Raw genomic sequence first — 286675 nt, forward strand, 5'->3', positions numbered from 1 at the left:
AACACATCATCAGTAGGCTACTGGCTAAAACAGTCAAACTGTAGCCTCTCCCTTGCATTCAAAATTATAATTATTAGTAAAATTGCAACATAGCAATACTCGATATTAAAGAATAATATATGCGCAGATAATGATATGAATATTAAAGAAAAGAAATCGCGTGTTCAGGAATGCCTCGCAAGGTCTATTCAGTGGGGTGGGGGTGGAATCTACGAGGAGGTGGGGCGAGAAGGGAGGAGTCGGCGCACAAACCCTCCAGCAAGCTCGCCGTTGCTGGTCACACTGTACCTGCTCGACAATACTTAGTCTCAGTGTTCTAACTATCTGGGATCGCACTCTTATCTGTAACCTGTAACAACAAAAAGAAAACAAGGGAAAAGGAACATACACGTAAACCCCTGAATTCTCTGTCCACTCGGAGGTGATCAACTCCACGAGGTATTCTTTCATTGCAGGTAATTCAGAAAAAAAGGACCAAGAAACCTTGATTTTCGAGGATGCATTCGACTGGCTTCTACATTGGTGCCATCATCACATCGGCGGTGCTTCTTCAAGGTAACTAATGAAATAAGTGTACGCCTACTATGTGGTAAAGGGTATTCTACCCAGCTCCTGAACTGAGAAAAAGACCGGAGCATCTTACATTTTCCTCGGGAGTATTCCATTAGTCCACCTGAACAGCAATGTTCATATAACCTTTTCAACTATATATATTAATTTTACATGAATAACTTCCCATATTTTGGTTATTTAAAAAGGTTTAACATGAACAGCAACAAGTTTCGGCGAAAGTACATAAATTGCGATAGACGACTGGAGACGCTGACCCTCTTAAGTTTATGGAACTGCACTGTTTCAAAATCTATTATTGCTAAATACATGGGCTAGCTAGTAGCTTTCTATAACTGTTTGCTTAAGGAATGGAAGCGCTGCACATTGTGCTAAAAACTGTTCGCATAATAACGATGATCTTTCAACTAGGCTACTGAATCGCTAACCCCAATTTCTGCACGTAAATTAGAAATCTAGCTACGTGTCCGTCCCCAGGTAAACGCGTGTCCTGGTGATAATGACAATAACCTCGTAATATACAACGAATATATTTTTATTATTATTCCGTTTAATCCACGGAAAACTCGTGAAAGTTATGCAGTCTAGGTGGCTGTATGGTATGCCATGGAAGGTCCGAGAGTACTGTACGGTCGAATTTTGATAAATATGGGTAGGTCTGCCCGGCGAGATGACAATGTTAGCAATGGTTCTGTGATGCTCTACCATGCTATCCTGTGTGCTCCGTCGGCGTGAATGAAGCGCTGGTGGGCATATACTGAATAAAACGAGCGCGCGTTATGAATGCAATAACACACACTCTATGCTAATTGTTTCACTTCCAAAGGCGTGAAAGTCCTGTTTATGCATACATGGAAGTTTGCGTCCCCCCCACAGTAAACACGTGTTCGACCAGTCACCGAATATTCCTAATAAGAATACGTGCTGAGAGATTTTAAAAAGAAATCGATAGTCTCTTTGAAATACTTTGTATGTGGGATACATAAGAAACGTAGCAAATGCGAGACATGGTAACATGAGGTAGACAGAATTATTGAGTTATGTTTGTATAAGTGCGTGTGTGGTTTGAGTGTTAAGGTTGCGACCACTGAAGCTTGCTTGGTATGTCTTATCGGAGAAATTAGTAATACTGTCCAGAATGTGGAAGGGAGGGGGGGGGGGGGGGGGGGGGGGGGGGGGGGTCCTTGGAATAGGTAAGTCACTTTTCAGTTTCAGAATATCAGTTTGGACAGCCTATTTGCTCACATTGTGCTGAAGTGATTATGCCATACACTCACGATAAATAATTGACAATTATTTGAAGAAGAAAGGCACCAATTCGTTTTAGCTACTTTGGCAAGACATTTCATTCTGGTCCCCTGCAGTACACAGAATTACCCTTTGTTTGAGAGCGCCGAGGTAGTGCTATATTGGGTGTTGGCTGAAGTGGACACAATTGTGGCCTTTATTAAATGATCTTATCATGGTTAGTGTGGATCACTGACCCCTGAGACATTGGGCAGAAGTTGCCCTGTTTTTTTGGTTTGTTTCAAACTAAACTGCTGTTCCTGTCACCTTGGGCCAAGTACTCTAAAAAGTGAGCTGGTTTTTCTTTCATCCCAGCTCTGTCAAATGTAGTTTTTTTTCGCTATGAGTTTTGAGAGGCGATGCGTTTTGACCGTTGGCGCCTCGGCAACTGCTGCCATCTATTGTAAAAGATGGATGGGCCTTTCCTCACCTTGAGGTGGCTCCTTATGTTTCACAATGGTGACAAAAAAGAATGAGAAATGATTGCAATGCTTTGTTGAATATGCTGCTGCTTCATCTTGTTTTTTTTCCTAAATTTTATTTAAATCTTGGCCATTTAGATCCCAATATCAGACAAGTGTCCTTTTCAAAGACCTGTGTCTGATTTGGAATAAAGCGGGAGGGAGAAAGAAAAGCGAGATGGTGGTGATAGTGGTTTCCTGACAGAAGCTATTGTCAGGGTATATTAGCCCTAGGGAGGGGGTGCTATGAATGGGGAGTGGTAGGCAGATTTGAACTTGGAGCTGAATAGTGCTTAGAAAAAAAAACAGGAGTGTCACCCCTATACAGGATATAGCAAATAAAACTGATGGTATCACATGGTGGAAAAATATACACTTCCCTCGATACAATGGAACACAAATCGCGCCGACCTCAAAGTTGAAAGATTGTGTGGCAGTGGTGCAGTGTCAACAGTTTAAAAATAAACCCTGTGGGTCACCAATCGTAGCCAGCCGTATTTTGGCTGGTTTTGATGCAGTGCAGTGTCATGGCCGTGCCCATTTGATTATTCTGTGGGAAGTGAAGAGAAATGTAACCCACTGAGATTATCTGGGGGGGGGGGGGGGGGGGTGCATTGTAGCTTTAGATGTGTTCTCTAACTGTTCATTTTTTCTGAGGTGTTTTTATTTGAAAGCGGGGGGGGGGGGGGGCATATCCTGTCCTGCTGGTGGTGATGTGTCATTAAAAAAAAATTCCAAGGGGATGGAGTTGGTGTGCTCTCCTGACATGCTGTGGTTTGCTATGATTCTTTTTGCCTCAGGACTAAAAAGTACTGGTTATGCAATTCATTTGCCTTGACCTGTGAAATAACTTCACAGGTTTTTTCAACACACACAAAAATGATTTGATTGAGTGGATTGGTGCCGGGTTTCCATTAACTGTCTGGGCTGGGCATGTCAGCATGGTGGCTGTGAACCCTTGAAAGGGGCTTAGCTCTGGCTCTCAGCACCTCTCTTTACTTCTGTTTCAGAAAGGGTAGCGTCCTGCTAGAACAGCCTTTCAAGCTTCTGTCTGAGGCAAACATTGATTTCCCTTGTATGCTAAGGCCGCCTTGTTCCTTCTACAAACGAATTGGAGTGTTTTGTACACCGCTGTGGTCGGGTCTGGGGTTCAGCATTCAATTAATTGTTTCAAGCAAAGATGAAAGCCCCCTTCTTCCATACCCCCTATCCAAAGAAAAGCTTAAGTTTCTGTGCATTGCCTTTTACACCGCATTAAATTCCTCAAACTGTAAATACCATGACAAATTGCAGGGCCTCTCTTAGTACCTTTCCAGAATAAGCTTGCTGTACTGCACCCCTCTCTCCTGTTTTCAGGAGTTATGCACATAAAAGTGGGGTTTTTTTTTTCATTGATTTGACTCAGTGGAGTCAAAAAGATTCCACAGTATATATCTGCTAAAATGCAAAAAACCTGCTCATTTGTAACAGTGGGTTAAACTCCCTGTTTCTGTTGCCTTTGGATGTAAGAAGAGGGCTGGCTTTGTCTTTTTGGAACACCTTGGTGTTGTTACATCAGATGTGAATGAAAATTCCAGAGTGTGTAAGTTCACCACGTGAAACACCCCTTCAGACCCACAAGTGAATGAGTCACAAAGAGTTGTTCACTTTCTGCATTTCCTGCTAGCCGAAAAAAAAAGTTTTGCTTTGGTGATGTCACCGTAAATATCAGTTCCCTGCCAAAAAAAGTAAGGCTGCTGCAAGTGGGAGCTCAAACGTTATTTTTGTGTGGGAGTGTCCAAAGAGAGCCGAGTCTGTGCTTAATGTGCAGGAAAATTAAAAATTCTGCTAAAATCACCATGCCAGGAACACACTCCTTAGGGACATTCCACTCACAAAATGTAGCTTGTTACCGGGATGTTTTTGTGCGGTGCATGACAGTGAATTTGATTTGCAGAGTGAATGCAAAGTAATTATTTATTAGCATACAGGGACATAACAGGAATGTGTCAGTTTCTTGTCAATTCCAATTAGAACTCCCAATTTAAAAACTGTTTGTTATGAAAAACGGCAATGCAATTTTTAATAAGCATATTCAATTAGTGTTATTTATCAACCATCGTTCTGGAAGCATCAGCTGGTATAAAAGCCCTCCCAGGTCTGCAGATCTTAGTAGAGATTATGGAATCAGAGCCTGTGGAACGGCACTTGGTGTCCCAAAGCAACACACTAATGTGAGCATGTGTGTGTGTAATGTGGTGGTTATAACTCAATCAGCTGAAAGCCAACGGATTATGATGGGAACATGTCGATTTGGCAACCTGACGTGGAGGGAAGGTTTAATTAGTCATTACGAATTTTTCTGTCATGGGCGATCCCACAGTTACTGTATTACCTACATAACCCTCACTAGAGACCATCTTGGTTTGAAAAAATAGGGCCATCAAAGGCTTTTACGGCAAATTGTCTTAGAGTCATGTGATGTGTGAGACATCTGGTCTTCCCTCCTTTCTCCCTTGGCACCCCACCCCCATCACCGTAGTGTTTCACCCCTGGTATTGCTCATCTCTTCATCTGCTAATGGTCTAATCTCTGCTCTGTTGAGGTGGGACCACCTATCTGAATTGCTCAAAAGACCTCTGGAAGATTTATTCTTTTAAAGAAAGCAGACCGTCTTATCCATTCTGCACCTCTCTCTAACCTTCTGAGCCCCCCCCCCCCCCCAAACTGGATAAATAATAAAAAAGAAAGTATTCATCAGAGATGTAATATAGTAATGGAATGTAAAATTTAAGAGGGCTGGGTGCTGGTATGTAGGTAGAATGTAAATGAGTTTTTGCTGATTGCCTCTTGTTAAGTGTCTGTGTTTTTTTCTGCCTTTGAACGGAGGTTCTAGTTTCAGTGCCTTGCAGAGCTGCTCTTTGCAGTTAAAAAAAGGCAGTTCTGGAGGGCCCACTGGAGGAGCACAAAGGAGAGGTATGCATGGAAAGCAGTATCAGATGCACCCCCAGACTGCCCCCCCCCCAGTCCCAACCCCAGGCCTCTCCGAATCCTACACCCCACTGGGGTTTGTGTCGCGCTCTGGACACGCTCGCCATAATAAAGCATGAAGTTTATAAAACCGCTGCTTAATTCCCGCCGTCACTGGGATCCCACTGGGAGTGTTCTGATTCCGATTGGGTAGTGAAAGCCCTTCGGGCCGGCTGTCAGAGCGCACTTAAAGAAAATCAATAACCATCAAAAAAACCTTAACTAACCATAAACTTTCGCCCTTATGGCTGTCGCAGGGAAACCGATCTCTTGTTTGCGACGAGCAGGGCTTATTTCACTTTTAAGTGAATTTAAGCTTATGTGGTAATCAGCCTTTGTGGGATTTTATTGAAACCAAAACATGCAGGGTTAACCCAGATAAGTCGCTCATGTAATGCACAGAATCACTGCTATTTTAATATATGTGGTTGTGTGTTCATCACTGACTGTTTTGAATTTGTGAGTGGTCTTTAATTTGAAAGGCCTCCCCATTGTCTGGGTATTTGTGTGCTTAAATTGGCCTTTCAGCAGTCTTTATATTATTACAGGCCTGGTACTATAAATGTATTGATGTGGGGGTCAATGCCAGGGTTAGGGGATTAGCATTGATTGCCTAAGCACCCATTACGTACCTGAATGCATTCTTCACCATGCATTTGTAAGTAATGGTTAATAGGTTATTATCTTTTCACGTAAATAGATCCTCAAGCTCATTTTGAGCCTCAGCAATATCTGTTGAAGAGTAAAGGCATAACACATGTATAAAGAGAAAATATCAATAAAAAAAAAAAACTGGTCTGATAAATCCCAACAAAATGTTTCTTAAAAGGTCAATATAATCCCCTCTCTCTAATTCTCTTCTTATCACAGAGTTGAGGTAATCTGGAGAAGTGATACAATTGTGTTCCTGTCTCTACAAATTGGCTGTTTTTGTGCGGCTGGAGACTTTCTTCGATCCGAATGCATCTCAAGACAAATAATGCTAAATGTTTGTCCTGGCATTTACGTTTGTCCCCAGCAAAAAACAGGTCACAAATTGCATTGGGCAATTATTATATTTTTTTTTAAATCAAATTCAATCAGAAGCCATCTGATGCTCCAAAAGCATCAATAGGAGCTGACATTCAAAGCCTGGCAACCATTTTGCGCACCGTGGAGACCAAAATAATAGCTCAGCTCAGTTTTTTGTGGATCTTCTTTTGATCCTCTGTGATGTGCAGGATGCGTTTTACAGGTCTGAGCAGCTGAACGGTTCGTGCATGCCCCCCTTCCGTCCAGGACAGATGCTTTGAAACGAAAAGGGTGTGGGCAAAGGACGAGTGACATTTTTATCTTTTTCGGATGCATTCCAGCAAGGAAGAGCAGAAAACGGGGGACCCTCAGACAGAGCAGTTGATCTGAAGGCACTCATAGTGTCATGGGTAAATCTATTACGGGTGAAGTGGAGTGAAGCCGAGCATTTTATAGTGATGACTGTTTTCAAAGAGACTGATTACTAACGACGTGGCTGGAGGAGACAGCCAGGCCTGGGTCACGCGGAGGGGAGCGGATTCCTTAATTGCCACTGTCTGTGCCTTCACAATGTAAGCATTCACCGGCATTTGCATCTTGCGGCTCATAGAGCTGATGCTTTCTGACACAGGAAAACTCCTCAACTTTCCTTTCCCATTAAATTAGCTGATGTTTCAGCACTTCTCCTGAGGAGAAAAAAAAAAACACTACACAAAGTCCCAGAACAACAAAACCAGGTGGCCATTACTTATGGTTTAAGGGGAGAATTTTTTTAGCAGTTAGGGGGAGGGTTGGGAAAAAAGAAATAGTAAACGTCCATGCCTGAAGTACTCGGGCGTTATTTAAAGAAAATATTTACTGTCCTACAAATAGCCAGAGTGGCTGGGAGATAAGCCATGTGGAACGTTGATAGGGGTGGAAAAACTGGACACAGCTTGTTAGGTGCAAGACTGCTTACTTAAGAGAGGCTTGTCTGCCTGAATGGAAGATGGATGCCCCTCTGTCAGTTATTTGCCCCTTGTGGCTTATCACAGTACATAACCCTAATGAAGCGCAGGAACAATGTTATTCGTGACACGATTTAGTGCCCCCCTTCCCCATGTTCATAGCCTTTGTACTAGAGGTGCTTAAATCATGGTTTTAAAGCCCAAATTGTTGTCTTGGTGAGGTGTAGTGATAAATATATCTAGCAGCATGATTTAAAGCTCATTAGTGATTGGGTAATGGGTGGGATGGGTGGCCAAAGGAAGAGGCTCGGATCAAACAGAAATGGAAAACAGACAGATTTTCAAATTTATTGCGAAAGGTTTAGGCCTTCCTCTTTATAGCTTTAGAGGGAACCTTAATGAAGACCGCCTGGGCAAGGGCTGGCTTAGGGATGCACTCTGGGACCAGAGGCCTTATTCTATATTTAGCCAGTTCCTCCTCGGTTAAAAACGGACCCGCTTTAGAAGAACGTTGTCTGCTCAAAAAACAGCTCCTTCTTTTAGTAAAACTTTCAGTACAACAAGCAGGTGGCATCCAGTTGTACTTATGTGTTTTCTTAATCTAGTGAGTTTTTCACAGCACAGGGAAAGCCTGTCTCGCACCTAAAGCATTAATAACCCTGGGGTTTCCATTTTAAAATCCAGCAATAAGCTGGCATTTCTCTTAAGGAGAAGTGAGGGAGATGTATTCTTTCAAGCGACAAATTAATATCTGCTTCTTAGCTCTGGTTATGTGCATGTGCAGGTTCCAAACATTTATTGCAGACCTTCTGTCTGCCCCAGAGGAAAGAGGAGTGCAGACAAATTCATAAACATCACATTGTACAGACTCAGCATAGCTCCTGCACTCCAACAATGTATTCTGAGTGGAGGGAACTTGTCTACTGCTCAGCTCTACCTGTTCCAACTTATCAAGGTAGCCTGGGGCAGTGATCTGTTGACTTCCTTAAAATCCTGTCCTGTCCCACCAGCTCACACATGCACTGCTGCAGTCGCGTCATGGAATGATTTAGAGATTTTGTTTTTTTTTTTTTAGTTCAGATTTAGCATGGCAGACAGACTTTTGTTTATTTTCAGCTGTTTAACTTGTTATAGGGTGCATGGAGGTACTGGGTTTTTCTGTGGCTGTCGAGGTCTGAGTCACCGGCGGTAAAATGGAGTGTTTATAGGGGACTCAGAGTCCTCTCCCTGTTTTGCAGATAGACCCAGCTGTTCATTGACATCTATGTGCCTCATCTTTCTTCTCCAGGCTTGTCCTCGTGCAGCCTCTCTTTTCTCCCCCATCCCTTCATGACGGCAGGGTTACCATTCAGCTCCGAATGATTTATTTACCATCTGGAGGGGTCAAGTACAAGTGTTTCAGTATTAAAAGAGCTGTGAATTTGTTAAATGAGAGGAAAAAAAAATCAAACTGGACTGCCCAACAACAGCCATGCTCTGTGTAGAAGAGGAGTTTCTCCTCATGCAGAGACCAGTGTTGAAATGTATGAGGGTGCTTCCAGAGTGGAGGGAGTTTCACAAAACCAACTACAGGGTTTGGAAGACCTCCCCCCTCCTTTGGAAGACCACTCTTTGTTTTGCGCAGGAAGTCAGGTTGTTTTTCTTACATCAGTCGCTTTTGTCGCTGAGACCAGCCTAGGAGGTCCCCTGCCCAGCGGCATTGTGCAGACCGCCTTTTCTAAACCAATACAACAACGGCTTCTCCTGTTTACCCTTTTCCCTACTGTCATTATGACGGAGGAAAGAAACGCGCGGTCAATAAAGTGCATTAAGGTGCTGATCCCCACACTGGCGCACACCTGTGGCGTGTCCCTCTTAAGGAAAATGCTAAAGTTTCTCATGAAAACTCCAGGCACATCTCCAGCTGTGTGTAAGAGCAAGGATTTGCCCTCTCACACACGACACCTGGTATGGGAATTCATGAAAGGTGTGTTTGTGTGCGTGCGCGTGTGTGTGTCTTTGTGTGTCTGCGTACGCATGATTGAGAGAGAGAAAAGAGAGAGACGTATGGTATGCTGTGGCCCTCAGGCATTACTGCTGATAAATCACTGACATTTAGCAGTTTTAAATATCACACTTATACGTATAAAGACATGACAGCCTTATTGCTCAATATTGATATTCATACACATTGTTCTGATTATTTAACTCTTCGTGACTTGAATTCTCTATTGTATTGTGTATTGTGTGGAGGCATGTTGGGTCACAACCTGGTACGCTTTAAGGTACATGCTGAAAGCTTGCAAGTGATAATACACTGCCTTCAGTCTAATTATAACTGCTTGTGGACCTGAACCACACAGTGCTACTTCTGTTAACCTTATAGGGTAAATGCTTGTGTTATCATTTGTACCAGTCAGAGATAACACCAGCTTCAGCAAACCTATCTCAGAATTGTGTCATGGCTGAGCTATTTGTCTGGAAACATTCGAAATATACCCTCCGAGTACCACAGCATTGCATGCATAATTCAAGTGTTCAGGTAAACTGCTTAATGTCTTACCCTGAAAGTGCACACACTATTTTAATGTTTGCCTACTCCTGAAGAAGATTCTACAAACAGTTTTTAAAGACGGCTTGCCTGAGGTAAGAGGGTTGTATTTAGCCTGAATGTTCTTTGTTCTTGCAGTGCAGACTAAAACATTTATTTCCCTGCACCATCTTGCTGAGGTAACACAGAAGCTATATTTGTCCCCTTGGGACCACACGGTCATCCTATGAGAGCTGTTTATGAGTCAGTAAATGAAATTGACCGCCTGAACAGAGGCCCCTTTTCTCCTTGGCCCAAAACCTTGTGATGCAAGCTGAGATTGCCAACACTCTGAAACACAGTCCTGGCTCTCCTTTTAACTGTATCCAAGGACATAATACGGAGGTGCAACTTTATCTGGTGTATTTTTTAATCGCATCTGTGGTTTACAGTCAGCCGGAGGTGGGGGTGGGGGGAGGGGGCATACAGGAAGTGAGACATGCACATGAGGCCACGTGACTTGAAAAGACACCAAACATTGTTTTGCAGTGACTTGTCAAGCCCCTCTCACTTCTGTTTGTTCACTACACGGATATGACTCGATTCTTGGTCACTCAACGTCTCGTTCCTTTCTCATGTTCTTTGTCAGACATCAGGGCTCTGTATTGCCACAGCACATGCATTCTTCTTCGTGCCTCAAGGCCCTTCTAGAAGCATCCCCGCTGCATTGTCTCTGCTTAATTATGTGCTGCCTCTTATGAATCGTAAGTTTCATCTGCTGAGTCTTCCTCCCCCACATAAGATTCAAAGGACAAGTTTTATTTCAGTGGGAGCAGCTGTCGTCTTGGACTGGCAGACCACTATTGTGCATTGAAAGCTTCCTCTCCTTGAGCCCAGCAGCTGAGGCGAGCGGAGCCCATCTCAGTCCCAGCGCGCACATACTGCACATCCCTGCTCGCAGGGAGTTATTAGTAGTAAACATGGCCGCTGGATTGCTGTACGCAGAGTTGTATCAAATGCTAATCCTATTGAGCGTCAATGATGTTGACAGCTGTGGCCTGTAAAAGCCCCCTCCCCCCTTTGCCCCCAAATCTGGACTGCACCTAATGGGCAGCCTTGAACCCGCGTCAGCTGTGGCTTGGCAGTTGCTCCATGATGCATAGAAGAAAGATAGAGGAAAGACCTACTTCCTGTGCATACAGACGCTCGGTTGCATGGGCTTTGTTGTGCTTTCCCCCCTCACTCCTTTGCAGTGCTGCTTTCAGATCAATCCTCTCTCGTGTCACTGTTCCAGTGGCTTATAGGTCGTGGCTTTCGGTTGACACCTTTTTTTCGAGATGGTTTGGTTGCGCGCATGCATTTCTGCCCTCTGTCCTTCCGCCGGGGGCAGCGATTGCGGTGCTTTGAGGCCTGTTTATCAGAGGTGGAAAACCCCGGCTTCAGAAAGTAAAAGTCCTACCACGTATTCGTTCTAGCCATTCACTAAACAAGGTGATTTCACTAATTAGCTCCTCTACCTGGCTGAAGAGTTGTGCTAATTAAATTCAGCTGGTGTAGTGCATGGGTGGAACAAATACGTGGCAGGACTTTTACTTTCTGAAGCTGGGGTTTTCCACCTCTGCAGTTTATAGTGTGTCATGGATCCTGACCCTGTTGGACTCTGTTTTCACACAAAGCAGCCTGTATTTGTCAGTGTTATCACCAAAGCAAGGGAGTGGCGTGTGCATTGAATATTATGGCATTAGCTTCTAGGCAGAGATGTACTGCAGAGACAGGCTGTAGTCTTATCCCTAAAGCACCTGGTCACTTCATCTCTTTCTTTTCCATTCATTTGCCAGAGGAGGGGGGCTGTTTTGCATCACTGGAAGTGATTTCATAAAACGAAGGCAAAGGAATCATATTCAGTTCTCAGAATGTTGGTTCTTTGTTCTCATCGTTTCAAATGAAATTCCAACCTTGCTTGAAATCAAGTGAGAGGCACAGGAGCGGAACCTGCCCCGAGCTTTTATTTTGAAGTGGGGCTTGGGGGGGATTTCAGAGGCAGACGTCTCCCCTTTCATGCTGCACGGAAGCTCAGGAGTTAAAGGCTTTAGTGTGGTTGAGTGTCTTCACATAGATGTGATAATGATAGGTTTAGCGAGCCTCGGTGTTTATTTGATGTGTTTTGTACGTGCCTGCTCCAAACACACAGCGCTATAATTGAGTAGGATTGGGCTGCAAATAGCTCCGTTTATCTAGCATCCCAGAATTCCTGTTTTGGCAGCCCGAGTGGACCAGATCGTTTGAGATTTTTAACACAATGAAAATCTCTTCTATAAATACTGAAACTTTGATTAGTGCCTTCAGTGCAATGTTTGGCAAATTCCTCACTGGGAATGCCAGGGAGTTTGAATGTTAAGCTGTGCAGTACTGACAAGTTGCTGCATCCCTAGGATTTAAACATTAATTAAATGTGGCTGTTGCATAGGGTTAGTGTGCTTTTGATTGCTGAGTAAGGTATGTTGCTGCTTGTGGGACAGTGTGTTCCAACCATCTTCCTAGGCCTTTGTTACCCAAAGGATAGCTTCAAGTTTGGTCTTGTGTAATCCACTGCAAAAAAAAAAAATGCTACTACGGCTTCAAAGAACACTGGCAGACAGCTCTAGGGCAAAATTCCATCCTCCCTGTATGCTTAGTTTTATCTTACCATTTAGCATTGAGATTGGAACAAAGGGAAGGATTTGAACACAGTGCAGAATTTTAAACTATCATCAGCAAATTAACTGCATCTTCTGAGGTGAGTTTAGTTTTAAGCCCTTTGAATTATTTGTGAACTTGAAGGAACTCTTGGTGTACGACATCGGCGATCTTGTGCAAGCGATCCCTTAATTGTGGGTTAGTCTACAGGCTAGAATGGATGCAGCCCAAAAGTGATCTGAATTAATCTGAAGCCATTCATATGAATGACACGATGGCCCCAGACTTTGTGAAAGCAGAGTAAAATGAAACTGTACACCATCTGAAGTGAGCTTGCAGGAGCAAGAGATACAGAAAAAAAAGTTTTAAGAGGCTGTAACTTCTCCTCAGTGGTGTGTGTTTGTGTTTGTGTGCATGTTAACATTTTTCAACATTTTAAAGCAGAAATGACTTCTGAATTTGGAAGTTACCTACAGCTCTGGCTAGTGGGGTTCAGGTAATGTTTTGGAATTAAATTTTAACTTTTTTTTTTTCCTGGCTCCCTCACCAAACCCCATTTCCAGACACATTCAGTGTTTGACAAGGTTTTTGTTTCACATCATCTGTTTATTTTTAGACACGTTAAACTTGAATAAGTTGAGCTGAGTTTAACTTTGAATGAGCTGAACTCTTACCGAGATGGTCAGTAAAAGATGTTGGAATGTCAGATGCTTTTCATTTTGCAGATCATACAGGTCTTTGAAGTTATCGGGGTATATTGCGTTGAAGTTTCCGTCAGATCACCAACCGTGCTGCTGATTTTAATGATCCAGAAATGGTTACAGGTTTCATATCTTTTTGAAGCAGGTACTTTGAAAGCGGAGTCAGTATTACTTGGAGGTGAAAAGTGATGTGGCTCCTTAGGCAGAGAAAATTACATAAGAAATTGCTTAACGTGTCTTTTTATTCTATTCCTTCCTTCACATTTAAAGCGAATGGGTTTCCCTTTATTCAAGAAGTAGAAGAAAGCAATGCCTGAAGGTAAATGCGTACTTGCCACAATATGCCCATATTTTCATGTTCTCAAACTAAGGCTTTAAATCTTGCATATTTATTGGGCAACTTAATTTTTTATGATATTTTTCATGAAAACAGTTGCTTGCTTTAAGTAGCCATATTTAGTTATTTTGCTCTCTCTCTCTCTCTATATATATATATGTATTTTAAGGTCTTTCTTGCAGGAATACCAAGTATTCTGGTTTGTGTATATGCTCTATGGTTCGAGCCACTGTGTTGAGTTACGTTGTAAACCGGCTAAGAGGCATATATTGTTTCTCTACTGGAATCTGAAGAATTGTTGTTCACAAGCTGTTGTGCTGTGTTTCATCACATATTGCAGTTGCTGCTGAGTTTACAGATACACAAAGGCACATTCCCTTCATGATTTAATCATAGGGTCCATCACTAAGGGCCGAAGGGTTTGCTCGCCAGCCTGGATTTCAAAGGTAGCTTCAATCCTTTCTTGAGTCATCCATGCCTCATTCAGTTTGCCTTCCTGTTGGACTGTGAGCACATTCCGTCACACAAGTTGCTCTTGATTGGAATTCAGTGTGTTCTGATTAGAGTTGTGCACTTAGAAAAAGAAAAAAGAAGGACCCCTTGCATCCATATGGTGAGGCTTATTTTGGTCATTTAACTATTGATGTAAATTCTCAAAAATTCCATACATATTTAATGGTTTTTTTTTATGTTTTTTAGGACTTACAGTTGAAGTTGCAAATAGATTAAAATGGGTCACCCCCATTAGATGAATTTACTTCAGAAAGATAAGATTCTTAAATAAATGTATTTTGTTGAATGTGGTTTACATCCTACCTCATTGCTCTGCTGTTTGGAGTTTGCCGCTGTTCAATCAAAATATTTTTTTCAGAATATTGAAAATTCTGAAAAGATGTCTGCCACAGAGCACTGCATGCATGTGCATGCATGAGTGTGTGTGTGGGTAATTGTGCGTGTGCTTGCAACGTCTCCGTCACATTAAAATTTCTTGATCCTACCCCCTTTGGACATGCTGTCCTAAGAAACAGTAACTTAATCAAGGTAGCAAATATATATTTTCAGCTCATTTTAACTTAAAACTCTTCACAACAGTGTACACCTTTACCCATCCCTGTTGAGATTCTCCTGCTGGTGCGGTGATGCAGCATGCTTTCTCCAGAGGGATTGACATGTTTACGTGAGGAATCCTTTGAACAAGGTGAGCTTGATTACAGCGCGGCCCTCAGAGCATCAGTCTTCTAAAGTCTTTTCTAAGGCTTTCCTTTGGCAGAGGAGATAATTATGACGTTTGGCAAACCCGTCACTTGTTTGTCAAGCCCCATCGCAGTGAATTCACATCCAGATCCCCCACAGTTTTTCTCTGTGCTGAATGAGTAGGCTGTGCCCTGTTAATTTAGCCTCATTCTGGCCCTCCATTCTCTACAGTGCAAACTTGTTACCAGACCAGAAATACCAGGACCTTGGCGTTCTGTTGTTGAAGCTCCAAGGCTACATAAGCTGTGTGCTCATACAAGGTGTGTAACATTGGTCAGTGTGTTGGCCCTGCTGTTTCTGCCCCTCTGAGTGCCGCAATATGCAAAGAATGCCCGTAATGATTTTTTTTTAATTCAGAAAGGCTTTTTGAATGAAAACCTGTAGTGGGGAAGGTTAATTGTCAGTTTAAAAAAATGTGACTCTTTTGGGAGGAAGAAACATATAAAACATGGTCTTCCACCCACAGTTGCTGTGCAGATCCGGTTTCATGACAGGTTTCTTGATGGCCGGTGAGCATTAATTTGAATATTTAATTCAGTGTTGTCTCTGTGACACTGTGCTACATGACAGCGAGGCCGAGGAGCTCCGTTTTGATTAGGTGTGATCCACGGCTCTCTAATTTGACCCGCAGTAAGTCCAAGGAGCCCCCCCGTACGCTCCAGTCCAACTAATTTGAGTCCCACGTTCATTTACTCCTGCAGCGGCTGTCTGATGTTTGTGGATGTCATCAGAGAAAACATTTGCTCTGAAACAATGAGCATTGGATGGCTTGCGCTCAGGCCCAATCACCGTATAGCCCCCTGATCCTGCATTATTCAGCCCAACTGATGTATAATAAATTGAAGAAAACACATTCCACTGCACAACATGGTACTGAATCAATTTAGCGGCATCTGAAATGGCAGCTCAATATGAGAGATAGCACACTGTAAAATAAACTTTTCGGGCATTTCATGTTGAATAATGGAGGTGCCAGGAGCCATTAGAAAATCATTTCTTTTTTTTTTTTTTACGTGCCTACACTGCTTGGGGGAAATGCAAGATCCCTGTGAATGGGGGTAAAAAAAAGCGGAATGTGGAAATCAGAGGCATCCGCTTTCTTAATGAAACGTGAAGGGCTGGATTTTAGTTTGCAGGCTTGTTAAATATGAAAAGCTCAATTGGCAAAAATGACCGTCGGTCTGTCTGTTTATGTGCTTGGGAGGGGGGGGGGGGGGGGACAGGCTGTTCCCCGCCTCTCCAGAGAGCCGCAGACTTGGAGCCTCGCTCTCCAGGCTCGCCAGTTTGCTTATAATCAGTCCTGGCAGAGGGAATGCATCAGGCTGCATGGGGTCATAGCTTCAGTTTGTGCGTCCCAGTGCTCCATTTGTTATCACACATTCAGAGAGCCAAACAGCCATGTTTTCAGATGGCTTAGGCAGACATCGCCGTTCGAAACGTCACGCTTGGCTTGCCTTTCCGGCGGCTTACAATTTCTATCTTAAGTGACAGCGTTGGTACTTGCCTGTGCTACGCTACTCAGGATTTGGGGTTGCGGGCTCCTGCGTTCGATGAAAGTGCACGTCGTCCGCAGGCACATTCATCCGCGCTGCGCGGCCCTGTTTTGTTCCCCGAGTAGAAATGCCTTAGCGGGACAAAGACATTTCTTCTCCCCCTAGGCGGAAAGCTGATAATCCGGTACTAAACCAAACCTCTGTTCAGGATCCACTCCCAGGGAAGCTGCTGTGGACACTGGATTTAAATGAGCTGAGTGGGTATGCCTTGTAATGTGACCCTGAAATTGTTCAGGTGCTCATCGGTGGTGACTCGTGTTTTTCATCCTCTGGTGTTGTTGTGTGAATCCCTTCTCAGTATCAGTGAGTTAATTTTTTTTTTTTTTTTTTTAGAAAGGACAAAGCTTTCTTTTTAAAATGCACACTGCGTTTAAAGGTTGGGATCCTGAAAAACAGATTGGATGCCATCAAAAGAGGTAAAAGGTGTGGGTGTGTAGCAGGAAAATAGGAATAATTGTGTATGATGATTTTTTTTTCTCTTAAGGCTAGAGTGTTTTTTTTTTAACTCACAGCAATTTTCTTCACATTAGTGGCAGTAGCTACAAAATGCTGCCTATTGACCTGTTGTGAAGTAGATTGCATTTAATTTTCAAAGATTGCTTCATTCTTGGGCATCATTCTGGTATTTTTTCCCCCCAGAGTGTGTATCGTGGTAATGTTTTAACCCTAAAGATAAAAAAAAAACTGGAATTTACACATTTAACTGGTTCCCGAATTTGCTTCTCTGCCTCGATTTCACTCTAGAAATGACAACTATTTGTGGACATTATACCCTCACTCTTTTTAAGGGGACCAACATTCAGCTTTCACTTGGTCATTTCAGGGTCCCGGCCTGGATGTTGTCTCTCTTTGTCTGAAATAGGATAAGAGCAGTTGGCAAGGCTGCTGCTGGAGACAGTGTCAGTCCTCTGGTCTGTTACATTGGCAGTATGTAGGGACTGCAATGCTCATCTCAGCTGCACAATCCTGATGCCTAGGATACCTGCTGTTTTTCAGTATTCCTGTCTTTCTGAAGGATTTCTGTCAGAAAGACAGCCTTAACGAAAGAGAAGAGGAGCAGTGGGGAAATATATGTCCAGCCAAGCACGACTTTTACAGATTCAGATATGTAGATTTTTCAGGTTCAAACAGACTGCATCACAAAGGTCTTTGTACAAGGTAAATTACTTTGAATGTCAATGCATATTGTTTATTTTTTTTTGTTGGAAAAACTTGGGGAAAGGTGCCACATCTTTTCAGGAAGCTCTGCATCAGAAAGATACTGTATCTCAGTTCTTTGTTAAATGAGCAGAGAATCTACACAGCCACCAAATTTAATAAAGTCATTTGAAGAGCTGTGCATACAACCTATTTATAATTCTTGTAGGTCAAGTTTTAAAATGCTCTGATCTACTGAAGGTTACTTTTATCTGAGAGAATTAAAAGTCAAATACAACCTGGTACTCCAGCAAATTAGAATTCCATGCCCCAAAACACTATTTTTTTGCATATCCAATGTGTTTTAATAATATGTACTATGTGAACTTGAAAACAAGCACTAGACTACTTTTGCACAGTTGAATGGGCAAAATTAGGTTAATTTAATCAATTTTAAGTGACTTCTTTAACAAGTTATCGTAATTGTCAGCTGTTGGGGAAAACATTCTTTTCTATAATTGGCTGAAGCTTGTTTAACAAAAAAATGTACAAATCACATTAGCATATTGTAATTATACTGGGACACTTTGCACAACCTACGAGTAATTCCAGAAGACGAGGAAGATAAACTCACTCCTCTTCACCACGGCCTGTGAATTTAGAGTAGAACAAAAGTCAAAGTTTAATTCTGCCCCTGTGGACATTGTGCTCTCGGTCACCGATAATGTTGGTGCGTTAATGAAGTCAACAGGGATGGGAACGGTGGCGTTCTCTGACACGGTGCTGGCTGGTTTCCCGGGCCCACGCATGGTGCACGCGGTGTTGGTCGGCGCGACCCGGTCTCCAGGTGCTTATCTGTTTTGGCGAGAGCAGATGGGTGATCCCAGCAAAGCGCCCACTCTCTCTGATAAGGCATCGGCTCTGTCCTCGGGGCTGTCCCTGTCCAGGAGGAGGGTTATCAGTAATCCTGGAAGGCAGGGCCGTCCCGCTGCCTTCAGGGTGGCTGATGTAGGGCTGCCGTGGGCCAGCTTCAGTCACACCTGACAACGTCCCCCCCCCCAAATCCCCATCCCCTTATCCACGGGCTGCCAGCATAGCTGCAGAGAGGAAGAATGGGCCGCTATCAGCCTGACCTCGCCACACAAATTTCAGAGCCGTGCGGGAAAGGATCTCATTTATAGATGCCAAGGCAGCCTGTTCCCCCCTCCCACCGCTGCTGCCCTTGTCTTATCCTTCCCATTCAATAGTTCCTTTATTGGGGCTCAAAGAGTACACTGTTAGGCTGCAGAGTTTGTGCTCTGTGAATCACTGTGATGGTCATAATTTCCTCACACTTTGACCTTTGTCTGGAATAACTTGGCAGGTGCGATGCCGGCATGTGAAAGGCATCCTTGTGAATCTTTGACCTCCAATGCGTGTGACATCGCTGTTTAAAGTTCTACACTTAAATTACAGCAGTAAAATACTCAGAGGAAATTTTGCTAGATGTCTTTGTTGTTGTGGAACCCCACTCTGATTTTTTTAGATGTGCTTCTCGGTATCTGTTGTATTTATCATTATCCACTGTATTGCAACGCTCCTTTTGTGTGAGCTTTACAATTTCTATTTCCTGCTGCAATGCATAGTAAACAAGAGTTTGCAGGTTTGCTCATTTAGCATGACATTCATTGTATGTGCTAATGCTAGGTTTTTGAGTTAACCACAGCAACTGTCTGTCTTTACTCTCATAAATATGCAGGTTCCTGAGACTTTGCAAGACACTGTGGAATGGTAATGAATGTTAATCTTCAACCAGGAATATGAAAAATGCCTGCGGCATAAAAGTGAAAATCTTCTTCCAGTGGCCCACAGTTAACGTTGAACCTCTGTCACTGTATGTTCTTGATATCTCTCAAACAAAATAACGCCTGGTAGAGGTAAGAAGAAGTAAGAGTGACGGGCTGTCATTGTTCACAATCAGCATGAGCGCAAACAGATTACGTGCAAACATCTTCAAGCAGAGCGGACGTTTATGTCTGGTTCCAGTCCTCTGTGTGGTATTTACATTCTAAGCTGTGGGCCAGCCTGTCTCGTAGACTTGGTTTGTTTTGCAGTCAGAGCTTTGAGGACTCCCAGCTGCATGACGTTTTCTAGCACAAAACAGCACCCACTGATGTGTGCTTCCTCTCCGAGTGACCTGGGCTCTGCTTAGGCTCTGTTGCAGGAGCGGCCCTCGCTAGAAGGCCAAATAAACTGTGCGTCTGTTTTCACAGTTAAGGGCCAAACGGTCGTGTCCGTTGTTAATGACCATTTCAGCATTATGACAGAGACGCGGCACAGGAAACACTTTCATGCGCCGTCGGGTGGCTGGAAAGCATCACATCGCAGGAGACAGAGTCCATTAATGCCTCCTGTGATAAGCACTGTGTAAGAGTGCGAGTGAATGAGACTGCCCGTCCCCTGAGAGACCCGGCCACAAGGCTGCACCAGGCCGCAGGACATGACTCCACACTGGGGAACTCTGCCTTTGCGGGGGTGGGTGGAGGGGCGGTGATAAGTGATGAGTGCTACTTCAGGGGAGCTGTATAGCTGTGCTGTGGTACAACCCCTTTGGAGCAGGGCCAGCATGCTCATTACCTCTTATGAAGGTATCCCACAATTGTATCCTGACACCACTTTTGCCACAAGCACGGCACTCCATGCTCACAAACGATAAATGCTTTCTGTTTATTTCTTTAAATAAAAATTGCTGCTTTCAGTTCATTTCTTTAAATAAAAATAGCCGCCTCCTCATGTTGTGTGTGTCGAAAGTTCTCTGGTAGGAGAGAAGATCAACTCATAGGTACAGCTTTTCTCATCCTGTCCACCCTCGAGCAGTTTCAAATCCACTCTCAAGACATAAAGGCTTCATCTCTTAGATCATAATTAGAAAGTATCCAGGGTCATTTTATTTAGAATCTGGGCAGGTCTACTGACTCTGCACAAGCAAGATACAGATCAGACTCCAGACATCTCGGTGCCAAAACGTCAAGCGTGGGGGGGACTGGCTGTTCCGTGCAGTGAGAATGAACGCACACCCCCTCGGGCTGTTCTTCCCCTCTGTGACGGGGCTTTGCAGTGATGAGGTCACGCTTCTCATGAGTTTGCCGCTGTCCAGGTGTGCGCTCGCACTTCGAAGTGCAGCCTGCGTACATCATGCTGTGAAGGGAAAAAAAAATGTCAGCAGAGCCGGGCTCGGCTGCACAAAATGGCCGTAATGGGACAGAAGATGACCCTCCACTCAGCAGAGAGCAAACGATATCTGTGCCTTCAATCTGGCTAATGGCATCCATAGATTCCCATGTGTAGGATTCTTTGGATGAAGCTTTTGTGTGTGGTTCTAAAACAGCGGGGATTTCAATGGAGCGCGCATCTGATGATTGCCCTCCAAGGGAAAGCTCACATCTTTGTTATTAGGCCACGGGCATTTTGAATGGCTCCTCCACCGAGTTAGATCCATTTTCACACATCTTTGCTCACAAAAGGAAGCGGATGCTTTCATTACAGATGTGTAGCGTGCTTTTAGTAGTGTAGGTAAGCACTTGACTCATTTTGACCGCAGCCCCAGAATGTATAATTGTTTGCCCACCTATATTTTACAGACACTGCTCATGTCTCTGAAAAACATATAGATAAATATTAAAATTAAAATTAAATAAATTCTTAAATATATGAAATATTTCAACTGCCCTTATTGTCTGAGAACAGACAATATACAAAAATAGGCTTATGGGGGTTGTGGGCAGAACTCTGGCTTCCTCTCAGCTAGCATCGTGCTTTTCTATCGTTAGCGCAGGAATGATAAACAGAAATAGCCAACCTTCTCCGCACAGTCTGCAGTTCACAGGCGGGGGGGAACCTGAGTCAGGTCTCGGCCCACGTATAAATCCATCCAAGCCCTGAAACGCCTCGTCTGTCATGCTAAGAGGACCGGAGCCGGGGCCCTGATGACAAAAGCAGCTGTGGCAAATGTCAGAGCACCTCTGACCCCGCATTGCTCACGCGGCCTGTCGGAGCGAACGGTAGCTGGCCCGTCTCGAGCCGCGAGGGAGATAGCCGACACCCGCGTTCCGGCTGTGCTGCGTGTTTACTTGGCCCCCCTGACCCCCAGCCCGACGAGGCTCACGAGGCGCCCAGCCTGCTCCCATCTGTATGGCTTAAGAGGAAGAAGGGGTACAAGAAGGTCCCCCCAATTTCGCTTGGTGCCACCTGTTCAGTGCAAAGGAGCTCATCTTGAATTCACTGATGTGCCTGTGCATTTGCATACCATATGTTGCATCTAGTCCTACGCGCTGAAATGCACCCCTGCATTTTAAAGGCAGTGGGTGTCGAAGGAACAACTGCGGTAGAATGTTCTCCAACTTTTTTTTTTCCCTTTCCCATTATGCCCTGGGCAGGTGGGTAGGGGAGGAAAAGTAGACCGAACTGTAATGGCAACCATATGGAGATAAGGCTGGAAATGATGCCATCTGATGCAATCCCTGTTGAAAGAATGTGTCGGGCAGAGCGGAGCACTTTGAGAGTGATTTCTCAGCTGTCTAAGCCATGTTTTCGGCAAAGCTACAGCACCAACTGTCTCTGAATTACACAGTGCTTCCTTGGAATGCCGAGATGTCACTCAAGTGCTGTTTGTTGGGAGGGCAGAATCTCGCCTTAAAGAGAAGGGAAAAAAATAACGCCCTCAGCATCTTGAGATGCGTGCTGAACCCGTTGCACACCCCTCCGCTGGAGCACTTGATTGATGGCGACGAGCCGTTGTTGTGGCCTCTCTCTAACTTTAGCTGCCGAGGTCACGGTCTGTAGTGGACATCCTTGGAGTGCCTCCGCTGGCCTCTGGCCCAGCATGAGTGTGCACCCAGGACTCTAAGCAACAGACCCGCTCTCCTGTTTTTGGGGATTTCAGCACATGCTGTGAGCCTGAATCACTCTGACATGCCGACAATCCCCAAACAGGCCCTGTGGCCAAACTGGAGCCGTTCATACGCAGCGCAGTGGGTTGCATTTCAGGGCCTCGGCCTCAATGGGCCGAGTGCTCCGCACCTGAAAAAGAGATGCAGAAGAGAGCTGCTCCTGAGCTGTAAGTCAGCTTAACGCACCAATCTACAGCAGAGACAGAAGCACTGCTTAATCTTTTCATTCTCCTCATGTCTCCCACTTAAGTGTTTTTTTTTTTTTTGGTCCTGCTAAGGTCCTCTCAAATGAAAAGCGAGAGACGCGGCTTGCCAACTTAGCAGAAAGGAGCAGCTAGCCCACGGGCGTTTTGATTAATGGCTCGAAACGCGACGCTGCCTGCCAGGAGCGAGGGAGCCGGAGCTTTAAGGCAGGGTGCGCGACAATCCCCAACGAGGTCCATCTGCAAGGGATTGGAAACTATTGGATCAATTATTATTCAGCGCTGATTCACACTAGCAGAAGACATGGATTACCAGAGGATCAGAGCATTTCTTTTGCAATAAAGTTGTTGGAAAAAATTATGCCAGACAGCTGAGACCTCCTGCCAGTGAAACGGATGCCAGGCTTTATAAACAAAGCATGGATCTGCCTCTAGTCAGGACAGAAAGGAAGAAGGATATGCTGGTGGCAGAAATGTAATTTACTGCACTGTATGAGAACTTCAATGACTTTTTCAAGGATGCCATCATTGGCTGGTGTTCTGTAACCCTCCGCCCTTCTCTCTCTTTTAATTCATCCCCTCTCTCTTTCTGCATTTAAGACTCCATAGCTGATATCCAGGAGTTTACAAAATGCATTATTACAAAATCTAAAATAAGTATAGCACACAATTTCATAATTTATTCCACTGTACTTTGAACACCTGTTGAATAACATTTAATCTCAGCTGAAGAATTCTCAATGGATTTCAGCAAATAAATGGGAATACGTGTACATGGTAATGCAGATTCACTGTAGGCTGTTTTTAAACAGTGCATTGAAGATCTGAGATGATTAGAACAGTGTGTGTTCTGACTACACTAAAGAAAGGTAGCCAGGTATAGGGCTCTTAGCTCTGGCAAATTGGAATGCCATCTGGCTGGAGCACCCTGCGGGTTGCCGTCTTTAATCACCCGTCAGCTTCAGAGCTGTTGTTTTTTCGTGAAATGAGATCACTCCTCACTGTTTGCATCTCGATGGGGGTTTAGCCCTAATGGAATCCTGCACAACCATCACTCACGAGGTCACAGACAGATGTCACACCTTTTTGGCATGCAAAACACAGCATGTTTGTACAGTCGTACATCTCCCCACACTATGCCTCTTACCATGGCGGTGCACAGAAGCAGCATTCTCCAGAGCTGTAGGAGTCCCCGGCTCTTAGCAGACTCCCTTATTCCTCACGTGGAATCCGGGCCCTGTCTACAAGAGTGGCTGCATTCTTTTGGCTTGATGTAAGGGTTGAGAGAGGCCACTTGCCGTGGTCTTTGTGCCACTTTGGGGACTGGGTGGACAAAGAGCACTAATGGTCCGTGGCATGTCACATTGTGCAGGGACCCAGCTACACAGAGGTCACGGTGACCACCATGGAGCATGTGCAGGTTGAAGGTATTTGGACATAAGTGAAGCAGAGAGGCAGAAAAATGGTCATATTACATGCTATTTTGAGCCACCCTGCTGTTGACCAGCAGTCTAAACCTGACTTAGACAATATAAGATTGAGATGGTGAATTAAGTGGCAGTTGGGACAAATGTCCGTTCCGGTTGATCATTAGTGTTGATCCTTAATGCAGTTTGGGTCTTGAACATTAGAGAATCTCACTTTCTCTAGCAAGCTCACAAAAGGCCAACTTACAATTTCAGCAATTTCTCTAGCCTTTAACCATCTAGGGTGTGTGTATTGGGTGGTGGTTTTGGTGAGCGAGGGGTGTTCCTCTGAGAAGAGTAAAAGAGCAAAGAAAGACCAAAAAAAAGTTTGTAGGACAGGCAATTTTTTCTTCAGTTGGACACAAGCAGTTGCACATAATGAAAAGGTTTTTTTTTGGCCGTTTGAAGAATGTACCGTCCAGTCTGCCAGTCGTATAATACATAGGTAATGAGATTTTTCAAGGGTGTGTTCTGATTGTTATTCATCCATCAATATGCCAGAAAATCACAGTGCAAACTTTGGAACCGGCTCATCAAATTGGGCTTTTCATGTGTGCGAGTTGAGCTATCAGACGTGCCCACAGTGCATGGGGAGGCAGATGGGACTGCAGGGCCTCCTGGCATCCAGCACCACCAGCGAGCTTTTCTTCCTCCAGGCAAGACGCTGATAACAAGACAGTGAACTCAAAATCGGTAGTGGACCTGTTCAAACCTCCTTCACAGAAAAAACGCCGGATTTCCTGTGATGAGTCAAAGTGTGGACTTTTACCCCGATACTCAGACAAGCATTTGAGCTCTATTCAGGTTATTATTATCCAGAAAATGAAACCAGCCTTGTCCTCACCAGCATAGCAAAGGTACAAATCAGTGTTCTGTAGCACTTTCAATGTGAAGTCTGATTGGATGCAGTGCATCAGCGTGATGTAATGCTGTTTTATTGCTGTTGTTCAATATCATCTTGCGAAAATGAGTCTAATCCTTTTGGCATGAAAAACAGAAATGGGGAATCACAGCCGTCATTCTACCTGCGACTTGGAAATTAGATGGGAGCATAATGATTCCCCCCAAGCAAAATTTTGTTTGTTCTTGTTACTGTTGGGTTTTTTTAACAGCCTCATACTCTGTTTAATAGCAGTCCATTAAAGGGAGAGATGGATGCGGCCGGCTCTTCGGGGGCCTGGGATGAGTCTTTTGAAGACTTCCAGTAACCCCCCCCGACGGATTCCTGCCACCGCCCTCCAAACACATTCATAATTCAGAACCTAGTGGGCATGATAGCAGAGTGCTTTTACCTGCCAGCCTGACAGATGACTGCTGTTTTTAGTGCACTGCCTGCTCCCTCTCTCGGGCTTCCATCATGCTCCTTTTCTTTGAGGGCCGTAGCTTGTGTGTCACGGAGAGAAACTGTGGGTGAAGTTCAGCAGTGTGCCAGATTTAACATTGGACCCCGGGACATGTCGGGATTCAGATGGAAGCTCGTTGCTTGTGAGGCTCGGGTCCTGTCTCTCTCTTTTCCTGTTTCTTTCCCTCTATCTGTTCTCTATCTCCCTCCCTCTCTCCCCTGGTAATGGTCTTGTCCCCGTTTGGCTCTGGAGCAGTCCCTGTGGAGCAGGTTGCCCTTTCTAAAAGCTCTCCGGCAGCAGTCCCATTGGTGGCGTAGATAGCATTATCCGTACCTGGTTCCACTACCACGGTTCATTATCCGATTAGCTGTTATATCATTTTCTCCCATTTGGTCAAAATCCATTCGAGGCAACATCATTTCAGTCTTCTGAAAACGATACGCCTTCCTGAATTATTATGGATGCAGCCGAAGATGGGCAATATTGCTCCCACTGCCTTGTTGGGTTAGATAAAACCCATATGTTTTGATGAAGTATATTGGCTGCAAAATGACTATTATGACTCCCTTGCCATGTTAATCAACAAAATCAGAGAGCCGCTATTATGGAGGAGGGAATGTGCCGAGAAAATTGAAGGAATAGTGGAGACATTGTAAATGCATCCAGCTAAAATCAATTCAGCATCCTTTTTCTGTGGCAGCACAGAAAGCCTTCCTTTTTTCTTACAGTGTATCTAAATTCAGTGATAATTGAATCTTCTTTTTGTTATGGCGATGAAGGTCTTGTAACAAATTCTTCTTTTTTTTTGTTCCTGCACGGAATGAGAAATATGTTCAATTAAAATGTTCGGAGGAGTCAAGTGGCATTTAAGTTTTTTTTTTATCTGCTTTTATAGGTTAGCAGACTGCTTTCTTGGGCTGACGTGCTTTAGTAACTCCTGCTGGTAAAGGGTGATGAATAAACAGTGACGCTTTGCCCGCGTTCTGAGCCGGAGCGCTTTATTTGAGATGGATAACTCATGCCAGGGCAGGCTGATGAAAATGCAGCACCTGTTCGTAAACAATCCTGGGGCTTTTGGGAAATTTGTATGCCTCACCTGGCGTTTTACAGGGGCTCAAGGCATCTGCGGGGCTTCTTTTTATTTGTGTCTTCCTGTGTCCCCATGTCAGGGGAAGCGAATTGATATATTTGTGGGAGCTTCTGTTATCGGGACATCACACACAAAGAATTCAGTCCCTCCTTTTTTTTTTCCTGAAAAGAGACTTGAGTTTGGCAAACAAACACTGAGATGAATGGTGCTGTTGAGCGTTGCTCTGCTGGCCCCCAGGGGCATCCATTGTGACTCAGCTCCCCACGCTCCATTACGGGAGCACAGCTCCCATATCAATAGGAATGAAATCCCTCAATGCCGACTGCCAGGGTTTGTGCTGAGCTGTGACGGCCGGCATTGATCCGCAAACGCCCGAGAACTTAAGCGCGAGCCGGGCCGGGAGTCGGGGAGCCGGCCGAGCGCGACCGGCGGGCCCCCAGAAGCGCTCTGCTGCCCCCGGACAGATGGGCCCCTGTGTCGCCATTGTCCGCTGGCCGCCGTGCTCCCCTGGCTCGGCCTCCTCCCGGGCCCTCGCACCTCTTTTGACATTCAGATGTCCCTTACAGGCACCCGCTCAGCCAGGTAATCTGCCATCATGGCTCTGAAAACAAGGCCGCCTCATTCACATGCAAGGCCAGAGCCTTGACCTGATGAGAGTAGCTGCTGCTCCCTTATTCTGATGCCAATCAGAATGATGTAGGGACACGGAGACGCATTGTCCTGGAATGGGCGTGTGTGTGCTGATGACTGCCTTCCAATGGCAGGGATTGCCTGTTGTTATGTTAAACAGCCTACGTTTAGAACACTTAAGCTCTCTCTCTCTCTCTCTCTCTCTCTCTCTCTCTCTCTCTCTCACCCCTTTCACACTGCATTTTTTCCCCTTCTCTGTATCTCTCTGTGTGTCACATACACACTCACATACACACACGTGCACTCACTTGTGAACATTCACGGACTCACAGACAGGCGCCTTTTTGGTAATACATGCAAATGCTCATTTTGTTTAATGCAGATCATACTGAGGTGGCAAAACTAGCCCAGGAGTTGTGTGAAGTTTGGTTGTGCACACTGCAAAAAAACACAGACAGCCTGCCAATGAAGCCCTATGGGCAATTACTGCTGGCAGCATAATTGCAAAACAGGCTTTAACATGGCTGGGGCAATTACAGTGCATTTTCATCTTTTATATTTCACGTTCATATGCTTCTGTGCCAGATGCTTTGAGAAGGATTTACTTTGCATTTTGTGTTTTTTTTTGCCAGCATTTGCATTTCAGCGTTAGAGAAAAAGTATCTTATACCCCCCATTTGTCATCTCCGTTCACATAACTGGGATGTCAACATCTTTGCATGCGTTAAGACAGGTCCGCACAGGTAACATGCCACCTTTGGGGAAAATCCTGATCAGGAATGCGTAGAACTTGAATTTCAGTTATCAAGTCTCACGCATGCTACATGGGAAAGAGGAGATGGACACGCCCGCACCCCTTTGAGTGCCGTGCTCTCTGTCAGTCTGAGCCCCGCTCTGTTAACTGTTGGCTAAATGAAATACTGGCACCTTTGTTCTGTCTTCTTTGCTGTCACTGTGGATCAAGACCCAAGCCTGCATTCACCATCCGCTTAGCTCTCGGAATCAGTACACATTATGTGTTACAGAATAAGCAAATGGATTCCACAGACTCAAATGCCTTTTGTTCAGAAAATGGATAGCTGAGCATCTGACCTGATACATAGACATGAGTGCAGAGACGTGCAGGAATGTGCCAGTTCCACAGGTCGTCTCTGCAGCTGTTTGCTGGTTGTTTTGTGTGAATGATCAGAGAGGCCAATTTCATGATGTGAAACTGTGTTTTGATACACGGTGGTGATAGATGTATCTTGTCTACCGTGTAATATGCTCAGACCTCCCTCATGCTGAACCTTACTCGAAAATGCACAGGGAGTTGAAATACAATTTATTCGGGAAATCAGGGAAACAGGTTTGCCGGTGCAGATTGTATCGGTAGACCTACCGCAGAATTCTCAAGAAGGCATACTTACAAATTGCCATCGTAGTGTTGTAGGGCAAACGTGGGATTATTTGCGATGAGTCTGATATGGTAAAACATGCGTGTATCTGCCAACACAGCCGCGATGAGCGCAGTAACTCAACATAATATGTAAGTTGCAAATGCACACATAGCCTAAGTGGTTGAGTTCTAGGTTGTGTCTTCCCTTAGGAAACTCACTGCAGCCTCAGTTTTTCAGAAGAGAAGAACCTGGGAGATAAGCTCCGGGTGCCAGCCTGCCATTCTCATTTGATCAGCGGTGGAGACGCGTGCAGATACCTCCTGCGTGATTATTTGCGGAGCGCATTAAAGAGGGCTGCATTCTGTAGCTCATTATGCACTGTGCATCCTCGCTCGGTTTAATGAATTTTAATAAGCCGACGTTTAGTCCGGGCGCCATTGAAAGCGTCTCTCATCTTGACCTGTCGCCTGCGGTTGAGAGAAGGCTTCCTCTTACCCATTCCGCCCTCAGACGATTCACTGTGGCCCTTTGAGTCATTGGAACGGCGGTGTGCAGTGGCTGTGGAGACGGGGCGGGGGAAGGGGGTGGGGGAAATTTGGACGAACATGGGGACCATCTTGCCCAGCGCGAGGAAAGCGCCCGCGCTCCAGCCCGGCTGATTGGCTGGCGGATGGGACAGCGGAGAGCTGATAGGGCCGGCGGCCTTGCGCCCGTCCCGCGGAGGATCCATCGCGAGGACGTGTGCCGAGGACGTGTGCACTTCATTTCGGCAAGTCAATTATTTCACCACTCCGGGCTTCGCGCTGTCCCTCGTCTTAAAGGCGTGAACCCTCCCAAAACAGGTCAATTAGACTGCTCTCGCCAGCTGAGGTGCACTGGGGAGAAGTTTCAAAATTCTCTGATTTTTCCTCTCGCCCGAAGTTTGAAGAGGATCTCGTTAAGAAAGGCGAGATCCCCGACAGTGCTTTGACACAGCCCCTGTATTGGGAGCGTTTCTCTGCAGCCCGGACAGCTGTATCGGTTCTCCTGTATGCTGTAAACCCTGCATGAAGAGGCCCTCAGTGTCACTGCTTTTCCTGGGTGTCTGATGGATGTCTCAATCCATAATCTGTGTCTTCCTGTCAGCACAGAAGACTAGATCAAGAGAATTGATTTCCTGCTCATTTGCATTGTGTGGGAGGTGCAGATTCCAGTTATTGCTGATAAGTGTGCCCTTTGTGTGGTCCCCAGACTTACAAATGAGCCCATAAACTGATAATTCATTTTTCAATCCATGCTGCGCCGTACACTTCCTGGAAAGGAAGTCTGTTTTCCGCAATTAGAGTTGATGGAGTTGCCTGCAAGAGCCGGCGCTCTGCACTCTGCAGGAACTCTCTTTTCACTCCCTCAACACCGGCTGCAGCATTGCCTCTGTCAATTGCTAAATGAAATATTTTTATTTTACATAATACGGACGAATTAACACAAAGCCTATCTCTTCAATGCTCATTTTGAAAAATCCACTTGCTATAATACGTGTGGTATCAACTGTTCTTTAGAGGCTCATTTCCCTGTCTACAACTAATAAAGAATTGCATACTTCTGTGAGGACTGTTTGCAACTGGCCTGCCTTTTATGGTCAAAGTTTACCTTCTTCCCCCTGGAGAAGCCTATATTTGGTACCTTCTTGTACATGAAGGCCTGTTGAAGAATTTCAGTGAGAGGCACAACATTGAAATTCGTGATATTTTCTAGCATTTATCTTTCTGCAAGTCAATGGCCTGTCAGCACAGAACTCAGAAGTGTAATTTGAAAGATGATTCACCAATCGATTGGGCCCTTACGGAATGTGGGATTCATCAGAGTGTGACCAAACAAACAAGACATCTCGGTCTGGACTCTTGTGCTGCTAGTCTTAGGAAGTTTTCAGCACTATTTGCTCCCCAGTGTAAATATTTGCTCCCGCTGTGCAAAATGTGAAAGTAGATGTCATCCTTCCCACCAAGAGACTGGCTCTGCTGCACTGGCGGCATGTTCACGCTCACTTCAAATAGTGGATTTAAGCCTGTGATTTCTCATATGTGCTCATGCTCACACACTATTTTACTGCAGGGGAACCCGGTGACCAGACGATTCACATGAGTTCAAAGTCCAATATTGTTATCAGCATTTCTTTTGTTATGAGCATGTGTGCAGTTTTTGACCAAGGAGCAGTATTTGGAATCGGAGGCCAGCTTTACCCCACAGTTTTTGTTTTTGGAACCAGCAAAGGTGCTGTTTGGCTTTTGTAGCGCAGCTAAGTATTCTGTTAAAGGCTTAACAGTGAGGGCGAAAGAAGCTGACTGGGTGTTCTATCAACAGCTACGCTGGTGAGAAGAACCTCAATGTTGCATAAATTAGTGGATGTGAAAATGACTAATGTGCAAAGATTTTGAAATGCTATGATTTTCCCTGATGTGGAAGAACACATAGATGAGAGGCCTAACTGATACTCGCACGGCTGCACTGGGTCTATTGAGCAACACTCCTGCCTGCAGTTGCCATACAAACAACAGGCAAACAAAGAGAAATGCAGTCCAGTAGTCAAGTATGTTTTGCCTGTGTGAATAGTGCTGTGTGTAGCACTAGCCCAAACAGGTGGATTCTACACAATTATAAGCTTGTGTTTGTGTGTGTGTGTGTGTGTGTATTTGTGTGTGTATGAATCCTGTGAATTTTTTAATACTTTCCCCCGTTCCAGGTACCACATACTGCCTTTGTGTGTACCCTCACCCAGCAAGCAACTGATAGGGATTATGGCAATGGCAAAATGAATTCCTGGCATTGTATTCCAAGTGCCTATTGCCTGGGTACAAACAGTCCACCTTTAGTGGAGGTGTTTCTCCCACCCTGGTATGATAAGGAACCAGCTCAGACCGGCCCTTAAAATATACTGTTCTTCCGCTCATTGCTCAGCCGTCTGTGCACTGCAAGGTCTGCTCATCGAAAAAAAAAAACCTATTCAGCCTACAAATAGGTTGTGAAACAGTTGGCCAGCGTCAGGGAAAGAGAGAAATAAAAGGCAAAAAAAGTGAAGATTAGCGTGCTTTGGATAGAGCTGAACAAAAGCCCCTTTGACGTTACATTTGCATAGCACCATAATTGCTGTTTCCCGTCAATGGGAAGATTACATCTGCATCTTAGCAATGCTTGCACCTCTTTGACATAACCTGCTAAACGAATCATAAATGTCCAATGACAGATTTAAGCCTGCTGGCTAATACCTCTTGTGAAAGATCTAATAATAGCCTGCTTTATCAAAATGTGCCTAAAAGTATAAGAAGGAAGCTTTCTTTTATTGCAAAGTCAATTTTTTATTTTATTTTAAATGATTCCATTGCCATTACGCTCACTCATACGTTGATGTACACGAAGTCTGAGCTGAGAGCTTCTTGATGCCATCCTTGTATTGTTTTGGCAGGATGGGTTTGCCAGGAGCAGGGCTACAGAGTGGTAACGGGAGGCTGGGGATCGGGCTGGGGGATCGGCCGCCCTTATCCCTTTACAAGTCCCAGAGCGTCACACAGCGCCACATGTCCATTGATACAGATGGTTGTAGGAGCAGTTATTGACGCTTTAAATGATGTGCATATGGCGTTTTGACTGGCGCTGTGGAGAGTACAACTGTCCGCTAAGTGCTGAGAACCCGATACGGCGGATCCTGTGACCCCCGACACCTCTGCTACAAGCCGCTCTGGGCGCCCCTTTTAAAGGAGGGCGGAGGGTACATGTGCGTCTTTTAAATGGCTGATACTCAATACATCCTCGCCCTCCTGTGTAAATCCGTTCGCTCAGCCTGCCCGAGACTTTTAACCCCGGTCCCAAGGGGCAGGGGAGGGATGAAACAGGCTCTGCTTGCTTAAAAATTCAGGAATAAAAGGAGGGATTAAGGAGAGTTGAAAGGATCAGGACACAAAGCCCTGTTGTTAAAATTACAGTTACTTGCACCTTCTCCCAAGGTTTTTACAGCAATGGGGAGCATGATCATCATTCAAGGGGAGGCCTGCTTGGCCCCTTGTGAAAAATTAGATATCAGAGCGCTCCTGCTCTTCAGCTTCACAGCATTATGGCTTTGTGGAAGCATATGTGCGGAGGTCATTATGCGACCATTTCCTGCTTACCAAGAGACAAATTGCATCTGAAATATGCAGCAACACTTCAGAAAGGCTGCAGTATTGGTCTTGCTTGCGTGACATGGCGTAGCAAGGTGCGCTTCGGTGCAAATCCAAGAGGCACTTGAGGCCTTGCCCACGGAAACTGCTGAAGTGACACCTTTTAGTCCAAATTAGACGCACATCACACCAGTGCTGCTGTGACGTCACGTGCAAAGATGGTTTCAATCAAAGATATCATCTTTTTTTTTTTTTTTAACGAGACTAATGTGCGAGCATGGAAAGCAGGAGAAAGCAATTATAATTGGCTCAGTTATATGAGGGTGGCTCTTCAGCAGATGCCTTACCCTCTTATCTGGCTGTACTGTACCATACAAGGTCATCCTCTCGCTTTCCCATAAGAATGCTTACATTTGCAGAAGATCCACCCCCCCCAGAAAATCCCATGGTTCTGGTGGATTTAAGACTTTATCCATCTGAACTCTGGGGCTGTTACCTATTTTTCAATTTCACGTTCAGAAAACCCAGGCAGTGCTGTTACTGTTACCATGTTGCATCCCCCGTTGTGTGCTAAGTATTTCAGTGCAGCATGCCTTGAACAGAAATGAAGCTGTCTGTGGGTAACCATGATGATTTAGAGTGTCGTAAATGCTTTTTAGTTGCTTTAGTGTTTGATCTGATATACTTGTGCTAATGCACTGATATACCGAAGCTCAACAGAGACTTGTGTGCTGAGGTCCATAATGTCCCGGGGTAATTCCTACCGCAATTTTATGTTGAGTACCATGTTTGAAGACAGTGTACTCATAACAACATTCGAAGCCCTCGAATGGCTGTACTAAGCACTTGAATAATTCCATCAAAACCTTTGTCTGGGATGCACATAACTTAATCTAATTGGGTTAAGAGGTGGATCCTTGTCGAGTGTCTTATGGCGATGGAGCTTGACAGTTGGTCTTGTCTTGGATGTCTCGCGCTGTAGATAAGTGCCTGCTGAAAATGGGAAATTAAATTATGTGGAGAACCCACTCCGTGCGGGAGGAGGCATCTTGGTTACGCGCCACGGCGCTCACTCCTAGCAGGGAGCCTAGCAGGTGCAAATTTGCGCTAAAAAATAATCATTTTCGAGCAAACAACTTCCCAGCAGTGCAAATCGTGTTTCGGGATGTCAACATTACGAGCGACGTCAGGGGAAATGTCACTCCTGGGTGTCGCTGCTTCCGTCTGTTTTCCAGGTGAGAAAGTAAACAAACTCGGGGATGGCGGATCGCAGCTCCGCTCACCTGCCATTTTTTTAGCCCCTTAATAAGTCGAGGTCGGCCCGCTCACACGGCGGCCCACATCTGATGGCTCGTGCAGACACAAGTGGCACACGATGGAGGAGCATTGATTTCCCCAGTGCCCTCTCAAGTGGGAGAAATCTCGCTTATTAGGAAACACAAAATAGATTTCCTGGAGTACAGCTTAGGAGAATTCCAGTGATTTGAAATTGGTGGAGATGAGAAGGGAAGCATTTAACTGGCTGGCGTTTTTTTTTGTGTGTACCACACTAAATGGCTGCTCCATGAAAGCTCTTTGGTGTGCCACCTCATAGCAGATGTTCAGCCCCATGATTTTAATTTGGAGCGCTGAACATGACGGCTCAATGAACGGGGTTACAGCATCAAAGTCCACTCTGTGGATCTAAATCACAAAGCGCTAAGCCAGTCTCAGGACACACGTACAAGCAGCAGAAATGTGCCTTGAAGTGACCAGACAGAGGAATTCACTTCCTTTAAAAACCAATTTCAGCTCTACTGTACTGAGATGAGAAATTCTTTGTGTCGTCAGTGTTGCTGAGTGCTGCTGAAAGCTTTCTGTTTGTGAATGATTTGACCCTGAAATCGGAATGGATGCTGTAAGTGTATTAGTGATATTAAAAAGAGAGAGGAAAATGGTAGTGGTTTGAAGACTGAATTGCTGCTTCCTCTCAGCTGTTGTTCAGAACACAGACAACGATAACAGCTTTTTTGTCAATAAATTGAATACTTGTAGGGACAAAAAGTTATCTGCTCAGCCAGAAGAAGTGTTTGTCCTTAATGTGTAATCTCATGGATGGCTGTCTCAGGCTTGCATGTGCTAATGTACATAGTCTTCTTTATATAAGGACTGGAAGATATGACTGCAATGGCAGCCTAAATTAGTGGCCTATAATGTGTCCTTTACACTGAAGCCTGTCTTTTCAGTGCAGGGCTTGCACTTTATCTTTGCATTCAAATTTGAAACACGGAATCCTTGTGAAAATATTCAGTAATGTATTCAATAACATGAAGCTACCCTCATTTGGTACCTGGACTTTTACATTTACATTTACATTTATTCATTTAGCAGACGCTTTTATCCAAAGCGACTTACATAGGTTACAGTTCTTTACAATGTTATCCATTTATACAGCTGGATATTTACTGAGGCAATTGTAGGTTAAGTACCTTGCCCAAGGGTACAGCAGCAGTGTCCGTATCGAAGCAGCAGTATCGAACCGGCAACCTTTCGGTTACGAGTCCTGCTCCTTAACCACTATGCTACACTGCCGCCCATTTTAAAACCCAGATCTGTCCCAAGGCAGGGGAATTGAACAGATGTTCTGAGAGACCACCATATTAAAACAAGCACTTTCCTGTAAACTGACAAGCCAAAATTATTGATTTATTTGGATAACATTAGCTGCTACATATGTTGTTATGTATAGTATACACATCATCGTAAAATTCTTCATTGAACAGTAGTAAACAGCTGAGGGTTTTAGTGTTTGTGAAATATTGTGCGCATCATGAAATAATCAGTTGTGGTACATCTGCACTCAGGTTTAGTATCATTTTGTATAATTGAGTTCTGCAGTAATATCTAGCACTGTATCTGTAAGTTGACTTGGATGTGGTTTCTTCCAAATAAATAAATTATAGTCTGTGCCTGAAATTTACACCCACAAAACATCTGGATTGTCTCCTCTTCCCTCCCCTCTAAATGAATGTTGATGAGGCGTTTTGCTAAAAAGAGAAATAAGTCAAGCGTGTTCATGAAATACGATTACACCTTCTGACATGCGACACTCAGCTAAGTGTTGCACAATAGTGAGATAAGACCGTAGGCTGCTACTGACAGAGAGCAAATACGGGCTTGCTTCAGGATACGAACGGTCACTGGGCTTGTTTGAAAAGGGCGGTAACCAGTGCCAGGAGCATTTTTCAAATTCAAAAGAGGCTCAGAATCATGAGCTGGAGGCGAGCGCACTACCATAAACCGTTGGTCAGGCTGACCGGTGTGTTTGGTGTGTATTGTTGAGGAAAGCTGCAATTTTATATTCTTCACTTTCACCATTTCAAATATTGTGTTTGGTGTCTGATGCAGTTTAGCTAACTTGGTTGTCCAACCGTTCTTTTCAGCTTGAAGCTGTGCTCCTTAAATCTGGGGTTTTCGTATTTTTAAATATGTGAGTTCATTTCAATGGTTGAGTCTTTTCAATTGCATAACTAATCTGTCATGCATAATGCTGTCTTGTTTGTTGTTGTTTGGCTGACTAGAAATTGATTGTTTGGCGAAGGATACAGTAACAAACCCTGGCTTTTCATGGTGCTAAGATTAATGGCTTGCAACCAGATACCTGGGAGGGAAGGTAGATTGGTCCAGAAAGTGCATTGGAATATTTTTAGTTGGTGTCATGTGAAAGCAGATTTTTTTTGGGAGAGGGGGGGTTCAGTTGTTCTGTGCACTTCCCACACGTCTTAGAGGCATGATCGATCCCGGGCGGTGGGTGAAAGGAGAGCTGGGTAAGTAAGCTGGAGTGAGCTAACGAGTCCGGCCGAGCGTACTGCGATGAAGAAGAATGGTGCCGTGCTTGTTTTCTGCCTCATTGCTAGTGGTTGAACCTCACTGCCCGGACAGTGTTCCTGTAGGACACGTCGCAATGAGCAGGCTTTGAAATAGATTTTTCTGAAAAGGGCTTGTTAAGTTCCACTCACTGCCCCTCTGCCCCCGCCCCCGCCCCCCCACCCCCACCACCACCACCACCACCACCACCACCATCCCACTCAGGAAAGAACTTCGGCTCTTCAGGTAGTTTATCGGTTACCATGGCGCTCTTCACTTGCCCAGGTAGCAGGTGACGTTGGTGCTTACTCACAGTGGATCTTGGCTATCATGGTGACTATTCAACAAGCAGTGTAGCACAGAGCCAATCAAAGCTATTGTGTAGGCACAGCCCAACTGCCTATACCTGGACTGAGGGTATGAGTCTACTGTACTACTCTATTTGTACTGACTTCGAATGCTTGATGTACAATTTATTCCCCTGGACTTTACATTACATCTGTGCCTCAATTGATTTGTACTTAAAATGACATCCAATATCTCAGAAACAATGTACTACTTAGTAAGTCCTCTAAGTCTTTGTTTTCAGTGTCTGAGGCATTCTATGCTTTTATCTTACCATTTAGTTGTTTATTTAAAAGGTCTCTTTTCTCGGGAGCATGCTAAAACATCTTTAGCCTGGTTTCATCTTTCATTTAATCCCTTTGTAGTTACAACATGTATAAGTACGCGGCTAAAAGAACCTATGTGCCAAGAGGATTAGAACGCAGTCTTTTATTCCATATTGGTAAAATTATTATGTCAATATCCTGTATAGCCAGATCTCAGTTTCTTGGGAAGATGTCTCAAACAATGATTCATGAACTGTGAGCAGTCAGATAAGGATTATCTGTTTTAAAGCAAACATGTGGATTCATTTCGTATTCAGCAGTGGCTTTATCGAGTTATTATAATCCCTTTGCATATTCAGCACAGTGAGTTATAATGTGCCCTGGTGTACCTAGCCTTCATAAGGGCCTTCCACATTGGCAAATTAGAACGGGATTGTACAGGGCCATGAGATTGTCCTCTTCACAAGATAGAAACATTAAGCTATTATGAGTTTGTCTTGCCGCCAGACCGCCTCAAGGAAATGATCTTGGTTCAGAGGGTCAGTTTTGCTATGGCTCTTAAATCAATACACCGATTAACAACAGCTTCTAAAGAATTATTTTCAACTGGGGTGAGATGCTCACTAACTAGCTTGTATAATAAATGAACTAATCAATCCTCAAAGTCGTACCTACCTGTTGCTATAGATAAAAAAAATCCCCTCCCCATGTAAACTCACCAGGGGTTACACCAGGGGGGTACAGTTAATAAGCTAGATGTTCTCCCTTATCGCCGCTGATGACGCCACTTCTGAAATAGAATCCAAAGTAGGTTTTCAGATATATAACGTCTCCGTGTTCCATGCTCAATCATAGCGTTGTCCCACCATCCAGTAAGTACAGTTTTGTTACCATGACAATTCTAATTTAAGGGTACCATGGGTGTTTTAAATCAAGTGGAAACACAAAGTATAGAGGAGAATTGGACTGAGTGCACAAGCAAGGGTAAACCAAAGGAATGGATTACATTTTGTAAGCAACACTTTACTCGCTACTCAGTTTTGTATTATTAATGCATGAAGACTTTCAATTAGCGCAACAGGGATTTGATACCGATATTGATTGTATCAAATGGGTGCATTATTTTTCAGAATAGCACAGCATACCTGACAGCACCGGCTGAGTCACTCCTGCTCTGGTGTGTTAGTACAAGCTGAACATGGCCTGCATATGAGCTCCCACCTATCGTACATTTTCGTTCACGCAGAATAGACAGAAAGCTTGTACACTGTTCAAGAGCAATAGCGCAAAGCTAATAGGTGTCTTAAGTAATGAAGTGGGATTTCTCTGAGTGCAGCTTCAGTGGCAGATTTAAGTTAGAGTGTGTGACAGGTTTAAGTGGAGAGTACATTACAGCTCAGGGCCTTTCACAGTGCTGGTTTTGTGTGCTGTTTGAATTGCAGCACGTGTACATGACCTTGGACCCAGTGCAGCAACCTCAGAAGTCAGTTGCCCATTTCTAGGCCCCTACTTGCTAGCTATTAATAAACCACAACATTGTAGTGTAAATTACAAAATTTTTTAGCTGCCCATACATACTGTGTACTGTCATCTGCGTGGAGCCTGTCTAGGACTGCAACATGGATACTGAAGGAGAAGAAATTATTATTCTACAGTTTGCCTTTGTCTGTTTAGTTAAGTTTCTCATATTAAAGTAATGAAACAAAAAGCAAATACCTTTTTTATTGAACCTTTTTGTTGTACAGAATGTGAAGGTCCTTATTTGTCAGTCCGCAACATTGCTTAAACACGCCCACTCCCGTACAGCCAGTATCACAACGGTGAAGAGAGTTTCATTCACTTTCAGGTATGCCTGATGTGTGTAAATGAGACAAAAGCCCCATGTCAGACTGAGATGTATCTGAGTTCACGCCAGTGCTATATGAACCCAGGCCGAATAGACCATGTCTAGTCACAATGGGTTTGGCCCGGGGCCGGGCCAGGTTTGGCCCAGAGCGTGAATAGCACTGTGTTTTCTGTAATGCACCACGGTGTTGTTCCCAGCGGCTGGCCACGGCTGTCTGCCCAGCGTCTGAACTCAGATTGTTCCGCCCCTTTGATTGAAAGTTTAAAGACAGAGAGAAACCATGGAAGCGGTTGGGCCACGCAGACCCTTGCACCTTGCTCTCCTGACCTGTACCATTCATCACTCCATGTCCTAATGCTCTTGCCTGCAGGCCTGCGTCTCCACGGCAACCTCTCCAGAGGGCTCTGGCTGTTGCTCAGGAAAGAGAGGGCAGTGTGGCCCAGCTGCCTCACCAGTGTCTCCCAGTGTTTGTCTTAGTGTCTTAGCTGCGTACGTACAAACATACTGTATATACACACACACATACATGCTTGCAACACTACGCTAAGGTTCAGCTTGGGTATTTAACATTACATATTTTATTTGCGTAGGTTAAGCAGCATCATGTTCAAGGACACAACAGCAGTGCTCCACCTGGACCTTGGGTACATGCTCAGTTCCCTAACCACAATTTTTTACAGTTAGCAGACTGGGGCAAACACACTGTGTCCACCGTGGAAGCCATAGTGACGTTTGAGACTTTATATTTTTTTCAGCTACAGACTAATGTTCATTCACAGACAAGATAAATGGGCATGCAGACATGAAATGCGCACTTGCTGTGGTTTATAAGTATTCAAGTCATACAGCGTTTCTTTTTTTTAAATCTCTCTGCCTTTTAAACTACATCAGTCCAAGACCCAGATCAATCCGAGGTCTGCAGTTATCAGTCTGAGGTCAGGTGTGATGAATGTAATGAGACAAACTCTCTGTGCTGGTAAGGCTCGCCGCACCGTGGGAGAGGGCTGATCCCCCGGGCCCACGATACCAACAGAGCATGCAAAGTTTTTAGTAATTAGATAGCAGGGGTCACGATTTTGATACTGCGGAAACGAATTTATCACCAGCCCGTGCAGCGCTTATGACCTGCTGCCGGTAGCGGAGAAGCAACACAAACACCCTTTGTATAGCAAGATGGCGGGCGTGGAGAGGAGATGAGAAGTGCGGCGAGGACATAGAAGCCTACATGTTCAACAAGTGTTCTAGCCGTTGTTATTGTTACTCAGTTCACTGACTTTGAATAGGATCTGACTGTCTGGCATCACATGGCTCCTCACAGATGGGGGAGCAGGTCTGGTGCGATTATAAGGGGGGTGGAGAGGGCTACCGCGAGAGCATGTGTACAGTAAGTTCGCAGACCTGTGTGTCTGTGTGTGTGTGTGTGTGTGTGGGTGTGTGTGTGCACAGGCACCGAATACACACAGTACCTTTTGTACTGAAGCACAGACAGTCCACCGCAGGGGGTAAGGAGTGAACACTGCTGTGTAAACAGTGGAAAGCGCTGTAACCTAACAATGAATTGGCACAGTTTGTTAAGCCCCTCCGCTATCAAAATATTTTATCACAATTTCACACCCGTCCAGATAAAGGCAGCACTTAGACATTCGATCTCGAAATATTTTTTACTCTAAATCTCAGTGTTTTTTTTATGTTTGTTTTGTCTCTTGTGTTTTTCAGTGAACAGCTTAGACTCCATTATCGCCCTGTACGGGGAGACAGTTGAAGTACCATGCAACAGAGGAGCTCCCATGCCAGAGAACCTCATGTTCGTCAAGTGGAAATACGTATGTTTATTCTTTCTTATTATTCTCTTTCTCCCCCCCCTTACCTGACTGCTCAGTGTGTGTTAAAACAGTGAGGATAGGCAAGAGAAGTCACCCAGTGAAGAATAACAATCCCAGCATTCCGTGATTAATGGCTGTGTGGCAGCCAAAACCTGATCAAATGCTGCTGTTGCTGCTACTGTGTAGCAGGGAGTAAAAAGCATTCCGGAGATGAGAAAACCTATACACCTTCTTTCAAAGTGTGGAAACACAGAGGAAGGGTTGCTGCATTTTTGCTCTCTCTGCAGCGTGTCTTTAACTTTGATTCAGCAGACATGAATTTCCATCAAAAGCATGGGGGCTGCATTTGATGTGGCTATGGTGGTACTTTTATTTGGTTTGGAGTCCGACAGAGGGATTGCACCTGGGCAACACAGGCTGAGGCTGTTAACCCCCCTGTTTGAACATAATAAACAGGAAAAAGAAAGGGGGGGATGGTGTAGAGGAGGTGTGCTGTGCACAGGTGAGAAGCAGGATTGTCATAGTTGGAGACAGGACTGATTTGTCTAGGTTTGGTTAATTGTGTAGTAATTGCCTAAACATTCTCCTCCTGAACCGTTGTTTACAACTTTAATAAATGAAACATGATGCTGTTTTTCTGTTAAGCAAGTTTTTTTTTTTTTCTGTTACTTGCAGAACTTTTTTGGTCTGTGAGTGAGGCAGAAAATCAAGTAACACTTTCCGAAATTTGTTATTCAAAGTCAAGGACAAACCCTGCTGCAGTGAAATGGAATTGCTGCATGGCGAAGCACTAAAATCCAGTAACTCTTACATGCCATTTGTCATCACTCAGAACAAAGCAGGTGGCAGTGGAGACCTTCTGACTAAAAGTAATGGTCAAGAAGTAGCAATCCTAGCGAAAGACAGCTACAAGGACCGGGTGAGCATCTCCCCTAACTCCAGCCTGCTCATCGCCGACGGGACCCTCGCCGACCAGAACACCTTCACCTGCATGGTAGTTGTCCTGGGAGACGTCAAGGAGTATCCCGTCAACGTCACTGTCCAGAGTAAGTACTCGGGCTTGGGCAGAAGCAGTACAGATCGCTACACTGGAAGAGATCACTCACCCCCCACCCGCTAACTTTAAAGCTGCTGCCGTCGGTGACAGATTACTCGGGATAAGTGCTGGAACCCTTTGAAAAGATAAAAAGGGGTAGTGGGTGGATTAAATTTGAGACTTAATCTTAGACCAAAACACTAGCTATGAGGGCACTCACTTCTTGAACACTTCAGTGCTGAGAAGGCGCAGATCAGAAGATTTTCATGACACAAATAAGACATGTAACATCTTAAGTTAATTACTGTAGCAGGTGCGTAACTGTGCATGTTGAGCAAATGAATATACCGCCCAACATTTAAATCTGTGGCAATGTGCCCATGTAAGGAATTAGCAGTAGACAGGAGTTTTACCTGACTGAAAACACTGGTTACTGAATAATACTTCTGTTCACTTTTGACCATCAGAGAGACCATTGCCACCACAGATCAAAGACAAGGCTCTAGAACTGGAGAATGGCAAACTGACCACGGTGAGTTGGAAATGTTGAACGTTTCACTATAAAATTTGAAGTCACAAGAAAAACATGCTTCATCTCAGTATTAAAACACCAGGAGTTGAAAGCTTTTCCCTTTTTTAATTTAGTGGATCCTCTCAGACGCTGTTTCTTTTTATTAATGTGCCTGTATATCTGTTTATATATTATTGAACACCTTGAATCTTTTTTATGGAGGCAAGGAATATTTGCAGTAATAACTCATTGTACGAGCCAGAGACAGACTACATGTATTGCATACTCAAATAATCCAATTAGAGATGAAATGCCATAGTATCTCCAACCTCCAGAAATGAGATTTGAATTACATGGAAGTAGACACTAATAACGGACAGGTCGTTTATTAGAATTACATCAGAGAGATGCATTTTAATCATGAGGTGCTGAAGGAGAAAGAGATAGTCAATTGCACCTTACACCATATGAGGACAGAATGCAATACCATTGCTCTTAATACTTTTAGAAATATGTTTTATTCAGGATAGTGGAGATTTCTTTTTCCCTTTTTTCTCCACTTGCAGGATTACTTTGTATATGCTGTTTCTCTGTCTTTCATGTCATACACTGCTGCTCAAACAGACGCTCTGGCGTTAAAGGGAGATGATGCGGGGTGGGGGGCTTGATGTGGGGGCTGGCTGCTGAGAGCCTGCCTACTGAGGGCTGTCATGTTCAAAGTGCCGTTTCATTTCTTTCCCCCGCGCGGAGGAAGAGCCAAAGCCCCCCTCAGAAGCTCGGCTTTGAACCCGGCTCCGCGCACGCGGGACGCATTAACGCGCACGCCTCATGCACTGAAAAGGTCGCGTTCTGTTGGCGACGGAGGCGGAGAGGGAGAGGAGGGGTGCGGCGGGGAGGCCATGGCCGTGTCTCTGCTGTGGGTGGCCTCACAGGTGCCTCCTGCGCCGCTGAGACGCTTCTCCCAGAGCTCTTATTAACGGGAGACAGTGCGGTCAGTGTTTTCAGAGCGCTGTCTGCTGCGTACTCGGGCCGTGAGGTATCATGACCCAGTCATTTCTGAGGTTCATTTACATTATCTGATGCAGACAGTGCAGTGGGCGCTTACTTTCTCTGCAAATGGGTTTGGTTTCTTGCTGCTGCCCTTGGCACCTGAACCAATGCATTATCTCTCCTTGGCCTTGAACCCCATCACCCCTCTGGCTCTTACCCATAGCCCACTTGCCTCTCCCCCTGAAGCATCATTCACACGCCCCTGCCCCTCGCCTAATCCTGTCACGTCTTTATTAATGCACCTCCGGCGTTTCCTGTAATAGAGTTTCCGCACGTCCATTTTTTCTCAGAGCGGAAGGCACGAAAGGTGAAGTCAGGGGGCGTTTGCCTCGAGCGCTGCTGAGTAAGGCTCCTGGCTGTGCTCCGTCCGAAAGCGTTCGCTCTGTCACCATTAGTGATGGCGCCCGCACCCCGAGAAGGTGAACGACCCCTCGCGACTGCACCGAGGGAAACGCCAACACCGTTTCAGCGCAAACAAACAAAACTTAACTTACTTACTGACTTGTAAAACGCCGTGAGGGGCTGTCAAGCTGTCGGCTATGCCAGAAATGGCCGAGCTCCTTCCCGGGGCTCCAGCTGAAAGGGTGTGCATCTCTTTCAGCTCGGGGAGTGTGTCGCTCAAGATGCCCACCCACCGGCGAGCATCACATGGTCCAAGAACGGTGAGCCATTGGTCCACGATGGAAAAAGTAAGTTGTTTGTGCCGCCTGATAATTCCTACCCCGGTTAGCAACTTCAGGAGCAAACTTCATGCTCTTAGGTGTTTAAAACCATGTGGTGTACTGTTCTATTAATATGTCTGTCCAGGGTAATAGGCATTGTTTTAGCCAGGCTTTTTCTTTGTAAATTGCCTGTATTGATTTTATCATATAAGCCATGCATTTTCGATGTGATGCTGTGTTATTCAGGAATAAAAAGAAATGTTTGCTTTTCACTTTTTTGTTATTTATACACACTCCTCCCACGCACTGTTTCTTGGAGGAATTACAGTTTTACTTTGAAAGGAGTGGATAGCCACAAAGTGAGGCTGAAATTGCACTAGGTGCTGTTGCAGTAGAGCAAAGGTGTTTCCCTAGAGAGGTAATTTATAGATTTCTGACACACCTGTCAAAAGCAAAAACTCACGGGGTACACAGGTATTGTCACATTTACTATGAAATTATGTCCAATAAGGTTTGTGTGAAAAATGCACCCTGAGTGTGACTGAAGTGCCTGTGTTGGCCGTGTGTGTTTGCAGCGACCTTGATCACGTCCGCGGTGACGCAGGACCCTGCCACCCGCCTGTCCACCACCTCCTCCAAGCTGGAGTACAGCGCAGTGAAGGGCGACGTGGGAGCCCAGTTCGTCTGCACGGCCAAGCACGTCCAGGGTCCCGACCAGGAGTCTCCACCAGAGACCTTCACCATTCGCTGTGAGTGGGCTGGACCCCCACCCCCTCCCCAGGGGGCCCACACACCATTTGGCTGACCAACCTGAGGTGGGGGGGGGGGGGGGGGGGCACAGATTGACCTCCCGCAGATTGTAAACAAGCACTTGCAGCGAATGCTCTCAGAGGCAGTGCCAATGGTCTCGACCAGATCAGCGGTTAGTTCAGCCTTAGTCAGCCTGCTGTAGACATGGACTTGCACAGCTCTTGTCAAAGCACTCTGGCGTACTGACTTCTGTTATTTAGCCCAAATGCATTTGGTATGGCCATGGGGCTGGAGTGTTGTGAGCGGAAGATTACTTTGTGCTTCCTTGCGTTTGTGGTTTTGGGGGTAATTCTGAATTCACTGATGGCTTCACATGAAATGGCCGTCATAACTGGTTTTATCGAATGTGGGGTCGTTTTTGAGTCATGTCCGGACACAATGCACTTAATTGAGTCTGTCTGGGAGCAGCGCTTATTGAAGACCGACAGCCTGGGGCTGCAGATGCAATATGAGCCGCTCCAGCGCTGCATTCAGTGGAGAGGCTTGCCACGCTAAGTGATGTGAGAAATGAGGGTGGAAGACCCTGGGGGAGGAATGTGTGAGATTCTCTCCTCTTCCCCCCTCCCTTTCACTCTCTCTCTCCCTCTCTCCCTCTCTCCTCCACTCCTTCTGCCTCTCTCCCTCTTTCTCTCTCTACCTTACACTCTCTCTTTGTTCTTCTCTCTCTCTCTCTCTATAACTGTCTCCCTCTCTCCCTTCCTCTCTCCCCCTCTCATGCTCACTGTTTTATAGAACCCTCCCTAACATCCTCCTTCTGTCTGCAGATCCCACTGAGAAGGTGACCCTCCAGGTGGTCACCAAGGGACCTTTCAAAGAGGGAGACAATGTAACTCTGAAATGCAAGGCCGATGGGAACCCACCTCCCACCAGCTTCAACTTCCACCTGAAGGCAAGTCCCTCGTAGTGCTTGCTTTTATTGGATCAACATTGCTTTAATTCCCCAAACTCTGCGCAGACACAACACACTCTATAAGAATCATTGCATGAACTGGTTCTCTTATAACAGTTGATTCTTTTAAGCAGAATTAGAAATCAGTGGACAAAATGGACTTTTATGTCTTATGTAATGTTTTTTCTGTGTTAGTTAATTCAGAAATGTTCCCCAGACATAAACTACTTTTATAAATTCTCTTAATGAAAACCATAGCGCCGTGACTCGCCGTGATTATGTCATCCTGCAGATTGATGATGCTGTGTTTGGTGCAGAGCTGTGGCGCGGTCTCCGTTTGATCGCAGGCTCGCCCCGTGTGACAAGTGCTGCCTGTGTCGTGGGCGCCTTGCTAGTTTTTGCTTGTTTTCTGTCTCCTTCATTCTTTATGATGCTCGCCCTGTCTTCGAGAGTCACATTTTACAGTGTAAACAGTATAATGCCCAATTTATCAGCCGCATCGTTTCAAATAAGGCCACACCACAAGGTAGTTTTCATCAGAAGAAAACATCTGTCTTCCTGCTATATGAATATATGTGTGTACATCTGTCTATATATAGTGGATACTAAGGTTTTGTCAAAATATTTGAAGTAATACCATAATTTACATGACATACACTGTATTCAAAGTGGTGCTTTTCACTTATCTGCCATTACACTCAAATGTGCAATGTATTGCACGATGCAGTTGACCTCAGAATGATACTGATAGTTGGATTGCTTGATTCCTTCAAGCGAAATATTTAAACAGCATTAGTACAGGACTGATTTTGTCCCAGCGTTTTTTTTTTTTGTCATGGTATGCAGGTGTTCCTTATATCTGTGATTCGTATAAATGGAGTGCACTGTATAACATGGATTAATTCATATGGAGGGCTAAGTGAACCATGAGAGTGATTGAGAACATTTAAACAAAGGTGAGAGAGTGCAGAATCAACCCAAAACCCCAGCCCTGTAAAATCTAACTCAGGATTAGTGAAAGGGCCGTTGCCTGAGGTTCAGTACTGGGTTCCATTCATCCAACCTGAAGCCAAAGGGTTACATATAGCTTGCTTGCTTTTTAGAGCTGGGCTCATCTGACTCTTGCTTTGGGTCTTCTTGCCTCTGTTTGGACACAGGGCCAGAAAGTGCTTGTGGAAGACTCAGACTCGTACACCCTCACCGACGTCACTCGTGACATCACAGGCGAATACAAGTGCTCCGTGGCTGACGACGACAGTGTGGAGGATGCCAAGAACATTTCTGTGAACTGTGAGTCAGTTTCGTGTGTCCCTCTGAAAACTGCAGCGCTGTTTATTCACAGAGAAGTGGACAGTCTTTAAAACACTCAAATGCTTTTAATGCTTCTATATAGTGTAAATGAAGTCACAAGAGCAGCATTAATTAAATTTATCTTTAAGAGGATTAGGGTGATGCGTTATTATTGTGGGCAGTGGAAGAGGTAATTATAATTTTTGACCATTTCCTGGAAGGGCCTATGAAAACATAGATAAGCAGAATTTTAGTCCATTATTAATTACTGTGTTCTGCGGTATGTGTGTGTGTGCGTGTGTGCACAGGCTTCTATAATCCGTGTAGCAGAGTTCAATAGTTGCAGTTTGAATGAATTTTATACTACTGGTGTGCATCTTCCCTAAAATGTCACACAGTGTTTAAACCAAGAGTGGCAAAATAAGGACTTTGGCAGGGAGAAGCCTCCTGAGGAATCACAAAGTCACCCACTCTGTGAGGTGAATTCTGATCCTCTGAAAGCGAATGTTTTAATGGATTTGGTAAGCGCGACAAATGAGCACGAGGCAGTTGCCTGCAGTGGGCTGATAGGCCTCTTTTTTTCTCAGTGCGTCTGAACAGTTGGTTCCTCTCTCCACAGTCCTGGATGTCAGCCTGAGCCCCTCTGGGAGTATCGTGAAGAACGTCGGGGACCGCTTAGAGTTGACAGTGCAGAAAAATGCGTCGGGTGAAGTCAAGGTTTCTTGGACCAAGGTGAGAGTGAGGGGTTTGGACGAACAGAAAAAACACTCTTCTTTGTTATAACTGTCAGAATGGAATGATGAAATGGGGGGGGGTTTATTATTGCTGGCAGACATCTTCATAGTCAGCACAGGGTCACAAAGACGCAGGGAGACAATGAGCAGGGGCGAAGGTCATATCACCCGATAAGCACGCATGTTCTTTCAGGACAAAAGACCGCTCGACAAACCGCCCAAGTTTGACAAGCTGACGTACAGCGACTCCGGAAGCTACGTGTGCGAGTTCTCCGTGGCGGGGATCAAGCAGAGCAGGTCCTTCCAGCTGGTCGTGCAAGGTAGGCCCCCCACACACACCCAAGATAAGGTCCTAGAGGAACGAGTGGGGAGATATAAAAAATATATAAAAATATCATGGAGTTAACGTAAGTCATGCGTGTGTCTGTGTAAACTCTTTTTCAGGTCCGCCGGAGATCAAGCGGCTGAGCAAAGAGCTGGGCGAGGATGGTCAGCACAAGGTGCTGACGTGCGAGGCAGAGGGCTCCCCCCAGCCCAGCGTGCAGTGGAGTGTTAACGGCACCGACGTGAGTGCGCACCTCCTCCCCCAGGGGAGCGCCGGGCTCACTAGAGACACCGCTCAGACCCCCGGGCAGGAGTTCGGTCCCCGCCTGTCACCTCCCTTATCTTGAGCCGCGATGGCCATTAAATCGACCGTTTGACCTCCGGTCTGCTGTCAAGAGCGGTGTTTATTAGGATCCGCCAAGACACCAGGGAAGTTTAGCTGCTGTGTCTTTTTTTTTCCCCACCAATACACTCCAGGCGAGCCTCAAAGGCACTGTAGCTGAGGATGCTCTATCAAAGTGTAACATAGATTGTATCTTCTGTGACCATGTCGTCATTATTCACAGAGAGCACAATTCTTTCAGCACCCCAGCTAAATTACTTGCAAGAAAATATGTCCCTGTGACACAGGCATGCCTTTGTATCCAGACTGTCCTGGCTGTATTTTTTTTTTAGCTGGAGGAAAGAATATGAAGCTTGGCAGGTATTGTTTGAAAGCGCCAAGCACCGTTTTTTTTTTTTTTTCTTAAAAATCTGATCAGCGAGTTGCTTGACGGCAACCTTCCAGACAGAGTGTTGACATTGCAGATGAGCGTGGTTTTTGCCTTGCTTAACCTTTGAGCCGGGCCAGACGAGGCGTGCACTGCTTTGAACCAAGGCCCAACTGTATAATTCCTTGTGGTGTGGAGAACAGCGGGTGTGCGTTTAAACACACTGTCTTCTCACTGGTTGAGGGGGCTAGGTAGACAGCCCATCTGCTTACTTTGTGTGTGTGCGTGAGTATGTGCGTATGCGTGCGTGCATGGTGGTCAGCATGGTCGTGTGTGGTGAGGCTTTCTTGCTATTGAGGCACATATTTTATCCATCAGAGATGGGCGGAACACTTTTGATGGAACCCAGTTACTTACAATATTACCCCTTCAGTGGAACTTAAAATATTTTCTCATTCCCTTATGAGAGGACATAATGGAAGTTAGTCCTTCCATTAGACTCTTCAGTCTAATGGAAGGACTAACAAGGAAAAAAATGGCTATTACATTTATATCTGTGTACTTTGTGAAACTTCTCAATGACATTGTTCAGACTTCTATAAATGCCTTTATACTCATATTGCATCAGTATTACATTAATTATTCAGACTGCTCTCAGGGGTGAGTACATTTTAGTGCTGTGTTGTCCTTGTACGCTGGAGAGAAACGATAGTCAGGCTCTTCCTCCTGTCATAATCGGTGACTGCCTCTATGCCCAGAGGATCTGTAGTCCAGCAGCAGTGGGTGTGGTTGACAGGTGTCTGGGCAACAGGAATACCAAACCAAAGAGAACAAAATAGAGGACCCGCACCACCCCCTAGTGGTCAATAATAGACCACCTTTGTTTTCAGCGTAATTTATTTGAGTTCAGAAGACACTAAAGCAGACAGTGGTCTATTCTTATTAAAGTTTTAACATTGCGAGCGCAGTACAATAGTCACCTAATTGCTGATAAGACAGCGCCTCTGTTCTCAGTGTGCAAGCATACCAAGGAGCCGACTCGTTTATTTTAATTATGCCTCTTGCTAATTGTGTTTCATTATTGCAGTTTCAGTCACTATAGAAGTCCTGTAAAAGTCCTGTTGACACCATATGTTGAAGGTGAAAGTGAAGGTTTCCTGACATCCTGTGGTTTACAGTCTGGGGTGCCAGTTATCAGAGTGCCGATGTGTGACCCCCCTGTGTTTTTGGTTCTGCAGGAACAGAGCTCCTACCAGGACTGGAAGCTCACGCACAAGATCACTGTTGTGCCTACCGCAAACCTCACCGTCACCTGCACGGTTTCCAACGAGCTGGGGATGGTCTTCAAGACCATAGACGTGTTCTCTCGTAAGTATGGTCCCAGTCCCACACACACACATCCACACATGTACCACTTGCATGGCCTACGCTTACGTGATTCTCACGGTGGACGTGGGGTGAGGCTGCTTGTCCTCACCATCGGCAGGAAGTGTGCTCGCAGGAAGCCAGTCTCTTGATGTTTTGAACTAATTAGACTGCCCAGAAGAAAGGTGCAAAGGGACTGAGCTCTGCTGACAAAAACAACTAACAGCTAACCACAGGAAGTCTAACGCTGGGTTAAATAACATCTGCAGGCACTGACTGGTCGGTTTAAATATACTTCACGCTAGCTGTTGAGCTGTCATTGGTGGTTATTAACAAGTGCATCAGGGACAGGCTAATTTCGGCTGAAAGTCACTCGCATGCAGAGTCTTGCTGAGGGATCTGAAAGGTAACCCCTGTTGTCCACATGTAGGTGTCTCCACCCATGCACTGTCTCATTGCGAGGGCCTTCTCCATTCTCATTCTTTTCTTTTTCGGGGTGTTAGTCTGAGTTGGGGTGCTGGACGCTATCCTTTCCCTTCTGCCTCTTGGTCTCGAGTAACATGATTTAAAAAACTAACTAAAACTAACAAACTAAAAGATTTTTCTGTGACATTTGTCTGAATTGCATTCAGTCGTACTATGTTTTGACAATTTGAAACTCGCTTGGCTTTCTTGAGTTCTAAGACGACTTCGGGCAAGTCCATGCTGACCGGCTCTTTGAGCACGGGTCACTCATGAAGTCCCACACTGTTGATTACAGATCGTTTTGATTGTCCCGAAAATGACGGTGCACACGTGATTTCATTTCTTTAATGGAAGCTCATTTTATTTTATCTGTTTTCAGTATTTGAGGAGGAGAAAAAGCAGGAAGAAGGTAAGTTTGTTCATCATTTTTTTTTCCGTTCATTTTTTACTTCCTTTGGGCGAGAGGTTGTTGCTTGCGCTGGACTTGATGGACATAGTCTACTCCAAAATGCCTTGACCCCGTGACGTGGAAAGCGATCTGTAATCTCGAGCTCCCTTGGAAGCATGCCAGCATCCCATCCCGATCTGAGCACATCGCAGAACCGCTGTCAAACTCACCCTGGCAGCCCGGGTGGTGAGACTAATTTGCGGGGCTCAACGAATGTCAGACACACCTGTGAAAGAGAGCGTGCAGGAGGCCAGGTCTGACATTCAGCCACCTTGAAGGTCCTGAGCAGCCCGACATCCTGACAAACCTTCATCCGAGTACCCTTTTTATCCACCCATCCATCAGTCACCTGAAGAGAAACATTAACACACGGCCATGTGGTATAGGTTATAAACGCACTACATGTCACTCTATTTATCCTCTGATTTTTCCAAAAAATATTAAGGTAGTAGATTTAGGACACTGGTTAAATATTTTCTTGGTGTCAGACTGGTTAATCGATCCTCCATGACTGACTGTGGTACTCTGAAGTGACCAGTACACAAACACGTCTTCATTAGTCAGCTAGGTGATTGGTCACCTGTTGTGTGACCGCAGTAAATCAGTCAGCCACGTATTGTCAATTAATCAAACTGATGCCAAACCTTCTTTGGATGCACCGTATGTAATGTACCGATTCACATTAGTCCCAAGGTGCCTCTCTTATTGTTAAATCTTAAAGGTTGCAACACTTACAGTGTAGGGTTGGTGACTTTGAGTCGGGTAGTGTTCAACAGCAGCCAGAGGACTGAACGATTCTGACCAGCCAGTCCGAGCTCATTAAATGTGAACGTCCGCCATAACCGTAGGCAAACAAGGCAGGTGGAACCCATTCATTTAATGTGATCATTTGCGTTTGCCAAAGGTCAGCGCAGGTCTACAGAGTGTTTTAATATGCCGCTTTTTCAGCTGCTTAATTATAGGTTCACAGCTTAAGTATGGACTTTATGGTTGCTTCGCAGGCGAAGGGGATGACCAGGCCAAGCTTATTGTGGGCATTGTGGTAGGACTGCTCCTGGCTGCTGCAGTCGTGGGTGTGGTCTATTGGATATACATGAAGAAATCCAAGTAAGTTATCCACTGACACAGCTGTGTCATCCTGCTCCTAGAGTAAACAGTGTTCTAAAAGCACAGCCGCACTCACACCCGAGGTATTTCCTGGTTCTGTGAGTGCACTTAAATGGAAACAATGCCTTATTGAGCAGAATAAGGTAAACAGATGAGCAGCATCAACAATGTTGATTTTTTTTGGCACTATGAGATGTAAAAAATAAAGGTTTCTGTAGTAACTCGACCTCTCGTTTCAGACAAGGTAGCTGGAAAACAGGAGAGAAGGAATCCGGAACCTCAGAGGAAAGCAAGAAGCTGGAGGAGAACAATCACAAAGCAGATGTGTAGAGACGGTTCTCAAGGGATAAGGAAGGTGAGGCCTAGTCTTCCTGAAGCCTTGAAGCTAAAAACACCACACTTGCTATGACTTATAGTACTTGTCCAATTTTGTGTGCTTAGTGTGGGAAAGCTGGAACACTGCACTTCTTTGATTTATAGAGTATTAAACATATTTAACAGATTTTCCCACTTCTTGACGCCAGTGCAATTCTAAAGCCAATACAGGCATCATTAGGTAGACAACCAAACAGCCCTTGATATTGAAAAGTACCCTCTGTTGCTTTTTCTTGGCTAATTAGCTAGCTAGTTATCTAGGCATTTGGAAAACTGTATACTTAAAAAACAGTTTAAGTTGTTCAAATGTATTTCTGCTAAAATTTAGGGCAGAAGTGTAATGGTAAGGAGCAGGGCTCTTAACCAAAAGTTTGCTGGTTCAGTTCCCTGCCAGGACACTTCTGTTGTACCCCTGGGTAATGTACTATAATGTCCTCAGTACATATCCAGCTGTATAAATGGATGAAATTGTAAGTCGCTCTGGATAAGAGCATCTGCTAAATAACAATAATGTAATGTGAAAATAATGTATGTTATGGTAGGAAGAGCTGAACTAGGTATCTAGCTAACTGCTGATGGTGCATCTGGTGCAGTGCTTCTGTAGTCCACATTAGAGGACCCAGTTGTTTGAGTTATCGTTATCTTGGCTATGGTAATGTTGCGCAGGATTGTTCAAGTATAGCTACCTATTACAGCAATTGTACTTGGAGTGTTAGATTACCACAAGAATACTATGAAAATTCACCTCACAAAAAACAAGCATTTCCAGTTGCATTTTGACCCCGTTAAATGTATCCTAAATTACTGCACATCCATTTCATGAGGCGCATTAAACATATTGATAATTGTAATTGTAATTATAGTCACTGAAGCTGGCGCGCCGCGTCGGCTCGTTCGTGCTGTCATCACTTGTCACTGCTTTGCAAAGTCATACGGTTGAGTGAGGACAGCTCTCACACCTGTTCAGTTAACATACATGCGAGACCCACATTTTGCATTTCTGTTGGTAATCACACAGGATTTCGCTTCCATCTGAATTTCTTCCAGGGAAGCAGCGATGAGTGGCCTTTTCACATTGGACTTGCCGTTCGACACCAAACTTAAAACTCTCCGAGGGCCATTTCTTTGGACGTGGACACCATCCGTCAGGCTTTTAACGCACCGCACGTTTTCCGCAGCAATTTTCAAACCCCGAGCTGAGCAGAACACCCCGTACCCTCCTCCATCTGAAAATAAGGTCAACGAAAGCATTTGTGTCGCACGTGGATTCTCACTCTGCTGGTCTCCACCGAGGATGGCTTTTTTTTTTGTTTTCCTTTCTCTCTTTGTGTTCCTGGTGAATGCTTTTTTGTTTCACGCACATTGTCCGTTAAGTGGGTTTCAGCTCTTTCTTTCTTTTCATAAAAAAAATGAGAAAAACTTACAAAAACAGCAAATTCACTGTACACTTTTTAGGCTTATATGAATACACCCGTTCCATGGGCGAGGGCATGGCCTCTGCTCACAGGCAGGGATGCTGTCCCACTGAGGACTCGCTGCCGACGTCGGAATGGTGGACTCTCCTTCTTCTGCGGGTCGGCCGGCTCTGAGAGGTGCCCGGGGCTGCCCGGGACTGAGGACTTCACTGCTGTTTAACGCTGTGTACCTTCACATTTCACCTCCTCACCACATCCAAAAATTCAACTCTTTCACTATTTACTTTGCCCATTTTGGATGGCCTTTGCCCCTTTGTCCATAGAAGGCTAAAGTTAAAATCCATCAAAAAAAATTACAAGTTGAAATGTCTGTATAGAGCAGGCAATGTGTTATTTTTGCTTTGTGAAAGCATGTATTGGGCTAACCATTTCTTGCTTCTTGCCTTCAGCGAATTTTAAGTTACTGTTATGGGAGCTCTGTGTTTGGGAATATGCAGCTAATGGTTTCTGCACAACAAAAAAAAGATAGGGCGCTTTTAAAAAACTTGAATGTAGCGCCATTCTTGTCCTGTCTGCCGTTCTTAAGTCATATCGCTGAATCTTGAGCCAGTTAGGACTAAGTATGTTTAGATTGTTCATGCCACAAAACAGAAAAGTCAGTTTATTTTTTTTAAGCTGTGTTATGTCTAGTTACCACTCACCTTGTTACAACGTGTCCATTTCAGTTTGTTAGTTTTCTCCCTTTTCTGTGGCATCTGTCAGAATTGTGTGGCCTAGTTAAAGCAGATATGTTGTTCAAAACATCACAGTTGTGTTCTCTGTAGTTTGAGGAGACTGTAAATACATCAGATCTGAATGTCCTGCTTGTTTTTTTGGCTGTATTTAAACTGTGTGAGGAACACAAGGTTCGCAGCGCTTTATCATACTGCTTTGCAGGGATGGTTAATTTTTACCCATTTCCATTTCAGCCTTCACGGTTTATCACTTCAATAGTTAAAAAAGGTACTGGTCAGTGGAAAAAGTTACTTAGAATCACTTAAAAAGCAGTACTGTACAATGCGTGTGTAAACCTTGTTTCCAGCTTGATCGTTTTTTTCATACTTTATTTGAATGGCCTATATATACTGTGAAAAAAATGAACAAATAAATTACTACATACAAACTTTAGGACTCAGACTAAGATCAAAGTAAACAGGTAATAAAATGGTACACTACTTTGGTCATTAAGTGACTAGCCTTTATGTGTGTGGTGAATATCAGTAGTGAGATATTACATTAATGCAAAGTACATTTTCAAAACAATGATTCCTTTTTTCACAATTTCTACAATTCATTAACCATTTACGAGTTGCCCACTATCTGTATTCTATCCACTAGTAAAACAAGTCATACCAATCAAGACATTGTTGCCTAACAGTATAAATAGGCTCTTTAAATGAAGTGTTTCATTTTTTAATTTGCTTGAATGATTTGAAGGATGTATTGCAGCTGAGGTACAGGAGGTGTTCAAGGGTTTATGACAGTACGCTTCATGCTTTTCCTCCTTCATTCTTTAAACATCAGGTCAGCAGTGAAACCAAAGAGGGTAAAAAGAGAAGGCCATACAAGTATTGTAAATACTGACTTTTTCGTTTTTGTACTTTTGTTGAAAATAAAGTGTACATTTTGAAGAAAACAAACTCCAGGAAATACAGTTGAAGTCTTGAGTTTTTTGCCCAGTTTTTGTTGTGCGTGTTCATTTATGGCGGATGTGTGACCTCTGGATAGTGGTATTCTGTAAACTGTTATGGTTTATGGTATATGAGATTAAATAAATGGAATTTTATGAAAGGTGAATCCTTGACAACTACTATATTCAGACAAAGTGTCCTCCTCTTCCCCAGATATACATCTGACAGTTTAACAGGGAAAAATGTTTATCACAAAAAAATTTATCGTAAAATGGTAAAGTCAGCCAAACTGCTGTCAGGGTGAGGTGAATTGCATTACACCACCACGGGTAGAACTGACAAGCACTTCTAAAACGCTATAAAATGTGAGAGTGGTAAAATAGGTGCTTTATATGCATGTCTGTTCCGCTCTGAGCTGGGTTAATCCTCAGGGGTGAAACAGGTAGCTGGTCTCTAAAACTGAATGAGATGGCACACATGGGGCATGTAAAAGGTGCTTTGGGGCTGTTACCAGTAACGTGCCCTCCATCACGGTTCCAGGTTCTTCCTTCTGTGAAATGGCAAGATAAAAACGCTTCTGATTTTCACACCTCCAACTACCCATGTAAGTAGTCCCAACGTACTCCTCACTCGTCCATTGCAGATGCACCACACATTACACTATTCAGCAGAAGAGAGTGGGAAAGGATTTAAGTGCTACCGAAGGACAAGTGGTCATTAAGCTCTCAGTAAAGCAGAATCCACATCAAAATAACAACACTGACCAAAAAAATCACAAACGCGGCACATCTTGTTAATACTGGCTTTTATAAAACTTTCACAAGAACAGATTATAGGTTACTTTAATTACTGAACAATGAAAAAATATCAAGAGAATGCTTTCATAAAGTATAAATTAATTGCACACATCACTATCTTTTACATGTTACACAAGGCATTTTTTGACAAAATTCCTCCAAAAAAGAAAGAGAAAGAGAAGAACCTCACTGCCGTCTGAAGGCCACCAAACCTGTGGCAGGACAGATGGGCAGGACCACTCTCAGGTTTACACTTTCAAGTTTAAGACAAGAGAAGGACACCAGTGCAAAATAAAGCTTCAAGTTAATATTACAAAACCTGAATGTGGGGAAACAAATAATAATGCAACTGGTAAAACAGCAAAGCAAATGCGCGTAATAAATACGAGCAGGTCTGACAGTTCATCGAAAATAAAGGCCTCAGATTGACTGTCCACTGGGGTTCGTGTTGAGCTCTTCCGCTAGCAACAACTCTAATGGCTGCTCCAGGGTCTAACCGATGATGACAACCTGCAAAAATGGAACATTTTCTCAGAACGATCGAGTGCTTTGAGTTCAGCACTCGGAATGTCACCCAGGTGATTTGCTAGCTTTGTTTCAAAGCCTCAAATGCGTGTGTGGGGAAACAAAACAAAACAAAAAAAAAATGTATGTCCTGGAAAAATATATTACAAGGCGTGGCACTTAACGCATCTCAGGAATGCTAATTTTTACTTGGGGTCTGACTGCACAACTGTCAGCATTTGCGTGAGTTAGTATGTAGATCGTGCTAGCTTTCTGGACCTGTGCTTAGCATGGACAGCAAGTGTTACACACACGCACGCATGTCAATTGTTCACAAGGCAGAACGAATCTATTGCAAAATTTGCTTTGTGGCATTGTCATTGTTTTTCTTTCTCTTTTTTTGGCACGTAAAGGGACACTATCCATTTCAGGACGGTCCGTCTCTTTTCATCAGAGAACAGAGATATAATGACAGGGCTGGGTGCTTCCTTTTTGGAAACCGCTGACCGGTTACAGGAAAAGGCAACCTCCTCCTCTCCCAGAGCTAATACATTCAGAGGCTCGCTTCCTTCTGCGGGTGAACTGAAAGGCCGCTTAGTGGTTCAGTCTGCGGTTAGATCAGCTGAACCGTATGGGGGGGGGCTCAGGCTGTTTTTTCTTTTGCTGTACATTCGCTGAATTTCTGTTGTGGGGGGGGTGGCAGCAGGAGAGCATCTGTAAACCACAGAGAGAGCCCAGGTCTTTACAAAACTCATCTGTTTGGACAGCCGTTCCAAGACTAGGAACTTAAAGACAGCAAATAACCCAAGGGCTAGAAGGCTCTCAACCCCCCCTCCCCTCCTCCCCCACCCCCCCAACTCTGCAAGCTCATTAAAAGCACAGCCACTCATCACCTGCACAACATGTCACTGGAATGGATGGCACCTGGGATGAGCTGAGCATGGAGCTGTTACAAGCTTTACATGAAGCGAGAGTCGATCTCCAAAGAAGTACAAGCAGAAACAGCCACAAAGAAAGCCCAGCCCAGCACAAGTGCTTCACTATGGCCTGCTGTCACAAAGAGAGAGAGAACGCCGTCTGCATTCAGGGCCCGGTTGGTCGTTACAGAGAAACACTTAGAGGAGAATCAGTAGTGAAGGCCACATGCGATAGGATTTCTTTCAGTTCTGAATGGTTTTCCCCATCCATTTTTCAGTCCATTAAAGCAGAAAAACCCAAAAAAACAATACCCAAATGAAAAGGTGATATAGTCACACCCCAGAGGAGCGAGCGGGTCGGCCAGGTTGGGGACGGTGACAGGACAGTGTGGCGGCAGCAGCGGCATCGGCAGCAGCAGGACAGGAGCGACACGGGGTGGCCTGCAGGGCCCGGCGGGAACTGGGAGCCGGCCAAGCGGCTGCGACACAGAGCCAGCTGTCCACTGTAAACAACAAGCTTTCATTTTTCACAGGTTTTTCACGTGTCAACAAGGAAATGCTTTGCCTCAGTTCAACCCTGATTCGTTATGGCTAAAACATGTAGCTGTGCGTTCCCCCCCACCCCTCCCTGCCCCGGATCCCAAGATTTCTTCATCTTCGATTCCCCATCTCTGATTGCTGACACCATTGCGGGAGAACTTCATTCCCCTGGGTCTCTGGTCCTCCTGTAGTTTAGAGTCTCTCCTGATGGAGTCCCTGCCTCAGGCTACAGGTTCAGTCTGGGGGCCACCAGGGCAAACTCCCGCAAAATGTTCCTGGCCACATCCACTTTGTTCTGGGCGATCATCAGAGCCCGTTTCACATCCTCGAAGGAATAGCCCTCCCCCATCAGCTTGGCGATTTTGGCGTCCACGCTCTCGCTGGCCGACTCGTGGCCATGGGGCTTCCTGAGGTGGACGTCAGGAGGGGTCTTCCGGGGAAGGGGCTTTGGGGGCCTGGCGGGTGCCTGCACGCTGTCCGCCAGGACTGCGAAAAGAGACAGGAGAGGCATTCATCACATCAAGGGCCTATGAGTGACTACACTTACTGTGACCTGTGTCATACCACATTGTGTCCACTAGATGGTGCACACTGACGGTTGTGTGCAGCTACTTCTGACACTTTGTGGAACTCGTATGCATATTAATATGTTTTTTGCTGCAGCACGTACACACGGGGCACACGCACACACAGCAAGTTTACAAATTCTGACAATCACCACACGTATACACAAACTGGTGACCAGAACACCACAGGCAGAGCACGCTTGCAGTAGGTTCATAAAAGGCCTTTTTAGGGGTTGTGGACACATAAGAAGAAAAAAAAGATGAACTACAACATACACAGGCAGTGAGGGACAGATCAGGGACATAGGAGGGCATTATAACTACTTTCAGGAGATGTTTCATTAATGTATGCCATAATATACATTTACAAAAGCCAGTGCAGGGTTTTAAGTGATTAGTGCATAGGACTGTGGAATATGACATGATTTTCTATACAAGGACCTGCTTCAGCCACTCTCAGAACCCCACAGTTAGTCAGGTTAAGGGCATCTCTGCAGATACACAAACACCGTAAATCCAATGGGAATCCGTCACTGGTAGAAAACGATTATCTATGACTACTCAGATATTCAGAAATTAGTGACTGCACAGCTAAAAGGAACTAAAATGCAGTATATACAGATATATGCCAAAGCTGGTTTATAACAATGATGGTAAAAATCCAAGTGCAATAACAGACACTGCTGCATTGTTCTTAAAACAATAATTAACATTTGATATTACTTATCGTGGAACATGTATACATAGCTGGAGTTTACCTTTGATTCTAAGGTCACTGAAAACAAAGAACTTTAAAAAAACTGATGACTGCATAAAAATTTATTTTGGTGAGATAAATCAAGCAGATGGCCCCTACAAGGGTGTACGATAAATTTTTACTGCATCTAGCCAAACAGTTTCCCTGAGTGCAAGGGAGCACGCTGGAGGCATGGATGCCGTACCTGGGGTGGGAGGCAGCTGGTCGTACTCCTGTGTAGCCCTCGCTGGAGGCTTCATGCTGTCTCCGGTCTGCCTCCGCACTGGGGGCAGGGGCACGGGCCCGTCGAAGAAGTTATCTGCAAGTGAATTCGTTCCCGTTTATATTCAGTGCGGGTGAACACGTGTAGGCTGTGGTTGTAGGCGCAGAGGGTTAAGTGCGGTCGGCCTACCGGGGTTGAGCAGGAAGTGTTCGTGTCCAGAGGCCGGCCGAGCGGCGCGGGAACAGGAAGGGGATGAGGACAAGTCCGCGGGGCTGTGCCGCAGCGGGGGCGGGGGCGGGGGCTGGGTGGGGGGCGCGCTGTTGAAGAGATCCTCTGCTGTGGAGACACATCACAAAACAGAGGACACTGATAAACCCACAAGTGAACTGGACACAAAACCAGTGGCTATCAAGACATTAATCTCCTTTGCCACTAGATGGTGCCAAAACACTACTCAACATCCCACAGCATCAGCATGTTCAATTTAGCATTTGCAAATCAAATGCAGGCAAACTTTCCCAGACACCCTATCAAGTAACTTCCACAGCATATGCGTCACACGTTACAAATGTACTCATTTGCACATTACAAAATGTGTGGAAACCTTTTCTGTTTAATGGTACACATTCACCAAATGACATGAAAAGAAGCAAATGTCTTTGGCTTACTGACTGAAAGCCATCTGTTCACACTGGTATTATTAGACTTCCACACTGCCAGCTTGAAGCTCACTCTTCCTGCTGGTTTATATGATTCTGTTCATTTATTTCTGAAGAAGCTTTTTAGAAAAATTTATCCAGCCCCTCGTTTTAAAAAACTTACAAAACTGAAGGAGTGGAACATGTTCTTGAAGTAGAATGCCATTGACACTTTTTAAGGTATTGGAGAGGACATGTTGGATTGTCCAGTAATGTCAATTGTGTAACTGCCTCGAAAAATGTGTACTTGAAAGTGTTTATTTTCAACACGTATCGGTAATGCAATGTGAAGGTAATCAAAAAGAACTATAGATCACATATGACATGTTAACATGCTTGTTCCATACATCTATATGCTTTGTCCTTCCCTCTATACTGATTCCACCAACAATTACTTATTGTTGAGAACAGAGAATTGAGAACAGATCCAAAGGTAGGTGTTTACAGCCACACACATCTAACTTTTTGTATGTTATGTTTCAGTTTGAGCTACTTTGCAATGCGTTCTGACAATCTTTTGTTCGTATATTAACCACCATATTTGGACCAAGTTGCAAATGCTGTGCAATTTCATGACTACACTGATCTGAGATGTGTGAGTTTTCGAAGAACAGAGGAGGGTATGGTATTATTAAAAAATTGGTCATTTTACAGCATTCTGACTGAACACATCCCACAAATACAACACAACAGACAAATCAGGCAGCTGCCATTTTAACAGCCCCCACCAGAGCTTGGTTTAGAAACTGGTCAAAAGCCTATATGGTATTTTTTTGCTTGACAACACTGTCTTTCAGAAGACACACTTTATAATGCTGTAGAGTGAAGGTGATAATTTGCACCAAATGAATGTGATACGGCCCATTCTCACCTCATTGATATTTTGAATATTTAAATAGACGGGTTTAAACGTGGAATATAATTTGCATCAATGATAGAGACATGTACACAAATGCACGTACATACGAACACACACACCCACACACACAGGCACATGCACACACACACACGCACGCACACGCACGCACACACACACCAGCTCCTCATTAAGTTCAGTTCTGAAACCATCTCAACCTCTGTGTTTAAAAGTACAGTGTTACTATGGAGGAGCTGCGTGACAAGTGCATTTGAGGAATGGAACGCCTTGGGCAGCACTTACTCACTTGTAGCAGATCACTAAGATAAAGACTGAGAGCACTGCAACTGCACATGTACATCTGAGAGCTTGCGGAGAGCAAAAACGACTCTGCTCTTAAGGCTACTCTTTATAGACTAAGGCCCAGGAAAGCAGGGTTTAGGGAGGGAGGGGCATTGGCTACCTTGATGGGGGAGCAGAATGTCGTAGTCTGAGGGTGTCCTGTTGCTGGGGGGGCAGAAGACAGGACGCGGCGGCCCCGATACAAACAAGCCAGACTCAAAATGAGCACCTGAGAAACACAAGAAGAGGTTAAGCTGATCCGGCCTCCCGGCGGTAGAGGGCGCTCCGCTGCCCTATGTGCACGCGGTTTTGCCCGCCGTTCGTCGCCTTGCTTCTTTCCACTGCGCCATCACAAAAACTCCATTTTTATTTCCACGGGACACACAGATGGACGTGCATATGTTCCAGGGGGAGGATGAAGAGGAGGTACCGGACAGCGAGGGGGTCTTACCGTATTCCAGCGCCTTGTGCTTCTTCCCTTCCATGGAGTGATCTGAGGACCCGTTTGCAAACTGGCCGTTCTCCAGGCCCCTGGGGGAGAGCAGAGAGCAGCACATGACCCTGGGAGCCCTTCCTAAACTGGCCCTCGCTGTGAGAAGGACGAGGAAGCCCTTGGCATAGACTCGCAGCGCAAATCACGGGTAGATCAAACGGGGGTGTTACCTGGTGGGGATCCGCACAGAGATGCAGACAGGGGGCTGGGTGAGAGTGACGGGGTGCGATGAGGGGATCTGATACTCGTCTTCCTCACGGCTGGGTCTTTCAGTGCAGGGGCTGGTGAAGGGGTTGGAGTACCTGAGAAACCACGGTCAATACAATGTAGATGAGTGACTTCCTCTATTACTGTAAAAGCAAAGATGTTCCTACTGACACAACATTTTATTTCACTTTTTGTAGTGTTGGGAGTTTAAAACACATTTGTCACAATAGTCGTAACAAAATGTTGGCTCTGCCACTATGTCCTTTGCTCTAATAATTTGGACTAACCATCATTGTTGCATTTGAGACTGTGATTAAACCTTAACAGTTGAGCCAGATATTCCATGGTTCTCTCTGACAATTTGCAAAGTTGCAGATGCAATGAAGATATGGACATGACTTGGCGGAACACCATTGTTTGCATGATTTTATCCAGAATGCCCTGCAGTAACACAAGGGAGGAGGCGTACTGTAACGCGCTGACCGCTAACAGTGCTTTCAGTGTCACGCACAGGTGCTGCTGTGTCAATTCTTCATGAGCCCTGTAGAGGGCGCACCGTAACAGAATTTCACAAGTACCAAAAAAGGTTCTTTAAAATTTTAAGGTAACTTCCTAACTCGCACACACAGCAGAGGTAAAAAAAACCTCACTTCACAAACAAACTGAAACTTTACCTCAGTTTAAAGAAACTGGATTATTTAACAGGAGATGCTGCTGACTGTGTTTCAACACCGGTCAGAGAGGGTGGAATTATTCCAAGCACAGCAGACAGGTTTCACTGCAGACGTTCTTTTTCTTTTTTTTTTTCCTGCCTCAGGGGGAAAATGACCTCAACAATTCCATGGCTGCGGTGTGCACGCGTCTGGTCACAAAGAGCCCAGTGTGCTTGGTGTAAGCTCGCCAGTCCCCGCAGCTGCAGAGAGCAGGAGCTCCGGCCTGGGGCCGCCAGCCGTGCCTCTCTCTCCCCGCCTACAGCGCGTCTCGCGTCCCGGAGGCTAACGCCGCAGCGCTGTGGGGTGGGGAGGCAACGGGCTACTTAGGCACCTTTGCTGACCGGGGCTACTGGGCATCCCCAAAGGTCTCGGCCCGGACATGCATCGGTGATATGGCTGTTTAGACTGAGGGCCGCCTCCTGTTTGCTGTCAGGGTCTAAGCAGCGCTGGGGCCCAGAGCTCCTCTGCTCTTAGCACATGTGTCCAAACAAGGCCAGCAGACAGAGCGGTAGCAGCACCGCGTTCCTCCAGTGTGGCACACAGCACTACGCAGCCAGCGTCCGACACGAGTACTCCGGGACAGGGGCTGGGAAAACAGCGTACCCTTCACTATACGCTCCGCTTTACGCCTCTCTGAAGGCCAGGTGCTTTGGAATTCCACCATCCACAATACCTCCCAGCTACACACACTCACACACTAAAGAGAAGGAAGATTAAAATGGGTTTCATTCACACAGTCACGTTCCTTTGAAGCAGGGTTGCAGGCCCAGCTGGGATGTTCTGCAGTATTACTGAACAAATTTTTTCAGTCTAAATTAAATATCACAGCAATAAAGATCATCAAAATGCCCTCATCACATTTGCTGTATTAGCACCATATGCTGTTCTGTAACACCTTGAGGTGAATTACATTTTGATTCCACAACAAACCTAATCTCACCGATGTATTCCAACCACAAGCATATTTACCTTGGGCGTTTCAGGCCAGAATCAAAGTTAACAACGCCTCGGTGTGCATTTCAATACTGTTAAGCAGGTGAGATATAAGATATGGTAACTTAGTTGTGCACGTTCTTTGAGTCAGACCTAGAAATGAACTGGAACTCACGAGGGAGGAGAAGATGAAGTGCATTAATTCCAATGTAATTTCTGGTGACAGTCATTTTGTGGGATTTGCTGTGCCACAGTATTGGAAATTAGCCAACGTCTGGATTTGCGCTGGGATTTCACTCACAAAATCTCTCACAAAATACGTGCCATTATGAGAATGAGAGGGAGCTCAATGCAGCTTTCACAGAGCCACAACAGTGCAAGCATTTCCACTTTGCTGTGACTTCGAGGCCACGGCGGCACTTTCTCTGCCTGTGCCGAGCCTTAGGGGCACTGACACAGACAGCAAGGCAACTTTAAACAGAGCCAGTGTGGTAAAAGTGTCAGATAACTGCAGTAAGACCATAGCTCGGCCCACTTTCATGTGCTCGGCATCCAAGCTCCAATGGCGGTGGTGGGGCTGGTTTAGCATTCCTCGTCAGAGATGTTGTATATTTTCGGGAGACTGACGTCCACCCCCCCAGTTCCGAGCACAGATGGAGCTGGTTAGGGGGGTTGGTGGCTGGGATCCGGGAGAGGGGAAGACTCACTTTTGGCTGCTGGTGAGGGCAGGCGGGGGAGGGGAGTGCCGCAGAGGGGGTATGTCGTACTCATCGTTGGCCAGGAGACCGTTGGAGAAGGACTGTGGGCGGACGGAAAGACAGAGGTTAAAGCACAGGAAGGACAGGGCCGTCAGCCGGGCTCCTCCCGGAAAGCAGACTCTTCATTTTAAGCAATCAATACAGCATTCATTGCAACCCACACACCCCCCACCTCCACCCCCACCGCCCCACAGAAGTTGGCACACCACCTGTGCGCTCAGCTAGGAAGCCGCCTGCTCCTGCACAGACAACGCACGCAGCCCCGGTGACTGTTTTACAATGAGCTCCAGACCGAGAGACGGAGAGTCCTGGGAGCTGGAGCGCGGCCACATGTAAAAGAATCCCCCTTCCACGGCTGCGCGTACGCCGGAGATGGATTACGATTGCCTATTTTTAATGCCTTTCTCGCAGGAAGTGCACTTTTACTAATGGTCAATTTAAAAGCTTGGCTTCCTCCTCCGGCCTTATTGGAAGTGACAGGGCGAGTCTGCCTGGTGCGGGGCCAGCGCAGCTACCGTGGGTCCTGCTCTATCTGCCAGCTTTCATTAACGGGGCCTGGCCAATTAATCCGGGGGGCCGCGGTGAGAGCCGAGGAGGCGGCGGTGTGCGGGGAACGAGACAGCCACTGTCTGGGAAGGCTGTGCGGCTTTCAGTGGCCGTCCGTGAGCAGATTGTAGAGCCGACCCTGCAGAGTAAATGCTGCTTCTGTAACGGGGGGGGGTGAGTGTGGCCTTATTGTGGAGGGGCATTGGTCCACGGCGCCAGCCGCGTGATGCAAGAGATGGATCTGCCCTGCTTGAACGGCCCACGAGCGAAAACACCAAACCGTGCATCGCCCGTTCACATGGGGCTGTGTGCGTCATGCGCTTTTTAAATCCGGCCCCATCCGAGCGGGACCCGGGAGAACGGTGCCAGTGGGCGGGGCCACGCGCACCTGCGGCCTCCGCAATCCGGACCCGGCCGGGGGGGAATCTGCAGATTCAGCGGGCAGATGTTGCGCCGGCTCCGATTAGGGTTAATCCGCTAGTGAGAATAATCCATAATTACAGAAGGTTGGAGGGGGTGCGGGGTAAAGGATACGGACACAGAAGGTCTCGCATGCACAGCTTTGCCTGAATTCAGAAACACGATACCGAAATGCATGCGGGAGCAGCTACAGAGCGTAGTGCCGTGGCAAACCTGTCTTCCAGATCCCCCCCTTTAAAAAGACCTCCGCTCGAGCTGGACCCTGCTCTGTGATTCAGGCAGGCCCGGCAGTATTCTTCAAAGGCTAGTGACTCTGTGTTTAGTGTGACTGTTACGTCAGAAAGAGGCCCACCCGTTAGCACTGATTTTAAGCATGGGCTAGGCTTGCTTGACTGGCACTGGGGTGGGTCAGTGATTACAGTAATGCTTCTGCAGCTCCTATCTCTCCCAAACATATGCAGGCGTGTGTATGTGTGTGCGGGTGCGCCTACGTGTGTGAGCGTGTGTTTGTGCGTGATTGCATGCCGGTGTGTGTGGCGTTGTGTGCTAGAGTGTGTCTGTTTGTGTGTGTGTTTTAGCGCCTGCATGTCTGTGTGGCTGTGATTGTGTGCCCGTGTGTGATTTTGTGCCTGTGTGTGTATCTATGTGCTTCTGTGTATGTGTGTGTGTGTGTGTGTGTGTGTGTGGGTGTGTGTGTTTAATACCTCCAGGACAAATCAGGCCTCCAGTGGATTTTTAATGAGAGCCCTGCTGTTTTCCCAGAGCCCTGCAAATGCCACTTGCAGATTTGGAGTTTAATTGAATACAGTAGCAGTGCCACCTCATGACACTGGAGTGGCCACACATCGGGTCAGCTTTCCCCACACACCTCAGACAGGCATACATAAACAGGTTCTGGCATTTTTTCCCATAATCCCAAATCCCACTGAGCTTGTGTGTATGTGCGTGTGTGCGTGTGTTTATATGCGTCAGTCAGAAGCGAGAGCCAGAGCTGCCCGGTATCAGAGCTAATATTTACTAAACGGAGGGAAAGTTCTGCGCGTCGACACGCACACCTCAGCCGGCTTTAAGTCACCCGAATTAAAGCGCGACCATCACAGTTGCACTCTTTCGCCTGAGAGGCGGTGAAGTGAAAACACTGTGTGCTGCCAAAACTCACAGCCCAGAATAACACAAAGTCTGCTGCTGTTGCTAAGTAACTGCTACATAGAAAAAAAAAAATAAAGTGGGTTTGCAAGAGAGAGCTGAATACCGATGATATTGATATACCTGCTGATTTAAAAGCAAAGTTCAAATGCCTTCAGTAGCCTTCCTCTCTCTTTATGAGTCCATAATGTTACTTCTTTATTCCAGAGATCTAGAGCACTGTTCAAAGACTGACGTGCTTTCATGCAGGGAGTAAGAGGCCATGCTATTAACCCTCACCTTGGTACTTTCCTGGGTGGAGTCTACCCTGTGTTGAGGGCGCAAGACACCCGGGTCCGAGAGGCAGCTGACAGGTCGCCCGTTCACGTGGGTGGGGGCGGCGTGGCCCATCTTCGGGGAGCGGTCGGCCCCCGGCCAGGACTCAACCAGCGGGCTCTCCTTGGGGCACCGGGCCTCCGGGGGCGGCTGGGGGTCCCGGGGCAGGCCCGCAGAGGGGTGCGCCAGCCAGGAGGCGCGGCCGTCGGGCGGGATGGGCGGAGGCCGCTCGGGGGGCGGCGGCGGGGGGTCCCTCTGAGGGGGCGGGGGAGCCGGGAGGGGCTTGTCCTGCTTCCTCGCCATCCCGGGAGAGGACTGCAGAGGGAGAAGGGGGGGGCGGGGTAGCATGAGTCAGCTGACACAGAGTGGGTAAAGTTCAGACATCACAAAGGCTGGCAGAGCAACGCCCACCTTGGGGGAGCCGGTGGGGCTGGCGGAGGGCGAGCGCATCACGCCCTTCTGGATGAGGTCCAGGCGGGGTGGCACAGGGGGCAGGCTCAGGTGCTGGATGCTGGTGGGCTCGGGGAGGGGCTTCCTGCGCTGGGCCACCGGTGACGAGTTGGGGGACATCACTGGAGAGTTCTGTCTGTCTGTGCACTGAGGGGGAGGGACAAAAATCAGCACTGAACACATCACTCTCCTTACAGTTATCACCATTACTGTTAGCATAAGTATCACAGCATTAACAGGGATCCTAATCCAGGATGAATTAAATGCTTGGCATAATCAAGTATGATTATGTTTCATAAGCATCAAAGTTATAGCAACAACATTATCACTCTTATCAAAATGATACGTTACAATTATCCATGTTACTCATTTAACAACTGGATATTTACTGAGGCAGTTCTGGGTTCAGTACCTTGCCCAAGAGTACAACAGCAGTGCCCCAAAGTAGAACTGAACCAGCAACCTTTTGGTTATAAGCCCTGCTCCTTACCACTATTCCACACTGCTGCATGTTACAAGAAACAAATGCAATATGAGCCATAATTCAGCATAGCCAAGTACTGCAGAACAACCATTTCCAGCCACGTAGGTCAGAAGGCCTGGGTTCTCTAATGAACCAAATCTGAGTGATTAACTAGGTCATGCAATGTTCCAGCACAATCTACCATGGGGTTATGTTGTGGATTTGACACAGTCTTTGGGTAAGAGATGATACCAGAAGGTTTTTTAACAGCAAATTGACACAAATTGACCTCATTTAGAGTTAACATAGCTGAACAGCTTTCTGATTCATGAAAAATGCCCGGAACAGTCAAAACGTGACACTGTGTAATGACTGAGATACATCTCAGCAAAAGGAGACTGCAGCATCTTTAAGTATTAAACACGGGGAAAAAACAACCGATCAAAATTGATAAAATTACTCTCATTTCTATGTCAGTCTTATGTTGTGAAAAAGAGGTTATTCAAACAATACTTCGATGATTCGATTGACCATAGAAAATGGGAATGAAGTCCATCTTGCGACACTAAGATCACAGCCTGTCTGCTTGGCTTTATGAATGGAAGCCATCTGGGCGATGAGACTTCCGACTACCTTGAGGCTAAAATGACAGGGTATGAAAGTGAACCACGACCACTCAACAATGGCTCCATTTTATATGGCTTCTGCACAATGTGACCAGATCTGGACCTGGAGCAAGCTCTCACATCCTCCCTGAACTGCTCATTATTCATTAATTATTATATAAAGACGATTTGCGAAATCCGAACAAGCTTAACTCAACCGATAAAACTTCTCTGATTCACGAGCTTTTTCTAATTAAAGTGTTTATTTCCATTTGCTTTTTGTGGACAGATGTCTTGTGAGAGTGGGAAGCCACTGTGATGTTACTGATTTGTGCTCTTGCCTGTTATTCACATTAACACATTGTTTTCTCCAGGGAGTGCTTGTTCATGGTGTAAATTACTGCAGAAAAGCAGTATTTACACTCTTCTTTCTGATGCTGCCAGCCTTACATTTATACAGCGTGTTATACAAACTAAAGCTTTTGTTCAATTTCTTTTCTCATCATTTTTTTTTCAGACCGTTCACTTCTGAAAACCTAACGCACAGAAAGAACAGACAAAAAATGATGTTGACTGTTGACGGTGCATTTCAAATTCAAAGAAATGGGACAAAAAAATAAACAGGGACATGATCTTTCAGCGGCAAGCGGTAAAAATGGAAAAGAAACATCTTGTGTTTTGTTACATAAACAAACACGCACATGCACACGGCCGACCACAGAAAGGCAGCTGGTTGTTTCAGTCAAATGGCCATCGATGGTGAGCGCAGCCATAACCGTGCCTACACGCACACAGCTTGCAGCTCTATGAGGTATCGATGAGACAGCAGCCCGGAATTGAACCCTGGCCTCTCTGAGATGGGCCAAAGGAAACGGCTTAATTATTCATAAAGATGACTAAACGGAACAAGAGGGAAAAGCTTGCTTATGAAGGGCATCCAAGAAAACCAATTGATGTCTTATTTCCAGTTTTTACACATCCCCCTGCGTTCCCTGCTTGGTCGGACACGTGTATAGAGATGTTTTATTCTGACGGGGATATTGCCCAGAGGTTGCGTGTTCCTGTTCCTAATGGACAAATGATGACATTTACCCCAATGGAGAGTAAAGCATTTCCTTCCAGGTCGCTTTATGGCATGAGATAACCGTTTGTCTTGGTTCAATTATAGACAGCAGGGCCTCCATCACTGACAGTGGGGGGCGGAGAGCATCTATTGCACCCCTCCTGTCACGCGTGGGGAGGACAGAACCTCGGCGCCTTACCTTCCTGATGGAGGCGAGGCCGTTCATGACCAGCGACTCCTCGCGGTCGTCGTCGTCGTCCAGGTCCAGCATGGGTGAGGCGAAGTTGTCCAGGAAGAAGCACTTGGCGCCGTCGTTGCGCGGGTCGAAGGGGTCCACGATGATGGGCTCCGTGCCCTTGATCTCGCAGCGGCAGAAGGGGCATCCCTGCCCGTCCGACTCCTGCGGGAACACAGAAAGAGGCGTGAGGGCGGAGACACAGCGCCTCCTGTAACATTCACATAAATAGCTCACACTTTATTATTCACGCTATCCAGTAAACACCAGCGCCCTGTGGAAATGCTCTCTGACCATAAGGAGCCCTTTGTGCACGGTGATCTAAGGCTACCAGCAGATTGGGAGCAGCTGTGTCCCTGGGTAACACCTGGCTCCACTCACCAGGAATCTGCAGACTTTAAGCAGAAGACAAACGACGACCCGTTAAACACGCCGTCGGCGGACTCAGATCGGGCGCACGTTAACAGGGAAACAACGCTGGCACCTTGCAAGAGGCCACTACATTTTATGACTGCTTGAAGAGGGAGGGAGGGGAGCGGAATATGGAAATCGATTCGTCATCCTTAATGATGCTTCCTTTACGTTTAGCGGTGCCTTGCCTCGGGATCAGAGGAAGCTCGGCGCGGCCATCTGGCGCGAGCCGTCTGAAAGCGCACCGCGGCATCGTTTGAAACCTAATTACCATTGGTCACGGCAGGACACCACAGACATCAGCCAGAGATAAGACGTGACGCCTCGCTGACACTCCAGAAGATACTTTTGTACCTGCAGTATGTCTACAAAGGAGATCCTCTCAACACTGGCTGGCCAAAGCACATTCGGCGCATGTGTCTCAATACAGCAGTTCACACACACTCCTGAGTGGCTGGGGATTTGTTTAATGTTCAGATTTCAGATGTGGAGTCCCGAAAATTGCCAGAAAAGCAGCAATGAATATTAATGGCTTCACCAGGTGCCAGATTAAACAGTCCAATCGCGCGCACAGAGACGGCTGACGGCTTTGGAACAAGGATGACAAGTTAAAAGGGAAGCTCCTCAGCTGTGGCCACTTCAGAGGAGCAACAAAGGAACAGAGAGAGCTTAGTAATCAACATCTGTCACAATCTGTCACACGACTGTTCAGTCAGCGTCTGCCAGCTCCAATCTGTGGCCGGGACATGCGCTCAAGTTCCACAGCAATTAGCCACGAGACGGGGGGAAACGGGCTTCTCGAGCGGCCGCCTCGATGCTGTGCTGAGGTCCTCGCAACTCTGCAGTTCGTTGACCGCATGTGAGCAGAGGTGGGTGTGTGGAGGAAAACACTGACTCAGGGGAGTACCCCACCGTATCCGTCACCTATAAGAGCGGCAGCAGGATCTTTCTGTGCTGAAGAAAACCGTGGCATGGTTGCCAGGGGCTCGTCGTAGAGCTGTGGCTATTACTGCTGAGGCTGTGGGACACCTTCAAACGAGTCAAGGGTCACTTTGCTCAAGGACGCCACTCCACCACAACGACCTCTGGCCTGTTTTTCAAACGGTGTCAGCATGTGAGAGTCAAAGACAGGCATGCACACAGAACACACATATTCTCTTAAATGCATGCACTTGCACTCACACACACTCTCACACACTCACTCACACACTCACTCACACACTCACTCACACACTCACTCACACACTCACACACTCACACACTCACACACTCACACACTCACACACTCACACACACACAAAAGAAATTCTGGAGTGATCAATAATCCAGCCCTCACTTCTGTATTCCACTGGATTCCCACAACCTTCAGCTATTCATTTACTAACAAGGAAAAAACGGCACAGATGTTCTCCAACGTGGAAAGGTTACAAGAATCTCTGGAGGCAGGACTAATGAGCCATTACGAAGGTAATTACAAGCACACACATCGCTGGCACATTTTCAGAGCCGACACCCCCCCATCCTGCTCCCCAGCCCGATTGCTTACCCCACTGGTAGCGCGCACTCTAATGTCGGATCAGGACGCAGGTGCACTGGAGAACGGGCGAGGAACCTGATGTTCCCAATTTGAAGGTCTTACCATTTGGCACAAGCTCAGACCCAAATCCAGGCCGGGGTAATGGGCTCTGAGGTTGAAGGAAGCTGCAGTCTGCTGTTTAAATAAAGCCCTTGTGCGATGCATCATCTCTACCCCGAACACACCATCAAGCCTATCCCCACACACCCCTCATCACCCCACCTCCTGAAGGCTGATGCCCTTTCACCTACACGCCCAAAGGCATTGCCAGACGTCACGGGTGTTAGGGAGAGTCGAGCCATGCATGCTGGGAGAGTCGGACGGACAGACAGACAGACAGGCCTGCCCGGCGTTACCTGCCACGCGGTCAGGCAGTGGGTGCACATGAGGTGGCCGCAGGGCTCGATCTTCACGTCCTTGTCGTTCTCGGCGCAGATCTTGCACAGCTGGAAGGTGGAGCCCATCTCACAGTAGAGCTCGTACTGCTCCTGTGTGAGGGGGGGAGAGAGGGGACAGAGGAGAGGCCCGGGTCAGCCTGTGGGGTCACCAACACACACCCGTCCCTGAGACACACATACCGAGGTTTCCTCTATCTGAAATAGCCCACATTGCACCTGTAAGAATATTGAGCTACAGACATCGGCATTCTAGCAGACATACTAGCAGTAGCATTAGGAGCTGCAGTGTTCTGGTCCGCCCCTGGGTTCTCCTATGTTTCAGTTCCCCAGGTATTCACTGTTCAATCAAAGGGATTATATGAATAAGAAGCCACCTCACCTAACTGAAAGGTAACTAAAACAGTAGCTGTTTAGGACCATGCTACACCTTGCCTAACACCTGTGTTGCACACTATGTTTGATGCAAAATGAAGAAGTATTGACTGGTTTCACCTTAAATTGTCTGCAGTATCTAACCTGAGTCTCTCACTGACCTGTGTGACTTTGATGTGGTCGTGAGGGGTGGGTTCACACAAACCCGTCAGGTCGGGGTTGTAGCTGCGCCCGTCGGGGAACAGGTAGCTGGGAACAAGAAGGACAATTTGGGTTAATTTAAAACACGACCCTTCCAATCTGTCACTCGCTGTCGGGCGAATGCTGGGGAGGAGTGAAACCCCTGACCTGTGCATTGGTGGGAGGTGGGTGGTGGGGGGTGGGGGGCTGGGTGAGAGCGGTGTTGTCACCATCGCATCTCCGCCGTTGGAGAGACGCCTTGGCAAGTGCGGGGCAGACAGCAGAACTAATGCATTTTCACGGGCGATCGCGCCTCCGGCACTGCCATTAGTGGCTGTGAGAGAGTGGGGGGGCTGCAGGAGAGCGGGTCCACCTTCGCCCCCCCCCCCCCCCCCCCCCTCCCCCATTTGACAGCGGCCCAAGGCGAGAGCCGGTCGAGCGTGTGTGTGTGAGAGAGGTCCAACGCTCCACCGGAGCACAGGAGCCAAAACACACCGAGGGACTGTTTGTTCAGGAGACCGAAAGCCCCTCCTGGGTGATCAGACCGGCGGGACGGGGGGATTGGGAGCAGGCACGGGTGTGGGCGCTCAGCGGGGCCCTGCTGAATCGGGCAGCACAGGGCTTGTTATTGCAGGTGCACAGGGAGAGGGCCAAACAGACTCTGGGCACCGGGGGTATCGGAAGTCCGCAGGTGCTGACTGTGTTCTTCCTGCTTTGGACGGCGGAGCCCTGCGAGTGGCACAACCCAACTGGTGCTCTGCGCTATCAAACTCCTTTTGCGTGGCGTCTTGGCCACTTCCAGCCAAAACGGGTGAACCGATCCATAAAACACACGTTTGCAGGGAAACATCCCACCGTGCCGTGGGCACGTGATCGTTGTCCTTCATGAGCGGAGCGTCGCGAACCCCTTAACGGGTTGAGCTACCGTGTAGCTGTCAGTCCCAATCAAACGACTCTGGTCACCATAGCTATGATTAACTCCCACTATGATTAACTTTGGTCAGTGAGTCACTGCTAAGGCACGATAGCTCCACCCATGTTGGCGTTCACAAAGCCTCGCTCTCCCCACCCTATCAGATCGCGCTCAGCCAAGCGGTTGAATTCCACACTTGGGCAAAACAGCAGAGAAAGAAGGCGGCTCAAAGTCAAAGGAAAGGGGAGTCCCCCTTTATCCTTTAGGCTGCTCTGTGAAGCCAGAGAGATCCAGACCACCTACACCCACCGACACTCAGACAGGCTGGGATAAATGCTGTGTCTCTGTAATAATGTCACTCTGAAAGCACATCTCAGCCTACTCTTAGATCCTGACATCAATGTACCAGCCTGCAAAGGACTAGTTCATGTTATACTAGCTTTTTCATGCATGTTAAATGAGCTGCAGTGGAGCTCCTCTGAAGGGCTAACCTCAGTCAGACTGAGTGATGAATCTAGGGTTGTCGAACACTCAATTATGCGAGTGAATGGATCCACACTTTGCTGGTACAATCTGGACTTCTGGACGTCAACATTCTGCACATTTTAACAGTTAAAACCACTGAAAAACACTTTGCATGTGTCAAAACATTTGCAAGCCTGTTGTTTCAATACAGGTCATTATAATCTTGGGGAAAATGGGAGACTACAAAGTCCACTTTTAATCAGTCTCAGCACCCAAGCACTGCACGCTGTGCTGAAACAATGAAATCTGTGGTCAATATTGGAAGAGGGGGTGTTTCTGAGGCGGGGGGTGCGCTTCCTGGGAATGGCTCAGATCCAAGATGCCACCACCACCATCTGCTCAGAGAAAACTTTCTGCCCAAACTGCAAGTTTCGCTAACGTATTTGACAGACGGGAAAAACAACAACCCCGTCGCAGTCACTCCTTTTTAATGAAAAAATGATCGCAGAACTCTCCCCCTACACAGCCCCCCCAACCCCCTTTTCTCTTATCTGGGATTTTCTCCCCCTGGCTGGGCAAACAAGTTTGCGTTTTCTCGTTTCTCTCCCTGCGCAAGCTGTTCTTTGTTTCCCCCCCCATGTTGGAATGTGTTGCCCATTGTTTCTGTGCTTGCAGCCTCTGAGTAAACAGCTGTTACGGAGCTGCAAGACAAACTTCCCCTTGGAAGGGCAGTAAAAGTGAAGGACGCTGGACGCTGGACGCTGGACGCCGGACGCTGGGTGGGATGGGGTGGGTGCGGAGCGCGCGAGGAGAGACACTCACAATCCCTCCCTGCAGCCGTCGATGAGCGCCTGGAAGAGGGGCTTGTTGTGAGGGATGGTCTGCAGGATGTTCCCGTCGCTGGTGACGTAGCCGATGGCCCACTGTCCCAGGCGCGTGCAGCTCAGCCGGAAGATGTAGCTGTGAGGGCGACAGGCGCAGGCGAGGAGCTGAGCGCAGGTCACACAAACACACGCCCACACACGGCTCCCGTTTGCCCTACCGTGCAGGTCACACCTGTCCGCTCCAGGCAGAGCAGACGAGGTTTCTTATATTCTCTTGCAAATTTTACCATTCATAAACACAATTTGGACACACAAGCTTGTTACGAATACATTTCCAGTATGTATCAACATGTGCATAAAGGCAATGTCCTAGTTCTATGAGTACAATGGTAAGTAGACATGCATTTCTTCCAGTTCCCTAAAGGGTTATCTTCTATAGAGTAGATTATTATCAAGCCGTAGGCCCGGGCCAAAAACGCTCCAGCTAACACCACTGAACACGGTCATCAGGGGAACGAGCTAGAGGACTGCCAACGGGGGATTGTCATTGTGATTATTTTATCATATTAGAGCTATTTTTAATCCGGCCAGTGAGTGAGCCCTTCTGTTGAGCGAGATTACGCACATGAGGTCCACTGCACGGCTGTTACCAGTTTGAGGGCTACGCTCTGTTGTCCTGGTCTCCGTTAGCGAGTTAACGAAGGAATCACAAATAAATATTTGGAGGCAGTGTAAAAAAAGGGGGGGGGGGGGCAGAACAATTATCAAAACACAGTCGAAACTGCTCGGAATTTTAATTTCCAAGTATCAAGGCAATTCCGCCAAACTCGAACAAAGACAGATGGCCACGCTTTTTTTGTTTTTAATTTGAATGACTCAGAGTAACGGTGGCACCGTCTGTGCTGAAACGAGTTTTTAGAAGTAAATAAACAGTTTGAAAAGTTGGAGTTCAAGAGTGTGCGCGACTTTCCTCATTCTTTATAGATGACACAGGGGTAAATATACACGCACTCAAAGGCCAGAAATGTTGCACAACACATTGAAAAGTGAAATCGACCAATTTCTTTATCGCCTCCTCGTTAGTACAAAGGCTGAGTCCACTGTGAGTTTAATTTGGGAGATAGTAATCTAACCGAGCAGAGGCCTTCGCCAGAATGCCCCCCCTCAAAGGGATGACTGCTGTTCCCACCCCCCGCGTGGCAAAACAAGGCGTGATTACTACCACAATGCCTCATTATTTTCTGCTCCTTCCTCCTGCAGAGGGAAAGAAGAAAGTCCCGCATTTTATCAGTGTGAGAGAGGGATCTGATAGCGGGTGCTAATAAGCAGCCGCTTTTCTACCTGCCGGTCGGCTGGTTCCCCGGGGGCTACCGAGTGTTTCAGCGCTGCCTATCAAACGCGCCTGGCGGACGGGTTGGAAACCCTGCATCTGCTGGCGCCGCATTCATTGTTAGCACCCCACTCGGTGTTCTCAAATGCTCTGAGCCCCCCACCCCCACACCCCGCCGCGTGTACTGGAATAAACAAATAAGTTAGCCCATAATGGTGATAACGGTAGCGTCGCTAACAGTGGCGGCGGAGACAGATTGCAGCTCGGGAGGATTTTGGATTTTTGTGTCATGCCTCACCCTGTGGAAGGTCGCAGATGGGGTGGGCTGATTGGGCCAATGGGGAGGGGGACGCGACAGCCGTCTCTCCCCACCTCTGGACCGTAGGTATTCGCAAAACGATTCCTAGACCACACACCGTCCCCCTCATCTCTTTTGTTCTAGCCAAGCTGACGGCCGAGACACGGGCTCATTTAACCTCGTCCCCTGTTGTTAAGAAGAGGAGGGGGAGGCCGAAACTGTTACTTACAGCTGGTCCTTTATTGCGGCCCCATTATCTCCAGAAATACTGTTCCACAACTGTAGCTGCCTTAATCACAAAGCAGCCTGTCTTTTGGACGCGGGTATTTACTCTGTACAGTAGCGCTCTTGTTAGCATAATCAGGTAATCTTCCAGCAGCGGATTTATACCCCTCTCCCCCCCTCCCCGTCCCCATCTGCAGCAACCTCTGCTCCAGCGTGGCAGGCAGACAATGAGCCTGGCGGCCCGAGGAAGCACCTCAGTTTCCCCTCGCTGTACGGAGGCCCATGTGCTTTCACCCCGCCGTAATTAGCCGGGGGTCCAAGCTCCGCCTGCCCACAGCGGTCTCACCCCCCGGAGAGGCGAGGGGAGCGGCTCGGCCCCTACCTGCCGGGCTTGTTGATGTACTTCTGCAGGCGCGCCTTGACCTCGTCGTAGGTCAGGAAGGCCATGTAGCCCGGGTGAGTCACGGCAAGGAAGTTCCAGTTCCTCAGGATGGATCCCCAGGGCTGGAGGGGGAGGAGAGAGGAGCAGAAGTGGGCGTGGCTGTAATTCAATCTGTGGAGGGCCCGGTGGCTACCGCTCAGGTCGACTCACATCACACACTCCCAATCCCCCTCTCCACTGGAAGAGAGGGAGCTGCACCTTTGACAGATGCATGCTTGCACGCAGACATGCGCACACGTGTGCATCGTGCACATGAATGTGCATACACACCTACATGCGCGCACACGCACACGCACACACGCACACACACGCACACTCCAGAATGAACCATTAGATAAAGAGTGCTCTCCTTTACAGAGTCTTCACCCAGCCTGGGCACATTTCCTGGTTAACATGAAAATATATACGAAAAATAATTGTTTGTGAGAGCCCAGCACATGCACAAAACCTGACCAGTGGTGATACCCTGTCTCTGGGTATCGCACAGAGAACACCGCTTCCCTGGATCAAAGGAACACTCCTGTGGGCTGCGATAACAGGCCTGCCGAGGAAGAGGACTCATGACTTGGTGCCGTACCCTCTGCCTGCCCCGGTAGGACGGTTACTGAGCATCAGGGTGACGTGGCAAATGCTGGTGGGACGTTACAAAAAAAAAAAAAAACCTGTATCCATGAAACCTCCCGGAGTGGGACAGGGAGAGGGAGAGGGAAAAGATCCCTCTGAAAACACAGGGAGTGAGAGAGCGTGTTTCTGCGGACCACGCTCTCCAGAGGAATTTCCACCGGGAACAAAGGCAGCAGTGTGTTTATGGAGGTAACAATCACACACACAGGCGGCTGGGGGGGGGGGGGGGGGGGGGGCAGATGGAGAGGATTCGGTGTGGGATGACTCATCAAATGCAAGCCATTTGTGGGTATTTTGAGGCCTGGGTATTCTTAGAAAAGTGGAGCAGTGGCAGGACGGCAGCCACTACCAAAAAAAAATATCACTCAGGGCTGGAACCTAAAAAAAGGGGGTGTCACCCGCTGCTATCCCATACAAACTCCTGCTCCTCTCGGTGCCTGTAAGCCGACTCCTTCCCCCAGGAGCTAACTGCGACTGTGTCTCAGGCCGACACTCAATCTGACCATTACTTTAAGGGGCCTAATCAATGGTAGTGTAAAAGGCTACATAAACAACCGGAGGGAGAGATAAGGCCGGTCAACAAACAGCACCAATTAGTGAGAAGCACTGGGGACGAGCTAAATCCGATCTCCAATCAATTTGCGCTGGCACCGCGCGTGTATTTCAGCGCGGGGCTGCAACAGGGGCTGCGGCGCTTGTGGCGGGTTCGAAGGCTGTGAGGGGAAAAAAAACGGCGTGTTGGTAGTGTATGACGCTGGCTTCACTTAGTTTCCAGGCTGTGTAGTTTCAGGTTAGCACCAGTTAACTTGGTGGTAGAGCTTGAATAATGGTACGCTCACACTCACTGGTCTGAGAGTGTTGTTAGCCTGGCTGGACACTGTTGCTCATTTAACTTCTGTTCTCTTGTGCAGGAAGTCACTCTGGATAAGAGTTTCTGCTAAATGAAGGTGGTTGGTTAGGGTTAGGGATAGGGGATACGGTTAGGGCATGTTTCTGCTCCACCGAAAGGAGAGCAGTTGATTGGTGCTGCTCTCTTTACATCATGTTACATGTAAATTACTGTCATTTAGCAGACACTGTTACCCAGAGTGACTTACGTAGGTTACAGTCTTTACATGTTATTCATTTACACAGCTTGGTATTCATTGCGGCAGGTCTGGGTTGAGTATCTTGCCTAACGGTACAACAGCAGCGGCCCGGCAGGGAATTGAACCAGCAACCTTTTTGGTTACAAGCCCTGCTCCTTACTGCTACGCTACACTCCCGCCCCTCTTTGCAAGCCTGTAATGTTCCCTGCCACGGGATCTAAAGCCCTAGATTCAATCAGAGCTGTTTGGGTTTTTTTTATCTGAGCGGCGCTGGGGCAGGAGGGAATTAGAGGTGTGACGTGAGAGAGATGCGGCCTACCGCAATCCCCAGCCTCCAGGGCCCTCGCTGATCCCCCGCAAATAACGGGGTGCCTGCTGATGGCAGGGTGAATGCCACGGAGGCCGGGAAAGCCTCTCACGATACTGCGAGACAAGCGGCAGTCAGGAAGGAGAGAGGAGCGCCGGTACAACCCCCCCCAACCCCCCATGCAAACAGGGCCTGCCTATATAAAGAGACAGAAAAAAGAGAGAGAGAAGTCTGGTGTTTTCTTAACCGTGCGGAGGCGTTTCCTGTAAATTAAGCGACGCAGCCTCTCTCTGGAAAAAAAGGTTATCCCCAGATTCGGCTCTCATCCCACTCTGAGAACGGTGAAAGACTCTCCCTGACATTTACACAGAAACCGTGATGTTTTTGTTCTTTGCTTGTACAAAAAGGGGGGGGGTGTCCCAGCAGCGCAATCTGACTTTTCTGTCAGGGGAGAGACGCAGAAAACGTGCTCGGGGAAGAAGCGCTCCACACAGGCTTCCACCCCTCCCCCCTTTCCCTAACACGCCGATGCTGGGAGACTCTGGGTTATGCCACGGCCGCCCCGCGTACCTGGAAGAGCCTGGTGAAGATGTCGAACTCGAACACAGAGATGTAGTCGTTGCAGGTCAGGTCGATGGTGGACTTGAGCGCCATGGCCTCCAGGCCCGAGCTGATGGGATGCACTTCGTGAAGGCACTGACGGAACACTTTCCACGGCACTATGGTCCTGGAAGACACGACAGAGAAGGCCAGGGTAACGGCAGGTCCCCCTCACGGCACACACACACGCCCCCCTCTTTCCTCACTTCTTTCATTTTCAAGCATTCATCTCCACTTCCCCCCATGAGATGCAGATAAACAGGTCTGCCAAACCCCAAATGCAACCACATGACAATGACATGAAACCACAAATGCAAGGCAGTGAACGCTACATGCAGGCATCTAATTAACAATAGTGCATCTACTGAAACATGCATCCTCTAAAACTAGTCAGTACCTTTCTAGAACACTGAATCTGAAAGCTCTGAATGCAGCCCCCTCCCCAGCAGCATGTTAAATTAATGCATATTTATTGATTTTTACTTTCTGGCTGCACTGACCATGTAAAATGCCAAAGAAAAGATGCAAAAGAAGCTGGATTTTATGTATAAAATAAAATTTTAATTATGAATCAATTGCACAAAAAATCCACATGTCTCAACAATAAACACATGCACAACAAATTTACACACTGTAAACCACTAACACGCAAGTGAGCACAACATAAAATGGAAGCAATGAGGTAATCCCAAGGAGGCTGTGACCGAAAGAAAAAAAAAAAAACATTTACACCCACAAGCTGAACTCTCGGGGTGTCTCTTTTCATAACCGCGTGTCCCAGCAGATGGAAAAACAACACTTACAAAACAGAATTACCTCGACCAACCAGAACTGTGAGACAAACCGTTAAAACCGTGGTGTGAAACGCTGTCACAAATTAACAACTGAAATGAAAGACCCAAGATGACAACATCAAACGTGGTGTTTCACAGAACCGAGAGACGCCCGAGCACCCGGGGGAAAGTGAAAGTCCGCGGCGGTGAGGGAAAAATTTGCCCTTCTCCCCTCCCCGTGCTAGCTTTGCATGGACAAATTTACTTTGTGGCGAGCAACTTCACATTCGATTTGTTGACTGCGTTGTGAAATCTTCAAGTGCCCTTGTGCTTTTAAATGCTAAATTGCCTACTTTGTTTTCCATCTCGAATGCTAAAAAGACCCAAGACTATAATTACGAGTGTTCCCGTACTGAAACAGGGCCTGATGACAGAGCTGTTGCCTGTGAAGGCTGGAGGGCTCAGTAGGGCCAGTGGGGGGAGGGTGTGTTCATTAACAGCACACGGTGACACTGTCAGCTCTGTCTGACCTTTGCACTATCCCATCTCTGAGTACCTGCTGGTCCCTGACTAACGTGACTCACGCTTTATTCATGTGTATCAGCCACCACCTACCAGCATAGCAGACTGTACAGCAGGCCACAGCCCACTAGACTGGTGCATGAGTGCTATTTCCCGTGAGCAGCTCCATATCAGATGCATTATTGATCCAGCCCAAAAGAAAACACTTACAAGCAGAGGTCTGATGATTGCACTACTGTTGCGCGCTCGAAAATACTCCCTTTGTTTTATGCCTAAAGCAACGGTAATCCCCAGCCAGACTATTTACTGCGCAAGCTTCTCTGTTTGTGTGAAATTTTAAACTCCTTCCTTTTTCTTAAACCAAGCGTTATTCTATCACCTGCAAGCCAAGCGTCGATAAAATAATGCTGACGAGAATATGGCGAGCTTGGTTGAGATTCTAAAGGTCATATTGAGCTGAAGTGCGCTGCGCGTCTTTCCTGTACGTGTTATCACCATCAAACCACAAGGAAAGAGCGAACCCTCCGTGTGACCAGACCTTTTGTAAGTTAACGTTTCCTCAGATCGCAGCGCGTGTAACGAGTCGCAGCAAATTTGAATAGAGGGCTAAATGGCGATAACAGAAGTGGCAGCGTCCGGGTTGAGGACGTTGCCGCACTTTGTTTAAGGGCACCCTGAGGGAACAGCGTGGGCCTTCTGTGACAGCGGGGGGGGGGGGGGGGGGATCAACGGCCCTCTGTATTGCGCTCACGTCCCGTTAACACACTGGCAACAGGATTTACTGTATGATTAGCAGCTATTAAATATTTAAACACCTCCCTCAATACACCATTCATCTCCTGTCATAGACATTTTCCCCGCACAACCATTTTATTAGGAGGCAGGGGGGGAGGTTTCTGTGGTAGAAAAGGTTATTGCCGAACAGCAAGCGACAGTTTGCCGAATTCGATGAAAACCCACTTGCGGACCATTCTGGTGACATTACAAATTAGTGCCGCACAGTGCTACCCCTGTGACACGTTATCGCTGAATCTGCTTTGAGGCATTTAGCTAAATGAGCCAGCTGAATTCAATTTGCTCTCACTGATGACTGATGTAAGCTCCAAAATGTTCAGTTACTCGTGTCAAAGGCAACACACAGGTGAAGACCTTGCCTTTTAGAGTTTTTCAACAATGATGCTTCGTTTGAACTCCAAACCAAGCCATCGCTCTTGGTGGCCTAGCTCCAACAGGTCGCATTTCCTGAGCTCTGGTTTCACAGTCAGTGGGAGGGGCAAATTAGTTTCACTACACCCTCCGTTAACTACTGCCTAGCTTTCCGAAATGGCTTCGCGTCAAATGGCGTCAATCTTCTTAAAAGGCATGAACGCACACATCCATATCTGGGCCCATTTAACTCAGCAGGAGGTAGGTAAAAAAAGAAGAAAAAAAAGACATGAGAACGGAGATCCTGTGTGGTCAACTGTGGCGAAGCGAGAATGAATTTTTAAGAAGGAAGCGCCTCTCGGTCCCTGGGCGGACTCTTTCAGCGTGTCATCTGTCAGGTGCAGACCACACACTTCTGAGAGGAGCTGACAGGCAGAGGGATTAGGAGGCCTACAGGCTGCTGCTTTGACTGAGGAGTCTGGGAGAGTCGCTGCTGCCCGGGGCCACTGTGAGTCGGGTTGAAGATGAAGGAAAACCAGAGAAGCCTGTGCGGATCCCTCCTGGTGACCCTGTGACCCCACGGCTCAGAGCAGCTATCACGCCCTTTTTAAACTCCCCTTCTGCTTCCCCCCCCCCCCCCCCCCCCCCAATCCCTGAAACCAGAGACAGTTTCAACGCGTTTCAGTAAAGCCAGGCATTTCTCCCTTCTTCCTCTCAGCTTCAGTTTCTTTTTCTGCAACGCGATTTCAAAATGGCTGCCCGCCACGCCGCATGACGACCAAACGGGCTAACCGGTAGCCTTTTCGAGCTGTCGCCCTCCCACGCCTGCCGGGGGCTGAGCGGAGAGCTCTCCGCCTTCACCATTACTCACCTTGCCAACGTTAAGGTTAAAAAGGCAGGTGTAGAGGAGGTAAAAGTGGACTAAACTGATTAGGGGGGCTTAATCGTTACTGAGGAGGGAGGACCTAATGGGCCCCATTTCTCACACTGAGCGCAGAGGCAGCGGGGAGGTCACGGGCAGCAGCGGACTGTCACAGCCAATTACACTGCCTCACACAGCGACAGATGAGATGAAAACGAGCCAATTACTCTCTGAGTAATTTGTGTCTGTGTGTATGCATGTATATGTGTGTGTGTGTGTGTGTGTGTGTGTGTGTGTGTGTGTGTGTACTTGGCTCTCGTTCATTACACACACGTAAATACATGCATAGTTTTATGAATATGTATGTACATAAAGTACTGAATTACATAAAAGAATGTAACACTGTAAACTGAATTTGCTCTGTGCAATACTTTCAGTTTAATAGCATTATCAAGAACAGCATATAAAAATTAGCAATAGGTAGGTTTTTCCCTTTATATCATGTTTGTTCCATTTTTGTCAGGGGTGAAAATAAATATGTATATCTGTTCGTGGTTTGGAAGCCAGCCCATCTTCCTGCAGGAAAATCTCTTCCTGGTGGCTCAGTGCAGGACACTGTCTGCCGGAGAGGAGAGAGAGAGGGAGAGAGCTGAACACACTCTCCCTCCCTCTCTCCTCCTCGCTCGTTCTTCCTTTTGTTCCCTCTCTCTCTCCCTCTCTTTCTCCTTTGTTCTCTCACTCCCCCTCTCTGTTGTTCCCTCTCTCTCTCTCCTTGTCTCCCTTCAGTTCTCTCTATCAATCTCTCCCTCCCTCCCCCATCATTCTCACTCATTCCGTTGTGCCTCCCGCTCTCATTCTCTCTCCCTCTCTTTCACCCTCCCTCTCTCCCCAGCTCTCACTCTATCATTCTCCATTTCATCCTCACAATTCAATTTCAATTTCACGGTGCTTTACTGTCATGATACAGGACAGCGTTGTTAAAGCTGAGGTGAGAGAAAAAAATAACAAACTGCTAATTACACCGCTAAACCCTGACAGGCTTCAAACTCAGAAATGAGAAATGGATTGTTCTCGCTCCCTCTTACCGTCTACTCCCTCTCATTTTCCCTCTCTCTCTCTCTCCCTTGGGTCTCACTTCTTAGGCAGAACACAACTCCTGGATAAGCTTGGCTCGCCTCCTTGCTAGTCCTCCTGGACTCAGTAAACTTCAGGCAAAAAAAAAAAAAAAACTCCACGTTGTGGCCCCTGGCATGACTCGGCCACAGAGATGAGGAAACTCCTCTGAAAACGGTGAGGTCAGCAAAGTGTGGGGGCCTGCTCAGGGCCACAACATAAACCCGCCCCTCCCGCCCGACCCCACCGACCCATGATGCCCTTCTCGCTCAGACACGCCCCCCAAAGGAAACTCTGGAACAAGCGGAAACGTAAAGTGTGAGTCAGGGGAAAAAACAAGGACGCCAAAAAAAAAAAAAAAAAACGAAATGACAAACAATGGTCCCTTCATCGGGAGTTTGAGGCACTTCTGTTCAGCTTGCACAACAATGCACTCCATTAATAAAACAGGACTTGACTATTGGTTCTTGACTATTTTCATTTAATTTTTTTCCTTTTTTATGTAAGAAGAAAAATCCAACATCCTGGCATGTGGCCATCACTGTTGCCGTTGGAAACTGCAGATACTTTAGCCGGTGTACTTGTGCGGCATTTAAATGAGCATTTTAAAATAGAACGGTCCGTATTAAGGGCCTTGGCCATTCAAGAGACTAAATTACTCTTTAAATAAATCACTCCTCAAAAAATCATTTAATAAACTGCATGCCCCATTAAGTCCTATGTTCAAACGCTCCTTTTAATTGATGGTGATGAGCACAATGACAGGCATAAATATCTCCTCTAGCCTCCAGGCAGGCTTGGTGGGCTGGAGAACCAGAGAAGCTTCCCCCAGATTCTCCTCTACAAGCAAGATAAGGGGGCTAGAGCAAATGCGCTCCTGCACACACACTCCCAGACAGAGGAACACCTCACACATGAAAGCGGAGTGCGTTTGAGTTCACAGTCTATCCCCTCCAGTGGGACCCACATCAGGTGGGCTGGTCTCACATCAGGCCCCCAGAATCCTCTGTGCCTCCTGGCCAGTCTGCTCACCATCCACAGCGCTCCCACATTACAGAGCGCAAGACCACTTCAAGCAGGATTCTGCGGTGTGGGCTGTAGGATGTTTCGAGTGTGTTTTCAACGGAGGAGTGATGGCTCGCTCTCTGAAGAGAGTGTGTGGGACCTCAGAGAGCTGACGGTGCTGTTTTTCAGCGGTGTGATTCCCCACACACACGCACGCACGCACGCACGCGCGCACACACCCGTTTCCCCAGCCGGCAGGAGCGGGGGCGCAGCCTGACCTGGGTGTCCGCACTGCCCCTTCCACCCCTCTGGTTCATTATCATCCTCAGGCCGCATGAGAGCACCGATTCCTCTCTTCCTGCTTCCTGTTTTCACAGGCGTGGGCGGATGGAGGAGGAGGGAGAAGAAAGAAACCCAGCAGAGTGGCCGACCACACAGCCACGCACGTGTGCTGGAGACCCGGGAGGGGGAGGGGGAGGCAGGGATGGACGGCACATGGGGATAAGCACATGGAGCCATCCGCGGGGTGGATCTCTCCCTCTCTCAGGCTGCATACTCACGGAGCCGTGCTCGCCGGGCTGTCCTGCCATCACCTCCCGCCGGTGAGGACACTGAGGTCGCCCCTCCACCTCCCCCACCTCCCCCATCATGACTTCACAGCGGACAGCTCGAGCTTGCAGGGAGATCACCCGTGAAACACGATGAAAGCTGGTTCTGAGACAGGGAGTTTAGCGCTAACTTAGCGTCCTGTTCACTGTGCAATGATCTGAGATATCCCTCATTACCAAGTGTAAGAGAGCAGAGCTTTAAAGTCAATTTACGATTGTCAATCAACAGATTTCTGGAAAAGAACCACAGGGAAAGTGTTCATACATACTGGACACACAGCAAATAATGAGGCAGCTTAACAAAGCTGCCAGATTTAACAAGGCTGAACCCTGGGTTTACCATTGCTGCAGCGCCCCTATGCACACAACTCAACACGGACTGCTTCAATAAAAATGAGACGCAAATGGAAGTTGCCCTGGATACCGGTTTCCAGTCATTTTTAAATGACTGATGTATCTAAACATTTTCCCAGAGTTTTATTCTCTGAGCAAAACACTAATGACTTCTTGTTACGCTGACACTTTATCAGCTTCACACCGTTATGTTCTGAGACCTTACACTGATCCAGAAAATTAGGGCTTCTTCTCATTTGAGTGGTGTATTGTGAGTTGAGGTTAGTGAGAATGCAGATTCTTGGTGAAATATTGCACATTTTTGCATTTTGGGCTGTTCTTAATTCCAAGTCTGCCACGTTTTTTAAAAAAGTCACAGGACTGACAGTTTACAGTTCAAAGAAGGTATGCTGACTGAAAGGGCAGCATTATGGTAAAATGGGTTATTAAAGGAAAATAAGCCACTTCTGAATAACGGTGCATTCTGCAGTACAAAGGGGACAAATGTCACATTGTTGCAAGGGTTCACATTTGGTTGCGTTTTAGGGAAATGACCGCGATTATGCCAGCGTCCGCCATGTCAGGATCGCTCTTAACATCAAGGCACCGGTGAGTACGTTCTGAGCCATAACCCGGGCAGATTGCAGCCATTACACTTAATGACTTAATCAGAGTTGGGGCGCAGCCGCGACACCCTGGCCCAGAGGAGCACAGGCCCTGCTAATCAGAGCCGGGAGAGAGGGGGAATACGGGCGAACTACGGATGCAGCTTCACCTCTACTGTTGTTTTACTTCCTCCATTTCCACATAGGAGATTACGAAGATTCCACGCATGTGTGTGTGTGTGTGTGTGTGTGTGTGTGTGCGTGTGTGTGCGCGTGTGTGTATGTGTGTGTATGTGTGTGTGTATGTGTGTGTGTGTGTGTGTGTGTGTGTGTGTGTGTGTCTGTCCAAATCAACAGTGGGGTTAGGAGGCTTCCTGCTCTACTTCACTTAAGCACAGACGATCACCCACTCACCTTCAGCTGTCACCACGACCCCCCCCTCCCCGAAAGTTCAGACCTCTCCTCTCAATATGCACCCAGCCAGAAGGACAGGGTCACTGCCGCCTCAGTGTTGCGTATCTGGTGCACGAACATGGCGCCATGCGCGGTGGACAGCGTCGCCCGACGTCCCGGCAGTGGGCGAAGGTCACCGCGCCGCACGCCCACACCAGGCCCGCTCGCCGCGCCTCCTGCAGAATGGCTCGATCTGCGACCGCCGCTTACCGCTGCTCTAAAGAGCAGTTCCGCCCACTCCCAGCTCGCCACAGTCAGAAAGCAAGGGGCCTTTTGCATCATTGGCGCTATTTCTGCGAGCCACAATGCCACACGGCTCTAAATCTCACATAAACGGGGGAGGGCTGCAGCACGGGGTACAGCCACAGCACTCTCATGGTATCTGTATCAGCCGCACTTCCGCCCGCTGTCCGGGAAGCAGGAGCTCCAGAAAAATCTATAATACATCACTTATGAAATAGGATCCACTCCCGAGGCCGGCAACCTGCCCCTCCTCTGCTCCCTCTTTATGGACATGGGGTGAGAGAGATTCTGACTTTACCTCATGTGAAAGAAGACAGAAAGACACAAATCACAGAGCACGAAAAACGCAAATGACTCCTTTAGCAGATGGTTTCGCTGGCTGAGACACCTGACAGCAGAAACACTACAATACACGGCAGCTAAAATGGATTCAGAACGAGCTGCCTCCTTTAAAAGTAGTGAGTGTAAACATTTGAAAGGTGAGTGGGTGGGACGTTGGCGTACTTTGAAGGGTAACACTCTAGCAAGTGTCTTTAGCAGGCTGAAATGGGTAAACGTTCAAAAGGCAAAAACTGAATTCATTCCAGCTGAGGGAAAAACCCACCTTGTGCAAAATAACAAGGGGGGGAAAGAAATTTAAAAAAAAAAAACAACTTTTGCTCGCGAACACAAGCCGAGAATCTCTGAGTTTCGGAGGCGAGTGCAGCGCACTCACAAAGAAACAGCATCCATCCGCACGCGGCCGTGGGAAGGCAGGGATTTGATCAGAGAGACGTGGGCTGATCTCTTCGGGGAGGCAAGCTGAAACCGGTCTGACGGCCTCGGCGCCTGGGAGGACAGCGGCAGGGAGATGGAGCGCAGAGCCGAGAATCACAGCGGCATGAGGAAATGCGGACCCGCCTGCGCAAGTCCGCTTACTGCTCCGAGCGGGTGGGGGGGGGGGGGGGGGCGTTTGGGGGGTTGGAGAAGGGACGAAGCGGGCCCAGAAAAAAGGCCCCCCTCGGCTCGAGCTCTTTCATCAAGCTGAACGAGCACGACAGCTGGATGCAGAACGCACCAGAAAAACACAGATGATTTATGATAATGACAGCGACCCTAACTGCATGGCTAGTGTCGGTGCATGGCTGAATACCCTCGGGCCCCCCTTCCTGTGTTTGTTCCCATACTCATCGAGTCATTCGAACCAACCGTCTGTCATGCGGGTTTGTCTTAGGCAGGGTTCAGGCGGAGGCCAGGGCGTTATTTTTTAATAATCTTCCAGAGAAGTGACAAGGAGGCCCCCTAAACACAGGGAGACGCATTTGCCCCGACACACGGTCGAGCACACACGCGTGCCACAACGTGCCTCTGCAGCAAGACTGCGGACTCTGCCCGACGAATCCCGCTCTACCCCCAGCAGAACAGAGCCGCTCTGCCTCCGTGGGACCTGACCTGCGCAGAACAGCGCCTTATTCGGCTGAACCGCTCGGGAGCCGGTGCAGTCATTTCCTGGGCGTACGTTCACAAGTACTCACTGCAAGTAGCTGCTGAGGAAGGACACTGCCTCTGTAATGTCTCCTGCCTGTGCTCTGAGGCTAAGCTCTGTGTAAGGGGTTGGGTATGCTTTAAGCCTGGCTCTCTCCAAGATTTGAAAGAGTAAAATGAAAAAAGTATTACAGTATTACAGTACATTTATATATACTTCGCAAAACAGTGCAGATTGTCTGTAGTTTGTGCGCTATTGCGAAAGCTACAGCATGAGATTATTTAATTAACAAGGATGGTAATTTGAACAATTAAGTGGCAAGTAATCCCAAGGCTTTCTCTTAAACATTTCAGATTATAGCTTTCTTGTGTTACAAAATTCGAATTACAAAACGGAGCTAAATTTAGTTAGATCGATTTAAATTACTGAGAATAAACTTTTAGGTTAGGCTGAGTGCAATGAACAATAATGTTTAGAACACAGACCTCACAAAAGCTGTGATGTGTCATGAGCATTTAATGCAATTTAAATCGATAAATGCCATCCTTGTTAATTAAACCATCTCACGTTGTAGCTTTCGCCACCACACAGACCTCAGACAATCTGTGCTGTTTCGCGAGCATAATCATTTACTCCGTTTACGCGACTGGTATCAATTATTGTGTGAATTATTTGTTTTATTGTTAATCGAGGAAGATAAAGGGGGACAGGTTGAAAGTAATGATAGATTTAAAGGTAATGTTTCAGCCTCCCCTGTTTCCAGCTCACCAGCCGCCACTGATATATATACACATATATATACCCGCCCACGCGCATACATACATACACACATAAAGGGAAAAAAAAAAAAGACAGACACAAATCTATACATTACATATGCACACTTACACAAAAAGAAACAAAAAGAACAGAACTTACCTTTCCCCAAAAAATTTGCGCCAGAACTCGGCGGCGTCAGCTTTCGTGATGCGGAAGGTGTCCCCCTGGAACTGCCCCCCAGGGAAGATGGCCTTGATCTCGGCCAGCATGTGGCTGAAGATCAGCGAGAGCTTGGTGAGGTTGCGCCTGTGCGGGAGAGAAGGAGGGCAGCGTCACCACAGGGCCTGGTCAACCTGGTCACAGGGCACCTCTGACCGCCAGCATGCCGCCGGGGCCTGCTCTCTGCATGTGTGGCGTGGTCGGGCTGTCGGCGACATGCAGCACGCGCCCTTTAGCCTCGTTGTGAGTTAACTCCTGCCTGTGTTTACCGTTGTAAGGAGACAGTTCTGTGGAGCGGCACGGCATTTGATCCAGAGACAAGCGATGTGTATTAGAATACAAAGGGAGGCTGCTACATCAGACCGGAGCCAAAAGGCGCCTCTTGATGATAACAGTCTCGGGAACACGGGGTTCCCCATGACCATATATGGACCTCACTTCCGAAGTTTGAACCCTACGGAGCCAATTAGGTAACGAGGTTCAAGAGAGACCCAATTAGAGAGGGAGCTGTTTCGCGATGCACAACTCCACAGAACCAATCAAAAACAGCACCCCCTTTGGTCACAGTAACTCATATGTAAATGTACCTACTATCCCTGTACAAAAAAAGAACTAAATCCTATACCTGTTGAACTTCTGATCCATGCCGTTGTCCCACGGCCAGCTGTGCAAACACACCTTCCTGACTTTGCTATAAACATCGGATCTGCTTCTTCATCGGAATAAAACTCGTTTTGGTATTTGGGACATTTACCAACACGGTCTCCCAGTTTGCTCCTGCAGTCCAGCGCAGCTTTGTGAAGGTTGCGTGGAAGTGGCGTTATAAATATGCCTTGCGGTATGATCACAGCTGGAAGGGGACGTGTTGTCTAAAAGCAGGCAGCAGAAGGCCTGCCCAGAGGAACGAGGGAGGCTGAGCAAAGCGGAGTGTGCTGCGGTTCACCTCGTCACATCACTCCGCCGTTTTAAACCCTCCAAATATTAAAGGGCTGTCCAGCTCGGGCTTACAGAAGCACAGGCGCCAGAGGGTGGCTTTAGCTCTGGAAGTGCAGATTTGGCCCACACTGTATTCTGGGAAATCCAACATCAGAATAGCACCAGAAGTAGGCATGGCCATGCTGGACCTGCAGGCCTAGAACTGCTGAAAGCATGACTATGCCCTATCCCCACTGTAACCCTAATACACACACACACACACACACACATACACACATAAACACACACACACACACACACACACACACACACACACACACAAAATCAGGGCACTTCCCCTCCCCATATTCTACGCAAATGCACACCGCCAAAAATCCCACCGAGCACTGAAACGCAAACCTGGAAAAGGCAACAGACGCGAAATCCCTGCACCCCCAAGGGGCCTGGCAGGACGTCTGAGGGATTAGCGAGAAGCAATAAACACCAATTCAGCGCGATCTCTGCAGAGACGCTCAATTAGGCGGGCGGCTTACTCCAAGGTGCGTGACGGGACGGGGAGAGGAGGAGCTGGGGGGGGGGGGTGTGTGGTGTAGACCGGCTGCGGGCCGCTGATAACCGGCTCCGAAAGGGGAGCGCACGCCGGATCAAAAACTCCTCCGCCCACGACACTCCGCTCCGCCGTCACGCTCGTGAAATAGATGCACTGAGAGAAAGACATCCTGCACGGTCAGGTACGATCAGCAAACGGTTCCAAAAGTCCAGGTGAGAGGTCTCCCGAGTGGAGTGCACCCTCTGGTTCCTTTTTAAAATGCAAGGAATTGGCTTTACAGAGTCAGTCAGCTCCTTGGAGACAAGAGATCCAGGGCTACATACATTAGCAACTGTAGTCAGAACAGGAACAGCCTGTCAGATTCAAGCATACTGACAGTAACCTTGTCCCATCAAAGCGTTACACCTTCAGCGGAAGAATTTCATTTTCCAGTGGCCTTTCCTGCGGTCACTCATTTATTATATTATTTTACTACATTTGACTGCAGCATTACAGACAGACTCTAGAAGTATACCACATTTCATTTTTAGCTTTGAATTTATTTAATAATCACAGCAGACACTCCACAAAGAGTTGTGTTTGTCCTCCGGTTGCCCAAAGGTTTAAAAAATAAATAAATAAATAAAATCACTCAGAGCAACCGATCTCTTCGTCACTTAGACAGCCGTTATGGCAAATTAAACATTATATGGTAATTGGGTACAGCACGTACCCTCGCATAGTTACGGACCTGTTGCTAAGAGACTGGCTCCGAGAGGGTAAGGAAGAAGGAAACAGATGAAAACGGCAGAGACGCTACTGCCGCCTACGGCTTTCTATCTGGTGACGTGCTCGCTGTATCAAACTAGCAGGGAAAGAGTGCAAAAGCATCTGCTCAGTGCATTGTGGGACCAACACCACAGTGTCACTCTTCTGACTTTTAACTGATAGGAACTGAAACTGATGACAAAACATGGAAGCATCATTTTAGGGTTCTCCTAAAACGTGCTACTGCAGATTAAGCTATTTGAAGACTTCATGGTCTTACCAAGAATCGGTTCCATTTTGCGTACTTCCTTATTCGATGCAGCGAGGGCACCCTTGGCGGTGCGGCTATTTTCGGAGCACAGCGGGACAACTTTGCTCAAGTGCAGCGGTGCGGCCAATTAGCTTTCTTCACTGGGAATCCAAGATCACTTGTACGTATTGATCTTTTATTGATGACTGCTCGTTATGCTCTTAGTTGTCGCCGAACCGCCAACGACAGTAGAAATGTGAACGTGCAGTATGCAGTGCACGACATCAACCCCTGTAATTCTTCTGAAAATGTTCTGATTGAGGAAGTCTGCTGCATTCAAATCATGGATGCCTTAAATGTGTGACCCTGCAAATTTGCTGAGCGCTGGGTTGCAGGTGTTCAAATGCATACAGTTTATATGGATTTAAATGAAACAGTGATGCGTGCCTGACTTCACAGCTGAGATGCTACAGCGAAAGCTCTGCATACACTGATCTTCATAGCTCGCCACCACTATGAGGATGTGAAACAAGTAATCTAACAAGCAGTAGAAAGTGCTTTTATTTTTGGCATAATGTGGCATCATGTAATCAATGACACTGGTAACATTAACAACAGAGGGAGTACATTTTTGGCCATCCCCCCTACTCTGGCTTTTCTCCATAGATGAAGAGTCCCCCCTCTTACTCTTTCCCTCACACACCATGCTCTCCCCCTGTGGGGGCGGAGGCCGGGTGGTGGGGGGGAGGGCTGACCCCATGCCCCCTGCTCATGGCTCCTTTGCAGTGAGGCAGGAACAGGGGGCTGATGGGTGAATCAGAACGGGCGCAAACGGTGACCGCTCATGCGGAAAGAGTGTGTCAGTAAGTAGATAAGCACTTGCAGGCCTTTCTCAGAGGCTGCCACTCCGCGAGCCAAGGACAAATATAGATGCTGTCTTTCTTTTTTTTTTTTTTTTGAACTCCAAACATTCTTGCCCAAGTTCTCACACCAAAGCCAGCAAAGTTTCAAAACGTCCTCTCGCCTGGCCAGCGAAGTGACCGGGCCGGTCGCAACGTGAGAAATTAATCACGCTAATCCAAGAATGCAGCGTAAGCAGGCTGGAATCAGGAGGAGGAACAGAAACTGCTGTTGCTAACATTACCAGGAAATTGTTAGGAAACAGGCCCTTTAGCTGCCCGTGTACATTAAATATTTTTAAACAAAATATCACATCCCCTGTGGTTCCTGAAAATAGATACAAACATACAAACTTAGAGCAATCCAAGGACTACATAAACACTGGCAGCAAACTGGTTAGCCTGTTAGCCTAATGCTTTCCTGCCATGTGCAATTCTGAATGTAATCGTCCAGAGCACAGGCAGTGCTGTGGTGACTGGGGTGCTGGACCCCTCTATCACCTGGCAGCCCCAAACGCAGAGTCCTGCGTTAATGGAGTGCCAACACGCCACGTCCTCCAATCAAGGTAAAAATAACGGCAGAGCATCCAACTTAGTGCCAGCCACAGGAGCCGGGCTGATAAGATGCAGCAAGCCGGACTCGGCAGTAAAAATGCAAACCCTGTAGACAGTCAACCCCCACCTGAGAGGCCCGCAACTTTTAAAAACCAAAAAAAAAAAACAAAACAGAAAAAAAAACAATTGCCAGGAACTGCAGCACACCTCAGTGTGATATGCATACCAAGCAGGTTATCCCTGGATCACGTGGGTTCCCTAATGTGAACCACGTGACGTGGTGACAATACCACCCCCACCCCTACCCCCACCCCCGGATTTTCCCCAGGGGTCGAGCCAGGGGTTTGTAATTTGGAGCATTCAGACATGTTCGTTCAACCCCAATAGGGTACTCCAGCACCAAAACCATCACACTGACTCTGACGTCTGGAGGCGTCCTGCTACAAAATTCACCAATCATCTCCCTCAAAGCGAACTGGAACCCTGCGACTCCACCGTGCGGGCAGCCTTGACGGTTAGGCTTCAGAGCCAAAAGCACACATAATTAATCGAAGGATTAGAGGAAATAAAGAAGTTTTGGATTTGAAAAGAATTTAAATTCATTCTTTTGTACAGCTGTAGGCGCACCGCAGCGTGTTAATGACCAGACCACACCTCATACTGAGCTCTTCCACTTGCGAATGTGTTTGTACTTTCAGAAATGTACTTTATTTAGAAATCGCAGAACCCAGAAGGCAACAGAAAGAACTTTGTCTGCAATGATGCCTAAGTCATACAGCGTGCAGATCTGATAAAATGCATGCATGCACATACATGTGCACAGGTGCACAGGTACAAGCGCCATGCATGTGTGCAAGTGTGCAGACATTTCACTCATGTCGTTTGCTGTGGTTGTGCAAGCTAACCAACGGGGTCAGCTGAAAGGGGAAGGAAGGACAGACTGTCTGGCTTCCTTTCTATCACAAGATGGAAACATGTGACATGGCTGTCGGTGCCACTCCTGGTCACTTCTGCATCCCCTCATTACGCTTCCCTGGAGTGCTCGTTTTGGAGGGTGCACGTACCAAGGACGTGAGCGGGGCTTGACCTCCCAGCATCACGGTTCACAGAGACAGGTGTTCGCCAGAGAGGTGTAAATATAACGCTGTGATTCCACTTCTGCCATGGCAAATTGTGACTGCACCAATTGGCAAGAACATCTGAGCGAAATATTGCTCTCTGGACCACACACAAACCACAACTATTCTTGCAGTAATATCCTTCTTTATACATAGCGCAGCTGTGCTTGACTTTGGTGTGCTGGTTATTTGTATTTGTGTGTGTGTGTGTGTGTGTGTGTGTGTGTGTTTGGGGGATAGGGTGTTTATCAAAACATGTGTATTGCCAAAGACATGTGTATTGCATTCCTGTTGTCTACATGCAGGAAGCACCCAAGTCTCTTAAATGCTTAAGGCCATAAAGGAGGACATAGAAGAGCACAATATTAACCACAGTTTCACTGTTTGTCTGTATTTGGGACCAGCGTACTGAATTTACTGTGCGGGCTCAGCAACCCGTTTCTTCAGCTCCAGCTTCCCCACTCTTCTGCAGTCGTCTGGCACCTGACCCAGACTCCATTCAGAAGCCGAAGGCGTTTATTGCTTCACAACCTCCGACGCATTAACAGTTAATATATAATCTTCCTTATTGCAGGACTGCAGTAAACTGCAGCGCAGATTGAGATTAATGATTGTCAGAGTCCCATGTGTGGTACTCGCTCCCCTGCGGGAAGTGGGTACAGTGCAGGTTTCGTTTTGAGCGCCGGGGGGATTAGAGGGTGAGAGACGAGGTCCCTGACGCGCTAAATCTCGCCTCCACCTTCCTCCCCAGGGGGAAACGCTTCCTGAAGATTAAGAGTCTGCTGACTGGATCAGCGCCTCTCGAATCCCTCAAATTAATACGTCGCAAAGTATATTTATTTATTTCTCCGAACAAAAAAAAAAAAAAAAGCCCCGTTAATCGCTCTGCGCTGGGGAACGGAGCCGGCTCCTCTGCGGAGGCTGCGACCGGCGAATCTGTTGACCGCGCGGTCGCCTCCCCCCCCCTCGGCGCCGAATCTCCCGTGTCAGCTCCGGAGTCTGATCTTGTGCTCTGTGACATCATCGCAACACCAGCGCAGAGAGATCGGAAAGTGAGCACGCCAGCATAAGGTGGGGGAGGCATGCAGACTCAGAGAAACGGGCACTTAAAGTGCGCAGTGAGATGTTCCGCTGTGCTCTCATCAAACATCCAGTAAGCTGCGATGAGGCCCTGCAGTGAATCACACTTCCTAAGAAGCGTTTTCTGCAAGCTCTTCCATTTCCTAGAGTCAACGCAGCACTGCGGCGTATACCCGCTCTCCTGCTGGCTCCAGGCCGGGATGGCCTGTGTCAGAGGCCGGTGCTGGGCCTGGGGCTTTGCATCGGCGCGTCCCGCGTTGATGACACGGGAGGGCCGTCCCGATACGTGCCTCGCGGGAACTGCAGGGGTGGAAGCGAGCTCCGCTTCCTTCCAGCCCACGTGGCACGAGGCCCCCGGAGCGTTTCCTGTGCGGGATGTGGAGCCGCGGCGCTGGCTGCTGTCCCCATCGCCCATCGGCGTGCCCCAGATCTGGAGCGGCACAGCACTGGGGCCACCATCGATCCAGCTGGAAACTGGATCAATTCCCACACACTCACCGAGTCCGCGCTCACACTGCACGCTGACCGGCAGCTAAACAATACAAAGGTAAGACGATATCAATGCATAATTTTTTTCTCCAAAGGGACACTCGTTTTTAAAATTGCATTCCAAACCATGCAATAGTTAGGCTTTGCTTCATCAGTGACACCTCCCAGTTAAAGACCAAGTACAAATGAGGGGAGGACTGTGGGAATGGGAACAGCAAGTGCAGAACAGGTTTACACCTTGTTTTAAACCATTTATCCCTTTTATTTGTACACGTTTCCTCTTTTACAGTCTTACTCATTTATAACAAATTAGTCCTTTTTTCATATCCCCATTGTTTTTTTAAACAAAACTCCGAACGTAAGAAGCAACTGGGCTTGCCGTACAGAGCATGCTCCACAACTGTTAAAATAATGAAACCCCCATGATAAAGTTAATAAATGGCAAGTTCACCCTAGCTTTCCCTCCACAAAAAGTCCTGATGATTGTGTCCACTTACTTACTAACTGTTGTTGTGGATGTTTTTAAATTCAGCGCTTACTGCCCGTGCTGACCTGTGCTGTGCCGTGGAGAGGGGTCGGCACACGGGCCTGTGATTAAAGAGGAACGCAGCAGCCCTGGGACGCCCCGCCCATTGATCTGATTAGTGGCCAGGCCATTTAAAGCAGGGCCCGCGGCGGGGGGACCGTGACCTGGAGAGACCGCGCACGTCCGTGACTCTCTGAGTCACCCATCCCCCGCCCCGTCTTCAAACGGGGGCCCACCTCCTGTCTGTCGCCCGTCGCCTCCCTCCCCCCCCCCCCGCCACCATGCCGATCGCATACAGGGCCCCCTCCCCCCACACCGGATCAGAACCCGGGCCGCCGGGCCAAGCAGAACCCACTCTGATCGCTCCTTTCATGAGCCACAGAGGACCACCAGGCCATGAAAAGGAGCGGGCTCACTTCAGGATGACATTTATATTAGAAGGGTAAATAATTCATCACCGCGCCACGCAGAAGAGAGAGCCGCCTTCACGTCCAACAAGATCCCCCGTCCCCTCGAGTGGAAAATGAAGTCAAACACAGTTGAACTCCGCTACCTGATGAATACTAAGCGGGCTCAGCGGGGGAGGCGAGCCGCTGAATGCAGATCCTCCCAGCATCCTCCCTGGCGCCATCCGGCTGAACCTTCCTCAGCCTCCCAGAGCTCTCCTCTCTAAGGGGCAGGCTTACCCCAGAACAGCAGAGCTGTTAAAAGGAAGCACCGAACGGTTGAACAATAACAACAAAAAAATTGTTAAGGCTGGGCTGCGTGACGCTCGAGCTCAAGCTAACTGTAGCTGTGACCGTTGTGACAGGACGAGTCAGCGTTCAGCGTTGTTGCCCTGTGCTGTATTCGGGTCTTCCCAGCGTTGCCCCCCCACAACTCCGCGTGGCTCCGGCTGAACCTTCCAAAGCCTCCTGAGGTTTACCTCTCTGAGGAACGGGGTTGCCCCAGAACAGAGCACGCAAGCAAAAAAGAGAGCACAGAATGACTGAATGATGACAACAAAAAAAGGTTTCTGAGGCTGGGCCGCTTAGGCTCAGGTACCTCAAAAGAAAAATCTCTAGCAGCACGTAAAAAAAATTACGATCGGCGCTCCAGCAGCATCCGATTGGTGGAACGGTTTGAGGTTTCTCTCCGCGGGCGCAGCTGAGAGCGTGCCTCTACACCTCGACGGCCCACACAGGCACTCTACCGGCTTCCTGACACCTGTGAGGCTCCGCCCCCCGGTACTGTTCACACCCGTTTTACAGCGACCTACATTTCTCTCGCTTCTGCCTTCTAGCATTGGATACTGGAAGTGACTGTACGACAGATGGTATGCTGAACGCTGTCGACATTACATTATCATCATTTAGCAGATGCTCTTATCCAGAGAGACTTACATAGGTTACGGTTTTTACATGTTACCCGTTTATACAGCTGATATCTCCTAAGGCAATGCTGGGTTAAGTGCCTTGCCTAAGGGTACAGCCCAAGCAGTGCCCTCAGCAAGGAATCGAACCGGCAACCTTTCAGTTAGTAGCCCTGGCCCTTCCCGCTATGCTACACTGCCGCTCCAGCCTAGAAATGTAAGTTTGACAAGTAAAGGGTATGATTTTGCCATTCACTTTCAGCATACCAAAAGGCTAAGAATAACCTTACAACTGGAACAAATCTTTCAGAGCTAGCCTTCTGCCTGTGTTTGCCGTTTCTAAGCTTCTCTGAGTGTTGCAGAGGAGTGAATATGTCTGTTAAGTGGGCTGTCCTTAAGTCACGTCATGAGCTGGGAGTCGTCCAGCGAGCCGTTGCTCGCATTTGATCTGACAGATATGTAGATGTGGGAACCGTGAAGATACCTGGGAGATTAGGTGCCCTCGTTTTTTCCCTGAGAATACATTATTTATCCACAGGCCTCTCGAGATGCATTACCCCGCCCGGAGACAGGAGGCGAGCTGTCTTATCAGGAGATTGTCCCGGGGGCGAGGGGCGGCAGCCTGGCCTAAGCCTAGGAGGTGAGGGAGAGGAGATGGGCCGGGGGAGGGGGGGGGTATGTTTGGCGAACGGCTGCCAAGCGCATTAGCCTGGCCGATCCTGAGATAGGGGGAGCCGTGCGGGATGCTAATGGCCCAACGACCCCGCAGGCCCATCGCCCGAGCCGGATATGTATCTGGAACCCCTGCCGTCCTGCAAGCTGCTGCCACTGCCACGCTGTACAGAGTGAGAGAGCGGAGGAAAGAAAGAGAACAATAGAAAATAAAGGACCACCAGCCTTCTTTTCATTGTGTCTTTGCGCCGTCGTTACCATGAATTATTCACCCCGGCAAAGTCGTTTGTGGAGGGAATTGAACACAAAACAGTCCATTAGCATGAGGCGGGGTGGGGCGGTGGGCGGGGGGAGGGGTGGTGGTGCCTTGAGAGGGATGCTGGACGAGGGCTGGATCTCACCGTGCTTTTACGCCTCCCCGGTCCTCCCCGCGCCTGCACCTCACTGCCCCCTTTCAACAGAACTCGACTCGGGGAGGGGGCAACGGCTCACGTTTTTATGGTGAGATTAATGTTCTCGGGGGTTCCAGCAGGCCGCTGAGACTCCTCTCCCCAACGCAGCGCGGCGGCGCTGGCTTTATGCAGGAGTGGGATGCTGGTAAAGCGCGCTTAAAATTTAATAAGCGCCAAACGGAGGGTGGCGTAATGGATGGGCAACATAAAGAAACCTGGCTTATCCCCCCACAGTTACAAGACAAAGGTGTGCCAGTTAAACAAACTGCAAATACAGCACAGATTGATATGCAACATTACACCTTCGTAAGTGACCTGTTCACTCACACACTTCCCCAGGACAAAGCCACAGGAGTTGTTAATAAATTTATTGACAGAGAGAGCGTGGTGTGTATACCCATTTGTATGACTAAGACCCCGTGGCCAACACAAGTGAATGTTTTTCTCCCCTCCTTATACTTCCTCTCCAGCTTGCAAATTGCCCTGGCCCTTTTGAGGCACATATGCATATTTGGATTGTCATTTTTTGCAAAAATAACTCTTCTTGAGCTGTGGGTAGGGCTTTCTGGTAAAGAATAATTCTGCAATCAGTATCTTATCTATTGAACCAGAGGCTGTTATAATCAGACACATTCACTGTGGTATTGAGCAAGCAGAGAGATAGCAGAAAAAAAAACACGCGCGATCAGTTCTGGTAAATGCAAATAGCGCTAATGGTTTGATTTCCCCTTTAAAGCAGACTTTCAGCAGTATGCTTCAAGCAGATGCACCAGGAGCTTGCGAATAACGGCTGGAAAATATTCTTTGAGAGAAACCAGGCAAACAGAAAAGTGAGACTCTGAGCATGTGCGTGCTGAATGGATTGCCGATTCCTCTCTTTGTACAATAGACTTCGCTCTGATACTGGGCAGCCTGTTCCTGGCTCAGGGAGCGTCGTCACCCATCTGTCACACCCAGCACTGAGCTCCCCCACCCATGCCAGCTCCCTCTGATAACACACAAAGCCACCAATGCTATAGAGTCTGTCACCTCCTCTCTCGCCAAGCAGTGAAGGTCACAGCTGGGCTTTCGCTTGCAGGGTCCTCCCCTCATACCGTGTGCAGAAATGTAAATACCCCCAAAAGAGATCACTGCTTGCTTCTGCGTTTCCGTACTGAACGGCTCGCTAACCCCAGGCTGTTGCTTTTGCAGTCTTCACTTGGCCTCAGCGCCTTCACGGCGGCTTTAAGTCTGCTGAAGTCGACCGTCTGCCGCGCGCTTTACTCTGTCCTGGTGAAAATGTGACGAGGCACAAAATGAACACAAAAAAAGCAGATTAATTACTTCATCGATTCAATTGCTCCATCGGCGGGAGATGTGAGGAAACTCAAGGCACGGTGTTTAACATGCAAATCCTTCTAACTGCGCACATTCAACAGAGTAGGAGATAATCTCTTCTGCTCCTTCACAAAGAATGGCTCTTGTTAACATATGGGGAATGTATGTTTCATGAAACTATGTACATCCTTGCTTCAGTCAAGATTTGTGAATGACACAGTGCAATCATTTATTATTGGCATTCTACATCAACCCCCAAGTAGGTCATGACAATTAGGGTGAAGTTCTCAAAAAGATTTGCAAAGTTAATTACATCTGTTCAGTGCCAGTTAATTAGCTGTCAGAAGACCTTAGCTTCACTGTGTTATATGTATTTAATATGCAAACCAAGGATGCAAGCAAATAAATGACTCCCTGAATGAAGTAAAAACTAGGAAATCATTCAAGGCTTGCACAGCCAGTCAGCACCCATGCACGGGTGTCTCACTCAGCCACTTGACACCCACGTACATGTGCCTCACTCAGCCAATCAGCGCCCACGTGCGGATGTCCCACTCAGCCAATCAGCACCCACATGCGGACGTCTTACTCAGCCAATAAGCGCCCACACACAGAAGGCTCTCTTAGCCAATTAGTAAGCATGCACAGCTTTGCCTTTGCAATGTAGAGAATCCTGGGGAAGATACAGGCATGTGGAGAATATGAATAGGCTGAAAACTGCTTCTGTGCCAAATGATCTTTTCAAACACAACCAGAAACTTTACTGCACATCATTTCTACTGCACGGAACCAAACATCATGCAAACAAACTCCAGACAAATACAACAAACTTCAGCTTAAGCAGGATATCTACTGAAAAAATACAATTACGGACATCCATATGATGAATGCACAATGTCACTAAGACATAATAAGACAGGACAAATATTACTAGTGTGCATCAGCTACATTCACACAGCTGATTGGTGGAACTGTTGTGCAAATTGGCTCTGCTTGTTGTGCAATCCCCAGCGGGGAGGGGGGAGGTTGGGGGGTGGGGGAGCGGGTCAGGCCGCAGGTCGCGCGGTCCCAGCGGACAGCTGCCGCTCCCGGGCCCCACCCCTCTGGATCCCGCTGACACAGGAGGGAGGGCGCAGCCTTGCACGTGTCGTGCCGGCTCAGCTGCTGTGGCCTCTCCCAGTGCCCCCCCAGCCTCGTACAGCGCCGCGGCTTGCCCCCGTTACACAGCAGCAGTGCCCTTGTTTCAGAGCGTCCCAGCACAGGCAGGGGCCAGCGCGGCGGCCAGGCCACATTGAGCATCACAGAGGCGCACTAATTCATCAATATCACAGCAGCAATCTGCATCCAGGTACACAGAGTCAGCCACTGTGAGCTTTACGTTTTTAACAGACTCACTTCCAGCCTGGTCTAATATATATAATAATTATAATAATAATACATCTATAAGGCACTTTTCCTGGCCACAAAGATACTGTAAAGCATAAACAAGGTAAACGAGACTGTACGTAAAGACAAATGTATGCCACATTTAAGACTGTTCACTCCTGCTTATGTAGATATCTATTTACCTTTTCATTTCAGCACATAACGGATGGGTAATTTGTCCACAGTGTGCACCTTCACAAACTGCACATGCCATTTAATTTGCTAATCAAGTGGACTTCAAGGTCTCCTGTGAGTCTGACATATTAAGTGGAAATAAAGAGGCTGTTAACATATTCATGCCGGTTTGCAGACCCTGTCAGCTGTTTATAAAGAAGGATGGGGGCACACCAAGGAGAGGCGAGGACTCCGAACTGCATTCATTTGCTGATAGACGTCTCCTGACTGGGCCCCAGCCCTGGCTCTGCGACAGTGGCCTGATTAACATTACCCACGCTGCTCAGCAACTGGGCCCCCGTCCGCACGCCGATCACTTTAATTGGGCTGGGGAGAATCTCCCGCCTGGGCTGCTCTTCTCGCCGGCTCCTCATCTGTGGATGGAAACAAGGGTCCTGTCTGCCCCCGCGCCAGACTCACACAGACCCGAACTTCGGCCTTTAAAGCAGAGTCGGGGTGCCGCGGGGTACCGCAGGGCGCCTCGGGGTGCCGCGGGGTGCCGTCCTGGCAGACGCGCTGCGCCGTGCGGCGACAGCAGCCACGGCCGGAACACAACGCGGTCACAGCGGTATGAAAGGAGCGCGGGAGAGGCGAGGGCCATGCTGACGCCCGGGCTCCTCGCTACGACTTCATTACGAGCTGAGCGTGATTCAGACACTGAGTCACCGCTGCTGTGCGGCCGCCGGCTCTCCTCACTCTCCCCTCTTATCACAGAGAGGGTCGTTAAGGCACAGAGCGCGCGGGGTTGGGCCGCCCAGCCAAGGGGCAAAGGTCGTTGGGTCGTCACCCCGGGAGATGAGCGCTGCCCCTCGCCGCGGACGACCCCGATGGTGCAGCCGACCTGGCTCCCACCCTATTAGGCGCTCAGTCTCTGTTTTAAATCCTATCAGAATCGACAGCACAGACGAACGCATAAATAAGACATGGAGCCACCTCTTTGTATCCAGAGAAAGGCATCTGCAACCGCTCGTCCACAGCTAGCTTTCATCATTGTCTTGCTACAAATTAAAATCAGCTGCAGGAAGATTATAAGCTTAAGACAAGCAGCACAACATACAAGTGACCCTCTCCTGAGCGGTAATTATGGAACCTACTATGGGAGCTGCAAGAATGATGCACATAACAGCACTTTACAAACCACTGCTTTCACAAGGCCGGGTGTCTCGTTCACATATCCACAGCCACGTCAGTGGAGCATAATGGCTGGTGTACCCTTGTCAAAAAACCTACTCTAAATACCACACAGCGAAATGGCACATATGAAGCAATTTAGGGACACATATGTTCTCAGAAATTACCTGATAAACCGTGCAGAAAGAAATCTCATTAGCTTCTTTGTGCCAAACAATGAAACAGCAAAAACAGATTAAAAAGACATTTTTCTCACGTACTAGAACTCACAAGGACGTGAGTCAACCCACGTTGTCAGTAAGGCAAGGAACAATTTTTGACTTCCTCTCTAAAGATTGCACACTTGGTGAAAAAGCCCTGCAGCATACAGCAGTTCGGCATCCTCTATGAAACAAACACAACTGAAAAATGATGCGCTCATACAACATGCAGCGACTAAATCCCGCCATTAAAAGTGGATGGGGCTCTAGCGTTCTAGGGATTTGGAGACAAGCCGGGTAGATGGGACAGACCAGTCCACGTTTCTGTTCCGGAATTAGTTCTTCACTTCTCCCTCTCCGCAGATGACTCTGACACAAAGCAACACGTGCAGGTTACACGGGAGGACAGGCTTAGGCCGGCAGTCCGAGATCACTGAGTCATCCGCACAAAAAAAGAAGAATCGCTAACGAACAGCTCGGCAGATCTCACGCACAGGGTGTGATGTTAGTCACGTAAAGGAGAGGTCAGGTTGTCAGAAACGAACACGGTGCAGCATACTAATCATTTAAAAACAACATGCAACACAACGATCGCATGTTCACGACACTCAAAGAGGAGCCAAAGCTGTTAGTTCAGCAGCAAGTTGTTAATCCAAAGTACGAGCCTGTGTTTCACTTTGGAATTAATACATTCTGGGTCATTTAACATTGTAAGAATCACATCCTCTGCACTACTCCGGGGGTGGTATGCAAACCATCATAATTCTTTAAATGCATTTACACAGATACACAGATTTTCCACAAAGAAAATACATGGAAATTCAATGTGTTTTTACTGTTGTGAAATACTTCCAAAGATATTGTGTTTACTAACTTTCATGAACAGCATTTTAGTGATAGTTAATGATTACACCCAAGATATGACTGGCTATCACTGAGGTAAATTTGAACATTAATTAACCATCACTGAAATGTTAAACAATTTTGTAACTATAAATCATTACTTTTTTTAAAGTATACGTTTCTTCTCGATTATAAATTGCTCCAGCAACTTAAATTTGTAATGAAAATAAATAACGACACAAAGAAAATGAAATGAAAAAACTTCACATAAGCTATTTCTGTAAACAAGAGACAGAAGTAGAGAACTAAACCCACTCTCATACTGTTGTAAATCTTAAGTGTCTGTATCCTTTCTGCAAGAGTGTATTATTGTGACCACGATCGACCGGTCAAGGTGAGGGAGGCTTCACTGTGAGGGCAGTCAGTAGATTTGGCATCCTGTCCTGTCAGTACTGAGAGGCACTGTGTAAGACAGAGCCTTAAAATGAAAGCAGACGCAGCTGTAGCTGTGGCTGTGGCTGTGGCTGTCAACGGATCCGCCACTCTCTCTCTGCTTGGGGTGGGAAACAGGCCTTTCCTCCATCATTTTCACTGCTCTAACAAGCCCAATTTCCAGCGGGAGAGTCCTGATTAAAACATGACTCAAACCGCAGTTGAACCCTCTCTGGAGCGACACGTGTGTACTCTTGTGCTTTCTCATAAAGCGCTGCAGGAATGTCACAATCACATTTTAATCAGGCTCAAAACTCGCACGCATGAATAATACATGGGGAAGCGCGGTTTTTGTTTCATACTGTTCATCGTATTCGATTTATCCCCCACCCCCCTTCACACACACAAACACACACACACACACACACACACACACACACACACACACACACTCACACACACATACCTACAAGGTGAGACCTTGTTCCTTTCTGATCTTTGTGGATATGATTTCATTAGGAATACCCTCTTCTGGGCTCCCCTCCGATTTGATATGGTTATGCAAAACAAGTCAGTCCGTTTTTGTTGGTTCACAAAACTGCACCGTCTATTTTTGGCAGTTAAGAGAATTTTTATTTTACGTTATTTATTTTATTTGATTTCACAAACACAAGACTACTTTCGGCAAGTGAATAAATTAGTACTATACATATATATATATATATATATATATATATATATATATATATATATGTACACACACGTTATACACACACACACACGTATACAGTACCAGTCAAATGTTTGGACACAAAAGTAAAGACATTAAAACTATGAAATAACACAAATGGCATTATGCAGTGACCAAAAAACATGTTAAATAAATCAAAACAATCTAATATGTTAGATTCAACAAAGTAACCAAAAATATTTTTTTTTTAATATTTTTTTTGGAAAGAAACTGATATATAGATAAATATAAATAGTGAAGTTGATGTCTAAGAAACAAATTTCAAGCATTTGTGTGTATATACACACACATAGATACACACTCGATTAATACCATTGTTTACTGAAGGAAGTATCTCTCTTAAAGGCACAACAGCAGGGTCGCGTACAGGATTCAAACGTGCTAATTTCCACTCAAAAGTCACTTTAAAGTCATTTTACCATCATGCTACATTGCTGCCTTTCTGTTGCACTTTCTAACCTAAAATTTGGTCTTTACATTTTATCTCCTATTTCCCACGCATTGAGGCAAAGTTCCCCCGCCTGGCGGGTGGCTGTGGTGAGTAACAGACAGGCGTACGGTGTGAACACAGAGCCGGCGGCGCCGGGTACGCGTAGCCGCTTTATGCGCTGGGCTAACACACTGGCACCTGCACCCATCCCCTGTCTTTGAACTGGATCCAGGTGCCACCTGGGCCAAGAGCACCTACCCTTCCGGGGAGGCCCCGCCTGTCTCCTGCCGCTTACTGACACCCCACACGCACAAACACTCACAGGGTCACTTCTGATGTACTGGGCTGAGGCACTGGTCAGCCCTCCTGTTTGTGGGCACCATTAACGGCGGGTGCTCCGTCTGCAGAGTGTGAGAGACTGGGTCCTGTAACTCGTCACCTGAGTGACGGCCATGTGACCCGCTGGAAGCGGTCCTTCGGCTCGGCCCGTGAGATATTTCATGGGAGCTCCAGGGATCTGACAGAGTGTGACATTTATCTGGTGCCACTCACACATTAGGCTCCTGTGTAAGTAGCACTACTAATCAGCACTTTATGCTGCAGAGACCAGAGGGACACTCAACAAGCTATCATGTGTTTATTTAGGCATGCATGTATGTGCAGTGTGTACATGTTGAGCGTGTGTGCGCGTGTGTGCGCGTGTGTGCGCGTGTGTGTGTGTGTTTGTGGACACATGTGCGTGTCTGTAAAAACGGGTGCCTGTGCAATGCGTTTTGCATCCACGCAGTGTTAGTGTGTGGGTGGTGTGGGTGGTGTATGTGTGTGTATGCATACACACATGCACACATTCAGGGGTGCTTCTGTCTTTCCCCAGAACTCAATCAAACCAAGTAAGAGAGCTGTCTCTTGAGCAGAGCAGTGTCATTTCAGGGCTGTGATGTTCGTTTCCATACCTTAAGGGGCAACACACACACACGCGCACACACGCACACACACGCACACACATGCGTGCCAAAGCAGCATGATTCATTTGAAAAGCCATGTGACACTTCTTAATTCATTAGCATTTCCTGCTTTGAATGCTGGAATAATGCTGTTAGACAAAGCCTCAAAATCCATGATGTGCTGGTGGCAAAAGCCCAAACAGATTTTTCTGCATCTTTGCAATCATTTATCAATTTATACATTCATCCATTTATGTATCCATTTATTTGGCTGGTGGATTTTTTCAGGATGACTTGAACCCATGCTGACTGGGGTAAGCTCTTCATTTTATTTCTCAGCATCTGGGAGTTCTCATGAGAGGTCCTTGTGGAGGGGAGTAAAAACCTGCACCAAGCCCCCCCCCCCCCCCCCCCCAAACACAAACACACACACACCCAGACCCACAGACCCACCCACCCTCGGTCCACATATAGCTGTGGGGGTTTGTCAGGCAAACAGACAGCACCTTCCAAAAATGGGAATGCTGATTGCTGCGAGTCATCGCCTCAGACCAAACCTGAGGCCATTAGCGTCCCACATCCTCCACTAACGGCACGCGTGTGACTGTCAGGGCTGTCGGAGCCGGAGCCACAGGAGCAGTCGCACCGGAGAAACACGTTCAAGCTTTTTAGTGAAAGGCTGGTGAGGGGAGGGCTACATTTGCAGCTGAGACAGTTAAGCGCCACAGTGCAAGTCCACTGAAAGGCTTATTAAACAGTCATTCGCTAATTCTACGAATAAATGGTAAATGGTAAATGGACTGCATTTATATAGCGCTTTTCTACTCATTTGAGTACTCAAAGCACTTTACAGTTATATGCCTCACATCTACCTACCAGTGGCAGAGGCTGCTATACAGGCTTACCAACTGGCCACTGGGAGCTGTTGGGGGTTCAGTGTCTTGCTCAAGGACACTTCGACACTCTGCCAGGATGAGCCAGATTCGAACCAGAGACCTTCCAATCCCTAGTCGACTGCTCTATCTTCTGAGCCACTGTCGCCCCCCTATAAACAGGATAGACTGGAAGGACAGACTGGAACTCTCATTTTGAGATGGAGGGGGTTACAACCTATTTCTTGTGTGTTTCTTTCCAGGGCATTCAGCAGACGCACACAATCAAGATAAGAATGCTGGAATCCACAGTAGCCTTCAGGATGACAAACACGGCAGCCACAAGATATGCTGACATAACCTCAAAGCCTCGCCTGCCAAACAGAGGCGTAAAAAGTAACATGAACAAGAGAATGACATTTCAGAAGTCAGAAGCCATTAAAGCGAGACACAAGACTAATGGCACTGAGTGTACCAACAAGGCCGTTGTGGCTATGAGCAACCAAACCACAGCAGTTATTTCCATCTCTCTCTCTGTCTCCATCCCCCCTTTCGAAATGTCAGTATGTCTGTCTCGGTCTCGGTCTCTCTCTCCCTCTCCTAGACGACAGGGTGTGGGGTGTTGGTCGTGACGGTGTCGAGGTGGAGGAGCTCTCCATGACAAACCCTGACGGGATCGCACCGAGGCACCGAGGAGCTAAAGTGTGTCTCCCATACACGGGCCGGTATGATTCTGCCTTCAGCAGAATGTGAAATGTATTTGCACGTTAGAAATCGACACCAGAAAATTTCTTCCTCATACTCCTACTCCTACCCCAGAAACCACTCAGAAGGCTGGTCTGTGATCTTCCATTCATGTTAGCTGTGATAGCCGAACGGCACGGCTCACACAATTCCAGCCCGGGCCCGGGGGTCGGCCTGCCCAGGCGAGTCGAACCAGTTCCCACCCTAAACGGGCGGACATCGGCAGGCACCAGCACTGAAAGCATACCGAGCTGGACCATCACAGGGAAAGGAGAAAGACATGTATCAACAGCAGGGTTGCGGAGGACACCGCAAATGGCAACGCAACAATTTCAGCTGTCAATAAGCACAACGCGTGGGGGGAACTGTAACACGTTTCACGCGGTCGCTGCAAACCATTTTGTTGGAGTGCCTGAGTAAGCTTACAGTAATGCAGCAGTAGAGTCCTGCTGCAGAGACGGCATCACGCTCTGGATGCATGACCGCGGGGGGGGCCCTGACAGTGTTGTGCAAGTTCACACTTCACAAGAGCTAGCTCCAAGTTAAGTTCACACAGATTAAAATGAACAAGTTCACGTTCATAGTACACAATTTTCAATTTTGAACAAGTTCACAGCGCCAGTTCATTTCTTACGTCTACATGGGCAGTGATTTTTACGTGGGATATGGGCAGTTGGTTGTGAGCAATCTATCTGATGAGTTGCACTAATAAAAACGTCTAACGTATGGAATAACGCCGACCGTGTTTATTCATCAAGCAGTAACGTTAACACACCCAAGGATTCTGAATCTCGCGCAAACCTGGACGAGCTGACATTCACGTTCTTTAGTTGCAAACGGATGTGTTCGAGTTCACCGTTCACCGAAAAAATGAGCTCTTTTAACGCGTTCAAACACTGGGCCCTGACGCCGCTGCCTCCTGCGAAACTGTCCACTTCAGACGCACCGCGGTTTTAGCACTGCGCGGCTGCTGCCACGGCTCAGCGCTGCGCTAGCACACAGCTTCCTCTCTGAAGTCACACAAGCGTTCTCCGCTGAGAAAAAAACAGAGAAAGAGGAGAAGAGAAAAGAGGAACTGAACACGCCCTCCAAGATCGTGATCAGCTTATGGCGTCCAGATGCTGGAACGCGGCCAGAAACAACCTTTTTTGATCATCGCAAGAAGGACACAGTATGCACCAATGGGGCCTTTGGTGCTCCAGGCAGAAGTTTGCCCATCAGTGCAGATCTGGACTCAGATTCCCTAACCACATTTCAAATCTTAGCCATTAAGAGCTGAACAGCAAAACTGGTCCTAGACCAGTGCTTAGGGGGGCAACTTCTGCCCGTGGCGCCTTTCTGTCATTAAGCTTCGTTGCCTCGAACAGCAGGGACAGTACAGAGGAACGGGGCAGTAATGAGCAGAGCCGGTCGGGCCTTTCCCCCTCGCTCAGAGAGAGCAGGCCACCACTCAGCCTCCCACAGAGAGGGGAAGCAGTACAGGAAATTAACTGGATATCATTTTCACAGTCCTCTGTATGTCGGGCCGCTCTTACCCAGCTTGAAGCAGCCAGGACTCGGCCCTCTGTCGCAGCGTTTGGCTCCAGAGGCTCTGATCGCTCTCTGAAAACCTCACACTTCCACCGCATATATATTATTTATATGGTTTATTAATGACCATATATAGTAAATACAGTGCATTGTAATGGGGGCACACAGGAGTACAACACACCACTTCTGGGAAATCACAGAATTTCTTTGCCTTTTTTTTTTTTTTCCAGATTTTTATGTCGAAAAAGGTAAAAGCCTCGAAAAGGTAGGAGGGGGCGGGGGGAGAACCGGGAGCTGAAAAAGCTTGACGTGTTTTGAAAATGACAGCGTCAGAAAAGCAGGCGAGTCAGGGTTTCCAAACAAAGCCCTACGAATGAGCGCACACACACACACACACACACGCACGCACATGCACATGCACGTCTATGTCCCACCAGCACCACCTCAGCACAGTTACACCACAGAGCACCAGTCTGGCTCCCTTTCCCCCCCTTCTCGAAAATTGCGCGTTTAGTGCCTCAGATTTCGTTACCATCTGGTGTGATATCGCAGAATGTGCACCAACCTGCAGGAGCTGCTTGTAAGTCACTCGTCACCATGTCTGCAGTGCCATGCGTCCAGCAGGTCACGTGGGACAGCAACAGCCCACCTGGGCTCAAATCAAGCAAAGAGCTTCCAATCGGCAAAAATACATTTCATTCACCACTTTCACAACATGGAACAACTGCTTGAGTTGTGGTGTTCTTTAAAAACAAGGAATGATCATCATTTTTCAGGCCATCCCTTCGGACAAATACATTTTGCACCACAACTACTAACAACCGATTACTTGCTGTTACTGTGCTGGCATAGCATAGGGCGGGATAATATGTTCGCTAACTGCTGGTTAGCAGGAGAGTGTTTATCCTTCCACAGCCCATTTCACTAAACATATCGTCGGGTCCATTCCAGAGAGCAGTCTGAAAAGTTTGGCTCTCGGCCCGCGAGGCTTGTGTGTGTAAAGGGGAAAATAAATTTTCACTCTACCTACATTTCCAGCGTTTCTGAGAAAGAAAGAAACCTCGTCTACAGACAGATAGAAAACAAGAGCGAGCGGAGGAGGAGGGGGAGGAGGAGCCCCTGACGTCATCGGCTCGGGGTTGCTGGGGTGATCCCCGGGTTCATCACCGCGGAGCACCGCTTTGTTTTTCCGTCAAACCCCTTCCCCCCTCCGCGCACATGAGGGACACCCCTTCATTCCTCGCCCGTGTGTCATTTCTCCGAAAAGGGACTTACTCAGTGAGAGGATGAGTAAGAATGCCCTCCACCCACCACCCCCTCCCCGTACCCCCCCCCCCCTCCCCTGTGCCTGCAAGCTTAGACACCCTGAGCTCTGCAAAAAACATCTGGGGCCACATCCCCGTTACCCTGCTGCAGGGGATTGCTTTGCCCCTTCCCGATATGGCCTGCCGGACCCCCAAGGCCCGAAATTGTCCAGAACCCGGATCGTTCAGCAATGCAGGATTGAAACTGCTGTGTGATACTGCTGCTCCTGCATGTGTGAAGCCAGTGAGACGCATAACAGTTCTGTGAAAGTTCTTGGAAGCCGATTCTTGAGAAGGGTGTGCGGGGATGGAGCTCGATTCGGGCGGCTCCTCAAAGCCCACATCCTGTCTGAGGTGGGGCGCCGTGTCCTGTGAAATGGCAGGGCGCTTGTTGTTACTGTCGCTTCTGAAAGGCAGATGCCACCTGTCCATCTCATTCCCCACAATGCCGTGTGCGGGATTTAGAAACGGCGCAGACTGAATTTGACAGGAGGGACTCTAATCCTAGTTCCTGTCTCTTTTCCAACAAAGCGCAATCATTTCACTGCTATTTTAGTCTAGCGGTTACCAAATTTCATTGAGTGGAAAGCTTCACAGAGACAACATAAATACCCAAGCACTATCGCTGCAGTCTTCCCAAGTCACTTCAGAAGCACTTTATTTAAGGTAGTCATTTTCAAATAGCTGAAAATACTAAAAACCTGAGACCTGACATCAACTGAGATTTAACGTTAAGTCACATTATAAACAAGGCTTAAATGAGAAGATCTTTCATGGCTAGTTCATAAGAAATTAGTTATGAGAGGACGATATCTGTAGCCATTATTGTTCAACTCTGTGTAGAGAAAGACAAAAGGTGTGTCTGAATTATACCTATATAAGGACAAGGGACACCATCTTTAATAAAAGCTACTGCAACTTTTTGTTAGTGCAGCAGCCATCATGAGGATATCCTGCTAGGGGGGGATATCCTTTAAGGAATGGTTTACTGTTGCCTTCAGGTCACCCTTCGTTAATACGTGTGGCTTCCTGTCGAATCGCACCGGTGCCCTGTCTATTAAAAGACTATCTTCATTACGTTGAACGGGAGAGTCCCTCGTCCCCTGTGCCGACTGAGACCAGCTGCCACTTTTCATGCTCCCACACCTCCAAGCCTCTGGACACACCCCTGAGCCCCTGCCATTGGTCAGCGAGTGACCAGCCTTCTGCAAACGCATCTGTGCTGGTGTCCCGGAGGAGGCAGGAGATGAGTCCCTCTCAGGGGGTGGGGGGGAGGGGGGGTGGAGGGGGTGGGGCAGGATGCTGGCCAAAGCTGGACTGAGGCCAGCAGAGGTAGGAGGCCGGCGATCGCTCCAGGCAGGGGCTTTTATTCCTGCACAGGCCCCAGAACCCAACCCCAACCCCCCGCTCCCCTCCACCCTCGACCCCAGCCCCCCGCCCCGGCTTCAGGAAGCCACACAGACGTGTACCCCAACAGAGGGGCCGATCCCATTAGCGGGGGAGCAGCGGGGCAGCGGCGGTGGACAGCGCGACCAGGCCGCTTCCTGTCACCGGCTTGTTTGTCCGCTCAGGATAAGATCTCGGGACGCACGGGCTGGCTGTGTGAAAGCAGGGCCAGGCTGCTCCATTGCAGCACACACAGGGAGGAGCCGGGCCGCTGGCACAAACGCTGGGTGCAAACGACTGCCTGCCACGGGAGTTAACTACAGGTCAGATCAATCCGCAAACCATTTAATGGCAACGACTGGCTTTAGAGCAACTGTCAAAATCTTCACAGGCTTACGACATATACACAGAGAATTACTCTTTTAAGAAGAAAAATACCCCTCATGCAAAAAATGTGCACTTATACAAGGATCCACAGTTGAGACAGTCACACTGCACAGAGGCGGGAATGAGAACTTAATCACTTTTTGAAATTATTGGTTTTTTAAAATCTCTTTTTTCAATTGGTTTAAAAGGTTTCTGCATATTCAGGCAGAACGAATGCTGAAAGCTGCCACCCCCCCCCGCCCCCCCCCCGCTGAGCAGCACTTAGTCTCTCTGGCTTCTGCGTCACCGTCTCACTTGACTAATGTTTACCCAGCCTGTCGCTTCACTGCAAGTTATTGCGGGTAATCCACTGTCAGATCTCGGGATTTGGCGAGGAAACGCATGAGAGTAAACTCATTAGAGGCGCGTTCAAAAGGCAGGTGAGGGCGGAAGCACGTTCGCAAAAAAAAAAAAAAAATCCCCCAAGCCCGAAATTCCCCCTGGGAATGAGGGCACTTCCTGATAACTCCGTTCTTCCTTCTCTGTGGACAAAGAGCGTTTTTCGCCATGCCGCACATTTCACAAGGTGAAAAGCCCATTCATGCCGGATGAATAATTAATTCCTTCCCAGATCAATTGGACTGGAAAGAGTGCAGCCGTCAGTCTGAGTGCAGCTACAGTACAGTGTGTTCGCACAAATACAGATGGGGAAAAAAACACAGCTCTATGATTGCTGCGATTCTCGAGCTGATAAACCCTCCACAGTAAATGTCACGTTCGCACAGGAAATGTGACCCCCTTCCACACTTTGGTCACAGGGAAATCAGATGGCGGTTAGTCAAACTGATTGCTTGGCGGACTTGTTTTGGTGCGTCCACACAGCGTGCGCATTTAGCTGTTTGCCGCGTTTTCGCCCGCTCGGTGATCAAAGGCCGAGGCCCGCGGCTGGCCCGGCAGTCGGCTCTCGAAGCTCTGGCGTTCGGCGGTCCTGTGTTTCTAATGGGCAAGGGAAAATGCCAGGAAATGTCACAATCGCCCTGCCGACAGAGCACTGTATCGCAGGAAAGCACAGGGCGGGAGGGCGGGCGGGGGAGGACCCGCACCACAATGACCTTTTTAACGAATCTGGGCTTTGCAAGCTTTTCTTTTCCCTTCAGTAAAACACAGAGCATCACTATCAAACTTCCACAAGCCAGGAAAAGTGGAATCATTAACAGAGCCGAACATGGAATTTTTCATTTTTACCCGAGTTTGAGAACGTATTAACATGGCACGTTTGACGAGCCAGGAGCACATTGGCCCCCTTTACTCCTCACACTGAACGTAAACTACAACACCCAGCCAGTCACAACGACAGGTTCCTTTTGTTGCTGCTGTTGTTGTTGTTGAGGGTTTTTTCTACCGCATTCTGCTTCCTGGCAAAAAGGCTGCAATCTAAATCCAGCTGATTGTGGAGCAATCGCGTTATGAAGCTGCCCAGGGCACAGCCGTCAGGCAAGCAATAAAACACATTTAGGGTGCGGTGGCGGCTGAAATCCTCTCAGAGGCTCTCAGCTCTGGCAAGCGGAGAGGCGGTCTACACCCCGCTTCAGAGAGAGAAAGAGAAAGAGAGAGAGAGAGAGAAGGAGAGGGGGAGGTCAGTGCACTGACATGGCACTATCGCACGAGGTTGAGATGTTCCGCGACATTTCGGCGGCATCATCGAAACGCGCAGCTGGTGTGCGGCCAGCTGACAAAAACCCTTGAAAGCTGGGCAAAAAAAAAAATGGGGAGGGAAAGCACAGGCCGAGGAAGTCCGCAGACACCTGCACAAGTCTTGCCACTGCTCTGTTAAACGCATCGGCCGCTGCCGCAGGGGGTGCGGGGGTGGGGGAGAACGATGCTCGCCACCCCGTCTGCCGGAGTCTCCCACTTCCGAGAAGCCCCTGCAGATCGATACGGTGCCGGTAGGGAGGCCGGACGCTGGAAGATCTACGCTCGCCGCTCGTCAAAGTGAGTGACGGGCCTGTGCCCCGCCCCCCCCCCAGCCTGCCGTCTCGTGCCAAACACTTTGAGCCCGGATCAAAAGCACTGGGAGACAACTCCCAAGCCCACGCGTCAGGTTTTAATTAAAAAAAAAAAAAAAAGCTCAGTGGAAAGTTCAGGAGATTAATTACTCTAATTAAGGCCAAACTTATTACAGGAAAACTGCAGGAAGTCTCCATCCACCGCACCCCCAACCTCCAACCACCCCCAAACCTTAAAAGAATAAAGCGGTTAATGAGCAAATGAAATTAGCCAGCTTCTATCTTTAATGCACATTCTCAGTGTACAGAGGCCCACAGCTCCTAGCTGGAGAGCCGAACTTCGGGGTCAGCGCACAATTAAGCAAGCTGCGCGTTCCAGATAGCTCAGGAGAGACTGAGGAAGTCTGGCCTGAGGGCAGCGCAGCCTCCATATGCGCACGCCGTCGCAGAGACTGACGTCTGTCTGGGTCTGACAGCCTGTCGCTCAGAGCGACACCCTCGTCGCGCTCTTTGGACGGGCTTCCCACGCGGGCCAGCTATCCCGGGCAGCCTGAGGCCCAGTTTTCGCACCGCGATGATGGCCGCGGCCGGCTCCTGAATGCGGATCTTGCAACAAGCATCGCGCGGGGACGAACACAAACAGAAGCTTCACGAGTATTAAAACCACAGGGTTCGTAAGCTTTACAGTTCTCAAAGGGTGAAAAGCACGTGGGCTGCCTCTGAGTGCTGCATAAAGGCATAAAACAACAAGATGTTTGAAATTTGCACCATAAACATATTGCGTATGCGCTGAGAGAGTCCAACTACATGAGAAAGAATAAATAAAACCAGCAAAAAAAAAAAAGACAAAAAAACAATGTTTGCAATCATGGGCCAGAGGTGCCGGGAAGGGCTTAGAAATATTGAGTCATTAATATGCAAAGCTTCACTCTCAGACGGCACAGCTGTGCAGGCGGTGAACGGGAACACTCATCTTAATTTCTCCCCCCACCCTGTCACAGGACCCTACAACATTGTTTTTCCATATGAGTCTTACCGTGTGGCAACGACTCAGCATTAAGGACCTTAAATGCATCTGGCTTTGAGCTGTTTGTTCACAGCCTGTCTGAGTTCATTTATTTTTCAAAGGCAGTGGAAGAAGGCCAGGCTCAGATGGCCAGACCGGTGGGGGGTTGAGGGTGGTGGCGGGGGGGGGGACAAACACAGGCGGATGGAGCCGCTCACATCACAATTAATCAAGCAGATCGCTCAGACTCCCAGAGGACCTCGGCCACAAAGAGACAACACCCCTCACCCTCACACCGATGGGACACCCCCTAAAACCCCCACGCGTGGACCCCTGCCACTTTCATTGTTTGCTCACAAGCAGAAGTTGGGGGGGGGGGGGGGGGGGGGGGATAAAATCAAGTAGTCAGGCCATCTCCTCTTAATGCACATCTGTCACTGTGAATTACACCGGCGGCAGGCCTCGGAGGCTGGACCTGAAGCTCTGTGCGGCCGATACAAGAAGGAGATTAGAACAAAGAGCTTCTCAGGCCGGCGTTCCTGACACGCCTCGGGTCCTGGGCACGCCCCCCCCCCCCGTGCCCACTCCAGCGTTCCGGCTCCAAGGCCCCCAAGGCCGCAGGACGAGAGCACGGGGCCCTCCACCCGGGCCTCTCGGGTTGCGAAAACAAAAAGTTCGGATGGGTGCGGAAACCGAGTGCCGCCCACGCGAGGGGACGAATTTAACAAAAAAAACCCCAAAGCGCCACACAAAGAACTGATGAAAAAGAGAAAGAGAGAATGCACAGCAAAAACAGAGAGAGAGAGAGAGAGAGAGATGTTAAGAGAGGAGACCAGATGTTACTGACATTTAAGACTTCCAGCAGACACACAAAAAAACCTTCACCAAAAAAGCCATTCATTAAAAAGAAAAAATGTATCTGGGCCGGCACGTGTGACATGAACAGCGTCTGGAGTGAGGGCTGCAGACACTTCTCTCCTGCACTCAGCCTACCGATGACATCAGCGCAGACGGACACCCTTTGGGGAAAGGGCAAAGGAAGGGCTGGGGGGGGTCGGTGGTGGTAGGGGAAAGGGGGGGGGGGGTTAATGGGAGCGACACTGGGGGGCTGCGGCCCTCTCAGCTGGGGCGCGGGGCGTCACAGCCCCCCGGAGAGCGGCAGATCTGAAAGCCCTTCCAGCCGGGCCCTTTGTGAGGTGATAATTAAAGAGGATGAATGCAAAAAGGAAACACATGAACAGGATGTCGCCTTCTTTCTTTCTTTCTTTCTCTCTGTTTTTTTTCTCCCTCCCCCATCCTTCTTTTTCTTGCACTTCTCCTCCCCATTGCATTCTGACGCTGGTGAGGGGGGAAAAAAAATCGCTGCCAAAAGAGCAAAAGTTTGAATTATTTCCGCGGCACGCTCCTGGCCTTCGTTTTAACTCAGAGTTTAATTTGTCTGATCCGAGCGCCGCTCTCTGGTCCCCTTTACAACGGCGCACCCGGTGGTTTCTCCGAAAGTCCAGAGCGGAGCTTGCCCTCCCCTCCCGCGGGGGGCCATAAATCGTCACTTGTTGCGTCTCCCTGCAGGCCAGGGATTCCTGAAACATACATGGTTCTGATTACGGCCTGAAAGAGAACTGGAACAGAACAGACCATGCACCACACCACCTCCACACCGGAAACAACGCCAGCGCCCGTGCCGAGCACCGAAAACACCCGCCTCGACACCATCTCCCCGCACCCTCTCACGAAGTTTCCCTTTTGTTATCTGCGCAACTTCAACCGACACCAGAGAGGCCGAGTGGTCTGTCTGCGCCCAGCTTTTGCGCAGGTACGGCGGTAATTAAAACGCAAGCTCTGCAGTACAAGCTCACAGGGCCCCGGTGATTAAAAGCAGACTGCGGCCGGCTAATTGCACGCGTTTCTTTCAGCGCAACCCAGACCTCATTAATCAAAGCACTGTGATACAAATTGGACAAGAATTTTTTTTTTTTTGAGATAAATAAAAACATCCACTGAGAGAACTAATGACTAACACCGCCGCAAAGGAAGTCAGAGTTCACCCTCTGTTTGCCAACACCGGCTCGAATGTTACAAGCAGTGCAGCGTGAACTGAAAATATTACGGTCGCAGTCTGAGTGCAACGGTCCCTGGAAGACTAACATCTGCCCGCTTGGTTAAGGGAGGCTGAGCGGTCAGCAGAATCCAGGGCGCAGAGCGGAGTAAAGCGGCTTTATTTCGCCACTGCAGATGGCGCGTTGGACCGGCCGGGCCCGCGGCAGCTGCAGAGGGAGCGGAGGAGGGAGAGCGGGCTCTGCGATTGAGTCCCGTTTGGCACACGGGCCCTCGGAGGCGGGGAGGAGGCTGCCCCTCCGCCCCTGTGATACGCGCGGCCCTTTCATCCCGAGAAAGGGTGCAATTACACCCGAGGTTTTTGTCAGCAAATAATTCAAACGAGAGGCAGCTAATCCTGATGCCTGGTCCAGAAAAGCAAGGTGGCAATGAAGGCATCTCTCAAATTTCCATTCTGCTGGACAGGGACACACCGACAGCGGCTTCCTGCCGTCCCTAGCAACGTATTGCAGTGATGCAAGCAAGCAGCTGGTGAAGAGCAAACTCTTCTCCACGGTGAGAGAACAGAGGCCAAACACCAGAGCAACACCGGAACTACAGCTTCACAGCCAAGCCCCTCTCTCCCAGCCGTGAGCGGCGGGCCCAGATTACGCCTTTCCCATCATAGCGTCAACGTTTCCAGCAGACCTACAGATAATGTCCATGCATGTGCTTTTCCTGCTCCACTCAAGCCTTGCTGATACGGAGGACTGCGTCATTTCCTGTGCGAAACCCCAGAGACAAAGGGCGAAGAAATGCTACGCTTAATGTATGCAGGGCCTAAACGCTACACCCGCAGTCGTAATACATCTTAGACTTGTGTTTCTGTTTGCAGTGCCATTACTGCGTTTTTCTGGTTTACTGAGGAGCGTTTTGCAGGGGCGGGGGGGGACAGGTACACATACATATCGCTGTTTACCCAGAGCAGATGGCAGCATGCTCTAAACAAAGGCGTAGCAGATCCGTCGCACGCTACAACCCAAAAATACCTCCACTGAGAGATTCTGCGTCTCGCGCTTGCCTGAGCGTGGGTCAGCGCGCGAGCCTCGGTGCAGCGGAGTCTATCACCGCAGCCTGCGCAAGCGTCCGGTCACACCCGTCTCCGGGAGACCTCAGAGCGCGCGCTCCACTGACCGAGCCTCACTCTCGCACCTTTCACTTCTCCTTGAGGGCCTTTGTCTCTCTCTCTCTCTCTCTCCAAATAGAGCACGGGCTGCCACGCATGCACCTGCAAATAGCGAGCAGATCCTCTGTCACAGCGCTCCAGCTCCTACAGATCTGCTCAGGTGGCTAACGCTACTTCTTATATAATGCTTATTTATATGATTTATTTACCATTTTTTACTGAAAAAGGCCGTCCCCTGGTGATTAGTCATTTCCCCAGCCCAAACGGCGGATGGGTTACATCATGTTTGCCCGAGTGAGGCAAGAACGTGGGCCTTTCTGCACCCTCCAAGCGCACACCTCAGCAGCTCCCGCCACCTACACGCTTTTATTTACGCGAGCGTCCCGGCGCTAACAAACGCGCTCCGCTGTTTCCGCTTTCGTTTAAAAATCGCGGGGAAAAAAAAGGAGGGGAGACCGAACGCGAGCGGACAGGGTGTCCTTCAGTTACGAGCAGATGAGACAAAAACACGGCTTGATTTGGGGGGGGGGGGGGGGTTACAGAGCAGTGCGTGCAGGTGGAATGCAAAACAGAGCTTAAACGGCGCTTCCACTTTTGTTTGCTCTGGGAAGACCCTCCCTGCTCCCCCCCCCACGGGTCTGCCTTTCTCTCTTAACACCCGTCCCTTTATTCCTCAGAGGAGGTCCTCAAAGTCACAGAAAAAACACACAAAGGGTGTGCAGGGAAGTCTATTGGGAGACCTACTGAGGTGTGTGTGCATGCGCGTGCGTGTGTGTGTGTGTGTGTGTGTGTGCGTGTGTGTGTGCGCGCGTGTGTAGGCAGAAACACTCAATAGAAGAAAACCAATAACAGGAGGAGAAACACTTGCAGGCTGAAAAGGGAGCAGGAAACTCATTAAATCCGCTGTGCCTTCATTCAGCAGATCACACAGCCCTCACAAGCGAATATAATATTTCATTAGCGTATGGCAGGAGGCAGAAAAACTGAGTAAAAGCGATCGATCCCTTTCCGCTTCTATTCTGCCAGTATTTTACACATGCGTCTGTAAAAAAAAAAAAAAAAAAAGGCTCAAAGGGCACTTTTTTCATGAGGATGAATGACGGTTGGCTGCCGTGCACCTGCGCGGAGCTCCTGCCCCGCTCTCGCCCCGGAGCCATCTGCGTGGCCCCTAACGGGCGGGTACCCGCCGCGGCAGCTGTGACAGCCGGCATCAAGAGCGGGGGCCTCAAAAGATGGGCCACGAGCGAGACCTCCCTCCCCCTCCCCGTTCACCGACTGCCAACTTCCCAGAGCGCACCCCAAATCGCTCCGTCGCTCTCTCTCCCACGAGCCCGCACCTCATCTGCATTCAGTGTGCCCATCCTGCCGATTCAGCTCCCTGTCTGAGGCGCCCTTTATGTCCCCCTGTTAATGCCCGTGCTAATCGCCAGTAATGCATTTGGAGCGCCCGCGCTCAAAAAAAGAAACCCTCCTCCTGCCTCCTGAACCAACCGAATAATTACTGAAAGTAGGGAGGTGGACCCCGCTAGCTCTGTCACCTCCACGCTCTCCAGCGGTTCAACAAAAGCAAATATTTGACTTCCCCCTTCTTTCCGTCGCGGGTGCATGTTTATTTTATACATAAAAAGATGGTTTATTTTCATTTCTCACCTCTTCTGACCGATGCGCTTATCACACAAAGCTACTGAACAGTCTGACTTCGCCTCCCACTCTGAAATGTGACTCGAACCCCATTTAAAACCTACAGTGCCTCAGACAGCATCATTAGCTTCGCAAACACGTTATCCTTCGGCGATGCAGATAAAAGGCTTTTAGCTTAGAAAGAGGGGTAAAAGAGACACAAACGATTTTTCTGTTGCACCATTTTTAATCCAATCCTGGCTTTAGAGTGAGTGTAATTACATAAATCTGGCCTCTGGACCTGTACTCTTTCCTTAATTAGCCCTAGGTATGATTAATTAAGATCACAGCTACTGCTGGCAGCCCTCCAGAATACACACACGGAGAGCTTCAGTCTGTAAAGCTCTCGGTCACTTTTGCAGGATACCCATGGGAAAGTGAAGCCATTGTCTCAACCTCAATCTCTCTCTGTATGCAGCTGAAAGTGCAAATGCATCCATCTGATGAGATGAGACAGTTAGCACACAAACAAAGACACCCCCCACACCACCACTACCCCATTTGCTTACCTCATTAATTGAGGCTAGCTTCATGATGTCTTTGGAAGTCCCCTAAATGTGCTTATGTGTTGTTACCCAAAAACAGTAAAAACATGAGGGGAAAAAATGCACCCTGCCCACAACTCTCTAAATGTATAGTGTCATTTCGGACGGTATGTCGAGGTAAAGGACAAATTAAATGACCGGGCCGATGGCAACTGTCATTCACTCACGTGTTAGGCCTGGCCTCTAAAGATGTGATGACACATATGTATGATACTTCTACATAGACACACATTGTAGGTATTCATTACAAACCAAAAACATTTGTTCAAACATCTGGAAGTAATGAGAAATGTATGAGTTCTAAAAAAAAAAAACCTTATGCAATTCTTTCAGTCCAAGGACCAGAAATATGTATTTTTAAATCTATGACTTCAGAGTAACCAGATAAATACTACTGATGGCATGCAAGACTACTAGCAGCATACAATAAGACTGAACTCTAAGCACCATTAAAATCTCATTACACTGAACACACTTACAATTTATGTTTTTGGGTCCATGACAGTATGTGGCTGTGAATGCCACACTCAGTCTACAAAAATGAACGAGGAAGGAAAGCTCGTCACTTTTAATTTCGAGCTTTGCACACCAAACGTCCGCAAAGAAATCAACTGCTGCTAGAAGCCAAGCCATTTTTTTTCGTGGGGAGCCTTCAAGATGAATGAAATATCCAAAAGAGAGCACTTCATAATACTTAAGTTTGAATTTCTGGCCTTTGGCAAAGGTTACCCGTATCATTTTGAATCTGCTCATGCACCATGAATAAAATAAAACGAACCTTCCTCAAAACAACTTTCACAGTTCATATCTGGAGAGCCCGTGGTTATGAGCCGGACCCCCACGACTTAATTTACAATTTGCAGCCCACCATTTCAGCCTGTGACAGTTTAACATCACCCGGAAGACAAGCCATTCGCCACAGCTAACGCTAAAGGGATGTGGACTGTGGACTGTGTCCATTGGTCACGTATACTCACGTGAAGGGGTGGGGGGGTGGGATTGAGAAAGCACATGTGGAGACAGTTTCAAGCATCTCACAGTGTGCGTGAGCGCGTGTATGTGCGTGGGGGAGGGGGGGGGGCGTCTGGCAGGCAGGAGGCCAGTTTGACGTGAAGGCTCAGGGCAGCTCCACTGCACTGTGACTGAACCCACCGCCTCATGCTTCGCCTTCCTCCGAGCGACAAGTTCACTTCGTTCCCCGAGTGGGACGTGCCTGCCCCCTCAGGTGACAGGGAGGATCAGCCTCTCTGGTGTACGGCGGGGGTGACACGCCGGACATCGCGGGCTGTCAGTCGGGACCTCTGACTGCCGCATCGCGGCTCGCGGGCACGGCGGCACAGCAGGACGAGCTGCTCGTGATGCATCCTGAGGTCGTTTACCTCGCTTTCACCTGACACCCTCATCCCAGACCTCTGTCAGAAGGGAATGCAGTACACAAAGGCCTCTACAGCGCTCCACAAACACAATCTGCCATACATGCATGCAAGCCACTACAAAGCAAATGTCCCTTGTCTTTCTTCCTTCATTCCCCACAGAAAGCCAGGAAACAGACTTTGACAACAGGACATACGGATGGAAAAAAGCTAACTGTCCTTTCCCACAAAAGGAAACCTAATTGGTTTGAACTCTTACTCTTCTTCCTGACAAAAAGAAGTTAAAAAGTCAGTCACGGATAAAAGGGTCCACATCTGGAGCCTGTTAAAGCTTATTAGAGCCCATCTCCAATAGGGACGCTGCAATAACCTTAATCAGGGCCATGCACTGCACCCCGGGCCTCATGCTTCCCAAAGGTCGAGACCTATGTAGTGAACAAGAGAGAAGGTCAAAGAGAACTTCCTCTCCCGGGGCTCCGGGAGTCCATTCCTCCCAGACCCATTCTGGCCGACCCAAAGACATGTAGAGGAGAGAGCATTCTCATCTCCAAACTGGCAGTGGATTCTGGCTCCCCGAGTTAGATAGGGAAGCTCCAACACTCCAGGCAATCTCGGCTGCCTTCTTCCAGTAAAGGTCTAGCCTGACATCAGATAGAGGAAGGCAGGCGTCGAGGTCAGATGTAGGTTTGAAATGTGATTGCTGCGAGATCTCAAAAGACACCACAGACATCAGTGAGGGGTCAGAGGCCTGTCACAAAAATGCCCCCACCCTCCCGGCACAACGCTCAAGGCTGAACAATCTCTGACTGAAATGAAAAGGCGACTCTGGAATTAGAATGACAGCCATGGTCACATGTGACAATCATCTCACAAGACACCTGCTACCATTCACTCCTAAGATCCCCCCACCCAAAGAGCATCAATATTCTCAACAATCAGTCAGTGCTTTTACAAAATTAAATGACTGGTTTTAGTGTTGTTCAGCTCTATTAGCATATGACACCTCTCATATCACACAGAAGAATCATGTTGGGGAACAAAACACACAGCAAGACTCAGCTTTTCCAAAGCTGTCAAGAGGCATAAAACAGTTTCTCAGTTTCATAGATACTTGCTCATCGCCACCAGACCCACGACTGACTACGCAAGCGAGGGTTGCGCAGGTCTATAATACAAGTGAGAGGAACGCGAGTGCCGCCTGCCCGAGAAGAGCGAGGAGCGGGGCAACACGACCGCGGAACACGCGGCTAGACCCCTACCTGTCCTGCGACTGCTCCTCGTACATCCTCTCCTTGCCCTCCTTAAAGAGGCGGATCGCCCGCTTGGACTTCTTCATCAGGCTGTCGATGTAGATCTTGAAGTACTCGTTCTCGCTGAGCTGCGTCAGTCTCTGGTTCTCCTCGTACTTGCACAGTATCAGCCGCAGGTGCTGGTAGGTGTCCGGCAGGATGTCCAGGATGTAAGGCGGGCTGTTCTTCAGCTGCAGCCGCGGGTTCTGACACAGTCTCACCTGCAAACAGCGAGGGGACGAGGTTCGTGAACGAACAGGCGGAGATCCAGCTGCAGCGAACTCATCCCACACTGCCACGCACGGGCATTCGCTGGTAAGCACTACATCGTAGTCCTTCTGAAAAGGAATCCTCGTCAAATAAGGGAGCTAACACCTTTAGCGTGGTGCACACAGTGACACGACGATCACGCTGGAAGTTGTTTTCCTCAAATTTGCACACCATTTTCTTCTCATATACTGTAGAACTAAGTCTAAGTCACTGTGTTTACATGACAAATGCCGACTTGCCGACTTCTATACAAATAGCCCAGGAACGTTTAACAACAACAAAAAAAAAAACGTTTAAGTATTATTTCACAGTGGGAGAGTAACCCTGCTATGACATTGCAGCCTTAGCATCGCCATCTAATTACGGCAGTCTCCAGGACTACAACCAGACGCAGGCTGCTGATCAAAGCTTCCAGGAAAGGGCACGGGAGAGGAATATATCAACGCCACCGCTTTCCTCTGAATCTGTCATTTTTCGTTAAAGCACAATCTGTGCCATTACACGAAGCAAGCAAGGAACAAGACGGGACGGGAAAGAAAGATGCTTTAAATCAGCTGAATTATTTTTAGTCAGCTCGCTGCTATTCACAAATATTTCTTATTTACTAAACTTTAAAGAATGTGAGGAATAATATGCCCTCCTCACCCCCCCCCCCCCTTCCCCAAAAAACCTCACAGCATGGAAATCTGATGCTATAATTTTCAGTAGTAATGGAAAAGCAAGTTGCGTCATCATTTGAGGAAAAAAAGTGCTTGAACTTTGGAAGCAGCTAGCCTCAGACCATAATAAGCTAACGTCGGCTGGAAAATGTGAGGCGCAGAATGCATTTATGACATTTATTTACAGATTGTCTAGAATCACTAAATAGTTTTGACTGTACTGCTCAAACAGATGGCGAAATTCAAAACATACCACTTTATCCATGAGTTTCCACGTCTTTTCCACCGTTCGGCGGTCGGCGGCGGCTTGCTTCGGTGGTCCGACTGCATCCTGGATAGCGTCAATGATGCCTAAAATCCGGCCTTTTCTTGGGTTGGGTCCGCGACCTCCCGGGTTTCGTCCACTGAGTGCAGTTGCCATTTTCTATACACTTAAAAAATATAAACAACCTCTTTTAAACGACTGGTAGCTCGCATTGTGTGTAAAGTAGCCTACCACCAACAGAGCGACAGTGTAGCCATGAACCATCGCCAGGATGCTTAAATGGTGTAAGAAGGTTGCATTTACACATGCGATACCGGCTACAAGTACACCCTAGATAAACATGTCAGATAAAGTTTAAAAACTAGAAGCAGTGAACGAAAGAGATAAACATTTAGAAGAAAACTGAAGTTCCTCCCACAGCGCTTGAGCTGTCATTCCGGATCCCACTTTTGATTGTAAGCTATATAATGATACAAACGATAATCAAAACCACTGAAACGGTCTATAAATCAATGCAAGCATACAAGAGAATACGTTTCATTTAAAAAGCAGCTGGGCGACTCGTGGTGTTTGCAAAAGTGTTTAGTCCTTCTAAGCTCCTGAGGAAAATTAACCAGCTACAGAACATCCATACATGAGAAAATAAGTAGCCTAATCCTCGTTAGCTAGCTAGCTAAACTCCGATACAAAGCAGGCGATCCCTTAGTTGTAGCCTTTCCTTAAAGTTCTCCGATTTAGACTGCAATGAAGCATTTTTTTTCCGCCAGCACACACTTTGACAATCCAGACTTACTGCGGCAAAACAAGGTAGCTAGCTAGCAGCTGAAGCAGGGAATGGCAATAGAGTATCCCTTAGTTGTCGCTCACTCCAACAAAATAAAAAAGGCAAAAAAGCGACCAAACAATTCAAAAACAGTGGAAACTATTACAGCTTCACTTTCTCTGGCAATCGCTACCGAGCGTTAATCCGTGGCTTTTCCGAAGTCACATCGTATGTTTAAGTATTATTTTTCTTCCTTCGCGTATGTGACTGTTGACGCTACGTGGTTAAAAATCAGACAGCTATTGAAGCCTTTGGCAACCGACAGCAAAAGCAAGCGTCTCACTCACTCCCTACCTCGCCAGCAGCGAAAATGGGAGGAGGAGCAGAGGGGGTGGCCAGGATGAAGCAATCGCTTTCAAGTAACCTATCAAAAGACACAATCTCGCAGAGGGCTGGATAACAAACGTGATATAACCCGCTTATCGCCAATTATAATGAAGAATGGGCAGTGAGAGCGACCATGACTGCAATATTAATGGCCAATGACGTATCAAGTATTGTTTTGAGGGTTGTACTTTTAAAAAATATGCAAATAACAGATTTCCTCCCTAGATCTCTTATGGAAACGAACGAGTTGTTTACTTCTACTCAGACCACGTGGAAAGTACAGTGACAACAGCTGACAAAATGTGTATGACAGGTACCTCAAAGCACGTCTGGTATGGGTTTTAAAAACTGCGCTTTTTATTGAAGTATGGGAGTAAAATGATTAAAAATGACAAACTACTTGACACATTTTTGCTGACGAATTGCGTTATGTTGAATCAATTTAGCACGAACTATATGAATGCTACTAATCTACGAGATGGGGAGGGCGAAGCACCTAGTTCTCAGGGCAAGGCAGTTGTTGCATCGGGAATAGAATGGGCACACCTGGCGTGCGGAATGCAGAGCAGATGAGACGTGGCTGTGAAGGGGAGATTATATTTAGCTGTGCGGTATCTACTTGTGTTGTGCCTCCTTGTGCTGACTCCTCACCTTCAACTTTAAACGCAGCGTCATTCTGCATTCTGGAGGTTTGAGTAGAACTACAGCAACTATGTGTGGATCTGTGGCAGTTGTTGGGCTTTGAAGGGTGGTGAACGAATTTGATGAGGGATTGGGGGCACATACGTGTAAAGAACTGGAACAAGAACAATTAAAGCTTGTACCAAGTCTTTCTTGGGACAAGTACACATTCATTGCTGAGAAAATGCTATCTTAGACCATGAAAACACATTAGTGCTGAAATGCGGAGGTTAACAACCAAGGAAAAGTCTATAATCTTCCTTGACAACAGGAAAAAAATGAAATAAATAAGGGCAGTATAACCTAGATTTCTTTAAAATTCATTTTATAAAGACAAACTTCTTTTAGTTAAAGAAAGGAACTGAAATGTTCCCTCTTCTCTTATGTGATCATTCTTCAGGGTTGGACCATTTTATTATTATTATTACCTGTTCACATCTTGAAATTTCAAAGGAAACCTTGGCTTTTTCCTTTCTGAAAGCTAGGCTCACCCATGGAGTTCATTGTGATGTGTCAAAACTAACACATTCCATAGCTGAATGCTTTGTGATGGAAGATCTAATATTCACACTCTCTTCTCACAAGGAGTTGCATAAATAACTGTTTCTTTGTTATGCTAGAAATGTCTTTTGGGCTGAAAACCAACTGCAGACTATAGTAGTTACTATCAGAAAGGCTTGTAATGATGCCATATGTTAACATCGCTTTGATACTGGACCTTGGCTTGTTATGCTATACTGTTTCCAGAGGACACATTTAGCAGTGTGCTTATTTATTCCGTCTTTCATTTCCTGTCCCTTCATTCTCGCAGTATACCGGAGGAGAAAAATGAGTCATTCAGTATGAACACAGATCTGTGAATCTTTTTTTCTGCTGTTCAACAGGCAGATTTCCCTCACTCTGTTCAGCTACGAAGACCAGTCTGTTTAGAAATCTGAAATCCGATGCAAGGCGCTTTCTGGGGGCCTTCGAACATGCACGACACTCATAATGAAAATCAGGCAGCCTGGAGCTTTGACCGCAAGGTCATCCGATACGGGATCTCACTTATTAAAGCAGAGGGCCCAGGGTCCCGCTGAAATGACATGGCACCACACAGAGGGAAACCAGATCCAGGCCTCTCGTGGACAGAGCTTTCATCTACAGGAGGAGCAAGGGAGCAATAATCACAGAGGCGTCACCTCCCCTCCAAAACTGCTAGAGTTCGTACGGGGCAACAAAGGTATAACTCTTTAACCAGCATGCCTATAATGAGTGTGTCAAAGTCTGTGCCTTATGTAACCTGAGGTGAACTCTTTTCCCTCACAATGCACCCATCCCAATTCAAAACACATCCACGCGCATCTCAGAATAATACAACTGCATTCAAAATTATGTAAAAAGCAGCAAAAAAGGAGAATATGCCTCCTTGTAACAATGATCAAATATCTCTGCTGTTTTGACGGTTATCTAAACAGTTACCCTCTGCATATTTTCGTTACTCTGTGTAATGTTTAGATAGCTTCCACTAACAACAGACTGTCAAAGATACTCTGATTATTAGCACATGGAGAAAACTGCAGGGGGTGGGGATGGAGGGCCTTTGTAATCTAGCATTCCAGCACAGAAGCTTTGCTGGGTAAATTGTATGCCTTCCACACCAGCAGATGACTTTCACAGATCTTTTAAAATACAGTTAGTTAGTAGTTAGTTGTAGTTAGTGGTGTCTTATAGTCTGCCCCCACTGTCTCTGCCCCGCTCCTTTTTTTCCCTTCTGTGCATTCACCCAACTTGGTGTAATTTCTGTTTAGATACTTGCCGAATTCTACCCCACCAGAGTAGGGATCCAATGGTTCTGTTGTGCAACAGTGGCAGCCATCATAAATGGATCTGGTTTGTGAGACGTGTAACAGGGCCAGTGAAATAATCTACAGGAGGTCTGATGAACTAAATTTCTGATGCACAATTTTGACATAGACGTGGCAGAACCTGTGAAGGCCAGGAATGCACGCATTACCCTTCTTGTGAAACAGATTTCAGTGAAGCAAACCTCAGTCTCATTTCCTGCCTCTATCCCACAGTTGTCCCTCATTCAGGGGATCCATTTGCCGCTAGCTCAGGACAGGCTGTCTGGGGAGGTAAAAGGGATCTTCAAGCTCTAGCTTTTTTTTGTGTTGGTCACCTGAAGCTGTAATATTGAATTTGGACAGGCCTCCAGTCAGAAGCATCCACTGAGCCAGGTGATAGAGTCTGAGAGGACTTTTTCTCAGAGAATAGCCTTCCACTTTTTGCCTACTGTCTCTATAAAGGCAATGTACCTTCTGTTTAAAGTTGTGTGGGTGGTGGCTGCTGTGAAGCACTGATCATCTTGACGTACATGGATGTGCATTTGGTTGTTACTCATCAATCTAGGACTTTGTTATATAAACCAGACAGACAAAATGTAGTCAGTCAGTCAGTCAGTCAGTTAGAATTAAACAAAAATGAAGCCCATCACTGCTGCATGTGGAGAGCCACTGTGGGCTGGCAGGTTGCTGAGTAATACAATTGAGACCCACGTAACAAAGAATTTATGCCCTTTCAAACCCTCTCAGTCATTTTTGTTCAGTTTTTTTACTTGTAGAAAACAGCAGTTCCTTTTCCCACAGTAAGGAAATGCTGCAACGGGTCTGGGAGAGGGGTCTGAGAAGAGGGCTGAGTTCTGAGGCCGTTATTGTGCAGAGCCAGGAAGCGCTCCAGACCTCACTTACAGACGCCCTGAGATTAGTCAGTAACGCAGAGTGTGGGAGATGGGGAATGGCCGAGCCAACACAGACAATGGGGGGACTGAGGAAGGGGAGCGGCTTGTAATTCAGCTCATCTCCCTGGACTTGCACTGCGCTCCTGTAGGCAGGAATGCGGCAGCCCGTCTGGGGAGAGGCAGCAGTGGGTGCGTAGCTTCGCAAACCCCGTCCCGCCCTCTCTGGGCCGAGGGCAACAGTTTTTCCTCCTCTTCCTGGCCTTTCAATGGTTTGCCTGTGACCGGATGTTCACTGGTTGGCCACAATGGCTCTCCGGTTAGTATTAGTGAAGGACTGTTCTGTAGCTATACAGCTGCCAGAACTCAGCAACTCTCAGTGTGTGTATATGTATGTGTGTGTATATGAGTGTGTATGTATTTGTGTGTGTGTACTGCCCACTGTATAGTAAACAAAGGCTCGGGATAACAAACAAAAACATCCGGCAGGAGAGCTCAGGCCACGCTGATAAGGCATGGGAGCTGCGTGTATGTCCGCAGTGGCCTTACTGACAATAGAATGTCCTGAGAGCCAAGCTGACATCCACATTATGAATAATGCCCTCTCAAAATGCAATGACATGCCCGTCTCATGCCCAGAAATTGTGCTTTGCAGCGAATCACTCAGTGCAGAGGCAGCCTCAAGATTTTTGAATGGCCCATTTTCTCCGATATTTTTCTCTCTTTCATTTCTGTCCTGTTGTGACTTGCGTCTGTGACCTGTGTCCTTCCACACAATGTGAATAATGTCCTCTAAAGAGGCCGTGGAACCACTGTGTATGCCTCAGAGTGATGTAAAGATTTATGTAAGGGATGAAGTGTTCTGGAGAATTTGTGCTAGTTTGGTCAAAGGCAGGCTGGCTGAGGGGAAATGATGCTGTGGCTCTAAAAACGTCACTGGCAGAGCAGAACTGTGGCTAGAATGAAAGCTGGGTCCTCAGGGCTTCAGCACAGGGCCACTCCCACCACACCCCGAGGGACCGCCCACAGACTGGCATCACACAGCTTTAATTACAGTGCTCTAAATTACAGCTCAGGGTAACCTTTTGGAGCACTCTCAAGGGCACCTCGGATCGTTCTCAGCAAAACATAAACATATAAAGCGTAAACCAAGGGGAAGCGTTTGGTTTGGGCCTGTGTTAAGTAATTGTCAGTCACATTTGTAAAGGCCATACACATCTGCATCTACAAGGGGACCTTCATTCCAGTCAGATATGCTGAATTATAGCAGTGAGCTGAGGCACTGCCATTTTTTTCTAGAGACTAACAGTACAATAGTTGGCCTTGAAAACGGCTAAAACACAAAGCAGTCAGAACAACAATCTGTGCTCCACAGCAGATCCACAATGTGAAGAACCTCACAGGGAGACAAAAGAGAATCTTGTCACTGGCTCATCCTTTAAAAAGCCTGCATGCGTGACACTGTGACCCTAAGTAGCCCTGTGGCCACATTTGGTTATTTAATTCCCATCTTTCCATTGGTGACACTCCTCGGCTCTCCTTTATGAATGGAGGGATTCACTGAGATTTCCACAGGAAGGAAACTTGCGGTGACGTCGGCGGGGGCCGTAGGCCGTGGGCCGGGTCTGACATCAGCGTGCTTTCATATCCCAGCATCCCTGACTCACGGGCGCAAGCACCGGGAGGAATTCGGAAAAGTCAGGAAACGGCATACGCGTAGCAGAGGGCTGGCCGGGCCAATGAAAGCCTTAAAAGGAAGCAGGCCGCGCTCCTAAACATAGCTGTGAGCTCCTCTGTTGTGAAACACGACACCTTCAGAGAACAAGAGGCAGTCCTCTTCAGGAAAGGGGGCTGCCATAACAGTTGTTTCATTTTTTTTTTTTTTAAAGATACACATCATGAGAGAGGTCTCAAAAATGCAAGAACAGATGAGAAGGCGGTCTTGACATACAGTAAATGAGGCAAAGTCAACCACCAGCTATGATGATAAACAAATTATGCAGGAAATGGAAACCTTTATTTCTGCTGATGTGGGGGTAATGATGAATAAGTACCAGGCAGCAGATAATTACCACATTTCAGTCTGACAGAAAAGAAGAGCTTTTCTCACAGTGAGGGGGGATTAGCTGCTTGTCTCTTTTGATAGAATGCAAATTTCTTTTATAATAATTAGTCCCTTTCGGTTATCACTTTTTGAAGCATAGTAAGTGACATCTTTATTTAAAAAAATGAAAGAACTGACTAAGATTTCACAGGTCCATGATTCATTGTAGAAGAAAAACGTTATTCACATGTCATTGCTATTTTTAAATAATTCCGATGTGTATTCAGTCAAAAAAACCACATGCACATTCGCACACATATTGTTTATTACGCACCCCTTTCTAGTTTCTATTAATGCTGAAATTAAGACCCTGTTCACACCTGGTATCAACATGCGTCTTGGGTGATCCGATCACAAGTGAACAGCTCAAAATACGGCTGTTCACACCTGCCATTAAAATGCATCCCCACATGCGTCTCTAGTGACCACTTGTGATCGATCTCACTTCCCCGCTATATATGCAAATAAACACGAACATCATGTCCGTTTGCAAATGTAAGTTTTTGCATCATTTAAAGGTCTGCTTGAAAGAATCTTGTTGTGACTGTCACTATGAAATAATGCGTGCTGTATCTGTAAATGAAAACCTAGTTGACTAGCAAGCTACATTCCGTTCACTAAAATTAAATATCCTTAACTCAGCTGCAGCTGATCTTTTGTTAAATTCTGTTTATCTTTGGAAAAAACAAACGCTAGATTAAAACATTTTGAACTTCACCGTATTTGTCTGGCACCTTGCCAGTACGGTTGAATTAAATATTCTAAGCAACATGTTTCCAAAGTTTATTACGTTATTCACTGCAGTGAAAATGTTTCATAATGTAGTTTAATATCAAAGGGGGTTTGATGGTTTGCTAGTGTTGTGAATACATCTATGAATTACTTTTCTAAAACCGAAGCGCTCTTGTTATGGAAGAACGGACATTCTAAAACGCTTAACGTGAAATGGCTTAACGTGGTTTAATGTTCCAAAACAGCGATGAATGTGGACGCTTTTTTGATAGGAGATAGTGTTTATGACATATGAGATGTCAGACAAATTTGGTGATCATTGATCGCTGTTTTGGGACATTAAGCCACATTAAAGCTTTTTCCTTATAATGGGCGTCAATGGAGAGGAAGGCGTAGTGAGATAACGACCATACTCCTACGATTTCAGCTTTGATTTTTTGACAGGAGGAAGTGTTTCTGACAAGAGGTGTCGGAGAGAAATTTGGTGATCATTGATCGCAGTTTTGATACATTAAGCCACCTTAAGCGTTTTAGAATGTCCCCTTGATATTCTTGATATCGTAAATCTTTACTCCCACAGTAGTCTACTAACATTTATTTGTAGAGCTACAACACTTCACGTATTATTCATAATACCATTTTCCATGTAATATATTGCATTACACCTTTGGGGCTTGGAAGCATTTGACGTAGCTTGCGAACTCCAGTTGTTGTTGCCTGGTGTCTGTAAAACCCTTTCGCTCGTAAGATATTTTTCATGCTACGTAGCGCACATGGTTCGTTATGTTTGCATTAGCGTTATTAAGCTTCTCATAGTTTTCAGTTAGCATTATGCTATATTTTAAACGTTAAATCTCTGTAACCTCAAAGCTAAAATTAGCTAGAATTTTTCCAATCTCGTGTTCTAATCGCACCGGTTTTAGCTTATGCGCTAAACAGCTAATCACACTGGTGTGAACGAGTGGACGAATGAGTACGTACTTCCGCTATGCAGAGGACGTCAGTTGAGTAGGGGGGTCTTTCAATGTGGCCCAGGACGCATTTGCGTTCACACTGCTAAAAGAATGTGGCCGTATGCGGCCCAGACCACGTTTGAATGTGGTCTGAAAGATCGGATCTTGGTGCGTTATCCTGTACTTAACGCTGTCCATTTGTGATCGGATCACCAAAGACGCATGTTAATACCAGGTGTGAACAGGGCCGAAGACATTGTAACCAGATGTTAATTGTACATTTGTGTTTCCTTTCAATGAATAAAATGTACCTACTTATCATGCGCCTTCACTGCTGAGGTCACTTTAGCACCCCTTTCATTTGGAGCACACATACTGAAGAAGATTGTACAGGAACCCAACAAAAATCATCAACACACAGCAAATGTTGGGTCTGATATTTTTGAAACATGTCCAGATCTTTGAGTCCACATCACCTCCTTATCACCATTAACATACAGTATATTCATATGTATTTCATATATTTCTGTTTTTTTCAATATTTTGTTAATGTAAATTATGATAGTTATGATAGTATAGTATATAGTATTATGATAGTAAAGCATGATAGTGGCTCTAAGTTCTAAACAAACTGTAATTTCCTTCTCTCATCCATAAAGCTACTGATATCTAGCACCTAACATAAAAGCAGGAAAACAATCAGCAACGAATCCTTTCAGATTTACTTTTAAGTTGTAATCTGGAAAAAGATTAAACTTTTATCTAAAGAATTAATGCATATTATGAAAGTTCTCAACAAAATTTTGTCTTGTGAAGAGGTTCAAAAAAGTCCTTAGATCTTTCTACCCCACAACCTTGTCAGACAAACATCAACCCAGCGTGTGGTCTGCAACAGAAGACATCACAAAACAAACCTTGATTGAACAAGCTCCTTTCATCTGTGGAGCTACCGAACAGGGTGTGTGGCAGAAAAAGAAGCTTACTTTGCTTAGGAATATAGTAACTATTCACCTGAGTGATGTGCTAGAAGCAATGAGTGAAATTGAAGGCACAAAAGAAAAGGAAAAGGACTTTGAGGTTGCTCTTTAAATAAATAAATAAAACCACTTCAGACATTGTATTAGCAATCAAGACTGCAAGTTCTTCAGAACTTGTTTATCTATGACATCAGAGAAAATAAATTAGCATGTTGAATTTGGACAGCTTGTGCAGTATTCAGAGGGATTTCATTGATCACTGAATGTTTTCTGAATGGATTCATTTTAGAGGAGGAAATCTGGGTCATGAAATTCCAGTGTACTGACATTCTTCTTTGGAGCGAAAATCTATTGAGAACACAAACATGTGGTTTGTGCTCTTTAAATAGTGCGGACCGCATCACTTACTGAAATATTGTAACTGCATTCCTTCAATGCAGCCTAACCTGACAAGGCCTGAAATGAATTACTGGAACCCATTTGGATCAGACTGTTGTCTCTGATCCAAATGGGCTGAGGCCTGTTGAACATGCAAATGTTCTACCAGCAACTTCTTTAATAAAGAATGCATAACCTGTTGGCAGACGGTGTCCTTTGACCGTGCTAGGGACACAAACTGACCTCATGTGGCACTGAGGTGCTAAAATGCTCTCAGGCTCCCCTGTCTTTGCCAAAGTACGCAGGCAGGGCTCAGTGTGTGACTCTAACAACTCCCTCTTTCACAGGTGTTATGTGACCACCAGGGAGCATTTCATTAAACACACATGAATGCGACCTGTCACACATCCGTTCCAGGGGAAAGGAAATCTTTTTTCCCCAGTGTTATTCCATACTGTGTGCTTTTGACTTCTGTGCCTCTCGGCTTGCCCTGTAATTTGTGCGCGGGGAGGAAAGCAAACAACCATTTCCATAACGATTGGGACACAGCTCACTGTACGTGTGTGAGTGCTGCTCCAATTTCCCTCTGAAAACATTGAACATGGGGCTGTGCTGGCATGGCAAAGAGACACACTCCACCAGCTGTCTAAGTGACCTGCCAGCCAGCTGCGGGGGGACTTCCTGCCGCGTGTGTCCATTTATGAGAGCACCTTGTTAGTCCTTGCATGAACCTGCTGTTTCTGCAGCATTGAGGGGAATAGGAGGAATGTGCCATCTGGAGTCAATCATACCACCTGGACCAGTGCCATTCACACATCAATCACTGCTGAGCCACAGTCTCTTTACACTGCACCACCAGACTTCTGCTGCTCTGAACAAGAAATCTTCAGAGGAGTGTCACTAGAAACTAGAAGGACATCTTTTCAAATTGAATTCCTGCATTTAGAATTGGGTGGTCTTCATAAGTCTTGACAAAAAGAAATCGAGTTTTGCACATCATTTTGAATAAGGAGGTTTTAGAAATATCTCCTTTTGTCTTTGGGAATACACCATTCAGAGTACTCTCTCGTGTTAAAAGGTCAAGAGTCACTTCGCTCTAACTGGACTGAACTGGAATTGTATGCACAAAAAAGATTCATAATCTCAAAGAGAACACAGCTATCTTCACTGGCACTAATTATACTTGTTTTTTTTTCCAAAATGTCAGACCTTTCCTTGATTTCTGAATCATCTTGAAATAGAAGATTCAATTTTCGGACCTATTTGCTGGGGTCATTTATAGTCCTTAGTAATAGACAGTATTGAAAACCTATTGAAAAGGTTCCTGTCTTTATGCTTTTGGCCTGTGGGTGAATTAATTGCCTCAGGATTCTTGTTCTTTTACCATCTTACAAAAGAAGGATAAAAATATGCAGTCGAGAGCATTTCATTCATGATCAAATGGAATGTGTTTCTTCTTGTCATTGTAGATCTGAGGGAAAAAAGAATCAAATAAGTTCCACATCCACTCAGCTTTTCATGATGGTGGTGGACTTTAATGTTAATCTTGAAATGGTAAGTGTAATACATTGCTAGGCAGTCATTGCTCTTTCCTTTACACATGTGAATGAGAGTTAACTAAGCTGGAGAGCCTTTTGAAATCATTTTTTTTTTTTCAGAAAACAGTACAGAATGATACATTGCAACTGGTTTGAAGTCTCCTGCTATTTTCTTTGATATCAAACCAGAAAATTAATCATTTACAGGTGACGTATTATAATTCTGTGCGTAGCTGCACAAATCCAGTGAAACAGAAAAATAGAACTGGTTTTCAAAAGGTACAAGGTGCAGTGGCTGGTGCCTGTTTGTACATGGCTTGACTTGTGGCCATTAGAGTTTATGGTGGTACAGTGCTGTAGTGGAAAACTACTAATACTAATATTAGTAATAATAATACATTTGGCTAGGTCTCATGTTATGGCACTTTTTCATGTGTTTCAAAGAACATTGAATAGTATCCCCATGAAAATGTTCACTAGAAAGACAATATTTCTTGCAGGAAGTGGTTGAGTTAATTCAGCATTTTTTCCTCAATGTGAAATCAATTTCTATCCAGCTAACGTGGGAAAAACAAGTTAGATTCAGTCTAAACTCTGACAGATAAGCGCAGCCGCTTAACGGCGGCTTGCTGGACTGAGCGGGTGCTGGACGGGGCCAGCGACGGCGCAGCGGAAATGGCTGTCTGTGGTGCGAGGGGAGCGCGTGCGGCGGTGGGGAACGGACACCTGGTCCCAGCGCTGCTTTGAAGTGCAGCTAGATGGCGGCGGCGGGCCCAGACAGGTCCGGGGTGAGGGCGGTCTCAGACACAGCCACCCTGCGGCTCACTGCATTCACCCCTCGTAACGATCAGCAGATCCTGAGAGCACGTCCACACGCACACTGCTGCCAAGCACAATACGATCACAGCACATTGGCGACCTGCTCCTAACACATGTGTGTTTTATTTCAATGGGGTCAGTTTTCGCAAAGCTCTGCCCGGGAAACAGAACACCTTAGTACCAGGAATGTTAAGTAAATAAGGCCTCTCCAATTAAAATAAAGGTGTAGACTGTTACTCAGTCCACTTGGGCAGCATGTTTCAAATCTCTCTTTTACCTTTGGTGGATAGTGAAGAGATGGCCAGTTTGAATCCTGAGCCAAGGACAACGCTAGAAGTGAGCTGGAACAATCTCTGACTTCGACACATGCGCCCTGGACAGAGTTACACACCACAACAGACATCCCTGTAATGATAAGTGTCTTCAGTATGAGCATTCATATCTTTTCCGTGTGTCTGAATATTTTTCATAGCCCATAAAGCTGGTCCAAATGGCACATTCTGTTCGGGGAATAGGCCTAGAAACAGTTTGCTGTCACTTTGAGGAGCAGTGCGCTACCACAGTGAACATGAAGAACGCCATTTCAAAGCAGTGCCCAGCATGCTGGGTCGACATGAGCAATCTTAAACCACTCTCAACGCTGAACTCCTGAGCTGGATCACATGAGCAAGCCAGATGTGCCAAACGCTAAGGAGTCATGGACTCGGCCTCTCATTTGGTACAAATAAATAACTCCATCAAAAAGGCTCACACAGTCTCGGGAATTGAAAGCAGGCGCGGGTATTGAACATAAAACAGCACCCACGAAACATTAACCGTTCAAACGCATCCCGTCCATCAAAAAAAAAAAAAATACAAGGATTTATTTGGTAAAGCTGTGCATTAGACGAGAAAGGGAGTGAGTGGGAGTTATTAAAATGTTTTAAAGATTTCCGGCTCCTTTTGAACTCTGGGAAGATATTCCATTTGAACAGACCACTGATTGTGTTTTCAATCAGCCCAGCACTGTTGAAACAACTGCATCTTTCTTTCATCAGTAAAACGCAGTGTTAACCGGATCTAGTGCGGCAGGAGTTTTAATGCACAGAGCGCTCATCTTTTGTATGCTTCTGACGTGAAGCAAAAAGAGTAAACAGACATTTTGTTTCATTTGTTCTCCTTTGAGCAAGGCTCAGTATCATCAGAAATGTCTCCCAGCTACCATTTCATTTGGTTTTATTAACGGGAAGTCGGAGTGCTCAGTTAGAAACCCTGAGAATGTTACCACAGGCCATAGGTAATTGTGTTTTACATTTAAACAAATATAAAATGGAAATATTTACTAATCCTTGGTGTACATAAGTGCAATTAATCACTAAGAGAAGTTTAACACAAGAGCAAGAGTATTGGCATTAGTATTATCTTGTGAATACATTCCCCTCCTGGATTTGCCTGGAGCTTGTTCAAGCCTTAGCAACGTGTTCCCTTGGTGGACAGGAGCCTTCCCACATACATATAAGAATAACAGAATTACATAGCAACGCATGCTATATGAATGAACCTGGCTGCCGTCATTCTTCCGTCAGGTCTGTTTTTAGCAAGGCCTTTCAGCCACTTAACCCTGCATCTTTCCACATTTCACCCCTCAGGGCTCCAAACACACAAGACCTAGTTTCCAATTCACACCTTTTTTTTGCATCCCTTCACAGGCAATCTCTCCACCCAGGATGCACAAAATCCAAATTCCAGCCCTGCATAGGTCCAGTTCTCTCTCAGGCTCTAGTCTTGAGAAGCCATGAGGCCTGCATAGGCAGACAGGGGCAGCAGCGCCCTCCTCAGCCGGAACCTTGCAGCGCCCCAGTCAGCAGATCACTACAGCCATGCATGTGTCCTAGCCAGCGCTAAGACCTTGGCGCCCGATTCAGACATTAGGCAACATAACGAGGCAGTTTAAGGCTGCTTCAGTGTTGGCAGTGCTGTGCGGCAATTCAGAAGCTGGGCTTGTCACCAGAAGGTTATGCATTTAATTCCTGGGCAAGCTGTGCTACCCTTGAGCAAGGCCCTGACTAACCTTCCGCAGTAAACATGCAGCTGTATTGATGGATGAAATGCAGAATGAAAAATTTTGTACGTCACTCTGGATAAGTGCGTCTGCCAAGCAACTAAATAATAAAACATTCAGACTGCAAGTGAAAGAAGACAAAGTAAAATTACTTAATTTTTAAAAATCTCATTAAAAAATACAGACACAACCAGTCTATGAAGGCCTTCAGCTTAAATTGTAATCTATTACCTAAAACTCTCAAAAGATGAGATTCAATTCCACAACTTGAAATTCTTATAAGGTGAGATAATGTGAGTTGGGTTCATTTTATATACCTTTTTTAGGGTCCAGCAGCTTGTACGGAGAGCACAGCATTGCCATATAGAAGAACAGAAATGGGTATACAATGCTTGCATTGCCCCCAAGGGAAACAAATCTGAAAATGCACAGCATTCAACTGCAGACGGTTACCTGGGGCCAGGGGGGTACTTAGAAGGCAGACACATGAGAGCTGTCTCCCCGATTTCCCAAAGGGCCGTCCCAACAGATGTGACCTTTGGAAGAATGTCACCGACCGTGAAGAGCAGAGGTCAGGCAGAGGAACCATGGGGAGGAGGGGGGGGTAGGGGCATCAGTGGAGAGGGGGTGGAGGGGGTTTATAGGCAAAAAACCTCAAATTACAAGGATGGTGGATGAGCGCTGGTGTTGACAGAGGAGTCGGCCTGCCACCTGTCACCTGGAGCCGGCGTGGGGACTGGTGTGGACGCCCTGTCACCGAAGACAGCCAGGGAGGTTTTAAGAGGGGGAACCCTGCTGAGGGATGTGCCACACTGCCAAGCCTTCTTTGTTTCCACGCAGCTCTTCCCTGTCCTAAAAGCAGGAGCGGACCCTCTGGCAGCCCACCCTGAGACAGAAACTTCAAGGCTCATTGAGCTCAAAGAAGAACTTCGGGACTTCAAAAGACAAGATGAAAAAATGATATGAGGTAAAAAAAAAAAAAAAAAATCCCGAAGTTCTAGAGCTATTATTGCTCAGAGACCTGTCCCCCTCCTCGCCCCCTTTTCCTGCAAAGTCCCTCGGTCCGTTAGAGAAGCTCGCACACCCCTGTGAATGCGTTTAAGTGTTTGCTTTGCAAGAAGAAAAACATGTCATACCACCACACATCAGTCACTGCTGTAATTACGCTGCTGTTTATTAACCAGCGAGGCGGCCCCAGGCCTGCCACAGTCTAGCGGTCCCGTCAGCAGACCCCCCAGACTGCGCAGTGCAATACAGCAGTGCTGACTGCAGAGGTGTCTGGGCTGGAGGAGGGCGACGTGTCCACAGGAGTTTGCAGAGGGACCCCGGGCGGTCTGCGTGGGACTGTTGACGTTGACTGGGAGGGGAGTCAGAGGGAAAGTGGAGAGCGCTGAAGTGAGGTGCTTTCATTCCGCGACGCGGCCTTGCTTTGCGGGGTGCCACCCTGCCCACCTGCGTAACCAGCACCACCACCGCCTCCGATCCAGCCACTCCAAGCTCCGGTGCCAAGTCCAAGTGCCGCCGTCCTCGTCCTCATCCCTGCCGTCTCGCTCAGGAACCAGACAGGACCTCCCACTCCACCCTGGCCTGCAGCCAGGTGCTTTTACATAATCCCAATGACTAAAAACACAGAGTAGCGGATGCGCAAATAACATGTAGAATAGTTCCAGTTTAACAATATTGTTATGAGAGGAGAAAGAGTTTGTCGAACAGAAGCCGTGGATGCCATAAAAGGGAAACACTTCCTCGGTTTTGGCGATGAGCAATGTTTGACCGGGGCAAATCTGTGGGTTCCATTTTTTTTTTGTTTTTTTTGAAACAGAAGAGGAAGAGCTAAGTGTTTTCAGCAGAGCATCTGAATGGTGCTTGACTGTGTTGTTACGCGCTGCCTCAAAACCAGAGGAAGCGTGGATAATCGCAGGCCCGACACCAGCCTTCTATTTCAGCCTCTGAAAGAATCATCAGCAAGAGTCATCAGCTTCACTCTCTGAGGGCCCCCCCCCCCCCCCCCCACCACCACAAAAAGACACCTCCGTATCCCTTGAGGAACTTTCATTCACAGGAACTGGGGCCTGGGGCTGTAAGCTCTGATTTGTGACCGGGAGAGTATGGGTTCCACCTGTGCCCTGTCATCCCTGAAGTTGCCCTTCACCCACCACATTAAGGGCCTTGACCTACCAGTCTCCCCTCTGGTCATGCATTCCCTTTGAAGCAATCCACTTTAGGAACGAATCAAACTGTCAATAACTTTAAATACCACGTAACACAGCCAGTCCCCGTGTTCTGAAAGCCAGGCGGTGATTTCTCTAAACTGGATACAGCCCTTCTCAATTCAAACCCTAATAGCGCTGTCTGAGAAGGCCTGGTACTGGAACAATTTCATTCAAAAACATTGTAAACCGTATAACAAGTAAGGTATGTTATTTCATGATGGAAGGATACCCAGTGTATGAGTGTATGATAACAAGTATGATTGGAAGCCACTGCTTGGAGCTCAGGCCTTTTCTTGTACTGAGGTTTTCCGGCACTACTGCAGTAGGTCCTGGCTGTTTTCCCTAATGTCTTTCGTGTGGGTTATTTCAAGGTGATCTTAACAAGACACAATGATGTGCCCATATGTGAGTGATTCAGACTTTGGCAAACAAACGCCTTTAATGTTCCAACATTTTATTGTGAAATATAGGCAAAAAACCACAGTATATAATATTATATGTTGGATTTATAGAACTTTCCTCTCTTGATTTTTTTTCCTCCCCCTTGGCTTGCTTTTACTGTGTGTAAGGGCATTTACAGCCAATAGACCCGAGTCTGGAGGACTTTGTTTCCTTGACTCTGAGGATCCTGCTTGCTTGTAATGGATGGAGGCAGCTGGAAAGGATCTGAGAGCCGGGTATAAGGCTGAGAGGAAAGGGCTCTGTAGCAGCGCTGCTGTTTGGAAGGCTGACTGTCAATTGGACATATCATTCACACCTCCCCCTTATTTGTATCAGACAGAATTTTGAAATTAATTCACTGTCAGGCCGCACCTGTTGCTTCGCAGCGAATATATTGTCACCCCTGGCCGTCTGATGAATATAATAGAATTTTCATGGCTTTAATGAATCTAACTTATCAGTTTGAATTTAATTCAGGTTCCGCCGTGCTGACATGTAATTTCTCGCTGTCTGGCACGCTGTGACATGGCATTTGGATGAAGCCGACGACAGAGTGCCATCGTGTGGAGGTCACGCTGACAGCCTGTCTGCTGGCGTGTGAGACCTTGGGGGGGGGTGCCCTCATCTGGAACACGGTTGCCCGCGTCGGTCCCGGAAACAGGGGGTTCAGTCCACCCTCTTCCATGTGCCAGCGGTGCGCTATTGGACGCTAGGGTGTGTGGGAAAAGGGGGTGAGTCACAGGAGCGAGGTGCGATTTCTGGGAAGGTGACACAAGGCAACGCATTGTCAAAGGGTAATACGTTTTCACTGACAACATAAAACCTCCCCCACATTTTCCCGGAAGGCACTGCTGGAGCTTGACTGCTCCCTGCAACTTCTTGACAACGTTGACACCGTGATGACATGGTCATTGTCACCCGCTGTCACACGACCCTGGGAAGGAACTGCGCTCTACAGAAAATAGCACGCAGGACAAGGATTGACCTCAAGGGAACAAAAAAAAAAACACACAGTTAAGCAAAAAATTAAAGACTGCTTTCTGAGGACAAATAGAAATGATTCAGCTGCTTAGAGCCACAAGCACGTTTACCATTTGTCGTGAAATCAACAAACTGATGTCGATCAGCAGTTTGAAGTAGAACTGAAGCTGGCTATTTGAGGTGTTAGTTCTGGGTTTGTAGATGACCTATGTACAGATATACACTGTGCAACAGCACTGGACACTTTGCCATTGACCTTCCCCCTCTTACCAGTGACAGCAACAGCACATCGAAGGTCGTCTGGAGCCCTGCAGAACCCAAATGCAGGCTAATAACTGTACTCATTGATATCTGATTGCACCGGGACAGTTCTGCTTCAGCTCCTGCTCTGAGTGTCTCTGTCTGCCGTTTACATTTTCTCTAGATTGTTCTTTTCTTTGTAAAAAGAACCCAATACAACAGTTACAAAGGTTATAGAGCTCCTCCACAAGCTTCCAAGGCTCCGCAAGGCCTTAGAGAAAAACAATGCAGTTCAAAGTAACCGGCCATACGTTCGCCATCAATCAAAAAGTCAAAGGGCAAGTCGGTTGTGGAGCGTACCAGATTTCCTCAGTCTGTGTTCCACCCCCTCAAAGTCGCTGTTTGCTTTCATTAAATAATACAAAACACACAATATATTAAAAACACACACATGGGAGCAAACTGCAAAGTTGTGATATTAATCTCAGTCAAAAAAAGGCAACTATGCGGGTGGCCTGAAGTCAGCTTTTGATGTCAACAAAAATAATGTGACCTTCAACTTCTGATATACAAACTGAGTGCGTGTGCGCGCATGCGTGTGTGCGTGGGTGGGTGCGTGAGCATATGTGCGTGTGTCTTTTATTGTATGTGTGTGAGTGCGTGCCTTTGTATACTTTTTTGTGCAAGCATCAGTCCTCACCTTCACGTTTTTTCGTACTCAACACCATTCCCATATTCCTTGCTCTGTGTTTACAGAGTTCCTGCCCCCAAAGGACTGTGATAATTTACCACACTCCTTTGGATGTTCATATAAATGACCTGGGAGTAGTTATTCATGTACCGCTTCTGCCATCTTCAATCGGTTAAGGTCTTTGATAATGTATGGTTCATGTTTCTCCGAGACAATAAATTGCAGTGAGTTTGTATACACAGCCTGAATGTCAGAGGAGATGAGGTCGACTAATGATTATTTGTTGCCACAAGGACACAAATAGATGCACCGAGCTGTTCCACAGCGTATCTCCAAAACATTTTCAGCAGAGAGGGTGCTGGGGAAATTCTGCCAATTACTGCATTATTATTGTTGTTACTGTTTGTGCTGCTGTTGTAGGTCTGCTGGCAGGTCTGCTAAGACACAATCAAAATAAATGTTCATCAACATCAGGAATATGAATGCAATTAGCTTTTAGTGCGGAATTACTCTGTTTTTGAGCACATAAATAATTAATGATTCTCTGATCGTGTATCTGAGCTGTGTCACATACAGTATTATGGTTCATTTCTGTCATTGCTACAACAGTGCCATCTACAGGAAATTTGTATTTTTGCAGCTGGAGTTGCGCACTCATCCGAGCAACAGAGCATAGTGGTAGTCATTGTAGGATCGCGGTAATGTTCCTGTTGAAGTATTCACCATAAATGAGGGCAGCACCTTTCATTAATGGGGCCAGCTGTGTAATCATATGCAGCTTATCTAGCATTCTGGAACCTCAAGAGGCACCATCAAGGATTAAACACAGAGAATACATGAAGCAAAAGCCAGGAGGACAGAGCAGTGCTACAAAATACATAAAATATTATCATGATTATTGATAACACCGCAAGCAAGAAATGCAGCATCCTTTTATCATTTTTTTGTTGTGTTTTGTGCATGGCCAATAATAGGAACGCTCATACTGTTGGGAGTAATTATCTCAGTAGCTCAGGTATTTCAGGAGATAGGTACAGGTTGGGCATCTGTCAATTTGCTGCCTCAGGAAGCTGTCTGATGATGTTTTTCAGGGATAATGAATAGACTCCGAACTCTGCTTTGCCTCATGTGAGTAATGCATATTGATTCCTTGGCTTCAAAAGCAGCTCTTAAATGCTGCTGTTTGGTAAATTTGGAATGTTGTGTGCATCCACCGCAGTTGCAGCCTACAATACATTCATTCCAGAATGGCTAATGTTGAGAGAGGGTGTGGATGAACACCTGCTTCAGTAGGCAGATACTCATTTTTCATTGCCCCCACACAGCAAGTAAGGGGGTGGGCAAGTATAAAACACCAAAACCAAATTTCTCAAAATGCTCAGAAAGAAAGACACCCTTACCACATTAATCATTATCTCTATCACATCAGATGGGGCATCGTTTTAAACATCCCTTCTCTTTGACAGCAGTGGTAAAATGAAACAGAGTGCGGCTGCCATTAAAGCCCCCCCCCCCACCAAAAATAAAAAAGCACTGGGGTGACTTGGTCTCCTTGAGGCTGCAGCCCCACTCTAACACAGACCATCGGGGCTAGAGACGGCCAGGCCGGCCCATGGGCCTCTGTGCCACTCCATGTTTGCTTTGTTCGGGCTCAACCCTTACTAAGCTGGTGCTGTGCACTGCCTGCACGTGTGCACTTGGAGGTGGGGTGGTGAGTGTTGCTTTCTTGTTTTTGGGGCGCCTTGAGAAAACTCCGGGCTCAGAGGCAGCCTGTCCTCCCACGCACACCCCACCTCCACCAACAGCCGCCACCACCACCCTCCCCCAAGCTCCTCCCACTCCCACGGCAACAGCCGCTCAGCTGAACAGTCAAATCACAATGCGACGCCTCCGCATCCTGAGTTGTTCTTCAAAAGCCAAGCGCACAAAGAGACTTCTCTGCACTAATTGTTAGGAGGGTGTTAAGTACCAGGATAAGAAGCTGCTATGTCCTCATTTCTGGCCTATACCAGTGAAGGCAAGTAATTGCACTCCAAATGTATCTGTATGGTAGGAACTTTCCAGAGTCATTACAATAATGGATAATGCTTTCATTTCTGCAGTTCATTGCCAGCCAACTCCAAACTCCTACTGCTGGTAGGTACTCTGTTTTTATAAGAGGTTAGCAGGCAGGTGTAGAGAGGCATGGAGGGTGTTTAATTAATCTCTAGAGAGACAACAGAGCAAACGTTCTGCGTGTACTCAATGGTGTTATCAGGGAGGAAAGCACTAAGTTCCACCAAAGCTAGATCACAACATATTAAACCACTCAGTTGATTTTTTCCTGCGTACTGTACCTGCATTTTTTGTGGTGTTGTTTTCCAATATTAGAAATGAGATTTCAATGACATAAACCACTGCAGCACCAAAGCACACATAAATTAAGTTTCCACCTCCTGTAAACTTCAGGCCACAACCACAGTTACATCCATAACTGCTATTCATCGTATTCAATTGGGGAAAAAAACCACTTCCTCTGAAGTGAACTGATTGAACAGCATTACAGGCCCGCAGGCTTAGCTGTCACTCATTGTCAGTGTCTGAGTGCTTTGGAGGCAGGGGCGTGTGACCACAGGAAAACCAAGCGCAGCTCCACAGCAAGCAACACTGTGACAGACAGCAATCCCAGCCATTAACTGCCATGGTCGCACATACGGAGGGTCCTTGTGCTAGCTGCGCAGAGGATCCAACGACGCTCCGTGTCACTGGCTGGTCGTTGGATAAGTCAGGGCGCGACAATGTGGACATGCTGTGCAGCCATTGCGACAGAGCTGTGGGAATGAATGACCTCTCTCACAGCGGTGGTGGGGGGTGGCCTTGGGGGGCGGGGAGGATAGCAGCACCCATACAGTAAGTGTCCTCATACGAGTGACTGTGGTCTACAATGGCAGACCCCCCCCATATGTGTCCTCCATTCTGGCTCTGGGAGGCTTTTTCATGTATCTGCAAATACTATACTTCCCACACTTCCTAAATCTCACTCAATTCACCAGACAGAGTGCATGCAAAAAAGAGACCAGTGCCAGTGACCCAGCCCTAAAACTCAATTAAAAAAACCGAAGAGCCTTTAGAGTATTTCAGTTTTTCCTCCTCATTCAGTAACTCTCTCGGGCTACACCAGATATTCCAAAAAAAGAAAAAAAGTACAGAAGCAAAAACCTGGCAAAATATCCAGGCCTCGCTGAACACGGCGGAGATAGTGAGTAATTGATGTGCGTAATCTTCCAATCCATGTCATTCACAATGTAATCCCTGATAGAACAAGCAATGTAGAATCCGAGGATGGCGTTCTCAGCCAGCTGGACTGGAAGCATAAATTGAACGTACACAGAATACAAATGAGAAGGCAGACAGACATTTTTAGACGTGCCCTACAGTATGCATTGGGAAGTGGACCCTCACTCACACTTGAGAGACTCTGATCATGTCGGGAGGTTTGGGGGTAGGCGGCCTCACTCCTCGGTCAGGGATTTAGCCGGGAGGTTTGCTCTGAGGAGGCACTGCAACATCGGACTAATGGCATCCCATGTTTTTGACTGGGTCTGCTGTCAGAGGAAGTTGCGTCTCCTCATGGCTTCATCTCTCGCCCCTGAAATCCCCCTCCTCTCCTCTCCTCTCCTCTCCTCTCCTCTCCTCTCAAATAATGATTGGCCGAAGCAGCAGACCTGTCTCCAGCCCAGATTGAGTTACACTGAAGAGCCCTCATTTTAAGGCTTGCTGCAGTACGGGGAGAGGGGAAGATGGGTGGAAAGAGGCAAAGCTAAAAGCAAAAGCTGCCACCAATCATCTTGTCAGCCGGAGATGCTGTTTGATGGACCTGAGGTTCTACACATAACTGCGCTACTGTATTTGAAAATATCTATTAATGATATGTGGCAGATCTGTGGTTATTTCAGTAAGTGGATTTTCACTGCATATACGCTTCGTGTAGCCATTGATGAAGCGTAATACCATAAAATGTAACAAAATTGCAGGTAAGTGGGGATGGAAAAAAGAGAAAAAAGTGTACATTCCGGAGCCGAGCGAGGGATGTGCCGAACGACAGGCTGGCAGTGAAGGATCTGGCGGCCCAGCAGTCTGCTGTGCGTCCATCCGTCCACCTGTCTGTCTCTCGGAGCTCTCTGGGGTCCTAATGGAGAGGAGAGGCCACTGCCACAGAGTCCTCCTCATCCCCCATCAGCCACAGCTAATGCTTCTGAGCGGCAATCATACCTCCATTAAAGCAATCAGAATAAACCCAACAGGCACCAAACAGCACTCTGTTAATGGTGAGGAAAATACACGCATGAGCTCACACAAATATAACAACAAACTTATTTCCATACTCAGAGTTGACAAAGCCTGGCATAAGATATCCAGCCATTGTGAAACACATTTGCGTCTCTTCTACATCTCTTATAATGGCACACATCAACCATACTTAATGTTTCCATCCATTTGATTGAGATTAAAACAGGCAGAACTACTGACAGCTTTTGGGTGTGTTTTCTTTTGGCGCAGAGCAGTGTTTTTCACAGTGGGCGGCCCTTAACTCTGCATGACCTCAGAATGCCTCAGATGGTAACACCTATAGGCATTAGCAGCTCTGGACACAGTGCACTGCTGCACCAGACGAGGCTGCCCCCTGCTGGTGACCAGCTGCCTCACATTGCAACTGGGACGAGTCCTGTCTCATGGCCAGACTCACGGCCATATCTGTTCAGAGATGCATAAACATACACACACCCATGTACATGCACTAAACACACACACACACACACACACACACACACTCACACACACACTCACATTTTGTGTCTAGTTGAAAACATTGGCCTGTGTTCTGTTAAACTGGAGTATTTGACAGACACAGAAGTAAATGCCTTCAGCAGGGCTGGGGCTATTGTTTGCGGATGTATCATTGTTTAAACAGGAATAATTAAGAATTCATCGGTCTGAATGGGACTTAATACTCTATTTAGCCAACGTTCTCTGTGGATGCATTGCACCGACCCTACATAATAGCTTCCTGTAGGTGAAAATAAATCTTGATTAACTAAACGATGCAGAGTCTGATCAATGGACCTGTTTGGGCGACGCCTAATTTAATAGGCCCGATGCAGCGACTTCCGTGGCAGGAGATCTGATGCTAAACGCATTATCTCCCCATTTACATTAGGACTGCAGAGCTGAATGCTAAACAGCTGCCCACTGAACCATCCGTCTCCGTGGGAAATGAGAAAAGGATTCAGTCAGACAGGGGAGGCACGCTTTCGCCGGTTAACTGGACAGGCTCCCAGCAGCCCTGACAGAGCTCCAATGATGGAACACATCTGTCAGTCTCCGCCGCACTCAGACATCTCCTGGCATATCGATATGAGGGACGGCATGAATGAATATTTCATATTTCCTGACACATGATGTTTCTGACGCAGAGAAATGGATGCATCTGATACCACATCTTGAGACCTCTTTAATATCCAGTATACAGCCATTTATGATGTTAAAGGTAAATAATATTTTAAGTAAATACTTGTTCCATTTTATATTTGACTTTCATTAAAAAAAAAAAATCTGTAGGGGTCTTTTTCTTCCATAATTCACAATTTTGTATTTCAAAGTGCTGCTGAAGAATCCCCGTCATTTAATTCCATTTGATTTTTATCATTAATCACAGAGGTAGAGAACTCCAGTCCTCAAAATTACAAGTACTTGTGTGTGTTTGCTCCAACCATTTCACTAATTAGTTCCCCCTCTGGCTGCAAAGCTGTTAAAAAATCAAAGTGCTTGGAACAGTTACTGGGAGTACTTCCACTTTCTACACCCAGCTTTTCCACCTCTGAATAACTGATACTTTCAAGCTGAGCATTTTGTCCAGAAGTATTGGGTCATATGCAATAAAGTCTCCACAATGTCTGCTCATCTGTAATAATTACAAATATGAATGGAAGTCTGCTTTGTGAACTGACTAAAGTTCACACTCTCTGTGTTAGAGCTTGTTCAAACACTGTATTATTATGTTGAAAATGTTTTGGGCTTGTTTTCTGGTTTGTTGCTAAATATTGGTGTGGTAATCATGGAAGTTTGGAACACAATGTGTGAAATGGCACGTTCACATCTCTTACTTCTTAAATTCAAGTGAACTTCTTTAGTGACTAGAGATGCATGACATCACCTTGTAGATTGGAATGTTGAACATATAACGGCTACAGAATCTTTTGTCCATGTGTGCACGTGCTTACTAATTAGCGGTCATGGCATAATTTCTTTGACAGGATTATTAATTGTTGATGAGGAAAAGTACTCGTTTTAAAACAGGCTGAGATGGGTTTGTTATAAGATTGTGCTCGGAATGAGTCTGTTTTCTGTTTGTTGTCTATTTTGTGTTCATTGTCTATTTTTGTAATTTGTTCATAGTTTGTATGTCAAATTGATAGTGATGTCAATTACACATAGTTCTTCCAACAGATGGAACAAATGTCTTCAAACTGTGGATGAGCTATGGTTAAAGAATTGTTTTTTGTACCTTGTTTGTAGCTGATATAGCCTTAAATACTGTGTAAATATTTGGACATTTTCGTATTGTATATGATGGTGCCTTGCCTGAACAGATTTGCTGATTGCTCTAATTTTTTACTTACCGGGAATGAAAAAGCGCATCAGTTCAGGAATCACATTTGTTCACCACAGCTTTAATTCAGTCCACCTTTGTCCAAGGGCCACATCTGCATTATAACTTACCATCAGTCACTCACATCCAGAGCGATTTGCAGTTACTTACAGTTTTCACTTCATCCTTTTAAACAGGTGGTGGATATTTACAGATGCAATTATGGTTAAGTACAGTTTACAACAGAAGTGCCCTACCTGTGAATAGAATCAACAATTTTTGGATGACAATTTGGGTTAGCTTTGTGGTATGTTATGGTATGGTGTGGTCTTGTATAATGTAGACTACAACGCATCAATGACAGTTACTGGTTGAGCTGTGTTATTTACTGGAAATCATATTACCCCATAGTCATGATCATAAAAGTTCCATTCCCATCATCACCTGCATTGCTATGTATCATATTTACTCGTGCTGCCCCTGAACATCTACCTGAATTTATAATTCGCATTTACTTTTTTTCACTTAGCAGATGCTCTAATGCAGAGCAACATACAAGGTGTGAGTGCATTTAAGGTTACTTTTATGCTTTTGACATCCAGCAGATGCTCTTATCCAGAGCGACGCACAAGATGTGAATATATTTAATATCACATTTACATCCATCTGATGCCTGATTAACTCTCATTAAATTTAAAAGGACACAAACAAACCACACTGATTTTATACCAGAAATCAAAATGTATGCTAATGCTAATCCATGCTTGATATTTTTTAGAGGAGGGGCAGTGGGAATTACTGTACTCTGCAGAGATTTACAATTGATTCATATTGAGACTGGGTCGATGCTGCCACCTGCTGGCTCAATAGGAAAAAAAGGCAACGCAGAACGGGTGATCCGCTGCTCAACACTAGCCTGGAAAAAAAAACACTAAGTGCCAAACCAAGTGTTGAAACTTTGAAATCGTCTATATGTTTTGTAATGCACATTTCTTTTTGATGTATTTGTCAGTACTACGATGATGGAGTCATTCATTGGTACATTTTGACGGCGGATTTCAATTGGTAGCTAGAAATTTTTTCACTGACTTACGCCAGTGTTTAACTTACATTTAAAGGAAAATTCCAGGCTTTGGGCTTACCCTGTACATTCCTGTTCCAACACTAATGGGTGGATGATTGATGTTCTTGTGTGAAATAGTTGATGTAAGTATATAATGTTTCGATCAGAGGCTGGAAGGGCAATGTAGACCACCCCGCCCTCAGGAGCGAATGGCAGGAGGAGGCCTGGCGACACAGAGAGAGGGCCCGCCAGCCTGTCTTCATCTCGTTAGTGTGAGATAAACGAGGACAGCGGCGAAAAAGAAAAGGTGGGGGTGGGGGACTGCGCATTCTGACTCCAGTGCTGTGCAACGTCTCCTCCTCACCTCCGCCCTCCGTTTTCCACGCCAGCTGCTTGTTGCAGTGATTGATTGTGTTCATGCTCTCTGAGTTGTGATAGACCGGAAAACATTTCGGAATGAAATTTTCAGTGACATGGCCTGCTCCACTTCCAGCCCTAAACGAGTGCTTCTCCACAGCTAAATCAATCTGTAAATAATCATCTTTTTTAAGCCTGGCAGCCTGCATCACCCCCTGTCTGCACAAGCCTGCACCGGGTTAGGGATAATAGCGTAGGGATTAGATGCAAACGAGCAGGACGGGTATTGGAGCCCCACTGCATCCCTTCGTGGCCCTGGCCTGGAACGGGACGGCTTTTTCACCGCTGCGTCCACGGCGACGGGCGGAGTGCAGCTGGCTCTGGCGGAGAGCACTGGCCGGAGGAGAGACGGAGCCGCAGAGCGATTCAGCATGCCTGGCCGTCCCTCTGCGAGACCACAGCAGTACCCTGCAGCGCTAACCTAGAAATCCCCGGCCAGCCAATGAGAGAGAGGCTGGGGATGACATAGTGTCCACTTACATCCTGTGGTGGCATTGCCTTTTGTTAAACCTTCACACACGCACATGCACACAAACACACACACACACACACACACGCAAACACACACACACACACACACACACACACACACACACACACACACACACACACAAAGAAGAAGAAGCCTGCTTTCAGTTTCCCCCTCTCTGACTTATTACTGTCTGCATAGGGCCCTCTGGTCGCATGTCACAGAGCAAAAGAAAGATGTAGCCACTGACTTGCCAGATGAATCCAAATTTCATTATGACAGAGGAGAAGTCTAAATAGCAGCATGTGGACAGCTGTCTCTCTGGGAGTGGCTGTGAACTCACCTAAGGAAGCCCCTCTTAGGGCATAGGAGCGAAAGTCCCTCTTCTCCCCAGTAAAATCTCATTCACTCCGGTACTTTCTGGGATCTCCAAACTGTAACAATGTGGCCTCCCTTGCCCTGCTTATAAACTTTGATTCATTTCAAGTTTCACTGATGAAAAGAAGAGAAACTTCAAATCAATAATGAGGAGCATGCATTAGATTTGGTTTCTAGTTGCTGCATTGTTGAAGATGCAGAGCCTTAATCAGATTTGATTAATGGATCCTCTTTCAACATAGTTCACCTGAGGACAAGCTACATCTTGATAGCTTGGGCCTAATGCAATGCAGCTACAGCGTATCTATACTGCAGCAGGTACTTTCCTCTGTTTCCTTCATCTTTTTGTGGCTAACTGTTAGGCTGGTCCTAAGGCTGCTCACCAGAGACAAGCTTTCCAATGAATTACCCATGCTAATCCTCACACATTGGGGAACCTGGTGCTGTTTTGTTTTTTCGGTAAGGTCACTTAGAGTATTAAGCGTTGAATCTCCTAGTCTGTAAATTTCACTTTTTACTTAACAATGTGGAACAAGAAAACAGCAATCTCTCAGGTGGCTGTAGGCACATTTGTATAGAATGTTCATTTCTCTTCGCTTTACCGAATTTGCAGCACCTTCTGCAGACATCTCTCAGTATTTCCAAACGACAGTGACCGTGTTTGCTGTGAGTGCTAAAAAAGGTGAGTCAAAACAGACACATTTAAAAACATCATGACCATGGACCTCCAAGGACCAGGACTGGACCCTACTGCAGTAGAGATGGCTGCTGTGGGTCTTTCATTTCCACAAATGAAGGTCTTGTTAGGGTTAAAATTACCACCACTCTTCTCCCTGGTGGCGTCCTCATTCTCACCATGGAAGTAAAAAGCCGAACGCCCCCTGACATGACCAGGTGAGGGTATGGTGATCCTCATGACAGGGCTGCCAGACGTCACCATGACAGGCTTTTCGCATCAGCCTCTGCCCATTTCTCTCCTGAGGATCTCCTGAGAAACAGTGCCCCTGGCAACCAGTTTGATCCTTCTGTTACTATTGGGTGTAAGTGATGCCGTGACTCTGAAGCCTCAGTCGTGCAGTTAAACTATGGAGGCTGCTCATGGACATACTCAATGATGTCAAAAAGCATAGCAATTGATGAATCCAAGCTGTCTGAAACAGCGAAGGGTAGAAAGAGATACAGATAGGGATAAGAGATAAAGAAGGTTCGTGATTTTTGTTTGTGGGCAGTTCATTTAATTCCAGTCTTGCCATATATACACAAAACATGGTACAAAAGACTTCAAAATTAAAATGCAGGCTCCAGAAAATTCCAAAATTCCATAGAACTGCCAAAAAGAAGGCTAATATGTTTCAAATATGTTTACATATTTGAATGCAAATGGTTCACCATTGTGTGTTTTTTTTTTCTGTTTCATATCACCATATGTGCAGTATACTCTCCCTGTCTTTGTGGTCTGGCCTTATATGTGAATGGAGAGCTGAGTGTGCAAGAATATCCTCTAGATCAATGGTTCCCAGTCCTGGCCATGGAAAAGTACCATGTTTGATGATTTTGAGTGTATTTTACTACTTTATTTTTGTTAATTTGTTTATCTTCATGAGATTACTAATTACTAACAGATTACTAATGATACATGGTATAATAGATTATTATTACGGGGCCATGTGCTATTGTAATTACAAATTTTGTCAGTACTTCAGCCCCCTAGCTGTTGTTTTTGTCTTCCCCCTGTCTGTCAATGTGGTGTGTGTGCTTTTGTTTTCCCATGTGTTCCAGCCCTGCCCCGCTCTCCGCCCTGTCCCCGCCCACCTGATTTCCAGATCACCTCCACCTGCCTGCCTGCTCACCTGCACTTCATCACCTCATCAGCCCAGCCCTATTTTACCCTGCTTGTCTCTGTCTTATTGCTAGTTTGTAGTTAATTCCAGCCTGTTTCCCTGTTGCGTACCTGCTTGTTTTTTGTGCTGCTGAATCTGTGTTGACTCCTGCCTGACTTTGTACCTTGTCTCTGCCTGCCGCTCCTGCCTTGGTCGCCTGATCTGACTGACCACCCGGTTCCCACCCAGCCTGTTCCCATTCCCGATCCCCGCTCCCGGTTTGTGTTTGCTTTGGACTGTCTTTCCGGTTTTGACTCTGCCTGTACTGCTACCTCGAGCCTACCCCGCGATTTCTATTAAAGCCAGTGAAACCTGTACTCCCCTGGTCTGCGTCTGAGTCCGTGCCTGCACCCTGAAAGATTTTTTCACCACCTTTTTGGAGGGGGAAAAAAACCTCCTACAAAACCAAAACTTTGTTAAATAAAATCTGGAAATTTGGCAATTGCTGCAATCCTTTGTCATTCCAAAAAGTGACAAAGTACAGAGTCCTGAAACTTTACACTTTTGCACCCTGCTGCAACACACATTTTTCTAATTTACATTAGCTGATTCCTCCATATTGGATTTGGATAGGTTCTCAGATTTGGTACGCAAAAGGCTTGGGAAGTACCCAAAGACTGCTCCAAATCTGAAGTGCAGTGGATAGGTCACATGGTTTTGCTGTCACAATGGATTTTGTGTCCCATTTTCAGTGTGCTCTTACTCCAAAATAGAAGGTTGTACAGATTTGAAACTTCAAGAGTACATTTTTTTCCTCAACAGCAATGAATCCAATTGAGGAGCACATGATTTGGCAGCCATCTTGAATGAACTGTTGAGCACTTGAAGACAGACTGTAGCGGAATTTTACCAATTTTTACTCAAAATATTGGAACTGTGGTTATTTGGGAGCAGTAAATGGGTTTTCATCCAAATTGCTACATTATATACATGAAAAAGATTTCGAAAATGTTCCCATCTTAAAACATTAACTTCTGAGCCTGTGATGTTATATCAGATTACCATAAATATTCATTAGTTAAGGTGGGTATAAGGCCATATGCCGGAGGTTCTCGTACCAGGTTCACCACAGAAATGACTCCAGAGATGGGAGCAAAAGCCAAGGACGGAGTAACTGGCAGACAGACAGACAGACAGGAAACCACTGAAACTTGAGTGCTATCCTCACCATAGGACTTCGGTCACATTTATTATTTTCTTTTTAATGTTTAGTATTTTATTTGGTGTGGAGAATACATGATAAAGAATTGCTGAAGGTTTTGCTTATGTTGAATAAGTTTTAAAGAGTCTTACCTAAAACAAATACCTGTCAACCATAATGCTTCTCATTTCCAATGCTATCACTCCCGAGCTAGCAAACATATAGCATTTGACATTTTCTTATTTAAAACATTTTATATTTCTGTAATGCTTGTGTTCCTAGTCTTTTGCTACTGACTTTATGCAGACAACTCTCTCATGAGGGTCTGTAAACTGGAATACAGGTAAAATTCTGGTCTTACCACTTGGTATGTACAGTGACTAGTTTTCATAATACATCGTAAGACAGCTACATGGGAACTGAAACCAACAGACTGCATGAGCTGCATTGAATCTTCAAACCAATATTCTGAATGAAGTCAGATAAAGATGGTTGATAACAAGGCAGAGGCTACATACAGTATGTAGTCCAAATTCTAGCCACAGAGGAGCAGAAAAGCCTGGAAATCGTTTTTTGTTGTCAAGTTGCTTCAAACTAACCCATACAGTGCAGTACCCTCACCTGCAAGGATGGGCCTCTCACCTCTACAGCATCAAAGCCCACTGATATTGTGATGTTATATTTTTTCCCTTGAAATCTTGTTTCAGCTGCCCCAGCAACATATGTAGGATCAACGCTCTTTTATACATTATCGCAACATAATGGAATACTAACCCTAAAATGGTTTATTTTTTTTTATTGTAGTCAACCTTAAAATATCAGCTCATCATGATCTATTGATTGTTACATTTGCGTATATAATCCCTGTAACAATGTGAATGGCAAGAGACCACTGGCTGTATGAAAAGATATGCCCAGCAAACAATCTTCAGCATTTGCAAAAAATATACAAATGATCCAGTCTCTGATTTCTGAATTTCAAAGTAATATGGCAATAATTATGGCTGCTAGCAGAGACTGAATTTTCAATTCAACATTTTCAATTTAAATCTTAATGAGAAATATAAAACAAACCTAATAAACTCTTTTCCTGAGCAATAAGCAAACATGATGCCCCATAAGCACAAATTTGGGAACACACTGACTTTATTGTGAAATTATCAGTAAACTATATTTGGCATTTATGTAAATATATACAGTACATTTATACAAGCCTATGGAGTATATCCTGTGGTATCATATTGTATTTTTGCATTGCTAAAAATATCTTTATGCATAGATAATAAAACTTGCAGAGCATGACTCTTATGACAACACTGAGAGAAGGAATCATGGAGCATCAAGTATTTGGCATTATGAACAACTATGGTGAATGGCACTACATACTGCTATAGTCAACAATACCATTACATTATTGTCATTTAGAAGAGGCTATATTCCAGAGTGACTTACATTTATGTAGGTTACAATTTTCATCCATTTATACAGCTGGATATTTACTGAGGCAGCTGAGGGTAAACTCTACCCCAAAGGTACAGCAGCAGTGCCCCAACGGGGAATCAAACCAGCAAACTTTCAGTTACCAGCCCTGTGCCTTTCCACTACACTATACTTCTGCCCCTAAACAACTTAAGTATGGTCTATAGTATCTTGAATAACTATCTTGAGTGTCATTACATACAGCTGTTGGGAATGACATCACAAACATCTCTGGTGAATGGCTTCTAAATTGTCATGAACCATTGCTGGTTTTTTTAGAGGTGTCTCCCTGCCACACAAAGAAACCCTGCATGAGCAAGATTTCCTCAAATAAGAGATAAGAGCCAGATTTAGCTGCTACTCATCGGAGTAAAACCTAAGAGGTGACCACCATTTTGTAATTGTTCTCATCAAACTTTCAATTGTCCCCAGAAGAAGGGGAGGATATGAAACATGATTTCAGCTGACAGCCAAGAAGTGAATTTCAAGCATTTCAAGATCTGACTCATCAAAGACAGCCACTGACACAGCTGGTGGAGAAGGTCAAAAGGCTTTCCAAGAGGGGTTACTCCTTGACAGCTTCTATCTGAAGATTGTACAGTTTTGAGACCAACTCCAGAATATTGTTGCATAGGTTGCATAGTAGCATTGTTTTGTATCACATCTATGTAAATTTTAACATGCTTCAGACAGTAATGTTAAATATTTTGTTGCATAAGAAAACAAAATAACTAAGAGTAAAGATTCTTACCTTTATAAACTCATTTTTGACAAAAACATCAGTAAAATCCCCAAAATGGGAAGCACTCATGAACATCAGAAAATTGATTTTTCATTTCAGACATTCATTATATAAATAAATGCAGATATCAAATATCACGGGCGGAGCAAAAGATTGTTCCAAAACAGAATGAATGAAAGAAAATGGAGTCACCTATAGAATCAGCACAGGCTGCAAGAAAACATTATTAACCTGTTTACAAGATCTCCCTCTAGATTTGTGGAGGACAGCAACAAGCTCAGGCCTAAAGTGGTGCAAAAGCCACATGCTGAGAGGAAATTGAAGAAGGGGGAGGGGGCTAGCAGTTCAAAGAGCTGATTGGTAAGCCTCCAGAAGAATTTGTGAGAGGAAAAGTCAAAACTGAACCACCCGGCACAGAGGAATCATGCACGCATACAATCATCCTATCCTATCCTAAAAGAAAAAAAGAATCAAATGAAGGAGCCATTAAAAATATTCCAAATATAGGTACACTAAAAGATGGAAGCGACAGGCATGGCACAACCCTCATCTCCATGCCAAGTAAGATGGACTGTAAAGTATTCATTAATCACCCATTATCTGCCAATGACAGCTTGTTCAGAAAAGAACAGGCCGGCTTTAGAATGAGAAAGAGGTTGTGAGGAGCTTTACCCTCTGAATCACCACTGGCTAATGCACTGAATTGCAAAGACAGATGCTACATGCGCTGTACATCATGTTAACTGATTTAAAAAAGCCTTCGACACAATGCACTGTGACAATCAATAGAAACGTCTCAGATCTTCCAGTGATTCCTGGTGTACTGTCAGCATGCGTCAGTTACTCTACAGCACGTTCAACCTGAGTGCTGGGTCAGGCCCGCTGACATCTGGCTCCGGGTTAAAGCAGGTGTGAGGATGGGATATGTGTGTGTTGGGCCAGCCCTTATGTTTAACATCATGAAGATGGTATTACACTGCTGTAACTTTCAGCTGCTGATGTGTGTGGGAAAACAGATCTCTTCAGGTCTAAGGTTTCTCTCACCCAGTATTGGGTAAATGGAGACCCTGCTTGTGGGTGTCCCAGCCTCAGCCTTCTCGGCAGCTGCAGCTCCTCTCTGTAGACATGAGTACACAACCCTGCAGTATAGGCGCAAACTTTCCACTTCTCATTGACACCTCGGTTAAGCTTTGGGAGTCAGACACACCCCAAACATTAAGGGATGTTCATTTCCAATAAAACACACAATTAGCTCATTCCGATGTATGTCAGAGAGTTCTTACAGCACCGACAGGACATTTATTGCAAATTTCCAAGGCTGCTAAATTATGGCGATGTCACTAAGTGCTGTGGAATTAGTGAGTGATACAATTGTTAAAACTACAGAAATTATCAAACAAACTGAAAGAAAACTCATATAGTCACAATGTTTTCTGGTAATGCTGAAAGCTATGGCACTAACTGATGAGGATTTTAAGTGTGATTTGAGTGGGTTTCTCTAGCTAACAAGCAAGCTTACAGTAAATGCTGCAGACCTACAGAAAACAGGTGGGTCAAAGAACTACCCTAATCACAAAAATGAAACCCTACTCAACACCTTCTTCAACTGACAAGGCATGTCATAAAGGTTGCAGTCAAACATTGTAAAACCTATGTAGAGAATCAAAAATTATAATTCAATGGAATCATCCATCTCTTGAATTTTATTCAAGATTTTATCTATGCTGTACAAGCCCAGCACTGGTTTCCTCACTGGTGACCACTGTAGCCTTGTGATGTACACAAACTGTGAACATGCAAACTAAAAGTATATTAAATATTATTATGACAACTATTTTCAAAGAATACTATTAAAAAAAAAAACAACTGCTAAATTTCAGTGTTTTATTCTTTATTTTACTCCTCATAGTCAGAATGTTGCAAGGTCGATCAATTTGTGTTAGAGAAGTGGGTGGTACTGAGTGGGTAAGTCAACACTGAGAATATCCTTGACAAAAGGATGGATGTTCGGTTCCAAAAGCTGTCTGTGAGAGAAAATCTGCCACTTCAAGGAATGCACTGACAGCTCATATATTAAAGGTATAAAAGAATTGGTAACGATACTGCTTGAGAAAAAAAATTAACAATTTAGCCTCCATAGTTATGGTTGAAAATATGCTACAGGGGGCAATATAGAGTTAAAGCAAACAGGAGCTGTGTACACTTCTAGTCACTAGGGGGTGCTAATGATCTCAAAATCCACAACCGCTGGCTACTGCAAAACTGTCTTCACACTGTCTGTTGATCAAGAATGATAATGGCTCTCAATGTTTACAATGCCCTCTTAACTCTGCTACAGTTTATAAGAACAACATATATTTATCACTAACCATTTAATGATACAGACGCCAGAATGTCATTTTCTGTGTTTGCCTGACCCTGTAGTCAGCCTATAACTACAGTAATAAATCTGTTATTGATTGTGCTGTGTTATTTTGTGACTCAGTTGTGTTCTGTTGTGAAATGTAAACACAGGCAGAAAACGTATTGCCAAGCAAAGGGCAATAAGCTGAAAGCTGAAAGAGCTGAGTATCTGTGTGACCAGTTCCATATAGCTAATTACACATATGCAGTACCATCATGTGAGGCAGTGGCCTGTTCCGTTGCTGTTAACTGGTGCTGTCTTCTTGCTTTAGTGCTGTATTATTCCTGTTTGCTGAGAAGGAGTTAAATACATCTGACCTGATTCCTTATGTCTGCGACTCATTTGCCATTGTGAGTCCTTACGATAAGTACATTCTTACTAATGACAATGTCGTTACTTATGTACTGTACCATGTATATAGCAGGCAAAAGACTAGAGGTAATTTTATTTTATGTTTTTTTTCATTTGCACTGGTCAAATTACACCTGATGTTGAGTCCCATCTTCAGCTTCACTGTCCTGCAGTATTTCACTATCTCCCTAGGCAGGAGATAGTTTTGCATCTTGTGCTCGTAATTAATTTCTGGCTTGAATGCTTCATCAAAATTGTAATATCTCATGTAGAGATGTGTTGTGCCTGGTATCACAGCAGAAATCTTCGGTGAGTCACAGTCACGCAGCACTGTCCGAGGACTGCATTCTTTTTCTCTGCAGCGTGAAGGCTCCACTGCGCTGCACTCTCGCACCACTGATCCTGGGGTCCTGTCGGATATCTTCTTGGATTTCCTGAACTGGTCCCAGGAGACAGCTACAGAGCTGCGAATTTACAGTGTATCCACATGTGATCCTTGAGATATGTGTGGTATCCTGCTCCTTTGAAAGCCCGTGGCGAGTCTGAACTGTGCGCTGGAGTGGATGGACTGGGTTCCATATCTCTGGAGGGCAGAGGGTGGGTCCCCCGTCCTGCTCCCCAGCCATTGATCTTGAGGTCATGTCAGAGCTGGATATCTGCTTGGGTTTCTTGAGCATAGCAAAGACCCACTATTTAACAAGATAGGTGACTCAAGCTGATGATGATGTCACTGGTTTTCATCAGCTCTGCCCCTCAGCACAACTGGCTGTTTGTGATGGGTCTGGGCAGAGTGTACTGAAATTCCACTGGATACAAATGTCATTAAATGTAGATTGTCTTTCTCTGTTTTCCTAGCTTACTTTTCCAGTAGCCAGACCTCACAGGCCACCTTGTTTTCTTTTTATACTTTTGTTTTCCTTTCTACTGAATTGGTTCTATGGTCATTCTTTTCATAGTTTGAAACACACGTTTTTATTATTGTCATGGGTTATTGCAAGCTTTTTCTTATTGCAATGGTGATATTATTGTTACTAATGCATCTGGATTGATGTATTTAACCTGTGTTGCTTGGTGCAAACATGGATACACACAAAACACTCATTGCTTGCTGTCGTAGTGATTTAATCCTGCTGTCAATCGCTGCTGGCAGCATGAATTTGAGTCCTCCTCTCCAGTTTAACTGACAGGGAATGGCAGTTTTTCTGACCTCCTCTTTTAGCTTTTATTAATTTCCTTTATTTGCAATACAAGGAAATGAACTGAACTTTTAAGATGTGCATAGAAGGTGAGAAATCCATTATGGCTTATGAGGAATTTAAGCAAGCAATTTGTTGTAGATTTCACAATTATATAGTCTTATAGATAAAAAAAAAACTAAGTACATAGAACAAAACTCAGCATAGAAGAAAATCTTATATTAGTAGAAGTAAAAGGATGGCTGATTGAATGGCGGATTTACAGTTTAAAAGTGGGCATTGCCAAGTTTATTGCTATGTATGTCTTCACTCATGGATGAGGAATGTTTTTGCTTAATTATTCATTTATTTTTTACTAAGGTCCACATTCAGTCTAATGATTGGCCCTTCACTTTGACTAGCGCTGTACCATTAATAAGACGAATGAAGAAACACATTTTAAGGAGCTACTTTAAGTAGTACCAGCTACTGTTCCATGGCGCTGTGAATGTCCTTAACTGAATTCTTTCAAACAGAAAAAGACTGACTCATGTTAATTAGTTGTGAATGTCTCCATGGTTATTGCTACTGTGTTGGCTACATAGTGCAATCATTCATCACAAACTTGCCCAGTCTGCCTCAGTAGGTGCCTTGCCAGTTTACATTCATTTTCCATCTCCTTCGATCTCCATATTCTCCCTGTCTTAGAATTTTAAACAGTGTAGACTGTAAACCATTGTCTGTCCTGTCAACAAGTATCCAGGACCTTAGCTTTACTTTTCATCATAGCAATTTTTACATGTTAAGTGCTACGGTAACTAATGTAAGATACAGTCACAATCTGTGATCCATCTTTTGGTTTTTCACCCTCGATGACAATCCTGCCAAACATCCTGCGGAATCCTGCTTGAAGATATAAATGCCTTGAAGTGGAGCTAAATATTGATTTGAGTTTTAAACTGCATGTAGAAAATATTTTAAAGACACGAAAATTAAAGATGGGTTTTTACTTCTGACACAAATCATTTTTTTTTTATCTTATACAAAAAACACATTTTCCTGTACTTTCCTTCCAAAACTGGATACTCTGTACACACACAAGCTGCATCCCTGCATCTGTTGGATACTCTTTATCATGGAGCGCTGAGATTTAAAATAGATTGTAATGCCCTTACTCTCATCACTGTGTGCTATATCAGAAGCTGGGTTTGGTCCTCCCAAACATAGACTATACAACTGGTATATATATACATATTTTTTGCAAAGCCGATATTGGCAAACCACCCTCCTACCTGTGAATTCTACAAATACCAGGTCATTGTATTGTTACACTCTGCTTACAATCCTTTATCCTTTTAAATGTTCCAAGAGTCAGGGCTGAGCTTGGAGAAAAGGCCTTTTCAGTACTCTTCCCCAGGGTGGCTGAACAATCTACAGATGTGATTATATTTGAACACATCCATGCCACTGGATTACTTAAAATTACTTTTCAAATTATGTTTTAGGTGAAGCATATGTGGTTTTTGGAAAAGGTGGGATTCATGTTGTCATGTTGTGTTGCCATTGGTTGTCTGTAGTGCTGCGTGCAAATGATTCTGCCTACTGCTGATTTTTACTGATTTTTGAGCTGTTTGTTATATCTTTGTAATCTCAGGAAATGCTGTAAACTGTTTATTTGCCTTCATAACAAGGCTTCCACTTTGAAAGAGATGCTATCTCCATGGATCCTCCTGGTTAAATAAGGGTTAAATAGAATGAATATACCTGCAATAGAATGTACATATATGCACATACAGTATATACATGCACACACAGACACAGACACACACACACACACACACAGACACACACACACACACACACACACAAAATAAAATAGTAATCATGTAATCATGATTTCTTGTAAATATATAAGCATACATTTTTTTAAAATGTATGTTGAAAGAACTGTGAACACAAACTTTAACTAATATCAAAAGATACTTGGCCCAACATGTAATGTAGACAGCAATGGCAAATTAGTCAACACTGCAACCTATGTGACCATTGCTAAGAAACATAAAAAACTGTGTAGGCAATCAAATACTGCCATGTATTTGCTTGTCAAACAAAGGAACTGTGTTGGGCAAACAAAAATGACATTGTCAGCAAGATACTTGGGATGGTGAGTATGCCATACAAAATGTTATATTTTAAATTTAGGTCCAGACCGAATCTATTGGCAGTGAATGTTTTCAGTATCTTACTTAACCAAACATTACTCTATGTTTTTTTTTGCCTCAATTTGATATGCAAAGGTTAAGGACAATATAAACTGTACTCAATTGAACTTAATCACCTTCAAATTGAGGTTGTCCAAATCCGTGGAAAGAAGGGCGTAGTTTGTTGTTAGATTGAATCTTGGTCATAATCCAACTTCATCAATAAATTGAACTAATTTGCTTTATGTGGCCTTCATCCAGAACCAATGGTGATGTGTGAAACCGGTAAGCTTTAACTGAGAGTTGATCAAACCTATCAGCTGCACTGTGAATCTGTGATTAACGACAGCGATCAAAGTCCTGATTTTATCATGTCCCCCAAGACTGCTTAATCTTGCACTGTGTGATGCACTGTCTTTGGCTATCAGGGGCTGTGAAAGCACTAACAGGGGGACTGCCATCAGGTTTGGGTGTTTGTTTGTGCACTATTCCCGTCCTACTGCCAGGGCATGACACGCACTCACAAAACAGCTCTGCTTATGTGGCATTAGCCATTCACAGTTTGGTTCCAACGCCACATGGAAACAAGCGCGAGGTCACCTCGTGACACTGTGAGTGGGGACCAGGGCTTCAGATTAATAAAGAACAAGCGTCTATTACGGTTATGACTCTTACCTGGGTGGTCATTTATTTTGACCTGTTGGTTGCGTTACTGTGACCCTTCATATTTTCAATGCTAAAATCGTAGCGTGTTGCCCCCGCTAACAGAGGCAGCTCATTCGTTGGGATGTAATCCTAACTATTGAGCTGAAAAGGATATGGACCTGTGGATGACTTAGAGTTCAAAGGTCACTTGCCTGCCAATCAAAAGAGCGTGTGGAGCTCCCTGGGCTATGGGGACATTCCACTGCACATTCCCACATGTCTAATTCACGAGTATTCCAAGTACTTTTTACAATTTCTGGCATGATATCTTGGTACATGGGTGGTAGCATGGATGTTAATTTAATAGGTTCGCTGTCAAAATTGCAATGATCTTACCACAAAGGCAAATTGCCATAACAGAAGCAGAGACTCCTATCACACACTCCTTGTAAAATATATTGAAAGCTTTTATGTTCAAAGTACATGGATACCATGAGCCTCAATTAATCATGTGTTGACTTTATTTTCTCTGAATAAATTCAACACTATTGGTCTGTGGGTAATTGAATTTTGTTCAGGGCCTTTAAAATGTGTGCACTCCAAATTGCTTTGTGGACAAGCTACCAAGGAAATATAAAATCACCAGGCAAGTCTTATTAAATATATGAAAACATCTGTATGAAGATACACAGACAGAATGCATTTCATTACAAACAGACAAACATGCTTTTGCATGCAGTACAATTGATACAATGTGAGCCATAGCACAAATACAGCTGGTTCAGGTGCATTCATTTTCATCACCACAAGTTATTACCATAATTGTTTATTTGTTTGGAAGACACCATTATCTAGGAAAACGTACAAAGCTTTCATTTACACATCAGGACATTCACTGAGGCAATTCAGGCTAACTACCTTGGTCACATGTACAACAGCTGAATTGGGAATCAAACCCACCATAAGGCCACCTGGTATAGCTCCTTGGATGCTTTTTAAATATTTTTTAAATTGCATACTGTATTTCAAAAATATTGTAATATACCCAAAAGCAATGGTTTATCCAAAGAACTAGCAAAGGGATTTTGTACTGTTGCCATCAGTTTGTGCAGGCTTCACCTCATCTTGAAATAGAGCCCTGGATTCATGTAGAGGAAACCTTAGGTGGGCAATATGAATATGAATGAATATGAGCGGGTAATGTCATAACCAATACGCTTTTGTGCAGTGTTGTATTTCACAAGAATTTGTTCCTTATCTATATTTGTACATTAGAAAAAATTAATGCATTGTTTTAAGGAACTGATGAAATATGGTAAGAACACCGAATGAAGACCCAAAACCACACTTTTTTAAAGGGCACCAGACATGACAGATACCGGTGTGAGAAACTGAAAAATATTATAATGGAACACTTAACATATAAATATTGTAGCACTGTGAAGAGCCAAAGTGCACCTGAAGGGCATGTCTTTCAGAAAGAGCTGCCTTGTCTTCGCAGGGCTGAATTCCTTATTTTGTGGTACAGTCATCCCACCTTCTTCTGACTGCTGAAGTATGGTCAGGCTTGGGTAGTACTTGGATGGGAGATCTCCTGGGAAAATCAGGTTGCTGCACAAATGGTGTTGGTGGACCAAAGGACACAATTTCCCCCCCCGGAGCAAGTACAAAAAATGCCCTGGTGCTGTGACAGAGGTACAGTGCTGTGGGGAGTTTGTGGGAGCTGTGTTTTGTATGAGATGTTAAACGAAGGCCCTGACCCATTGTGGACATTCAAGATCCCATTGATCTTTTCACAAGGAGTCCCTGGCATCCTGGCTAAATTCTCAATCTGGCCAGATTGTCAATGTCCAAATTAACATCCCTGCCTTTTGCCTTCAACTAATGTGTGAGCATTCTTGTGCAAAATATGCTGTCACACATCCCCCCATCCCCCACCCCTCACTCACTAAGATATGGACAGTGCTATATAAATGTAATTTATAATTAATGCTATCAAGGTACATTAAAGACTACAATTCCCATGCGATGCACTATCAAACTAAACAGGAAACATGTGACAAGTAATGAGTCGATTGTTGCTATAAAACGAGAAAAGCTCCATCTTGAGCCTCAGTCCCTGGAAGGGGAAGCAAGTGTAAATGATGAATGCATAAGTGCCTTTGGCTGTTGTACTGCAGGCCTCTGAATGGCAGAATGAACCTCCCTGGAACTTTCAGACCACAAACCACAGGGCAACAACTAACAATGAAGGTACTGACCTGATCTTAAAAAGGACACTTGATGAATGAGATTAGTTCAAGAGACTGGAATATAGCTTTTAATTGGTACAGAAAGTGGTGCTCCTGCATATCAGATTATAGACCAATTGAACAGCTAGGTTATTTGTAACATTTGCTCAAAACAACAAAATCTATATGCAAGGCTTGGTGTGTTATTAATGAACTATGTCTGCCAACCTATTTAAGACCCTAACAGCTCCCCCTCAGAGTGTCAATATTTCATGTCATTTTAGTGTTAATTCTTAGTGTTGGTAATCAGTCATGCTGGTCTGAGATTTCACGCAGAAAGGCAATTGCTCCCAAAAGTATTCAAAATGGAAGGTACCATACTCTAATGTACTCCTAATGCTCCGACGAAGCGAATTTCCATCTCTCCTCTTCTGTGCAAGCCAATTCTGAATATCAACCTGTCAACTGGCCTCCTCACTAAATACTCCCTAACAAAGACCAATTTGCCTCCAAATATGACTCAGTTCTTTCCTGACTTCAACAATTGACCCTGGCCTTCATTTGGATGCACAATGTATCATTTTCACAGTGGCTGTATCCATATGTGAAACATTACCAAACTGTAATATTTACACTGACTGAACACTGTATATGCTGCTTTTTGTTCAAACTGCTTTTAACTGGGTGAAATCATCTTGTTAACATAATATGGTATTTAACAAATTAACAGCTTTTAACATCTGTAGACAGTTAATCTGCTGTAAATCGTTTGTGAAAGAAATTTTAGAAATGCATTTGTGCAGAGAGAATGTCACAAGGTGTTCATTCAATACATATGTGTTACTATGCGTCCCTTAAACATATTTGTGGAACAACCATCTCAATTTAATGTAATTGGGAGTTAAATAAATTGTTCTAGGCCCTAAAACAGTTCATTGAGTAACTAAATAAACTAATTTGTGTAACTAATTTGTTTAAAGGGTACAAATGAACAAAAGTTGAAAAGATCTCTTTACCTTTAGGTTGGCACCATTCCAACAATGCATTCCAGCAATGCATTTCTTTCATTCATCAGACACGTCTTAATAATGTTGATAACTGACATCAGATACGTCTTAATAATGTCAGATCAGCATTCAGCTAACAGCTCAATCCAGCTCAACTAATCAAGGGATCAGCTGGAGCAAACCAAGCTGACACACTGAGCCACCATGACTAGGGCTGAGATGCAGTACTCTGAAGATGAGAGAAGGGGATCAATGAAGCATTTGTCTCCTTTGGAAAGCAAAGCCTTGCTGTCCGGTTGCTTGATACTGCACCCTAACTGTCAGCACCAACACAGAGCGCTACAGCAAGCCTTTAGATGCACAGTTTCAAAACTGGGCTGACCTCAGCGTACAAGTAATTCGTCTCAAAATTTGAAATTAGGCGTAGCTTTAGCCTCCTTAACAGTTAGAATGGAGCGGGTGGGAACATGAGATCCCATGACTGTAGTAGTGTGGGTGGGACATGCTGCCTGTGGCGTGACACCTTAAACACATCCAAATCAATGGTGTGTCATGTGTGAAAGGTAAGAACGCTTGATTCAACTTGGTTCAAAGAATGCGGTGATTCAGACTGCCTCCCAGTCTGTTGGGTGGCAAAGTGGATAAACAAAGTAATGAGTACACATGGTCAGCTAGACAAATGAAGCCAAGGAAAAGTACAGTATTAAAAAACCTCTACCTGACATGATGAGAAGTCAACAGAGGTTCATAAACCTCTGTTTATCAGGTGTTTATGCATCACATCTGAGAGCAGCAGAATCTATCAGTCACATTGTTATTAATGTCATAATTATACAGCCCTAATCAGTGTGACATAAAGCTTATAATTTGTCATATGCTGTTACACAAGTCTGAAAGTGGCAGCATTTACAAATAAGTTACTCAACAGAGTTAAATTTAGCCACCAAGTCACAACATTGGGTTATATGCTTACCTGTTGTCAGAACAGTCAGCAATCCACACTCATTAGCTTTATTCTTGTCTAGCAATGTTTTACAGTGCAAATTAGCCCCTCTTTGCAGTGAAAATTAGCCCCTCTTTTTCATCCTCTAGGTGACCGTTTAAAAAATGTCTCCATTGTGAATACAGCCCTGAAAATTTTGCTCTCCTTCATACTCTTCCCAAATGTCTAAAAGGATGAGCATTTCTTCTCTGGACCATTGAACTGCTGTGGTCTTCAATTCCAATAGAAAAATGTGAAAATGTGAGCCCCCCCACCTGTACCACAATATCAGATCCCTCACACCTTTGATGAGCACAGGGTACAAATAAGTGATCTGTATCACCTTCTGTAGGCTAGTTTACTTGTGCATTCACACTTTCAGAAATAAGAGACTCCAACCACAATTCATGCTGGTAAGGCCCCTTGTTTTGGCTCTTTGACTCATTGGCGCTGAACGGGTTTGATAATGCCATAGTTTTAGGATCTTATGCATTATTTGCTTATAAAATTAACTATAAAATGCTGAAAAAGTTCTGAGTGCTGAAGCAGCGCTAAAGTTAACAACCACAGCGTGTCTTGGAAATTTCATATGGGCCTTCCTTCTAATGCCTCCATTTCTCTTATCCATATGTGCCATTATGCAGATTCATTAGGTTGCCAAAGACCAGTCTGCTGGGTGAGGGACTTTGCAGAAGCTTCTGTATGGAACTTCATGTATGAACACCTTTCATGCTCATGGTTTAGAGCGGCGGTCACCAAGAAGGGAGGAATCTGGACCTTTGTACAACCACGCTACAATTCATTTCAGTGTTTTGCTGCTGTAATGTGAGCTTCCCATTAGCGGCTTTATCTACCTTCTTTTTAGTTTGTTTCTCATTATGCTACTTCCACCATTTTGATAACATTCAGGTTTTTTTTTACCTTAATGCATCTTTCACATTCAGCAATACAGCACTTTGGGTAAAGACCACAGAATGAGGATGCTATTATTTAGTAAAACTGGGAATGGCAGGTAAGCACAGTGAACACTGAGACATTGATTTCAAGTGTTTATTTAAGACTGCCTCTGGCTGTTGATTCTGTTTTCAGTTAAATGTAGAGCAAGTAGATCAAGACTTACAACACTTATGTTATAACATTTAAAATGTAACATCTAAAGCTTTGTGTTCTTTGCTGGAATTCCTCTGTTGTATTTGTGCAGGTAAAATGTGACTGGAAAAGTACACAGAAATAAATACTTCCATTGTCCAGAGTCATTATATTACATACAGCAGCAGAAGTAAAAATGTGCCTTTTTTAACGTTATATGAAAAATTAGCATTTCAATATCAGAATTTGGCTCTATGTGGTCTCATTAACTAATCACAGACTGGTTGTCTTATGTGCTCCAACAGAAATGGGAGGCATTCATTTCATGAAAGGCCCAATGTGGCCTTCTCTGTTACATGGCTAGACACTTATGTGTCCTTCCCAGTTTCTGCTCATTTCAACTTCCACACCCATTTATCTTTCTGCAAGCATTTCACCTCCTTTTTTTTGCTCTATTCAGAAATATTCTCTAGGCCTTGTATGTAGTCTGTTTTGCAGTCTCATGCCACCTGTCTAAAAATGTTTTGTATACAACCATGATGTTGCCAATATTTGACGTTGTGGCCTGATGTCTTTCATTTATGTTGCCAAGTGTGTGGCATTCCCATGTCTATCAAGATTTTTCTCACTTGGCACCAAACCTGACCACCTGAGGATGCATCAGGTAGGTAGTCTTATTCACCCCCTGTGTATACAGGACTTCATTCCAACTGAGATCTCACTTATTTGGGTTTGAGTGAAATACTAGCTCACCACTGCTCTTTCTTTGAATAAACATATCCATTTATTTATATCTTATGTTTAGTAAATTCTAAATAAATAAAAAAATCTTAGTAAATGAAATATGCTGTTAAAGATGTGTTTGCACTGACATTTTGTTTGTTCTGAATATCTTTGCCTTGAAAACTGTTACAACTGTCCTAATTAAGTATAATCACTTGTTCAATGTCTTGTTCTAGGCCTCACTGAGCAGCTAATTAACCTTTATTATTTAAGGTGAATACTTCTTGTTATTAGTAGTTTGTTTAAGGGACTCAGATGAATAGAAGTATCTTACATGCTGTTACGGCCAGGCTCATGCCAAAGGTGACTACAGGCAGTCACAGGGCAGTTAGCAGGATAAATACTCCGCGCATAAAAACACAACAACCCGGCTACTCACTCTTCAGTATCTTGTCCAGCCGGGCAGATGACGCAGCGGCGAAGTGCTTCGAAGCTTAACTGGTTAGGTAGTATTGATACGGCCGGGTCAGAGCAAAGGTAGATGAAGAGATAGAAGTGCACAGGAATTTCAGAAAGAGTGATTTGAGAGAGGGAAGAAGGTAATGTGGAGTAGAGAGAAGATGAGTCCTGGAGATCGGTGCGCAAAAGAATGAAATAAAATGGTGGGGACCGGCCAGTCTGCAATAGACCGACGGACCGGTTCCACTGTCCTACCCAAAACAACAAAACTAAACCAGAAAATAAACGCGACAAAAATGCACCACTGTCCCATGAGCTTTATACATACAGTTTCACTTAAACTCTGTATAAGAGACAGCTAGATACACACAATATACCACACTGGTACTCACTCAAATTCCCCGACGACTGTGCTTGCTGCCATAGACGTTTAAATTACCTGAGGTGCACACCTTCATGCACCCGTGACCCTGACGTCACGTGACCCATAACCCCTACTTCCGTGCACCCTTTACCTGACGTCATGTGGCATACCCGTAACACATGCGTTCACCTTTTACAGCGAGCATACTTTCAACATCCCATAACTGTAACAGCCTAAAATACTGCTCCAGGAATATGATGGGTGTCTACCATGGAACAGCAGAAAGGGGTGTTTGAAAAATGTCAGGTGTTGTATCAGACAGCAGGGTGGGGTTGCACCTTGGTCACTGTGATTACAGATACAACATGCTCCTAGGAATATCTTGTCAGGAAATCTTCGATGCCAAGCAGGGTCATATGTCAAGCTTCAATCTAAAGGTATACACACTGAATTTCCACTCAGCTGTAAACAAGCTTCGACATTTATACATTGTCTTCAATTTGTGTTATGTTATTACATTTGCAGAGCAGATACTCCCGTCCAGAGTCACCTACATAGCTTTTAATTTTTAGACATGATATCGTTATATAGGTGAATGTTTACTGAGAAAACATGGTTTAAGTGCCTTGCACTTATCTCACTTGGGAATCAACCTGGCAACTCTAGGGTTAGAAGCCCTGCTTCTCAGGACTATACCCGACTGCTGCCCCAACTCTCCATCAATCATTTTAATTTCCTAATGAACTGAATACAAGCAAATGATCTCTCTTATTCCAAACTTAACAGCCTGGCAGTTACCTGTCAGGCCAATACCAAACTCTGACTCTGTCTTCCAGCTTTGAACTGGAAAGACACCTGATGCATTTATTTTACTTAAGGACACTTCGCACATCCTGCCTTGTGAGATTTATGAGCAAGTACATGAATGTACTTCCCTGGCTGATTCTCCTTAAGCGGAAGCTGCAGCATTTGCTGACACAGTCACAGGACAGTCATACTAAAAGTATCTACACCTAGACTAAACAAGATTAAAACCACTGTTGCAAAACTGAAGGGCAGCAAGGGTTGAGGCCGCCAAACTCTATTGGGTGAGTATGAGTTGTGTACTGTCATAGAGGTGCCATCTATGGTACTATGAAATACACAGAGGTCGAGCATTACCTCGTGGGAAGCACTGAAGCTACTTCAAATACTACAGGTGTCATATACACACTGGTGATTATTTGTATTAAGTCATGACTTTTAAAACCTTTTTCATTATAGCCCATCCTCTAAAAAAATGACAAGGATGATAACAGGATTACACATATAACCTTAAGGGGGACTGGTTTTTAACTGTTTTTAAGGCTTAAAAGATGGCTAACACTGGTATCAATGCCTGGCTGCAGCCTGTAGTACAATGAGTTCATTCAGATTAGCGGTGCTTTTCGCCCTGGGGAGGCACATGGCTGAGGGGAGTGGCAGTATATTGTAGAGGTTATGTGCTGAAGTGAGAAACAGTTAAGATGTCCCCTTAAAAAGTTGGAAAAATTGCACTTCATTTGAATCCATGGCATAGGTTTTGCACATTCCTCTTACTACCCCTGCATCCATTAGAAAACACAAGTCTTTGCCCTACCTTTAAATAATTAACTATAACTGTATCCATGCCTCTTTAATCTCATGTCACAAATAATCCCGTGATGGACGAAAATGAGTTAAATTTAAGTAAAAACGTCTCTGAAAATTATGCAAATAAGAAACATTTTGGTTATACAGTTGACATGTGTCTTTAAAACACACCAACACCTGCATGTAATGGACTGGTGTGTCCAAATGCCTTCGCTTAGGATAGGCAAAGAACGATGGAAGTGTCAGCACGCTTAACTCCTTCATAGTGCCTAGGCCAACAAGCCTATTACAAGAAAGAATCTAAAATTAACAGTAGTCAAACACGTACAAAACGCATTTTCCACACACCTAGATCACAATGTATGATCTTCTGCAGGAGATGCACAACGTATTGTACAGACTATGATAACCTATTATTATTTTTTTTTTTTCTAAAACGGGCTGACATGTCTAATAGTATGTAGTACATCAACACATCAACATAGCCAAAGCTTCCGTGCACGTTGATGGATTTCATTTACTGACAAGAATGACAGGAACTGAATGTCCAAATCCAACACAACTTGTTTTTATTAACTGTCGTTTAATGGTTTAAATGACAGCTAATGCAAATTGGACTGTTTAAGGTGGGTCATTTGGAACAGGAAAAAAAGCATTCCAAAAAAAAAGGAAAGAAAGAAAAGAAAAATGAGAGAGAAGGCAACGTTCCACTTCCAGGACGTGGAAACGGTAGGAGGAAAAAAAAAGTCCATCAGAATTGTGAAGTGTGCAAGAGATCTGAACGAGCTAAAGCCCCTCCTGCCCACATGCAACGTGCACACGACATATTTTTGTAGACAAGACGAATGATTTAGTTGATACGACTTAACCCGAATTGTTAATATTTTCTAGTGTTAATATAAGATTTTTACGTCTGTTGCCGCCGATGGTTTCTCACTTATGCCTTCGGGTTGTTGTGTGTCGCGGACACGCTGTGTATATGCTACGAACGGTGTGGCCTCCATTTCACCGTCCTGCTTCTAATTAGTTCGGTGAGCATTTACTTCCCCCTACCTGGTCTGTTGTGCAGCGTAAGTGTACATGTCCAGAACATTATGAAGATGTTATATTAATCTCTCTGTCTCTCAACGGTGCTCAGCTGTAATGGGCTCGCTGTGTGGCTGGATCGGACTGTCTCTCATGTTAGCGTCCAATCACGATCAGCCTTACATGAAAAATATATATTTTCGCTCAGTGCATGAAGAGTACTGTATGTTGCAAAAACTGAGGGAAACACTGGGCGAGGGTGAGAGGGGTGGACATCGGCTCCTTGGAGCAATCACCACGCTTTACTTTCCAAATAATTTCACTGGGTGGCCTGTCGCGGGTAAGTGCTTGCATACTGATACTGTTACTCTTTATTTTCCAAGCACTTCTCCAGTCCTTTACTAACACAACACCCAGGAAGCTATATTAAGTAGTCTCACACGACAAACAGAGATAGTGGCTCACTGGGCAAACGCAGTCATCAGTGTGTCTCCTTGCCTGGTGACACTTCAGGAGTGACTTTTTCCGAAAAGAAACTGCATCACAAAAAGTTTACACAAGATGCATGTCCTGTAAGGCCAGAATGCGAATGATGATGTTACACGGCTAGGCCAGTCAGTACCAAGCAATGAACATCCACATTCAGCATTCAGCTACACAAGACCAGTGAGAGAGAGAGAGAGAGCTAGAGGGAGAGAGAGAGAGAGAAAACACTTGAGCGAACGGGGGGAGGAGGGCAGGAAAAAAACAAGCTGAGAAAATTGTTCGAGGAAAACGAAAGTACTACCATTAAATTTAAATTGAACAAGTCCCTCATTTCGATAGGAAAACGTCACATTTTGTAGTTAGTTTGAAGAGTTGGGGCAGCGGTGTCGCGCTGATCGCAGAAGGCAGCGTTCATCTGGTAAAAGAAAAGTGATCGGAGTCGGTAGCTTGTGTTTGTGTTATTGTACTGGCTACCAGCGTACAACTGTTATGAGGTGTCAATAAGTTTAAAGGTGGACGAAGGCTGGAATGCGAAGGCCCTGGCATTTGAGCTGGGTTTCAGAGGTAAGTTTCCATGCTTAGGAGCCGTCATGACAGAAAACTTGCAGGTATTTTTATGCTTCGGTGAGAATCCGAGTGCCGTTTTATCGAGACCACTCAGTCATCTTGTGCGAAAAATGTGCCAGTTTGTTGCACCGTACTGACAGCGGCAGACAGCGTGCTGCTTCTCATTTTTGTAAATTATTTCTCATAGAATTGCTTTAAACCAATAAAACGTATCGTCGTGTTCGTAAATACCTGCCCTCTATCTCGGCTGGCACTCATCCTTAGTTAGTGCTGGGTAAAACTGACGATGCAAAACCTAGAGACAATATGTAGCTACGACATAGCCCAGTGAGAGAAGCTGTTCGCTTTCCTCTCTGAGGATCGGTACGGGCACTTCCCCTCATTGAATGCACGATTATTTTCTCTCCGAACAAATAGAAACATGCTCAGATTAGCTAAAAATTGGTAAATTAGTAAAAGTTCTGTCACAAAAGTGCGATGATGTCGGCTACAAAGTGGCCGAGGGGCTTTTGAAACCATTGCATGTTCTGCTAATGACACGTTCAGCGAGCTACAGCAACTCGCATCAGGCTAGCTAGCTAGCAAGCTAGCTACTTTTATTCCGTCTAACAGATCGGAAACATAGATCAGGCCAAATTAACGGATTTTTGCATGTATCGAGACTGATAACCCCCAGTTTAAGTAATGAAAGAGGTCAGTTTGGCAATGGGGGGAATATTTTTCACGATTGCGTTTGCTGAGTTTGACAGTAGTGAGATTTATACTTCAGTTTCCTCAAAGCAAGATGGACTCTCGTTCGCTTGTCTGTCTTGTCAGACCCCAGATCGACATTTTGCACCGAGATTCGAATTTGAGCTTGGTCTGACTGAGATTATTAGAACAGATTAACTAAATAATTATTCGTTAGGGGGATTATTTGGTTCGGGACATAACATTTGAGACATATTGCTTCGTTTTCCACTTCTTGACACCGTGTAAAAGCACCTCCGGTTTGCAGGGAGCACCAGTCCGGTCTTACCTGAAAACTGCTCCAACGTTGCAATTACTGTACATCCACCCGATTGAACTATACCTGACATAGATTTCACGTCAAATGTAAATGTCTTGTAAGGATTGCTGTATAGAAAAGCCCCCGTTTGTCTCAAATAATGTCGATGGGCTGTTTAGATTTCGGATGGACAACTTTACGCTTGAACTACGAAAAATAATGTGCCACCATAGTTTGCTGTTCGGCTATCGCACGTATGCTTCACACAACACATGTTACAAAGTTAACGCGACATTGTGAACGGTCAGCTGTACGGCTAGCATGTAGCGGATTGATAAAATGGTCGAATGTTTGTAATTTGGTGCAGTGACTGAGGATCTAAATGAAGATGTATCTCTTGACTGAGGACACAGTGTTTTGTATTTTATAGGTCATCATCATCGCATGACAAAGCCTGACTGACAGATTCATCTTCATCTTTCAGATACAGTATTTCCATTTTCTGTGCCTAAGTAAGTACGCCTGCAGTTAATTTACGTTCATTTCTTTTGTTTTGTGTGTGTTTTGTTCATCTTTTTTTATCAAATGCGCATAAAGTGTCACTGTTATCAATGCCACTCTGCTCCGTAGGAAATAATGTCTGCGGAGAAATGTCATACTTTCATTGATTACTTAAGTATGTGGTGTAAAACTGGTCAGTGGCAGTCGTTTCTGCAGACTTGCATAAGAATGTCTGGCAAAAATCCCATATTAACCCTTCGATGTAAGAGCTCCCCCGCAGTTTGGAAGAGTAATATTTCAATCACCTTATTTGCATCTTATGATGAATTTAAATGCTTAAATGAAGGTGCAACTGTACCCAAAAGTAATTCTGCTTTTATAAGAATATTTTCTAGAGCGATTCAGGATTATCTAGCCGATTTTCAAACATTTAGGTTAATTCCAAAATTGTCATTGCTATCTTTCAACATCAGATGTCAATGTCAGTGGGTTGTTTAGACTTTTAATTGACAGGTTTGCATTTTAACTTTAAAAAGTATGCTTGCATATTGTTCTGTTTGTATCTACAGTGTGTATACCACCATATCCTAGGAAACGTTCCAAAAGAATATTTCTGTATTAAATGGGACGACAGCATATGTTAAATGGTATTAAGATATCCACTGACAATGGTGTTTTAAGTCTGCATTTTGCCACTTGCTGGTTTGGCGGTCTGTACTCAGAAAATATTTTACGCATTCACATTATTTGCAGTATTGACTGCAGAAAATGGCATACTATTGGTTATATATTAGATAAGATAAGCAATCTTTAGTATACACACAAATAATTCTTACAGGAGTAAGGATTATATTGATAGGCTCTTTGCTGGATTGGGCAATTTTAGGAGAAGCAAAAAAACAGGAATGCAATCAGTATGTTTGGATATTCATGTGAAGTGTTGATTTTACATAATTTAATTTGAGTTTTTCTGTTGTGTGAAAAACAATCACCACCCTGTAACTTGAGAAAGTTGCTTTTGTATGACTGTATTCCAAAGTGGCATCATTTGCACGTTCAGCACAGGATTATAGTCCCTGATGAATACTATTTGAATTACCTTGTAATTGCCATGACATGCCACATTCTTTAACATTGCTCAGAAAAGTATTCTCTAACAACATACATGCATGTGTAATCATCCTTGAGTCAATTTTTACAATGTGAAATTCTTCCTGTATAAAATATACATTCCATTATATTTCCATACATGTACATTTAGTCATTTCATGTTTGCACATTTAAATGTATTGTAGTTGTTACCACAGACTGTGGCACACTGAGGTCTGTCAGTCATTCTTGTTTATAATGTTGTAGGTATCGTTAAGCAATGATTCTCATCCATATGTGGTGCGAGTTCTGTTCTGAAGCCCAGTGAACAGATGTATGGTAGATAGTACTGGCATCTTTCAGAGCACATTCCATTATTGTATGCAAGTCATAAAGGCAGTGCTCTGAACGTGTGCAGGGGATCTTCCTGGGGACATCAGACCATATCTCTTCACTTTTAGAGATCTTTGCTTTGTGTAGTGATCACATAGGAAGAGCCTGCATGCTGAAAGCCAACCTCCAGTGCCATTGCTTCTGGGATTGGTCACTCTGAAATCTGCAATCAGTAAAGGCATGCAGGTTCAGTGAGCCTTTCAGAGACAGCCCTGACACCAGAAGGGTGTGGGGTTTAAACACCAAAAGAATTAATTTCACAGGTGATATTTAGGAATATCCCCCTTGATGGTCTCCAAAGTGCAGGACACTCGTGCGTCCCGCTGCTTCATGCCACAGGAAAGAGTATAAAGTCCAAACACAAGCCGTGCCAAAGTTAAAATGTAGTCCAATTTATTTATTTATTTATTTTTATAGTCAGGCAAAGTATTGTTTTTGTTGTCACACTTCCATCTTCCAGTCTCCACTTAGTTGCTTTAGGTGTGGTTGTGCGCTTATGAAAAAAAAAAGTTGTCTTCATATTTTTTCTTTGTTCAAAAGAATGATTTAGTAGAGAATGCATGTAGCATGCGGTTGTTTTCAGATTTATTTCAGATTTATTTGCAGCATATGTTTTACTCTTTTAAAGCACAGTTGCTCATCACAATGCATGGCTTGTAAGAGCCCATTTGTGTAACATTTAAGGGAAACAGTTATTTAATTATGCTGCCAGATTAACAGGTATGTGATGTCAATATGATAGTTAAGTTTTTTCCAAAGTTTTTTTTCCCTGCAACCTCAAGTTGGAGCATATGATAGTCAGTTCACATTTTATCTGAGGAATTTTGGGCCAACTTGGAATTGAGCAAATGTGGTCATTATAACAGTGATGATAAGTCCTTAGATGGGTTGCACTATTGATGCCACCTGTTAGCACAGGCAGATTAAATAATCAAGGGGCAATGGCTCAGATTTTTTACACCTGATGAAAGGAAATTGGATGTATTATAATTTCTGTCAATTAAAACCACAATCATTTAACCTGGGTCAGATATAATTGAAGTAAAGCTTCAGAGCTAAAGATAAGGTAAAATCGAAGTCTCACTGATTGATATGTTCTCCTTGGGGCCAGATCATAGAGGTTAATATTCACTAGATTAATTTATTAGACAGCCTATTATAACATTTCATTCCTTTCCTTAGATGTGTTTTTAAAAGTGCCTACTTGTATATACCATTTGATATAGTCACGGTTTACTATGGAACTGTGTTACCTGTGTTGCCACATACTTTTCTTTGGCTGTTTTTTTGTGCAGTAAATGTCATTTTTAAAGGACTTTAATCACCTTTGATAAACTTTGTTGTTTTTCTTCTCATAACCATCTATACAAAGGATGAGAGTAGGTGTGCCATTTTTAACAAGCGGGCACACTTACGTGATTTAGAATGGCACATGGTAGGAAATCGCTGAGTTGGGATGCCAGCAGGGAAATGGGGAGCGCTGAGTGAGTAGGCTAAGTTTGATGACAAGCCAGGATTTTGAAAGACAGGAAGGCTGTCACCTCTTCCACCAGCATTTTTCTCCCACCATTTATTCCCTTTTGAGTGCCCAGCGGGTGCCTTTATTAGGGCCGGTAGGTGGTCCCTGGCCTGAACGGTGCTCGAGTGCCACCAGTTGTGTGCGGCGCAGTAACCACGGCTGCTCCTGTCAAGGCTCTTTGGAGACGTGACGGCGAGAGTGGCGGAGACTTGTTTGCTCTCTCCCCACATTTGGTGAAAAGAGGAGGAGTGTCATCGCGGTGTGTCTGTGCGCAGTCACGCTCCTTAATTTAAATCTTAAATGCAAGCACCACCCTCTACAAGATGTCCGTGGTGGATTAATTGCCGAAGCTGCTCGTGGGTGCCATTAGAGGCTGATGTATGTAATCTACATACAGAAAAAATGCTCCTCACGTGTTAAATTTGCAGACACTAAGACATCACTAAAATGGATTGACAGTGTCCTGCGTGATAACCAAAATTTAAATAAGGCCCCTGATCCATTTGGTATGTCAGGGTATGTTTGATATTCTAAATTTAGAATGAGATTGTAGGGGAATCTTCAGCACACTTGCTCTGTGTAACCCATATAAGACAGATTGAGGCCTGGATTTGGTCTTACTGCATTGCAGTTTGCCTTTAACTTTCACGAAGGAAGTCAAGCAACAAGAGTTGGCAGTGACTGAGATTAACCAGAAATGTGTAATGCACCACAGTTAATGAAATTATACTGATTGCCCAGTGCTCATTCTGGACCTTAAAACCATGGCTCTTTACAAAGGCACACCTGGGTGAATGTTATTGTATGTAGGCACACCATGTTATGTAATTTAGGGACTAGACTTGATCATCAGTTACAATAAGCTGCTGTTCAAACCCATAGTTTCATGTTTTTTATGAATCATGGAAAAAATGTTGTATTGGTACTTTCAGGCAATAGTGTCGTTGCTCTAATGCAGATGGTACAAGGTTGTAATTTCAAGATTTAAAATTTTGTTATAAGGGTGTTCCACCTGGAAGGAACTTCTCTTGGGGCATAATTTTTGTAGCTGCATGAATGCAAATATGGAAGCAGTTTACATATTCTCACATAAAGTGCGTGCTTAGAAATTGATTGGTTTTGTCTCTTTTGTGCTGCATGCTATTGATATGATCAGCAGCGAAGATGCTTCTCAGGTGAAGTCTTAAGCAGTACTGGAGCACTTTAGCTCAATTGCTTCAGAAAAGAGAAATGAATGAAATGAATGCATAAGATGGTAGTGTTGCAAGTCACCCTAAGCAAAGGCGTCTGCTGTGCAAATGAGCAATCTCGCAAGAAATGCAAGTGTACTCATGCACTGGAAAGGATCACCGCACATTATTTCAGAGTGCTCTCAGCCATTTTGTATTCAAGAAGAAGTACAGCTTGAACTGATGAAAACATCTCAAATTTAGCAGTACCTCAGTTTTAGGCAACCCCATTCGCCCCTGCACTGAAACCCCATGCAAGTATATGTGGATGAGACTTTTATTTTGAAGTTTTGGTGAGGAGCAAGGACATCAGTGCAGACCATAAGGGCAGGCTTTGGTTATGTCACGGCACTGATTGTCTTCTTCAGGTTAAAGAAAAATGAATGTACTGTGCTCCCTTGTACATTGGAGCAATTATCTGTGATGTCAATGATAAAAGAAAATGTGTCTGAATAAAGTGACATTTAAAATGATGTCATAGATCTATCACCTGCAAAAACGGTATGCCAGCATTTTAATTAAATAGTTAATAGTTAACTCATACTCTCCTGGCGGAATTAATTCCGATGGTTTGAATATCGTACCTTTCATATGTGGCTTTTCACTGTATGATATTACCAAGGTTCAGGTGAGTTATTAGACCTGTGATTTTGCTTGTTTTCCAGAACGACTAACATGTTGTATCCATCCTTCTTTTTTTGCCATATGGATACGCAGCAGTAACGTTTGACTAAATTACGAATTGAACTGCGTGAAGTGGGCCGAGTTCTGTCCTAAACATAAACATAAGGGCATACAGAGTGCTGTCCTGTATGTCAGTCGACCCGCTGTTGCCATGGAAGACTGAAAGTGTCCCAGAGCTTCAAATTAAACTTGGAGTGGACATAGTGAGTGAGCTGTGTCTACAGAAATGAACAGACTGCCTTAAAGCATTTTGTTGCATCCCAGATACTGAGCAAACAAGACAAAATCCATCTTAAGCACACCATCTGTTTTGTGGAGCCCTAATGCAGAACTGCCAAAGATCCTAGACAGGAGAAGGGGGATCCTCAAGATTTTCAAAATATGGTGGTTTTTGTTGTGTTTTTTTAAGAGCCACCTACGGTTATTCTATGAGAAATGAAAACCCAGTGAATGTCTTTAGTTGACCACCAAGCACTTACGTGAGGTCATTAGCTTGTTGCAGGGGAGGTTCAACCAACTTGAAAACAAATCCCAAAGAAAGTTTTTATTAGTTATCAACCTTTATTGAAAGCTTAAAACGAATGTGAAGCTCCATTCAGATACACATGTTAAATGCTACTTTAAGGTTAATCCACGATTCAGAGCTCAGTGAACAGTGAAGACTCTTCACTATTCATTTTTCAGAGAACATCAGTCTGTGTTCGTTGAGTTTACGCATTACTAGCTCTTCGGTTTGCTTAGTACAATGAGCAGGTATTCTGTCAATCTTGAAGTAAACATAATTTCAGAAATTGTCAGCCTTAAAGAATTGAAATATAAAACTGGCAAAGCACAAATCTCCTCTGACCTGTATACTGTTGAATATCGTGTTGGATCGTGTGCATCTTCATTCCCTTCTACGAGCAATCTGTCTCATTAACCGTATTTAAATAAAACTGTTCTTCTGGGATGAAAATGTTTTATGCGTATTGAATAATTGATATGGCCAAAGAGTGGCGAGGCTGTGAGAATTAGGAAAACAAAGCACTGATGTAGGCTCTGTCTCTTGGGCAGTAAACATTGTTATTACATGCCCCCATTGTCTGGTGTGTGCACTCCCGTTTTGGACAGGAAATGGGCAATTATTTAGGTGAAAATAACTTTGTTGGGCTTTATAGCTCGTGGACATTGAGTACTGATTCGATTTGAGTGTTTTTTTAAACATGTATCCTTTGCCCCCTTATATTGTTAGTTGCCCATTACAATATAAATTAAATATTTAAGGATGGATGTTCAGCTTCAGATTCACACACAGTGCTGGCCAGAGTTGGGATGATAAAGGGAGGACAATGCTGTGTGCAAAGCATGTAAGAGCTCACAAATGGCTGGATCATAAGGCCTAAGTTCTCCACTTTAAGTGCTGCTGAACGTTTCCCATATATTCACAGCTGGGTATTTACATTAAACTGTGCCAGTGTTAACCTAAGCTCTAGTATACAGAGAGCAGTGTTTCCATTTCGAGCATTTTCAGATCTATAACTCCAGGGGGTGTCATCTCAAACACTTGAGTGTTTAATGGGGACTGTGCTTGCATTGTTGGTGCTGCTCGGATCTAACAGCAAGAGGGCAGCAGATAGTCACAAATGGGAGATGTGTGAGCTCTGCTCTCCTGCAGTTCATTTTTAAAAAGTCAGTCAGGGTATAATGTCGGTATGGGATTAGATTATCAGTAGGATTACCGTGTCCCCACCACTCACCGCTGTAACCTGAAATGTAGTTTTTAGCTATCAGGCTCGCTGTGCACACACAAAAAAGCATGTTTCCATGCCTTTCCGTGTTTCAGATTAGACGGGAATTGGATTGATTCCCGAAGACGTCCGCCACATCAGGGCTAAGGAGCCTCTAAAAGAAACACCTCGCCGAAAGCGTGGCTTTACGTTAACACAGAAACCCGGCTGGGTGTTTCCTGAAGCACAGCGTCACTGGGCGTGCCTGCGGGCTGTCTGGCAGGGGAGCGGCGCGAGGGCGAAAGTGAAGGTCACATGTATAACATGGCGTGCTCTCTCTCCCCCTCTGCTGATGCAGAACAATGCTGAGGCAGGGAAGTCGCACGGCACCGCGTTCTGTGGGCGGAACGGGGCCTAAGCGATCCAGATAGATGTGATCAAACCGTTTTCAAGTGATGGGGGGGGCAGTGCAGCAGGCACTTTCAGGACTACAAAGAAACTAAGAAATGATGCATTCTGCTTTACTGTAAGTACCCTCATACTGTCCGGTTCACAGAGATTTTGGAGGTGTCTCGGGCAAATCGTTGTGAAAGAAATCAGTTTTGCGAGTCTGCCTTTTTATCTTTAATAATTAGATATTATTAGGCATGCATGATATTGGATTTTTGCCGATATTCAATATGCTGATATTTTCAAACTCATTTTGGCCGATTGCCAATGCCAATACCGATATATAAAAATAGTCTCACTCCCCTCCGGAAGCAGAGAGAAGCTTAGCAGCACACAACTAGCATCCTCACAGGGTGAGAAACCTATCTAGGGGTCGGTCAAAACCATTAGGCCCCCCGTTCAAGTCCCAAAGCACGAGCTTGGCGATCGTGGGCTGTCTTATTTCCCATCACATTCTCTCCTTATGGAGCTGTGATATTTATTTTGAATAAGCAGAGACACAATAAAGTTACAGAAAATGTTATTCGCTGTCCAGTGTCATCGTGTAAGTGTACAAACACAACGCCCTCTGTGTTGTCTGGGGCTGTCTTGTTTCATTTCCCTTCGCATTCTCTACTTACCGAGCCGCAATATTAAACAATGGTCTCACGCCCCTCCGGAACCAAATCAAAGCTTAGCAGCACACAGCTAGCGTCCTCCCTGAGTGCGAAACTTAGCTATATATTTTACCCCTCCTCGCATCACTGGTGCTTTACAAGCATTGAACATAGCAATTTTGTTATCTGTTTCAGATACTTTGAAATACTTCCATACAGCTGACATGTTGAAGCTTGTTGCTGGCGCTCATAATAAACATTTAGCGTCATCGTGTGCGCGTAGTTAACACGTCACATTATCTGCCAGGCACATCGGCAGAAATTTTCATATCTGCCGATGCTTACAATTAACTTCTTAAGTTTATATCGGCTGATAGCGATGCCGTGCTGATATGATTGTGCTTCCCTAAATTTTATTGAGTTGGATTTTTTTAAATGATTCTGATATTTTGGCTTTGGTGAAGTGAAGGTGTAACAGCTTCCTGTTTGGTCAAGGGTGAGCTAATGTCTGCTTCCTTTGAGGAGCATCCATTTCCTTTGAGTGAGTTAAATTGATGAAACCACTTATCAGATTTGGTGTTGAGTTCATTCAGAGAGAAGAGAGAGAGAATCTGCTTGGTAACTCAGGTGCTCTATTCTGACATACTGATACTGTACAGTTCTGTGAGGCACTGGCCCTACATGATGGACACCACTGGGCACTCCTCCTCCCGCTCCTCCATTTTGATTTCAGCATTTTCCCTGCTAACCAAAATGTTATGCATTGGGAAACTGAGGAAATGGTACAAATGCTGCTGATCTCAGTGAGGAGCATCTCTGTCCAAGGGTCACTCTTCTTGTCTGTGAGATTCAGGCTTTGGCCCACCATAGCTCATTTAACTGGAATAAATGGTGCGCTGCCTAGAATAGTGGCAGGTAATTATGTAACAGTGGGATGCAAAGAGCTCCCATAACACAGCACAGAGCAGTAATCGTACTCTGAGAGACGGGCTGATCTCTCAGGGCTGTTCTATAGGGCCGAGCAGAAAAGACAACCGTCACAAACATTTGGTGGGGTTTTTATTTCTTACTACAAACCTAGGTGTACAATGACGAACCTGTATGTACAATGATAATAAAGGAATTCAATTCAATAGGTGTTAGTTGTACATTTTAATTATTTCCTTTGTTACATGGTTTATTGGAACAGTGCACCCTTTTTTTCATTTGTGTCTCAATAGAAAATGATATGAAATGGTGGCATAATGGATTGCTTCCCTCCTCCCTGTTGTCAGCACTGTCAAGATATTGGTGTTTTAAGTGGCTCGACACACTCAATTAATCTTCGTACACGGTCGGATTAAATACCACGTTGGGATTAATGACAGCACAGAGGTTTCTGCCGTGAAACTGCGAACGCCGTCCCTCGTTTCCCGAGTACATTAAGAGACTTGCAACCGTAATTATATTGAGGGAAGTGAACCGTGCGAATTAGAATACCGTATCGGCGCTCCGTCGCCTCTCCTTGTTCTGATAAACAGCCGGGGCCTCGCCGTCCTCGGCTCCCTGTTCAACTGGCTCACACTAATCTGTCAATTACAGCCGAGCCCACGGGGTGAGGAGGCCTCAGTACAAATACATGAATCAAATAACGTTTGGCCGTTTGGGGGGGGAAGGTACCCGGTCTGGTTAGTGCTGCGCAAGGTGACGGGAGGGCTCTGTAGGAGCGTGGGTCGTTTCTGTCTGCTTGAGATGTGCCACGGGGTGAACCACTCAATGCATGGTAACGGTGCATGATACCCAAAGGCCACAGTCATAGATGGGCCATGCTCTCACACTCCATCTGTGGCAGCACTCAGGAACAGCTCTCCATATTTACAAGCCTATCATTGTTTGCCCTTCACAGAGGGGATTTCCTCATGTGGCCGTGTGACTTTTATGTGACCGAACATCACCAGACTTCCTCCCCCCCCCCCCCCCCCCCCCCCTCACACTATACATATGAAAGTGAAAATAATCTGTAGAAAAACAGTGTAATCATAACATGACAAATTATGCTTCAGTTGTCAATGACAGGGCTCAATCTGTATTTGTCCTTAATTCTGACCAACAAATACATGTGTTACTTGCGTTCAATACAAACTTTTTTCATGAATTTAGTGATCAATTGCTAAGCTTGCAAAACTGTGTGAAGAAAAAAAATTAAACCTTACATTTAATGTCATAATTTAGGACAAATGTTGGCTGAATTAAGCTGCCCCTCAAGATGTCCAGAAAGTGAACTTGTACTTCTGATTGCTGGAGACTGTAGGACCACCCAGGGGGCGTGGCACTGCTCTGACCTGTTCTCATGCCACAGGGTGAACACCATGAAGGGTGGAGGAAGGGGGAAGGAGCCACCTGTGGAGGGCGAGGTCAGCGGCAAGCGGCCCAAACGCAAGTGTCTCCAGTGGCACCCGCTGCTGTCCAAGAAGGCCCTGGACTTCTCTGAGGAGGAGGAGGAGGAAGACGAGGAGGAGCTGGAGAAGGTGGGCAGTCTCACCTGGCCTCAAAAGCTCAGAGGCCAGTTCCAACGTGTCACTACATTAGCCGTACCTTTCCCTCAGGTGTGTGGCATGCATCAACATGGATGCAGAGGGCTGGCATGAATACCTTTTTTTACTTTCTCCAAACTGCTGTAGTCCCAGGATTTGACTTCTCGGTTATAAAGCTGTTTTGAGCTGCCTTGGCATTTCTAGGACATTATCTGGAGGAGTATAGTGGAGTGCTGCTGGAAGAGGCTTTGATTAAATACAAGCCAGGTATTTACTAAAGCCGTTCAGGTAAAGTACAGCAATGCGGCACCTTGGAACCAAACCTGCAACACTGCTGTCACCACGCCACCCAACCACAAAGCATGATAAAGGGTTACGTCCTCTGAAAAAGCAAGCTTTGCCATTTTGCAAGTGTGTGTTATTTAAAGTACAATGTGATGGTAGTGAAATCTTTCTGTGTGGCCTTTAGGAGCCACTGCTTTCCAGGGAAAGCGGGGGCCAGGAGGCAGAGTGCGGGGCCACAGAGGAGGAGGGGGAGGAGGAGACGTCGGAGCAGCGTGCCCGCCGCCCCATGAACGCCTTCCTGCTCTTCTGCAAGCGCCACCGTTCCCTGGTGAGACAGGAGCACCCCCGGCTGGACAACCGCGGGGCCACCAAGATCCTGGCTGACTGGTGGGCCGTGCTGGATCCCAAGGAGAAGCAGAAGTACACTGACATGGCAAAGGAGGTACCCCACTCAGCACTGTCTAACATACATATTACTGTTGCTCATTTATTTGAAGGAAAGATGCTGTTGTCCAGAGTGACCTGCAAGGCTAATATCGCATGCTTGATTCAACATATATCAGACAAGCAACCAGAATTTGTGGTGAACACCCAGAATTGTATTAAATAGGCACAAAGCTTAAAAACAGTGCCAAAATAAAAGCGTACAGGTAGACCTTTTTCAATAAATCAGATGTGTTCCAGAAGGTAACTTTGTCAGAAATTAGAAATTCCTTAAATAAGGAATACCTGCATAAGCAAAAACGCTGTGCCTGACAGTTATCATTAAAAGCAAAATACTTACATTGAACTAAACCTTGTTAGTGCATTGTATGAAACACTGTAAACTAGACCTTGATCCTAACAATGGTCTATTAATGCCTCATATCATAGTGTTAAAATGGTTCAAAGGAAGTGATTCATTAGAGCAATGCAAAAATTCATACCACTGATACTACCCTACAATTAGTTGAAGGAATTTGTAATTCTTCAATGTAGTGCTCAGCAACTGTATCTGTAGGTTAACCTGTCAGATATTTATTTTATTCAAGTGCTTACAAAATATAAACTGAGACTTCGAGTCTTGATCGTAGTAAGAAAAAAAAAAAAATCAACAATCATACATAACATTTTTGGTATTGGTATGTTAGAATGTTTTGGTTTCATAAGTAATGATTTTTGGCACTGTGACCTATCATGTTCTTGCCGAAGGGACCACCCTTTCTTTCACTTAATCTGCAGGTCAGTTTTTATGTGTTGAGATGCCCTTTAATATGCAGAACCATCAACCAGTTCCTTTGCAATCAAGCACTTTCACTCAATTGCCTCTAATTTTACAGTGCATAGAGCCAGTGATAGGGCTAGGGGTGCTCCCGATTGTGATCCATAGAGTGTAATTTACATCCGGTAGGGAAAGTGATGGGGGTGCTTGCATGGTTTGCATTCCAGTGAGCACTGTTAGGCTGAGTTAAGTCCTCCACCTGCGCAAAACAGATGAGTGTAACGGTTGTCACATCTTTCTGCTGTCCTCACAGTGTACAGGGTGTGGAGAAAATAAACTTCTGAGCTGCAGGCTTTAGAACTTTAGGAATGATTGGCATTTTGCTTGGGCTTTGGGTCAGTCCAGTTTGTTTGTCTGGTAGCCATTTTGCCTGGGGCGCCTCCCCCAGGAGTAGCTGGGCCCAGTTTGTTTCTCCGGTTGCAACTTGGCCCGGTATTTTTTACCATTAGCTGCTTGGAACAGTTTGCAGCTGTTTGCCTGGGTTGTTACCTCGTTAGTGATTTGGCCTTTTTTTATGTTAGCTGTTTGGCCCAGTACGCTTCCTTGATAGCAGTTTTGCCTGGTTTGCTTCCCTGTTAGCGATTTGGCCCAGTTTGTTTTGCTGTTGGCTGTTTGATCTGGTTTTATTTCCCCATCAGCAGTTTGGCTCGGTTTGTTTTTACTGGTAGCTGTTTGGCCTGGTATGTTCACCGTCAGGCTGTCAGACATGGCTGGGGAGTACACCGCACAGGCAGCCAGGGCCTCGCGAGGAGCCAGGCCCGGTTAGCCTGGAAGCTCTCCTGCAACGGCTGAGCCTCTTGCCTCGTCGCTAGGGTGAGAGGTCTCCATGAGCTCATACAGACTGCACAATGGGCTTAGCAGAGGATCTGAGACCACCTGGTAAAGATCATTCCGACAAAGCGCTGGCTCTCGGGCGACTTGACAGCATCAATCCCGTTTGTGATCTGCGCTTTCGGAGAGGACGCTCCGGCTCTTCACATCAAGGCCAGCCTGAACAGAGCAGCAGCTTTCACGCGGATACTGTGGGATGCCGTTTATTCCTTTTTTTGTCTGTCTTTTGAAGAGGCTCGCTGCTCACTCGCAGCCAGCTCAGTCTGCTCTAAACGCTGAATAGAAGCCCATGCCAGTCTACCTTCAGCAGATAACTTTACAGCTAATGCCTCACACAGCATCTTTTTAAAATACAGCAGTTTTATTCTTTCGCTGCAATGCAGGCTTAATACAGATTTACAGGAAAATAATAACATAATAAAATGCTTATTGATCAGATAATTTTATTCAGATGTACACAATAAATACACAATTATGCAAACAACATTTATCACTTTATTGAATATTGTGATGTCATAACTTTTCTATTTGTGTGGACTAAGTCTATATTTTGCTTTTCCCTCTATCTTCTAGTACAAGGATGCTTTCATGAAGGCAAACCCAGGGTACAAGTGGTGCCCTACGACTAACAAGCCAGTAACCACTCCCTCCCACGCCATCAGCACCCCACGCAAAAAGGTCTGGTCCCTCTCGACTAACCCGCCCAAGGACTGTGCCATTGTCAAAAAAGTGCCCAAGACTGACAGCACGCCCCAGCTCAACTTCGCCATGGCAGGTGCGTCTCATGGCCTTCGACGGCCAGCTGCCCGGCGCCCTGACCGTGCGTCCAATCACTGCAGTCTCTGTCTCTCATGTCCCCGTAGATCCGACCAAAATGGGAGGCCTGAGCCTGCTTCTGTTAGCCGGAGAGCACGCGCTGACTGCCCGTGAGGTAAGCCGGCGGCTCTGGCCCCGCCCTACCCCCTCCCCCCACCGGACCTTCAGGGCCGCCCTCTGAACTCTCATCCCTGAGCAGCACGCCATTTTCCAGCGTTCATTTGGCTGTCATGGTTCATAAGGGGAGCATTCTAATGTAATCTGATGCGAGCCATACACGAGCACGTCTGTAAAGATTCCATAACGGTCATAAAGACCTCAAACAGTAAGAACAGCCACGCAATTACTCCAATCTTGTTGAAGTGGAAGATGGTTGCATCCGGTTTATCCGGAGTAATCGGGGCCTTCCTGTCGTTTCTGTAAATCTCGGGAGGCTCATGCCTATAAAATTTATTGAGTGATTAACAGAAATGTGCATCGTAAGGCACGCCTCTCAGATTGCAGATTTAATGAGCACCTGATTGTGGCTGAAGCGAACAGAGTCTGACAGCAGACTTTCCTTAGGATGCAACCGACAAAACAATAGCCTCTGACAACAGAGACCGCAGCTGACGGCACTCAATGTGCATTTGTTTCTTTGTGTGCACATGTTTGTGTATGTGCATGTGTCTCTTTGTGTGGGTGCATATGTTTGTGTGTGAATGCATGTGTGTCTGTGTTCATGTACAGTGCTGGCCAAAAGTATTGGCACCCCTGCAATTCTGTCAGATAATGCTCAATTTCTCCCAGAAAATGATTGCAATTACAAATGTTTTGGTAGTAATATCTTCATTTATTTTGCTTGCAATGAAAAACACAAAAGACAATGAAAAAAAATTAAATCAATTATCATTTTACACAAAACTCCAAAAATGGACCGGACAAAAGTATTGGCACCCTCAGCCTAATACTTGGTAGCACAACCTTTGGACAAAATAACTGCGAACAAACCGCTTCGGTATCCATCAATGAGTTTCTTACAATGCTCTGCTGGAATTTTAAACCATTCTTCTTTGGCAAACTGCTCCAGCTCCCTGAGATTTGAAGGGTGCCTTCTCCAAACTGCCATTTTCAGATCTCTCCACAAGTGTTCTATGGGATTCAGGTCTGGACTCATTGCTGGCCACTTTAGAAGTCTCCAGTGCTTTCCCTCAAACCTTTTCTAGTGCTTTTTGAAGTGTGCTTTGGGTCATTGTCCTGCTGGAAGACCATGACCTCTGAGGGAGACCCAGCTTTCTCACACTGGGCCCTACATTACGCTGCAAAATTTGTTGGTAGTCTTCAGACTTCATAATGCCATGCACACGGTCAAGCAGTCCAGTGCCAGAGGCAGCAAAGCAACCCAAAACATCAGGGAACCTCCGCCATGTTTGACTGTGGGGACCGTGTTCTTTTCTTTGAAGGCCTCGTTTTTTTTCCTGTAAACTCTATGTTGATGCCTTTTCCCAAAAAGCTCTACTTTTGTCTCATCTGACCAGAGAACATTCTTCCAAAATGTTTTTGGCTTTCTCAGGTAAGTTTTAGCAAACTCCAGCCTGGCTTTTTTATGTCTCTGGGTCAGAAGTGGAGTCTTCCTGGGTATCCTACCATAGAGTCCCTTTTCGTTCAGACACCGACGGATAGTACGGGTTGACACTGTTGTTACCCTCGGACTGCAGGACAGCTTGAACTTGTCTGGATGTTAGTCGAGGTTCTTTATCCACCATCCGCACAATCTTTCGTTGAAATCTCTCGTCAATTTTTCTTTTCCGTCCACATCTAGGGAGGTTAGCCACAGTGCCATGGGCTTTAAACCTATTGATGACACTGCGCACGGTAGACACAGGAACATTCAGGTCTTTGGAGATGGACTTGTAGCCTTGAGATTGCCCATGCTTCCTCACAATTTTGCTTCTCAAGTCCTCAGACAGTTCTTTGGTCTTCTTTCTTTTCTCCATACTCAATGTGGTACACACAAGGACACAGGACAGAGGTTTGAGTCAACTTTAATCCATTTTAACTGGCTGCAAGTGTGATTTAGTGATTGCCACCACCTGTTATGTGTCACAGGTAAGTAACAGGTGCTGTTAATTACACAAATTAGAGAAGCATCACATGATTTTTCAAAGGGTGCCAATACTTTTGTCCGGCCCATTTTTGGAGTTTTTGTGTAAATTGATACTTGATTTGACTTTTTTTTCTTTCTCTTTTGTGTTTTTTTATTGCAAGCAAAAATAAATGAAGATATTACTACCAAAACATTTGTAATTGCAATCATTTTCTGGGAGAAATTGAGCATTATCTGACAGAATTGCAGGGGTGCCAATACTTTTGGCCAGCACTGTATGTTTGCTTGGACATTGTCTTTATACAGGAGTGTGTCTGTGCATATGTGTGTCTTTGTCTTTGTTTGGGTGCATATGTTTATGTGTATTTGAGCATGTATATATCTATGAATGTGGGTGTCTCTCTTTGTGTTTCTATGTGTAAGTTTATGTTTGTGCATGTACATGTATATGAGAATGCATGTATGTAAGTGCACACCTCTGTGTGCGAGAGTGTGTTTGTGTGTTTTCCTTTGTGTGTGTGTTGTCCCTTGTGTGTCTGTTTTCTCTTGCTTGAGCTTGTGTGAGTGTGTTTGTGTGCCTTGTGTGTGTGTGTGTGTGTGTGCGTTTCTCTTGTTGTTGTCCTGTTTCTCTGTGATCACGTGCCTCGGTGTGCGTGCATTCATGTGTCTCTTTGTGTGCATCTCTGCACATATTTCCCTGTGTGTCAGCTTGTGTGTTGTGTGTGTGTGTGTGTGTGTGTGTGTGTGTGTGTGTGTGTGTGTGTGTGTGCATGTGCATGAGAGTGTGCATATGAGAGGATGTGTGCTGGCTCCCGGCCGCAGTATGGAGACCTGCAGCGAGCAGAGCCTGCAGCGTTGGGGCTGAATGTGGTCGGCGGCGCAGGCCGGGCCAGCCGGGGCTGTCTGCCAGGTGCGCTGAAGTACGGCGGGCAGAGGGCGAGCGCCGCCGGCCCAGCTGTGTCTCTCCGAATAGGCATAAATCACCGGGACGTGCTCTCCACTCTTCAGGAGAGCAGGGAGGGCTCTAGGGCCACGCAATTAATAGGCAGGCGAAGCCACTGCGAGCACTTCATTACAGAGCTGAGAGAACGGGGAGGGCTGGCACCGACTGCTCAGAAGATGTCGCGGCCACATATTCAGCTAATCCTCTACAAATTCCATTTAGCCGCTGCAAATTGATCCTAATTACCCCGGCGCATGGCGCTTGTGTCATAAGGGAGCGCCACAGGGGGTCGATATAAAACAACGAGCGGCCGACAGCCGTGCGGCGGCATCGTAACGTGGCATTACATCACCCACTAAAATGGCTGGCTCCTCAGCAGAGAGGGGAGGGAGGCAGCAGAGTGCGGGATTAAGCGGAGCTTAGTCTCTCACAGAGAAAAAAACCTGCTTTAAAGGTGCACAATGCCATCACAAATGCAAGCGTGGGGAAGATGCACCGGAGGCTTTCTGAGGTGGAATCTTAAACAGTCTCAACGGTGAAATTAAATTCAGCTCTGCCTGGGGTCAAGGCCCCCCCACAGCCTGTCAGCTAGACCTTCACAAATTCCCCATTCACCATTAACTGTAGGACACACATTGCTGTGTGTCCCGTGCTCCGCTTGTGCTCCCTTAGATTTGTGATGCGTGGTTTAAACATGCTCTCTGCACCCCAGGTCTCCTCCAGCACGGCCACAGCGGCGGCAGACCCGGACAAGCAGAGCGGGAAGTCGGCCTTATTTCATCTCGCTGAGGTACCAGGCTGTGGATTCAGTCCTTTTTTGTTTCAGTACGCCGGCTGCAGCCTCCATTTTAAAGTTTCGGATCTCTCTCCGCAGATTTCCTCCAGCTCTTCTCAGTCAGGGGCTGCAGACGTTGCTAAGCACCCTGGGAAACCTGCCCTCTTCCAGCTAGCAGAGGTAGGACCACCTGGAGTTCAAAGGTCAACAGTGTGGATGTCACAACTCAAAGTTGCTGGTTCGCTGGTGTTTCGTTGTTCACTATTCAGATGTTAACTGTCAGGGTGCCTACAGTCAAAGATTCTAAAAAAAATGTTAAATATGTGGGAGTATCCCAAATGGTCCTCCTTCATGGAATTTTCTGTTTCCTAGCCTCAAGACTAAATGAAAGCTTTGATCTACATGCAACTCATAAATGTTATTGCAAATGAAATTCCAGTCATTATCCTATATTAACCTATAATCAAGCTGCTAATGCACCAGCTTTGTCAAATATCTTTTTTGAAAATATATTTTCAAATGTCTGCTTATATCTCCACCCTCTGCTCCTCCAGTCATCCAACTTGTTTTTTTCTCAGTTACCTAATTAACCAACTCAAGAATTCAATCCAGGAACTCTCTGGCCTTCAGGGCTGTAGTAGGGCACTGATGCCATCGTACTGAGGGACTTGCATGTACATGTGCCCCTTGCTGGGAGAATCATTCTAGGTTTTTTTTTTAATACACCTGGAGGTGGTGGTTCAGAGATCATGTTTTTGCAGCTAGTTGGGGTAAACCAGACTGATGTTTCAGAGAACAGACTCGAACACAGGTCCGTTTTTTTGCAATTTTCCTATGATTCAGTGGCCGCAGAGGAACTTCTGTGGGGATGAAATCACTCTGTTTATCCCAGTGGATAGAGACAGACAGTGCAGAGGAATTACCTTAAATGCTTACGTAATTATATCAGTAGAATGTAAGGCATGATTGTGACTGGCACCAAGAGATAATGAAAACTGTTTTATATCTAAAACGAGAGGAGTGTGGGTTATAGTCAGCATAGGGTGAGTGGGCCACTGGTGTAATCTGGTACCACTTGACCTCTTTTAGATGTTTTTTTCCCTTTCCCAGTACATCTATAGGGAAGTATTTGAGGGTATGAATGTGGCTAAAATGCTTTGTACATTATTCTGTAATTTATTATTATGAAGTGACAGATGTTGCCATTTCCTCCTGAGAACTGATAAAAAAAAATTCTGTTACTTGCTGTCAGAAATGAAATGCCTGGGACAGCTGAAATGGTCTTAGAAAAATCATGAAATTAGACACAGAAGCGTGGCCTAGTGTGCGAGACTTTGTGCTGTTTGCGTGCAAGTCGATCTCTGGAACAGCAAAGGCCTCCCTGCCGCCGCTCAGGTGAAGAGGTCACTGAGTGCCTCTTCACACTTTCAGACACTCCCAAGTGCCTTTCATGCGTAACCAACGCTACATATTAAACACTCCGCACCCCCGGCGGAAGATGCCATTTCATTGAGTGCATTAGGCATGCTTTTTAGATGCAAGTCCTCCAAACATTTTTTTTTCCTTTCTGAAAGATGAATCGCTCCCTTCTGACAGTCAAAGACTCCTATGATCACACAAAGGTCATGGAAAATACCATGAGCGGATTTGGGGAATAGTCCACTTTGGCTTTATTCTGTGAGGCTACAGAGCACTGCTGAGCATCGGTCAGATTGAACAAAGACATACCTGGATGGTACATACCCGCTTGGGAGGCCAAGGTGTGAAGCGCCCTGTTTCTTATGGTCTTGTGCTAAGCAAATAAATCATATTATAGATGTTAATACTTTGTGTATAAACCCCGAAACAGGAAGGGTGTAACAACATGGGTCCAACCAAGGATTTGAACTCACAACCATCCGGGCCAGAGTCCGTTGCTATGTTGCTCTGTGAATCTAAAGTAGGTTCCGTGGTAAACCACATGACCTCACAGACAAGATTAGGGTGTCTGACAACAGCCCAGGTGGCGGGGTATTCTCTCAATGTGGACATATCAAGCCGCTGGTGCACTGAATAATGTGCTATCAAATTACTGACAGAATTTCTGCTCTAAAAGACATTTGCACAAACATAAATTAAATTAACCAAGTACACAGAGCAGAAAAAATGTATGAGTAATGTACGATGTTCGGTATCATATTTCATGTATTATTAGGACTAATATTTACAGAGCCTGAACACAACAAGAGTGTCCGTGCAGAGGGGATGTTTCTGTTTGAAATGGTACCGTGCTGGAGCATGCCTCAGAAACTGGTGTACCTACATGAGAGGACACTGCATTACATTACATGCATCTAGCAGATGCTCTTATCCAGAGCGACTTCCAGCACAATAGAACAGAAGTGTATCCATTCAGTTTTAAAGAGCAACAGTGTCAGACCAGGCTAGCGCTGCTCCCAGACCGGTGAGTGTGAGCTTAACAGCATTCAAGCCCTACCACAAGTTAACATGTGCGATCTGGCAGAAGCCAAGTACACTATGATCCAACAGTCCCTAGAACACACAATCAAAATACATCTCAGTACTACAGGTGTTATGGGGCAGGGACTGAAGTGGAACAGGTGAAGTCTGAAGAGGTGGGTCTTCAGTCTGCGTCGAAATATGGCCAGCGATTCCACTGTCCTCACCCCAGTTCATTCTACCACTAAGGGAGCAGTACAGACAGGGATTGTGTCTGAAAAGAGTGACCCCTTTGGGTCAGGGCAGTCAGTTGCCCTGTAGATGCAAAGTGCAGCGATCCTGAGGGAACATAGGGTTTGAAGAGGGGTTGCATGTATGAGGGGGCTGTCCCATTCACTCTCCTGTATGCCTGCACCAAGGTTTTGAATTTGATGCAAGCGATAACAGGAAGCCAATAAAGTAAGGTGGGGAGGGGAGTAACAAGACAAGTCGTGCAGCTGCATTCTGGATTAGTTGTAGATCCTTCGGATGTTGTACAAGAAGAATCTGCACGCCCGGCTCACCGCTGCCCCCTGAGAGGAGAAGCACAGTTGGCTCTGAAGTGTTACATCGACGCTTCTCACAGTGCTGTTGGTGGTAAGGCTTGTAGAGTCTAGGCTGAGGGAGAGGTCTCGAAACATGGAAGACATGGACGGGATGGAAAAGCATCTCGGTTTTAGCCAGGTTCAGGTTTACGCGGTGGTCCACCGCCCACTGTGAAAAGGACAGGTGAGGTGGAGCACACGTGTTCACCACCACGTGCCATGTTGGCCCTCTGTGTTCTCCGCAGATTTCCTCCAGCGCTCCCGAGCCGCCAGCGTCAGCACCGGCTGCTGAGGGGGAGGAGTCTCCAGAGCCGGCAGAGGTGAGTCTGCGAAGCCGCCGGCTACCCGCCGAGGCGCTTTCTCAGGAGCGGGAAAGCGGTGTCCCGTTCTGGTTCCACGCCCGGTTCCCTAACCGCCACTCCCGCTACCCCTCTCCTACAGGTCTCCTCTGGAACGTCACAGCCAGGGGTTCCTGACCCCCCGAAGGCCTGTGCAGAGTCTCCTCTATTTCAGCTGGCAGAGGTGTGTTTGTCGCAAGCGTCTACACTCACATTTCAGATGTTTGCCACGGCGAGCTCGCGTCCAAACAGTATCTTCACCTCTTGGAAAATGTATGACTGATTTTTAAGGACCCTGTTAATTTGTTTTGCGATATTTAGTGTGCCCCTTCCTCAAGTGCTACAACTACTGTAGGCTGTTAGCATGTGGCACCTTTGCCGCCTTCAGGGCAGCATGTTATATTTTAAAGGCTCTGTTTTAGATGTGAGGCACCCGCGTGCTCCCAGCTCTGGGGGTAACACACCTCTCTGGTCTCTGTAAAGCAGATCTCCTCCAGCACCTCACACGCTACTGGATCAGAGGGAAAGCAGTGCGGACAGTCTGCTCTCTTTCAGCTTGCTGAAGTAAGTTGTTTCACCAGTATTGACATCCCATAATGCTCGGGGTAAAGGGATAGATCCCAGGAGACTGTCTTAAGTGACATGAAGTTACAGCCTTAGAGAACCCAGACCAACATGAGATTCAGTGTTGATTTAAATTAATTAGTATCGTGACTTCGACCTCAGCTGATTCAGTCTGAGGCATTGACGTGAATTCCTCATTATTAGGCTTAAATACTCAATGTTATCGAGCTAAACAGTTGTGTAAATGCTGCCACCTGCTGGAAAAAAGGGTTTTTGCAGCATTCTGTATTTCCCAACTGGATGGGGAGACAGAAATGCTAATTTTATCTTTTTCAGTTAATTCGATTTTTGGTATTTTTTGATGGATAAAATATTGTAATTATTCTGAACTGTTATGTTCTATGTGACTTCTCAGGTAGTAACAGTACTTCATAGTTGTATTTTACCTGAGTGTCTTAAAGGGGAAATTAATCACTAATTAACTATTCCTCACTATGGCTGTCATTGTAATGCTTATTTACTAAATGGGGTTACAGTAATCTACGTCTGTGATTGTACAACTATTCAAGTAAGCAGACAGTTACACTTGTTAATAATATAAAAATTACATGTCATTTAAAAAGTTGATTTTTTTTTTCTTTTTCTGTGGAGTGTGATTTGATCTCCAGTGCTGTAACAGGGGAATATGCATAGAGAAATGAAAGTGAATGTATGGGAGGCACCCGACGGCCCGGGTTCGAACCCGCCGTGTCACTAGCCGTCAGTGACCGGGAGCTCACAGGCGGAACACATTGGCTTCGTTCTGCCAGGGTTAGGGGTGGGTATGTTGGCAGAGGCTTCGGTCCCATTAGCAACAGCGACCCCTGCTGGTCGATCGGGCGCCTGTGGTCCACGTGCCAAAGCTGCAAACAAAATGTCTTCCTCCAACTCATCTCTGTGCTAGCTTAGCGTGTGGACCGCAGTGTGAAAAGAAGAAGTGGCTGACACCACGTGTCATGGAGGAGGGCACGTGCTTGTCCACGCTCTCCTGGATTGACAGTGGGGGTTGTGCAGTGGGACCGAACATCGATGATGACAAATTGGACATTCCAGAATTCGGGGAATTAGCCATTCCAAATTGGGGAGAAAATGGAAAAAGAAGAAAGTGAATGTAGCCCACGAGACTGTTTTTCAAAAACGGCACTGTTCTTCCTCTCTTGCTCTGTGTGTGTGTGTGTGTGTGTGTGTGTGTGTGTGCTTTCTCTGTAGATGTGTTTGGCTTCTGAGGCGGGGAAGATGGAAGCTTTGTCTGTGCAGCCAGTGGCAGACCCACCCACAACCCCCTCCTCTCACAGCACTTCAGAGACCAGCAACAGTCAGGATGTCCCCGATCTTCCTCTGTCCTCTCCTTCCTCCTCCTCCTCTGCCTCTTCCTCTTCCTCCTCCTCCTCATCTTCCTCCTCCTCCTCTTCCTCCGCATCTTCCTCCGCATCCTCCAGCCCCACCGACGCCAGCCCACCAACGCTCAGCCAGCCCAAGAATGTGAAGAAGAAGAAGAAGAAGAAGAAGAAGGACAGGAGCGAGGGCCCCAGGCCCGACGGGAGCCCGGGCTCGCCCAAGAAGCCCTGCAAGAAGCGCCAGTCCTCCGACTCAGACCTGGAGAGCGTCATGTACACCATCGAGGCGGTGGCCAAGGGGGCCTGGGGGCCCGCAGACGAGGCGCCCAGGAAGAAGAGCCGCCTGTCGGGCGGCCCAGAGGAACCCAGCTCACCAAAGAAGAAGACAAAGCCCAAAGTGAAGAAGCCCCCCAAGACGAAAGAGGAGGAGGACTCCGTGGTGGAGGACTGCAAGCCCGTGGAGCCAGAAGCACCCCCACCTAGGCCCGAGGAAGGGGTGGAGGAGCCGGAGGTGAAGGCGGAGCCCCTGACCCCGGCGGAGCAGCCCCGCTCTCCCAGCCCTCTACCCGTCCCTCTCAAAGCGGAGGAGAAGGAGGCCGAGGCCAAGCCCGAGAGCTGTGGCTCCAGGAAGTCAGAGAGGACCTGCAAGGGGGCCCTGTACAAGACTCTGGTGTCTGAAGGAATGCTGACCTCTCTGAGGGCCAACGTGGACAGAGGTACTGAACCACAGGGCACAAATGTTACTGATGTTACAGTGAAAGGAAAAAATGCAACTTCTGTTCTACAAAAAGAGATCATGTATTACTAATGTTACAGTGAAGGGGACAAGTATTACTGATGTTATATAGTAAGGGGCCAAAATATTATTGGTATTATTATAAAAGGGGACAAAAATTTCGTCACAGCATGATCGTAACACTATTGCCTAAGTTCTGAACGTAATCATGTTTCTCCCCAAATTATGGAGGCATTATGTTGATGAAATGATTCATCTTTGTTATGTAGTAGCTCATGCACTGCACACATTAACCAGCTCAAGGGCAATCCTTTGTGCTTTGCGAGTGTGAGTGAGTATGAGTGCGTACATGTACATGTGAGTGGTTGAGTTGAGGTGACTTATGGCCGGTGTGACTCTGTGAGGCTGTTTGTCCTGTCCTGTGCAGTGCGTGTGTGTGTGTGGCAGTGTGCAGTGCGTGCGTGCGTGTGTGTGTGCAGTGCGTGTGTGTGTGTGTGTGTGTGTGAGTGGCAGTGTGCAGGTGATCTATGGCTGGTGTGACTGTGAGCCTGTGTGTCCGGTGCTGTGTGTGTGTGTGTGGCAGTGTGCAGTGTGTGTGTGGTAGTGTGCAGCTGATCTGTGGTGGTGACTCTGAGGCTGTGTGCCCTGTGCAGGGAAAAGGGGCTCAGCCCGTGGCAGCGTCTCTGACCACGAGGGCGGCTGGTCCGATGAGAGCTGGGCGTTTGCACAGACAGGTGCCAGCAGCACCAAGAAGCTCAAGAAGTCCAAACCGAAAGATGAGTCCATTCCTGGGTGAGACTTTGTGACAGTATGGTGCTTGCTGTCACCTCAGCAATGGTCAGTTAATGTGCACATTGAAATGACTCTGAAAGTTCACTGAATTGAAGATGGACCCTGGGGAATGTTCAGTAGGAGGCACCACAGTCACACAGCCATTTGCCCTTCACAAACTGTTATTTAGAAAGTCGTGGTACACGCAGCCAAAATTTTTCTGATAGAGGAGCCAAGTGACAACCACAAAAAAAGAAAGCAGGTCTGTCAGGTTTGCACTGAGAGCCAGCCCTCTGCCCATGTGAAAGGTCTCATGAGGACAGGGCTGCCCTGAGGCATGCTGGGTACATGTCTGCTGTGTTGTGTGTCCTCTGCAGTCTCGGGAAATTGGAGGAGGAGTTCGAGAAGAAGTTCAACAGCCTGCCACAGTACAGCCCCCTGACGTTTGACAAGAAGAGCACCTCGGTCACCAAGAAGAAGAAGGCCAGTGGGAACGGGGCACACGAGCTGACCAAGACCTGCAGGGGTGAGCAGAGGACATTGTTGGGAGTTCAGCCACAACAGGACAAAAGGGGCCCGATGAGTCTACTCTTACCTTCCAATTGTTTGCATTTAATTCAGTTACTGTGCGTCTCACTCAAGAATGGCATTCAGTCATTTAACATAGCATGTTACATTCTTTTTTTCCTTTTTAACCTCAGGTCCATCTTCATCTCAGAAAAAGAATTTATTCCACAAGATTGTTAGCAAGTACAAGCACAAAAAGGAGAAACCCAGTACCTTGGATAAAGGTGAATCTGAGCACTCATCTCTCACCACTGTGTGTTCACTCAGGTGTTTTTCTGTAATGACCGCTCACCAGATTCACATCTGCATTTCGTATCTGAAAGCCAGGTCTGAGGGGCTGATTCTGCTTCAGCCTTGCTGGTTTTGGCTCTCAGTTGTTTATTAGACACATCCTGCCTCAACTAAAATCAGACGGTTGAGAAAGAAGATCTAGGTCACTTTGTGTGGCATGTGGTTTCCATGTATGACTTAAGGTGTTCCATTGGCCCACTGCTTTCTGGGTAACCAAACCTTGTGAATTAACGCTCCACAACATCACAGCGATGTGATGTGTAGTGTTGCGATGCAGATACTTTTTTTTTCTTTTTCCAGTCTCGGTCTTCGCTCATGTGAGCGTTACCAGTCACCTGACCTGTGGTTTTCCTTCTGTAGCCATAGTCACACAAGACCCCCCTGCGCCAGACGCGGCACTGAAGGTCAAGCCGGCCGCCCCCTGCGGCCCGCTGTCCCTGGAGGCGCTGGGGGCAGCCGAGATGCTGGTGGGCAGCCAGAAGAGGAAGGCCAGGAAGAGTAAGATCACCCACCTGGTGCGCACGGCGGATGGCAGGGTGTCCCCGGCAGAAGGTGAGTGGCTGGCGATCACTGTCCGTCGCTGCGCCATCAGGCACCAAGGAAAACGCTAAAAACAACCTGCCCAGAGCCTAATGTGTAAAACTGAAGCTACTAAACAAAATCTTTGCAATATACATACAGTGCGTTACATTACATTACATTACAGTGATTTAGCAGATGCTCTTATCCAGAGCAGCACCAGAGAACAGAAGTGTATCCCTTCAAGTTAAATGAGCAACAGTGTCAGACCAGGCTAACAGCACTTCCAGACCAGCGAGTGTGAGCACAGCACTATTCAACACCATTCATTCATGAACTGTTTAATAAAAAAATCATTACATATATTTAAAATAAGGCTAGGACAGCACATTGGCCTGAGCTTATGGCAAAAGGTACAGATGGCAACTCGGCTTCAGCCGTTCTGAGAGCTGTTTCTCTTGGCACACAGAGGACAAAGCCAAGGAGCTGGCCCAGGATCAGGACAAAAAGCCATTAACCCAAGAGACTTTATGCAATGAAGGAGGGTGCTATGCTGACCCCAGGACCCAGGGAGCGGGCGACGGCGCCGCAGACAGGCCCAGTGTGCCCACTCTCCCAGCGTTCTTCAGCCTGGCTGCCCTGGCCGAAGTGGCAGCCATGGAGAACGTGCACAGGTCAGCCAGCTGCCAGCGTAACATTTAACACGCACACCAAACTGGAGATGCTCCCAGGGGAAAATATCGCAAAGTACCTGTCTGTAAACCTAAGGGAAAGCACTCGTCACAAAAATGGAATCAGCGACCTTGACATAGTTGATTTTTAAATGGTTTGGAATTCCATGGTTTTACCATAGGGTTTTGTTGTTACAGTACCATTTTTTTTTTCCCAGGGTGCTTTGTAACATAGCCCTGTATACAAACGCCACCCAAGGCACCTGCTGTTGTAACGTGTGCTGTTGTGTGCTGTGTGGTTTCAGAGGCCAGCGCGCCATCACCATGGCAGGCGAGGGACAGTCGAAGGAAATGGCCCAGACCCCTGTGCTCATCTCCTGCGCGGATCAGTGAAGGCACCCCCCCACCCTGACCCCCCCCTCCCACACCTCCGAACAGGCAGACAGTCACAATGTGCTTCTCTTTCCTAACCTCCTAGCCTTGTCCTGAGGAACGGAAGGTGACGGTGGAAAGTCTTTCTGCGTGAACTGGGGGCACAATGGTGGTCCAGGGGCGGGTGGTGCGCGGGTGGGGGGGTGGGGGGGGATGTAGCCCGCCAAACGTTTGCAGTGGGAGGAGGGGGTGGAGGGTGCCTTTCCCCTCCGCGGGCCCCCCAGGGTGGAGCTGACCTCCAGCCCGGAGGCGGAGCCACGTTAAACCCCCCACCCCCCGGCGCATGGCTTTTCCATTGGGCGGTCGTGACGGGTTAGCGGACGTGTCGCTGCACTCCAGACGGCTGCCACCTTAAAGGTCAAGTTTTGCAAACAAAAAGTGCATTTAAAAAAAAAAGAGCTCTCCTTACACAATCTTTTCCTCCCATGGTCGAGATCACTCTGTATTTCTTCTCACCCAGAGTGTGGTTTTAGACACCCCTGTCTGTGCTGCTTCTCATTGCATCCTCTGTAGAGGCATGCGAACCCCAGCAGCTTCCTGCTGCCCTTCCTGTCCTAAACCAAAATAACACATCAGCAGAATGGCTGTGAACAGCGCTAAACGGCTTCCAGACCTCAGGTCCTGCTGGCTACCCTGTGTTCGTTATACACACTTGCTCCTATTTAGTGCTTCGGACGGCTCTTATTCACACCAAACCGTTTGCCTCACTGTCCAGAAAGCCAGATGGCACCCGCACATCTCTGATCAAATACAGAGGAAATGATGATCTCCTCTTCCCCTACCTCCACCCACCTCTGCATCCTCTAATGACAGCCACAGTACTAGCACACCATACACGGGTCTGTTCCACACTGACTGACCTTGCAGTTGCGGGTCACAGAACCAGTGCTGGTGGAGGGTTTGTCTGATGTAGAGGCTGGAGGCCTCTGGCAATTAGAAAAAAAATCCAGGTTTGTCATTTGATCAGCGAAAGGAAAGCCGGTCAGTGCTCTGCTGTGTGTTATGTAGTGGAGAATGAATTTATATGTGACTGAAAGGCACTCCAAACTCCTGCCTACCCAGAATCCTCTCTGCTTTCAGTGGCGATCAACCTGTGGGCATGCAGCCCACTATGGTACTTTCATTTCCTGCTAGTGGAATTCTAATGCTAATTCTTCTCTCTCTTTCACACACACACACACACACACAACCACACACACGATACATGTTTGAAATACTTGAATAAAAAAAAAAATGCATTTTATGTCAATGCTTGACCTTTCAGCAGTCTGTGTAGCATCTAAATAGCTAATCCAAATGTGTGCTACTAGGTTCCTATGATAGTTTAATAACAGACACTGCACTAATTTTAGCTACAGTAGAAGAGGCTTAGTTTTTTTTAATTGCTAAATTTTCTTCAATAGATTTCATATTGAGATTCCTTCTTTTCTTGTCAGATTAGCCTAAAGTTTACTGTCCATGTCACTGTCCTCTATTCTTAAAATTGTGTGAAGATGCACTGTCAGCATCGAAATTAACTTTAATTCCATCGCTCTATGCTTGATTTTTTCTTTTTTTTTTTCCCTCATTTGGATGTTCTCTTCAAAGTGGAACGGCTCTCATTCCGTGTGTGAAGGGCCGGGTTGTTGTGAGGCCCGCTGTGTGACACCCGGCAGGCAAACGCAGCGCTTTTCCGCGGGTCCCCACAGCGGGGTGAGAGGGCAGGCTCGTTCTCCGGGCCGATGAGCCAGCTCCCCCCCGCTGCAGCAGCAGCGCGGCAGACCTCCACGGCTTGGCAACACTTCCCCTTCGGCTGTGCACCAGTACTGCCCACGGGCTTTAAATCACAGATCGATCAAGTGTCTGTGTGTCAGCGGGGATAACGCTGCTAGCCTTTGTAATCCAGGCTAGTGGGAACATGCTGTTCAGTTTGACTCTAAGCAGTGGAGCTGCAGCGGACTGAGAGAGCATGGCGCTGCCTGTCAGGACGGTCTGTCTTTTGTTTTTTTTTTGTTGTTTTTTTTTGTTTTCTTCATATTTGCAGGTGTCATCCTTTTTCGACTGGTCGTGCACGTATATTTTCTCTCTACCATATTTTCTGTGAATCTGTTAGAGGCACATTGTATTTTCTACTGTTAAGTCTTTCAAAAGTAAGGTGTGCATTAGTTGTGTCATTAGCTTTCTTCTTTGCTTTTTGCTTTTTATTTCGCTGTTAATCCTAACCTCAGAGGTTCCAGTCCAGTGTACTGGATTATGACTGTTGTCAAAAAGCTCATATATATATACATATATACATATATATATATATATATATATATATATATATATATATATATATATATATATATGTGTACATATATATATATATATATATATGTGTATATATATATATATGTATATGTAAATATTATATAGAAAATGTTTCTATGCTTACTTGTTAAGCACATGAGCACTGAGTAATACTGCACCGCTTGTAGAACAGTAGCTCCTGTTTCTCTGCGTCTGAGAGTATATAATTTTAAAGCAACTGCTTCATGTCTGATGAGTGCATTGGGGCATAAGTACTTTGGAGAGAGCCAGTTCACAGTTTTCCATGGTGTTACCGTGTCACTTGTACAGGTGACACCCTTACTATAACCCAAGGGAGAGTGCTACACATTTGAAGGCATTTATTTCTTGTTAAACTAATATAAAGGCCGCTTTTAGGTGCTTCGTTCCGGTTAGATTTACGGTTAGATCGCTACTGTCACACAGTGTGTCACAATCCTGTGGTCAGCTTGCTGCAGTTCTCATGTTGCGTGTAAAGAAGCTGGTGGGTAGACTCAAAGCCAGATAACCCATTTTAAGAAACTTGGAAAGCCATCAGCAAGAATTCAGAGTTTACTGCTTGCTAAAAAATTAAATAGCAGATGCATTCAAAGTATATTTTTACAGTTTTGAGGAAATAAATATGGAAGTTGGCATGACTCCACAGAAAGTGGAAGCATTTAATATCTTGCAAAAGACGTCCTCAAACATGATAAAGTCCCTGCTGTTATTGCACCTTGTGGTCCATATTTGGACATTCCAATGACTTTTAAAATTATTTAGCAGCTAAGCTTAAAAAATGACATGGTCCCAAATGTTTTCCTTCAGTCGTGATTCAAAATAGAAAAGTGTCTTCCCAAAAAAAAACAAAAAAAAAAAAAAGATTTGCGAGTTAAAGCACATGTACTTCCGAAAGAACCAGGCAAACAAGGCACTAGCCAGTGGATAAATGTGTATAACCGTAAATGCTTGTAACTGCTGTACGTATGGTTTCACAGACATTTGCCAAAGAAAAGGGAACAGTGTCTTTAGATGAGAAATACCGTACACAAAAGGCTAGATTAGCAGTTGCACTGGATTTTGTTGGTGCATACGATCTTCAGGTAACAGATGTTCTATATCAGCACAATTAATGCTATATTTCTGATGGGGTTCCTCTGACATTAAACCCTTTTGTGGAAACGGTGTACAAAGTGTTGGGACCTTTTAAATGCCTCTTTTAAAAAGACAATTTTTGCACCTTAAAACCCAAACCAAAATAATGTCTCATTCTTCAAAATGTTGATTTCTCCCCCCCCCCCCCCTCCCACCGTCATTTATTATTCTTTTCATGTTCACACCATCTTTTCAAATCATTCAACCCTCTCTTCATGCCTGAAGAGGGGAACTGAAAACTATATTTTATGTCTAATTTATGTAAATATGAATGAAAGTCTTTTAGGCCAATTTGAGCATTCTGGCATGAAATAAAAAAGTTAGCACATTTCCCCCCCACCGCCCTAATCATTGTCAACCTTTTCTATATTTAAAATGCCTATTTAAAACTAGAGTTCCTATATTAGTTAAATGAATATTATTGATGATAATACCCTTTTGTGCTAGTACTGTCTCTTGAATGTAATGGATTTTGTACCTGTATTTTTCTATTTGCAATTCAAGCTCAACTTTCTGTACATGATGGATTTATACGGAGGAGTTTTCGACTGTTTACACAAGTGAATAGTTTGTTACAACCCACAGTCATCACCACGGGACAGATTCTGCAGCGTGAACTCTGCAGTGCTTTGAGCTGACGTGACTCGTCCATAAGTGTCTGTTAACCAGATTTACAGAGAGTATCATCGGTTTCGAGAAGTGAGAAGATACCGCCTTGATGTTTATCACAAAACACAGGAAGCGTGGACCATCTTCGCTTCTGTAAAGCGTGAGACCAGGGACACTTGCGATTACTAAGAACAATTGCCAAACCCTCTGTAATTATAGCTTATTTATTTTATTCCTTTTTTATTGTTTGTTTATCCAGATAGTCTTAAAAAAAAAAAAACCTCAATATGCATCCAGAACTTTTAAGATACACCTTATCTGCTCTATACAAGAATGTTACGTTCGTGGCCATTTTGAGCAGCCATGAAATTGTCTTGTTGAGGGCTTTCTCTCCAGATCTAATCATGTGTCCTCTGAGAAGTTTGTACCATGTGTGCTTGATCTAATTTATGTCAATAGTACTGTATCATGATATGTATGGATTTGATTGTTACAGCCCAGTTGTTAATGCAGCCTTGCCTTACTGGATATCCTGCTTAGTAAAGGATTCCTTAGCCATTGCCCTCGGCCCCTCTCACTGTCATTACACTGTCTGCTGGCGCAACTATTACTCCTTCATCACCTATTAAAATACCTATATTAAACCTTCTGTTCCCCAGAGTCACTTCCTTTAGTACTGAAGGCTTGCCCTCTTTTCCATATGCTGTTTTGGCGTCGTTCAACCTAGGCGTGTTTGCTCCTGAGCGAGTGCTTTGAAACTTAAACTTTACCTGTCCAGGTCTGCTGCAGTACAGCATCGGCCATCTCAGTTAGGCCTCTGCGTGAACTAAAAACAGATGGAGCCAGTGATCCAGAAGATTCTTTCAGACAGGGTGAATTGAGCGCAGGTGCCATCCATGTAGACAGTGCTCGCCTTGTTGTATGACAAAAGATGTGAGGGAAATTTTATTTCCTTTTCAGTTTTCAGTTTTCCATTACAGGTTGTTTCCATGCATGCCTTCCAGTCGCTGTGATCATGAATGCAGTATGCTGCGCACACATGTGGGAGGGAACCTTGAAAATGCAGTCCCAAGACCAAATGCTGCTGGTCATCTGTATCATTTTGTATATACTTGTGATTGGGTATTGTATTTATTGAGTGTGATTAAGGTTTCTCTGAACCTTGGCTAATTTAAACTTGCATGTCAGGCTGTATGTTATGCCATGTGACAGCACAGTGATTTATGATGAATTTGAATGTAATATAGTTTCAGGCAGGGACATAACTGGCAGTAACTTAAGCTAAAACCCCCCTCTAATGCCACGTACGGATACTCAGTGTTCACCCCAAAGGCATGTAGAGCCAAAAAAGTAGAAGAGGATGCGAATACACACGAGTTGAAAATATTCACAAATGAAAAATTTCACGGCTAAAAATTAAAACTGCAGTTCTCACATATGTGGTATAATATCTATTAAAAAGACAACTGGCTGCACTGGTGTCAGGAGGATTTTTTTTTTCCAAAGATAATTAAATTGGCAGAACCTCTGAGCACTGATGCACTGCATGCCTTAAAAGAGTCATTTGCACAGAAGTGAATTACATCCAACAAACAGATTTTACTCATTTCTGTGCCTCTGCCAAAGAAGCCTGAAACATCTCTGCTATTTTTCATCAAAGTATTTGATGTGTTACTTGTCTCTCTCTAAAACAAATGATTTTTTCACAAGCATTTCCATAAGCAAACATGTGGGTCGAGCTAGTCGTTTTTACTTTTTACTAGAATTCTTATCTACAATACATGACTACCATCCTGTGAATGGAAAAATAAAAAAGCAGCTTAACTACCATCATTCAAAGTGCTGATAGGTTGGTTATAGTGTGTTCCTACAGTAAGTATTTATTTCAATTTTTGAGTGCAATAACTCAAAGCTGGTAATTTTCCATTACTATTACATTCAGAAAAAAATTTGAATGACATTTTTGTAAATATCCAAAATGCATTCTGTAAATGTGAGTTTTTATCATCTTGAAGGGTTAGTTTGCATTAGGCCCAAGTAGAAGTTTGTCATAAGTGTGTGCTGGTCAAAAGGAAATGACTGGACATATCTGACACGAAAAACACAGAATGAGGTAACGCTGCATATCATTCTAGTGTGATAGATGTGCGTGTGCGTGTCTGCTCTGCACCCATGTAGTGCGCACCATCTGATAAGTGTAGATTAGCAGCTAATGAGTCTTATCGTAATGGTTTCACCCGTGAAGATGTCCGCAATTTATACAATTGTCTTCACTCTTACCACGTCTGTCGGTGAGTTTCTATTTTTGTTTGACTTCATACGAATTATTTCCAAATACACATCACCTCCTATTTCCTGCAGTTTATTCATGCATCTAAACTTACTGCACTGTAATTGCTGTCATGCTACCTGAAAAAAACAGTACATGACAGTATATATTTATTCCTTTTTAAGTTATTTAAAGGACATCATATGAATACTAAGACTGAATCATGAATATACAAGTGTTAGAGTCAAGTAAGTAAGTATTATTTTGTGTCTGAGTTGTACATTACTTTTCAATATTTATATCTTGTTTGTTTGTGGACTTTGTTCCAAATTTTGACTTGGACAAAATGACCTCAGTTGAATTGAATCATCATTACAGCAGCATGTGAAGCAACATTTATTTTGGTACTATTGTATAACCTGTAACCTCTAGTGTCTAGATGTACACACAGGGTATGACCAACGTGTAGTTTAATGTTTTACATGTAGTAATTTGTCACAGGGCACTTCATTTCGTCACATTCTTATGGTCTGTTATTTACACCACAGAAGCTATGAAAAGCATCAGAGCAGCCAGTGGAAGCTCTGTCCACCTCCCCTGCCCTTTACCCTACAATGACGCTGACACTGTTAAAGCTAACTGGACGAAGGATGGAAGCTCCAACACTCTGTGCATCTACCGTGTGGAAGGAAGAGGCCGTTACAATATCTTATCCTGTAAATCTCATGTAAATCTAATAGGACACCCTCCTGAGCTGTATCTAACAAAGCTCAAGATCAGTGATGCTGGGATTTATACCTGTAAAATGTCTAGAATCATACCCCCACCAACAGAGGAAACCATCTACAAGATGCAACTATATGTTGAAGGTAAGAATAGTACAGTGCTGTTGCTTTATTATTTCATTATTGTGCAATTACTGATGCTTATGTCTTTTGTAAATGATATTACTGTATTGTGTATTATATTACTGTAGCTTACTATTTATGCACTTATGCACTTATTACACCATATTTACGGTAGCAATAGTGATCACAGCACTGTGGACTGAAGCATGAACCAGTGCGGTCGGTTGTGTTCTGTATGTTGTGTTGCTCCTGGGACTAGACGCACTTTGTACTTGAATTTTGTAAGTCACTCTGGAGAAGAACATCTACTAAATGACTCAATCTAAATGTAAATGTTTTATTATACTTACAAATCATTTACATAAATGCCACTAATGATGTAGGCTGCAACTCTAATGCTTATAAATAATTATTCATGTGAATAATTCATGTCCTTTGTTTACCCTGCTTGCCAACAAAGCAAATGACATGAAGGAACACAACACAGTTATGTGTGAACGGGCATGATTTGTAGGTGATGTTAGTGTTATTGGAATTATGGGGAATTATATACACGCCACTCACAGTTTAGGAGGAACTCAGCCATATCAGTGTGTATTTGCCATACCCACTATGGCCCATTAAAGTGTCAGCAATTTTCAGAAAATCTTAAAAGTTATGCAATGTAATGCAACACTGGATTTTATATTCAAAGAACAGGACCTGAGAGAATAGAATAGAATACAATTTCTCATTAAAACATCTTGCTCTGTCCTCCTGCAGGTTCACCAGTTGTCTCCATAAAACAGGTGGAGAGCAACCAATCAGGCTGCCAATGGCTACTGTGTCAACTGGAGTGGCTGAGCCCGGCAGAGGTGAACTTCACCTGGAGCAGAGAGGGACAGAGGATTCCCAGTGACAGATCTGCCGGTTCCCTGCACCTCTGTAAATCAGACTGGAATGAGGGGGAAACCTTCACCTGCACCATCAGCTTCAATAACACACACCTCAGTAACAGCATCACCCTCAGTGGCACAAACGGAGGTAAGTGATTGTGAAAAAATATTAACACTAACACACAATGAACTCAGAACACTTATAATACATCTGTCAGCTATGCATACAACTATATTTTGGCAAGTTATTTAGATGTTTAGAGGTCATTGGCTTGCATAGCACCTTATTTAAACAACTAACTTAAAATAAGCCCTGCATTCATCACATTCATGCGTTGCAATTTATAGTGTAGGTAAATTAGACTTCACTGAAAAAAGTCTTTAATTTCAATGGGACCTAGTCTATTGTGGTGAGAAAACTGTATCTATCTGTATCTGTATCTGTACTCTACTTTTAGCCCTTGAGAACAGATTAGATCAACCTGTAAACCCCACTTTCAAACTCAAAGTCATTTAGTGTAAAATTCAGATGGTCCAGTATCAGTTTCTAAGGGCAGAAAGTACATGGACTGTAATGTCAGGAGAGTACCATGCATTTTAGGTCATGTACCTACTTAAAATAAGCAGCCATTGCTTTAAGATTGCAAGATGTTACCTAAAACCCAGTCAGATACTTAAAACCTCAAACTAATGATTGCCTGTTTGGATTCACATTTGATTTTCGCCAGATAAAAGCTGAAGTAGGGTATGGTATGCCCGCTTTGTTTATTGGTAAGCATTAATCTGCCCCTCAGATGTAGAATCCTTGGCTAAACAGTGGCCACAGTCATGTTTGGTTTAATCTGAAAGAGGTTCAGGTGCCAAATACTTCTAATATAATATTAACAAACTCTGCCTTTTCAGCCAATCTTAAAGTTACTTCTTAAAAACAGTAACATCCAGATAGAGGACAACTGCAGGGGGTTGCGGTCTCCCCCCTTCTCCCCTTCCTGAGCACAATCTGTGTGTGTGTGTGTGTGTTTCTTTGTGTGTATCTCCATGTTTGGATCACTTACCCTTTTATACCCCACAGTTAATTGTACCCTCATGTCATGGGAAAAATGTTGGAAAACCCAATGTCATGTGATAACGTGTATTTCTCAGTATAGCAGCAAAACCACTATTTTACCAGTTCCTCTCAGCCAAATCTCTCCTCTCAATCCATTCCTATTAATGTTTGGTGTCATTGCGATGCTCATGAAGAGCTGAATGTAAAAAATATATCTGGTATTTCCAGATGTTTGGATCTAAAGCACAAAATTAAGTCCTGAAGAAACTACCAGGCACTCCCCCACCATAAAATTAATTATGTGTGGGTCAGGGAGGTGGAGAGAGCTTCTTCGTAAGTCAGGCCTAGAACAGGCCTCGGCACTCAGCCATCCAGTACGCTCAGTTTTTTTGCCTCTGCTTAGTCCGTGGCTCAGTTATTGCCTGCACAGCTTGGCTCAGTTTTTGCTTGCACTCTGTTCAATCTGCTCAGTTTCTCCAGCAGCTTTTTGGATGTTTCCTTTTGGAGTTTTGCTGCTATTGTGAGTGGTTCCTGTTCTTCCTCGGGAGAGATAAACAATTGGCTTGGGTAATTTTCTCTTCACGCATTCATCCATCCATGTTCTTGTTTTGTTAATGTCTTTATGTGATTTAGTGTCTGTTAAGGTAGTGGACCAGGTCTGTAGCCCAGACTCTGAATTTTGTCTTTGTCTTAGTGTAACTGCTCAATAAACCTTTTTAATTTATTCCAGTTGTGATTGTATATTTCTGGCAAAGGTTGATCCACCAGACTGCTCATTTCCTATCATCAAATTCAGTGATTTATTGACAATTAATATCTTTAATAATAGTTATTAAATTTAAAAAATTATAATTTATTTTACCTGTTGGTTAAGTGAGGAGGTTTAGTAATTGGTGTCACTTGTGTTCGGTATTCAGAGTGCCGGACGATAAACAAGGGCATTAGTTTCTAAGACCGCTGGGTTCAGACCATTTAATTTTTATTAACTTCTCACTTCCCTGACAGTAAGCTTTCTCTGCCCCATGATCTAGGTCTCCCTCACATGATGGGTCATTTCCATAACAGCAGGGAGCTTTATGAGAGGTCAGACTGACTGGTCAGAGTGAATGCTTGGGGTTTGTCATCGTTCTTCATCCCCAGATGTGGTCTTTGTTTCAGGTCAGCAGAACCTCATCTTCCTCCCTGTCTGCCTGGCTATAGTTGCTGGAACCTTGGCCCTTTGCAGTGTAGTCATTTGTAAGTCCTCGCTGTTAAGTACCTGAAATTTAAGTGTGAAATATAAAAGCTAAAATTAACATTTCTACCCACAACAGAGACTACACATATGCTATGTTTGTCTGAGAAACACTCAGAGCATTTTTATTCATCACTGTTTTACTGTGTGGCAATTGTGTGGTGTCCAGCAAGCTGGTTTGATTGTTTCTCTCTTTTACCTATGAAAATGTCCTAATGTTGATGTCATTTAGATTTGTGCAATGGTTTCCAGGGTGGATGTTGAAATAGCTTCCACCACCTACATAAAAAATGTCCCTTCAAGCTTCCATACACCAAAAATAGTAGTTTTGAAAATCATTTCAAAAATTGAAAAAAAAAAAAAAAAGAATTAAATAAAAACTGTATCAATGCTGTCATTGGAGCTGTTGTCCATAGCTGTTGTAATCTGTTTTCTGACTTCTTTATAGTCACTAAAATTATCTCACTGAACTGATGAGTGATCTTCCTTTACAGACACCAGGAAGAGAGCAAACCCAAGCAGCTCCCTCAGGACTGATTCAGACGTGTTCACTGAGATCATTTACAAAATCAAACATCAGTAAAGCAAACAAGTATGTTGCTCCTCTGTTAAGTCTTTGTGCTCTTCGTATGTTTATCTATTGTTTCATTACAGACTACTTACAAAAACAGTAAGCTGTCTTTAGAAAATCTTTCTTATATAGTCCTTCCATTCAGTCCTTTTATATACATCACTTTGGGAATACTAAACCATTACAACTTTCTCAGCTGTGTGCAAAATTTACTTTGGATGCCCCGTGCTTGTGTTTGACCAGTTCCTGTCCCAGACTCAGAAGGCAACATTGTTTTCTGTTTTATTTTCTCTTTATTCTGCATTATATGACAGAAAGTGAAATGATATTTAAAAAGATACATCAAATTATTATTTTTTTAAATGCTAATCAAACACAGGCCGGCATTATTATGGAATTTAAATTGCACCTGAATTCATCCTGTTGTCTGTGAGTATGTCCGCTTTTATCAATGTGCTTAAAATTCTTTTAGCTTCCAATTGTCAGTGACTTTGTTCTGAGAAAAATGGTCAGTTTGTTGATATTGTTGAAAATTGCCAAGGGGTGTGGCAATACCCACATAACAACTGTGATTATTTTCAGGTAAAATATGAATAAAATTTGTCTTTCTTATCTTTGCACAAATATTGACTCTGTCCAACAAATTTGAAATCCTAATATCCCGTGGGTGTTCAATGCTTGCTCATTTCTGACTGCTCTACTTGTGTATTAGCTTTAGAATAGCTTGCTGTATTGCGAAATGGAATGGTTTGCACTTCCTGTAAACAGTCGTACCTTCCTCAAGCAATCATCCGAACACAAACAAAACATAACTTAACAGGAACATCATCCACCAAAAGTGAAAACATCAATTGACTTTAACGTTTTTAGTTCTTCATTCTGTGTCCATTTTAGCATGCCTCACGCCCCATAAATACCAAGTCCTGCACACTTCCAAACACATACCACAGCACCTCACTGGTCAACGCATTGTGTTAATACAAGCTTTTCAAAAGTTGTCTTGAGAAGTGCCTTGTTGTAGTGGGAAACATTTACTTCTCTGGGGGCTTCACGGTTCACTACTGTTATAACAGACCTAGGCAAGTCTAAGCAAGACTAACATTTCCGAATTGTGAAACAATATGAGAAAATGAGCTGCTGGTGTGGTTTATAGGCAGCGGTTGCTCACATTTGTGTTGCACTGAGGGGTTCAGGAAGAGTGTGGGTGGAGGATGGTTTTAATCATTTTACTCTGTTACTCTCATGTTCACAGTACCCTAAGCATACCCCCTTTATAGCCATGTTGTGGAAACTCAGGAGTACAGCAGTGTCTTCAAATATGTTTCTATGCACTTCTATCAAGTGCAAGTCCAGTGAGGAACTGGTGTAAAGCTCAAATTTCTCCTTCCTTTGTGGGGGTGTTTCAATTTCGGTTGGTGCGATTAGTCTCCCACGGCCAGGAAACTGTGACACACAGTGCACAGTGTATGCGTGTGTATGTGCGTGTGCGCGTGCGTGAAGAATCTGTGTGTTAAAGACTTCTCAGTCCGATGCCAGCTGAAGCGTCAGGATGGTTTCGCTGCAGGCAGCCTGTGCCCTCTACAATGTCCTCACACTTTTTACTACTTTCACAGGTGAGACGTACTGGTTTGCCATGTTTTAGATTTCTTGTGTATTCATGTAATCACCCATAACAATTTTAGGTGGAGAGTAGTATTAGACTGCAAGTGATAATAATACAGGCACTGCAACCCATGAATATCAGAAATGTTTTTCTTTCAAATGATCAGTTGTTTAAAGCAAGTTTTTTTTGTTTGTCTTCTAAATCACAGAAGATCAGCCACTGTTAGTTGTACTTCAGTTGTGTCTGTATGATTGCATTACTGTTTTCATCCATTTACATGGTCTCATGCGATTTCATTAATGCTGGAAACTTTGCTTCTACTGTCTACAGCGATTTCCTAGATAGTAAGAAAGCACACAGAAAATGGTGGAACCCAACATAAGTAGTAGACAAGCTGGGAGAAAAAAATGCATCAGTGTTAACGGTAATTTCTTATATGGAACAGTAGTAATACAGACACTTTGAACTACGAATAACAGTAATGCATTTACTTAATACACATTAATTGGGTACAGTAAGGTTTGTATCATGCAATGTCTGCCAGTATTCATTTAAGTTTTACGAAGTAAAAGTAGATTCAGTAAAACTTACATGATGTACAAAATACTATTGTCACTGTATACACAATACTGTTATGCATTTACTGTCATGTATTTTCTGCTACAGTACATCACACTTACTTTGCATTATTATTAGGCAACAAGTTTCATTACTGGATATTAGACTTACTGTTACCCAGACACTAAGTCAATAAATTGTGTCTTAATCTAGGTATTGTCATGTTTTACTTGCAGCATACCAAACAACTTGTATAATGCTGTGCTTCTGTGTGTTAGTATTATTACACTCAGTTTGAATTATATAGTGTCTTAGATCAAATTGTATCATTATTGGATATTAGACTCACATTACTTTTATTTCACCTTTATTTCGTGTTACAGAAGCTATGAAAAGCATCAGAGCAGCCAGTGGAAGCTCTGTCCACCTCCCCTGCCCTTTACCCTACAATGACGCTGACATTGTTGCAGCTAACTGGACGAAGGATGGCAGCTCCAACACTCTGTGCATCTACCGTATGGAAGGAAGAGCCCGTCCCAATATCGTATCCTGTAAATCTCGTGTAAATCTAACAGGACACCCTCCTGAGCTGTATCTAACAAAGCTCAAGATAAGTGATGCTGGGATTTATACCTGTAAAATGTCTAGAATCGTACCCCCACCAACAGAGGAAACCATCTTCAAGATGCGACTATATGTTGAAGGTAAGAATAGTACAGTGCTGTTGCTTTATTATTTCATTATTGTGGTAGTGTTACTGATGCTTAGGTCCTTGTAAATGATGTTCCATATTATTTATTACGGTATGTTATGTTGTGTTGCTATATTGCACATATGAGTTTATGCACCTATGAAATTTTTTGCAGTATGTACATATTTACGCTAGCACCAGTAATTACAGCATTGTGGACTGAAGTATGGTCAGATGTGGTCAGTTGTTTTCTGTAGATTCAGTTGTCCCTCCAACTTTATCAACAACATTATTATTATTTCATTAGCATGTCATGAAACCAACCAGCAACATTAGTTACAGGGCTAACGATTTATAAAAAGCCTACAGAACTTTCACATCTTCATACCTGTTAATATCTTCTCGGTGCTACAATCAGACAACATGACAAAGGTTTCAAGTAACAGCAAATGAGCTGATTTGCAACAAAGCACTGTCTGTTAAAGAAAGTGCTGTATTATTAGATTTTGTACACTGGTAGTGCAAAGCCTCAGACAAGGGAGCTGAACCATCACTCATCATGCCTGCCTCAGGAGCAGTATCTCAGCAGCAGAACAGAAAAGATCATTGAAAAATCAGCCACCTTAACCTGCACCTGATCCAACTGGTACAGTACAGCTCACATGTATCTGTGAGTGGCAGCTGGCAACAAGGCTCTTAGAACAATTCTAGAACAACTCTGAATTGTGTGCTCAGAGAATAAAGGCCAGAATGAATAGGTCAGAATGGTTCTTTACAGCATCTTGCTCTGTCCTCCTGCAGGTTCACCAGTTGTCTCCATAAAACAGGTGGAGAGCAACCAATCAGGCTGCCAATGGCTACTGTGTCAGCTGGAGTGGCTGAACCCGGCAGAGGTGAACTTCACCTGGAGCAGAGAGGGACAGAGGATTCCCAGTAACAGATCTGCCGGTTCCCTGCACCTCTGTAAATCAGACTGGAATGAGGGGGAAACCTTCACCTGCACCATCAGCTTCAATAACACACACCTCAGTAACAGCATCACCCTCAATGGCACAAACGGAGGTAAGTGATTGTAAATAAATATTAATGCACTCATACACTTTGTTTTGAGTTCAACAAGGGCTCACTGTGGGCTAACCCACACTCCCTCTCATGCAAATATGCAGAAACACCTCAACATGCAGAAAGTGTGAAACTGCTCTCTGGATACAAGAGATATGAGGACCAGAGAAGGATGGATCAGTGAACGTCAGGCAGGAAGCTGATGTTCCAGTGATGGAGACACTGCTCTGACATTTACCATCCATCAACCAGCACCACCCTGTATAACCGTGTGTGATTTGTCCCAAAACCTAGATGTCCATCACAGGAACACTTATAACCCCAACAGTTTTTTCAGAAGTGAGCTCATGAGAAGCGACTGCCTGTTCGGATTGATTGATAGCCACTACTTCACATGCGATGCCCACAGATATGGCCTTTGTTTCAGAGTGCTGCAGGCTGAACCTTGTCCTGCTGATTCCAGTCTGTGTGGGTGTGTTGGTTGGAATAGTACTCCTCATCTGTGCAGTCATCTGTATTTGTAAGTGTAAAACTATACTATTTTCTCTCTCATGGAACTTCCTGGTTTTATCCATAGATAGTTTCAAGCTGCATCTTATTTTCAGCAAATGCCCCCTCTGTAGCACTTCCCACTGAGAGAAAAGCCACATAGCTTCCGCCCAGCTATAATTTTCTAAGTGCTGTATATGACACATGCATAGCCATTAAATTTTTTTAACATTTTTAGCCACAAGATTTTGATCTGGTCTCCATTTCATGTGCGTGAGGCTCTGCGTCATTGGAATAAACACAAACTTGTGCAATCCCTCCTCCATAGCACTATTTCTAGAACAGGAAATTGAGATCAGCTCCACCCCCCACCCCCCCCTTCACACACACACATATGCTCCCTACACTATTACTTGACACCTCTGCCTCCTTTCTTGTCTTAACATCCTTCCTAAAATCCTGCTATATATATATTTATGTTCCTGCAAGTCAGATTACTGAATTTACTTGCACCTTTTATTTATCTAACCAAATTCAATATGCAACTCTACTTTTATTATTAGTGCGATGGGTTTAACCATAAGTTCCTGCTGGCTCCAACTTGTCTCTGACATTGCTCATCTATTTTCCATTCTCTGTCACATTTTGGTCACTTCCTCTCCTAAAATTTTGTCAAAGGAATGGTAATATGCCATCACAGGACACAAGATAAAGTCAAAACAAGCAGCAATGAGGCATGATGATCAGGAAACTAGATTTACAGCTGCATCACATGTTTGAACTGCTGGTCGCTTACTGGGCCTAGTTGCTATAATTTAAGGAATTTCATATGATGTTTCATTCATTTAATGTTTCATCATCAAATTAAATGTGATGGCAACTTAATTCAAAATCGGTCAGTAGTCACCATATTTCCTTTTCAATATGTTGTCATTGGAACAATCCTGTGCCAAATAATATATCTTTTAAGTTTATGTTTTATCAGCAGACATTATTGTGCTTGTGCTGATATGTCTGAAGCATAGACTTACATCGTTGTATTTGGTGGAGGATTCTGTGTTCTGCCATTACCACAACTCTTAGTGCTTGTGACATAAAAATCTTCGAATCAGATCAGATCTGATTCGAAGATCAGTTATGGTTAGCGGTGGTTATCACAGCATGGTTATCACAACAAACAGCTGACAGGCCACCGGGCTATGTACTAAGAGGATTAGTCTGGAAAACGAAAGATGTGCTGACTCATTATCACCGTTCCGTTTGTTTTGAGAAAAGTAAGTGCTGTTTTTAAAGCTATACTGTAATTTCAGTATTAAACCTCATGTCAAAAATGTAAAAAAAAAAAAAAAAAAAAGCTTCATCTCTTCAATAAAAATAGATAAGTTGAGTTAAGTTGTTTCATTGATGTTAGGCGTTTAACCCGATAAACCAAGCTGAAAGACAAAAACAACGGCTGTACACAGTGTGCGTTTTGCTTTTTATAAGAATCCAAAACTTGAGCAATAATGTTTAACATTATTACAATATATTGCTAACATTAATATTAGCAGCGAGAAAGTGAAATTCGAGGCACGTTCTCACATTTCATGGTGTCTCTTGCTACCATTGGACTTTTCGGGCTCCAGTGGAGAACTCAAGTCTACCTGCCTGAAATCTACAACGTGACCACTTCACGACTTGAACACTGCTTGGTGCATCCCAAAGCTAATTTGCTACCATCGTATATTTTTGTTTGCCATAAATGATTTACGCTTTCGCAATACACTAAAAGTGTTAAGCGCTACACCGTAGCTACACTATCCACTAGATGCTGCTAGGGTGCTATTTTGAGTCCTCGCTTCTAAAAAAAAATATTTGTACTCACCCAGCAAGCGGCAGAGATGCATTGGCGCGTACATACAGCATATTCTCAATGGTTTGTCATGGTAGGACCCGCAAATATCAACAGCCATAACAGTGTAATCTGGTGACTGCTGTGAATGGTGTCTCACACCAGCCTGACAAGGCTTTCCTGCAAACATCAGATAAGGCTACACAAAATATTTGCAGTTTATTTGTATTCTCCCAAAGGGATGAATGGTGTGAAACCTAATTATAAAATCTGCATGATCTTCATCAGAGGATGCTGGTCAAGTTTTGAGGCATTTGAACGTTATTTGCCCATTTTTAATGATTATGTCTGAACTCTCTAGAAACATAAAAGCTTAATAATGGTTTTTAGATTGCTTTATGGTTTGCTTTTTGGCTTGTGGCATTGTAAATCCATAGTACATGTATTTATTGTTGTTGGACTGATGTATGATTTTTGCTTCACAGGTAAAAAAAGAAGTGCCAGTTCAGGGGATGGATCCATAGTATTCACAAACAAGGTGTACGAAAATTTCAGTTTCACCACTGTAGCCCCAAGGAACCACGGGACTGACACATTACAACATGAACAATGTATTTATGAGAACTAGTGGCCTTGAGATGACACCAAACTGTGTACTACCTGGAATCAAACTTTCCCATGTTGACTGAAAAAGAACTGCACCTTTACCATGGCAACATGTCTCACATCTCAAACATTTTAATTGTTTTGTTTTGGGTCATAGGCCTATCGTTTCTTATGCTCGACCGAAACATGTTTCAGTTCTTTGACATTAGTCATGTTAGTCATATCAGCACACAGAAATGAAAACTCTCTTTTTTATTTGGCACATTACGGTAACTTTCTAATATACTTTCTGATTTGGAACAGTCACCATTTGAGTAACTTGAACAGTTACATGGGCTTTATCTCCTCCTGTCATTTTATTATGCTGTTGTAAATGCTATATTATTCAATATGTATTGAAAGGTGATTAAACAAAGTACCTTAAAAAAGATAATGTCAAGCATTGTTTCATATTTTGCCTGTGGAATTTCCAGTCTTTAGCACTGCAGTTCATGTCAAACAAAGGGACACTTACAAATGTGTACAGTATAGCATTATAATCCTGATCACAGTCCAAGTGCATTACAATAACAGAGAGCCTGCAACACTGAACATAATGCAGCTGCTCCCTTACATTTTCTAATTTTTTTTTTACTGGAGTTTTTTTTTTTTTACATTGTGGCAAGAGTCCACTACTTTGAGCAAATTTGCTATTTTGTCTCTGAGTCTTTCAGCTGCCTCGCTTTTCTGAACTGCCAAATTTAAGACAGCAAACAGCATACCAGTGGTAGCACTGAACAGTGAGGTAATGTCTGTCAGACCACATGGGTGGTGGTGTCTATGCAAGTCTATGTGATCCACAGCAGCAATGCCGACAGGGCTCACACTAACAGTATTGTACATGCACTGCCTGAAGAAGCTGAGAGCTGGGCGGTCTGAAAGGTTTGTGGTTGAGGGTTTTTGAACCCCTTGATGGTGGGAAGACCAAAGTAAAAACATCTCTACGCTGCAAATGTGATCATTATTCTGAAAATTGTGGCTTGTTTTTTTTTTTTAACATCACAAAACTGAGGCACATTATTCATGTCACATATGTGCACAAAAGGTGACCATACCAGCCTCAGAGAGTTTACAGACAGTTTGACACTTTGTACCCTAATGTTGAAAAGTTGTCCATCTTCTCAAATTGTGAAAAGAAATTAATGTGATTAAAGATAATAATGTGATTATGAAATAAATGATTAATCTCTTTATTATGGATTTCAAAATTCATTTTTTTTATTTAAAATTATTGTGAATTCATTCCCAGAAAGGGAAATTCACATGTGTATGTTCTCCTGACATGGACAGCACATTTTTAATTGGGACCTTTTCTAAATATGTTAAGCACCAGACATGTGTTTTTGAACCAATCCATTATCAAGTGGTGTAAATACTGTTGGTTATGTGACACACAAAAATATGTCAAAACAGTATTTGGACTAAACCAGTGACACCAAGGCAGACCTTCATGGTCAAGTCTTAGGATGCTTTCTGAGGTCAGTGCTTTTGCATGAGAAATCTGTGTTAAAATGCAAAACATCTGCTATCTCAAAGCTAGGACTTCTGGCATCTATTCACAAATGAATTGCCTGTACAGACCTTCATGTAGGGGAAGTAAGGACACTGCCTTCTTTTTCATTTCCACATAGAGTGATCAGATGACCTAAAGGAATAAATTCCCTCTAGGTTATAAAAATAAGCCACATCACATGATCTCCCTGCCCTTTGCAAACACCCTCCTGTGTAAAGTGCAGATGAAATATCCTGCACCTTCTTCATTCTCATGATGTTGGACCTGACGTGCATCCAATAGTACCACTCTGGGCAGGATTCTGAGTGTCTTCAGTGTGGGCCATTTGTATATGTCTTTGCTGTTCACTCATTTGTCTATCACCCAGACTATGCTGCCTCAAGTGGTTGCACAGTCTTTATGCGATGGCTGTCACTTAACTATTTTACTCCTCTGAAGTTAACTCATACCGGAAGCATGTTCAGAGCCACAGCTAGCTGACAATTGCTTGGTGCTCTCGATGCAAAACTCCCACTCATTGTGAATAGTAAAGCAAATACATTATTTTGTGTTTATTTTTCATACAAAGCGGGATGTAATGTCAGTCCTATGTTGGAGACAATGCAGAAACTTGCTGTGATTTCATAGCCAGATTACTCAACACAGCGAAACAACTAGTATCATTGGAAAGGGTAAGTTCTGCTGTTTATTTTGATATGCATTGTGAAGCGATGGGGATTTTGTGACTTTTTCAACCGAGAAGCAGGAGTGTGAAAATGGGTGAAGAAATTAGTAAAGATATTACTTTGCAGAAGTTTGATCTGTCCTCATAACGTGATTACTTCAGTATGTACAAATATGTGACTAGCATCATTACAAAGCTCCGGTTCCGCTTTTTCTTGTGATATGTGTTCCATATCTATGCAATGACGAGTACATGAGTAATTCCAACAAGAATAATGGGTGTGGAGACGGACGCAGAGCTGTATGCAGATTGTAACTATAATTAAATTTGATGTAAATTCTAAATTATTTTTCTCACCAACACTTTGTCGCATAGACAAGCAACTAGCATTGTTAGCGATGAATACTTCATGGGCAATTCAACCGAGAAGAATCTGCTATGGTGGTACAGTCCTGGCAGATTGTGAAGGACTAGCGCCTCTCTGTGTTGATGAGCTGCTGGAAAGCAGTACAATGGTGGTTCTCTGCACTCCAGAATGACAGTCTGTATGAATGTGCTGCAATTGTGAACTTCTACCTTCCTGCATTTAGTTCTAGCCCTTGAAATTTGTTCTCATGTGAATAAACAGCCAGGGCAGTTTCAGGTCTTTTGTATTTTAGCCTTAAATGCATGTAGCATTCCTTAGGCTAAAATGCCTGTCAGGACTAAACAATCATGGGGGTAGCCTGACATAAGAGCAGAGATTCCATCCTGTTGTGGTGGGATGGAGCAATTGAGAGCAACTCAAGATGGCATATGCTAATCTTTTCACTTCCCAGGTCTCTGCCTTGAGTCCTATGTGGTCTCATAAAAGGTCCAATTAGGCTTAACCCTTTAGGGGATGATGCTATGGTACAAAAATGGCTCAAGGGCTTGTTGTACGCCTTCCCCAAATCTCCCTGTTCCGCCACTGTGACAGGAGCATATGTTGATCCTCCTTGTCGTATCAAACTGTCTAATTCCCAGGGTTAGCAAAGCTTTAGAACTTAATAACACCGCATCCACAGAAGCCTCCCCATAGGGCATATCCTCTAGCCAAGGTAGGGGGCAGACTCTGTCATACTGAGCCCAGCCTCTGGGCGTGGCCTCTTAATAGGACTGTCTGTCTGGGAAACAACTGGGAAACGTTAGCTGAACAACTAAGTTGTTTGAAGAGGGCCAAAACTTCATAATCAAGGCTGCCACCTTTATGTTTTTTTCTGCCAAATTGGCAGAATTTTTATTGATTTTGCACTTACTTATGGCATTTAAAAACTGTCATATTGGCTGTTCCAAAATGACAACAGCAAAATGGACTCACAGCAGAGCAGCAAGAGTAATAACTGTGTTTTCTTAGAGATTGGTTTGTTGACTGATTAGCGCTATCTTCTTTTTCCAAAGCAGCTACTGTTTACATGTTGTTAGCATTTATTCTGGGTGTCTGAGGTCATGGTTTGGGGTTTTAAGGCTGACAGATGATGTATTTTGCGATCTTGGGATTATGCTTGCAACACTACTTATAACCCAGCCTAATCTATTCACATATTTTGTTTTTGTTTGTGGTTTCCCAGCGGCTTCTTGGATTCCAGGTTTTCATACAGTTGTGTTCTTCATATTTTGCTATCCATTTTTCTGAGCATTTGAAGGTGCATGTTTGCAACCTGTCACAGAGATGAAGGAAAATGCTTGCTTAAAAAGGGAACCATGGTTCTCTGAGCGGTGAGTGGCCACCCTTCAATATTATGTGTCAGCCTTCCTGCTGAAGGGACATTTGGTGGTGTGAAAATCTTTAGCAAAAGCATCTCAAACTATATCCTACGGAGGACAGTAATTCCCTTCAGCTGTCTGGCAACCCATCACTGAAATCAGAGCACCACAGTTGCATCCATAACCCAATGTTTTGAACCCCACAGAAACCATGTGACTGAACTATCACATAGCTATATTACAACTGCTATCAAATTTTCAAGAGAAATCTGTAGATAGTAACAGGGGTAATCCAAGGTGAAAAAGTTGGGACATTCACATGTACTATTACTTGTTCACATACTACCCAGGAAGCTTCTCTTGCCGTTTTGAATGTTTACTGGGAAGCATTAATTTGTGAAACTGTAACACACAGAAAACAACAACATGAAACAACTGAAAACGGTTATCTTTAACATGCTACGCTAGCGGTTAGCGCTATGCTAATTTCACTGAAAAAAAACCCATTGACGCGCTAGCGCAATCAGCGTCTATTGATTCAAGCGACTTCCACCAACAACAGGTTGCAAATCATCTCAAAACATGAAAGGCAAGTGCATATATATGTACTATATGGTACTTACAGACATATGCTCTGTATTGACAAAAAAAAAAGGACGTTAGCACTGTTAACAACTGATAAACAACTGACTTTCAAACTGTACTAGGCAGAACCAAACTACGGCAAGGAGGGACAAAACTCAAAGCTCAGTACCTCTGCCTTAGGGGCAACACACACACACACATACACACCCCTACCTTTTTCCTCTCCGGCTCATAGGTGTGTAAACCTGGATGCAGTGGGTTTCATATGTGTTCCCAGACTCTTATTCAAGGTCAGCTGAAAAGAACCACAATTACTCCTCAATTCACCTGCAGAATACAATTACCACAGTCCATAAATTAAATCTGTAAGTGTGAAGAGAAGGTGAAGTTTGGAACATCTTTGTGAGCTTCACCATTTCCCTCTCTACACCACATCACAGGGGGAAATTTTCCTCCATTTTGGCTGTGTGCTATATAAAGATATAAACAAGCATAGAATTGTCCAAAATGTCTTGGTATGCTGAAGCATCAAGATTGCCCTTCACTGGAGATAAGGGGCCTAGCCCAAACCCTGAAAAACAGGTGTGGCCAAATACTTTTCTCCATGTAGTGTACATCTACCCAAGCCTATTAAATCTGTCATCCTATTAAATCTTTCAAACTGAAATCCCGACTTCACTGTAATTTTTCCTAATAAACTTTTAGATGACGTTATTAGCATGTAGCAGATGCCCTCATCCAGAGCAACTAACATTGGTTTTTACGATGTTACCCATTTATACACCCAGATATTTAATTGTGTGTTAAGTACCTAGCCCAGTGGTCCAGCGGGGAATTGACCCAGCAACCTTTTGTTTATGAGTCCTGCTCCTTAACCACTATGCTACACTGTAATAGTGTTTTAAGCCTCTGCTATAAGTATACTTTTATTATCTGTAAAGAGTGTGAACAATGTTTTGCATAAAATGTTTCATCATCATAAAATAGCTGTTGTCCAAAGAGTAATCTGTAGAGGCTGTGCGATGTCCTTAATGAGACTATGAAGACCAAATCCAGTGTGTATAAACTTGTTTATGCTCAATAGTGTGTTGATGTTTTTTGGCTTGTTGTCAGACAAGAAATCTTGTTTGTAATCGTGTAACTGTCAGGAGCTTAAACCATTCCATTCACAGATAATACTCATGGGGGAAATTAAAGATTATTTTTCTATGATAAAACTGTGTCCTTGGCCTTTGTCCTGTTTACCCAATACACTTAGGTGATTAAGCACACCTGATGACACAAAGTGACACCTGTTTACTTCTCTTGGACTACAGCCTTTTCAGTTACCTTCTTTTCAGTTCTCTCTTAAGTTATCATTTAATCTGTGACATAGTGATATGAATGATTTATACTTTAAATATTTTGGTAGTTTAATCAATGTCACCTAGTTTGTAAGTTAAAACTATACTGGTAGAAAATTAGAAATCTGCAAGTGTATTTTGTAAAATTCGGTATGCAGCATGCTAGTTAGAGAGCTATAAAGAACTCTTTAAAACCATAGTCATATTTCATATATTATGATCACATTGGGTCTTAAAATCCATTTAACAAGTTCAACAAATTCACCATGTCATATCACTAGATCGGTCTGCTGATGTAAAAGTAGTGAAATAAATATTTTAGCATGTAGTGTCAGTTTGTTCTCATTAAATGTTAATGTGTGAATAATAACACGCTATGAAATGTCCTTATTGCATCATAATTGTAAATAATTAAGCCTCTGGTGTGTGCTGAGGGGTACTCTCAGAGCTAGGACCCTCCCTGGACATTTCTTCATCAAACTGACAGCTCGCCAGCACTCCTGACACAAATCAAACACTATATTAACAGCTATGTCCAAACCTGCAGTTCAGACTTCATACACTTTCAAGAAGGAGGTAAGTAGAAACTGGGAGTGGTTCAATCATACCATGCCAGCTATGAGAAATAACATAAATAATGTGTAACTTGTTTAAATTTCAAATGAATACTGTATAACATAAATTATCTGAGGACAATTCTTGAGTAAAATATGTATTCTTTTTGGATATTATATGAGTTTTTTATTCAGTATAGACAAAACCCTTATTGTAATAAAAAGACAACAGTAATAACTATATACTTTGAAGAAAATTGTATATACATAGAAGTCATGCCTCTACAACACTGCATATAATATGTATTCATTATGTGTAAGCAAAATGAACAAAACGATGTCAACTAGCATTTTGCTAATCGGCAAGAGAATATTAGACAGTTAAAAAAGACAAGTAAAAATTTAAAAAGTATAGTTTAAAAAAAAGTCATGGCAGTAAGTTTTAATTGCAAATGCTGTCCAGAACATTGTCTCATTTGTAGCAGTCGAGTAACTGTATTGCACAATAGCCAACCTCAGAATGCCTCAGTGTTGGGCATATTTTTTCCATATAGTGAAAGATAATTTGTACATTGCCACAGATATGTTTGGTAGCATCAACTGTTAAAATACTATGTGCTCATCATCAGACCAATTGTTGAGATATACCTATGATTGCAGGTTCTCTTTGTGGAGCAAAATGTTACTTTGATTCTCCTGAACCCAAACCACACTGACAGGAAGATCAGAGTATGGCATTAAGGTATAATGACACCACTGTGTTGATACTAACAGGATATGGAGAGATGGACAACATGAAGTTCTTGTATTTCACCCTCACACTCTTAGCTCTTCTTCTGACTGTTTATCTGAATGTGTTTCTCATTGTTCTGGTGTGTCTCATCAGAAGTCTTCACAAGCCCATGTTCATCCTTTTGTGCAACTTGTTCGTAAACGGTGTGTATGGAAGTTTTGGCATTTACCCACAGGTTCTGAGTAACTTGTTGACATGCATGCACTTTGTCAATCGCTCTTGGTGTCAGCTTCAGATATTTTGTCTACATACTTATGCATGTATTGAATGCACCATATTGACAATAATGGCTTTTGACAGATATGTCTCAATCTGCCAGCCACTTAGATACCAAAGTATAATGACACCCAGTAATATATCTGTACTTATTATTCTCGCCTGGCTTCTCCCTTTAGTATTGCTTGGAATGCTCATAACTCTTACATCCAGGCTGCCATTGTGTGACAATGTTATAGAGAAACTTTACTGTGATAACTGGTCTGTTGTTAGACTCTCTTGTATAGAAACTACCAGGGAAAATATGTTTGGGATCTTTGTGACATTTTGTTTTCCTGGTGTGCCAGTACTTTTAATTTTATTTTCCTATCAGAAAATTCTTAGGGTTTGCATGAAGTCCTCAAAAGAAGCCAGAGGGAAAGCGTTGAATACTTGCTTGCCACACATTGTGTCATTTGTGACCTACTGTTTCAATATGGTCTTCGAAGTTACCAGCCGTCGTCTGGACAGCAAACAAGCACTGTCTCCTATGAGGGCGTTCCTGTCACTGCAACTGTTGATTGTCCCTCCACTGCTCAATCCACTCATCTATGGCATCCGACTGCAAGAGATGAGGGTCGCTATAGTGAGAGTCTTTCAGAAACAGAGAGTTGGCAGAAAGTAATAACTGATATGGCTTTGCCAAACTGTTGTACACCTATTGAACTCATATGCTGAAAACAAATAGAAAATAAATGTGAGAACCCAAATCTGACTTCTGGTTTTAACTTTCTTAAAAAGGATAGCTCACCAGATACAGATTTGATCATTGTTGTTTAGAGTTGATGCTTTTTACTTTTTTGATACTTTTTTATTTCATTATCAATGAATGTCTACTCATCTGTGTTTTCCTTACAAACAAATTTCAGAGCTGCATCAGCACTACTGCATTGAATCACCATTGTTTATTGAAAAGCCGACATTTTGGTCAGCAGAGCTTCAGAATGGTAATGGTTTTACCTAAGTGAGCTTAGACAAGTGAAGTCATTGTCATCATCGTTGTCCTCATCAATGATGGTGAACTGCTGCAAATGTTTTCCTCTTCAGTCAAGGTGAGACGAGTCAGATGACTCAAGCTTAACCACCTCATTCAGCTGGAGAGGAGCATTCTTACAACTACACTGTGACGGGGTGACATTACCCACAGTATATTATACTGTAAGGACCTGTACGTTTCTCTGTCAGGTTCATCTGACACATGGACCTTCAATATTATCACATATCATACCTGTAAAACCTGTCCTGGATCTGTGATGCCTGTCTGTCCAGCCCTATGTGGTAATGAGGAATCTCAAATAGAGGCCATTGGGGAAAATACACTAAGCATAAACATAAGCAGCCAAACTGGGATTTGCATCATGTTTCATTTTGTCATTTTTTCATTTTGCAAATGCTCTTATCCAGAGCAAATTACAAAAGGGGTCTTTGTCAACATCTTCAACCATCAGCTGCAGATTCTACAGTCTACACTGGCAGCAGTGTGGCAATAGTGGTAAGGAGCAGGGCTTGTCATCAAAAGGTTACTGTTTCAATTCCCCACTGGGGCATGGCTGTTGTACCCTTGAGCAAGGTACAGAACCTACAATTACCTCCAGCTGTATAAATGGATAAAGCTGTAACCTATGTAAGTTGTTCTGGATAAGAGCATCTGCTAAATAACACTAATGTAATCTACAATCAGCTCTATGAAGCTGCTGCTAGTGTGCAGCAGGCATTATGACTGTGGGGGGGATCAGAACTCTTTGGGGTACATTCCCACTGTTTCACACTGCCTGAACACACTTCTTATTGTAACCTCAGAAACCCTATACTGATGGTGGTCATGCTGCTGTCCTAGGGTCTCATGTGGCCCTTCCAAAACTTCACATGTGGCCCCTGAAGCAAATGTGAATGAAACCACATCCAATATGAGGTGTTGGGGCTTTTACATGAAATACATTAGTATAGCATAGCACAGGTAAACATGAGGTCATTCTGGAGCCAGGCCAGTCCCTGCTTAATGTCTGCAACGATTTCATCTCACTTTCCTGCTATTTTCCACCCTCATGTCCATGTTCCAACTTCTATCTGTGATATCAGGGACACAGCATGCATTTTACATTACATTATTTGCTTATAAGGCATCCATCTAGAGCAGTGTTTCTCAACCCTCTCCTGGAGGGCCCCCTGCCCTGCATGTTTTACATCTCTCCCTGCTCCAACACAGCTGATTCAAATGATCAACTCGTTATGAACTCCTGAAGCTGCTTAATAACAAACTGATCATTTGAAAAAAAAAAAAGGAATCAATATTAGAAGTGCAGCATGACCAAGTTTCTTTAGTTGGCCAGACAAGGTACAAGCTAGCTGATAGAGATAGAATTACGTGAAACCATAGAATTTTTTCTTTTTGACAAAAATTACAAACTGACATAATAAATTGCTTTAGGTGGTAGTGTTTCAGGTGTTCAGGTGAGCATAGAAGAGCTGTGTCTTTTTCTTGAAGATAGTGAGGGACTCAGCAGAACGGATAAAGTGTGGAAGTTCATTCCACCATCAGGGGACAACGCAGAGAAAGTTCTGGAAAGTGATTTTGTGCCACGATGTGATGGGAGCACCAGACGCCGTTCGGTAGCAAAGCATAATGGTCAGGAGGGAACACAGACTTGTCGAGGTGAGTTCCGGTAGGTAGGTGCAGTTTTGTTGGATGTACTGAATGCAAGCATCAAGGCCTTGAACTTGATGCGAGCAGCTACAGGAAGCCAGTGGGGTGACACAAAGAGAGGTGTAACGTGGGCTCTCTTTGGTTGGTTGAAGCCCAGACGTGCCACTGCATTCTGTATCAGCTGGAGAGATTAATGGTGCATGCAGGTAGGCCAGCCAGTAGTCCAGTCTTGAGATGACAAGAGCCTGAACCAGGAGCTGTGCAACATATTCAGATAGGTAGGACCCGATTTTCCTGATGTTGTAAAGGGCAAATCTGCATGATCTGGGAGTCTTTGAGATGTTTATGACTAAAGTTTACCTGGTCATCAATCACTACACCCAGGTTCCTTTTAGACCTGGATGGAGTTAGTGTCGTTGAGTCAATCTCTATGTGGATGTTGTGCTGAATTGACGGGCTGGCTAGGATGATGAGGAGCTCTGTCTTAGGTTATGTTGAATGTGGTGCTCCTTCAATCAAGGTTGAGATGTCAGAGAAGCAAGCCAAGATTTGTGCTGAGACCATGGGATCATCAGGTTGGAACAAGAGGTAAAGCTGGGTATCATCAGCATAGCAGTGGTAGGAGAAGCCATGTCCCTGAATGATTAGGCCCACGAGGTTGTGTATAGTGAGAAGAGGAGGGGGCACAGCAATGATAGCTGAAGTACCCCAGTGGTTAGCTGATGTGAAACCCCACCATTCCATGGTATCTTGAAGGATCTACCTGAAAGGGAGGACTTAAACCAGCAAAGTGCAGTGCCAGTGATGCCCAGATCAGCAAGAATGGACAGGAGGATCTGGTGATTCACTGTGTCACAGCAGAAAGGTCTAGCAGGATGAGGACTGATGACCTAGGGGCAGCTGTGCCATCTCAGTAGAGACAGTAGACACAGTAGAGTGTCTCAGTAGAGTGGCTAGTTTTGAAGCCAGATTGGTTTGCATCCAAGAGGTCATTCTGGGAGAGGAAAGCAGAAACCTGGGTGAAAACAACTCTTTCAAGAGTTTGGAAAGGGAAGAGAGAGACCAGTCTGTCATTTTCTACTTGTGAAGGGCTAAATGTAGGCTTTTTGAGCAGTGGGGTTACCCAAGCCTGCTTGAGTGTGATGAGGAAAGCACCAGTAGTGAGTGATATGTTGATGATGTGCATGAGTGCAGGTAAGAGTGTGGGAGAGATGGTTTGTAAGAGATGGGAGGGGATGGGGTCCAGGGGTCAGGTGATGAGTTGGTTAGATAGGAGAAGCTTAGAGGTGTCAGCCTCAGAGATAAGGGGGGAATGTGGATAGTAATGTGCTGTGCATGGGTGGAGACTGGCTGTGAATTTGTGGAGTGGAGAACTGACTGCTGATGGCTTCCTCTGTTTTTAGTACAAAAAAAGTGGCAAGGTCATCAGTGGCCAGAGAGGTGGTGGGTGGAAACGAGAGAGGTGACTGTCATGAACAGTTTGTGGGTATCTGAAATGCTGCTTGTCTTGTCCTGGTAGTAAGTGGCATTGGCAGTGGGGATGTTGGAGAAAAAAAAGGAGAGGAGAGACTGATATTTGCTCAGATCAGCGGGGTCAATTTGTGCCTCTCGGCTGTACTGAGCCTGGTCCGTTGATTGAGGAGAACCTCAGAAAGCCAGGGGTTGGAGGGTGTCGCATGTGCTGGCCTGAAGGAGAGAGGGCAGATACTGTCGAGGGTGGAGCATCGAGTGTCAGTGGCATCGTCTACATCAAGTGAGGAGAAGCAGTTGAGAGAGAGGAGAGAGGCGGAGACCAGGGAGGAAACCTGAGTGGGTGAGACGGAACGGAGCAAAAGAGAACAAGAGGAGGAGAGGGTGGTGGACATGGAAGGAGACACAGAGTAAACTGAATGAAGACTGTGGCAACTGTGATGCAGTTACGTGTCAGGGTAAGGTCCAGCTGATTGCCCGCTTTGTGAGTCGCTGGGGTGAAGATACATTTCAGGGCAAAGGAGGTCAACAAAGTAAGGAAGTCTGCAGCCTGAGGTTTGTTGTGGTGGATGTTCAGGTCTCTGAGGATCACAAGTGGGCTGCTGTCTTCAGGGAAGGAGGACAGTAACATGTCCAGCTCTTCAATGAAGAGTGATGGGAAGGGTTAGGAAAAAGGTATAAAAGAAGGAGAATTGGAGGTGCTTCTCAGACCTGGGTCTTCAGAGGGTGTGACTGTTTTGCTCCACATGGACCAGCCCGGTTTACTGTATGTGATTTCTAATCCATATACAATAAATCTATTTGCATCAGACTTTGAGGTATAACTTGTATTAATTTTTGTAGATTGTTATTTCTGTATTTGATACAGCATATTGAAGACACAAGAACGGAAAAGGATCCTCCGGCCTGACCAGTAGAGGCGGGGAGTGGTGGAGTCGCCACACCAGTAAGCTGTACAAGCTCATTGGGAGTTACTCATAAAGTCATTAATTTTTTTTCCTTATTGAATTGAAATTCTTGGAATGCATTGTTAATATTGGCAACTGAAAGTTATGAAAATAAAATGTTCTTGATTGATGCATGAATCCTATTTGCAGTAGGCCTACATAATTCCTAATGTCTGGAATGTCTTTTTTCTTGAAGGGGAAGGGACGACTGGCCTACACAAGATGCTGGTTCAGAATGCCTGACAAATCAGTTTTTAATCTGTGTGTCTGAGTGTGTTTGTCCTGAATATAATACCAACACCTTGGTCAGAGCATTGCCTCCAATTTGTGGTACAACCTCATTAGCAGAGCTGCCAGCTTTAGCTTTTTATTCCAATTTTTTTTTTTTTCCAATTTTCCATTTTTTATTCCTATTTTTCAAAAAGCACATCAACTTTACCAAACAATTTTGAGAAAATGAAGCATGACTCACTCCTCAGTAGAGACAGTTATATCAGCCTCCCAAGTGGCTCAGTCAGTTAATGCACTTGTTCCAAGTGTAGGCTGAGTTCAAAAGCCCGAGACATAGCAGGTTTGAGTATGGGCTGTTTAATTAGGAGTCAGTGACTGAGGGTCTGTGGAAGTGGAACACATTTGGCACTGTTCTGCCAGGGGAGGGTAGGTTGTGTCTGCCAGAGTACCCTCTTCACACCACTCAGTAGCATTAGCATTATGTGAGATGCTCATGACTTGATCAGAAGATGTCAGAGGGGATGTTCTACCTTTTTCTCATGGTGGACAGTGCTTTTAGTGCAAAGTTGTGGCTGTTGTTGGTCCCAGTTTGATTTTTTTCTTTCTTGTGTTTATCCAAAGAGAACATTTTTGGCAATTTGGCTATTTGTTGGCCATGCAAGGTCATGGTTTGGCCTTTTTTGCTGACACACAACATCCCTAATTTCAATCCCCAACTGGATTTCATTTGGCTGGTGTTCACTCACAGAAACGTTCTTCTAACTGTTAACTTTCATGTAAACAGGATGGCTGCCCTGTCAAAAGAGCATGTTGCTCAGCTTTAACAATCTGCAACAACAAAAAAATATAAAAACTTTAAAGCTACAAACATGTCTGTATCACCCTATTGAATTATGAAATGTGGATTTTTTTATGAACAAAAAAAAGGTTGTTTATCAAAATCTTTTGAAACTGATATCTTGACCTTTATTCAATGCTACGACATTTCCTCACCAGGCTGATCTCTTAGCATATCGGCTCTTTCAAAAAATGGGTGCTGATTCAAATATGCCACAAAGACTTGAAGAAATATCCAATATATATTTATTTGAAAATGCATCAAATCACCTTTTAACATTGTTTACAGTAAATGCTGTTTGCAAATATACTACTGGAAGAGATGTTTTATTTTTTGAACGTATTTGAATGTACCTGGTTTGCTTTTAGCCTCTAGTTTTACGTAATTTAACTGTTGTCAAGTTCAATTAAAAGTATAGTTTTTTTATCACTAAAATGTTTGCAACGTTTCATCAATGTTTCATCATCATACAGTAGCTGTTGTCCAAACAGTATACTATAGAGACTGGGTGATGTTGTCCTTAATGAGACTATGAGGACCAAATCCAGTGTGTATAAACTTGTTTATGCTCAGTTGTGTGCTAATTTTTTTTTTTCCTTTCGATCAGCCAAAACTATCGTCTGTATTCGAGTACCTATCAGGAGCTTAAACTGTTCTCATAAGAGACAGTGTGACTCATGGGGGAAATTAAAAATTATTTTTGATAAGTGTGTCCATGGGCTTCATTTTATTTTCCAAATACACTTAGGTGATTAAGCCCTCCATCTGACACGGAGTCCCTTGTTTTCTTTATTTGTTTGGCTGGACCTTGGTCAAATCCCCAAAAGTGACGCCTGTTTACTTCTTTTGGAAATTCAGTCTTAGATCTTTCACCTGTTGAAAGACCTGTTGGAAGAAATGACACTTTTGATTGCCTTAGTCTGACAAACATCCTCAAACACAGACCATATCAGTCTGATAAAGGCACATGCTTTTTAATTGTTGGTAGTTTCAGATATGTCAGCTCAGTAATATAATTAATTTGCATAGTTAGCTCACAAGAAATCTGCAACTGTGTTTTCAGTAAAATCCAGCAGTATTTGACATGCTAGTTTGAAACCTTCATTCAAGTCAGATGCTTTCATTTTACATCATAATATCTAATGTAATTCAGTTAAAAGTCATGTTAATTTCCCCTTGTTATGCCAGTCTGTTAATGTAAAGTATTGAAATAATACATCTTTTAGGATATAGTCTCATTTTGTTCTCATTAGATTTTAATGTGTGAATGCAATACGATGACATGAAATGTCCTCATTACATCATAATTCTATATGATTGGGATACTCTCAGAGGTAGGACCCTCCCTGGACATCTCGTCACACTGACAGCTCAGCAGAACTCCTAACGGGACTCTACCTCTATATCAATAGCTGTGTCCATACCTGCAGTTCAGACTTTGTGTGCCTTCAGGAAAGTGGTAAGTAGACACTCAGAATGGTTCAATCATACCATGTCAATTAACAGAAATAATGCAAATATAAGATATGTAAATTGTTTAAAATTAAAAGGAATACTGTATGAAGTACAACTTAGTAAGGACAATGCCACTACCAAAACAAAGTCACGACAATCAACTAAAAGTAGCATACAACGAGTATAAGCTTCATGATACATGGGTGTAAACAGTGCATATGTTATATGTATATTCATGTGTAATATGTACAAAATTTGAATTCATCAAGGCTTTCTTTAGGTTTTTTGTTTGCCAACTTAAGAAATTCAAATATGAACTATAAAGTGAATACTGCACTTTTTTTACAGATAAACTAAATTGAAAAAAGACTGATTTACAGGTAGTGGTTGTACTTGCAAGAGCTGATGAGAACTTTCTCCCAATCTGATAATGCTTAGGAAATAGTTCTTCTCTCACAGCATTACAAAATTACTGTGAATGTCTCAGAATGTCTTTGGCACTGTTATAGGGGACTTATTACTAATTTAACATTTCTGCTGATTTTCTGTGCAGTGGGACAGACACTGGAACTACTGTGTTCTCAATAGCAGACACGCATTTCAGATGTGCCCTATGCTTGCAGGTTCTCTCTGAGGAGCAAGATGTTGCTTTTATTTTACTGAGCACAAACCACACTGACAGGAAGATCAGAATATGGCAATATGGTACAATGACACCACTGTGTTGCTGCTAACAGGATATGGAGAGATGGACAACATGAAGTTCTTGTATTTCACCCTCACACTCTTAGCTCTTCTTCTGACTGTTTATCTGAATGTGTTTCTCATTGTTCTGGTGTGTCTCCGCAGAAGTCTTCACAAGCCCATGTTTATCCTTTTGTGCAACTTGTTCGTAAACGGTGTGTATGGAAGTTTTGCCATTTACCCACAGCTTCTGAGTAACTTGTTAGCGTACATGCACTTTGTCAAACGCTCTTGGTGTCAGCTTCAAATATTCTGTCTACACTCTTTTGCATGTATTGAATGCACCATATTGACAATAATGGCTTTTGACAGATATGTCTCAATCTGCCAGCCACTTAGATACCAAAGTATAATGACACCCAGTAATATATCTAAACTTATTATTCTTGCCTGGCTTCTCCCTTTTGTATTGCTTGGAGTGCTCGTAGCTCTTACATCCAGGCTACCATTGTGTGACAACATTATAGAGAAACTTTACTGTGATAGCTGGTCTGTCATGAAACTCTCTTGTATAGAAACTACCAGGGAAAATATGTTTGGGATGTTTCTGACAATTTGTTTTTTTGGTGTGCCAGTGCTTTTAATTTTACTTTCCTATCAGAAAATACTGAGCATTTGTATAGTGTCCTCAAAAGAAGCCAAAGGGAAAGCTTTGAACACTTGCTTGCCACACATTGTGGCATTTCTGACCTACTGTGTTAATATACTCTTTGAGATTATCAGCCGTCGTCTGAATAGCCAGCAGGAATTATCTCCTATTAGAACATTCCTGTCACTGCAAGTGTTGATTGTCCCTCCACTGCTCAATCCACTCATCTATGGAATCCGACTGCAAGAGATGAGAGTCACGATAGTGAGGGTCTTTCAGAAAAGAAGAACTGGCAGCAAATAATAACTGATATGGTGTTGCCAAACTACTGTACTTATCTGTTGTAAACATTCAGACAATAAATCTGAGAACCAAAATCTGACTTTTGGTTTCTGTCTTAAAATTGTTACAGTGTATAGGTCACCAGTTAGTTACAATTTTAAATAAATTCTCAATTAATGTCTGTCTTTTCGCTTGTGTTTTCTTTCCAACAATTGTCAGAGCTGCACTCATAAAGAAAAGGAATTTCCTACAACATTAACCCTAACACTAACCCAAAGCACTGCTTCATCACGTCACCACAGTTTAATGGAACTTACATGTTGGTCAGCAGAACCCCAGTAATGTTTTGCCTAAAGCTTCAGCCAATTCATATTGTTAGGAAGACATCTGTACGTGTAGATCGACTAACAGGTGGCACATAATAGTTTCAGATAGAGACCACTTTAATCTAAAAAGTCAAAGTGTGAGCTTAACAAGCAATGAGACAACTGAAGTCATCACCAGCATCCAGATATGTCCTCCTGTAACCAGCCTGACATGTATTGTGGACCTCAGAACCCATTTTTAGTCACTTCAGTAAGCATCTCTATCATAGCGAACTAACTAACGCTAATTAACGTATTCATAGAGTTACAGTAAACAGTGATTTGTATCCTGTCCTTGTACCTAGTTAATGAAGTTCCAAATAATGATTTGAGAGTAATTTTCAGAAAACGCCTACGCAGTTAGGAAATCTGTCACAATTATGCAAATCCCACTAAACACTACCTTTTGCATGTCAGCTATTCATAGCATTCCTCCTACTTTTACTTTTTCCTGTTTATGTAGTAAAATGGGGGGAATTAATGACATTGGCCTGGGGCAAGGTGCAATCCCTTCATCCTACTCCAAGCCAAAGATCAGATTCTTATTGTATTTGATAAGAATTTATTATTTAAATGAATAGTACTGAATTGTACTTGTGAACATCTAACCTTAATGGCCTGCTCCGATTTTTCTGTTACATTTCATTAAAGGAATGTTAAAGGACTACATTTATAAGAGGAATACTATACTGAAATATATTACACTGTGTTCTGCATGCAGGAATAGCTACATTCACTGCATCAATTGGTGACTGGTCTGTATCCAATGCAGTTATTTAGCATGTTGCATACTTAGCTAAATATTTTTCATCAGTTTAAATCAGAAAACAGACTTACATTTCAAGTACTTGCAACTAATTTTATGGCCAATGCAAATACAGATGTTTTAGAGAAAATATTGACAAGATGCTGATATTGTCTGATATTACATATTGATCATATGCTGTAATGTTGGGCTACATCCACAGAAATTTAAATTTTGAAATACAGGTAAAAGCAAAGTATGCTACTTACATATTTATATACACCAAAAATACTCAGTGTAACATTACTATATTTCAATTAAAAAGCTTCATTTCTGAAGTTATTTGAAAAAGTTCCTTTTTGTTCCTACACAGCACATTAGAATTAAAGCTCAGAAATTCGTGACCAGCATTTAATTGTATGTTTCACAAATAACAAGGACTTTTCAGTGTCAGGCTCCAGGCAGCAAATTATAAATGGCATTTGCATTTACATTTATTCATTTGGCTGAGGCTTTTATCCAAAGCGACTTACAAGTGTGGTACAGTACAACACAAGTGAAAAACCATACGGAGTCAACAATATTAGAAGTACTGCAGGACCACATTTCAAAGGTTAGCCCGGCAAGGTATAAACTAGCAGGTAAAGCTAACGAGTGTATTAAACTGTTAGATTACATTTTATATGTATATAATTTTATTTTATAGTTTAGTAGATGAAACTGAGGGGGGAAGTTTTACCCGTGCACTAGGTTCAGGCTAAGGTTGCTGTCGTGGGTGGTCAGTAGGTGGTCAGCAGTGAAGGCATTCCGTATCCAGTAGGTCCGGATGATCTGGAGAGATGCAGGAGAGATCTGGAACTAATTGGACGGAGGACCAGATCCTCGGCTTTCCCCTGCAGGTGGAGCTGTTCAGCTGTGGCTGGGAGGAGGATCATCCACTCTGAGCCGTCATCAAGCACCACATACGTCTCCATGGACTGACCCTGTGATGCAGGGTAATTTTGATAACTTTGAGCATCACAGGGCTGTGGCCGCTCGGTTGGTCCAAGTACAGGGTCTTGACAGCTGAACTCACCAGGCATGTCTTCTCTCTGGACCTCTGGTTCACTCCATGGAGTACCTGTAGGTGTTTGCCGTTACAGGTACCGCAGGACTGCTTCAGCTGCTTGGGCACAAGCACACCACCAGCACCTTTGCTTCTCCTCGATCCAAGATGCCTTCTCGTCCCTAGAGAACCACTGGAAGGCTGCACATTGGCTGAGGTAGTGCTCAGTGTTGTCACAGTAGGGGCAGTAGGCCTTCCTCCTCCCCAATGGTTTCCCATCAGGTGCCGCTGTGGGCGCTGACTTCTGTGCTGCAGTGCTGGTGGGCTAGTCGGCTCTGTGCAGGATGGTGGCCCCCCCGCCTGGTGGTCTCTGGTCTCATCCTCCTTGGTCAGGTCCGGAAAGGTTGGACCTTCCACCCTCCTGTAAGACCGTCTCTGTACAGCAGGGGGTGCTGTCCCTGCTGTCTGTGGCAGAGCAGTCATTGCAGTCCCTGTGTGCTGCATTAGCCAGTGGGAGTGAAGGGTGGCGGCAGGCTGTGGGTAGGGTGTCAGGGGTTGCAGCAGCCTGCATGGTGGGGGAAAGCTTGGCTGAGGCTGGGGTTGTGGCAGACTGTGGGGCAGCTGAGGGATCAGGCCCTGTGGGTGCTCCTCCTGGTGGGTTGGGTGTTCCTGCAGCGGCAGCAGGGAGTGCTGCCACAGAGGGGGTGGTTGCTGTGGCAACGCATGGCTGTGGGCTGCCCTGTCTCTCGGGGTGCACTCCTGCCCCAATGACAGGTGGTACAGGGCAGTGGAGATAGACCCCCGAGTGGCTGACTGGTGGCAGCATCGGGGACGATGGTGGCAGTTGCACCCAATGCAGGTGCTCTGTTGGCTTCTGGATGATGGCCAGGTTTGTTCCTGGCTGCACAGGCAGGGTGCAGGCCGTCTGGGGTGATGGCTGCCTATAACTGCAGCCCAAGGACCTGGTGCTGCAGGGAGTGGAGGTGGCAGAGCGCTGCAGCATGCACTCCATGAGCTTGCTCTGTCGCCTCAGGGTGTCCAGGAGCTGCTGCACGAGTATATCTTGACTGTTTGGGGTTGAAAGTGACTGTCTTTGCTGAACTGTGGAACTTCTCTCTGGCCTCCTGAGGGGGGTCATCTCGGTCTATCCCTCCTGCTGACTAATATGGACGTCTGCAGGTCTGTGGGTGCTTCTCCTCACACACTGAACCTCTTAACTGTCGTGGTGGGCCGGACAACGGGTCTCACAGTGAGAGTGGCTTGCGGATGAACACTGAAACTGAGGGGGTAGTTTCACCCATGCACTAGGTTCAGGCTAAGGTTGCCGTCGCAGTGGTGTGTCGGTCAGGACACAGGAGTGAGGTTTCCGGTTCAGAACTTCATTGAGCATGATTTGCATGGTGTGTGGTGTGTGTGTGGTGTGTAAGTCCACCTTACAGAGTGTTTGTATTAGGTTGTGTGTGTGTGAGATTGTGTGTTGTGTGGTTTCATAGGCAAAGACACACACAACAACACAAGGGTTTGGTCTCCCCAGTTCTTCACCCCACAGGTATTGGTGCAGTACTGAGGTGGGGGAGGTCACCACTACTTTTATATTGTCCCATATCCTTAGCTCTGTTGGGGTTCCTATTGGTGGCCAAAGGATATAGCCAAATGGTGACCTGGGGGCTGTCCTTGGGGGTGTACCTGTGCCTCGGGTTACCTGGGGGGGGGGGGGGGGGGGGGGTCCTGCTACATTACATTACTTCATTTTGCAGATGCTCTTACCCAGAGTGACTTCCAAATTAGTGCATCATTATGCTAAGAGGTCAGTAAGATACACAAGAGGTCAGTAAGATACAGAGTTAAGTGCTAGGCTAGTGTAGAGTGCCTTTTTTATGAAAATAACAATCGATAGGATAGATAGACATAGATAGGGCGGAAGGTAGGTTAGAGATACATCTGAGTTTTAAGTTTTTTCTTGAAGGCATCCAGGGAGTCTGTTGGCTGAATCTCGACAGGAAGCTCATTCCACCAGTGTGGGAGGTGGTGCTCCTTCATCCAGGCTGAGATGTCTCAGAGACAGGCAGAGATCCGTGCTAAGACCATGAGGTCATCAGTTTGGATCGAGATATAGAGCTGGGTGTCATCAGCAAAGCAGTGGTAGGAGAAGCCATGCACCTGGATGATCAGGCCCAGTGCGTTGTGTATAGAGAGAAAAGGAGGGGGCCAAGCACTGATTCCTGAGGTACCCCAGTGGTTAGCCAGTGGGACTTAGACTCCCCACCCCTCCATGAGGCAGGACTCAAACCATCGAAGTGCGGTGCCGATGATGCCCAGTTTAGCGAGGGTGCACAGGAGGATCTGGTGGTTCATTGTGTCAAATGCGGTGGACAGGTTTAGTAGGATGAGGGCTGACGACATGGAGGCAGCTCTTGCTGCCTGCAGAGTGTCAACAACAGACAGGAGGGCCATTTCAGTGGAGTGGCCGGTTTTGAATCCAGATTTATTGGTGTCCAACAGGTTGTTCTGAGAGAGGAAAGCGGAGACCTGGGTGAAAACAACTCATTCAAGAGTTTTAGATAGGAATGGGAGGAGAGAGAAGGGTCTGATTTTTCTATATGGGAATGGCTAAGTGTAGGTTTTTTTGAGTAGTGGGGTTACCTTAAACACATTGGGGAAGGTGCCAGTAGTGAGTGATGTGTTAATAATGTGAGTGAGTGCAGGTAAGAGTGTGGGAGAGATAGCCTGTAGGAGATGAGAGGGGATTGGGTCCAGGGGGCAGGTGGTAGGTCAGTTTACAATATTGCAGTATACTGCATAATGATTGATATGAGTTTGCATTATAGTATACATTTTACTGTACTCAACACAATATGAATAAACTATTGTGAATCAAATTATTACTGTATTTACATACTAGGCCATCACAATGTGTGCTGTTAACAAAAAAAGGAGAAAATTGTAAATTCATCTTCACAAAAGCAAAAAATGAACAAAATCAAGGAAGTCTGACTGTCAACTGACTTACTATGAGAATCAGAGTGGAATGAAACCAAGAACTGTCTCATCCCTCCAGATCAATACCTTAAAACAGATTTATGGAGAAGGGGTAGAAATGAGTTTTCTCATTGGGCTCGTTGGTATGGCACTCAGAGCGCATACTCAATGGTAGTGACGGCACTCCGTCACAATAGCTATGAGATGTAAAAGTGAAGAACGTGTTAAAATTTTTAACAAACAGAAGGTACTCCAGGTGGCACAAGCTGCCATCTTAGAGGATTAGTTCATTCTTACACACTGAAGGTGCCAAGTGATGTCAAGCAGCAGGGACTCCCCAGCAGCTCTATGGGCTGACCAAAGGCCAGTACTCCTGAACTGCACAGAGGTGGCCACAGACAGGACAATATGGGTGCTAGAGAGAAGCCTTATGTTTCCACTGTAAACAGTCTTTATGTTTTCTGGGGTCTCAGGATTTCTCTAAGCTGAAAAAGAAAACATTAGTTGACAAACTGGAGGAGTCAATCTACAAAATGAGAGGCCCCAGTGAAAATAGCCTCTCTAGTCCACAGACCTGGTGATGAGTCCCGTCCCGCCCCCTCGTAAAAGAGATTGGTTGCCTCAGGAGTATGTGCTGCTTCTTATGGATGGATTGATATCATTGGCTGAAGAGCCTGGTGTTGTTAAACCTGTTAAAATATTGAGATGGTGGCCCTGCTCAGTCTTTCCGCTTGAAGAATTTGTTGTCCACATCTGAAAAATCCTCCTGGGATTCAAATGCTCTCCTTTAGGGATTTTGAGTGTAGTGAGTAACTGAGTGCCCTGATACATTAGCACAGAAACTCTCTGACACGTTTCCTACTTGTGCTATTAATTGTGCTATATCCTAGAGCCTTTGTGATAGCTCTGATAAGAATGGGAATGATTGTGATGATTGTTTATATGATGCTTTCATCTTGAACCCTGATGGCTGGGTGGTTGTGGAGCTACACATTGTTGAGTTAGACACTGCTGATCATGGTGGACTTAGAAATGTGCCTCTGTCACATGAACAGGAAATTGAAGTAGGAGAGACAGAATCTGAACGTTTTCCCTCTTTGCCAGTGCATTTTCAAATAAAGAAACTGATGCAGTGCCTACAGGGTCCTTTATAACAGATTGTGTTCTAATGTGTAAATGGAGACTGCTTAATACTTTGACCCAGGATGACTGAAGCATTGTTTTACATTTACATTTAGTCATTTGGCAGACACTCTTATCCAGAGTGACTTAAAAAAGTGCAACAGGGTTAGGCAATTAGCTACACAAATACTAAAACATTCATGGAAATGTAGCACCATTGTGGGAAACACTGCCACAGTGGGATTGTAAAGCAATTGTTAATAAAATTGTGGCTAATCAAATTGAATGTTGTTGATCAGCTTGTAGATCCATCTTCTTGTTGTAATGAAACACTGATTTTTCCCATTTCCATTATTTTTTTACATGCCATTTAAGTGTTCTGAGACAGGGGACTGTTTCTTTCAGGGAAATCTTACCTAGACCATATTCATTGGGTCATTGGGTCTACACATTGGACACTACATGCTCCCAGAACTCAAACTAGAGAATGGTATAAGATTATATGTACAGGTAGTTCACTCTTTCGCACATTAAAATATAAGGGTCATTGTGCTCTTTATCTCCCATGTGAAAATAGCACTGCCTGCATGCGGGTGTACTGACTGCTGTGCTATTGCAGAGGATGTTGTGGATGCTCTTTAACCTGGTATTTAAGGCTCGAAATTCTAAAGTCAGAGTAAAAAATGGGGAAAAAGCATAAAAACACGTTTGATCAGTGAGTAGTTTGTTATGAGAAGTTTATCAAAAGAGTGAGCATTTAACCCTATTCCATGGCCACGCCATCTGATTAATTTATGAAATGTGGATTTTTATACACAAAAAATGATTGGCTACTAAAATCTTCTGAGACTAAGTCTTGGTCTTGATCTAATTATTAGATAATTCCTTGTCAACACTTATGTGTTCATTTATGTTGATTTGAAAATACTTGATTCAAAATATGCCACAAAGACCTGTTGCTGCAGGTCTTTTTAAATTGAAGCCGAACAAGACCACTGGCCCAGACAGTCTAAAAGCCTGTGTTCTTAAAGACGGTGCTCCTCAACTAAAAGTAGTTTTTGCAGGGTTATTTCAGTTTCTTCTAGACACACACACGGTGCCAAAACCATGGAAATTCTCAATAATCAGGCCTGTGGCAAAAAAAGCCTGGCACAAGTATGCCAAATGATTTTCGGCCTATTGCAATAACCTCCATATTGTGTAAAATCATGGAGCGAGTTCTGGCCAGTCATCTGATCTCCACTGTGGCCACCATGCTAGACCCACTCCAATTCGCATATAAGAGCAACAGAGGCACAGATGATGCTGTGCTGACTCTGCTTAATACAGTTACAAAACACCCTATGCATCCCAAAGGATACGCCGGGGTTCTATTCGTGGATTTTAGCTCAGCTTTTAATTCAGTGAAGACACATATTCCCCTGAAAAGGCCCATTGATCTCAACATCAATACGGGGTTAGTTCTCTGGATCAGAAACTTTCTTTCCTGCCGCCCACAGAGGGTCTGTGTCAGAGGGAGCATATCAGATGTGCTATTCTGTTCTATTCTATTCTATTGTTATGCCATCTATTCAGTATATTTTGCACTCATTTGAATAGATCTTATTTGCTGTGAATTCCTATGTAGTAGGTGATGATGTAAGTGTGTTAAACCTCAACTGAAAGTATAACTTTATTGTTACCAATTTTTCAAGATGTGTTCCACGATATACTATTATATATCAGTAATGCAGCCAATTCAATCCCACATTTACTCTCTACATTTGATCTTTTTATTTCATTTTCTCGTTACGAGATCAATTCGAAAAAATCAGTCTTGATGCATCTAAATCCAGCATCATCTCAAGCATCTCTGCCGGCACACATACCTATAAATTTGAGACATGGGAGTGGATATTTTTCCTCCTTTGCATACCATAGCACTAAAATTTTTGTAACCATATAGATGCAGATTTGACTCACTGGTCTGCTCTTCCAATATCCTTACAAGCCCAGATTTCAGTAATTAAGATGGATGTACTACCCAGTGTTAATTTCTTCTCCTCCATGATACCTCTGTTGCCGACCATTGACTATTGGGACAAACTACAGGCTATGGTCTCCAAATTTATATGAAAAGAAAGATACCCTTGCACCAAATTCTCAACCATACAGCGTAGTAAGGAAGCTGATGGCCTTTCATTGCCAAATTTGGGCATTTGTCTTGTTGTTGTCCAAACAGTATACTAAAGAGAATGGGTGATGTCCTTAATGAGACTATGAGGACCAAATCCAGCGTGTATAAACTTGTTTTGCTCAATGGTGTGTTGATGTTTTTTGACTTGATATCAAACAGAAGTCTTGTTTGTAATCGAGTAAGTGTCAGGAGCTTAAACCATTCCATTCACAGATAATACTCATGGGGGAAATTAAAGATTATTTTTCTGTGATAAAATTGTGTCCATGGGTTTCATTCCATTTTCCCAATACACTTAGGTGATTAAGCACACTTAATGACACTGCTGACCTTGTTTATTTTGCAATCCAAAAAGTGACACCTGTGTACTTCTGTTGGACGTAATGCTTTAGATTGTTTCAGTTACCTTAGTTTTAAAATTATCCTTAACAGATGATCCAGCAAGCTAGTTAGAGAGTTATAAATAGCCCTTTAAAATCAGATGTTTTCATATTTCACATAGTATGATCACAACACATTGAGTCCTAAAATCCATTTAACAAGTTACACAAATTCTCCATGCCATGTCACTATATCAGTCTGTTGATGTAAAAGTAGTAAAATAAATCTTTCAGGTTGTAGTGTCAGTTTGTCCTCATTCAATGTTAATGTGTTAATGTAATAACATGATATGAAATGTCCTTATTGCATCATAATTGTACATAATTAAGCCCCTGGTGTGTGCTGTGGGGTACCCTCAGAACTAGGACCCTCCCTGGACATTTCTTCATCACACTGAGAGCTCCCCAGCACTCCTGACACAAATCAAACATTATATTAACAGCTGTGTCCAAACCTGCAGTTCAGACTTCGTATGGTTTCAAGAAGGAGGTAAGTAGAAACTGGGAGTGGTTCAATCATACCATGCCAGCTATGAGAAATAACATAAATTTAATGTGGAATAAATACTGTATATAAATTGTCTGAAGACAATTCTTGAGTAAAATATGTATATAATGTTCCTTTTGGCAATGAATATACATAGAGCTATTAACAATTATGTGAGTTTTTTTTTTATTATTCAAAGTATAGTAAAGACAAAACCCTTACTGCAATAAAAAGACAAAAGTGATAGCTGTATACATTAAAGAAAATAGTATATACATAGAAATCATGCCTCTGTAAAATTGCATATAATATGTATTCATTATGTGTAAGTAAAATGAACAAAAGAATGTCAGTTGGAATTTTGTCAATTGATGAGAATATTACATTCAGTTTAAGTACATTTTTAAAAAGTACAGTAAAAAAAGTCATAGCAGTAATTTTAATTCAAACGCTGATCTGAACATTTTGTAGTAGTCAAGTAATTGTATTGAAAAATAGCCAACCTCCAAATGTCTCAGTCTTAAGCATTCCAACTGTAAACTACCACAGATTTTTTTTACTCTAGTATCAACTGTTAAAATGTGTTGATCAGCAGACATATTATTAAGATATACATATAATTGCAGGTTCTCTTTGAGGAGTGACATGTGAGTTTGATGTTGCTGAACACAAACCACACTGACAGGAAGATCAGAGTATGGCATTAAGGTACAATGACACCACTGTGTTGATACTAACAGGATATGGAGAGATGGACAACATGAAGTTCTTGTATTTCACCCTCACACTCTTAGCTCTTCTTCTGACTGTTTATGTGAATGTGTTTCTCATTGTTCTGGTGTGTCTCCGCAGAAGTCTTCACAAGCCCATGTTCATCCTTTTGTGCAACTTGTTTGTAAACGGTGTGTATGGATGTTTTGCCATTTATCCACAGCTTCTGAGTAACTTGTTAGCATACGTGCACTTTGTCAAACGCTCTTGGTGTCAGCTTCAAATATTCTGTCTACACTCTTTTGCATGTATTGAATGCACCATATTGACAATAATGGCTTTTGACAGATATGTCTCAATCTGCCAGCCACTTAGATACCAAAGTATAATGACATCCAACAACATATCTGTACTTATTATTCTTGCATGGCTTCTCCCTTTAGTATTGCTTGGAGTGCTCATAGCTCTTACATCCAGGCTACCATTGTGTGACAATGTTATAGAGAAACTTTACTGTGATAACTGGTCTGTTGTTAGACTCTCTTGTATAGAAACTACCAAGGAAAACATGTATGGGCTCTTTGTGACATTTTGTTTTCCTGGTGTGCCAGTGCTTTTAATTTTATTTTCCTATCAGAAAATATTGAGTGTTTGCTTAAAGTCCTCACAAGAAGCCAGAGGGAAGGCATTGAATACTTGCTTGCCACACATTGTGTCTTTTGTGACCTACTGTTTCAATATGGTCTTTGAGATTACCAGCCGTCGTTTGGACAGCAAACAAGCACTGTCTCCTATGAGGACATTCCTGTCACTGCAACTGTTGATTGTCCCTCCACTGCTCAATCCACTCATCTATGGCATCCGTCTGCAAGAGATGAGGGTCGCTATAGTGAGAGTCTTTCAGAAAGAGAGAGCTGGCAATAAGTAATAACTGATATGGCTTTGCCAAACTGCTGTACACCTATTGAACTCATATGCTGAAAACAAATAGAAAATAAATGTGAGAACCCAAATCTGACTTCTAGTTTTAATTGTATTGAAATGGTTATAGTGTGTAGCTCACCAGATTTGATGAATCTCTACTGCACATGTTTTCATGAGCTGTTGTCATAACCTGTGCTGATACATTTTACTGTGTGTGGACAGGAAGCAAATGACAAGCTCACCATATTGTTATCAATGAATGTCTTTCTGTTCAGCCGTCTTTTCCTTCCAAACAAATTTCAGAGCTGCACCGGCACTGCTTCATTGGATCACCATTGTTTATTGAGACTGACATTTTGGTCACCAGAGCTTCAGAATGGTAATGTTTTACCTCCAACTTTGGTCAATGGATGTAGCTAAGAGGACACCTGTGCATGTGGATACAGTCACAAGTGGCACATACTAGTTGATCCAATAGAAAGCATTACAATCAGACAAGGTCAAAATGTGAGCTTAACAAGCTCTAACCTTCAATATTATTACATATAATACCTGTAGAACTCTGTCTGTGATTCAGGGCTCCATTCTGGTGTTCTTCATCTAAATTTCAATTTAAACTATAAGTATAATGCCACAGGCATCAGCACGTACCTCACATTCTCTCAGATATGTCCTACTGTGACTAGCTTGCCATATATTTTGGACCTCAGATCTTGTTTTAGTCACCTGTAGTTATTATATTTGTGAGAATCCAACTTCAAAGGTCTCCTCCAGTTTTTCTCTTACATTTTAGGTGTTACATGTATTATATGATCAGATAAAACTGTTTGTCTGAATGTGCTTTTTAATCATATTGTTTAGATGAAGGGAACATCTTTGTCCATGCAGGAAAGTACTACTCTGTGCGTGCACATAACACACTGTCTGAGAAACACTCTCTGTAAATCTACTGTAAAATTAACAAGTACAAACGCAAACATGTATTTACCCAGGACACCAGAGGCAAGATGTCTCAGGGGAAATATTGTCTAATATGGTCACACTCTGCCCGGTCCCATGTGGTATTGAGGAATCTCTAATAGAGGCCATTGGGGGAAATATGCTAAGCATAAACATATGCAGCCAAACTGGGTTCTACATCACGTTTCATTTGGTCATTTTTCATATGCTTTTATCCAAAGCAAATTACAAAAGGGGTGTTTGTCATCCTCTTCAACCATCAGCTTCAGATTCTAAAGTCTACACTGGGCAGCAGTGTGGCAATATGGTAAGGAGCAGGGCTTGTAATCAAAAGGCCATTTAGATTCTCCACTGGGACACTGTTGTTGTACCCTTGGGCAAGGTACTTATCCTACAATTGCCTTCAGGAATCTGCAAGACCAAGACACAGACACAGTGGTTTTGGAGAATGAAAGATTGTTGCTGATAAAGATTTAGAGGTTACTGAAACTCCTAAGGGGAACAAGAAAAGGTTGAGCTGTAAATGATGGCTTGTCAGAGCCGGCCCTGGTCAATTTGGTGCCCTAAGATTTTAGCTGGTGCCGCTTGAATTGCAGCCAATCCCACCACCACCACGGTTAACTGTGGTTATAAACTATTCTTTATGGTCAGAACATGACAAACACTTGCCAAACAGCGGAACATTTCACAAATTGGAGGTAGAACATTCAAAACAATTATAATGATAAAATCTTTTTTCAACATCAAAATATGCATGAGTAAAATTAAGTAAAATCCTTTTTCAGTCCTTTTTCCTCAACAAAATGAATATCTTAATAGAAACATTAAGTGCTGCAGTGTGATACAGCACACATGTAAGATGGCTCAGACTGCAAAGTTTAAAAGTGTTTTAAAGCATAATGTCACTAAATAAAACAATAAATAGACAAAGAAATCTTAATTCTGTGCATGCCAAACTCTTTGTACAGACAGGCTGAAACATTTTGTAAGTGTATTAGCTGACAATGTAAACAAAATAAATAGACTAAAGAAAAATCTCTACTGTGGTCAGTATCTTCTGAAGAAAAACAAGTCTGTCTACAGTCTCGGGTTTTAAAGCTGCCCTGTGACAGCTGATAAGCTTCTTGAATCCCTCATTTTCGACAGTGCTAATGAGAAGCATGTCTTTTGCAGTGCAATATGCAACTGCATTTGTGATGTCTTTGTGTCTTTTCGTTTTTTTTTTTATGTCGTAAGGCACGGTGCTGGAAAATGGTGATACGATCGTTTGCTGCTGGGTAGTTGCACTGGCTACTGGCTTGGTGTTTGTCGAGGGTCCACTAACAGCACTCGGTTGGGACTGTAATTTCTTACTTTCTGCATGTTCTAACGGGTGATATTGTTTCAAATGATGAAACAGGTTTGTGGTGTTGCCTGTCTTTGATGGCACGTGTCTTCGGCACAGTTTGCAGTGCATGCTGCTCTGTTTTTGTTGGATTGTAAATAGCCAAAATATCTCTAAACTACTGAAGTTGAGTGATCTTTCTTGTCGATGATGTCTTCATCCTTCGCGCTGGTCATGGGCACTGCTTTTTCGTCCGTGTCGCTCATTTCGCTTATTTTGCTTATTACGCTCCAACTACAAGCCTGTCAGCCACTGTGTCTGTAAACAATACCATGTGCTGGCCTGAATTTATACCTCTCACAGTGCAAACTAACATGCGCAATGCATGCCTCTATTCCAACAACATGATTGGCAGTTCGTGATTCATTTCTGTGAATGCTAAGCATGGAAATTAATTATATCAAACATTTACATTTTTGTAATGTAAATTTCGAACACGTTATATTTCTATTGAGTAAAATTATATTGTGATAATTATCGTTATACAACTATTAATTACAAAAGGGGATGGAAAGGAAAAGGATTTTAATTCACTATCATAAGCAGTGCTGACATTGGCTAACTGGACTAAGATGTCAATAAAAATGTATGCCTGGTTTCTTGATGCAGACAGTGGATGGTTCGTGCAGCACACTTAAAAGAAAAAGTGTATTTCTCAAAATTATGTTGTAGGTTATTCCCCAAACACCTGAATAGTCTTTCCAACTTAGTAGACAATGTGTCTATTTTCTATGTCAAGGACTGTCAAAACTTGGATGGATTAGTTGTACATTGCAGCAGGAGTGGTGCAACCTCATGGGCTTTTTTCAGAGAAGCCTCTCCGGAGTAAATCTGCACTGTAGTAAACTGTATAACATAGACCATTATTTATTAAAGGCTTGATCTGCAAACATTGCATCAATGTTATCTACAAGCTTGAAAAACCCAGAGTAGTGAACAGAGTAGAGTCAAGTGTTCCTTATCTGTTGAGGCTCTCGTTGTTGGCAAGGCAACTATCTATCAAGGGCAGACGTACTGTGTCATTTTCATCTTTAAACATCTTGTCATTTGTAAATGATACTTTTCTGTTCCTGTAATGTTTTTGTTAGTATGATTGACCGGAGATTATTCCACCTTTGTGAGGAGATATGGGATCTGTGGGTGTTGGGAGGCCAGCTAGCAGGTTTATGCATATAGTTGTTTGGGGTTTGGCCAGACAAACGGTTCTTGGGAGTGGCTCATATGGGAGTGACTCTCAGAGAGGGGGATACATTTATCCAAGTCATTTATTTTTTTCCTCATTGAATTTAATTTCTTGGAATGTGTTGTCAATATTGGCAATTTAGAGTTATGAAAATAAAATCTTCTTGATTGATGCATAAATTCTTTTTGCAGCACATAATTCCTAATGTCTGCAATGTTTTATTTTTCTTTCTTTCTTAAAGGGGAAGGGACTACTGGCCTACACAAGATGCTAGTTTACAATGCCTGACAAATCAGTTTTTAATCTTTTTTAAACTGTCTCTCAAACTGAGTGTGTTTCTCCTAAATATAAAACCAACACTCAGAGCAGGGCCTGCAATTTGTGGTACAACCTCATTACCAGGGTGGCCAGCTTTAGCTTTTTATGCCAAATTTCACAAACTGTCACAAATTTCACAATGGCATGTGGGATTTCAAAGCCAAATGGTATTTTGTCTTTTGCTGGTTTTATTTTTCAAAAAGCACATCAACTTTACCAAAAAACATTTTTTGGGAAAATGAAGCATGACTCACTCTTCAGTAGGGACAGTTATATCAGCCTGCCAAGTGGCTCAGTCATTTAATGCACTCGTTCCAAGTGTAGGCTGAGTTCAAAAGCCCGAGACTTAGCAGGTTTGAGTATGGGCTGTTTAATTAGGAGTCAATGACTGAGGTTGACAGAAGTTGAATACAATTGGCACTGTTCTGCCAGAGGAGAGTAGGTTGTGGAAGCCAGGTGTGATGGAGTGCCGTCACTACTGTTGAGTATGCACTCCTGCGTAGCCTGGCTCTTTGGAGTCGCGGTCAAAGTGGCATGGTTGGTACCCCGTAGACCCAGGTTTGAGGCCGGGTGGGGTGACTGCTCTCGCCCTTTGCTACACCAGGGTACGCTCATCACAACATTCAATAGCACTAGCATCATGTGAGATGCTCATGACTTGCTCAGATCTCAAAGGGATTGTTCAGCCTTTGACTTCCTGTGGTAGACAGTGGGTCTTTTAGTGCAAAACATTTGTTGTGGCTGTTGTTGTTCCCAGTGTGTGCAATGCCAATTCAAATGTCACGCTGAAAAATGGGGAAAAGCCTTAAAAGCATTGGTGACTAGTTTGTTATGAGAAGCTAGTTAGTAGTTTCTGATTTTGTCTTTTTTTTGCATTTTGCCAAAGTAAACATTTTGGGGAGTTTGGTTACTTTTTGGCAATGCAAAGTCAAGGTCTGGCCTTTTTTGACACAGAGCAACATCTCTAATTTCAATCCCCAACTGGATCTCATGTGCCAGGTGTTCACTCACAGAAACCTGACAACGATGAACTGTTAACTTTCATGTAAACAGGATGGCTGCCCTGTCAAAGGAGCATGTTTCTCAGCTTTAACAATCTGCAACAACAAAGTTCAAACTTTTTGAAGCTATTCCATGTCTGTATCACCCTATTGAATTATGAAATGTGGCTTGTCTATCAAAATCTTCTGAGACTGAAATCTTGACCTTCATTTGATGCTACATTTCCTTGCCATTCTGATCTCTTGACATATCTGCTATTTGAAAATATGGGTGCTAATTCTAAACATGCTACAAAGACTTGAAATATGCAATATGTATTTCCTTGAAATAACCTTTTAACATTGTTTATAGCAAATACTCTTCAAATACTTTTTGAACATAACACATACGTGCTTTTAGTATCTAGTTTTAAGAAATTTAACTGTTGTCAAGTTTAAGTTCAAGTTCAACTGAGAGTATAGCTTTATTCTAAGTGTCTGAATGTCTGAACAGCATTTTATATGAAAGGTTTCATCATCATACAGTAGCTCCTGTCCAAACAGTATACTATAGAGACTGGGTGATGTTGTCCTTAATGAGACCATGAGGACCAAATCCAGTGTGTATAAACTTGTTTATGCTCAGTTGTGTGCTGATGTTTTTTTTTCTTTCTATCAAACAAAACTATCGTCTGTATTAGAGTACCTATCAGGAGCTTAAACTGTTCTAGTAAGAGACAATGTGACTCATGGGGGAAATTAAAAATTATTTTTGATAAAAGTGTGTCCATGGGCTTCATTTTATTTTCCCAATACACTTAGGTGATTAAGCCTTCCAGTTGACGTTGAGTCCCTTGTTTTCTTTCTTATTCGTTTGACTGGATCTTGGTCAAATCCCCAAAAGTGACACCTGTTTACTTCTTTTGAAAATTCAGTCTTAGATCTTTCACCTGTTGAAAGACCTGTTGGAAGAAATGATTGCCTTAGTCTGCCAAACATCCTCAAACACAGACCATATCAGTCTGATAAAGGCACATGCTTTTTACTTTTTAAGATTTTAAAAAGATTTTGGTTAATTTGACAAAAATTAATAAATAAATAATAAAATCCGCAACTGTGTTTTCGGAAAAATCCAGCAGTGTTTGGAAAGCTAGTTTGAAACCCTTAAAAACTCACTTTCACTTTCAACTTTACTTTCATTTTACATTATAACATAATGATCTAATTCAGTTAAAAATCATGTTAATTGATTTCCCAGTCTGTTAATGTACAGTGCTGAAGTAATACAACTTTCAGGATATAGTCTCATTGCGTTCTCATTAGATTTTAATGTGTGAATGTAATACGATGACATGAAATGTCCACATTACATCATAATTCTAAATAATTGGGATACTCTCAGAGCTAGGACCCTCCCTGGACATCTCGTCACACTGACAGCTCAGCAGAACTCCTAACGGGACTCTACCTCTATATCAATAGTTGCGTCCAAACCTGCAGTTCAGACTTCATACACCTTCAAGAAAGCTGTAAGTAGAAACTCAGAGTGGTTCAATCATACCATGTCAATTAACAGAAATAAAGCAAATATAAGATAATATGTAAATTGTTTAAAATTAAAAGGAATACTGTATGAACTACAACTTAGTAAGGACAATGCCACTACCAAATAAAGTCACAACAGTCAACTAAAAGTAACATACAACGAGTATAAGCTTCATGATACATGGGTGTAAACAGTGCATATGTTATACGTATATTCATGCCTAATTAATATGTTAAAATTTGAATTCATCAAGGTTTTAATTAGGTGTTTTGTTTGTTGCCGACTTACAAAAATCAAATACAAACTATAAACTGAATACTGCAATTTTTACAGATAAACTAAATTGAAAAATGACTGAGTTACAGATATTGGTTACAGGTAGTGGTTGTACTTGCAAAAGCTGAAAAAGAACTTTCTCCCAATTTGATAATGCTTAGGAAATAGTTCTTCTCTCACAACATTACAAAATTACTGTGAATGTCTCAGAATGTCTTTGGCACTGTTATAGGGGACTTTTAATTCAACATTTCTGCTGATTTTCTGTGCAGTGGGACAGACACTGGAACTACTGTGTTCTCAATAGCAGACATGTATTTCAGATGTGCCCTATGCTTGCAGGTTCTCTCTGAGGAGCAAGATGTTGCTTTTATTTTACTGAGCACAAACCACACTGACAGGAAGATCAGAATATGGCACTACGGTACAATGACACCACTGTGTTGCTGCTAACAGGATATGGAGAGATGGACAACATGAAGTTCTTGTATTTCACCCTCACACTCTTAGCTCTTCTTCTGACTGTTTATCTGAATGTGTTTCTCATTGTTCTGGTGTGTCTCATCAGAAGTCTTCACAAGCCCATGTTCATCCTTTTGTGCAACTTGTTTGTAAATGGTGTGTATGGATGTTTTGCCATTTACCCACAGCTTCTGAGTAACTTGTTAGCGAACATGCACTTTGTCAAACGCTCTTGGTGTCAACTTCAAATATTCTGTCTTCACTCTTTTGCATGTATTAAATTAACATTTACATTTATTCATTTAGCAGACGCTTTTATCCAAAGTGACTTACATAGGTTACAGTTCTGTACAATGTTATCCATTTATACAGCTGGATATATTTACTGAGGCAATCATGGGTTAAGTACCTTGCCCAACCACTATGCCACACTGCCGCCCATATTGAATGCACCATATTGACAATAATGGCTTTTGACAGATATGTCTCAATCTGCCAGCCACTTAGATACCAAAGTATAATGACATCCAGTAATATATCTAAACTTATTATTCTTGCCTGGCTTCTCCCTTTTGTATTACTTGGAATGCTCATAGCTCTTACATCCAGGCTACCATTGTGTGACAACATTATAGAGAAACTTTACTGTGATAACTGGTCTGTTGTTAGACTCTCTTGTATAGAAACTACCAAGGAAAATATGTATGGGACCTTTGTGACATTTTGTTTTCCTGGTGTGCCAGTACTTTTAATTTTATTTTCCTATCAGAAAATATTGAGTGTTTGCTTAAAGTCCTCACAAGAAGCCAGAGGGAAAGCGTTGAATATTTGCTTGCCACACATTGTGTCATTTGTGACCTACTGTTTCAATATGGTCTTTGAAGTTACCAGCTGTCTCCTATGAGGACGTTCCTGTCACTGCAACTGTTGATTGTCCCTCCACTGCTCAATCCACTCATCTATGGCATCCGACTGCAAGAGATGAGGGTCGCTATAGTGAGAGTCTTTCAGAAACAGAGAGCTGGCAGTAAGTAATAACTGATATGGCTTTGCCAAACTGCTGTACACCTATTGAACTCATATGCTGAAAACAAATAGAAAATAAATGTGAGAACCCAAATCTGAAGTTTGGTTTTATCTTAAAATGGGTACAGTAAATAGCTCACCAGATGTTTACAGATTTGATGGGGATTTTCAATGAATATCTTTCTTGTCACTTGTCTTTTCCTTCCGAACAAATTCCAGAGCTGCCCCAGCACTGCTTCATCTAATCACCATTGTTTATTGAAACTGACATTTTGGTCAGCAGAGGTCCCGTAATGTTTTACCTCCAGCTCCGGCCAATTTATATTGCTAACTAGACATCTGTGCATGTGGATCAACCAACATGTGGCACATAATAATCAGATAGAGAACATTATAATCAGACAAGGTCAAAAAAGTGTGAGCATAACAAGCAATGAGGCAACTGAAACCATCATCAGCAGCATCTTTATCATTTATTGGAAAGTACTGCAACAGTTTTGTTGTTTTCCTCTTCAGTCAAAAGATGAGCCAGACTTGAGCTTAACCACTTCATTCAACTGGAGAAAGGCATTTGGACAAATTAACTTCATGGCATAATCACCCATAGAATACCATACTGTAAGGACCTGTCAGGTCCTCTGTCAGGGTCATCTGTAGCATAGACCTTCAATATGATCACATATCATACCTGTAAAATCTACCCTGAATCTTATTACCCTGTCTGTGATTCTGGGCTCCAATTTTGCTGTTCCTCATGTGAATTTTACTATAATGGTTCCTCACATTTTCTCACATACAAACCTCCTGTGACCAGCTTGCCATATTCTTTGGACCTCAGAACCTTTTTTAGATTTCTCATCTAACCTCAATGGCCTGCTCTGATTGTTGTGTTACATTTCAAACAAAACAGTTCTTCTTTATGTTTTTAAATCATAATGTTGTTCAGCCAACATGACCTTCTTCATCCATGTGAGCAAATGCTCCCATAACATAGGGTACAACATTGCAATACCCATACACCATGTTTCACCTTACATTATATTTAAAAATACCTTGTGTGACAATACAATTAATAGTGTTTATGAATTATTTTATTTGATTGCTGAATACGTTGGCTAAAAATGCTGCATTTTCTACCTTTGGATATGAATAACTACTCATTTGAAGAAATTCTTTAAATGGTTAGGTGAAATTCCTAAGCTCATGCCCAGAAAATCAATAATAGTTTATTCATATTTATAAGAGGCATACTATGCTTAAATATATGTCACTGTGTTCTGCATGCAGTAATATCTACATTCACTGCATTAATTGGTGCCTGGTCTAAGGATAGCTATACCCACTGCAGTTATTTAGCATGTTTTGTATCATTGAGTCATTGACACAATGAGTCATTGTAGTACTGAGTAAAAAGCCCCTACAGTGAAAGGACCAGCAGCATTCAATGAAACATGCAACATGTGGGGTGAGTTTTAAATTTATTCCATCTATATGTTTGGCTGTGAATTTCTCTGTGATTCACTTTTTTGCTTTTGGTTTTGCAGTTCTGACAGCATTTATAGTCTATTTGTTTTTCCACTGTCCTTATTGTAACTTGTCTTAGGCCTCCACTTGATGTTTGCATCAAATTATGCACTTTCTTGTTTTGCCCTGTTTTCGGTGAATCTTTTCTACAAAGAGGTTCTACAAGTAAGGAATATTCAAATTCATAAAGTATTTAACATAACTCTATGGACTCTTACTCTTTTGGCCTTGGCCTTGTCTTGCTATGTATCTCCAACCTGTAAAACAGAAATTGCCTAAAATGGAAAAAAAAAAAAAACACCGGTGCTGGATTACGTTTGAGTTGTAACTGCCTACAGTCTCATTGTTCATTACTGCGTGGCATTGTGAGGAGAATTCAAACACGTTTTTGGCGTACAGAGACGGTATACTTTTTTTTTTTTAACAAAGCAACCAAACACCATGCATAGTTGATAACACGCTATGACTGAGAAATGAGTTTGAAATTCAACTTGTAATCATTTAGGGTGATTGACGTGTTTATTTAAACAGTAATCCCATGTGGGTAGATGATGAGGATAATTAATTGAATATCTTATTTTCAAATGCATAAAACAGACAGCTAGATATACTTGGTTTAATAACAACAGAGAATGATATTATATTCAACTTAACGTTTCACATTCACATTGTTTTATATCTCTGGGGAAAACAACATTTATGCTTAAGAAAAGAGTAGGGTAACAGAGTTATAGGTGTAGCCTACGAATCAAGTATTGCACCGAGCTGCCGTTGCACAAGCTAGGAGGAAACTGTGACCACATGAAAATATGTCACAGAAACAAGTCAACAGAAAGACCGCACATTAAAGGTCATTATCTGAACTTTCAACACAGGTGAAAATTGTCTCTGAATTGGAACACAGATCTGGCCTCACAAATTTTATTTGTTGTGTTTATACAGAATGACTAAGGTGGGTATTATTGATTGTTGTTGGTTTGCATTTTACCTCTGGCTATGTAATATGTCCTGTTAAATAACAAGGAATCTTGAGGTGGTAAATTATTTGTATTGAGTGGTCCCTGTCTGTCCCCAGCCTGAAGAAGAATGTAATATTTTTGGTTAAACTATAAACAGATGTGTATGATTGTCCACATAATTCACATACTCAGTTCCGCATAATTTTACAGAAATCGTACTGTGACTGATATGAATTACTTGTTGATGTCTTTTTTCAGACAGGTTATTTCTGACATTCAGGATAGTTGTGGCATAAAGTTGTGACATATAAGTGAATGAAAAAATAATTAACTTTCCATAATGCAGTTTTTTATGTTTTTTTTTTACTTTAAGAGAAGACATCACTGCAGATGTCCTCTGAACTCATGCCAACTTATTAACCTGTACAGCTAAGAAGAATACCCACTGGTACAATCAGGGAACAAACATTTTTAAAATGGAAAAAATCTATACTGTTTATTTGTCTGTATAAGAAGAAATGCAACTGTATTTTTAAACACTGTCTTTGCGTGCTTAACTTGTGTTTTATTGTTATATTTTGTCACAGTCATTAAGACCCTGTTTCTCCTGGAAAAACACCATAATGGTGACTGTTCTTGGACTTCTTGCAGGTACAGCTCCTTTTCTGTCTGAAAGTAATTTGTGATGTGATTTTCTCTGAAACAAACATTGCCCCCTTAATATTTTATATTATTCAAGATAAGATGACTCAACTAAATGTATATGGGATAAATGTTGTATTAGAGGTCAATGATATCAGTAATTTTATGGCCGATGCAAATACAGATGTTTTAGAGAAAATATTGGCCAATGGCTGATACATTGTCTAATATTACATACTGGCAATATACTGTAATATTGGGCTATATCCATACAAATTAAAAATTGAAATACAAATTAAAGCAAAATATGCTACTCTACAATAAGTAGGTGCAACACAAATTGTGCACAGTGTAACATGGTAATATTCCGTTTTAAAATGGTTCATTTTTGAAGTTACTGAACAAAAACTGCACAGCACATTAGAATTTAACGTTCGGCAATTCGTGACAATTTCTTTGCGTCACATGTCAAGATTGTGACTTGGCTTAAAGCTTCACAAACATTACTGGATAAACTGTCTGTTATATCCCACCAACCTTTTGCCCAGCATTTAATTATATTTCATGAATAACAAGGATATTTCAGCGTCAGGCAGCAAATTATAAATAGCACCTCCTTTGATAGGAGACTGATATAGAGAGATTATTATAACTAAATAAAAACACAACCACTTTTACCCAAACAATAGTTTATCTCCATAGTTGCTTTTCAATCCGTTGTGTTTTCTAAACGCAAATATTTTAAACAGATGAGGTTTGTGTAGCCTAGAAACGAAAAGAAAGGGGACAAAACGAAAGGGCTGTTGATCAAAGCAGATCGTCCTTCTGCAGTTACGGTGGAAAGGCGCGCACCGATAAAAAATACATTTTATCGTCTTGAAAATACAGAAGGTGGTCCACATAAAGAAATATACTGTATGAAGTAAATAATGGCATATAATGACATATTTTGAAAAGGCGAACCGCTGCATGCAGAACAGCTATGACATTGGCCTGCAGATCACCTCTAGGTATTTTTACACAACTAGTGATAGCCGTTACTTTTTGCGTTATATGGTCAATAGGCATACATTACTCATGGTACATCGGTAAAAGCTCATAATACCACTCATGCAAGTTAAATAATGAGCATGAATGACAGGTAGGCCTACGGGTGTCAGTGTATAATCATTCCAATGATGAACTGGAAGTTCAGTACCTGATACTGTTATTCGACGCGCAAATGACCTTGTCCTGACCCAAAGAGCGATATCGCAATTTTTTAAAAATGAAAACCGCCAAACTCTGCTGATTTTCCCCTTGCAGCTGTTGCTGGATCCCCGTTAGTTCGCGTCATCAATGCGGACTGTATGTTTTGATTACTATGTTCTTAGATATGTTTCTTGTTCCCTGTAGCTGTCGTATCTTGTCTTTATGTATGGGGAATACTTTTCTCTATGGATGCAGCATGGGTGGAAGCCCGAGCCAAATTTCCTACAGTGTGGGACAATAAAGTGAATCTTGAATAATTGATTGACTTTAAATGAACACATTGATGCATTAGATTAATTGCACCAGTTAACAAGGCAATGTTGACAGACAATACACCTTGATTCTGAGGTGATACTTGAGAAAGTTTATGGACATCATTGAAGAAAAGCTGGCTACACAATTAGTGTACTGTGTATGGCAAACTGTGCACCACTAAGATGTTTAGCTAAGCTTCACTTAAGAGGTGTAATGTCGCTCTAACAGCAATAATGTTTTGTAGCCTATCAGAGTGACTTTAGACTTATAAACTGAAGCTTAGTTGGATGTCTCCATTATGGCTTGTTCTCCATGTATTGTGCGAAAATAGCAAACATTAAAGCTTATTTTTAATGTTTTTTAATTTTTAAGGTCATGACATTTAAACGCAAATAAGGCTTTCACATAATCACACTCGTGAATCTATGAATACTTACTCAGCTTATAACATTTCCTTCCACTTTCGCATTCTTCCAAGTAGTTTCAAGAACTGAACGTACTTCAAGGGCAAAGGCGCGGTGACTGTCACTAACCACAGCAAACAACTGTTTTAACTGTTTTTTTTTTCCTCAACTCCAAATAGTAGGCTACTCATAGGGTGATAGGATGTAAGATTAGAGGAGTTTTTTTTTTTTTTTTAATTCATTCGGGCTCAGCGCTGATGCTGTCATGTATTATACTTTAGATTACTTTATTCGAATGTAAACATCTCAAATGTCTGATACTTTTACTGTTTTAAGAATAATGCGTCGGCCAAAATACAGCATACATACATGTTTAAAATGTAATTAGGCCCTACGTGCCGATAAATATGTTGATCTGAGATACAGGAATAATAATTTAAAAATCATATTAGCAGTATTCTATCAGGTAAGGTGAAATTCTTAGATCATATTTGGTTTAAATCGAAAAGGTTCGTTTTCAGTATTACCACAAACTGTTAGCTTTTCAAAAGAAACGAAGAACAGATATGAACATGGACATTATAATCCTCCTCCTCACACAACCGTGTAATATCTAGTAAAGAGTAATGAAACTAGCCATCACTTGTCTGGGTGAAAACGTTGGATTTTCCTTTTTTTCCTCGCAGGGACTTCTGCTACCACTCATATCCCTCTTTGACACAAACTAGCCGCCATCCCGCCAGTCTCGCACAGTGTTGATGGAGACGTGATGTGTCAACGTTCTGGCAACGATATCTTATTAAGTTTATATCGCGGCTGCTCACAGCGGCACATTGCAAAATATAATTGTTAAACATTCGGGTCTCTTCAAAAAGATTGTGGGCAAAACCCTGGAGCACCGCTGCTAACGATACCACTGAATATGGCTGGTTAATAAGTCCGATGCACGTTTATTCAGGTTTTTACCGCGCAGAGTGCATCCGTAATTCTTGAATAAATCTGGCCCTTTGTTGACTATCGGTATTTCTTTAACCATGTTCTCTTTTTATTGTGTTTTATTATTTATTTGTTCGTTTGAAAAACTTTATTTTAAAATGTATAAAACGAATGTTGTGTGGAAAGTTGTATCTGTACGTAAATAGAAACTTTGTAACGCTAACTGGACAAACACTTGCAGAATCTCTGCCAAGGCGCATTGAAGTTGTTCTGGCTCATGGTGGTCCAGCGCCGTGTTAAAATACATTATGCTGTCGTTTCCTTTATTTTAGCAGTTACCTATACTCTTTATTGTTCTCATCACAACATGAAGAAAGTACGGTGGAGCAAGTTTTTATTGCATTTACGTGTTAGGTAGTCACGCCATGTTTGGTATATTGAAACATAACGGCAAAAAATAAGCAGAAAATTAGCAGCTTAGCTGACCTTTGCATTCATTTCATTATGATAAAAATTGGCAGAGGGCTATGTCTCGTTGTCATCATTTATGCCTGGTCACAAATTTCCTTCCACATCAAAAAAAAAAACAATGAATTAATAAATAACAATAATCCTCAGCTGTGGGAAACAATGCCTCGTGTCAGATCCATGCCTGACAGGAGGAGGGAAGCTAGGCAAAGAAAAATTCCTCATTTGTCTTTAGGAGAGGTGAATATGGTGGAGAGAACACCATCAGTATTTGTGGCTTTGCTTCAAATAATGCCCATATGCATGTGAAGGAGACTCATATGCTATCCCTCATCCTCTGCTTATGTGAGCTGTTCAAAACGTCCATACAGACAGTCTACAACTACATGGCAATGTTTAAACATACTTTGGCAAATAACTGCACAGATTGTGATGTTAACACCACATCGTCCTTGGACTTAAGTGGTTTTTTGTTGTTGGAAGATATTTTTACCATCTCTTTCCTGTTTTGACAAAATATATACATGGGAAGTGTATGTGCTGGAAGTCGCTCTGCATAAAACCATCTGCTAAATGAACACACTGTAGACAGTGCTATACAATACTGCAGCATTCTCTGAAGCGATGGATGTGAGTTTGCATTATAATACACATTATACTGTACTCAACACTTTATAAGAAACTACTGGGAAGCAAATTATTCTTGTATTTAGATACAAGTATTTACTACTTGTATTTAGATGTGGGCTATTAACAAACAAAAGGGACAACATTGTATATTCACCTTCATAAAAGCAAAAAAAAAAAATGAGCAAAATCAAGAAACTGACTGTCAACTGACTTGCTATGAGAATTAGAGTGGCATAAAGAACTGTTGCATCCCAAAGGATCAATACCTGAAAAGACATTTAAGGAGAGGGGGGTAGGAATGAACCTTACCTTTTCTCTGTCCAGGACTGGTTTATTAAAACTGGCATCTTCCTCTTTTACAGCAGTGAAGACCATTTCCACCTCATCAGAGGAGCCTCATGTGATCAGAGCTCTGAGGGGAGATACAGTGATGATCCACTGCCCCTATTCTTCCAAAGACACTGAAAGTATGAGTGTAACTTTAAAGAAGAAATATGTAGCATGCCATAAATGGCAAATTGACCATAAATGGATGGGCCAACCATGTAAGGAGCGCTTCAAATTGTTGTGGGAAAATGAGAAACAAAAAATCTCTTTCACACTGGCAGAGCTTCAGATAAGTGACTCTGATATTTATACCTGTGAGGTGGAGAGACTGACACCAGCACCAACAAAAATTTTAAATCAGAGCAAAACACATCTTTATGTAACAGGTAAGTAAGAATCATGTTTGTTGACAACAAATTCTTTTTCCGTAACTTCAAAGGAATACTGCACCAAGTGACATGTTGGTGAAATATTCCCTCTGATGTTTCAAAAATAGCTTACATTCAGTATTACTAATATAATCATGCTTTATATTGGTGGAATACAGTGTGTGTAATCTACCCTGGCTGCACATTAACTCTTTCATGCCCAGTGCTGTGTATCTCTGTTCTGTGCGTGCAGCCCGTCCCACAGTGTCCGTGTCCCGTGTGGAGGGGCCCAGTGGAGCCCCCCTGCTGCTCTGCTCCTCTCAGCACTTTTACCCAGAGGCAATAGAGCAGATGTGGCTCTGTGACGGACAGCCCCTCAATGCCACGCCCACACACAGAGACAGCGCTGTCAACCCGGACGGCTCCTTCACTCTCAACAGCACCCTGTCTCTGCCTTCAGAGCACACTGAGGGTGTGCTGTACTCCTGCTGGGTCAACCACTCTGCTCTCAGCCTGCCCGTCATTGTCAATTAAACTGCATGTCCTAATGGAGACAATGGAGCTCCTTTCAAAGGTATGTTTAATTCAGTAACTCAAAAACACTCACATGTGCTGGAAACAACAGGAAATAATTAGAGGTTCTGTAAATGAGACTGGAAATTTGAAAACTATTGTTGTTTTTTAGATATATTTGAAAATAATTTCAAAAATGTGGGATTGGAAATTGAGAAAAAATGTATTGCAGTTGAACAGTGCCTCTGATGTAGACAGTAACACAGATGTTTAACATGTCTTTATTCTTTTCTTGTGCAGATGTACTTATGATTGCAATAGTGGGTTTACTCTTTGCTGTCATGTTGACTGTTGTGCTGATCTTTGGTATGTGGTGTATAGACAGTAAGTCTTTCATTTTTCTGTCTCTGAAACATGAAAGTAATATTTTACATTAAATTCAAGTTACAGCTTTCAAATTGGCCATTTATTGCATTTTATAATATTTTAAATCAAAGTAACTTGTGTTCATGTCAAGCTATCCAAGAATTTGCAAGCTATCCAGTTAATTTTAAGCCTGTTAAAATTTATGTATTAAAATATATGTTATTCAAATTGTTCCTAACACCGTTGCAGCTGTTGTTACAAACTTTTTTTCATAACTTTCCCAGTATGTTTTGCAAAATTATCACACTGAACTGATGAGTGATCTTCCTATACAGACACCAGGAAGAGAGCAAACCCAAGCAGCTCCCTCAGGACTGATTCAGACGTGTTCACTGAGATCATTTACAAAATCAACCGTCAGTAAGACGAACAAATCAACAACGGGATCCTAATGCTCTTTTAATGCCCTGTTTTCTTCTCAATATACTGTGCAGTCTTTGCTTTATTGAACTCTTAGAAAAATACACCATGAATTTTGAGGATACTACACCCTTACAGTATTACAATTCGCAAACAAAGTATGCTTTAAAAATGAGCCCCTTGAATACTAACTCCATTCCTTTTTGTTGTCCAATTATCAGGACATTTCTAAGGAGAATAATGTCATGAGGAAACCACAAAAATGGAGGGGTTTACCATCATCCACTAGGGTGACCATACATCCTCTTTTTCCCGGACACGTCCTCGTTTAGAGATGCATGTTTTAGGTCCCAAAACGAGGACATGTCCGGGAAAAAGAGGACGCATGCTCACCCTATCATCCACAGCTCCATCTGTGGAATAAATATATCAAACTGTTTCTTAATGTTCATGTTATACAGTTCATTAAAAAAAAGTAATTTTGACTGCATAACTTTTTTTTGGCTTGGTATGCAAGACTTAAACAGAATTGTACATTCAGAGCCAGATTAAGCTGGCCTCTTGTAGTATTCAGGATAGTATTGTAACAGAGTTCGGTTGCTGTTACTTCCTGGTTTGTACAGGGCATGCTGGGAGTGGAATTTTGTTGTGCAGTTATGTTGTTAAAAAGTTTTTTTTTTGCGCTTAAGAAGATTACTGTTCTGTAATGTGTTACGCGTGTGTGCTTGTTATCTGCAGTTATCTACTCAGGGAATGACTTAAACATGTGTGTCACCATTTGTGAGTTGACTAGTGCACACAGGTATCTAGCAGTGGTGTGGTTATTCTAAGTTAAGTCTGATATGCCAATTACTGTATGATTGGATTCGGGGTAATTGAAAGACTTGTAATAATAATCAGCATTGAGTTTGCTGAGTCTGCAGTCCTGACACTTTTGTTACAGTATCATGGATTTTCTCATTCACAGTAATCTTGTGAACTTGTTTCTTGTGAATGGTGAAGGTCTCTGATGTACCACATTAATATTTTAATTTCTCTTTTCAACTTGTAGATTTAATTTTGTGCATGTGTGTCCTTTTGTAAAAAGAGGTTTAATTGTTATCAATGAAAGCTGCATTATTTCAAAATTTCAGTAGATGGTGATAGAAGTTGCCTAAGAGCTGAAATCGGCATTCAGCAAACGGACAGGCACAGATGCTTTGTCATTCACAGCTAAATACTCCCTCTTTGGTACTTTTCACTCACGCAAGAATTGAAAGTGCTTGAACTTACACTCACCTACAGGGACATAAAACTATATGGTTGTCAAAGAGGTTCTTGAACAGGAACCTATTTCTGGTAAAAGTAGCTATAAGATGTAAAAGTGAAGAACGTGTTAAAATTTGCTTTTAACAAACAGAAAGTACTCCAGGTGGCACAAGCTGCCATCTTAGAGGATTAGTTCATTCTTACACACTGAAGGATGTCAAGTGATGTCAAGCAGCAGGGACTCCCCAGCAGCTCTATGGGCTGACCAAAGGCCAGTACTCCTGAACTGCACAGAGGTGGCCACAGACAGGACAATATGGGTGCTAGAGAGAAGCCATATGTTTCTACTGTAAGCAGTGGGATCATCTTCAGTCAGATTGTTCTATCCTGAAAAAGAAAACATCAGTTGACAAACTGGAGGAATCAGTCTATAAAATGAGTGGAAAATAGCCTCTCCACTCTGCAGACCTGTTGAGTTTCCTCCCTCTAAAAGAGATTGTGTGCCTTTTAGGGATGTACCCGAATCCGAATACGTTATTCGGAAAAGCACATATAATGCGATGGAAACAGATATTTCTTCTACCCGAGGTTGCTTGTTATTATTCGGGAAAAAAAAGCCATGATTGACATGTCTGTGCGTCAGCCATTATGTTTCTTCAAATTGATTCATATCATTGTGGATGGCCACAAAATAAAAATGCCCGTTCTCTTTGCAACATAGGACTTTGATTTCACTAACTAGTCGTTTCAATTACTACACATTATTGAAAAGTGATCGCTATATTCTGTAGTTGCCCCCACTGACACAGGTGTGGGAGCTAGCGTGACAAAAGCCTGGTGTGGCAGCTGGATTACCCCTGCAACCTATACATCAAAATGAAGCTTAGAACCTGTAGTTTTTAGCTGAATGTGTTAATCTCCTCCATTTTAAAAAACCCAGTCAAAAATCGTTTGATTTACTACACATTGTTGAAAAGTGATCGCTATATTCTGTAGTCACCCCCACTGAGTCAGCGCAAAGCAGGCAGTAAAAAAAATAAAAGTTAAAAATAAAAAAAGAGAGAGAGATGAAAAGTACAGTATGAGGATGTGGAAATATATTTCATAATTAATTATATGCCAATATTAAGTCAATTTGATGCTTTGAAGACACACAAATTGCACTGCTGATGAATTAGGTTAGAAAATACATTTGCCCGATTTAACGTGACTTCCGGTATAAACCACACCCACTTCTGGTCTACTATCTGAATACAGATACAGAGACAGATCATTTTGTTGGTCGAACAGATACAGAGACAGATAATGACATCTCTGTACACCTCTAGTGCCTTTAGACTATGTGCTGCTCCTTATGGATGGATTTGTACCAGTGGCTGATGTTCATCAGGTACACTTTTGGCTGACCCCAAGGCAACATCCGTTCATTTTGTTTCTGAGTTCCCCAATGCATTAGTACAGGAACTCCCTGACATGTTTTAGGCTTTTTTTTGTAAATTGTGCTATGTCCTAGAGCCTTTGTGATAGCTCTGATAAGAATGGGAATGATTGTGATGATTGTTCATATGATACTTTCATCTTGAACCCTAATTTTGGCAACTGGCACGCTTCTCGTCAAGCTGACTGCTCAACAGACAAGATGGCTGTGGAGTGAGCTGATCATAGTGGACTTAGAAATAGTGTACCTCTGTCATGTAAACAGGAAACTGAGGCACAGGGAACAGACTCTGAACTTTTTCCCCTCTTTGCCAGTGCAGTGTCTAAAAAAGAAACTGATGCAGTGCCTACAGGGTCCTTTATAACAGATTCTGTTCTAATGTGTAAATGGAGACTGCTTAATGCTTCGACCCAGGATGATTGAAGTGTTGTTTTACATTTACAGTTAGTCATTTTGGCAGACACTCTTATTCAGAGTGGCTTAAAAAAGTGCATTCAATACAGTTACACAATAGACTACACAAATTCTAAAACAGTGCCATCCTGGAAATGTAGCACCACTATGGGAAACATCACCACAATGGGATTGTTAATCTAATAAAATTGTGTGCTGTTAATCAGCTTGTGGTTCCATCTGCTTATCACAATGAAATACTACATTTTCCCATGTGCATTGCTTTGTGTCATTTTAGTGTTCTGAGACATTTTTGGCCTGGTTTGAAAGTGGATGTACTGCAGTACTGTGAGACTGTAACATGTAACATGAATCAGGCTACTAGTGAGCCAAGTCAAAAGATTTTCACTGGCCCTTGCAAATCCCATTCCTGACATCATCGAACCGTTTGAAAGGATCACAGTGGATTGTTTCAGACATTTTCTTGAATGAAGACTGGTAGTTAGATTATGCTTACTATTAGATGTGCATCTGCCTATTTCCCTGAAGCTATTCCTCTGTGGAAAATATCTGCCCTTGTTGCTTTGATAAAACCATTTTTTTTCTGTTAGGTTTTAAGATTAAGATTATTCAGACTGATAAGGGACCCAACTTCATGCTCAGGTTCTCAGTCAGAACACAGTTTGGGCGTGCACTTACCATGCAGAATCACATGACTTGCTGGAGGGATTTCAACAAACATTAAGATCCACCCTGAATGCCTACTGTTTGGAAGTTGAGGAAGATTTGGACAATGGGGTACCTTTGATGTTATTGGTTTCAAAGGAGGTGACACAGGATACCCTTGGATTCAGCCCCTCAGAAGTGGTGATTGTTCACACTGTACATGGCCCTTTAAAGCTACCAAAGGAGAATTGGCTTGCTACTTCCTCCACTACAAATCTCTTGTTTTTCAATTGTAATTTCATACTCAGTAGGACTTGTGCTTTGGTGCAAGACAACCTTGAAGACATTCCAAAGAAAATCAAGCAACAGCATGAACGGCAGGCTGAGGCCAGACATGCTGACAAAATCTAAGATTCACTGTTCCTGGTTGTACTCCACGTGCTCGATACCGAGATTTGTTTCATCAAAACCCACAGCTGCAGAAAGAAAAGTAAGCTGTGTCACATTAACATGCTGAAACAGTACCTGTCGTACAGCCTGTTGTTGTGTCCTGTGTTACATGTCGAACTGTGAAACAGGATGAAGGGATGCTTTTGTGTCCACTATGACTGCATAACTCTTTTACGATTGCATGACTTTGGGTCAGACGTCTCTCATCTGTCCCCTTCTGATTCTTAATTACTTAATTACTAACTTAATTATGTACTCTTTGTACTTTATTTCCTAATGTTCACGCTAGTGCTGCCCTTATTGAATATTACCAGTTACGCAGCAAGCTGATCGTATTTAAATTTGGAACAATTGTGTGAAAAGGTAAATTATATGTTGGAAAATAATATAATGGGATTAGTGTTTGAAGGTCCCCTTCTTTACTGATTGTCACGACTCAGGCTGGGACTCAGGCGCAGACAGGGTGGCAGGATGTACAAAGGACAAAAAACGAAGTCAAAACAGGCGAAGTCAAAACCAGGAAAGCACAGTAAACAATACCAAAAACAGATCCAGAAACACTGTCAAGAGAAACGGGCAAGATCTGTGAAACAGGCTGGCAGGCAGAACAGGAAAATGGCTTGTAGCGAAACAGATAACTGAGACGAACTAGCGATGATACAAGAAACAAGCAGGGAAGATATAGGGCAAGGCTGATGAGGAGATGGGATGCAGGTACGCAGGCAGGCAGGTGGAGACGATCAACGGGGGCGGAGACAGGGCGGAGAGTGGGGCAGGACTGGAGCACAGGGAAAAACAATAAACAAGAGCACATGGACGGGGAAAACAAAAACAAACTGGCTAAGAAGCTGCCGTGCTGACACTGATAGACAAACCCGATTGTTTTTCTGTGCAGATTACAAGGTTAACTCTGTACTGTCTGCCAGGTTGTGAGGCATATTTAGATAATGCAGTTGTTTTCAGTGCCTCAGAATTCAGAATATCCAACAAATCAGAGCATCGCGTGAGTGTTTTTTGAAAGCAAATCTCAACAATTCTGGCAAAGTGCAAGTCTGTAGATGCCGGTAGATGACTGGGGGCGTGAGCAGGTCTGTGGTGTGGGCACAAAGGCTGAGATTTTAGCTCAGTTCCCAATTTCTGTTTCCCTGCAGTTACACAGCAATACAAGGAAACTCTGGCTGACCAAACCCACCCATGTCCCAGGTGGAATGAAATCAATTTGTTCTGCTCTGGTGGGATTCCAGTCATTGTTGGCAGATTATCGGCAGCCATTTTTGAACCTGAGCTGTAAGGCCTAAAGTCAAGAGGAGTGCCTTAGCAACTGAGCAGCTCAGGAGCACACAGGACATATTTTTAATACAATTATTAATCCACTTTCTCAGGATTCACAGAGTAAGCAGGAACACTTGCAGTGTTCAGGGCCAGTCGTGACACCGTGGTAGAAACACTCTACACCTGAGGAAGCCAACATTTTTTTATCCTTTTAATACCTTACATACCTTTAATACCTTTTTTTTACTTGTCCAAGGGACCCAAAACTAGCATATTTAACCCCAACATTAATCCTCTTTGTATTGGACTGTTTATTTTCTTCAGACTCTTCAGGTGACACACATGAATCTCTGATGGGCCACAGGTTAGTCACCCCTGCTCTAGACTAGCCTTCTTGCCCAAGATGAATCACTACTTTCGTGCTAGTGGTGACTATCCTCACAATTTTGCAGGGAAATATTTTCAGGGAAGTCCCATTGGATTCTGTCAATGCTGAAGCAGACCAGGTTACCTCGACCATATTCATTAGGTCTTAGGCTTAGCTTTCCAAAACATCTCATTAATGTTGTCTGTAGGGTTGGACACTACAAGCTCCCAGAACTCAAACTAGAGAATGGCATAAGGTTATATGTACAGGTAGTTCACTCTTTTGCACATTAAAATATAAGGGTCATTGTGCTCTTTATCTCCCATGTGAAAATAGCACTGCCTGCATGCGGGTGTACTGACTGCTGTGCTATTGCAGAGGATGTTGTGGATGCTCTATATAGAAGTTAAGTTTGCAATTTGAAAGTCAGAGTAAAAAATGTGGAAAAAAGCATAAAAACACATTTGATCAATGAATAGTTTGTTATGAGAAGTTTATCAAAAGAGAGACCTGATAATTATCCCTCATTGTGACTGGTAGATTTATCACCCAAACAGAATGGCTAACCTGTTGAAAAGCATGTCCCTCAACTTTTGCAGTCTGCAACAATAGCAACAGTGTTTAAAGCTTTTAACAGTATTCCATGCCAATGCCATCTGATTAATTTATGACATGTGGATTATTTATACATAAAAAAAATATTTCTTGTAAAAATCCTCTGAGGCTAAGTCTTGATCTTGATGTAATTCTTTGGCATTGTCAACCCTGATGTGTTTCTATGTCTGATTTGAAAATATTTGTATTGATTCTGAATATGTCACAATGATCTGATGAACTATGCAATGTATATTTCATTGAAGATCATTGAATCACCTCTTCTCATCAGTTAAAGTGTTGCTTTAAAATGAAATGTCTGTTTCTTATCTATTGTTGTTGTTGTTCTGTTATCTATGCAGTATATTTTGCACTTATTTTAATAGATCTGATCTACTTTGTAAGCCTATTTGTAAGTGAAGTAAGTATAAGTGTTTTATAAGTGTGTTTTGATTGAGTTGAAAGTATAACTTTATTATTAGTTGTCCAAACAGTATACTATAGAGACTGTGTGATGCCCTTAATGAGACTATGAGGACCAAATCCAGTGTGTATAAACTTGTTTGTGCTCTGTGGTGTATGGATGGTTTTGTCTTGATATCAGACAAAAAATCTTGTTTGTAATCATGTAACTGTTGGGAGCTTAAACCATTCCATTCACAGATAATACCCACAGGAGAAATTAAAGATTATTTTTCTGTAATAAAACTGTCCACGGACTTTGTCCTGTTTTCTCAATACACTTAGGTGATGAAACTTCCAGTTCATTCAGTTGAATCACCTGTTTTTGTTTCTTATTTGTTTGAGTGGATCTTGATGATGCCACCAAAAGTAACGCCTTGAATGAATTATTTTGGAAAGTTAACCTTAGATCTTTCATTGTGATTAAAGGTGTGCTTGATGAAATGACACGTTTGACAAGCTTAGTTTTAAAAAACATCCTCAAAAAATGCTATCCATGACTGAACACTAACCATTTTCATGTGCTTAGCCTGATACAGGTACATGCTTTGCACTTTTTTGTAGCTTAATCTAGTTAAATTAATGTCAGCTAGATAGTGGAATTAAATCACATAAAAATCCAGTATAAATTGACAAGTTAGATTGAAACCTTCAGATGCATTCAGCACACATATAATGTAATAATAACAAACTCAGGTCTAACATTGATTTTAAAAGTTCTTTGATTTTTCCTTGTTAAGGCAATATACCAGTCTGTTGAGGTAACTGTGTCTTTTAGGATACAGTCTCAGTTTCTTCTCATGAGATCTTAATGTGTGAATGTAATAACATGATATGTCCTCATTGCATCATAATTGTAAATAATTAAGCCCCTGGTGTGTGTGTGTGTCTCAGAGCTAGGACCCTCTCTGGACATTTCGTCATCAATCTGACAGCTCACCAGCACCCCTGACACGAATCAAACTCTATATCAATAGCGATGTCCAAACCTGCAGTTCAAACTTCATTCATCTTCAAGAAAGAGGTAAGTAGAGACTTGAAGTGATTCAATCATACCATGCCAGCTAAGGGAAATAACATGAATTTAAGGCAATGTGCAACTTGTTTAAAATTCAAATGAATACTGTATGATGTAAATAATCTTAGGTCATCTGTTGGGTAAACACATATACCATTATGCAGTAAATTAGAAACCCTGATATGATTTTATTCATAGCAATATTAACAATATAATGACAACAATAACATAGCTCCATTGCATGGATAAAAGGTCAACTTTAATAGCTATTAACAGTGCAATAAGGATAGGCTTCATGATATATTGCACTAAAATTGCATGTATTACATGTATATTAGCATTTAATTAAAAGTCACAAAATTGGAATGTATTAAGACTTGGGTATTTTTATTACTTGCTAAAGACCAACTCAAATATCAATTAGAATAATGTACTTTTTCACAGAGTAAGTAAATGTGCAGGTAAAAAATGAGTTTTACTTAATTTTACTTGCAAAAGTGATGAACTTTTCCTCTCAATTTGTAGCATTCTTTTCAGATAGCATTACAAACCGTATAACCTCAGAATGTCTCAGTCTTAAGCACTGTTTAGAGTAGTATATTAATATGATATTGCTGTTGATTTTCTGTGCAGCGGCAGACTCTGGAACTGTTCAACAAGATATCCATTTCAAATGTGCTCTACAATTGCAGGTTCTCTCTGAGGAGTGAAATGTTACTTTGGTTCTCCTGAACCCAAACCACACTGACAGGAAGATCAGAGTATGGCATTAAGGTATAATGACACCACTGTGTTGATACTAACAGGATATGGAGAGATGGACAACATGAAGTTCTTGTATTTCACCCTCACACTCTTAGCTCTTCTTCTGACTGTTTATCTGAATGTGTTTCTCATTGTTCTGGTGTGTCTCATCAGAAGTCTTCACAAGCCCATGTTCATCTTCTTGTGCAACTTGTTCGTAAATGGTGTGTATGGAAGTTTTGCCATTTACCCACAGCTTCTGAGTAACTTGTTGTCATACATGCACTTTGTCAATCGCTCTTGGTGTCAGCTTCAAATATTTTGTCTTCACTCTTTTGCAGCTGTTGAGTGCACCACACTGACATTAATGGCTTTTGATAGATATGTCTCAATCTGCCTGCCTCTTAGATACCCAAGTATAATGACATCCAGAAATGTATCTAAACTTATTATTCTCGCCTGGCTTCTCCCTGTTTTGTTGCTTGGAGTGCATGTAGCTCTTACATCCAAGCTGCCCTTGTGTGACAATATTATAGAGAAACTTTATTGTGACAACTGGTCTGTCGTTAGACTCTCTTGTATAGAAACTCCCAGGGAAAATCTGTATGGGATTTTTCTCACAATTTGTTTCCCTGGTGTGCCAGTAATTTTGATAATGTTGTCCTATCAGAAAATATTGAGTGTTTGCCTGAAGTCCTCAAAAGAAGCCAGAGGGAAAGCATTGAATACTTGCTTGCCACACATTGTGTCATTTGTGACCTACTGTGTTAATATACTCTTTGAGATTATCAGCCGTCGTCTGGACAGCAAACAAGCACTATCTCCCACGAGGACGTTCCTGTCACTGCAACTATTTCTTGTCCCTCCACTGCTCAATCCACTCATCTATGGCATCCGACTGCAAGAGATGAGGATCACTATAGTGAGAGTCTTTCAGAAACAGAGAGTTGGCAGCAAGTGAGTCTTGTCATTTGCTATTTACTTCATATGCTGCAAACAAAATTTGTTTCATAAATAAAGTAATCAGAGTCAAACAATGTAAGTAAATAGATGATGATTGTTACTTTTTTATTGTAATTTATGCCGTAGTTGAAATTGTTACAGGATCAAAATGGGGCTGACTACAGAGGGAAAACAGAGGGAGCACAGAACAGCAGAACGTAGGATCAGCTATGGATGCATAGTTGCGAACGTGAAATTATACAGCTCCAAAGCTGGTGTATCAAATACTGGCTAGCTACCTGTTATGAATGTTCCTGTACTTCCAGCAAAGTTCCTAAATCTCCAAGCAGCTTATTTATAATATGTATAATTTAATATATCCCTGTCTCAATGTGGCCTTCAGTGCCCTGTTTACAAAGCTACATCACTGTTCACCGGGCTGTAGGCATCTTCCTTAATGTGCAGCTCAGAAACTTCAACTGCCATCTGTTAGGAAAATGTTATGATTATCAAAAACAGTTCTTTATTTAACAACCCCCCCCCCCCCCCCCCCCCAGCTAAAATAGATACATCACAGTACTGATGTGTTTGAGATGTTTGAGTGTTGCTATTTTTTCCTCCCATTGCTTTTGTTTTGCTTTTTTAGCTGTGCTGTGTTTTTGAAAGAACTAAAAAAAATCCCCTTGTTCACGTTCTGCTCCATTACACTGGTCTTTTACTCTTTACATTGCACAAATTTGTATGATGGCATTTAATTAATAAAAAGGACAGAGGAACGGTGTCATGCAATGTCAAGGCTGTTGGACAACTGGGAAGTCTACATTGATGTAAAAATTTGTCTGTGCCAGAGGGTCAGAGAATAGGGACTACAGTTGAAGCTCTTTGAGATGTTGATGGTAACACTATTCTTTGTACAACATTACCTATTGGGCCCTAAACAGAACCCTCGCACTGTACCTAGGAATTGTTTTTCCTTGGACATAGTCCAAAAAGGGCAAACCGCAGATCTGAGGACGCTCTACAAAATTTGTCTCATGTTGGTCTGATTTGAGCGGACCCTCGATGTCACTTTGGTAGAGAAACGTGAGCCCAATTCCCTTGCTTCCTTATGCAGAACCTCACATTTCCCAGAATATGATTCCAGCAGTTAACAATTCTTGAACATAGAAGTACAGCTGTTATTGCATTCCCAATGCTAGTTTCACAGTCTGTGCAAACAGCCATGTTTTTTTGTGTCCAGTCTTGGCCTTACAGTGTTAATCTCAATAAAGAAGGTCTTGTTACATCTGAATGATCTTGTTTACAATGTCAAAGCTAGGGGAGGATAGGTGCCTCCTTAAATATGATTCGGCAGAACAGTAGCACTGACATCTAAAAATCCCCTAGATCAAATGTGGTGAAATCCCACAGCATATGTGGTTCATCAGAGGCAACATTCAGCATGATTTTCAACCCTGCTATCAGTTGTGGTACGTCTGTAGTAACAATCAAATTAGGCAAGGCAGTTATGTCCCAGATCCATCACACATTCATGTTATTTATCACTTTGCCTTATCATTCACATGTGGTGTACAGTACATGACAGGACAGCCATTCTCCTTTGCACTTGCTTTATGTACCTAACATCTCTGGTAGGGATGTGCATTCTGCCTGCAGCTAGTTTTACACAACAAAACATGTAGAAGTCACCTGTTTTGAGGTTGCATGTGACTGGAGGTTATTTGGGGCTAGTTACTCACCTTTTCAACAGCAACATGATGTAACACATGTTCTATTGTCCCATTTCCATCCCACACTTTAGAAACATTTATAAGCATGAAATCCAACAATACTGCTTCAGTCACTGAATAACATTTGTTTGCATCCCTGCAATTGACTGTATTTCCACATTAATGTTAATATTTGTGGCCTTGTTTCTCATTGAAACTTCACTTCTGAAAGGTAAGTAAAAGGGATCTCTACAGCTTTACTTTGCTATGAACTTAACACAATTATTATGCAGTCAATATAATCTAACATTATTTTTCATTCTTTAAATAGAAGTTTACAAATAACGGAGGCTCTTTGACGTCGCGGTCAAAGTCGCATGGTTGGTACCCTGTAGACCTGGGTTCAAGGCCGGGTGGGGTGACTGCTCTCGCCCTTCACTACACACCTTCTGTAAATAAACACTGCACACTTTCCCACATTTGTCCACTGAGTCTCCCTCTCCCCCAACATGCTGGGACGGTGTTGCCCCCGCTGAATTTTATCCCTAGACTACCAGCGCAGGACATAACATGCTAATTACCTATACAATGCACAACACTGCTTAATACTACAGAACCATCCATATATGTCAAAAAATAATAGTGTGTATGCTACACGAAGTGATTTAGTCAAGATGACTAACCTCTAAAATTGTTCATGTCTGTCTTACATCAGGAAGTCTCTGAAATACACCAATCAAGGTTTTGAATTGTCCAGTCTATCTAGTATCCAATTTATCCAATCTAACTACTTAAAGTTTAAAAAACTTTACTTGTGTAATACTTGTGTAAGTCAAATTCAACAAATTTAATGGCATTCTCACATTTTCAATAACATCTTTTTATATGATGTTACTGTATCATGTCACACTATAAAGTTAAATTTAGAAGATAGGTATAAACAAAGTATATGGTCCTGCAAAAGAGATAGATATCTGACTGCAGCTGGCTTTGCAGAACGTTGCCTTACCACAACACAGTGCAGTGTAAGTTTGTTGGTCATCATAACCACAAGACCTATTCTTGCAAAGTCTGTTTGCACATTTTTGTTTCATTAACGTTGGTTTCTTCTCAGCATTGCTAAACACCATTACGTGCCTAACACAACCTGACCTGTGGTCAGGTTGACCAATGCACTGTGGTTATGAGTGTAGTCATCCTTCCTAACACATTGTAACCCAGAGTAGTTTATGTGCACTATCGCTTTAAGCACCACCGAAATAATACACCATAAATATAAGAACTCCTTAAGAGTTTTTTTAACTGTGTACTTCCACAAGGAGAGTATAAGTAAGGGAAATGCATTAGTGAATTGTATGGTGATGACGTGATGTAACCGCCCACATTCATCCTTGCATGGCAGAAGCCGGATGAGCTGGACGCAGAAAAGACGTGACATGAAAATTTTTTAGAAAATCACTACATACCCTAGTACACCCTGGTTAACTGCCTCTACCCATCAGACACTGCCCAGAACATTCCTAACAGTGGTAGACAGGTCAGGTTTTTTTATGTTACTCACAACGGAGTTTTCGATCCAAGATGGCGAGCCACCCATGAGCAATTCATCCACGTCCACGGGATTCCAGGATCTTCTGTGAGATGGCCCCTCACCCTAGTACCCCCTCCCGGTGCGGTAGGGACTAAGCGATCACAAACGGTGCTGCATCGTCTGCAGAAGGACATTGTTTCCGAGTAATCTGTTGAGATATATAGATACCACTTTCATTTATTTTGGATTGTGCAGTTACTATTGTGAATTTTCAATACTGTGAATTCAGCGGTCTGTTTTATTTTTTTTTCTTTTTCTATTCCCGTGAACCTAAAGGGTATATTTTTTTTATGGGATTTAATACTTTTGAGTTTTTGCCTGAAATAAGGAGAGTACAGCTACTCAGGAAAACTTAAGCAATAATAAAACCTTAACGCTATTCAGCTAGGATTTACAATTAACTCATAACACTGAAATTAGATTTAGATTCTTTATCTAGACCCTTCCGTAACACCAAATTAGAAATATATATTTGACAAGACAAAACACTAATTTATGGGACTATAAAACTATAAAACATATTACCATCTAAACCTAGCATACTGAACTATAGTCCCTAATTATAAAATAGATGATAGTTTAATACTTAAAATATTTTAAGTGTATACCTCTAATGAAGGATTAAAAAAAAGTACAAAAGAGGGAGATTATCAAGAGTGCTGTTGTGCCTGAGATTCTACTTATCTGTTTTTTTTTTGTTTTTTTTTTTGCAATTGTACTCACCTGCATTGTTTTTTTGTTTTTTTTTGCTACGTTGACCAGTGTGGCATCTGCTACTATACTTATACTTGTGACATTTGTACTGTCAATTACCATTAGCATTTTTTTGTCTTTCTCATGTTCCTCAACAAGCCGGCCGCTTTAAACTAATTTATGGTCTCTGGTGTCATTATTATTGCACTACCACTCCTACAAACCTACTCTTCTGGTCCTTACTATTTGTATACCGCAGTCGGGGTTAGGGTTACAAAAAAAAAACTTGGCGAGACAGCCAGGAGTGGTTTAAAGCAAATTACTTGATAAAGCAGAGACCAGGTAAAGTTAAAAGTAGGCTATCAGTTGGTAATAATGGAAGCTGTTGATACAGACAGCGATAAAGTGCCCAACTCACTCATTATGAGTGGAGTGACTAATACAGAAGTAGATGGTGACTTGACTGACCACTTAAGCAAGTATGGTCATATTAGCAGAGTTATCCGCATAGACAGTCCCACCTCCCGGTATCATAGGAACGTGATAGTTGAATTTGAGAGTGGACTTGCAATGAGGGGCGTGGAGTCCCAGTTACCATATAGTTTTAGAAGCCCCAATCAAACTGATCTGGCATATGAGATTAGAGCCCTGTCAAGTGTTTATGTCCCAACAGTGACTAGTAGCGCCACCAAGTGTTACCAACGGATAGCCAAGCTCAGTGGAAAATCCTTTGACAACCTCTTAAAAGATGAGCTTTCTAAATGCAGTGAATCAGTGCCCCAAATTACAGATGGCATTCTGAGTGAGCCTGTCATGCAAGCCCCAGAGAACACTGACTCACAGTCAGTCCCGACTAGTGATGCTCCACAGACTACAGTGGAAGTAGTGAGGGAACAACAAGGTGAAGCCTCTAGACTTTTCCAGGCTGAAGTGAAATCAGTTCCTACAATCACAGTGGCCGATGTAAACCCCCCAGAAGTTCAACGGGTTGTGGTTGAGCATATAGTGAGGAGTGAGGAAACTGCGAATCTTATGTATGCACCCCTCAGACTAAGACTTTTCTCTGGGAAAGTCCCTCGTTCTGGCAACGAAGTAAGTTACGATGCTTGGCACAACAGTGTTGAGCTTAAGATCCTACCATGTCTGATTTAACCAGATCTAGAAAGATCCTTGATAGTCTCTTGCCTCCTGCTGCCGATCTCATCAGATCCTTGAGTCCACAGGCTTCACCCCAAGCATCTTGATCTCTTAGACTCACCTTTTGGTGCTGTAGAGGATGGCGATGAGTTATTTGCCAAGTTCTTGAATACTCTACAGGATGCTGGTGAAAAGCCATCCCAGTTCTTACACCGGCTGCAGGTAGCTTTGACTATGGCTATGAAAAGAGGTGGCATGTGTTCTGGTGAAGATGATCGGCACCTGTTGAAACAGTTCTGTAGAGGCTGTTGGGATAATGCACTCATTGCTGAGCTCCATCTTGTGCAAAGAAAAAACAATCCGCCTCCATTCGCTGAGCTTCTACTTCTGCTACGTACAGAAGAAAACAAACAAACTGCAAAAGAGTTTCGCATGAGAAAGCATCTCAGTGCAGCCAAGTCACGCGCCACCACACACTTGCTATGTGCCTCCTCACCTGAGGTTGAGCCACTCCAGGTAAATACAGTTACTGAATTAAAGAAACAAGTCACAGAAATCCAGACTCAACTTGCACACTTATAGAACAAAGATCAGACTATTTCTTGTCCTGAGAATGCAGTCCATGAGCTATGGAAGCAGGTAGCTGAGCTACAGAGCCAGCTCACTACTTTAAAACCCCAAAAGCTGCATAAAGCCAAACCTGCTACTGAAATGAGTAATCCTTCTCCTCACCTATTGTTGTTGTGAGAAAGAAAAATGGGGATGTTCGCCTATGCATTGACTACCGGAAACTGAACCTGCAGACAATAAAGGATGCATATGCTTTGCCTAATCTGGAAGAAACCTTTTCGGCACTTACAGGTTCAAAGTGGTTTTCGGTGCTTGACCTCAAGTCTGGTTATTACCAGAATGAAGTAGAGGAGTCCGATAAACATAAGACTGCTTTTGTTTGTCCCTTAGGTTTCTGGGAGTTCAACCGGATGCCGCAAGGCAATACTAATGCTCCCAGTACCTTCCAACGATTGATGGAGAAGTGTATGAGTGACATCAACTTGAAGGAAGTCATTGTCTTTCTTGATGACCTTATAGTATTCTCAGATACACTGGAAGAGCATGAGTGCAGGCTATTGTGTGTGCTGAGCCATCTGAAAGGGTATGGGTTAAAGCTTGCACTTGAGAAGTGCAAGTTCTTTCAAACCTCAGTGAGGTATCTAGGGCACATTGTATCCCAACATGGTGTTGAGACAGACCCCGAGAAAATAGAAGCCTTAAAAACCTGGCCAAGTCCAAGAAATCTCAAAGAGCTACGTTCATTCTTGGGTTTCTCTGGATACTATTGGAGGTTTATCCAGGATTATGCCAAAATTGTGAAGCCCTTGAACAATCTAACTGCTGGGTATCCGCCTCTCTGCAAGAATTGCACGCTCAAAGAGAGGAGTAGCTATCATATCCCCAAAGAGCCCTTTGGAAGTTGCTGGTCTGCCAGCTGTCAGCAGGCATTTGACACTATCATTGGAAAATTCACCACGGCCCCAGTTCTTGGGATTGCAGACCCTAAGTTGGAGCATGTATTGCACACTGATGCGAGCACCCTAGGTCTGGGGGCTGCATTATACCAAGAGCAGGAAGGGCATATGAGAGTTATTGCCTTTGCCAGTCGAGGCCTGTCACGCAGTGAAGCTCACTATCCGGCTCATAAGCTGGAATTCTTGATGCTTAAGTGGGCTGTCGCAGAAAAATTTTGTGATTATTTATATGGGAGCCGCTCACAGTCGTTACCGATAGCACCTCTTTAACTTACATACTAACTTCAGCTAAGTTAGTATGCAACTAGTTACAGGTGGTTGTCTGCCCTGTCAATGTTTTCTTTTCAGCTGCAGTACAGAGCAGGAAAGCAAAACATGGATCTTGGAACATGGTCTTTCCAGATGTCCTCATGGTGGGCTCACAGATGATCCCATATCCGGGAAAGAGCAGGAGCGAATTCGTCAGTTTACTCTCCTTCACCTACCTCAGACCGAGATCCCGACAGTTGTTGCTGGTGATGTTGTCCAGGCCATCTGCAAAAAACATCTGATCCACCAGTTGACAGACAATGACATAACTTTCTTTTTCCACTTGTGGAGTCTCTTGCTATGCATGCTGAAGCGATCCCAGATAGTTTTGAGCAGCCCAAGTTCCTTGAAGGGATATCAGTAATCCCAGCTCTTTCTGAGGAGGACCTGAAAGATAAACATAGATCTGATCCGGCCATTCGTGAAGTCATTCTCCAGTTGGAGTCAGGGCAAACATCCCCTCCTTCAGTGAGGACAGAACTTCCTGAATTTCCATTGCTTTTACGTGAGTGGAATAAGTTGAAGTTAAGGAATGGAATTCTGTATCGCCAACGACAAGAGGGTAGACTGCATCAATACCAGTTAGTCCTTCCAGAGGCTTTGCGAGGCATGGTTATGAAAAGTTTACATGATCATACGGGTCACCTCGGCATAGAACGCACACTCGATCTTGTGTTTACATTACATAGCAAACAACAAAAACTTACCTTCCTGTTATAATAAATGTATAATTAATAATAAATTATGTGTACCAGTAGCACCATTTGGATGGCTATGTATGATTTTTTTATAGGCTACCCAAAAGTACAATAGCTATGTTCACCTTTTCCTCCTTCGTGCCACATTATGGGCCTGTACCACCGAAAGGTAAGACATTAAAAAGAAAACACTTCAACTCACAAATGCTTTTCGTGAACTCGTCAACACTTTTCACTCGTCTAACTGGAAAATACCATGAGGAAATCTGGACGTTTCTAAACTTGCAATGATTTCAAGTGACAATGTAGCATACTACAAATGTAAATATTAATGGTTGCATACTGGGTACTACACTGAAAAATAGCATGCAGTATACAGTATATACTTGTGTAGTATGCAGTACACAGTATGCAGTAGGCAGGTTTTGAATACAGCCAATGCGATTTCTGCAGTGTAGTTTTTGCATCATGTCCTGCCTCCTGCACGCTTTACCCAGGCGCCGCCCCTCACCTAAACCAAACCAGAGTATTTCCTGTAGGTGAGAACACGTCTGTCACGGACAATCTCCTGTTGTGTGCTACATGTGTGAAAGGGCAATTCCGGCCAATTTCCGGACCTGATTCTCCGGACTTTGTCCGGAGTTCATATGTGAAAACGGCTTTAGTAACTTGACAGTGACTGTGACAAGTATGACCTCACAAGGTGTCTGAACCTTGCTCAGATGAAATGATGTCAATGAACATTGAAGGAGAGTTGCCTTTTAGAATTACAGTTACATTGATTCACACAAATTAGGCAATTCTGAATATGGTTACAGTTCTTCCAACTTCCGACAGGCTTGATTGGTTAAAAATGAATACACCCCTATGTCAGCATCATATTATCCTCTAAGCTTTTTAAGCCTTAACCATGACACAGTCTCACAGTGAGTATGAATGTTCAATACCCTCACAACTTGCATGTACTTGTTTTTGAGTCTCTAAGGTTGTGGAAACAGGCTCAATGAAAGAGGCACTATTTCTAACTTCCAGTAGATGGCAACAGAGAGTGCCACCACTCTTGTGTCCAAAGAGCTGAAATAGTGCTCGAAAAACAAGCGAATTGGCAATTACACATTTAGCCTGACATTCACCTACATATGCCACTTAAATGGGAATGAGAGAAAACCAACATACACCATAGCGTTACTTTATTTATTCAATTACTTTATCTATTTAATTATGTAGGTATGGTAGCACAGAGAAAAAAAAATCAAAAAGGAAGTGGTCACACTATTTTTGGCACTTACCAGGGAACAGAGGTGTGAACCGAGAAGTTTCACATTAAGCTTTCTTGTAGAGGTAAGATAACATCAGCAAGGCTGCAAACAAATTATGCAAGTATTTCATTTTAATGCTCACAGAGTGCAAAAATCAAAGATATTATGTGGCCAATTTAAGACTGTGGTTTACTTTTGTTTTTGGCTTTTGACAATCAGTGGTGAATCTATAGTGTATGTTTTGATGGATTGGTGGAATGGTATATGATTTTTTGCCCAATCTGTGCACTGCTGGACCTGCAAAAAAAAAAATCTAACCATGCTGAATGAAAAATAATTTCATTTGAGGCCATTTAACAATGTGGGAACATTTATTAGACCACATTCTCAGAAGCCTCCACACATTAACTGTCTTTAGGGTTTCCTAAAGGCTGTTTTTCTGCACATCTGGGGGTGATCATGCCTGTTCAAAACTAACTGCTTCTCAGGAGCAATGCAGGCAGGGCTCAAAGCTTTGCAATAACTGACAGCAGCAGAGAGCTGGACACTCTAAGAGTTTTGTAATAGCTCATGGTGGGTGGAACCAAATTACAAGAAAAATATGTGTCAACACTGCAGGTGTGATTGTGGTTTGTTCATTCTGGTTCCGCTGAACTGAAACAGCAGCTACAGCTTATGTCATTGTCTCAAATCAGCCCAAGAAAACTTTTATGCGCTATGACATTTTATGTTGTGCCATGATTAAAAACCTCCAGGTATCTACAAGCTGGCTAGCAAGCTAATTGCATAGCTTCTTAACAAGCTGAGCAGCATTGTCAGAGAGGGAGCAGGACTTGTAATCGAAAGGTTGCTGGTTCAGGTTCCTGCTGGTACACTGCTGTTGCAGGCAAGGTACCTAACCCACAATTGCCTCAGTAAATATCCAGAAGTATAAATGGATACATTTGTAACCTATGTAAGTTGCTCTGGATAAGAGTGCATAATGTGATCATTCACTAACCAATAGTCAATTTAACACCATATTTGTAGTTAACATGATTGCTAAATATCTTAGCTACATCCATTAAAAACAACAAATAACCATGATGTAGAGTAGAATAGAATAGAATATATTTTTATTGTCCACCAGGGTGGAAATTTGTCGGCTCACCAAAACAAAAGAACAACAACATAAGAAACAGACAGGCAGTTAATAAAACAAACACGCAGACAAGGTCACATTGCACATTACACGTTTAAAAATAAATTAATAAATAAAAACAGTTCATGTCAGTGTCTGTGGCCTGAATCTTATCAGTCACTTGTAGAGTTAAGAATGTTAATGGCACTTGGGATGAAGGACTTCTTAAATACATTTTTATTTCCCAGAGGGAATCTATAGCGCATACCGGGTTTCAAAGGCTCGAACTGGCTGA

The 286675-nt window shown here is 44.2% G+C and overlaps 5 protein-coding genes across 6 annotated transcripts; 4 read left to right on the plus strand and 1 right to left on the minus strand.

The window, feature by feature from the left end:
* The first annotated feature begins 297 nt into the window (after positions 1–297).
* Positions 298–55619, plus strand: alcama (activated leukocyte cell adhesion molecule a). Of its 2 annotated transcripts, XM_036525593.1 has the most exons (16): positions 298–555; positions 40641–40747; positions 41580–41793; positions 42251–42315; positions 43946–44033; positions 44582–44755; positions 45581–45705; positions 46863–46995; positions 47615–47727; positions 47923–48049; positions 48174–48295; positions 50002–50131; positions 50973–51002; positions 52043–52148; positions 52388–52503; positions 53571–55619. In XM_036525593.1, exons 1-15 carry the CDS (start codon positions 498–500, stop codon positions 52476–52478), a joined length of 1683 nt encoding a protein of 560 aa, XP_036381486.1. In that variant the 5' UTR covers positions 298–497; the 3' UTR covers positions 52479–52503; positions 53571–55619. The 2 variants fall into 2 exon arrangements, with proteins under 2 accessions (XP_036381486.1, XP_036381487.1); XM_036525594.1 differs by lacking the exon at positions 50973–51002.
* Positions 55620–58116: 2497 nt separating this feature from the next.
* On the minus strand, positions 58117–127143 carry cblb (Cbl proto-oncogene B, E3 ubiquitin protein ligase). The gene is made up of 19 exons (XM_036524760.1): positions 126874–127143; positions 126069–126246; positions 124857–125107; positions 90234–90380; positions 80158–80314; positions 77509–77630; positions 75272–75409; positions 73053–73140; positions 72478–72609; positions 70099–70299; positions 67730–67915; positions 67283–67633; positions 64841–64932; positions 62451–62582; positions 62239–62318; positions 61909–62016; positions 60081–60227; positions 59874–59987; positions 58117–58852 (listed from the first exon to the last, which is right to left on the minus strand). Exons 2-19 carry the CDS (start codon positions 126234–126236, stop codon positions 58593–58595), a joined length of 2874 nt encoding a protein of 957 aa, XP_036380653.1. The 5' UTR covers positions 126237–126246; positions 126874–127143; the 3' UTR covers positions 58117–58592.
* A 48789-nt stretch (positions 127144–175932) lies between these two features.
* On the plus strand, positions 175933–204192 carry LOC118775052 (HMG box transcription factor BBX). Its single transcript, XM_036524747.1, has 16 exons — positions 175933–176250; positions 177672–177753; positions 187747–187915; positions 188391–188648; positions 190872–191073; positions 191162–191229; positions 194856–194933; positions 195018–195098; positions 198763–198843; positions 200092–200935; positions 201609–201747; positions 202104–202252; positions 202428–202517; positions 202945–203136; positions 203573–203777; positions 204080–204192. Exons 3-16 carry the CDS (start codon positions 187757–187759, stop codon positions 204165–204167), a joined length of 2634 nt encoding a protein of 877 aa, XP_036380640.1. The 5' UTR covers positions 175933–176250; positions 177672–177753; positions 187747–187756; the 3' UTR covers positions 204168–204192.
* A 12439-nt stretch (positions 204193–216631) lies between these two features.
* LOC118774093 (titin-like) lies at positions 216632–219023 on the plus strand. The gene is made up of 3 exons (XM_036523222.1): positions 216632–216714; positions 217646–217966; positions 218755–219023. Exons 1-3 carry the CDS (start codon positions 216651–216653, stop codon positions 219021–219023), a joined length of 654 nt encoding a protein of 217 aa, XP_036379115.1. The 5' UTR covers positions 216632–216650.
* A 38092-nt stretch (positions 219024–257115) lies between these two features.
* LOC118774099 (olfactory receptor 11H1-like) lies at positions 257116–257690 on the plus strand (the record flags this gene model as incomplete). Its single annotated transcript, XM_036523235.1, has 2 exons — positions 257116–257312; positions 257540–257690. Coding segments are annotated over 2 exons (348 nt in total), but the record flags the coding sequence as incomplete, so codon positions are not given.
* Positions 257691–286675: the final 28985 nt, after the last annotated feature.

The sequence above is a fragment of the Megalops cyprinoides genome, chromosome 3 (assembly GCF_013368585.1).
Source record: "Megalops cyprinoides isolate fMegCyp1 chromosome 3, fMegCyp1.pri, whole genome shotgun sequence".
Taxonomy (NCBI): domain Eukaryota; kingdom Metazoa; phylum Chordata; class Actinopteri; order Elopiformes; family Megalopidae; genus Megalops; species Megalops cyprinoides.

Excerpts from the sequence above, each read along its gene's own strand:
- alcama (XM_036525593.1), top strand. The coding sequence starts at position 498 with ATGCATTCGACTGGCTTCTACATTGGTGCCATCATCACATCGGCGGTG. Across the intron at positions 40,748-41,579 it reads TGTTCGTCAAGTGGAAATAC|AACAAAGCAGGTGGCAGTGG; the intron begins GTATGTTTATTC and ends GTCATCACTCAG. Across the intron at positions 41,794-42,250 it reads CGTCAACGTCACTGTCCAGA|AGAGACCATTGCCACCACAG; the intron begins GTAAGTACTCGG and ends TTTGACCATCAG.
- cblb (XM_036524760.1), bottom strand. The coding sequence starts at position 126,236 with ATGGCAACTGCACTCAGTGGACGAAACCCGGGAGGTCGCGGACCCAAC. Across the intron at positions 67,634-67,729 it reads GCCCCACCGGCTCCCCCAAG|TCCTCTCCCGGGATGGCGAG; the intron begins GTGGGCGTTGCT and ends CTCCCTCTGCAG. Across the intron at positions 60,228-61,908 it reads CATTCTGCTCCCCCATCAAG|CAGAGGATCTCTTCAACAGC; the intron begins GTAGCCAATGCC and ends GTGTCTCCACAG.
- LOC118775052 (XM_036524747.1), top strand. The coding sequence starts at position 187,757 with ATGAAGGGTGGAGGAAGGGGGAAGGAGCCACCTGTGGAGGGCGAGGTC. Across the intron at positions 194,934-195,017 it reads CCTTATTTCATCTCGCTGAG|ATTTCCTCCAGCTCTTCTCA; the intron begins GTACCAGGCTGT and ends CTCTCTCCGCAG. Across the intron at positions 200,936-201,608 it reads GAGGGCCAACGTGGACAGAG|GGAAAAGGGGCTCAGCCCGT; the intron begins GTACTGAACCAC and ends TGCCCTGTGCAG.
- LOC118774093 (XM_036523222.1), top strand. The coding sequence starts at position 216,651 with ATGGTTTCGCTGCAGGCAGCCTGTGCCCTCTACAATGTCCTCACACTT. Across the intron at positions 216,715-217,645 it reads ACTTTTTACTACTTTCACAG|AAGCTATGAAAAGCATCAGA; the intron begins GTGAGACGTACT and ends TTCGTGTTACAG. Across the intron at positions 217,967-218,754 it reads GATGCGACTATATGTTGAAG|GTTCACCAGTTGTCTCCATA; the intron begins GTAAGAATAGTA and ends GTCCTCCTGCAG.